The 288,358-nt window shown below is 40.7% G+C and overlaps 5 protein-coding genes and 3 long non-coding RNA genes across 22 annotated transcripts; 5 read left to right on the top strand and 3 right to left on the bottom strand.

Moving 5' to 3' along the window:
- Positions 1-18,072: 18,072 nt before the first annotated feature.
- Positions 18,073-73,027, top strand: SETD7 (SET domain containing 7, histone lysine methyltransferase). Of its 9 annotated transcripts, none has more exons than XR_010409562.1 (9): positions 18,088-18,912; positions 26,571-26,700; positions 38,254-38,455; positions 42,948-43,137; positions 47,997-48,078; positions 50,847-50,964; positions 54,637-54,794; positions 65,461-65,627; positions 70,132-73,027. XR_010409562.1 is itself a non-coding variant. In XM_064585082.1 (8 exons), exons 1-7 carry the CDS (start codon positions 18,873-18,875, stop codon positions 65,616-65,618), a joined length of 960 nt encoding a protein of 319 aa, XP_064441152.1. In that variant the 5' UTR covers positions 18,073-18,872; the 3' UTR covers positions 65,619-65,627; positions 70,132-73,027. The 9 variants fall into 9 exon arrangements, 5 of the variants coding, with proteins under 5 accessions (XP_064441152.1, XP_064441150.1, XP_064441151.1 ...); XR_010409560.1 differs by having other exon boundaries at positions 67,208-73,027; XR_010409561.1 differs by having other exon boundaries at positions 67,190-73,027.
- Positions 67,718-73,579, bottom strand: LOC135363657 (uncharacterized). Of its 2 annotated transcripts, none has more exons than XR_010409565.1 (3): positions 73,119-73,579; positions 71,853-71,968; positions 67,718-67,848 (listed from the first exon to the last, which is right to left on the bottom strand). It is a non-coding gene; the product is annotated as an uncharacterized LOC135363657 (long non-coding RNA). The 2 variants fall into 2 exon arrangements; XR_010409564.1 differs by lacking the exon at positions 67,718-67,848 and adding an exon at positions 69,934-70,053.
- Positions 73,580-94,296: 20,717 nt separating this feature from the next.
- Positions 94,297-109,173, bottom strand: RAB33B (RAB33B, member RAS oncogene family). The gene is made up of 3 exons (XM_045880425.3): positions 109,039-109,173; positions 108,533-108,794; positions 94,297-95,810 (listed from the first exon to the last, which is right to left on the bottom strand). The coding sequence occupies exons 2-3, from the start codon at positions 108,767-108,769 to the stop codon at positions 95,370-95,372; spliced, it is 678 nt and encodes a 225-aa protein (XP_045736381.1). The 5' UTR covers positions 108,770-108,794; positions 109,039-109,173; the 3' UTR covers positions 94,297-95,369.
- Positions 109,166-134,603, top strand: LOC123848231 (uncharacterized). The gene is made up of 5 exons (XR_006791719.3): positions 109,166-109,303; positions 110,415-110,605; positions 125,281-125,361; positions 134,031-134,145; positions 134,271-134,603. It is a non-coding gene; the product is annotated as an uncharacterized LOC123848231 (long non-coding RNA).
- A 388-nt stretch (positions 134,604-134,991) lies between these two features.
- Positions 134,992-216,455, bottom strand: NAA15 (N-alpha-acetyltransferase 15, NatA auxiliary subunit). 5 transcript variants are annotated; one of them, XM_045880421.3, is made up of 20 exons: positions 216,254-216,455; positions 183,910-183,994; positions 181,784-181,888; positions 178,794-178,951; positions 177,850-177,984; positions 176,474-176,627; positions 172,336-172,455; positions 170,689-170,784; positions 170,433-170,539; positions 168,306-168,378; positions 165,481-165,650; positions 164,135-164,287; positions 163,472-163,600; positions 162,409-162,622; positions 152,901-153,094; positions 148,014-148,122; positions 145,755-145,853; positions 140,397-140,543; positions 139,360-139,457; positions 134,992-137,418 (listed from the first exon to the last, which is right to left on the bottom strand). In XM_045880421.3, the coding sequence occupies exons 1-20, from the start codon at positions 216,305-216,307 to the stop codon at positions 137,218-137,220; spliced, it is 2,601 nt and encodes an 866-aa protein (XP_045736377.1). In that variant the 5' UTR covers positions 216,308-216,455; the 3' UTR covers positions 134,992-137,217. The 5 variants fall into 5 exon arrangements, 3 of the variants coding, with proteins under 3 accessions (XP_045736377.1, XP_045736378.1, XP_045736379.1); XM_045880422.3 differs by having other exon boundaries at positions 140,397-140,540; XM_045880423.3 differs by lacking the exon at positions 216,254-216,455 and adding an exon at positions 189,703-189,859.
- A 190-nt stretch (positions 216,456-216,645) lies between these two features.
- Positions 216,646-220,070, top strand: LOC123848232 (uncharacterized). Its single transcript, XR_006791721.3, has 3 exons — positions 216,646-217,130; positions 217,815-217,849; positions 219,692-220,070. It is a non-coding gene; the product is annotated as an uncharacterized LOC123848232 (long non-coding RNA).
- Positions 220,071-222,217: 2,147 nt separating this feature from the next.
- NDUFC1 (NADH:ubiquinone oxidoreductase subunit C1) lies at positions 222,218-243,164 on the top strand. Of its 2 annotated transcripts, XR_010409559.1 has the most exons (5): positions 222,218-222,367; positions 222,911-223,014; positions 225,119-225,198; positions 238,647-238,750; positions 243,126-243,164. XR_010409559.1 is itself a non-coding variant. In XM_045880427.2 (4 exons), the coding sequence occupies exons 1-3, from the start codon at positions 222,301-222,303 to the stop codon at positions 225,176-225,178; spliced, it is 231 nt and encodes a 76-aa protein (XP_045736383.1). In that variant the 5' UTR covers positions 222,218-222,300; the 3' UTR covers positions 225,179-225,198; positions 226,208-226,367. The 2 variants fall into 2 exon arrangements, 1 of the variants encoding a protein (XP_045736383.1); XM_045880427.2 differs by lacking the exons at positions 238,647-238,750; positions 243,126-243,164 and adding an exon at positions 226,208-226,367.
- Positions 234,839-245,782, top strand: MGARP (mitochondria localized glutamic acid rich protein). Its single transcript, XM_045880426.2, has 4 exons — positions 234,839-235,003; positions 238,647-238,750; positions 243,126-243,219; positions 244,952-245,782. The coding sequence occupies exons 1-4, from the start codon at positions 234,922-234,924 to the stop codon at positions 245,317-245,319; spliced, it is 648 nt and encodes a 215-aa protein (XP_045736382.1). The 5' UTR covers positions 234,839-234,921; the 3' UTR covers positions 245,320-245,782.
- Positions 245,783-288,358: the final 42,576 nt, after the last annotated feature.

The following is a 288,358-nucleotide window of genomic DNA, read 5'->3' as shown; positions in this document are numbered from 1 at the left end:
CGACTTAATATCTATGAGATATAGTCAAAGACTTGTTCAGAAGAAAAGTTACAATCTTAAAACCTTTCTGTTTTGTTTTTTTTTTAAGATTTTATTTATTTATTTGACACAGAGAGACAGCGAGAGCAGAAACACAAGCAGGGGGAGTGGCAGAGGGAGAAGCAGGCTCCCCGCTGAGCAGGGACCCTGACGTGGGACTTGATCCCAGGACCCCGGGATCATGACCTGAGCTGAATGCAGTCATTTAACCAACTGAGCTACTCAGGTGCCCCAAAACCTTTCTGGTTTAAGAAGAATGCGTGTGAAGGAAGTGATTATTCAAAAAGATAAAATAAGATAAAGAATAACTTTAAGGGATGTCTGGGTGGCTCAATCAGTTAAGCGTCTACCTTTGCCTCAGTTCATGATTCCAGGTCCTGGGATCGAGTCCCACGTCAGGGTCCCTGCTCAGTGGGGAGTCTGCTTCTCCCTCTCCCTTTACCCTCCCCTCGACTCGTACTCTCTCTCTCAAGTAAATAAATAAAATCTTAAAAGAAAAAAAAGGGAAAATACAAATAAACTTAGGAATTCGAAAGTGAATTAGCACATGTACAAAAGAAACCAAAATTCTTTTTTAAAATAACTTGTATTTATCGGGGCATCTGGGTGGCTCAGTCATTAAGCGTCTGCCTTCGGCTCAGGTCATGATCCCAGGGTCCTGGGATCGAGGCCCGCATCGGGCTCCCTGCTCCGCGGGAAGCCTGCTTCTCCCTCTGCCACTCCCCTGCTTGTGTTTCTGCTCTCGCTGTCTCTCTGTGTCAAATAAATAAATAAAATCTTTTAAAAAAACCAAAAAAATAAAACTTATATTTATCTATGTGGGGTATAATTGACATTATATTGGTCTCAGGTGTACAACATAATGATTCAATATTTGTATAAAGGAAACTATCATTCTTATTAAAGAATCATTTGTACAAATATGTGCTAATATTTTGAAGGTCTGAGTGAAATGGATAATTTTTGAGGAAAACATAAAATATCAAAAATCATTCCAAAAGAAGCAGGCCAGTCTCATGGAAGATTAACAGGCCAATCTCATGGAAGAAATCAAAGGCCAAAGCCCAGGTCTTGATCTGCTCAGCAGATGAGCCACCTTCTTCGCATGCCTGCCTGCTTGCTTTTCCCTGGCTCCTGACCAAGGTTGGATGGCCTCATCGGCCGACAGGGCCCAGGTTTGGTTCTGCTTGAACTTGACGGTGGAGGTCAAATCTGCCAGCCTTAACTCCAAACACTATGATGTGATAATATGACCAAGTAAATTGCATCTTTCACTAGAAAAAGGAGACGAAAAATAACTTTTATTAAATAGTATGCATACGTATTTCTTATGAACCCTATCCTTTACATTTAATGCAGCTTTCTTTACTTATGAAATAACACTTTTGCTCCAGAAATCGATCTGACAAGGACAGTAAGATCACCAACAAGAGTCTTTTGGTGCCTGTCAGTGCATTGCTTTGGTTCAATCCGCAGCCAAGCGGGATGGCCCTTCCCTGGACCCTCGCCCCCATTATAACAGAGAGGTGGCTCCCAAGCAGCCGCATCAGCCTCACCTGAAAACTTGTCAGCAATGCACCTGCTAAAGCAGAAACTCTGGGGGCCGGGCCCAGCTACCCACGTTCTAACAAGCCCCTCCAGCGGTTCCTGATGCACAACCGAGTTTGAAAAGTATCGCAACTAACTTCATTCATGTCATAGAATTTAGCATCTATCACAGCCCACTTCCTGTCGGTTGCATCAAAACGACTCAGAAGGAAAAAATTCCATTGCTTTGCAGCCCCCCTCTCGCTATAAATAGTGAACACTTGCTCACCAGCAGCTGGAGTTCCGGCCCATCCTTGTTGGAGCTCTCCAGGCTCCTTAAGACACAGCTGCTGCAGAATACCAACAGCCGAAAGAACAAGGGTACGCATACGTGCTGGGGGCGAAATGCGACCATAAAGTCATAAAGCGGTTTTGGTTTTGCAGTAGAAGAAGAGGAAAGCAAGAGCCGCCTTGCTTTTTCTTTTTTTTTTTTTAACGAGGAAGGTTAAGGTGGAAATAATTCACAGCTACAGCCCCGAATCCTAACTAAATGTGGGATTTAAAGCAACAGCGAGATCTAAGCCTGAGTCAACGAAACTGGGAGGACCAGAAACTGGAATCCTTTCCCTAGCCCTGTTCCTACTTCGCCATCTGACCTTGGGAACATTACTTAAGCTTTTAATTGTTTAATATTCCCATGCGTGAAGTAGGAGAGATGATAACCCCTCCTTCCTTCATCACAAAATGGTGAGTGGATTCATTATATGATCCAGAAAAGAAGTTTTAAGAGAGCCACGGGCAGAGCTGGCCCTAAGGTACCGCAGCCCTGTCTCTTCCCTACTCTCTCAAACTCAGGGAGATACTGGGGAAGGGCTAGTATCCTAAAGGCCCCTCCGGCTCAGCCACATGCATAACCTGAGCTGCCAACCCAGAACCCACCCCACGGTCAAAGCCTATTGGGCCACTTCAGGCCTTGGCTTGTCTCTCTGACTTTGAGCATGATGGGGAGAAGCGGGCAGTGCTTTTTCATGATTCTTTCTTATCCCATGGCCACCGTGATCAAATGTTTCAAGCCCAATAGAGTGGCGCATGCCCAACAAATAAAAGGTGCCTATGGAGAAAGGAGGCAGGATGTTTAAAATCAAAGGGCATAGGTCGCATTCCCTGTCCCCTCCTGGATAATCTCTCTCACCCCCCCTTCCTTCATAAGCCCTTCCAAGAGGTCTGTAGTCTGCCCACATTTCCTTAAGCTCCTTAAGAACTGTGTCCTAGCTTTGTTATTCCTTTGCACATTCTAGGTATTTGAATCATGTTTGTTGAAGGAAAGATAAAAGAAGAGTGAATGGATTTGTTCTTCCCCTTTGCGAGAGCACCTGACACACATTTTACCCTACTTTTACCTACTTCTTGCAGCTAACAATGGGTTGCCTGCATTATCCCCACTGTGGACTGCCCTGGGCCAGTGCTTCTTGAGATGTAGGATATTATCATGATGGGGGGCCCTAGTTGTGGCTCAGGCAACCTTCTTTTACATAGGCGAGGGAAGCTCAGAGAGAAGAAATGATCTGGATCTATGCTCTGTCTAGAAACATCATTGTCAATATGTCAAGCGATTGGATGCTAATCAGTGTATCAAAAGACCTAGCAAACTTCAGAAGGGAAGAATGGATTTGGGATATAAATAACACCTGGACATCGTCTTTAAGCAATGAAGGCACACTCACACAATGCAGCACTCACCCCCATGTTGATACAACCCCAACTAATTCAGCCGCAATCAGAGCGAGCAAAAGATAAAGCTTTTGAAAATAGGGATGATGTAGTTTGGCTGCCACAGGCCTGCCTGAGTCCTTTCCAGGGTTACAGACTGCCCCTCTCAAAGCTCCAGAAGAGAGGGAATGTGCCCTCAATGTCTCTTAATGTATACCAAATACAATCAAAACTTTTATAGCCATTCTTGATCTACTGCTTACTTTTTCTCATCAATTTATGAGGGAGGCCTTGGGTTTTGTCCATCTTAGAGGTGAAAAAGCTGGGGCTTGGAGAGGAGTCACAATCAGGAGGAATTCAAAGTTTACGACTGAGTCCCCAGTCACAATCAGGGGCCAGTCACAATCAGGAGGTGGGCCAGTCACAATCAGGAGGAATTCAAAGTTTACGACTGAGTCCCCCCCAGCAGGGTGGGCCTGGACAGAACTCTAATTCTAATCCCCTTCCTCTGCTCCTACTCGCCCAGCTTGCTTGCAGAGATCTCCTGAGCCTCATGCCTGCCCTAAAGCCTGGGTCTGGGGTTACCCTCTCTGGCCTGGCACCAAGGCCTCTTCACAACCAGCTACCTTTTTCTGTCCTAGGCCTCCCACTTGACCTCCCCTCCCAAACACAATTTGCTTTACCTGCATTGATCTCATTTGAGCAAAGAAAAGGGTTCCTATTCCAGACCCACGAATGGCAGACCAGAAAGGGGGACGGATGGCCAGAAGGAGCACCTCCTTCTCTGCTAGCAAAGTGAGGCCATATTCAACTCATACCACTTACTCTGCTAAAGTGGGATGCAGATCCACTGTTCTCCCGTGGAAAGATAATGTGCAGAAGGCCTCAAGCAAGTGACAGAAAAAGGTCCCCCACAAGTCCTCAAAACATAATTCTTTCATGATAATAGCCTGACTATTTGTACACGGTCTGCCAGAGATCAGGAATTCCACATCTCACCACAAGCTATGAGATGTTAGTACCCCCATGTGACAGATGAGAAAGCCAGGGCTTGGAGACATTAGCAACTGGCCCGCTGGTGATAGAGCTTGAATCTGAACCCAGCTCTGCTTGACTTCAACGCCCACGTTCTTAACTCGCCCATTCTTGCACAGTCACCCTATCTCTGAGAAGGCTGACTCGTCCCAAGCTGCACTGGTACCAGACAGTATCTTACTGTAGGGAGCTGATAATGCCCCACGGTACGGTAGCCTCTCCCTCCTCTTCCTCGTCCCAAACTCTCGCCTCTGCGGGAAGATGATTTCCTGCCACTTTTCTCTCTGGACTGCGCCTCCTTCCTTTAATCTCTCTACCTTTCATGGGTGGCTTCTGATGGAAGGGTGTTGATGGCTCTTTATAACTAACCTTTCGGTTCTTCGGGGAAAAAAACCCAAGTTTATACTTTAAAATGTGGAAGCATGATTCAGTGAAGTGGAAAATTATGTCAGAACAAAGAACAAAAAAGCCAGAACGCTTAGAGGGAGACATACCAAACCTGGACAGCCCATGGCAAAGCTATTTTACAGTTGAAAGCCTCTCGGGAACCACTGCAGGCAGTGAGAGCATCTTCGTGCTCTCCTTGCAAACACCAACAGTATTAAAGCCCTAGCGCCATCCGGGGAAAAAAGTTGGAAGGGCGGAAGCAGCCCTTAACGGGGGCATCAGTCAACTACTTGACACCTGACCAACCCTGGTACTCAGTCAGCCTCTCTGGGCCTCAGCTCCCCATCTGCCAGGGACTTCCAGATGTGGGTGCCAGCTTGACTGGGACCAAATCACCTAGAGAGCCTTTCAAAAGTTCAACTCCACCCTGCAACTCTGATTGAAGATCCCGCAGCTGAAGGCTAAGAATCAATATGTTTTAAAAGTTCCCTGGGTAATCCTTACCTGCAGCCAGTTTGGGAAACCATTGAACCAGGTGATATCCAAAATAGCTTCCAGCTAACTCTGGGGGCAGCCTGGTAGTGACAATTTGCAACATGCTCTGGACAGAATCGTGCTGGAAAGAATGCCTCCCTCTTTAAACAGCAGATGCCTTGCTTTCAAGTGTATTGACAAACAGAACCAACTTAAGAGTTTCTGTTTTTATACCTCAACATTCTTGGGAGTGCCTGAGTGGCTCAGTCGTTAAGCGTCTGCCTTCGGCTCAGGTCATGGTCCCAGGGTCCTGGGATCGAGCCCCGCATCGGGCTCCCTGCTCTGCAGGGAGCCTGCTTCTCCCTCTCCCACTCCCCCTGCTTGTGTTCCCTCTCTCCATCTCTCTGTCAAAATAAATAAATAAATATTTAAAAAAAAAAGAAAACATTCTTGCTGAGCAAAGTCTCTGTGACGATAACATCTTGCAGGGAAGAGATTTTAGAGAGCAAAATGTAAGACACCAGTTATTTTGGAGAATGTTTGAGAGAAACAACTATCGCTCTTCGGAGTTGCATTGTGTCCCCCACAGAAAAAATAAAAAGGATATGTTGAAGTCCGAATTTCAGTACCTCAGAACGTGTCCTCATTTGGAAATAGGATCTGTGCAGAGGTAATCAAGTTAAAATGAGGTCACTAGTGTGGGGCCTAATCCAGTATGCCTGGGTTTTATTAAAAAGGGGAAACGCAGACACAGAGACAGACACACTTGAAGATGCCACGTGAGGGGAGTGATGCATCTACCAGCCAAGGAACACCAAAGATGGCGGACAAACACCAGACACCCGGAGGAGGTGAGGAAGGACTCCCTTGCATGCTGCAGAGGGACCACAGGCCCTGCTCACACATTGGTTTTAGACTTCCAGCTTCTAGGATTGTGAGACAATACATTTCTGTTTTTTTATGCTACTGAGTTTGTGGTGCTCTGGGGCAACACTAGGACACAGATACAATTACCAGCCTGGAATTTAAAATAACAAAAACAATGGCCACCATTGGTCCCAGGTTTTACATGCGTGATCTCATCTAATCCTATCCATAACCCAATGAACTGGGTTTATCATCCTCGCTTTCATTTTACCGTCATCCCCATTTTAGAAAAGAGGCAGACCTGGCTAAGTCAAATTAAGAAATTTCCTAAAGATCAGACAGCTCAAAGGGGCTGGGACTTGGATTTGGCCTGGGGCTATCCGACCCCAAAGCCCTCCGTGTTATGTTGCTGTTGACACTACAGAGGAGGCTCCACCGGAAGAACCACATCTAGAAGAGAGAACTAAGTGATCCCTAGAAAACCGCTGAGGCCAGCATTTATGGCCTCGTCTCATTATTTTGCTTAAAGTAAAAATGCAGATCGGATAGAAAAGGTAAATACCAAAACACAGTAAAATGTAAAATGTAAAATGGTTTTAAATTAAGTCATCTGAGATTGTCCAGACCCTGCTTCTAGGTCTTAGTATAAATTAATCAATAATTGAGTCTGCATATTTTATAAATATGATTAAAAACAGTCATGTAAGAAGTACATCTGTTTCCATTTTACAGCCAATGAAACAGCACTTCAGAGCAAGAGGGGACTTGCCGGGAGGACGCGGCTGCACCGCATCCAGAACCAGAGCCTGGGCAGTGGAACCTCCTCACTCTTAGTCCAGAATGGTCTGCCTCTGTCAGAAGCAAACATGTGTGTGATGTGTTCCACATATATAATGTGATCTTTTTTTTTTCCAATGAGATTTTTTTTTCCCCTTGAATTTGCCCAGTTGGGTATATAAACTATTAGGGCTATAGATGAAAGAGTCAAATGCCTCTAATATTTAAGAAATTAATTTGGGGGGCGCCAGAGTGGCTCAGTCAGTTAAGCGTCTGTGCTTTTGGTTCAGCTCATGATCTTGGGGTCCTGGGATGGAGCCCCATGTGGGGTGGGGAGTCTGCTTCTCCCTCCCCCTCTGCCCCTCTCCCCTGCTCATGCTCTCTCTCTCTCAAATGAATAAATAAAATCTTTTTTAAAAAAAGATATTAATTTGGTTGCCCATATATTTAAATAACACATTACATAAGAAATATTACTATTTTCAATCTCATATTTCATGAGGCAATTTTATTCGAATCCTTCACAAACATCTTCAACATCAGTGGCTTCATCATCACGAGAGCCCTTTTTGGAATCACCTAACACAGTTTTCCAGAGCACATTCTTCTGCCTAAGCACTTAAAATTCCATGTAGGACATGTAGTTGGAAATGTTACCTTCTTTTGTATTTACCCTCTGTATTTAGATTCATCAGCGCTACAAGTTTAACTATTTACCACTATTGCTTTTTAAATGACCTTTAAGAATTCATTTACAATGATACACAGCACGGCAATCGTGAGGTCCTCTTTCAAGGAATAATAACTGACCAACCATGTGTTAAATTTCTTTGCCTCCTTCTTTCTCAATTCTACCAGGAGATCCTCTCTACAAGCCTCCAAAATGAGGGTTGATTGGAGTTGTTTCAGGTTAATGGGTCTTTCCCAACCAGCATACTTTCTTATTCAAAATAACATGAGAAATTTTAGAACACCCTTATAAGGAGAACCTCCCCCTCCCCGCCCCCCGCCGCCCCCTCTTTGGGAGGCCTAAATTTTAGGTGTTAAAAGCTTTGGCCTCAAGGTAGTGGCGGAAAGATCAGCTACAAGGGGGAAAACGCCTGAAGTTCCTGAAGTTACCTAGTGGGAATTTCAATGATTTTCAAAGATGAAACCAAAACTGAACCAATGATTTTTTAAGTTGTATTATCATGTTTATACTTAGATAACTCAAGCCAAAATTCCCTGAGAAAGCTCCTGAGTCACTGATCATTACATACTCAGATCTCGGTTTTATGGAAGAATTCTCACATGTTGAGTCTAGCCACTCAAATTCCATGGGTGGAAGCGTTGGCGTCGGCCCGCTCGTGCCCTCTGTTGCATGCGGACCTGCAGGAATGTTCCTTCGGACAGGCTCAGACCTGCCTATGCCCGAGCCGTCCTGACAGACGGCGCAGCTCTTGCTCAGTGCACAGCCTCGGCCCCTCGGCCGTGTGGGGCCGGGGCAGCTGGGCGTGTGCTCTGCTCTCCGAAACTTCCACACCCCTGGCCCTCGCCTCATCCTCCTTTGTGGGAAGCTGCTTTTCCTCAAGCACTCCTATTCAAGATAAACATTTAAATTGTACTTCACATTCATTTTCCTCATTTTGTGTCCTAGAATTTCAACATGCTTTTTTCTACTGAGCATTGTGGGTTAAATAGGCTTTTGTGGGCTAGTCTGGGAACATTGTTTCCAGTGAAAAATGCATTCGGTGTTGGAAACAAACAACATGCAGAGAGAAATGTTGGGAACACGACCTCTTTGTAGAGTGGGGACTGCCTGTCCAGCCTTATGTATCAGAGTTAAAGCATACAAGCATTCTTTTTTCAAATCTGGGCAGCCTTTTTTTTTTTTTTTTTTTAAGTCTCTATCTGGGATAGAAAGCTATGAATCTGGCCCCATGTGGGGGGACCCTGAGAAACAGACCGTTTTGATTCTATCATTCTTTTTTCTAACTGGGAGAGAGGTGTGGAAACGAAGTGATTTGATTGCCTTCTTCTTCTTTAGGAAAATGTCAGCCTTTTTTAAAGGGAAGGTGGTGGGAGGTGGTGGTTAAATTGTTCATTCAGTTGACAACGATCATCTACTTAATTAATGAAAGCATCCAACAAGCATCTATAGAGCACCTATGATATGTCAGACATTGCTGCAGCTGTTCCAGTGAAACCTCTGACAAAACGAGCAAGGGTTACGGGGACACTGACACCAGGTCACAGACTAAAACAAATAAACAAAAACATGTAAAGTAGTGACACATGCTTTGATGAAATTTAAGCGGGGCGGGGGGAAGTATTGAACAGGAGAAGTGTGCTTGGGGAGCTACTTTTGGTTGGATGGTCAGGGAAGGCCTCCCTGGGAAGGGACTTTTACACTGAGACCAAAACCCAGCTATGAACAGATACAGGGAAGAGAATTCCAGGCAAAAGGAACAGGGAGTGCAAAGGCCCTGAGGTTGGCCAGAACTTGATTTTATTCCATGAACGAAAGGGTCAGTGTGGCTGGAGTGTAGAAACTGAGAAGGAGGGAGGGTAATGTGAGAATTGGTTGCAGAGGTGGTGAGAAATCAAATCCTGTAGGGCCTTGCAGCCAGGCTGAGCTGGTTAGATCAGGTCCTGAGTACAAGGGCAGCACCAGAAGGATTTAAGCAGGGCAACAGCTTATGTGATCTGACTTGAAAGGCCACGCTCCTCCTCCATGAGAAGGTAAGAGTAGAACCAGAAGCTTTCACTAAGACGAAGACAGTTGGGATGGTGGTGGCCATCAGCTACTGGGCACTTACCCTGTGCCTGGAACTCTTTAAAGTGCTTTTACCTGCAATACATTGAGTAATCCTCACAACTGCTCTCGCCAATGGAAATTATTAGAATTTCCATATTATACACAGGAAAAATAAAACCTAGAAAAGTAAAGAAACTTGCCTCTGGTTAGTAGGATTAAAAAAAAAAAACTCCTTTTCTAATTATATAGGTTTATAATAGTTATTATAAAAAAAACTTCCTTAAATGACAAAAAGAAAAAATTAAATCACTTGAGATCACATCACTCTGACTTAACCACTGTTAACATTTTAGTTCATGTATTTAGAGATGCTGTGCTGTGAAATACATTATCTACTATTTTCAAAAGCATACGACTGCATACTTGTATGTGACATAATTCTTAGATTACAGGGCTTTTACATTTTTATTATTAATTTTAGAAATACTGTCTACAAATCCATCTTGAATGAAAGTATGAAAAAAATGTCGAATCGTAATACATAGTAAATGATGGCTTAAAATTATAGAGTAAGATTGGATTTTTTTAATATGATGAAGTTCTCCGAAAAGCCTATTTCTGTCCTTTTCTGTGCTGAGAGTTCAAAAATCATCTGTCAGACACAAATTGCTCCCAAGATGGCCATACCCAGCCACCTGCCCCGGTGGGCTTGTTTGGGTCGGTCAATGGCAGAGGACGCCTCCCGCAATAGGCTTATGCTCATCTCCCTCACGGCCACACATCCAGCACCGGGCCTGGCACTTGAGGATGCGCCCCCACACCCAGGCCGCTCAGCTAGGATTGTTCTCTGTGGAGACAGAGCAAGGCCTGCCACAGGGCCCTTCTCCATCTTCCTCTATCTTGAGCATGGGGACTTTGGAGCTGAGCTCTTTAAATTTGGCTGAAAGACATTCCAAAATGTTGGCCACAGCCTCTTTTCATAGGAATTGAGCTATGGACTCAGCAAGGAGGAGCAACAGGACCTTAAATGACCTGAAAGGCCACTCTACATTAAAAAAGACTGGTGCCCAGCAAAGTACATTCGGAAAAGGGATGGTTTAGCATGACGCAGCAGGAGCAGACCCAGTTTCTGCCCTCCCCTTCAGCCTCTATAGCCAGAAAAACTGAACTAATTGGGCCCGAGTAGTATGTCATCTTAAAAAAATGAGAATCAGGGCGCCTGGGTAGCTCAGTCGGTTAAGCGGCTGCCTTCGGATCAGGTCATGATCTCAGGGTCCTGAGACCAAGCCCTGCATTGGGCTCCCTGCTCACCAGGGAGTCTGCTTTCCCCTCTCCTTATGCCCCTTCCCCCACTCATGCACTCTCTCTCTCTCTCTCAAATAAATAAATAAAATCTTCAAAAAAATAGTGAGAGTCCTCTCAAATAAGAGAGGGTCACTTGAGACTGCTCCGTAAGAGCGTACTTCCAGAGATAAATTCCTCTGCCATCCTTGGTTAGGCATGTATATGCCCACCATACATCCAGCTTGCTGACACCGTGCAATCTGATGTGAAGCCTCTCCCTGAACTTTTCCTCTACTCCGCCTTCCTCTAGAATTGTTTCTCCCCCACTGTCCAGTTATTTTCCTTTCCCTTCTGTGCATTTTCATGGTGTGGACAGTCATGGTTCCAATCCCGCTATCACTAGTTATGTGACCTCAGACACGTTATTTAGACTCTGACCCTCAGGTTTCCTAATCTTTATTCGGAGATAATCCTTGGCAAGATCATTTTCAGGATAAAATGAAATCATCAGGATCAAGCTCCTGGGACACAGGAGACTGTCTCTACATGCTGCTCCCTTCTCAATTCTCACCTGCCCTCTCACCCACCCTTCAAAGGATCTCATACTCTGCACTGAGATGTGTGGCATGGTTGAAGGACCCATGGGCCTTGGTTTCAGCCCCAACTGGACACATTTTTGTTGTGGGATCCTGGGCAAGTCTTTGAACCATCATGGTCTTGGAGATTACTCTTAGATACAAATGAGGTCATAGAAACCGAATTACTTTTTATTCAAGATAAAGCTCTCCAAAAATTAGGAGAGAATGGTAATAAGAGAAATGGCCCTTGGATGAAAATGAACCTATAAATAAGATAAATCCACTGTATAATCCAAAAACTTGCAATAAGCATTTTCAGACCATTTTGAAATAGGGAAGTTAATTGCAAAATACCCAAATCTTATACAGGATTGGCGGAAGGGAAAAGAGAAAATTGACTTGCCCCTCTCTCTTACCTTATATACAACTGAGAATGAACCTAGCCTGCTTCAATTCACCACCTTTGGCCACGTGGAATGGGTAGAGAATCACAGGGGGAAGCCAGTCCAGAGAGGGAGAGCCCAAGCTATGTGGAGGAGGTGCCCCACCTTCCCAGCTGAACAATAACGAGGCTGCCTGTTCTGATGGAGAGCACTTGCTCAGCCCAGGCTTAAGGAACTGACCAGATGCCAGGTTGGGAAGAGATGCTCAGTGCTTACACAAGATGCGCCCCCACACCCAGGCCGCTCAGCTAGAATTGTTCTCTGTGGAGACAGAGCAAGGCCTGCCACAGGGCCCTTCTCCATCTTCCTCTATCTTGAGCATGGGGACTTTGGAGCTGAGCTCTTTAAATTTGGCTGAAAGACATTCCAAAATGTTGGCCACAGCCTCTTTTCATAGGAATTGAGCTATGGACTCAGCAAGGAGGAGCAATAGGACCTTAAATGACCTGAAAGGCCACTCTACATTAAAAAAGACTGGTGCCCAGCAAAGTACATTCGGAAAAGGGATGGTTTAGCATGAATCTCCTCTGGATATGGGCTGTTTATGGGTCAAAAGTGTCTTTTCGAGGCCAGGGATCCCAAAGATGTCATCAACTTGTCCTGGTTTATGACTTGAGTTAACAGGGCCATGTGAATATTTTCATTTCTAGATAATGAGTTCAAAGCCGGCGTCCTGTTTGGACAATGAGGAGCCCACTTTGCTCTCCATCTACGTTCTAGTGGATGGCAGCTGCACCCTCAAGGTGAAATTTCACAGTCTAAGTCATCATAGCAAAAGGCCAATCCTCTCAACCTCCCCGACAGAGGAGAGGAAATATCCTTTGGCTGGATACCCAAGAAAACATGGATGACTCTATCACAGCCCAGAATATATGATCTTAATAAGCCTGATCTCTTTATCCAAAGTGCACGGTAACCTAAGGAAGGTTAGGCTGCTGTTGGTGGCCTATGTAGCAAAAATATGCTCCTTCTCTAAGACCTCAGAAAGTTAGATGGGCAAAATCGGCATACACGAGGGATTTGACTAGAATTCAGAGGGAGTAAACCAAGACAGTGACTAAATTTGTGACTGAGGAATTTGGCGATACCCCAAATCCCCATCAAAGTGACTTGACTGTGATATCGGGAAGGTAGAAATAGAATGTGATTATGACTTTAAAAGTGTAAATCTGCCTAGTTGGCTGTATAGGATGCTGTGTGCAGAAACCGGTTTGAAGAGGCTAAAGCATGCAGAAAAGAAGCCCAAAGTCTCAGAGGCTGGCAGGGCCATCTAAGCAGGGATGAGTGGGGCGGGTGGGCAGCCTCATAATTTCAGGAGTATTTCTCTTGGGGACCACACAACTAATCTCATTTATTCTAACTTTAGGCTAACTAAGCAAACATTTGGATGGAATTTGTCTTCTCAAGTATATTTATCTACAAAGGAAGACTGTGCTTGCCATGACAACGTGAATTTTCTGGTCTGTTGGTCATCATTTGGGTATATACATCAGTCTCTGAGGTCTGATTAATGTGAATCCACTTAAGGAAGGACAAGATCAGGGCCTTGATGAATGTGGTGTTATTTGTGGTAAATAAGTCAGCTGGAAATACCCTTTTATTCACTCAGTATACAGTACTGTCAAAAGAGTACACAACATACCCACCCCTGGCCATGGTAGCATTTGCATATGAATGATGGCAGGACCTAAAAGTCTTAATTATAGCCAAGTAAAATAATTTTTAAAGCAATAAAATCAAATAATACCTAGGAAAATACATTTGGTTTTGATGGTAGTTGTGTTTTTCAAATTTCGGCATCCTACTGATTTTTCTGAAGTAATTTCTAAAGCAGGTGCCTCTTTGAAAATTGTTTCCCACTTTTCTTTCTTTTTTTTTTTTCAAATTACGTCACTCGGCAGCTTCACTAGACCCAAGCCCGACAAGGATTTTCATATCCCACCACGAAAGGACCAAAAGAACCAGGCACACTGGGGAGGAAGAATATTTGCCCAGAGTGCACCCAAATAGGGAGATCTGGGCTGCCTCTTCCCTTCCCCCATGTCTCAAAAGATCTAAATTTAGTTTACTGGATATACTGCAATGACATTAACATGTTGCAAGAACAAGAATCAAGCAAAAGAGAAAAAAAAGAAGCTTAATGTGATGCGAGGTATTTTAATACCATAGCAACTATGATGTCTTCTCTATTATTCAATTCACTTCCTCCGGTCAGGTTATTCTGCCCTCTCCTGCACTTCCTGTTGCCGTAATCAAATCAGGTCACCCGGAATTCGGGAGTCCTCTTCATGACTGCAGTCATGTCTATTTCCAGCAGGATGAATTTTTCGCCATCTCTTCCTTTGCTCCCCGGACCTTTATTTGGTGCCCTTGATGCTCCTGGTTGCTCTTTGCTGTGCACCACATGCTGTAAATGCTTCCCTTTCATGCACATCTCCTCCCCCACACCCTTCTCCTTGCTGCTCCTCTCCCTGCCCCTCCCTCCAGAGCTTCTGCAGTTGTCACTAACACAGCCACTTGATTAGTGACTCAGTAATTCAGGATCCAAGCACCTTGATTCTCCTGAAAGGCCCAGGTCTCTCTTCCTAGACTAAGATAAAGGTCTCTCTCTCACCCCCAGATCTCGGTGCTGTTAAGTTGAGATGACTTGGGTCTTGAATATTCAGTCTGTGAGAGTTGCCCTGACTGCTTCCCCTCTCCCTTTTCTATGCATGTCCCTGGGGCTCTTCATGTTCTATTTAACTTTTCCCAGGAAAAGAATTTTTAGAGCCCACTTACAGATGGAAAAACTAAGGTCCAGAGAGCGTAACTGCCCAGTTGCATGGCTGGTTCTTGAAGGATATAAAACAAATGGGGTGAAAATTCAATCAAATTGGCGAACTTGGTGGGAAAAAATCTTGTTAAGGGGTGAGCAGTGCCAAATTAAGACTTGATGGCTATTTAAGAGTTCCTTCACCCATTCTGCTCTTGTCTCCCTGTTGGCCGTATAAGCAAATAAAGCAGAGCCAGGATATCAGCCACAGTTCCTCCAGGACACCTGAGGCGTTCCTGCCTTCCAGGATCATGGAGGCTCAGAAGACCGCCAGGAGCCCCTCCAGACCTACCAGCAGGGCAGGATGAGGGATCAGTCATCCCAGAGTCCCTAGCTCGGGGTCACTAGCCAGCACCAGTGAATCCTGCATGAGCTCCCCAACCAGTAGGTTTTTCACAATTCATTTAGTGCATAGAGATGAACTGACAGAATTGTCGCCCCTAAATGTAGGAAGGTGCATAAAATACAAGATGCCTCTAAAAGTATATTGATCGCAAGAGTTCCAGGAGTCTTGTAAGTAAGTATCATCCTTCTCTGGGGGAAAGACAGGGGCAGTAAAATGAAGAAGATAACTCGGTATTGTTACTGCTCACTGCAGTGCTGCGCAGAGGGACTTACGTTTCCCAAGCTGAGTGTGAAGAGAAGTGTATATCCTGGGACGCAAGGAAGCAAGACGGAGCAGCTCAGAAAAGTCACGTCTTGGTGTGAGCATGGAGGCCATCGCCCCCCCGCCCTGGCTGTCCGAGGTCCTGTGCAACCCCCTCCTCCTGGTGGGGCTCGCTGCGACTGTGCTCTTGGATCTGCTGAGTTAGGAGCCGGGCCGCGCTGCCACCGCTGCACATGCTGATTAAGAGCTTGATTGATTTTCTAGCCCGTGACCACACTGGTGGGGACAGAGTACGACAGAGGAGAATGGCGGGGAGCCAAGTGCAAAGAGGGTTTATGACATGAGCTCTCAATGAAGGCAACTGTGGGAAAGAATGCAATGGATGCAGATTTGGGGCCAGTAGATGTGGGAAAGTAGAACAACTCAAAATCGCTCTTCAGACTTGAGCTAAAACAAAGCACTTTGCCAAAACACAGGAAGAGGATCCAGTCTGGGAGACTCAGCACTGTTTATATAAAACAAAATATTCCTGTCTGCAAAATCAGCACGGACAAGGCTTAACCTTCACTCTGTACCAGGCACCGTGTTGGGTTCTGGAGCTACAAATAAGAATCAGTCTAGAGAAGACGATCGAAAACGTACACGGAATGATTTGTAAAAATGTAAATATATCTTAAGGGAACCATAAAAATAATTTTGCCTAAACTTTGGGCCCAGAGCCAGCAAGGATGAATGGTAGAGGGACGGGGCCTGCGGCTGTGTCCCCACCACTGCTGCCTGCCTTGTGTGCAAATCTGAGGAAGGTTCTCAGGGAACTTTCACTCCCTACAGCCCGTTCTGACAGGGAGGCCCTGGTGCTCCCCACCCCCACCCTTACAGTCCAGAGAAGGCCTGCTTCAGTGACAGGGGCCATGGGCAGGGTTCCAGGTGCTTTCAAAGTAGCAGGTGGAAAGTGAGCACTTGACAGTGGGGGGGGGGGGCGGGGGGAGGTGGGACCTCACAGCACCAGGGGAGAGTTGGACATCCTCCTCTGAACCTAAAGTTAGGGGCAGGACACTTGGGACATGATTCCTCCCCATGCCCCCACATACTCGCTCACCATAAACTTATTACCCGTGGTTCCACCTGTGTGTTGTGAGAGGCGATTTCCTCCAACCCACCTGTCCCCTGCTTTAGCTCCCTTTGAGTAAAGGAACAAATTATTTTTGCTTCCTATAGCTTTCAGCATCTTTTTTTTGCCCCCTGGTAAACTGGAAACTGGAGAAGATGAGTATCTGGTGTGTTTTTGTGCATCCATATAATACGTAAGGGAGGAAATGTTACGTTTTTTTTGCAAAGGGGGAAATAAGAACAAATACCATATAACTCAAAACCAGTGAGTGACCAAGTTCAGTACCTGATAGCTTTTAAAAAAAATCAGAAATAAACTCCTCTTACTACGGTTCATGTTTGAAAATGATGTAACCCGGAGTGGCTCTTTCATCTTCCACTGCAGCAACACCTCTGTGTAGCTTTAAAGCTCAGGTATCTGCACTGGAGGACTTTCAGGAGGTTAAACTTAAGCCAGAAGACTTCAGAGAGGTGTAGTCTAAGCCAGGAGACCTCAGAGTAATCTAGCTTCAGCTGGGGTGGGACCTCAGAGTGGTCAAGCCTAGGATGGCAGACCGCTGAGTGGCCTAGACTAAGCTGGAGGGACCTTATACCAGTCAGTATAGCCTCAGCAAGAGGAACTCAAAGTGGTCTAGCCTAAGCCGGGAGATCTCTGAGTGGTCTACCCTAAGCCAAGGGACCTCTGAGTGCTTTAGCCTAAGCTGGGGATCTCAGAGTCGTCTAGCCTAAGTCTCTTATCTCCCGGAGGAGGAATTCGGGCTGGCAAGGGGAGGGGGGGCTCCCAGGGCCCCTCTGCAGGTCAGCAGCACCAGAACCCTAGTGTCCTAACTCCTGGTCCAGGGCCCTTCCCTTTGTTTCTAAAACAGTCAAAAGGAATTGAAATTCCTGGTAATGTATGGAACGAGTGTCCCTAACACTTCTTTTTTTCACAAAGGGAAAACTGAATTTAAGAAGAAACTCACAATACTCGATAAAAATATTTTGCACTTAAGCACAAAGCCAAAAACAAGGCGTGGTCGCCCGGGTGCTGGAAGTACTCTGAAATCCCCAAAGTCTCACTCGTTGTTCAGAAAACAAAATGGAACAACTTTTCTTCGCTCGCTCCTGTCCCCTCCTCCCGTGCAGTAGCTGTTCTTGGCAGATGCCCAGAGCAGCACCCTGTAATTCCACGGTACATTGTGTACATTTGCATCCATTTAACCAGCTATTTACAGCCGCCCTTTACCGCCACCTGTAAGAGGCAATGCCATAATGACTCTAAGTGGCTGGGCCGGGAACTGGGTGCCCCGTGATTTTCTCCACTTGAAGAGCCCGAATCTATGGAGCGGTTGGCACTTGGAGGCACTGGGGCATCACACGTACAGGGCGGAAGGCGCGAGAAGGAGGCGCGCCAGACGGAGGGTCCTTCCTCGTTAGCTCCGCTCGGTGGCTCCTTTTCCATTACCGCAACCACGAGGAGGAACCTGCCGGGCCTTCCGTGTGGCTTGTTTCCTGCCTGATAACGAGCCCGCTGCCATTGGGATTTGCTGAATTTCTGAATCACCCGAGCCGCCTGACAGTCCGGAGGAGGGTGGGGACTCGGCGCGCTGGGGTGGGGGCCCCAGTCCGGCGGAATCAGGGCTGGATGTTACCCCCTTGAGTCCGGGAAACCTGCTCGCGGATGTGATGCGGCGACGCAGGGACACCTGCGCTCCCCTGCGTGCTGCACTCGTGCAGCTCCGGGTGGCAAACGGGGTGAAGTGGGGGCGAGGGCGAGAGGAAGTTGAGGTGCTGGAGCGTCAGAAACGCTGCCTTGGCTTCCCCTGCTCTTGGGAGGCTGTCCCAAGACGGGGCTGGAGGGCTCTGCACGGCGGACTTCCAAGTTGCCCCGGCACAGCAGGAGGTCGGGAGTTTTGAGCCCCCTGAGGGCGGTACCCCGGAGGTCCCAAGTCCCCACGAGAAGCCGGGTGCACAGGACGGCGTGGCGCGCTCGGAGCGCACCGAGCCGAGCAGAAGCAAAAGATAAACCCTGATGGGCCCGGGGGCTGGCTGGCTGGGGCGCAGAGTCAGCGCGGACCGGGAGCGCCTTTCGTTTTAAGGAGCCTTACTTCTGGGAAGGGACAGGGAACTGTCAATCAGCGAGGGAGGGAGCGCACCGGCGCTGGGTGATGTCAGCGGATCATCTGCTCGATAACAAAGAGAGGGTATTACAGGAGAAAGTTGCAGCGGCGGCGGCGGCCACGGCGGCACCCCGGAGCATCGGAGACGAGGGGCCAGCGGGCGAAGGGAGGAGCGGGGGGACGGCTGCTGCCGCAGCAGCTTAAGACCAAGGAATTGAAAGGGCTGTAGGGGGAGGCAGTGCGAACCAGCCCCGACTGCCCCTCCTCTTCCTCCTCCTCCTCCAAACTCGCAGGGTTCAGCCCCAGCGCTCGCTCAGCCACCGGGAGCACCCGGACGGACGGGAGGCAGCCGCGCGGCCCCGAGCTGGGCACGGTCCCCAGGCGCCATGGATAGCGACGACGAGATGGTGGAGGAGGCGGTGGAAGGTACAGCGTTTCTCTGGGGCTGGGGGAGGAGGCGCCGAGGGCTTGGAACGCGGAAGGAGTGGCGGGCTGCGACCCGCGCGGCGCCGGGCCCCGCGGCCGCCACTGTCCCCTACGCGGGTGGCCCGCTGCCCGGCTCGGGCACGGGCCGGGCGGCCACGGCCACGCCGCCGGGAGCGCGCACTGCGCGGCGGGGCGCAGGCCGGGAACGGGGTTCTGCCGGGCCGGGGCCCCCGGGAGGGTCCGGCCGCTCCGGCCCGCCGGGCCACAGCCTGCATCCGCCCTCGGGGTTGCGAACCTGCCCCGCACTCTGGCCTCCCCGCCTTCGGGGATGGGAGGTGGGGGTGCGCAGGACAGCCCCCCCGAGACCGGCAGTCTCGGCGGAGCGACTCCCCCGCCCGGTTTTGGCAACCCGAGCCCCTCTCCGGCCGCCAGCCCTTTCCTTCCGCTCGCCGCAGCGACCTGCGGTGACCGCGGCCGCGTCCGGGTCCGTCCCCCGGCGCAGCGCACGGGGCCGACTCAGGCACGTGGCAGCCGCGGCCGCGGCGGCCGCTCTTCCGAGAAGATGAAATCATTGCAGGGCAACGCACCACGCTCCCGACCCGGGGCTTGAACGCACGCCGCCCCGGAGGCGGTGGCCTTCCCCTCCGCTGCCCCCGAGCGAACTCAGGCAAAGCGCCCCTCCCCCTTCCTGCTTCCGCGCTCGGGTGCCGCCGCCGCCACGCTGTGCAGGCGCGCCGCAAGCCCTGACCGAAATTGCTGGGTGACACTTAACTTTCTGAATTCCATGCCGTTGGCTGTGGGTGATATCACCGCCTCGGTGTCGTGTTTCTCCGCCCCTTCTCTTCTAGCGCCCCTCCCCCGACTTTTCTCGCCACTTTGTTTTGCTGAGTTTCTCCACCTCTTTTTTTGCTAGTTCTAAAAAGCGAGGTGGGGACGTTATACAATCTAGTTGTTTGTATCAGGGGATGTTAGGATTTTGTAACGGTGAATACGGGAAAATACTCTTTAGCGTGTTTACTTACTTGATTCCACCCCAGACAGTACATCGTGATGTTTTGCAATGTTGTGTGGTATTATTCCAGAATATTTTAAACCAAGTGTCCAAGTAAATAATGTTAAGCTTTTGGTTGAAGCTGGTTTCTATCTAATTTGTATAAAGAAGCGGTTATAAAAGGTAAAGCAAAATAAAGTAGCAACACTGTGCAAATGCATAAGGATATATAGAGAAGAAATCAATTTTTATAAAACATAATTCGTGATCTTGAGGTCTTACGGTGAGATTAAGTATAATAATAATTCTGAATTCTCTGGAAGATACCCATCCTGATGTAACTGTTAAAACTTATTTCTCTATCCAGCTTCAAAGAGTGTCGGTGGTGGTGGTGGTTGTTTTAATTTCACAGTGTTGTGAATTCACAGAACTATTTATCTAATAAGCAAATTTGGGGGCTTCTGGGGACCCCAAAGACAGTGATTGAGAGGGTCCATTGGAAGCCTTCGTTTAATTTAAATTATTGACTTGTGCTTTCGTGTTATGAAAAATAAATGAAAAATGTGCTCTTTTCAAATTGTTAGGGCTTGTTCTCATTCTTCAAAGTTTACTTTTATTTGTAAAAATTTATTTGTAAACATTTAATGCAAACCCTTGATCACAGGCAGTGCTCCTCAGGTTAAAACCACATTCCTTTTGGAAGCTGTTTAGAAACCTAAGGCCCCGTTGTCCGTGATCCCTGGGTTCCTTGCAGAATGTGAACAAGCAGCTTTAGAAATATATCTGTTGTTTTTGAGGTTGTCCACTGGATAGTTCCTTATACAAACAAGGAAGAATCTGATATATAGGGCAAACCGTATACATTATTGTCCCAAATTAGAATATGCGTGAGAGTGAGAGGGGTCACTATTAATACTCATGCTGGCACAACTAGTTTAAGCCATCAGTGTCTGGGGGCAATCCAGGACACATGGTCACTCACTTGTACCTGACAGTAAACAAGAGTAGCACAGACTCTTTTAGAGTCTTTAAAAGCATCTAAGGCTCCAACTCCCAGTGTCTAGAGCTTGCGTGTGTACACGAAGTGAACTGTACCAGTGGGCTTTTCTCTAGCCATTGTTGGCCTTTTTAGTGCTGTCTGTAACAGTCTTTGCTTATCATCTAACATGTCCTTGGGAGACTGGTAAAAGGCTAGTTTGAGTATCTTGGTGTTGAAGTATCACCTACCTCTCTCCATAAACAGAGCCTCTGGTCTCCACAGTTTAGTTGTCTTCACTATTATGATCACTGCTATAATTGTTTAGTTCTTACTGTGTTCAGGCTCTGGGCTAAATGTTCCACACACACATTATCCACTCAGTCTTATGAGGTGGGCCCTAATATTATCCTAATTTTACAGGGGAGGGAACTGAGGCATGGAAGAGTTAAGAACGAATCCAGGGACACTCAGCGAGGTAGGGAACAGGCTTAGACCTCCAGAACCTCATTCCACCATACCAGACTGTCTCCCTACATTTTTCCTATTTTTTTTTTTTAATTTTTAGTGAGTCCGTCAAATATATGAAATACTTGGTAATTGAGTTTGGAAGCAACAGTTAAGTACTGTGTCAGTATGAGTCTTTATTGCTCTAGAGTTTGATTCTGACAGTTCAGTGACTGTCAGAAAAATGTATTTGGGGAAAGAGAATTTGGCTTACAGCCTCTCCAACAGACATCCTTTTTCCTTTTTCTTCCTCCTTAGCAATTTACCCTGGGGAAGAAATTGGTCTTTGCAGGACTAGAGTTGAAATGTTGGTTCTCTGTCAGGGTGGAACCGTAGCCTGGGTGAAGTTCTAGGCTCTGAGTGGATGAATCCCGAGGGGAGGTGGACAGTGGAGGGAGTAACTGTTTCCTCCTGCTGGCTGTGCTCCTTCGGGAAGGCAGCAAGCCCTGGGCCTCAGAGGGCCCGAGAAAGCCGCCTGAGATCCTGCTGTGGCTTTTTAAAAACTCGTCCAGGCTCATTGGTTCAGGAGGAAGTGGTGTTTATTACTAGATTTATTGCTGTGTCTACCCATAGATAACAAAAATGAATACAATGGGGTCCCTACTATAATTTTAAATAGGTCTGTCATATCCAAACAGATGAATTATGGTGGTTGAGAGGAAGTAAAAATTACTTCTAGCTTGGGGAGGGAGATGGAGAAAGATCTCCCAGAAGAGGTGGTATGGAGTTGATTCTAGTTGAGATGGGGCCTCAGTGAGTGAATACAGAGGTTGGCACCTTGTCGTTACGGAGGCACATTCAGAGACTAATCACTTGGCCCTGCCGGAACAGGGGGCCTAGGAGAAAAGTGGAGGGTAAGACAGGGGAAGAGGCCGCGTCACAGGCTGAAAATGTGGATTGTGTACTGAAAGTGATGGGAGGCCACGGGGGCTTTTTAGAGCTGGGAATGACAGGATCAGAGCTCTGTTCTGGGAAGATGAGCCAGCAATGGTGAGCAGGATAAGGGATCACCGAGAAGGTTCTTTGAAATAATCCAGATATGTGGTTAAGCAGGCAAGAAAAAATGGGAAGGCTTGGAAAAATATAGGAGACGCTGAGGAAAGCTACTCAAAAAAAAAAAAAGGAAGTATCAGAATGTCTGGAAATAAGGAGCCAGAATGAAAACAAACAAATCAGTGTTCCACTACCCCAAGCTCCTCAAAATATTAAAAATATTTTTAAGTCCCCCAAATATCTTATCCTGCCTGTCTCTAACAAGGCTGGCTCATGCTCTGTACTTAGGAAAAATGCATGCTAGGTACACGGGCACCACCCCCTCCCTGTGGGCCACGCACTAAAATTATGACCCTCACAACTAATCATTGAGCTCTCACAAAGAATTACTCTCAAAAATGAAAGTATGTTTTTAACAACCAGTGTAAATGCATCATCGTGAGGGCATGTTTTTTGCACTAGACAGAATCAGTTCGCCTTTTATTAATATTACTTTTTTAAGCAGCTCTATTCCATAAAACCAACAGTGCATGTAAGGGTCTCTTGTTCTGAAGGAAACACACTACACACACACACACACACACACACAGAGGCCCTACTCTCAGATCTCCTCTGGGTAAGCCTGAGGCAGTCAGCAGCCGGGTGTCTGACCCAGAGGGAATTTCCTTCGCAGAGATGGACCAGCACTGCGCAGAATACAGGCCTGGCTCTCATCAGGTTAAGAAAAAAAGCTCAGAGGTAACTTGAGGGGGAAATTTTAACTTGCTATCTGTTCAATAGATAATGATCTTTAGAACAAAGTGAAAAAGTAAAGGTATGAGACTGTTATATTTTTTTCCTTCTCTAACCTCTGTAAATATTTAAAATCACGCTGGGGACCGATCTACAACACATGAGCTGGGGCAGCATTATCAACACCGAACAGTCATTCAAGTGAATTTTCCTGTTGTCTGAGTGGTGTTCAATCTCTGTTTAGTGGGAACTGGCCCAGAAGGCTGTTGGCTGACTTGGAGCATTTTACAAATTGACCTCAATCCAAGCAAGGAGGACTAGTGTTTCTCTTGGAGTTAGGTAACACTTGGAAGGGATAGGAATTTGCTGTTGGAGATCCTGGTGGTTTTTTGAGAACTACCTTAACTCCAAAGGCTTCTTCCACTGCTCTTCCTGGGTCCCCAGGATACCTCTCTCTTTAGTGATACCTTCTTCCATCAGCAGCAGGGAAGAAAGGGCATGCTGCTAGTTTGCCCTTATCTGGAGGGAAAAAGATTGAAAGAATTGGGGAAGGGGCTTTCAGTATTCATTAGCACGTTCGGAGTGGCTAATGGGTTTCTTGGGTGCAAGGCGTGGGCTTCCTCAGATGAGGAAATAAGCTTGGAGTGTGGGGGCTTGTTGGGAGGTTTACTTGAGAGAACAGGAAAGGATGTTACCCATTGCCAGATTCCTAATAGGTATGCAGACTTTTTTCTTCTCTGTATAGCAGCAATATTAAGTGACTAATACTGACCAGACAACTACTCCATGGTGCTATTATCCACATGGTGTTTGAACAAGAGCTATACCAGAAGATCATCTATAGAAGCACTAATGTTGAAAGGAGGTGTGAGGGCATAACAACCGAATCTCTTCTCTTCCCTACATTGCTTTCTTTGGAAAGTCTCTTTGTTGTTGTTATTGCTTTGGTGGTTGTAGATACAAGGTTCTACTGCTAGGAAAACCACTCCAGGCTATTAAATATTCAGGGTAGAATTCTCGAATGATCACAACCCTTAATTTCTTGCTCTTTTTAATTGATCCTGTTAATTGATAACATCGTCCTCCTTTTGGAAAGATGAGAGGAAAACAAAACAAACAAGCCAACAAGAGGGGGCCTGCTGTGGACTGATAGAGGGAGATGGAAACAACGCACATCCGCATCTTTCCAAACACAGTGTCACCCAAGAAATGGCTTGCATTCTCTGTGCCTCTCTCACTAGAGACTAAGTAGGTGATGGGACAACTCTTCACTGGCCTGTTGAAAGACCCATTGACACAAGCATCCTTCATGGAATGGGATTGACGTTTTTGCTTTCATCTCAGTTGGGATCAGTGCTGTCCTTCAAGGGCTTTTAGCATGTTCCATGCTAAGTGTCCACATGACACTTTAAATTTTCTCTAATTTTCCGCTGCTGGGGATGTACCTGCAATGTTTTATTCAGAAATAGGACAGGACTGCTGTGAATGAGGGACGGTGGAATTGAAATTTCTACACTGGATTTTTTCTCCCTTAGTGCTCATGTTTACCATAATAGTTCTCTTGATCTAAAAGTACAATAAGAAATTTCATCAAACTTGAACTTTTTCAAGTCTGAAATATGTGAACTGTTTTCTGTGGGGAAAACACTTTCAACTAATTAGTGAGCACTTCAATATAAGGCTAAAATGATTATTCTGATATTTACACCTAAATTCTAAGTAGAATGCTAAATTCATAGAAATGTTAATCCCAACATTTCATAAAAGCAAGCTTTTAGCTATACACGGGATGGGTCTTTTTATGAAAGGAAAAAAGGTATATTTCATTTATTTCAATGAGAGAAATGTCACCGGTACCTACTTAGAAAATAATTGTCCAAATGATTTCATATGACTCAAGTATCATTGAATATGCCATGAATAAGTAGTTTTTGAGTTAGAAGAAAGCAATTATGGCCTAGTTGCTTTCTAACCATTAATTTCCTGGCCCTTTGTAGAAAAAAATTTGTGTTAAGAGGAAAGGAACCATATTGATTGTGATTTAAGTAGTCATGTTTTATTGTCATATTCTAGGTAATTCATTCTATACAGAGTCGGATGTAGCAATAAAATAGTGTATTTGTTCATTGTTATTTTATGTTTATGTAATCAATAACACAAATAAAGAGCTTTTTTGTTCTTCATAATAACACTTACTTAACCTCTCTTCTAAGGGATTTTTTTTTTTTTTTAATCATGTTAGAAGAAACCGTTTTAGGAGACTAAAGGATTCATTGTGGTGATATGGTTTGTGTTTTCTTTTATGTCTGTGAGCCATCTGGAAGCCTCATTTAAGTGTTTAATGTTCCTGCATTGCACACCGTGTTTAATGCTTTCATACCTTTTACATCCATGACCCAGGTCGTTAACCCAGGAAAAAGCCAAGAGATTAACTACTGCCTTCATTTTCACCCACTTCCATAAAATTAGCTCACCAGAATAATTGGGGAGATACCAATGAGGTGACTTCTGGGTTTTGTGAAATATGTAGATAATAATAAAAACCTAAATATTGACTATAAACATAAATATGGGAATATACCGGTCTGTGACCCAGGAAGAACCAGCAGTTTAAAGATCACAGTATAATAAGAGCTGCTGATGTTCAAAATCACTGTTGAAATGGCCCCGTGGATACTTGCAGCTGCATTAAAGCACAAACCCTCTGAACGTAGTGGTAGAGGGTATATGACAAGGTTATTACTAAACATTCAAGGCTGAAAGACATTGTAAAGGAAAGCAGTAAGTTCAAGGTTAAGCTTAAGTTCAGGCTTAGAAGGACTGTGAGTTTATGTGTGAGTACAGTGTGAGGTGTATAAATATTAGGGCAGTTTCAGAGACGTGGCTATGTCCCTTGTTGTGTGAGCACACAGAGCAAAGGTTTTCAGAAGTCACCCGGCTAGCAGTCCTCCACATCATACTATATAATGATTTATAAAATCATATTGTATACTGAGTTCTACAACTAGGTAACTTACTGCAAAGACAAAGTACCTTACAGTAGACTATAAAATGGTGCTATCTCAATCACATTTCAATTAAGCAAGAGAGTTGGGGGCATTGATTCCAAATATGAGCAGTGCCATGTAGGGAAGTACTTGGTAAATGGAAACATGCAGATGTTATTATTGGTAATGACTTGTAGTTCCCAGTAAAATGCAAGCTCATTTTTGGTCCCTTGTCTGAAATGTGTTTAAGTCCCTCTACTGTGGCCCCTGTCCGTTCACAAAGTGTACATAACAGACAAGTTGATACTGCTGATGCAGGCACAGAACGCTTGGCAGGCGCTCTCCCCCGAGAGGGAGCGGGGTGGGGGGGCTTTGGCTGCTCAGGGAGTTTGCGGGCAGGATCTGAGCACAGACATATCAGTGGGAACGTGTTGAAGATGTTAAGGTTTGCCTTGTGATTCCCTTTCTCCAGGGCACCTGGATGATGATGGATTACCACATGGCTTCTGCACGGTCACTTACTCCTCCACGGACAGATTTGAGGGGAACTTTGTTCACGGAGAAAAGAACGGACGGGGCAAGTTCTTCTTCTTTGATGGCAGGTAGCACTCACCGTTTTGTTTTTTGTTTTGTCTTGTCGGGGAGGGTGGGTACCAAATTACTTCACTTGAAGGAATGATACAAATGAAAGAATTCAAGTGGATGTTTTGGTCCCACTTATAGAAAAGGCAAAAGTCACCCCAACATGTATACACTGCTCTGGGGACCAAGGGAGTCACTCAGGCTGCTCTGGGGAGCCAGCCTGCGGCTTAGGTCCGTCATCACTGCCTCCTAGGCTGTGCTTACCACAGCTCTCCTGTCATGCCCGAGTCAGGGAGCTCCCATTATGCTCACGACAGTTACGGGGCTCCCCCAGTTCTTTGATGGATTTCACCTGCTTGTCCCCGTGTACTCAGTCTCCTTGAAGTCACACAAACGGGGGTTGTTTTTGTCAGGGGCCAGTTTGGGCAGCTCAGATTGTGACTGATTCTCACTGCTTTTCAAGGATAACACCCAGTCACTCCAGTACACGCAGCCCTCTCTCTCCCGGTTGTCACGGTCTGGCTCCTCCATACCCTGAAGGATAGTGCGGCCACCTCGTGGGTTCTGCAGCTTCATTTTCTCAGCATTTTCCCCGTCCTCACGAGACGGGTCAAGAAAATATTTAGCAAGGCTCTTCCAAGCTGCCTCAGCACGGTTCAAGCAGGGAGACCCGGGACAGGTGAACGTAGGAGGGGTTCAGCTCCAGATTCACGGTGCATGGCAGGCTTACTCTTTGGGATGACTGTCACTATGTGTGGTACCTTCTTGCTGATATCACAACTCGTACTGTCGACGTTCTACCTCTAGCTAAAATATGTTCCCCAGCAGGGTTCTTGTTACTTTGCTTTCACCTCCTGTCCGAGAATGCCATGAGGCAGAAGCTCCTTACCCTCTTGAAATAGGCGGGAATGACCCTCTTGAAATAGGCGGAGAAATGACTTTCTCTTTCAGGAAAAGATGGCATTGTATAGGTGCAGCTTTCCAACCGTGACTTTTAAACCATGTCGGTTTCAGAAACAGAGAACGACCGGGTGAATCTCTCAAGCATTTGGAGGAATTCAGAGGCATGGGGAGGCCGGCTCTCTTTCTGCCCACTTGACTGGGGAATAGGGAACTGGACTTAGCTAAAGCAGGTTATAGGATTCTGTAGGGTAGAGGACTGCTTCTAAGCTCTGGACATGGGTAATAAGCCGAAGCTTCCTAAGCCACGGAATTCCTCTGGGAAAGGGAAATGTCTAAGCTGACAGTTCAAGGGTGACAGAGGGACTGGCTTGTGACCCAGAAGGTCTTTTCTGTGGAGGGAGTGGGTTGTTTTTAAAGTTTTTCACAGTTCTTCAGGCCCTCCATTATCTGATACAAGGAGAAGTGAGGAAAGTAATAAAAACCCATCATAGAACTTTTGTACAATTTCGTTTTCATTATTAATCCCAATTTTCTCTTTCCCATGTTCCCTAACCCCACACCACATCTCTCTTTAGCAGAGCTTTGCTTACAAACTGTATATATATTTTTAAAGATTTTAAGTTATCTCTACACCCAGTGTGGGGCTCAAACTCAGAACCCGAAATCAAGAGTCTCACGCTCCACCGACTGAGCCAGCCAGGCGCCCCACAAACTGTACCTTTTAAATGGCCAGATATTTTACTCCCTTTCCTTGGCCCTGCTGGGGATACCTGGTGGACATCTGAGTCCCACACAGGACTTGCAAGATTTGGTATCAATGCTTTCTTCTCTCATGATTCCTTTAACCTGTCCAGAGGGAAACTTTTCCTGCCTCATTCTCATAGCAGTTTATTTATACCTCTTTTCTGGAAAGTGTTACTTCTTACCTCATGCTGCAGTCATTCTTTTATTCATTCAACAAATGTATATTTGTGCAAATGTCTTATTTCCCCTATAGGACAGAGATTTCCTTGAGGACAGAAGCTGATCTGCTACGCTTCATGGCACTTTCCCTTAATTTGATACTAAAAAAAAAAGAGGTCTTGCTAAATGAGTATGGAAGCAGAAAGAGAAGGTAGAATTCACTCAGAACACCCACTCCACCCCCACCACACACACACACACACACACACACACACACACACTCATGCTTTAAAGCTGGTAGTTTGATGATCATACCCGGTGATTGACTTGAGGGAAACAGTGCAGCAGGGTTGGCTGGTTATAATGTTGCTTTCTTGCTTCCCAGACCTGACATGCAGTGCTGAAGGGCTAGACTGCTCTTCCGCACCAGTGTGCTAGGAATGAGCTGTGTTAGCTCCAAGATACTGATCCTGTTGGCCCTGGGGGAGCTGAGTAGGGCCTGACACTTCTTCCCAAGCACCTCCCTCCCTCCGTCAAGCTAGTCACTTCTAGCTGCAGGTAGCTTTACCCACTTCCTCTTGTAGTCCTGCGCATGCGTGGCACCGCGGGGGGGGGGGGGCGGGGGGCAGGGGAGAAACTGAAACACTGGTCAGGTTGAAACAGGAGGCCAGTAACTATCAATGGAATAGAAAGAAATTCATTGGCTTTTTTTTTTTTTTTCTTTTTGAGGCACTAATTCACTAGATTTTATATGTACCAGTCAAACATCTATAGAGACTTCGGTCAGATAGAATCAAAGAATGATGGTATTAGCACAGACCTCAGGAGGTCACCTTTGTACCCTTCTTCAGATAGATTGGGGCTTAGAGGGGAGAAAGTCAGTATCACTGCTTTTATCATATGTGATGTAGCGGTGTGGTGACAGGTTCTCAAAAGGTCACTGTCACCTTCTTTCTTCAGCCCAATACTGAGCATATTACGAGGCATCTGCTGAAAGGATTTGCTATAAACATTAGTGAGATAATCTTATGACTGAAAAAAAAAAGGCCGTGGAATCTACTAGGTCTTTTTAAGGAGGGTGCAGGATGTGGTCATGGAGAAGTCAGCTGTTTCTCCATGGAACAGTACCTTAATTTACATTTGTCAATTATTAATTTTTCTCCCTATTAACTGCTCCCAATTTTTAGGGTCTGATGTATTGGGTAAAACAAAGTGGGGACCCCATGCTTTCAGTGCCAGTCAGGAGGCTTTAGCCTGAAAAAAAATCCCCCCAAAAAGGCTGAAATCAAGGTTTTAAAACAACAGGTGAGGAAACAAAAAGTTTCTGTGAGAGTTTTTAAAAGCTGTCCAAACTTGTAACACAGGCTTGTGCTCCCATCAGAGGGTTTGTTTGCAATTGCCAGAACCTGTCTGGAAAATTGCAGAGTGTAGTGACAAAAGATTTAGCCTGGTGCATTCTAATCTTATATGACACCTGAACCTGGGTGTCAGATTTCTGTAACCCACTTTACTGCGGTACAGTTCACGTACAGAAAGCTGTCCATATTTAACATATACAACTTGATGAATTTGGAGGTAAGTATATATTCATGAAACCATTACCACAGTCTATGCCATAAGCTATGTATGTGATTTATGAGAGGGTTACAAACAAATATAAATTTATATCAGGGAAATTCTAGAATCACTTTTCTACTTTACGTAGACTGTGATAATCCTGAATAAGAATTTTAAATATTCAGATCACCAGGAAAAATGGCCCTGTTAAGTTTTTTAGCCAAGTTCCTAGATAGAAGCAGAATATTTTTAAATTGCACATAGAGCAGATACTTGGTAGAATAACAGACTTCAAGAAATACACCAGTGTGGAGCGCCTGGGTGGCTCAGTCAGTTACGTGTCTGACTCTTGGTTTTGGCTCAGGTCATGATCTCAGGGTCCTGAGATTGAACCCCCAAATGGAGCCCTGCACTGGGCTCTGCACTCAGCAAGGAGTCTGCTTGTCCCTCTCCCTGTTCCACCCCCCATGCACGTGCACTCTCTCATAAATAAATAAATAAATAAATAAAATCTTTAAACAAACAAAAGAAGAAAGAAATACACAAATGTAAAAAGTGAATATGCCTCCCCTTTTTCTATACCCTCACCCCCCACATCACAGAGGTGAGCACTGTTCACAGAGAATTTAAGCATCTTAATTAAACATATTCACGGTAAAATAAGGAAATAGCTATTTATTTCTAGATCAATTTAAATAGCCAAAATGTACATTGTACATTACTATTATCTTAGCTTCAGAATGTTTGCTAGTTTTGAGATCTTCATCAACAGTGGGTCTCTCTCCTTTATTCTGGGTGGCTCAGTTAAGCATCTGCCTTCGGTTCAGGTCATGATCCCAGGATCCTGGGATCGAGCCCCGCATCAGGCTCCCTGCTCAGCGGGAAGCCTGCTTCTCCCTCTCCCACTCCCCCTGCTTGTATTCCCTCTCTCCCTGTGTCTCTCTCTGTCAAATGAATAAATAGAATCCTTAAAAATAAATAAATAAATAAATAAATAAAACCAGCTTAAGTCAGAACCTTAAGTCAGATCAGTCATTCTTTACCAGATAATTTATCCCAGGAATTAGGAACGAATGGGAAAATTGACCTTATTTTTTAAATTGTCTTTTCAAGCTGTTACTGTTTTCCATTTTCTCCCCCTTTGTAAAGAATGAAGAAAATGCCCTAAGACTAAGATTAGGTCATTGGGACTTAGTATCTGCTCTGGTCCTGAGATGAAGGCATTGATGCAGTGAGGAGAAAGGGATCTAGAAGCTTCATTGCTGTGGCTCTGGAGTCTGTCTGGCACCACTGGACTGTGGTGGGTACATATTACGAAAGTATTTAGTATGCAGAGTACCTTGATGTACACATCTCTCATTTTTACATTAATCCCCAATTCTGGATGCTCATTTTAAGGCATTTTTTCCTTAATTGTTCTCATTTCAACCAAGATTTATAGATGCAAAGGTAATTTTGCAGAACTACTTGAAATTTTAGAATGGTAACAAGAAAGGTATTTCAATGCAGCTTGGCTTTGGGCTGGGTAATATTAGAGAATTGTGTGGGTTTTAGCCTGACTATGAGGTAAAGGTAAGTTAATTCATTTAGTTACATATTTTTTATATTATTGATGCTTCCCCTTGACATGCCAATAAGATTTCAAAGTATTATTTACTACTCCTAGTGTTGATTGCGACACTGATGTGTCCAGCTAAGAGGTCTTTCTGTAGTTTATCATTGGCCAAATAATCTAAGCAAGGCTGTCCATTCGGCGAGCCACTGAGAAAGGCTGACATTTTCCAGGTGACGGGCCCATGCACCATTCCTTGTGTTTGGTTTTTAGAAAATACTTGGTCACATTTCAGGGAGATTGGAGTCGGAATGGACTTCTGAAGTCATGTATTCCCAGCCTCCCACACAAGGCAAAAGTCCTTTCTGTGTTCCTGATAGTCCTCCAGCTTTTGCTGGAACCAGGCTCAACAAATACATTTGTCTGTATTCTAATGAACTGTTCTGATTAAGGCAAAAACTTTTGTGATATACAGAAGGAAAGGAAGTGGGGGGGAAAATGAATAACTTTGAATACCTATCATTTGTTCAACCCTGGACATGTTTCCTTCAGAACAACCTGTGAAGTAGGCTTTATAATCCTATTTTACATATGAAGAAACGAAGGCACAGAGTGGTTAAATAACTTGCCCAAGGTCACCTAATCAGCTGGAGTTGAGATTCAAGCCAAGGTGAGCTCAATTCCAGAGCCCTTCTCTTCTCACTACACCTAAAACTCTCCTCTAAAAAGAAGCAAGGAAATAGCTCTGACCCCGACTGCTTTCTTGCTTGCTTTAAGTTTACTTGAAGTCACTTGTTAGCTATAATTTGTGAAGAGTTCAAAAGAGTGCTGGGTTGAATTTATTTACTGTCTTGTAGGGGCTTGGCAAATTGTTGGAAAGTTTACTTGAAGAATCAGGTCTGAAGAACTCTGATCTGTGAACTTATTTCCTCATTTGTAAAGTGCAGATAATTATACCGATTCCTCCAAGTTACTGTGAAGATTGAATGAGAAAACCTGTAAAGACCTTGCAGAGTGGAGGGTTCCTAGGAGGCACATATGGGAAAAAATGGATTTGTTTCCTATTACTCTGTATCTGTATTTTTCCAGCTTTATTGAGATATTATCAACATATGATATATGTAAGTGTAAGGTATACAACATGATGATTTGATACATTTATATAGTGAAATGATTACCACAATAAGGTCAGTTAACACCTCCATCCCTTGATATAATGACCTTTTTTTTTAATGGTGATAATATTTGAGATCTACTCTCTTAAGAACTTTGAAGTACATAATACAGTATTGTTAATTATAGTTATCATGCTGTACATTAGATCCTCAGAACTTACTCATCTTATGGCTTGAAATTTGTCTCTTTGACGAACAGCTCCCCATTTCCCCCATCCCCCAGCCCCTGGCCACCACCATTCTACTCTGTTCTATGAGTTAGGCTTTTTTAGATTCCACATATAAGTGAGGACATACAATATTTGTCTTTGTCTGACGTATTTCTCTTAACATAATGCCCTCAAGATCAAGGAGGATTATTATTATTATTTCTCACTATTGCTGTCGCTATTATTTGTTGATAATGATGGTTAGGATTATTTATTTATTTATTTTTAGACAGGGAGAGAGAGGCAGAGGGAGAGGGAGAGAGAGAATTCCAAGCAGATTCCCCACTAAGCACAGAGCCGAAGAGGGGCTCGATCTCACAACCCTGAGATCATGACCTGAGCTGAAATCAAGAGTCTAATGCTTAACCAGCTGAGCCACCCATAGGATTTATTTTTAGAGAGCAAAACTAAATTTCACTAATTGCTATTCAATACTGTCATCTTGAGCCTTTATACTAATCAGATCCTACAGACTCACAGATCTTCTACTAAAGGATAAAAAAAACTTTAAAGATAGACAGCATACTCTATTACATGGAAGCATGGTAGTGCTCCATTCAGCTTGCTTATCACCCCTTGTAAGAAGTTGAAGTTTCTCTCAGATAGAGCCCGAGCAGATGGTTTGGGTTTGTGGGAGATGTTCTTCTTTTTCTTTACTTAGTGTTCATCTTTACTTAGTGTTCAGTATTTTAAAGAGATAATGTATAATATATTACTATATGTCAGTTACATTTCAATTTTTAAAAAAAGAGATAATATATATTGTCACATAAAATAACTGTTTAAACGATGTTTCAGTACCAAGAGTCACAATTTAATTCGGTTAGAGGTGGGAATTTAAAGTAGAATTATGATTCACTTAAAATTTCCCTCTTGGTTCTTGTATTACAACAGCTGATGAAAGGAAGGGAACACAATGGGGGAGGGAACAGAGTTTGTGCCTCATGAGGTGGAAAGCCTGAAACATTCTGGACCCCAGAATAACAAGGAGAAGCCCAAGCTGTCATATCTCCTACGAGCACTTTTGTGTATTCAGATATTAAAGAGAATTTTAAAAAGAAAATATAATAATATTTGAGTAAAATGCAGATATGTTTGCCTAGGTAAATAATTACAAAAATTCCCAGTTCCTTTTAAGTTAGATTTCCTAATTTAATTTATCACTGGAAATTTAAGTACAAGAGCTTTGATAAAACAGGTAACAGTGGTCTGTGTGTATATGTACAGAAAGAAATTTAATTAAAGTTGATGTTTTAATTTTCTCCACATTTTCTGGTTACTTGATTCAGATGCGGGTGCCAGAAAAATCTAAGTCGAAAGACCATTTTTGAAGTTTCTTAACATACTAAAGAATCTGCCAAGATGTTGAAAGAGACTTCAGGAAATACCAGTCAAGAACACTGTATATAGTATGATACCATTTTTATTAAAACAGAAACAACAAAGGTGGGAAAGTGCATGATATATAAATGGGGAAAAAGTCTTAAATGGTATATGCCAAATTGAGCGAGAGGACTGGGAATTTCTACGTTCTACATTTTTGTAGTACTTGGTTTGGTTTTTCTTTGTTTTACAATGAATACATGTTACTTTTTTCACTTAAAGGAACATTTATTTCATCCTTTTGCCGTGCAATGGGTTGCTCATAAATTATTCCAGACAGAGGAACCTTTCTTGCCTGTTTTTTTTTTTTTTTTTGTAAATTTAAAGCAGTTTTGGTAAATGTCTTTGACTATTCCATTATCTCATAACTATTTCCCTGATGATGTTTTAAGCCCAGTTTCTCAGTAGAAAGCTCACCATCATAACCATGAGTGTGCATGCTTAATAATAATAGCTATTACTTATTTGAGCAGTCAGTATGTCCTAGATCATCTTCTAAGCACTTGATATATATGAACCCATTTAATCCTTATTATAACCCTATTAGTAGCTACAGTTTACAAATGAAGAAATGAAGCAGGGAGAGTTTAAGAGACTTTCCTGATTAGCAGACTCTATGCACATATACTGCATAGAAAGAGTACTCCCTGCACTTGCATAACATTGTTATGTTCCCTCTTAATTATCTCTTCTCAAAGCAGAACTAGCCCAGTTTCCATTTCCATTCTTTCATTTAGGAAGTACCACTTGAAGATAGGCTGTGTTCCTGTGTTAGGGAGGGATACGTGGATGGATAACACCTAACTTGTTCCTACAAAGGGCTTCGAGTCTAGTTAGAGAAATGGGACACATAAGGTGACCATCAGTAAAGACATGGAAAGCTCTGCGATGGTTCGTGATGAGGCTCCAGTGAGAAATATGGACTGGTTGCGGAGCTCAGGGTAGACTCTTGGGGAAGTAGGGTGGGTAGGCTCCGGTTAAGCCAGTATGAGCAGACTTCCTCCAAAATGCAACTCTCCATCCAGTTTCAGCAAGAAGGATGAGAAAGCTACTCGTACGGAGCTACCTCTCCAGTATTCTCTGATACTAACAGTTTAGTGGCCACAAAACAGTGCCATTTTCTCAGCATATTTCTTTTTTGAATAGAAAAATGCCAGAGGCTTGAGGATAGTCATTATTATCCCAAGGTCATTTTTGCTTTGAATAAAAAAAAAAAAGAAAGAAAATGTGACACACAGCTTTTTTCCTGAATGTGTCCTCAGGGATTTAAACCATTTGGTTACATATGTTTTAAAGGCAGAAGCAAGGATGCCATAGTTTGGGAGCTAAGATACAGAGAGGTGCATGTGCCTGGGGCCAGTGAATAGACTAATGTGAGCAGGGGACTCTAGAACAGGGGTCAGCGAACTTTTTCTGTATAGGGTGAGATGGTAAATACTGTAGGCTTTTTGGGCCTACAATACAGGGGTCAGTCTTCCCTCTACAACTCTGCTGTGGTGACATGAAGGCAGCCACAGAGGACGCGGGGAAGGACTGTGCGTACAGAAACAAGGAGCAGGCCGTGGTTTGCCACCCTCCTCTGGAAGAAAAGTTAGAAAGAATGGCAGGACCTTTGACCCCAGACTCAGAAGCTTTTATTTTATTTCTTCGGTGCCAGAGGATGTCAAAGCCTTACCATTTTTCTTGCCCTGGAGGCCCCCAGTTCATGCAATAACGTGCCCCTTTGGTCGTCAGATTTCCTCCAAACTATCATACTGATTTGCTGAGAGCATTAACAGTCTTCCTCAAGCAGGTGCTGAAAAATAATGCAGTCAGTTTTGCTCTTCAGCGCCTTAAGAGTTTGCATTTGTGCACCTTTGTCATTTGGGCAAAGAGGGAAATAGCTATTGGTTCTTAGTGTTATGAGACTAATAGGGATGGGCTCCATTGTAAGGGACGATGGAACAAGCTACTTAGGGGGAAATATGTGCAAGTCCATATTACTGTTAAGTGATTTGCAAGACCCAGGCCTTGTAGATTTTATCATAACCTGAGAAATATTGGCAGACTAGACTAGTGTGTCAGGGGAGAATTCTGCTCAAACACACACAGGAATGTTTTGAATGTTCCTGAGAACTTAGTAAATAGGGTTGCCAGGCTGAGCAAATACGAATCCAGGGCACTCACTTAAAATGGCATTTCAGATAAGCAACAAAAAATATTTTAGGATAAGTGTGTGTTCTGCTCAATATTAGGGACCTATTTATACTAAAAAATTATCTGTTGTTTATCTGAAATTCAAACCTGTCTGAGCCTCCTATATTTTATCTGGCCAGCCTAAATGGGAAGATAGGTGAGTAAGTAGTTTTTTGCACTATTGTATCATTACGTCAGTTGATTAGCTATCCTTCCCCAAGGTTGTTCTTATTTTTATTTTTTAATTTTTTTTGGTCATGGGTGGGGGGAGTCTAATGACAGTCGAAACTCACTAATTCCAACCTCATTGATACAGAATTTTGATTATTTATGCAAGGGCTATGCTAAAGTGCACTTTATTCTCTTCATGAATTTATTCAGCCTATTTATCATTGGTAGTACAAACAAAACTGAAAGAACTGTTTCTTACCCATAGTGTAAGTACAGTGTGATCAGCGGCTACAGTTACTTAGATTGTGCTTTTCATTTAACAATCATAGATCATTCTATCATTCAGTAAGCAAGACCAGACTTTACCAGGCACAACCAGGTGCAGCCACCTCAGTTCCCACGGCCCCCTTGGCATCCCATCTATCCACATACACAGTGTGTGCCTGCCATGCTCTCCTTGTGTTCCTCGTGCTTTCTAGAACCTCCCACAATGCTCGCTACTTACGAGGCACCCTATAAATGTTTGTTAGGTGAATTAATGGGTGAGTGCTATCTGCAGATGTTAAAACAAACTGTCACCATTGCTAAACATCTTACATTTTAAATTTTAAAAAATTATTTGAGGTACTCTTTCCCTTATTCCAAGTTGTAGTACATAGAGGGAATTTTTGGTAAAGTTGGTTTCGTTGCACAATGGCCTTTGAGAAGCTAATCCTGAAAACAGATTGAAATTCCAAAAGTGTTCTATGAAGAGGGAGGGGGAGGTTCTTATAAATTCACCATGAGCAGCACCCCTGTGAGTTTCTTCTGTTGTGGAAGGAGGGGTCTCAACACTATCAGGCTGCTAATGATATTAACAAGGTTCAGCCTGCAGTCTTCCTTACTTGTCCCCATTTGCCCTGATATGTACACACACACACACACAAACACACACACACACAGGTGCGCACATGCATATACTTAAGTAAATCCCCATATATCATCCAAATAAATGGAAGGGGTTCTTTTGACTGGATATCGATTATGGTTGTCACCCATAAATAATACACTAATGACCTAAATAAATATGTAGATATTTACATTCTAAACCACTATTGTTGTCCTTAAGGACCACTATATACAAGCCATCTGAAAGAGCTTGAGAACCCAGTGAAGTCTGGACCAGTGTTGAGGGAATTAAACATGAGTGGTTTATATGTGAAAAGGGTAACACCACCATTTCTATTGCCTGGTACTGGTCAGCATCTTAGCCTTGAAGACATATTCAGATGAGGCTTGGTCTCAGTTTCCACCTGTGGCTTTATTCTTCTCTATTTCTGCTAGCAGAGAAAAAGGATGAATGGGAACCGGGAAGTTAAGAATGAAATCTCCCTCTGTCCCTAATCCTACCCAAATCACGGGAGTATTTTTCTTAGCGATGTAGGGAATTCAGGAGGTGCACTGAATACAGGTCAGCAGCAAAACAGAGCGTTGCCTGTGATCCTTTCTTCTAAGAGAGTGGGGCCATGGTCTGACTATTCCCTTCTGTTCTCCCTTCTCTCGCAGCACCCTGGAAGGGTATTATGTGGACGATGCCCTGCAGGGCCAGGGAGTGTACACTTATGAGGACGGGGGCGTTCTCCAGGGCACATATGTAGACGGAGAGCTGAATGGGCCCGCCCAGGAGTATGACACGGATGGGAGATTGATCTTCAAGGGGCAGTACAAGGATAACATTCGGCATGGAGTCTGCTGGATATACTACCCAGTAAGCCTGGTGACTGTTCATTTTGCTGGAATGTAACATGGGTTAAGCCAATGCTTTGGCTCCTGGCAATAAAGAGTAAAATGTAGCCTCTATGTTAGAAAATGTGAAGCTGTGAAACTTGAGAGAGTCACAGGAGCTGAAGCCACCAGCTTCTGAGGTGTGCCCCTCACTGTTACTCACTATCCTCTTAGATTGTTGATCCTCACAGCTACTCTTCATTCCTCCTCGGTGTTGTTTTGGAAAGGAATGGATAGTCATGATTCAAACAAATTGGGACAAAATGGCTTTATTGTACCACTAATAAAGACAAAAATGTATGCTTTTTAAAAATATTCTTTTGGGGGACACCAGGGTGGCTCAGTCGTTTAAGCATCTGCCTTCAGCTCAGGTCATGATTCCAGGGTCCTGGGATCGAGTCCTGCATCGGACTCCCTGCTCAGCGGGGGTCTGCTTCTCCTTCTCCCCGCTGCCTGCCGCTTATCCTGCTTCTGCTCTCTCTCTCTTTTTCAAGAAAATAAATAAAATCTTCTATATATATATATATATATATTCTTTTGGTATATAGAAAGAGATGGTGGAATATTCCATTGTGTTGCTATTAATTTTATTCTGGTTCTCATACAGGAGAACTGATCCAACAATCTCCCATCTTTTGGGACTTACTGCACTGTTATTACTTGATTTTACAACCCTATTCCCTACTTTATAAGTGATTTATGGCTTATGTTGCTTAAATTAAGGTAATTAAAATTAACTTGCCTTTGAGTATTTGATAACATTTTCCAATATTTCTGGAGTTTACTAGAGCAAATGATGTGCCAGAACCCATTGGCTTGGGAATTAATGCTCTAATTGTTGTTTGCATTTCAAATATCCCATCTGTTATTAGTGAATTTTCAGAAAATATGTCAGAAAATAGACCTTAGAAAATATTTTATCTACTATTTTATTTTGTCCAGGGCACCTAGCTCATTGTGTCAATAAAGCATGCAGCTCTTGATCTTGGGGTCATGAGTTTGAGCCCCGTGTTGGATATAGAGCTTACTTAAAAAAAAAAAAACAAACTAAAAATAACTATAGTAATATTTTATTTTGTCCAGAGCTTAAGTCAAAATACAAGACAATTTTTCTTACTCTGAACCCTATCTTCTTATGATTAAAAAAACGTTAATAAAAACAAATGATCTATTGCATGTGTAGTAAGAAAAGTAGCCCCAGCTAAATCTACTTACACATTATTGTTCTTTAAAAACAAGTTATACTCTAGGAACAGGGCTTAAAGAAAGAATACTGTAAAACATTTTTAAAATAGTTACCAAAGCAATTGCATATCTTCTTGGTAGGCTCTGTGATAGATCAGGAGTCCTTTGGGTTACTGCCCATAAGGCAGGCAGGAAGAGGGATGTTGTGGAGGTACTTACCAGCTTAGGAAGACTGAGACTTCTGTTGCCTCATGAGTAGGCTGGTTGAGCATCTTGCTGACTGGGACTGGGGATCTGCTGACATGACAGTGAATCCTGAAGTCAGAGAAAGTGGAACCCTCTGCGGGAGGCTGGGTATAGGAAAGAGGCCTCCTCCTACCTGTCATCTTACTTGTGACTATGATCAATTAAAGTCTCTAGAGGAGATCAAAGATGCACCAAGGTGAATGGATCCATTTCACTCTGTAGTTGCATCTTGACACCTAAATGGTGCACCTACATTTTATTTTAGTCTTTGGTGTTCATTATTATCTTATTAAATGCCAAGAGAAGACTCTGCCTTAGGAAAGAAGCACTAGGGAGTTATGAGCTTCCAAAATTAACTTGGGATAACACTTGCTTTATATATGGTATCTGTTGGCAGTTGAGGGGGCTGATCACACCCCTCTTCTCTCTGGATTCAGAATCAACTAAGACACCTATGTCTCCAGGTGTCAGAGATCAAGATGGTTATATTATAACAGTAGTGGGGGTTTGGAGAGGTGATGTGGACCCAAAGTCAAAATGGGCTTCTGTTCTTTCCCCGTCTGAACTAAACAGTTGGACCAGTGTCAGATAGAGCTCTAGAAAGTTGCAGGCTGCCCCCCGGGGGAGTAGGGCCTGCCTGGGGAGCTTCCCCAAGGAGAGAACAGGAGAGGGCAACAGGTGCAGCCCGCCGGCACCGCCAGCTCCCAGGACAGCGTGCGTGCAAATGTCGCGGGACCTCTGGGAGCAGCAGGCTTTATCCTGCTAACCCCCACCCAATAAAGAGATGGGTGTCAGTGGGTGTCAGACTCTGCCTTCTCACTAATCAAATGAATGATTCCTTCTCCCATGAAGAGGAGGCACTGAGCAGAGGAGAGAAGGTAGCAGCTTCCTCCCCGACACTCCCTGACACAGCAGACAAGGACGTTTTTGTGATACAGAGTCAAAGCAGGAACAAGAAGAGGGAAAATAATGATTCGCCTTATACTATTTATAAGCTTACTCTCAGGACAGCTTATTTCTTTCAGAATGATGTCACTTGGGTGGCTCCGTTAGTTAAGTGTCTGCCTTCCACTCAGCTCATGATCCCGGGGTCCTGGGATCAAGTCCCACATCCGGCTCCTTGCTCGGCAGGGAGCTTCTCTCTCTCCTCCCCGCTTATGCTCTCTCTCACTATCTCTGTCTCTGTCTCACAAATAAATAATCTTTAAAAAAAATGTATACCTCCTTTTGGAAATGAAAGAAGAAACTCTGCTTTATCTTACTAGACAAATAGATTCATCGCCTCCCTGACCAAAAGTTTAAAGTACTTAAGGGAAAAAAAAACCGTGAGAGCCTAGAAAGACAGAATTATGCACAAATAAGTCGAGACACTGGCTTACATTAGTTACGGCATGTTAGACGCACAAATGCTCTAACGCCCTTCAGCTCAGTAATCACCGCTGAAAGCTTGAAGGCAGATCTTGCAGAAAGTATCATCCCCATTTATGCTGGCTTATTCAGAATTAACTCTGGGAGGAGAAAGAGCAATCATATAGCTCTAAGGCACTTTCTATGTGTTAAAAATGCTGCCAAGTATTTTTCTGTCTATGAAAGTGCTGTGGTTCGTTTTTAAACTTATAACCTTTTTCCTCCAAAGAGCAATTAGACTATGGTGAGCTGTAGAAATCAGGTACCTGATGTTATTTATTCCTGCTGTCTCTCAGTAAGCAGCATTTGAGATCACTCAGAAGTCATCCTACACCATTGACTTTGAGTAGCTGTTTCTAGAACCTTTGATTTGGAGAAATAACCAAGCTTTTAGAAGATGTCATGGCATTAGTATTGTTATATTGAACCCACATAGGTCTCAGATTTTCAGTTATACCATAAAGACCTTCTGCATGGGGGGTGGGGGAGGAAACGTTGCTTGCACCCTAGATCCAATTATTTTTTGATTATTTATTAGATTATTTTTGGTATCCCATTTCAATTCAAAAGTCATTTATGGATCACCTGCCGTGTCCCTAGCACTTACCAGGATACAGAATTCTTTTTTTTTTTTTTAAAGATTTTATTTATTTATTTGAGACAGAGAGAATGAGAGAGACAGAGAGCACATGAGAGGGGGGAGGGTCAGAGGGAGAAGCAGGCTCCCCGCCGAGCAGGGAGCCCGATGTGGGACTCGATCCCGGGACTCCAGGATCATGACCTGAGCCAAAGGCAGTCGCTTAACCAACTGAGCCACCCAGGCGCCCCCAGGATACAGAATTCTATCAGAGCCTCTGCCCTAAAGTATTTAATGACCCTTAGGAATGAAAGCAAGTGACAGTTAAGCAGGAAGCACAGCTGGCTTCGCTCCTGGAAGGAGACAGAAGGAGCAGTAAATAAAAGTGGGAAGAAAGAGATGATGGGGAAGGGAATAGAATTTAGCTGATTTTTTTTTTCATTTTTTCCTTGTAATGCCATTAAAATGACGGTGTAAGATTCTCGGAAAGGCAGTGTCCACAAGTCCTTTTGTTTATCTCCTAGAACATGCAGACAACTCTCTTTAGTCATGTACACTAAGTTAATTCTTGAATACATTTGAACTAAAGATTTTCTTAGTAGACCAGAAATCCAAAATCCCACATGGAGAAGAAGTGAGATGGTATGAAAGCGGGTAAAACCATCTTGCTATAGATCCTCATCACATTGGAAATGGGCCCACAGTTTAACACATAGTTACTTTTCCTTTAAATATTTGTAACTAATATTACAAATACAATGCATTTGCTTCTTAGATAACGAACCAAAATAGAGTAACTTGTCAGGATTATAAAGTGTGGCTCAGTCTCTGACTCCCTAAATCAGGCTTCTGTGCTTCTATGAGTGTAACTTCTAGCAGTTTATTTGTATGGGGCTGCATGGGGAGGTATGCATCATGTTTTTCTCACATGAAAGCTTTGAGTCAACTGTTAATGTTAGCGCTATCAATGATGGGAGCACGCAAGAAAAAGTCCTTGAAGTCGTGTCATATAGATAAATACTACATATAATATTTTCTGGCTTTTGGTTTCTCCCATCAGGATGGAGGCAGCCTTGTGGGAGAAGTAAATGAAGATGGGGAGATGACTGGAGAGAAGATAGCCTATGTGTACCCTGATGAGAGGACAGCACTTTATGGAAAATTCATTGATGGAGAGATGATAGAGGGAAAACTGGCTACCCTTATGTCCACTGAAGAAGGAAGGCCTCACTTTGAGCTGATGCCGGGAAGTAAGTTGGATCTGCTTCAGATGGGCTGCTCCAGTTCCAAAGCAGGTTGTTAGGGCATATTTGAGAGAAATTTATTTGTCTAGTCCACTTGAATCGTGTAATAATAATCAGCCTTGCTGCATAATAGACATGTCCTCAAATACAGGTCTGCTGACGAGCTGTACTCAGCTGGGTCAGGCTGGGCTGGGCTGGACATGGCTGGACTTGAGAGGCTTCTTATCTTATTATGCCTTATAGGTCTTAATTCTGGGGCCCAGTCTGAAAGGACTGTGGTGACCTAGGTCAAGATTTTCCCAAGTGAGTCCAAGAAGCCAGAGCATGAGTAGACACCTAAGCTGCTTCTGAAAGCTTAGCTTGAAATGGACATGATGTCACTTTCAGGCACTTTTCATTGGTCAAAGCAGATTGCACAGCCAAGCTAAATATCAGTGAGATGGGGAAATAGATACCATGCATTTCAGTAGCAGATGCTAAAAAGTCACATGATAAAGGCATAGCTATATATTCTAATACAGGGAAGAAGTGAAGAAATGACAGCAGTAATTCAATGCATCTCAAAAGGTTGGATCTCAGAAAAAACTGAAATACAGTTTAATGATATTAAAGAATCAAATTAGGTAGATCTCCAGGTTGGTACAAATTGTAAAGCTGATTCAGCCTGAGCTCTGATTTGGAAAGATAAATGCATGTTGGCATCCCCTGCCTTCTTCAGAGCCCAGGATCTTCACGGGGCACATACTGGATACATGAGTGAGCCCAGTGGAATCCATATTAGGAAAAAATCCTTTTTCCTTTTAGAAGTACAGTATGGCATACTAAGCATTTTTTTTTCTGAGTATAAAATTATTTATTGGGGGCTTCTGGGTGGCTCAGTCGTTAAGCGTCTGGCTTCGGCTCAGGTCATGATCCACAGGGTCCTGGGATCGAGGCCCGCATCAGGCTCCCTGCTCCATGGGAAGACTGCTTCTCCCTCTCCCACTCCCCCTGCTTGTGTTCCCTCTCTCGCTGTCTCTCTCTCTGTCAAATAAATAAATAAAATCTTTTAAATAAATAAATAAATAAATAAATAAATAAATAAATAAATAAATAAATAATTTATTGTAGAAAGTCTGGAAAAAAAAAACCAGGAAAAAAACCAAGATTTTGTATTTTGAGTAGCATAACGAAATCTGTTTAAATTGGTCTCATTCCTTGAAAGCAATGTGTGCATATATGTCCCATCTAAGTTAGGTTATACGGAGAAAAAAAGCAGAGAAGATAATAAATCTATGCTAAATAGTCCTAAATAATATTTAGCTATTTGTGATCTGAAGGAGAATCTCCAGAGGAGAATGTCCAAAACTAGGAAATCTAGCATTTACACTTAGGTCTAACTTGGTTGTTTTAAATGTCTCAGTTTTTGTTTTCTTAAGTTAAAAATTGAGGCAGCCTAAATGCAATGTGGGATTCTGGATTGGATCCTGGAACGGAAAGAAGGCATTAGTGGAAAAACTGGTGAAATCTGAATAAAGTTTGAAGTTTAGTTAATAGTAACGTATTTATGTTGGTTTCTTAATTTTGACAAACATACCATGTAACATTAAGAAGTTACCATTACAAGAAACCGTGAGGAGTATTGGGGTGCTCTGTACTACCTTTGCAACTTTTTTTTTTTTTTAAGATTTTATTTATTTGACAGAGAGAGAGACAGCGAGAGAGGGAACACAAGCAGGGGGAGTGGGACAGGGAGAAGCACGCCTCCCGCCAAGCAGGGAGCAGGGGCGGGGGAAGGGGCAGAGGAAGAGGGGGAAGCAGACTCCCCCACAAAGCAGGGAGCCCAATGTGGGACTCGATCCCAGGACCCTGGGATCATGACCTGAGCTGAAGGCTGACGCTTAACGACTGAGCCACCCAGGCGCCCCATCTTTGCAACTTTTCTGTAAATCTAAAATCATCCCAAAATGAAAAGTTTTAAGTGAAACAGTCATCTTTGCACTTCAAATTCTACTCTCTGTGCTCTTCACATATGTTCTGAACGGAGACAGTGCTACCGTGTTTAGCAGTGAGGGGCCCCAGGCCAGGGGAGGATCCCAATGGGTGATGCCCATTTTAAAACTTAAACAGTGGCAGCATGTTTTAGTGGCAAGAGCCACGTGAACTTGAGAGTCACCTGATTTGGGTTTCAGCTTCAACATTTACCGTACTATGGTCTTGGGCAAGTTATTTATCCCTTCGGAACCTATTTCTTCATTATAAAACACAGATATTGGCACCTACTATACAACAGCATAAGGGAGGTTACTATTCTCTTTATGTTCTTCTTGGTGTGAGTAAGCAACAGATTTTGGGAAGCGAGGGTGATAATTCTCAAAGGGTTATTTTTCTTAGAACTCCTGGTTGTGGGACACCTGGGTGGCTCAGTCAGTTAAGCATCTGCCTTCAGCTCATGTCATGATCCCAGGGTCCTCGGATCGAGTCCCACATTGGCTCCCTGCTCTTTTGGGGAGTCTGCTTCCCCCTCTTCCTCTGCTCCTTCTCCCGCCCCTCCTCATGCTCTCTCTTACTATCTCTCTCTCTCTCCCTCAAATAAATAAATAAAATCTTAAAACAAACAAACAAACAAACCTCCTGGTTGTAAATAACAAACACCCTCTTCACCTTAACTTAAGACCACAAAAAAGGTGGGGAGGAGGCACATGATTCTTGGTTAGATTCTGGTAGGACTGTTAATTTGAGGACATGTTGAGCAGTTTGGGTTTCACAAGCATCAGGAAGCATGGCTGCTTCGGGTGCCTGGGAGGAACATGGGCCTTCGGTTTGGGGCACTTCTCGCCTACCCCCCACCCCCTCTCAGGTACAGTGAGTGAGCTGTGGACCAGGCCTGACGGGGCCCTGCCACCATCTGGTCCGGCATGGGGAGGAGAAGGAAAACGTAAGGCAAATATCCCAACCTGCCCCTCGCTGACCTCTCCCTACACCCTTTCTCTTTGTGCTTCTGTAACCGCAGACTGCTTCTAGTTATCCACTCCTGCATGCTGATTTCCTCGTCAGGGCTCAGGCTGGACTTTCTTCCTGCCTCATCTCTTCCCTTCTCCGCAGAGGAACTCCTTTCTCTGGTAATTCCTGTGCTGTCTTAAGGCTTAGAATTCATGTCTGTCAAGGAAATGAATGAATTCTGGTCTGGCGTAGTATAAATTACAGAGGAGAGGAGGATAAGTAAAGAGTGTGCTCCGTGTGCCCGGAGCCTTGGCCCATTGGCCAGTGGGGGAAAAACAGGAAGGGACAGCGTGTGTCGGAAAAGATGGTGTCAGCTCCTTGAAGGCAGCTGGAGATGTCCCTCCTGTTTGCATCTGTACTGTCCCTAATGCGGGGCTCTCCATGTGGCTGGCCCATGGTTACATTGTGATGACAGGTTTAGTCTAAGGAAGGGAGGGGGAAGTTCAGAGGAGATTTTCTGCACAGTAGAACAAGTATTTCACAGAAAAGTCTGGTTAAAAAGTGTGGGTTTTTTCTTTTTTCAGCTAACTTGCTTTAACGGATTGTGCGTTGGTCCGTTACCAGTTTGCTCTCAGATGCATTTCTCGTCCTTCTCTTGCCCTGCTTTTATTGCAGGGGGGCTTCTCCTCCTTCAAGGCCACATTGCCTAGGCCCTTGTGCGTTGGCTTCTGTCTGGGTTTGGCCACAGGGAGGCACTGGCCAGGGCCACGGAGAGGAAAGGCATGAGGAAGAAGCTCTCTCTCTGTGTCCAGCAGCATCTCCAGCAGGGGCCTGTCTCCTGACTCCATCTCCCACCAGGAAGGTCCCCCCACATCCCAGCTTCCCTGGGCCGGTATACCCCAGCTCTAGAGGCCCGGGCACACCACCTCCACCTGTGTCCTTCTGGCTTAGGGTTACGTGGCTTCAGCTCCTGCCAGTCTCTAGGCTCCTCACTGACCCCTTCGGTTTCTCAGTTCCTCTGTGCTCCCTATAACCAGTTCCCTAAGTGAAATTCTCTCTTTGAAATACGCAAGTGTTCTGTTTCCTAGCTAGACACTGACTGATCTGGATTGCTTTTTAACTTTTAGTTTGAGACACTGATTTGGGTTTTGTGATTGTACGAAACAAGCAAAAACCAGAAGGAGGACCTGGTAACCGCTGAGGAATTGCTTAACAGGATGATTTGTGATGCCTTAGTGCCTAAAAGAATTTACTTTACAGGAGTAAGCCCTTCGGTTCTAAAATGTGTTTCTTTGCTTATTAGGCATTAGAGCATTGGTTGTCTTCATTGCACTTTGGGAAGATTCTTGGAGGCTAATCCTTTGCAGAGAACCAATGTTAATTCTAGAACAGTTGTGTACCTTAGTTTCTGAATAAATTACTGATTGGCGTCTGAACCACCTTGATAGAAATAAGAAGACTTTGTTTTTGCTTTATCAAAAGCAGTTCTGTTCTTAATTCTGGTGAGGCAAAAGTTTATTTTTAGCGAAGGGGACAGTTGCTGGGGTTGGATGGTTGGAGTCTACAGCCCCTGTGTCTAGTAGGAAGAAAATCACAAGAAAATTTTAAAACCATCATCCAACCCGATCTGACCAGAGAGATCTCAAAATTTCATGACAAAGCAGGATCTTGATTAAAAAATTTTAATTACACAAGCATTTTGTAAACCATTTGAATAAAGAAAATTCAAAGGCAAAAATGGGATTTTAAGAGATACATCTGATGGCTGTTCATTAAGACCTAAAAATAAAACTCAAAAGCAAATCTAAAAACTGTTCATTTATATTGGAGAATTTATTCTAGTCGGTGTAATTTGAATAACATTTTTCATTATTTAACTCCTGCTTTAAAAGCTCTCCCCTAACTCGGTAATCTCTAGATTGAGATGTTCGCTTGCTTTTCAGGTTCGGTGTACCACTTTGATAAATCGACATCATCTTGCATTTCTACCAGTGTTCTTCTTCCAGATCCATATGAATCAGAGAGGTAAATTTTTTCCTTGTGGTTTGAACGACATTGTTTATGGGAAGTTAAATAACCCTCATGGTGGGAACTAATCCTCCTTTGTAGCCCTCTGAGCGGAAGAAAATATTCATATATTCTGAGGAAGAGTGTTTTTATGCTTATATCGCATCTGTCGCTGTGAGAGAGTTTCTCCACCCATAAAGCACAGAACAACCATGTGTCAGTCCCAGAAGGAAACTTCTACATATGGAGAGCCCACTATGCCCTGCCCCAACGTCCCCTTTCTTGGGGCCCTGGTGCAGTGGATGCTGCACCACGTGCTGGCCTCTAGGGGAGCATTTCGTACTCCTTAAAACTCTAGCCTGGGCAGGAACCAGAACGCCTCCTTTACTCAGCCCTGCCGAGCGGGTCTGGAACACAAGACAATTTCTTGATTCACGAAGGGAGAACAGCAGTGAAAGAAAGACTATAAGAAGCATAAGAAGCTTCCAGTGAACAAATGACAAGCTTCTGATTCTATAAGCTCGCTCCCCAAGTGTCAAGTCCCGTTCCAGTCCATCTTCTCTAAACTCCAGCTCTCCGTTGTTGGTGTGGCTTTCCCTGGTACTCTGCCCGAGACTTTTATCCCCTAGCAACTGGCCTGTTGGTGAGGAAGAGAGCCATCTGCGGTTGGTTTTCTCTTTGCCTTGTTCTTTGTAAGCGTGGCTTGCAAAGCATAACTTCCACTCACTTTCTGTTCTGTTCCCATTTGAAAATAGGCCTCTTTCCTGGTTGAACTGACAGGGCTCACACCACAATGTCACAGTGAATGAATGGCCTCTTTCTTGATGCAGAGCTCTGGTCCATTTACAAAGGGAAGGGTTCAGTGTCTTGGGAGCCCCGAAACACGGTAGCGCGATAATCGTATATATCGGTCTTTTTTGTTACTGTCGTTGTGATGAGGCTGTAGAAGGATGCCCTCAAAACTCGCAGTGGTTTATGAATGCACACATTTTATTTTACACTCGTGGTTCTGTAAGTTAGCTGAGGTTCAGCCACTTTTGACTGGGCTCCACTCGGCTCCCCTTGGCTCCGCTGGACGAGGCTGGACTCCAGATTGCAAGTTGGGCTCTTCTGGGCTCATGTCTGAATTCCAAGCCTGAGGCTAAAGGAGGAACAGCCACCTGGGGCATCTTCTTCCTATGGAGATGAATGGAAATTCAGGGAAGCTGGCAGAAACTCGCCATGCCTCTTATCACCTGAGACCTGGCACGCAGTCCTCCTGCCCATGTTCAGGTAGCAAAGTAGATCCTACGGCCAAGCCCACAGGGATTGAGGCAGGGGTACATCTCGTCTCCCCACTCTGAAGGAGGCACCGCAAGGTCACGTGGCTAAGTAGCAGGACGTTTAATTCTACCACAGGGAAGGAGGAAAGAGTTGGAAGCAATAATTCAGTCCCCTAGTCTACAAAATAAGCCTAAGATCCATGTAACAAAAACTAAAGATGACCAGTTCCGCCAGAATCATTGAATCCCAGTGCCCAGAGAACTGAAATAGTTGTTGATGGGGTGTGTCTTCTCTTATTAAATCCAGTTCAGTAGTCATGAGTGCTGTTTTCCTGTAAATCCAGGGATTGGCAAACTCTTTCTGTAAAGAGCCACGTTGTCCGTATTTTAGGCTTTGTGGGTCTCTGTTGCAATTGCTCAGCTCTGCTTTTGTCACCCAAAGCAGCAACCAACAATACTAAATAAATAGGTGTGGCTGTGTTCCACAAAATTTTATTTACAAAAGGGCGCAGCTGCCAGATGTGGGCCTGGGGCCATAGTTACTAGACCCGTTATGAACTCTTTTGTTGGGAAGTGCTTACTGGATATGTTTTGTTAATTGTCTGTCACTCTTTCATGTGAAAGATTCATCTTGGAGCTTAATTAAAACAGTCTTTCCCTCCTATTTGGCATTGACAAACTTGGGTATAGCTTTAATTACTTTGGAAATGTTTTACTTATCCAGGAAGACAGTGAAAATACTCATTAACTAAAAATATAAATTAAAAAAAAATCTTATATCAAACATTGCTTTATGAATACAGTGAAACCTTGAAAAACACAGGGGTTGGGGCATCGACCCCTATCCCTACCCCATGCAGTTGAAAATCCACATGTAACTTTTAATTCCCCAAAAACTTAACTACTAAGAGCCTACTGTTGACTGGAAACCTCACCAATAACATAAACAGTTGATTAACACATATTTTGTATGTGATATGTGTTATACACTGTATTCTTACAATAAAGTCAGCTGGACAAAAGAAAATGTTATCAAGAAAATCATAAAGGGGGGGTGCCTGTCCGGCTCAGTCAAGTAGAGGGTGCAACTCTTGATCTTGGGGCTGTGAGTTGGAGCCCCATGTTGGGTGGAAAGATTACTTAAAAATAAAACCTTTAAAAAAAAAAAGAAAGAAAAGAAAGTCATAAGGAAGAGAAAGGACATTTTCAGTACTGTAAAAAATCTGCATGGAAGTGGACCTGACAGTTCACACCCATGTTGTTCAAGGGTCGACTCTATATAATAATCCCCATATCAGAGAGCAGATTTTAAACACCACTCCTAAAGATACATGAGTACAAGTTCTTCAGTTTTCAGTGCCAAATACCGTGGTTTAACTTCTCATCCTCCCTTCCTTCCTTCCTCACTGGATTACTATGAACTGATGCTTCGGATTCATTAGCTATCCTGATATTTTGGTGGTTGATATAAACAGTGACATATCCAACTAAAAGAACCATCATTTGGCCCTTTTTTCTATTTAGGGTTTATGTTGCTGAATCTCTCATTTCCAGTGCTGGAGAAGGACTATTTTCAAAGGTAGCAGTGGGACCTAATACTGTTATGTCTTTTTATAATGGAGTCCGGATTACACACCAAGAGGTGAGCGGGGTCTAAGTGGAGGATCAACTTGATTGGTTACAGGGCTTGGTTTCAAACACTCTTAATTTTCCTGTTAGCCCCTTTACTTCAGTATTCGCTAGAAATATGAAGGAATAAACAGTCTTTTTTTTGTAAAATTGATGGGATATTGTCTTATAGCAGTCTTCAGATTTCTATAGCAAAAATACCATACACTGGGGGCACCTGGGTGGCTCAGTCAGTTGAGTGTCTGCCTTTGGCTCAGGTCATGATCCCAGGGTCCTGGGATTGAGTCCCGCATCGGACTCCCTGCTGTGTGTTGGGGGGGGGGGTCTACTTCTCCCTCTCCCTCTGCCTGCCACTCCCCCCGCTTGTGCTTTCTCTCTCTCTCTCTCTCTCTCAGTCTCCCTCTCTCTCAAATAAATAAAGTCTTAAAAAAAAAATACCGTATACTGGGTGGCCCATAAACAACAGAAATTTATTTCTCACAGTTCTGGAGGCTGGACGCCCAACTTCAGCATGTCAGCAGATTTGGTGTCTGGTCAGAAACCACTTCCTGGTTCATAAATGGCTCTTTTCTCTCACTGCAGCCTCACAGGGTGGGAGGGACAGGGGACATCTCTGGGGTCTCTTTTAAGTTTCACAGCTACTTTAGAGAAAGTGGGATGGCACCCGTCCAGGAGACAGCAATTGCTTTGTACTGTACTACACCCGGTTTCTGAAAAATTGAGACCCAGCTGGATTCGGTCAATAATTAATTTATGATCTTGCACAGGCTACTTTCTGGGAAGGCTCCCTACTTCTGTTTGTGCAAAAGTCATACAGTAGCCTACATCCAGCCAGGAAGGCTTCTATTGCCCAAAAAGCTGAAAATAAAAAGTTAAAGAATAATCACCTCTTGCCTTTAAAATACAATCTTTGATCAGGCGCCTGGGTGGCTCAGTCGTTAAGTGTCTGCCTTTGGCTCAGGTCATGTTCCCAGGGTCCTGGGATCGAGCCCCGCATCGGGCTCCCTGCTCGGCGGGAAGCCTGCTTCTCTCTCTCGCACTCCCCCTGCTTGTGTTCCTGTTCTCCCTATCTCTCTCTCTCTCTGTCAAATAAATAAATAAAATCTTTAAAAAAAAATACAATCTTTGATATATTTTCCAGAATCCAGTGTTTTTGTTTTTGCTTCTTCACGTCACAATTAACTTCCTTACATGTCCACTTAAGGGCAAAAAGTCTGCTGCTTGAGCCTGCCTTGTAGTCTCCATCTGGTCTCACTTGCATTAAGGGTGTGGGACTTGGGCTTGTTGCTCATATCCCTCATTCATGTACTTCCCTTTTTCACTTATTGCTATGGAATGCTACGGGGGAAATGCCGTGAAGTAATCAAGGGTTTGCCCATTCAAAGCCGTCGTACAGACAAAGACGGCTTGGCGCTCACACTGAGCCATGGTCTGGCACGCGGTACCCCTAGTGATGGCCAGACCTCTGTGTCCGCAATCCTGACAGTCCAGGAAATTCAGCATATGAAAGGTGGCTCAGGATATTGATACACTATCTATCTATTCTAACATTTTACAGATAACAAAACTGAAACCCAGAGTGGGTGAGCCATTTGTCCGAGGTCACAAATACAGTTATTAGCAGAGTTCAAGCAGGATTTCAAATAGAATCTGGCTCCCGGCAAAACTCACTATATGCTGTGCTGTGGAAATGAATGGGGCACCCTCCTTGCCTTCATGAAATTTAGATTCTGTTGGGGAGAGGTGCCTGGGTGGCGCAGTCAGTTGGACTCTTGATTTTGGCTCAGGTCCTGATGTCGGGGTCGTGGGATCAAGCCCTGCATCAGGCTCCGTGCTCAGGGGGGAGTGTGCTGGAGATTCTCTCTCTCCCTCTCCCTCTGCCCCTCCTCCCGCTCTCTTTCTAAAGTAATAAATAAATTTTTAGATTCTGTTGGGGAGATAAGAAAAATATACAAGTAATGGCAACGTAAGGTAGATGGTCCCAGGTACCATATATCAGTTCATATAACAGGGCTGGAATATTAAGATCCATGAAGATTTTTTTCACTTTCATCACTGCTGTATCCCCTACACCTAGAACAGTGCCTGGCGTATGATAGGCACTCAGTAAATATTTGTTGAATGAATATCAGAACCAAATAACAGCATAATTATAATTTAGGGGCAGGAGAGGCAGTATACCTCTGAGAGTCAGCAGTTCTATATAAAAATGTGGTCCTAGGGGCGCCTGGATGGCTCAGTCGGTTAAGCCTCCGACTCTTGGTTTTGGCTCAGGTCAAGATCTCAGGGTTGTGGGATGGAGCCCCACGTGGGGCTCCCTGCTCAGCAGGAAGTCTCCTTGTCCCTCTCCCTCTTCTCCTCCCCCTGCTCTCTCTCTCTCTCTCTAAAATAATAAATAAAATCTTTAAAAAAAATTTTTTTTTTTTATTGGTCAGAGAGAAAGCACAAGCAGAGAGAGCTGCAGACAGAGGCAGAGGGAGAAGCAGGCTCCCCGCTGAGCAGGGAGCCCCAAGCAGGGCTCGATCCCAGGACCCTGGGATCATGACCTGAGCCTAAGGCAGACGCTTAACCGACTGAGCCACCCAGGCACCCCTAAAAAATTGTTTTTAATGTAATCCTGTTTGCTCCAAAAAACTGCTCTGCTGACCTCAGCAGATGCTGGGGTGTGGGTTGGAGTGGGGCGGTGGGCTGGAGAAGTGAAGACTCTTGGTGCCTTGCAGAGAGTGAGTGCTTGTTGTAGGTAAGAGAGCACACTGGGAATGGGTGACACCATCTGCTGGTCACACTGATCCCCCACTTGTAACAAAGGTGAAGGACTCCGCTTAAAGCACGATTTTGCATTCCTCATAGTTCCGGTTCCATTTGACGTTCTTGTGTGTTTCTTTTGCCTCATCTTCTTCACAGCGGGGCTTCCAGGGATCTGGGGGTTGGTCAGAGCGGCAGATCCGACCACCGGAGGCAGTAAGCCACAACAGGCTTCCCTGGCACGGGGCAGTGCTTGGACAGGGGGGCAAGAGAGGGGACGTCCTGCCAGCCCGAGACGGTCCAGAGGCTTGTGGCACAGGGGCCACCATCCGGAGCAGGAGGAGGGCAGGGAACTCCCAGGAAAGAGAGGGTCAGAGAGGGGGCTGACGTGTCTAGGTGACGTGTAGTACAGAGAGGAGTCTCTGGGCCACAGAGCTCCGAAGGACAGAGGCAGTCTGGAGGCTTTGTGGTGCTGGGCTTTCTCTCACGAATCTGCTAGCAGATGTGGGGTCAGGTGTCCCAGGGGAAGCAGGCCCGAAGTGGCTAAAGCTCCGCTTTGTTTGGGCTATTTAAAGAACAACTGGATGTGTAAATTTGAGTTTGGTGCTGGAGGGCTTTGGAGGTATTAGGTCTTAGCCTGCACTGAAGAAATAAACCACCTAGGGGCATCGGGTTATATTTTTGTGTGTCTTTGTCGGGGACTTTCAGTCCTTTTTCTCATGTAAGATGAGGAAAAGTCAGTACGTAAGAAGTTGAGCTGCCTGATGCTGCCCACAAACGGCTTTCGCACCATCGATGTGCGGAGGGATGCCTCTGGTTCTTTTCACGCATCTAGCACTCACACAGCGAAACGGAAGGAGAAATGAGTTAATGTTGCTGATGTTCTCTGAGATTTGGGGAGAAAGGCCCTATCTAACGTGCACTTTCTTGTTTTCTGCAGGTTGACAGCAGGGACTGGGCTCTTAATGGGAATACCCTCTCCCTCGATGAAGAAACGGTCATTGATGTGCCTGAGCCCTACAGCCACGTGTCCAAGTACTGTGCCTCCTTGGGACACAAGGCAAATCACTCCTTCACTCCAAACTGCATCTACGATATGTGAGTATGACACCCAGCTTCCAGGGTGGATCCGGGCCCCGTCTGCTGGGGCCCCGCGACTGACGAGGGCCTGTCAGAGCTGTCATCCTGCCCCAGGTGAAGGACGCTCCCTCTGGGTTCCTGAGGCTCCTCTCCCAGACGTCTCCCGGTTAGGACTTGACACTCGGAATCTAAACAACCCCTTCCCTGGCCTTGGTAACTCAGACAGGGCAAAGTGCTTGGAAGGGTAGAAACGCTATGGAAATGAGACACTTCTTGGTTGCTGTTTCATCGATGCTTTTTTGTCCTTCAGTGGTCTCACTCGGGAAAATTAAGGATAGTGTTATTTGAAATATTAGAAAAATTAAAATTGTTCTGCATAGTGAAGACTCGTGAACTCTTTTATGTTGTGAAAGGAAGGAAGAAAAGAAAATGCCAAGCCTAGGGCACAAGGTCTTGGTGCTGGAAAAGACGGATTAAATCAGAGTCCCCATTATTTGACAATAAAGAGGAAAGAAATACTGACACATGCTACAGCGTGGATGAGCCTTGAAAATATTATGCCAAGTGCAAGAAGCCAGTCTCATAAGACCCGATAGTGTATGATTCTATTATTGATAGGACTTGGCCATTACAGCAAAATTCATAGAGACAGAGTACAGATCAGTGGTTGCCCAGGGCCCGGGGAAATGGGGTTGCTGGCTAATGAGTATGGGGTTTCTTTTGAGAGTAGCGCACTATACTAAAATTAGAGAGTGGTGATGGTTGCCTGCCTGAAACCCACTGAATTGCATGCTTCAAATGGGTGAATTTTTAGGGTATACGAATTGCATCTCAACAAAGCTGTCATTTTAAAAAGTCAAATAGTCCTGGGTGCTTGGGTGGCTCAGTCGTTAAGCGGCTGCCTTCGGCTCAGGTCATGATTCCGGGGTCCTGGGATTGAGCCCTGCATTGGGTTCCCTGCTCCGTGGGAAGCCTGCTTCTCCCTCTCCCACTCCCCCTGCTTGTGTTACCTCTTTTGCTGTGTCTCTCTCTGTCAAATAAATAAATAAAATCTTAAAAAAAGAAAAACACTCTAAAAAAAAATAAATAAATAAATAAAAAGTCAAATAGTCCTACCTCTCGGAGTTTGAGCCCTCCCCTTCCAACGGCTCACTGAACCTCTTCTTGTAAACCTCCATTGATGGGGAGCTTACTGTTAACCACGAAGGCAGCTGTCTGGACAAACTGACATAGATATTGTTGTGAAATTAACTTTCAGGCTCAGATGATTAAAATGTTCTTTGTATGAAGCCCAAATGGGTTTCCCTATAACATCCAGCCCTTTGCCCTAATTATTCCCCTATGCACTATGCCAGTCTCTCTTCGACATAGTAGCCCTACAAATATTTTAGAAGCTTTCATATGCCCCCTGAATGTTCTCCTCCCAAAGCCAAGCGTCTCTGACTATTCCTTGAAGAGTACAGTTGGCATTCCTTGGATCATCATCATTGATCTCCTTAGCTCAGCCAGAAAATGCCTGTTCGACCTGGGAGGCAGGTGGCCACATGCCACCTTTTCTGCTCAGTTATAGCTCTCAGTCCCCCCTGTCTATTGCTTGTTAACAGAAGCAGGATCCAATCATGTGCATTTAATCTATAGGAAAATTGCCAGGATATGAATGTCCCTCCTCACATCCCTGAGATGGCTTGGAAATTGCTCTGGCAGGGACTTGCTTTCCTTGGCAGCCAGTACCAAGTACTGCAGCTCCGACTTCTGTTTAAAGGGCAGGTAGAAATGGCAAAGGACATGTGTCATGTGAAATGAAACCGACACTGTTATTAACTCCAAGGCTTTCGCGGCCAATGTGAATTAGGCCAAAGCATCGTTCCAGGCTGCACACGGCTTCCCAACAATCTTTTAAAGCAGTGGTAACTAACAGTAACAAATGCTACTTCAACTTCTCTTTTAACAACTACTCTTTTAAAACAAACAAGTTCTGTGATTTCACTGCAAGGACATGGTTTCTCTCACCAAAAAGAAGAGCGCACAGGAGACAAGGGAGAGATCCATTTGTGCAAAATCAAGTCTCCAGACTCGTCAGGGTTATTTCCTTCCAGCCCAATGTGAACAATTAGTTATTTGGGGTAAAGGGAAGACTATCTGAAAAATAATAAAATATAAAATTCAGATACCGATCCATGGCATTCATTTGCTTCTAAAATTATTGGTATCATTATGCACACTTTAACATCAGCAAAGCAATATCCCTGTATAAGCTGCAGTGCGGTACAAAATCCAAACGGACAAACGGACACGAACCACTGCCCTAGTTGTCAATAGAGGTGACATGTCGCCAAGGGCCCAAACCACTGGGTGCGGAGAGCTTTGCTTTGGCCACTAATCGTGCTACTGGCATTGATTGAGCACTTTGGGCCAGTGCCATGCTAACGCCTTCTCATGAATTCTCTCACTCAGGCCTCCCAGGACCTCTGTGGGGCAACCTCCGTTACCTACCCCCCCCCCACCCCATCACAGACCGGAAACGCGGAGCTCTTAGCCGCAGTGGCTAAGTGTCCTTAAGCATCATGCCCCATGCTGCCTGGGAGAATCAGCACCTGAAATGGAGTGCCTTCTTTTCAGTCTGTTCTTTTTCTACTCTTTGAAAATAATAAGCAGGAAAATGAAAATAAAAGAAGATTATACCACAAGTCTTAGGTTTCTCATGGAATTTTGTCAGTGTGCAGTAAGATTAGCTAGAGCTCCGTTTCAGGGGTGTTATTTTTTTAATGCAGTATTTTAATTTAGAGACAAAGAGCTGTGATTTTATTATTTTTTTTAAAAATTTATTTATTTATTGAAGAGAGAGAGAGAGCACAAGCTGGGGAAGAGAGAGAGAGAGACAAGCAGACTCTCCACTGTGTGGGGAGCCCCACGTGGGGCTCGATCCCAGGACCCTGAGATTATGACCTGAGTCGAAACCGAGAGCTGGATGCCCAACCGACTGAGCCACCAAGGTGCCCCAAGAGTTGTGATTTTAATAAGGACTTCCCGAATCCCTGGTGCAGGGATGTCTGTGGTGGAGCACAGTATGAGAATTCTGTGCACACGCACACTCACTCACAGATGTGCGCACATAGTCACTAGTAGAAGCTGAGTCCTCACTTTGTGCCAGGCCCTGTGTGAGGTGCTTCCTATAGGGGACCCTATTTTGTCACAGTGACAACTCTTAAAACGATTAGGATTGCTAGTATTACCATGAGGTGAGGGTGAGGAAAGTGAGATTCAGAGATATGGAAGTGAGCTTTCTGAGAGGGGGCAGTAATAATGTGTGGAACCGGGACTCACGCTAAAGTCTCTGACCCCAAGTCAAGCGTGCTTTCCAGAAAAGATGACACCCAAGTGGGGTGGACATAGAGGCCCCTTGGAGTGTGGGTGCGCACTTTGTCCTCTGTCATTCACATAAAAGATGTCCCTAAACCACAGACACACTCCTTTCCCCACCACCAATAGAGGGAACCAGCCAGGTCCTTGCTATCATGCCCCATGTGCCAATCTAACTTAGGGCCTGGAAGCCTCTCCTGTGGTGTCTCCATGTCCTTTGCTCACAGTGTGACGATAAATGAATGAGACTGATTTGACCAGATGCATATAGAGATAAAGCGAATTTCTTTCTGGTCATGCCTTACATATTTCCGTTCTGGGTTTCAGAAGCTGTTAGGTGAGCTAAATCTATTCCTTATTTATCTCCTGTTCTCCTGCAGGGGTCATAGGGGTGAACCGGGTTGGGAGCCTTTGGCAGAGGAACACAGTCAGAGCATTAGCCCTGCCTCGGGTTCCGAAAGGCTCGAGGCTGCTCCCTTCACAAGATGCTTCACAGGGAAATATTTAAAAAGCAGGTTGGCAGAGAGGTCTAGGCTTCGCTCCTGGAAAGAAGTCTTCATCTACTTTTATGCTAGAAAATAATACTTCCTCTGTCTGTAGAGGGTGGAATACAGTTTTTCGCATTTGAAAATCCATGGGGCTCTTCCTTACACCTCCCAAAGTGTCCTGGTAAAGCCTTGACCACAAGGTACAGCCAGGTAATCTGATGCCACAGGCCAGGTGGGCTGAAATGCCGACCGGCTGCACTGGATCCAGTTTCTCATTAAGGATAGATTTTTGTTGTTGCCCATGTTGTTGGTTTAAAAATACAGAGTGCCAAATATGCTCAAAGAGGAAGCTAGAGCGGTGCTTTTTAAACTTGAACGTGCATATGCATCACCTGGAGGTGTTGTTAAAATGCAGACACCAAGTCAGCAGGTCCGGGTGGGGCTGAGATTCTCGGTGTCTAGCAGCACCCAGGTGAAGCTGATGCTGGCCAATCTGTGGGCTACACGTGAGGGCCTACCGATGGTGCCCAGGGAAGAGCTCCTGGGTGATTCCTACCCCCTCCACCCCCCTCACCCCCCTCCGCCCCAGGCTTTGCTTCTAACCTCCCGATCTGACCCAGGAATGACTGTGCGCATCTTGATGTCTAGGTTTGTCCACCCCCGTTTCGGGCCCATCAAATGCATCCGCACACTCCGAGCCGTGGAGGCTGATGAGGAGCTCACCGTGGCCTATGGCTACGACCACAGCCCCCCAGGGAAGAGCGGGCCTGAAGCCCCGGAGTGGTACCAGGTGGAGCTGAAGGCCTTCCAGGCCACCCAGCAGAAGTGAAAGGCTCAGCCCTGGGCTTCTGAGACCTGGAATAGAAACTTGGATCTATGCACTACGTTTTCCGACAACGGGACAACCAGGGACTGCTCATGCTGTGACATCACATCCTCTCACTCCACGTTAGCAACGACTTTCTCGCATACTAACTAGGTTTGACTGTATTACTCATACCAGATTTAAAATTAGCTAGCCTTGCAACAACGTCCTACTGAGAGGTATTGTCGAACACTTGACACAGACAGCGTGATGTTCTTGGGTGGCTCAAGTCTAAATCTGTACCACACTCAGAGATGCCAAATGATTAGACTGAAAAAGGGAAAGGGGGCTTCTCAGTCATTTTTAGTCTGTGGTTTTTCATGATATTTTTTCCTATGGCCAACATAAAATGTGTATTCACACTTGCATACGTGCCGTACGGAGGATAGAGGATTACTACATTTTTATTCTCTAAATGTAGTATAATTTGCCTTTTAACCTTTGATCTGTATCTTGCAATAGAATGGCTTTTTTTTTTTCCTAGCAAACAGAACCCCACTTTTTTGAGTCATGTCACCCCTCAGTCCCATTCTCTATCTTAGATATCTTTTACAAGAGAAAAAACTTCCAAATGGATTTCGTGTCAGTGCCAGTGCGTAGGTCTCTCTGGCTCTTTCTAGATCATTGTTTCATTATTATGTCCTAATATAAAGAACTGGCTCATAGGGCCGGGGTATTATTATAGAACTATTATTCTCGCATGTAAACAAAGATACCTTTGCTTTAAGATGTGAGAAGAAATGAATTTACTTTGTTTGCATTAAGTTATGGGAGAGTTGTAATATATACTTTAAGAAAGGAGAGAGGGAAATTAGTATTTCTAAGCAGTAGCTGTGGCAATTTTGCAATATCTTCAATAGTGCTAGTAATTTCTTCTCGGGTACACATTAAATGTACATAACATAGAGCAGTCTGGCTTGTGGCGCAGTGCACTGAATTCAAAAGTCAAAAAACAACGTAGAATTCTGACGCAGAATTCTAAAGTTGGGTTTTTTTTTTTTTTTTTAATTGCTACTGTTAGGAGAGACATACTGATCACTAGGTGCAAATCAAACCTTAGTGCTAAAACCCTTCATTGTCATATTTCCAAAGCACTTACCTGCTTCAAAGCATTGTGAATTAAGAATAACATCTGTATAGTTTAAAAGCAACGATACCACTAGCATTTCAGCCATTTTGCAAGCCACGTGTAATCACAACTGCAGAAATAAGGAGAAAACCCCCGTTTTTTTAGTTTAACTGCTAGGTAGGTGTGTAGTGTACCTGAGATGGCTCTGAATGATTTCTGCGAGCTCGGGGCTTTTGTAGGCACCCTCACCCCATGCCGTAGCTGTGGCTTCCTCAGATGCCTCGACAAGGCTGCCGGAAGCGGTGGAGAGCCCCAGCTGCCAGTGGGAGCACCCGTCGCCTGAGCCAGTGTGGCCTTGAAAGCTAGCGCCTTCCAGGCCACAGCCCATAGGGAGCTCTGGCCGAGCAGAGAAGAGTAAAGAAACGGGCAGGAAGGAAGTTTGCTATTTCTCGTCAAGGTACTCGTCGCTCTTAGGAAGAATTTAACAAAAGTGCTTGACCGGGGGCTGCTCACAGCTGTCTGTTCGGGTGGCCCCTGGGCACAGGATTCAGCCCTCAAGACAGTGACAGAAGGGGGCCCTTCCCTCCTTTGCAGGGCCAGGCTTCCCGGAGCCCCTCCCTGGCCCCCCCCCCCCCCCCCCCCCGCCACGGTGCCAGCGCACATGGCCAGTGCAAGGCGTGCAGCTAGCTGGCAGTGGTCTCGGGGGGCGGGGGGGGGGGGGGGAAGCTGACGGTTCCCACGTGAGAAGTTGTCAGGGCTGCCAGAAGGATCTCCCACAAAGGGAACCGAGTAGGGTTTTTAGATGATAGGATAGCTTCTGTTCTGTAGAAAGAGACGGTTCTGTAAACTGTGACAGATGGGCAGTCTCGGGACTTGTATTCTGATGGGTGCTTTAATTCAAATGCGTCCCAAAGCAAGTGCCTGTCTTCAGGAGAAAGATGGCTTTAATTAAAGTAGCCCCGGTCAGTTGGGGCGTGGAGCCAGGTCAGTGAGCGAGGTCAGGATGGAGCAGGTCACACTTCCAACACAGCTACGCTTTGAATGATTTCGTTCCTGGTGGTGGTGTCATTCTTGTTGAGGCTGCAGTAGGGGTATCATTTCTGTCCTCCTGGGTTACTCTGATTACCCCCCACTCAAATGGAATCTTTCTTTCTTCCTTTCTTTCTTTTGATATAGGGATTGAAGAGTTGTAGGTAGTAATTAACCAACTAACCCATTTTTCAAATTAGATGCTGAACGACAGCACTCGGTTTAAAACCCAGCAGTGTGTCTGCGACCTTCAGACAAATCAGAGGAAACAGGACACCCAAGCTGAGCCTCTCTGTCTTTCTCCCTCCTCTCTTCTTGCGTCTTCTGGCTCCTCTTTGCCCTGTCCCATCTCTTCCCGCTTTCTCCCTCGCCTCTGAGAATGGCTTGATGTCCCCGCCCAGCTGGTCTCTTGCTCTCTTCCGCCCTCCCTCCCCATTCTGAGCGCCTCTCCTCTCTTGCTAGGCCCTCTGTGCGCACCTCTGTGCCTTCACCCTGGGTCTCTGCCGGGCTTTGTGGCGCCTGCCCCCCGCCCCTCGCCCACTCCCAAAGGGAAGGCTTTGCCACAGAGCGGCCCCCGAGGGGGCTTGAGAGTCGCCGTGTCGCGCGGGTAGGTGAGGACGTCGCGGGCGTTGAGGTTCCATAAGGAGTTAGCCGGTGAGGAGGGAAGGGTTTCTCCGTGTTCGAGCCGAAGCCCCGGGGCGGGAAGCCTCAGGATGTACTTGTCTACTGAGTCTTTCTACGCGCTGTGCAAGGAAGCGCGGCAGGAGGCAGCCGACTGGCAGTTCTGTGCGCACGATGACCGCGGCGCAGCCGCGGAAGGGTCCGCGCGGTGGGGAACGAAGGCAGCGGCTCACGCTCGGCCAAAGAGCGCGGGCGCCTGCGCGGGTGCGTGAGGCCACGGCCCCGAGGAGGCTCGCGCCGCGCTGCCTCAGCCCACTGCTGCGTGACTGGGTCTTCCCTGAGCAGCGTTTCCTGACGAGATACTGTCTCGTGTTCGAGCTAGCAGTAGGAACTAAGCTGTGGGACCGTGTCCCCGCGTGGACGTTTGGATGGACTGACAGAGCCCGAAGCGCCGTAAGGACGGACTCTGACCCAAGGCAGAGAGGAGCCTAAGAGGCAGCGGGCGGGGGGGACTGGAGCTTTGCGGTACCTCTTCTCCTCCGAACCTGCTTCGCGCCGGTCTGCGTGAGACAGGAAGAAGGAAATTGGTTTTTCAAGACCTCTTTGAACCTGTCTGGGGCGTGTCGTTCGGTTTATTTGCCTTCTGGGGGTTCTTCACGCTTGAGAAAGGATTTCCTTATCGCCAACAACCTGGAAAGGCCAACAGGGAGGCAGGTGTCGCCATTTACAGCCCGTACTGGTAACTATGAAAATGGCAGTGACTGTGAGCAGTGAATTCAGGGGTTGCCTTCTTAGGGAGCCAGTGTGTGGCACTTTAGAAACTTTCCTTTAATATATAAAATCTTGAATCGCTCACGGCAGAGCGCATCTAAGATCTTCCAAGAAGGGATAGTTTTCTGTTTTGCCTTGTTCCAAAAAGCGTGGCCTCAAGTTTCTGTCTTAAGAGTGGTGATTTAGAACCAGACATCTTTTCTTTGAGAAAAACAAGCGAAACTATGTTGCAAGACTGATAGTTGCAATGTTTATTTGCCACAGATCAAAGGTTCACAAGGTATCTTAAATTTGCATCTACTTGAGGTACCTTGATAGACCGTTTTTTTCTTTGATCTTTCCCTTCAGGAATTTGGAGCCTTGGTGTCACTTTTTTATTTTAAAAAAGTACTAAATTTTAATAGTTTTATTTTGCCAAATGTGTGCATACATATTCAAAGCAATGAAACTATTTCAAGCCATACAACCACAGGGGTGGAAACCCTTTTCACAAATTTTAATGTGTTTGTATGTAAATAGATGTTTGTATGAAATATTTTCAGGGTAGAATGAATATATTTAAATGAAGTCGAATTATTCCAGTGCTATTTAAACAAATTACAAAATTTTTGGTGAGAATTATCTGAGTCTATTGAGCTATAATGCAGATCAGTTTTGATTTTTAAAAATCAAAAGCCTACAAATAACTCTGACTCATGGCAACTTCCCTGCGTCGTTGCATCGGACACGGAGAGAGCTCATAGGCTTCCCCAGTGCCTGCGCCGCTTCCTGGTGTAAGTTAGGTGCTCATGGAGGTGTGTCCACCTTTAAGTGACATCACTCCCGGCCTCCGAGGGCCTGCGAGTGAATTAGAGGCATTTGAGACACTGGTGCAGTTATCCAGAGCACAATTCCTTTGCAGGGCAGCAGAATCAGAAGCCACGTGGCCGCGCGACCCTCGGAGCTGGGTTTTCTGGCCACCATCAGCCGCCACCCTTACTGCCTAGTCACACACGTCAGGGAGGCTGCCCTCAGTGGAGTTGGGGTTCAGACCCCAGGGTGGAACTTCACGGTTTTGCCAGCAGTCCCGGCCTCCTGGCCTCCACCTCACAGAGAGGAAGGAGGGAGGGAGTGGCTGGCAAGGGGCCCATTTCTCAGCACAGTACATTTCCTGTCTCAGCTCTGGGAGACTATGGACCTAAGCACCAAGCTTCCAACCAGAGAGAGACGTCCTCGGATAACGCAAATCCTTGCTTCCTCTGTCTGTGACTTTACACACTGTTGTTAGAAGTCTTTGTACTAGCAAGACCAATCGCATCTCTGGGACATACCTCCCAACTCTCCTGACTCTTATGTTACTAGAACACTCCTTTATAATGGTATTCAACTTGAGTGGGTTGTTTTGGTTTGTTGTTTGGGGTTTTTTTTTTTTTTTCCCCCTCTGCTTTGGTCCTGGATATAATGAAATGATAAATATGACAAAATTTTCACTGTGTCTACTAGCAATATGTACACACATGCCAATGTATCTTAACATAGCAACTTGGTTATATTTTGGGTTACTATAATTAACCTCGATTCTTGTATTGGGAAACCACAGGGATGTGTAATGCCTGCTTATCATGGAAGAAATTAGGTTCATGGTCTGAGCTCCCTCCTTCAAAAGGTTTCCTCCTGGGTTTTCTATGTTCTCTTTTTATCCTGAAATGCATTTATTAGGTTGTGAGGTATGTTTAAGGATTGGAACCTAGGGGTAGGCTTTCAGCATTTATTGCAACAAAAAGTTAACCCCATCACAGTTAACAAAAGATTGGTCTTTTGTGGAATTTGAACTAAATCTATGAGCCTTATTCAATATCTATAATTCTATGATTTTTTTAAATTATGGGAAATTAATGAAAGATGTTTACATGAATAATGTTTGCCCTTACTGTGTTATGAATGAGTTTTTTTGTAGTGTGTCTGGGTGCATGTGCAAGAGAGTAGGAAAAATGTTTCTGAAACAAAACTTGACAAAACATTTGTAATGAAAAGTAAATTTAAAGATTGCTATAATTGCGCTATAGAAACAATGCAAGTATTAAACAAAATATACAATCATCTCTCATTGTCTTCCTTTGGTCATTTAGGGCAGAAGGGCAGTCACTTTTTTCTTTATAATTTTTAAAAGATTTATTTGTTTGTTTATTTATTTATTTATTTCAGAGAGAGAGAGAGAGCAAGGGGGGTGGGGAGGGGCAGAGGAAGAAGCAGACTCTCTGCCGAGTGGGGAGCCTGACTCAGGGCTCCATCCCAGGACCCTGAGATCATGACCTGAGCCGAAGGCAGACACTTAACCACCTAGAGGCCCTATTATGATATGTCTACCTATGTGTTTAAATTATTAGGCAAACTTTACATTTTGAGTTTTGGGTTTTTGTGTGTGTGTGGTTTTTTTTTAATTAAGAAAGTTGGTCTTGGGTTGGTTTTTACATACCTTTCTGATCTATTTTTTTTTTTAAGATTCTATTTATTTGACAGAGAGAGACACAGCGAGAGAGGGAACACAAGCAGTGGGAGAGGGAGAAGCAGGCCTCCCGAGGAACAGGGAGCCCGACGCGGGGCTTGACCCAGGACCCCGGGATCATGACCCGAGCCGAAGGCAGACGCCTAACGACTGAGCCAGCCAGGTGCCCCCATTTTGAGTTGTTTTAAAATGTTATTAGCTATTTGCCATTTTCAAAGCATGAGAGGAGGGGTATGGAATGGCTAGGAGCTTTACATTTATTTAGCATGACTCCACATACACCTGTGAATCCAGAAGAATCATCAACATCAACCCAAAGGGTCTAGTTCATTACGTAAATGTTAAGGGTATTGAATATAAATGAACTGATCAGGGGAAGTATCTGAAGGACGGGAAGCTTCAGCTCATGGTTTAAAGAAGATAATAGGAATTTTATTAGATGTGGTAGATTTGGGTACTCTTAGGACAGCTTTGAGCTGAGGAAACCAGGAACCCCTTGTTCCTCCCCAAATCACAGCTCACATTCCCAAACTCACTCCTACAACATTCCCAAAGAAAAAAGCCAATGACACACATGTAAAAATAGTACTCTGCTACCACCTGCACCTTGTGCCCAGGGACCCAAAGCAGTGGATTCTAGTAAGTGGGGCGTTATTAAGGGAGGCACAGTTAAGCATCAAACTGAAGCAGGTGTGAGACCTCCTGCTTGATCTTCCCTCCCTCAGTTGACCAGTCTTTGATTTTCTCACACTTCCTTCCATTCAAGGAAGGAAAGGGAAGCAAATAAGATGACTAATCCAGACTCTGATGCTGGATTAGCTTCATCACCCGGATGGAGACACATCCATATCTGGATCTTTAAGACAGAGTTTCACCCACTGACACACAATATTAGTATTCTTCCTCCTTGCAGGAGAGACGGGGATGAGATTAAAATTTTAATGCAAATTGGGTGACTCTGAGAAGCTAAAATCTCAAAAGGGAAGGATCAGGCATCTTTTTGGGTATTAAAATTGGTGTGGAATCAAGGGTGGTAGAATAAGGTAAGGTGAGGAAGACCGAGACCAAATTATTTTAGTCTCAGTGATCGTCCCACATATACCTCTCACTAAATGTCTGCCTTGAGGTTTTAATGCTCCAAACTGTTCTGTCTGCTGGTTCATGTTACACTTGAAAGTATTTCAGTGGCCATATCCAGAATTAGATAAGTCATTCAGAAGGATTTTATGCTATGCTCGACATTTATTTTTTTAAAAAGATTTTATTTATTTGAGAGATAGCAAGAGAGCACAAGCAGGGGGAGCAGCAGAAGGAGAAGGAGAAGCAGGCTCCCCACTGAGCAGGGAGCCCGATGATGCGATGTGGGGCTCCATCCCAGGACCCTGGGATCATGACCTGAGCCGAAGGCAGATGGTTAACCAACTGAGCCACCCAGGCACCCCTGTGCTCGACATTTAATTTCAGTTCAGCATCTGACTGATTTGGGGTGGTTCAATAAGAAAGTTCTGCTCCAAAACTATTTTAGAAAACAACTGTTGCCTTTTATATAAAAACATAATGCTAACTAACTCTACAGCAACATACTGGTATATGTTTTTCTTAAAATTTTGTTTCTTTGTGAAAACCAAAAGCCATGGTTTTGGGAAATTAGAGCCTCACTTCTTATACATAGAAAAAGATGAATGGATTTATCTAGCTTGCTACTAAATTTTTTTTTTTTTAAAGATTTTATTTATTTGACAGCGAGAGCACAAGCAGAGGGAGAGAGAGAGAGAAGCAGGCTCCCCACCGAGTAAGGAGCCCGATGTGGGACTCGATCCCTGGACCCTGGGATCCTGACCCGGGCCGAAGGCAGCCGCTTAACCAACTGAGCCACCCAGGCATCCCTGCTACTAAATTTTTACTTCAAGTATCAGAATGCTTCCAGCTTCAAGAAACATAAAAACCCAACTCAATATGGCTTAAGCAGTAAAGAAAATTTATTACCTCACATAATAAGACCCTCACATAATGAGACACTGTTGAGTGACCCTGGAGTTGTTAATTCAGCAGCTCAGCCAGGTCCTTTCCATCTTTCTGCTCCGCAATTCTCAGCTTGTCAGGTTTGCCCTCAGGGACCAGCCCACCTCACATTCACAGTATGGCTGTTGTAGTTCCAGACATCACAGCCAGCATCCAGTGGGTGAAAAGGAAAGTCTCTTCTCTGTACCACTGCGGAAACCTAAATGAATCACTTGCAAGGGCCATGGCGGTGTCGTGATTATCCGAGGGAAGCATAGGGCTTTGTGGAGAAGAGTGGGTGGCCCAAACAAAGCTAGGGTTTTCCCAGCAAGAAAGAAAGAAGAAGTGACAGTTGGGCTGACCATCCACAGTATCTGCTTCATCTGCAACACAGGTTTTGTTTTATTTTCTTCAGAGAAGAAAGGTTAGTCTCTTTAAATAAATAAATGGATTTTTAAATTAATTCACATCAATTTAGAGAATTCTCAAGTGGTGGGTATGGGAGAGGTTCTACAAATATACATTTATGTAGAGTTTATAAGGTGGTTTTAAATATTTAGATGATTTCTTAACAGCCATATGATAGAGGTACTGCTATTATCCCATTTCACAGAAGGGAGAACTGAGGCATAGAGATGTTAAGTAACTTGCAATTAAGTAATAGTCATGGAAGTGGTAGAGGCAGAGTCTGAAGCCAGACGGCTGGGCTCCAGGCTATTCTCTTAACCACAGTTGTGGGAGCTCCTATCTCCTCCTGACCTTGACATGCTAAGGCCATCGTTAATATCCTTAGTCCTCCTTTCCCTTGTTCATTTGCTTAGCGCCAATCAACTGATCTCACAGACTGTGGTCCCTCCTCGAGCCATGGGACACCCAGACCAGCTTCCCCTACTTGTATTCTCACCACTTTCTGCCCGGATCCAGAACTCCCAGACCCCTCTGCCTGGATTTCAGTCGTAGCTTCTCCATCGCATCTCATCTTCCATTCCTCACCAGCACCACATGAAGCTCCCTCAGTGACAAGGCTTCCCCGTTCCTGCCGGTCCTTGGTGGCACTGGGAGGGCCATGTGCTGGAAAGGAGCTGGGCTCAACAGGCAGACTGGTTTTTTGCTTTGTATTTTTGTTTTTTTTCCTACTTTGCCCATCCCCTGCCCTCTTCGGGCAACCACCAGTTTTTTCTCTGTGTTTATGAGTTTGTTTCCGTTTTTTTTGTCTGTTTTGTGTGTGTGATTTTTTTTTTTCTTAGATTCTATACATAAGTGAAATGAAATGGTATTTGTCTTTCTCTGTCTGACTTATTTCACTTCACATAATACCCCCTAGGTCCATCCCTGTTGTCCCAAGTGGCAGGATTCCATTTTTGTTTATGGCTGAGTAGTATTCCACTGTGTACATATACTACCTCTTATTTATCCATTCATCAATCTGTGGATGTTTATGTTGTTTCCATATCTTGGCTATGGTAAATAATGCAGGAATGAACATAGGGGCACAAATGTCTTTTCAAATTAGTGTTTTGGTTTTCTTCGGATACTCAGAAGGGGAATTGCTAGATCATTTGGTAATTCTCATGTTAATTGCTTGAGGAATCTCTATACTATATTCCATAATGGCTGCACCAGTTTACACTCCCACAGTGCACCAGGGTTTTCTTTTTCTCCCCATCCTTGCCAACAGTTGTTTTCTCTCATCTTTTTGATATTAGCCATCCTGATAGGTGTGAGGTAATAGCTCATTATAGTTTGATTTGCATTTCCCTGATGCTTAGTGAAGTTGAGCAGTTTATCATGTGTCTGTTGACCATCTGGATGTCTTCTTTGGAAAAATGTCCATTTAGGTCCTCTGCCCATTTTTTAATTGGATTGTTTGCTTTTGAGTCAGCCTGGTTTTAATCGGCTTTGCCGCTGTCTTTGTGACATTGGGCTATAGGTTGGACTCTAGCAAATGTGGATAAAACCTGCTGCACAGGGGTGCTCTGGGATTGAAGAGACTGAGTGATGCGTGCTGTGCCCCCACCCTCTTCCTTCCTCCAGTGCAGTCACCTGCACCTCCCTGTCTTTTGAAATGCTGGGCTCTCACCCCCTCGAGACCTGTGCATGTCTTCCTCCGGGGTAGCTGCCTGGCTCCCTCCCACCTTCAAGTCCTCACTGAAATAGGCCTACCTTGGCCACCCCACCTAAACTGCAACCCCCTTCTCCCCCCAGAATCCCCAAACCAGTTTGCCTTCCTTTCTTTTTCTCCATACCACCCATCACCTTCTAACTTACTATCTAATTTAGTAATCCATCACGCTTGTTTATGGTCTCCTCCCACTAGACTGTCCGCTCCAGGCGGGCATGGATTTCAGTCTGTTTCATTCACTGGTGGGTCTTCAACAGCTGACGCACAGTAAGCATTCAAGAAATTCAATGAAGGAATGGGACAGAGTGGATCGTAATGGTTAAGAGAGCTTTGGCAATCGCCTTAGGTTGAAAACCCAGCTCTGTCATGTCCTAACTGTGGACATAACTTCTTTGTGCCTCAGTTTTCTTTATTCGTAAATTTGTAAGTTTTAACAATTTTTGTAAAATTGCACGAATAATGATACCTGGGGGAAAAAAAGAAAAGAAAAAGTTTGTGTTTGAGGCGTGGTGCAGGTTCACTAACCGTGGCCCTACTACTTCAGAGTGCCAAAGCCTGCCTCCTTCCGAGAAGTCCCCAGTGAAGACGCCTTGCCCGGCAAAGCTCCCCTGACTCTCCGGGCCCGCCCTCACTGGTCCCCCCTCTCTGCACCACACGGAGGCCAACAGGCCACGCCAAAGTGTGCGCTGCGTAGACTGCTGAATGAGTGAAGCATCCAGCTCGCTTCTCACTTACATGACAGGCTTTTGGGAACCAGCAAGTGTTTCTTCCTGGATGCATATGAAGCAATCTCCAAATATTTGAGGTAAGAATGACGGGGCTAGAGTGTCTTTATTTTAAAACTCATGTTCTCTGTTTGCTCATCCGTTCAACATCGATTTCTTCAGCCTTACCATCTAACGGTCACTATTCTAGGACATGAACAACCCAGCAGTGAACAATAACAAAGTCTCTGCCTTTGTGGGGACACTGGCCAAGGAAATGCTGCGGGACAGGGGAGGGGGAAGGAGTGTGGGAAGAGATGCTCAGGGACAAGATTGGGGAGCCCTCACTGAAGAAAGGAGAGCACAAATCAGGGGGCCTGGGGAAAGTTTCCAGATGCAGGAGGGGCTGCAAGGAGCCAAGCCCTGAGATGGGAACTTGCGTGGAGTGTCCAAGGACAGCCAGGAGGCCAGGATGGATGGCGAGGACTGGACTGGGTGATGTGCTCAAAAGAGGAGCAGGAAGCCATTTTAAGGACTTTGTGGATTAACTCAGAGTGTAATGGGAAATCAATAGATGATATCAAATACTTTTGTCTGTTTTTCAAAACAAACCAGCTTTGTCTAACTTCGTTTACTATAGGTTCCAAAAACACTTGTAAAATTTTAATTGCTGTTAGCCCACCCATTGGAGTGCTCTGAACAGAAGAGGGTAAGAGCTGCTTTCCTGCTATCCCAAGATCACTCTATCACTCTCACTGTTAACAGGTGGAGAACAGACTGCAGTGAGTGTGGGGCCAGGTGACAGCAGGAAGGACAAGATGATGGTGGAGGCAAACAGAAGGGACAAGGAGAAGTGGCTGAATCTCAGACATGCCGTAAAGCCAATGACAATAGAATTTGTAGAGACGAGATATGGGGTTCTTTTCAAAGGTGTATATTATTATTATTCAGGTATGGTGAGGCCAGCACACCAGGAGACAAGTGCCATTGAAAGACAGTTGGCTACCTGGCGACTCACCGTTCCCAGAGGAGAGGGCACCATGGTGGAATTGGTGCTGGTGGGAGGGGGGCGGTGCGGGGAGGTCACATGGGGAAATATGAATGTCAGTCGCAAGGGAGCAGGGGAAAACGTGGACAAGGACCTTTATTATGATCTTGGGGGAAGGAACAGGTGAGGCAGGGTAAGCAGGTTTAGGACTGATTCCTTTGAATAATTTCAACAGGCTCTCGGGTATAGGGGGGTCTTTAGCTGCCCGGTACCTGGCCCTGGGGCGATATTGGCCTGGAGAGCAAGAGCCTGTAAGAGCCGTGTACAAAGAAGCTGGTTGTGGTGTGGGCTCCGCAGTGGTTGCTGGGCATATAAATGGCATGAGATATTTGCTCTCTCTAAGAATTGGTAGCCCAGGGTCAGTCAAAGTAACAGAATAAAAGGACAAGCTTAATAGGTTGGGAAGTTAGAAAAGTCAAGGCTAACTCTGAATTTTGGTATAAACAACTGCAAGAATGGGGTAATCACTTGAGGAATAACTTTTGTCTCAACAGCTCCTACTGACGGTCTTACCTCAAATCACATGCACTCGCCCTGTTTTTATTTCTAGTTCCAAAGCAACCCATTAATTCTTCATGGTCCAGCTCCCTCTTGTGGTAAGGATCTGGTACTGTTTCAGACCTGGAGCTCTAAAACAAAAAGAACTTAAGCAAAAGGAAGATTTAATACATTTCAAAGACAAACATAAACGCTGTGCTGAAGTTTACCCCCATCATCAGGTGGAACTTTGATGAACCAACTGAAGACACCACTTTCAGGACTTTTTAACGTTTCAAATAAGCCCAAATTTCAAAAGAGCCAATAACACGTTTGAAGCCTACGGTAAACTAAGTTGAACAGAACTTGTTTATTTTTCAAAACAAACCAAAGCATTTCACGTCATATAGCTCTTTAAAATCTCTATCTGGCTAGAGCACAGTTTTCTGCAAAACACGGGTTATAAATTCATTAGTCCTGAATTAATCTAATCTTGTACTTCCCTAACCTATCACTTCTTTTTCTTTATGAGTCAACATGAGTTGTGAGAGAGTCGTGGATCACCAGGGGACATTACCTTCTAGTTAACCTTATGCACAAACTATGCAGAACCAAATGCAAGTATTTAAGATACCTTCACCAATGAGCAGCTTCCCGAGTTTCTTCTAATCTCTAGAATCTAGCTCATAGTTGGGGCAGAGGGATATAGTTTCTCCAAAACAAGAGAATCTTAAGTAGCTTAAAATAAAAAATGGAGTCATATTCAAGCTCACCATGTGAGCGGGATATATACTGGGGGGAGCTCTGTTCCATCCATACCTACCAAAATTGTCCCTAAAAGGAAAATAACTTATCCCAGTAGAATGGAGGTATCAGAGAAATTTCTCAAAATTTCTTTACACAGTAGAGCTATCCAAAATTTAGCACTTGGCCTGTGTGTGTGCGTGTGTGCGTGTGTGTGTACTGGAACACCACTTATGTAGGGAAGATCTACAGCCCCATGACTATGTGAAACAGCCAGAAATCTGAAAGCATGTGATTGCTGAGCAGCCAATAGCTATTTCAAAGTTCATGCCCTTTGTTCTGTAGAACCTCCCTGACGCAACCACCATGGAATGTCAGCCTTCCAGCCTCAGAGCCTCCGGACCCGTGAGAGGTGGGGGCCAGCAAGAGAGAGCAGAGGGAGTAGCATTAGAAAATGTGGCTGGTTTTCTCGGCACCATGGCTCAAACACCTATGTACTTGAACAGCCTCTGGCAACATGCTCAGCTATTGCTTTTCCAACTGAGCGGGCAGAGTCACCTGAGAATTCGCTAACCGCGCAGACTCTCGGACCCCAGTGGCAGAGATCCGGCACGTGGGTTGAGTCCCTGGGCAGAACATAGGAAGCCTGGCATTTCTGCGTCACAGTGCAGTCTTGTCAGAGATCTGAGAATGATGCTCCTGTGTAATTAAGGAAAGATAAAAGTAAGTGGAATGTACTCTGCCTGATGATAATGCTAATTGTTGTCAGAACATAGGCTTCCTCCAAGAACTCAAAAATGGCTCTTTGGGAGCCATTTTACGATCAGAGCAGAGACATCTACAGTCACCAGAGAAAGAATAACATGGCTATCAAACCAGCAGGACTTGGTTCCATAAAATATCTTAAGAAACAACCAGGATTTTGGAACTTACTTCAAATTCCAATACAAGAGGTAGAGAAAGGGGATGGGGGTATAGATAAAACCAGTGTGAATAATGACCTTGTGTGACTAATGATTGAAGTTGGGTGATGGGTACCCGGCGGGGGAGGGGTGATGTCATTCTTTTATACTGTGTATTTTTATGTTTCCAAATCTCCACAATAAAAAGATAAAGGAAAAAAGAAATTTTAAAAAGTGAAAGTTAGTGAAAGTTAGTGACCATAAACATATTGAAGAACAAGTGTCCCAGAGGCCAACATTACCCATCCTAATTCTGTCCAAGTAATTGCCTTCCTTGAATTTCCTGGTCCCACTGGCCCGGTAATTGCTGTTGTGTTGTGGGTCTATCAGACAGCATTAAACATTACATGGAGACGTGAGAACTCCCCTCGTTCTGATTCCTCGTGCACCAACAGAATTTTCACAACAGAAAACACGGGGTCATGTCATTACTTGGAAAAGATCACCATCCTAACTGGTTAAAAGGGGGAGAAGGACACAAAAGAATGCATGAAAGAGATTGTTCCTTAATCTGGAAAAAATGTACCTGTGTTAAATACTCATTGCATATAATCTGTAACGCCACATTCTGGCTGCAAGGTCATGTGAAGACATATGTATGGTTATTAGCCATTGTTTTTCTGAGTAGAATTTCATTTATACTCCCCATCGCATCACAAAGAATTATAGTTTACCATTTAAGACACTATTACTGGCAAATCCCCTTAAGCAGGCACTTGTAGGCACATACTGTCACAATCCACTGAAAGGGAACGTGTCAATTCCTGTATTAAATATTAGCAGTGCTAACCCTCCATGTCTGTGTCATCTATAGCCATACAAACACAAGATGTGAGTGTCCTTCCCACACTCCAACGGACTGTCTTCCACACCCCCTAAGGGATGTCTCGACCTTATCCTTCTGTTCGGTGGAACAGTATTTCCGGGTATCATCCAAGATCGTATTTTTTCTTTTCGTTTTTAAAAGGGCTTCTCTCCATTCCAAAGTCTGATCCGATGGCCTGGCCTCCCCTCGGTGCCCACCCAGCCATGATAACTGCTCAGGGACGCTGGACGTTAAACACCAAGTTGGAAGAATCGTTCACCTGGAGACACGGCAGGAGCTGTGTGACTAGGGTCGGCCTTTTGCAGAGCCCAGAAAAATGAAAGGTAGTGAGAAGAGCACATTGAATTTGAGGTCAGAAGCCTGGCACTCAAGCCCTGTGAGCTCTGTGTGTTTTAACACTGCTTCCCCTTTATAAACGAGCCCAATAAAAATGGCCCCACCCATGTGGCTTGTTTTAAGTATAACGCAGACGACCCCACTGGCAGACACCGGATTGGCTACCCAAAAGCCATTCGCAAACCATTGCTCCCTTTGCCTTCCTGTGCCTAAAATAGTCACCTTTCAAGTATCTCTTGCAGCTAGGGCTGACCACCTGACCAATGGGATGTCAGGGGAGGGTGGAGGGTCACTGAGTGGAGCCTCCGGGAAAACTGTGTTAAAAAAAAGACACTCCCCAGGCATGCTGCCTTCATCTCTTACTCTCCCACCCACTTTTCACACAGTGACCTAAGTGATCTTTCAAAATAGTAAAGCAGATCATGCCGTTGCCCTGCTGAAACCCTGCATGGACTTTTCACTGCAGTTAGAATAAAATGCAAACTATTTGCAGTGGTCTGGCTCCCCCGCCCTTCTCCAGTGTCATTTAGTCTGTTCTCCTGTTCACTGTAGTCCAGCCAGACCTTCTGTTCCTCAAATTTGCCAAGCATTTTCCCGGCCCCAGGCCTGTGCACCTGCTGATTCTTCTGCCCAGTGCTCCCCTCCCATTCTTTATATGGCGCACTGTCTCTTTCAACTATCAGCCCTGAACTCCGGTGTGTGTTGGAGATGCCGTCCCTGACCATTCCGTCTCAGAAGTCCTGCCCATTTACCCCCTAGCTCATTACCCAATTTGTTTCATGGTTATCCCTTATTCCAATCCACAGTTATTTTGTGTATTTGTCTATTTGCTCGATGCTTGTCTTCTATCACTCGAATGTAAACATCAGTGGGGTTTGTCAGTCTTGTTCATTGCTATATCCCTAGCCCCTTGCATGGTGCCTGAGACATAGGAGGCTCTCATTCGATATTTGCTGAACAAATGAATGCAACTTCCCTGTGGATTTCCATCTCCTATTTATTACTTCTTCATCAAAGGAAATGAGAGGCTAAACAAGAGTTTGTAGCAGGAATAACAAGCGCTTAACACAGGATGTGTAGGATGGTGAGATGATTTTTAGGAAGTGGTAATCAGGGGAGCCAACTTGGTAGCAACAAAACAAAACAAAAGGAAGGGAGCACTTGTGATTGGCTTGAGCGTGGCATGCAGTGGGAACCACCGTGTGGCCCTCATCAGCCCGTAATTATCTGGATTGCCATGGCTATAGACACCCTAGGGAGTCTTGAGAGAAGACATTTGGATGTGAAGGTGACCCAGGCAGCGAAGGTGGAATGCCTGCTTCCCACAAATTCCGCATCATGTGCCGGGGGAGGGGGTGCTCACTGTCCACTTAAGTTCCCATTTCTCTTTACTTCCTCTCCTCACAGTCTCCTCTGTTCAAATCAACTGCTCTGATTCATCCTCACAGAGTTCCCTTTACTGGAATAGATTTCAACCCGAGGAGAAGGCGGCAAAGATTTCTGGGGAAAGCAGAGCTTGCAAAGTTAGACAAACCTTGCTCAATCCCTTTCCAGCAATACTATTTTAGAAAAGTTACTTAGGGGCACCTGGGTGGTTCAGTGGGTCAAGCACCTGCCTTCTGCTCAGGTCATGGTCCCGGGGTCCTGGGATGGAGCCCCGCATCAGGCTCCCTGCTCAGTGGGGAATCTGCTTCTCCCTCTCCCTCTGTGATCTCTCTCTCAAATAAATAAATAAATAAAATCTAAAAAAAAAAAAAGAAAATTCCCTTAATTTCTCTAAAAGAAGCAATAATACCTACTTCATAAGGGTTATTGTAAAGATTAAATGAGGTAATGTATAAGGCACCTGGTCCAGTACAGAAGAGAATAATAAAGTTATAACTTTAAAACAAGCAGGATGGGCTTGAGGAGGATTTAATGAGGAAAAGGGTGTATGTGTGTGATATTGTGGGTTATAAGAAATATGTATTGGTCTTTATCCACAGCTCCTGGCCCCACCTCCCCAAACCCTTGGAATTTCCTACTAAGAACAAAGGGAATATCTTTTGTTATAATATTTGATCTCCTGCCCTTAGTTCTTGAAGTAGCTTCAGAGCAATAAAGGTGAAATGGGGGGCCTTGTTATTAATAACAGCCCCTTTCAATCACCCCTCATTGGGTTAATGAGGTTACTCTTGGAAAGCGCCTCGGTAACCTGAGGGTAGAGGCTGGTTGCCCACGGAACCAACCAGGTGATTAGAAGGTTGAAACTTTCATCCTCACCCCCTGACCCCTAAGGAGGCAGAGGGGCTGGAGATTGAGTTCCATCACCAACAGTCAATGATTTAATCAATTATGTGCTCCTGTAAAAGTCCCTGACCTATGGGGTATGGGAAATTTCAAGGTTGGTGAATGAGAACATGATGTATGCACGTGCCCAGAGGGTGACCCACCCTAAACTCCAGAGGGACAGAAGCCCCTGTGTTCAGGACCCTTCTGGACCTCACTCTGGGTATCTCTTTGTCCAGCTGTTCACTTGTATCCTTTAATATCCTATGATAATAAATTAGTAATGAAGTGAGTAAACTGGTTTTCCTGAGTTCTGTGAGCTTCTCCAGCAAATTAGTTAAACCTGAGGAAGGGGTGGTGGGAACTCCAAATTATAGTCCGTGACAACCTGGACTTGTGATTGGCATCTGAAGCAGGGATAGTCTTGTGGGATGAGCCGTAAACCTGTGCGATCTGACACTCTCCCCAGGTAGATAGTGTCAGAAGTGAGTTAAGTTTGTGGGACACCATTGGGGCGCCTGGCTGGCTCAGTGGGTGGAGCGCGACTCTTGATCTCAGGGTTGTGGGTTTGAGCCCCACGTTGGGTGTAGAGATTACTTAAAAAATTAGATCTTAGGGCGCCTGGGTGGCTCAGTTGGTTGAGCGACTGCCTTCGGCTCAGGTCATGATCCTGGAGTCCCTGGATCGAGTCCCACATCGGGCTCCCTGCTCGGCGAGGAGCCTGCTTCTCCCTCTAACCCTCCCCCCTCTCATGTACTTTCTCGCTCTCTCAAATAAATAAATAAATCTTTAAAAAAAAAAAATTAGATCTTAAAAAAAAATCCGGGGGACACCCAGCCAGTATCTGCTGAGAATTGGTGGTGTTCGAAAACACATGTCAGAAAAGGTATCTATGAAAAACCTACAGCAGACCTCATATTTACCATTTCTCTTTAAGATCAGGAACAAGATATGTGTGTCAGCTTCACCGCTCCTATTTAATATTGTGTTGAACATCTTGACTGGTGCAATAAAACCAGATAAAGGCAAAAACTGTATAGGAATTAGAAATAACAAAAAAAAGTGCTCTTATTTGCAGGCAATTGATTACTTATGTAGAAAAGAATCTACAGGGCCCCTGGGTGGCTCAGTTGGTTAAGCAACTGCCTTCGGCTCAGGTCATGATCCCGGAGTCCCTGGATCGAGTCCCGCACCAGGCTCCCTGCTCGGCAGGGAGTCTGCTTCTCCCTCTGACCCTCCCGCCTCTCATGTGCTCTCTCTCTCTCAGTCTCTCTCTCTCAAATAAATAAATAAAATCTTTAAAAAAAAAAAAAGAAAAGAATCTACAAATAAATAGAATTAATAAATATTTTACTTGGTTCCTAGGTAAAACCAATATACAAAATCAACATATAGAAATCAAGTATATTTCTATACATTAGCCACAAGAAATTAGAAAATGAAGATTTGTAAAGATATCTTTAAAAGGTAACCAAAAGAAAGTTCTTAGAAATAAGTCCTTTAAGAAGAAAATTATAAAACTTTATTCAAAGACTTTGAAGAAAGAGTAAATAAATGCAAAGATTTAACATATTCTTGGGCAGGAAGACTCAACATTGTTAATATGTCCATCCCCTACACTGATTGATAACTCCAAAGCATCTCAGTTAAAATCCCCAGCAGGATTTTTCATAGAATTTGACAAGTTAAATCTAAAACTTAGGTAGAAAAACAAAGGTTCAAGAATAAACAAGACTCTGGCTGAAGAGCAAGGTGAGAGAATGTCTCTGTTAAATATCAAGATATAAATTAAAGAATGTGTAGTATCAATCTGGGAACAAATAAACCAATGGAATAAAATAAAATAAACCAATGGAAACATAAATGCATAAATAGTGCCTTCATTGATAGAGTGGTCACTACAGATCAATAGGAAAAGGGTGGGCTACTTTAATAAATGGTGCCCCAACAATAAGATATTCATATGGAAAAAAATACAAAATTGGATCCTTACCTCATATTATACATAACTCAATTCTAGGTGTATTAAAGACTTCAATATGAAAAACACAACCATAAAACATTTAGAATAATATAAATGGAACATCTCTTTTTACTTCAGGATAAGAAAAAAATTTAAATCAGATGCAAAAACACAGTATAAAATGATGGATAAATTCAGCTACATAAAAATGAAGAACAACTGTTCTTAGAAAAACACCATAAGAAGAATAAAAAGACAATCCATAGAAGTGGGAGAAGATATTTGCCTCACACATAATAGGCAAAGGAGCCATATCCAGAATATATTAATAACTCCTACAAATCAATAAGAAAAAGGCACCCCAGTAGAAAACTAGGGAAAAGGCTTGACAAGAATTTCACAGAAAATGAGGCACACATAGCAAATAAATATATGAAAAGTAAGCAGGGAGGGGCACCTGGGTGGCTCAGATGGTTAAGCGTCTGCCTTCGGCTCGGGTCATGATCCCAGGGTCCTGGGATCGAGCCCCGCATTGGGCTCCCTGCTCGACAGGAGGCCTGCTTCTCCCTCTTCTGCTCCCCCTGCTTGTGTTCCCTCTCTCGCTCTCTCTCTCTGTCAAGTAAATAAATAAAAAAATCTTAAAAAAAAAAAAAAAAAGTAAGCAGGGAAATACAAATAAGTATCATTAGAGCACATTTTACTCTCACCAGATTAACAGCAACAACAATTTAGCTGGACAGTATCAAGTTCTAATAAGTCCTGCCTCAGGGCCTTTGCATATGCCTTTCCTTGTGCCTGGAATACTTCTCTTTCAAATCTTTGTATATCTTGTTTCTTCACTTCACTCTTACCTGGTTCAGATGTTACTATTTCAAGAGGTTTTTCCTGACCATGCTATCCATCATTCTTTATCCTCTTACCTGGTTTATTACGGTCTTCAAAGCACTTGTTAACATTTCACCACATTGATTCTCTCTCTCTTTATGTGTGTGTGTGTGTGTGTGTAATATATATATTATATATGTGTGTGTAGCATGTATATATATATATTTATACACACATGTGTATTATCATTTTGCATAACATTTTGAAAGCAGATGGCTGACATGCTGAGTGATTCTCAAATGGCAAACACCTAGGGGAAGAGGATGATTTTGTAGGAAACAAATGACATTCAAATATAAGAAACTGACCACAAAGATGTGGAAACTATTATCCATAATCAAGGCTACTATGAGCAGGATAAATGAGACTATTTCCTCCTCCTTTCCACCATAGAGTTGTTATTATTTTGCAGAACATTTTGAAAGCAAGGACACCACCCCTAAATACTTCCGTATGTCTCTCCCAAGATTCTCCCACTTAACCTCAATACCATCCACACAACTAAGAAAATTAACAGTCATTGACTAATACCATCTAGCACATAGTCTGTATTCTAATTTTCAAGCACTCAGTCTTTTGAAGGTCTCACTACACATCATATCAAATATATTAAAATGTACACACAGTACTGGTTTTCTGGAAACTTTTAAAAATGATTTAGCTACAAGTAAACCATTTAATTTGCAGTCAGTTTCTCAGCAAAGGGAACTAACCTGGGACACCTGGGGGGCTCAGTTGGTTAAGCCCCCGACTCAGGTCTTGAGATCACGCTCAGTGGGGAGTCTGCTTGGGATTCTCTTCCTTCTCTCTGCCTCTCTATCTCTCAAATAAAAATAAATAAATCTTTCAAAAAAACAAATAAAGGGAAATCTAACCTACTAATTGTTTTCAAATTTAATTACCACTTACATGAATATTAACATTTATCGATTAATGTCACATTATTTTTAGTTTGTAGACATTTAATTAAATGTTTCTTAATTTTGTTTTTTATATTTCGAGGTCAGTCCTTTCTTTTTGTCAGGTCTCAAAAATGTTCATAGGTTTTCAGGAAGCTCCTTGGTCCTAGGCACGGTGCAGAAGCTGTCTAATGGATAAGAGAGCTGGCTGGGGGCTGGGGCAGGTGAGGGTGACTCAGCGAGCAGACTCCAAAATAGAAACGGACTTAAGCCCAGAACCTCCTCCTCCCCGAGGCAGCGGCTGTTGCCCAAGTTCCAAAAACTGGGCCGAAGTGAGAAGTCCTGAGTCTGAGACAGGAAGCAAAGGTGAGGAGAAAAGCAGCTTCTAAGAGACATCGGTTTCCTGCCTGTGCAGCCCAGCATTCCTGGGTCACCTCTGAGGGAGTCTTTAAGAAGTAACAAGAGGTAGTCTGAGCAAGCTTCTGCGCTGACCAGGAACTCCAGATCGGGGCCGCCATTTAGGAGAGTTCAGTGGCTTTTTGATCATTTTTGTTTCTAATTGAAATTGAGGTATCTAATTTGAGTTCAGGTCATAAGGCCAAAAAAGACTCTGGCTGTAGGAAATTTGAGAATGAAGGGAGACAGAAAACAAAATTGAAGCTTCTATTAGAAGCTGCATTGTCAATTGCAGAATGAAGTCCCACTTACGTTTCTAAAAAGATTTCATTAGTATAAATCAGTCCAATAATAACTGTTTTAAGGCATAAAAGGGGCAGGTTTTATTGACCCTGTTTTGCAGATAGGGAAACTGAGGCCGGGCAGTGTAACACGGCTTGTAGGAGTCTTGCCAAGATTCAGCTGGCCGAGCGGGACCTTGCTTGCCCTCAGGATCCAAGAGACAAAAATGAGGACTTCAGTACTTTCAGTTCATGATCATCTTTAAATTAAGAAATGCTGCTTTGTTTTGTTAAGCTTAGCAAAGGAATTAAAAGCAGAGTGACTTCATTTTTACTCTCATGAAACAAAACTCCCAGAAGGCACATGTTCTCGGCAAATGTAATTCAATGTTACTAGAGCGCGTGCTGGGAATGAATGCTCATTTTCACGAAGCATGACTCAACCATCACATCAGGAAATTTTTTCCTCTTGAAAGCCCTTGGAGCCCAATTGTGATAGAATCAAGAGGAATCACTTCAGCACATGAGTGATTTCCAAATGGCGAACACTTGGGGAAAGAGGGTGGTTGTGGAGGAAACATGACATTCATAGATACTGACTGCGACATTGTGGGGACGATCATACGCAATCAAGGCGGCTACAGGCAGAATTAATGAAACGTGTTCCTCCTCCTTCCCACCAGAATGTTCTAGGGAGGAAGGGAGCGAGAGGACGACGCTCAGCACGAACCCTCAAGCAGTGGCTGCTGACTCTGCCCCTTTTGCACACAGTCGAGGCTGAGGATGCCGTGCCATCTGCTGAGGCCGTCTTCCAGCCCGCGACAGAGTGTTCCCGTCAGTGGTCTTCCAACTCTTTAGACACGATGTCCTTATCAGGAGAAGAACGTGAGCCGGCACTTGCAATGCATGCTCACTGCTTCACCTGCAATTATCATCACAAACTGTACTGATAATACTCGGGAGATTAAGAAACATATGCAAAAGAGAAATTGAAAGGATGAGGTGACATAAAGAATATTTTTCAACAAGTATTTTATTTCTTTTCTCTTAATTCTAAAAAACCTTTTTTTCCTCTGTCACACACACACAAAGGCCTATTTTGCTAATAATAATAATAAATGCTTTATTATTCTGAAAGTCTTTATTTAACACTTCATGATAAAGCAAGGCGAAGGTCCAGTTTGTTGATACTTGCATTTAATGACTATCAAAGATGGTGAGAAAAAAAAAGACCTCACAAAGAATCTTGGGTCCAAAAAAAAGAACATCATTGACCAGGCTCATTAATCCTTGGTACCGAGTTTTCAGTTCCACCGGTCAACTATGCAAAGGTTTTTACTGGAATTCATTTGCTAAATTTCCATCTCCCCACTTTGTTCTTGCAAACTACTTGAATGTTGCATTTATATTTTTAACAAATGGGTCCACGGTGTAGTGTAAGCCCTAGTTTGGACGATTTTTTTTCAAGATTTTATTTATTTATTTGAGTGAGAGAGAGCATGAGAGGGGGGAGGGTCAGAGGGAGAAGCTGACTCCCCACTGAGAAGTGAGCCCGATGCAGGACTCGATCCTGGGACTCCAGGATCATAACTGGAGCCGAAGGCAGTCGCCTAACCAACTGAGCCACCCAGGCGCCCCAGGAAGATTCTTATACAGAAAATTCTAGCTTTTTAAAATGGAAAATTCTAGCTTTTAAAATGATTACTGGGCAGAGAACCAGTTCCAAATTCATGTTTGGTTACTGGCCACTCCAAAGCCAATACTCAAGAGCCTGGTTGGTGGGAAGGTTTGCTTTCTTAGGAAAGACGGTGGGCTAACATCCCATAGGCCATCTTCCCAGTCCAGGTGAAGCAGAGGGTGCTCTTTTTTTTTTTTTTTTTTTGAGAGAGAGATGGTGAGAGAGAGCACACGAGTGGGGAGGACAGGGAGAAACAGGCTCCCGAGTGAGCAGGGAGCCCGATACAGGGCTCGATCTCAGGACCTGAGCCAAAGGCAGACGCCCAACTGACTGAGCCCCAAGCAGAGGGCTTTTAAAGAGGAAGTCGTGGGGACTGGTGAAGGGGCCACGTGCAAGAGAAGCAAGTGCTCAGCAGTTCATCATTTGTCCTGGCAAGCCTTCCAGATGACTCCGCTCCGCCAGGAATCAAAGCTCCCAGGCCTTTCTCAGTAAAGGCTACCTCGGCAGCCCAACTAGCAGCCTCCCAGCAAGGGAGTCCAGACCTCCCCCGCTTCCCCCGCACACCGGGAAGCAGGACTCCAGGTGTCTCTTATGGAGGATGCCACGGCCAGTGGCAGCTCTTTCGGCAGGTGCGGTCAGGCCTTATCTTCCCAAGAGTCTGGCTCTTTCTTCCTCAAGGCCAGCGGTCTGCCGGCTCTCAAGGGAAATACATCAGTCCTGCTACAAACTGCGGGGTTTAGGTCAGCAAGCAAGAAGGGCATCGGCTTGAAGCCAGTTAACCCTCAAGACCCGCTGGAACAAATCCGATAGCATTTTTACAGGTGACACAGGCTTTAGAAACAAGAGCACATCAGTTGGAAACATTTCCAAACGCCAGTCGGGAAGAGAAATTGAGAGTGTTGGGTTTCCTAAAAATAGCTATCAAGTAAGAAATGTGTTCCTTAGTATGAAATACATTGCAGACGTTTGTGCTATAGAAGCGACCAACAATTTGAACGATGTCTCTCTGCGAAAGAAAAATGTGCAGCGCATTTTTCCGTTTGATTAAGTCTTTTAATTACTGTGCCGGGAAGATAACCACTGGATCATCCGCATGGCACAGAACATTTTTATGGTCGCTCGCCATGATGGTTTTTTTAAATCTTTTTTTTTTTTTTTAAGATTTTATTTATTTATTTGAGACAGAGAGAATGAGAGACAGAGAGCATGAGAGGGGGGAGGGTCAGAGGGAGAAGCAGACCCCCCGCCGAGCAGGGAGCCGGATGCGGGACTCGATCCCGGGACTCCAGGGCCATGACCCGAGCCGAAGGCAGTCACCCAACCAACTGAGCCACCCAGGTGCCCCAGGAAATATTTTTCTTAAAGACTGATAGTAATCTTTACTATTAATTATATGATTTTTTCAAAAGATTTTATTTATTTATTTGAGAAAGAGAGCACATGAGAGGGGGGAGGGTCAGAGAGAGAAGCAGACTCCCCGCCGAGCAGGGAGCCCGATGCGGGACTCGATCCCAGGACTCCAGGATCATGACCCGAGCCAAAGGCAGTCGCTTAACCAGCTGAGCCACCCAGGCGCCCTCTATTTATATATTTTAAAGATTTTATTTATTTATTTGAGACAGAGAGAATGAGAGACAGAGAGCATGAGAGGGGGGAGGGTCAGAGGGAGAAGCAGACTCCCCGCGGAGCAGGGAGCCCGATGCGGGACTCGATCCCAGGACCCCGGGATCATGACCTGAGCCGAAGGCAGTCGCTTAACCAACTGAGCCACCCAGGCGCCCCATGACGGTTTTTTTTAAAAGCCCACGAGTTTTTCAACAGGCCTCCCTGCACGGCTGGAGTTCCCGCCTCCTCCCCTGGAACCCAGGCAGGCTTTTGTGATTGCTGCTCGGGTGGCTGGAGCAGGACGCCTGAGCCAAGTGACAAACCGCCTGGGGCTTCTATATCTGTCTTGGGCCCCTTGCTCTGGGGCGTGTCCAGCTACCGGGTAAGAAGTCTGGCTACCTTGAGGCCACCGTGCAGAGACCCCAGAGAGAAACAGATGCCAGAGGAGTACCAGCTGCCAGCCCCAGAGAGGGCTGAGTGTCCCGTCCCCGTCCGTCCCCCCCCGCCCCCCGCCCAGCCCTTAGAGAGCCCCACTCCAGAACTGCCCGGCTGGGCACTCCCGCATTCCCCACCCGCCACAACAGTGAGAGGTCGTCAGTGATTGCTGTTCTGTCTACTAAGTCTTGGAGAAGACGGTATGCAGCAACAGACAGCACACATTATGAACTCATTTCATTCTCACAGTAACCTTTTTGTCATTGGCAGCCCCCTTCTAAAGAGCAGAGGACACGCGGCATCGAGAGGTTTCACCATGAGAATTTCTGGGATTTGATCCCCACGTAGCTGGACCTCACGGTCTACCTGCAGCGTCCACAGCCTCTCGGGAAGAAGAGAACCAATGCAAGGGGCAAAGGCAGGGCAAGCAACACATCTGGGTGGGAGACTCGATGCGGGAGGTGCGGCAAAGGGGAGCCTCAGATAGAACCTGGAGGTTTGGAGGAAACACAGGAAGAAAACTAAGTTTAGGGAGGAGGTTTATGAGTTTGGATTTGGCCATGTCTATTGGGTGTGCCACTAGGTACCTCAAAAGGTCTTCAGGGGCCGTCAAGGCCCTGGAAAGTAAGTTGGGGAATCAAGTGTTTCCTGAGGATGAGCTCATAAAGGGAAAGGCCGTTTGGCCGGAAAAAAAAGAGGAAGGACTAAGGCTTAGGGAGTGCCTCCTGGTCTGGATTATGATACACATGACCTTACGTGATTAAGTTCCCAATATTTTCAGAATTTAAAAATGTCCGCTATACTGTTGGTGGGAATGCAAACTTGTGCAGCCACTCTGGAAATCAGTATGGGGGTTCCTCAAAAAGTTGAACATAGAAACTACCTTACGATCCAGCAATCTCACTACTAAGTATTTACCTAAAGAAGACAAAAATGCTAACTCAAAGGGATCCATGCACCCTAATGTTTATAGCAGCACTACCTACAATAGCCAAATTATGGAAACAGCCCCAGTGTCCATCAACTAAAGAATGGATACAGAAGAGGTGGTATATATATATACAATGGAATATTATTCAGCCATAAAAAAGAATGCAGTCTTGCCATTTGCAACAACATGGGTGGAGCTAGAAAGTATAATGCAAGCGAAATAAGTCAGTCAGAGAAAGACAAATGCCATATGATTTCACTCATATGGAATTTAAGAAATAAACAAGCAGAGGAGGACAAAAGAGAGAGAGGCAAACCAAGAAACGGACTCTTAACTACAGAGAACAAACTGAATTATTAGCAGAGGGGAGGTGGGTGGGGGAGGAGTGAAATAGGTGATGGGGATTCAGGAGGGCAGCTGTCGAGATGAGCACTGGGTGTTGCATGGAAGTGTTGAATTGCTGTATCTTACACCTGAAATTAATATTACTCTGTATGTTAACTAACTGGAATTTAAATAAAAACTTTTAAAAATGTGTGCTGTATTGCATATGTAGATGTACAGTGGAGTAACAGACTCCCACGAGCAGGAAACATTTATTAATCTTACATTTGCATAAGAAGTTTATGGAATATCACAAATGACCCCATCAGTGAGGATCTCTCTCTTTTTTTTTTTTTTTAGATTTTATTTATTTATTTGACAGAGAGATAGAGACCACAAGTAGGCAGAGAGGCAGGCAGAGGGAGAGGGAGAAGCAGGCTCCCCGCCGAGCAGGGAGCCCGATGCAGGGCTCGATCCCAGGACCCTGGGATCATGACCTAAGCCGAAGGCAGACGCCCAACGACTGAGCCACTCAGGCGCCCCCCAGTGAGGATCTCTTTAGTTCACACTCCAGACAGACTTCCAAAAGGCACGGAAACACGCAGCATGCTCTTCCCAGGGCAAAGCTCTCCCAGGCATCAACCAGCACCCCTTTCTGAGGCAGAAGCTATGACTGGCTCACACCACGCTTCCCAGCCCTGCTCTAGTGCTTTCCTGTTGTAGAGCCTAGAATGCTCAGATCTGTAGTTTTCAGACTTCTGTGCAGCTTCAGCTCGGGGTGTGGTCTGGGTTCTGCCCCGCAGGCTTGGCATTGGGAAGGGAGGGAACATGCAGAAAGAGGGTGACAGGGAGAATGGCCCTTCTGGCCAGCGTGATGTTGGAAGTTTTCAGCTCTTCCAGAGCAGCTCTGGGGATGCTTTGGTGTCAGATCTTGAGTGTCACAGGTGCTGAGGGGAGGTAGTAGGCAGTGGACCTTCCGCCACACACCCGGGCATTTCTCTTGGCTCTTGGTTTTCCTGTCTTTATAGCATCCAAATCTTAGATCCAGGTCTTGGAGATTCTGTAAGCTACCTCAAACCCTCTAAAAAGTCCTTTTCACTGTAAATAAGCTAGAAGAGTTCCCTAATGTCTACCAATTCCATATCAGACTTTAATACAAATATTGTTTTACATTCAAAGGTAAAATTGTATACCATTAATTTTATCATGGACTGACAAATTTTAACAATTTGAAGCTAGATATACTTTCTTGGGGTAACTTAGATGAGAAATCAATTAACCCCAAATAACATTGGCTTAAACGAGATAGAAGTCTTCTACTTGCCTCTCATGCAGTAGTCTTGACATAAGCAGTCCAGGGTTATGCTGGCGGGATCTGGGACCCAGGGTCCTTCTGGTTTGTTGCTCTGCTCCTCCTGGGATGTTGCCTGGGAATAATAATATCTGCATGGCTCACGTGTTTTCCAAGTTCCTAAAAGGGTATTTTTCCGTGGGGCAGGCTTGGAGGGCAGCAGAATGGCAGTGACTGAGACTTTCCCGGAAAGTTCCTCCCCATGAAGGACTAGTGTACCAGGACAGCCTGTGGCCACCAAGTTGGCTCCCTGCCTACCCAGGGAGGGAGTTCCTAGAGTGGGTTAGTGTAATCTTTCTCCAGAAGCCTTAATCCCTGTGTCCCCAAGTCTCCTTCACTCTTCCACCTAAAGTGTCCTTCCAGCTGGGGTTGTGTTAAGCTACATGCAGCTGAAACCTCCCCTGAATTGGGGTTATTTTTCTCACCACAAATCATGAGGTAAGTAGCCTGAGTTGGAGTAGCTTTTGGATGCTATGCTCCAGACCATTTTTTTTTTTTTAAATGATAAGACAGCTATACAAACTCCAACCCCTTTCACCTGCCATACAGGAACAAAAAAGGAAGCAAACAGGAAAGGATAGTCCTCTTTACAGGAAACCAAGACTTACCTGGGAATCCCTGGCAGGCACCTGCTTACATCTCTTTGACCAGAACTATGGCACATGACCATATCAAGTTGTAAGGGAGGCTAGGATTAATTAGGGGCATACATGGCCATGCCAAACTTATTCCTCTTACCTTCTTTCTGGGATTGCAAGTCCTGTGCTGTCTTTTGTCCAGTGTCTAAAAACTGGTGTTTCATATATTTCGTCCAAAATTCTAATTGTTTAGGACTAGAGACTATCAGGACACCTGGGTGGCTCAGTCGGTTAAGCGGCTACTTTTGGCTCAGGTCATGATCTCAGGGTCCTGGGATCGAGCCCCACGTCAGGCTCCCCGCTCAGAGTGGAGCCTGCTTCTCCCACTACCCCTGCTTGTGTTCTCACTCTCTGTCAAATAAATTTTAAAAATCTTAAAGAGACTGGAGACTATCTGGGTCCAATTTCTCCATCTTGACTAAATGTGGGAGAATAGTTCTGAAATGCATTTTCAAAGCACCTAATAATCCCAAAAACATAAATTTAAAAAGGGCAACAAAAAAGATAAAGTATCAAAAATAAACCTCTCAAGAAATGAGGAATATCTATATAAAAAAAAAATCTCTAAATGCTCCAGAGGGATACAAAAGAACAGTGGAGCAAATGAAAAGACCCACCATGATCTTGAACAGGAAGCCTCAAAGCATAAAGATAGCAATTCTCTTTAACCCTGACATTGAACATGGATTTAATAAAAATACTAACAGGATTTTGCTGTTGTTGTTCTAGGCTTTAGACCTTAAACCAATTTTGAAGTTCCAGTGGCAAAATAAGCAAGAACCATGAAAACTTTGGAAAAAGAGAGTAAAAACAGAACTAATCCTACCAGATATTAAAGCAACAAACTATAATTATTAAAACAAATGGCATGTGAATAGATAGACTAATGGAACAGCAGAGAAAATCCAGAAATAAGTCCAAAAACATACAGAATTTAGGAAATGATCAAGTTGGCACCTCAAGTTCAAGGGGAAAGGATAGATTATTCAAAACATGGTGTTAGGTCAAGTAAGTGTCATCTAAAAAGACAAATTTGTGTTCATATCTCATATCTTTCATTGAAATAAATTTCAACTAGATCAAAGATTTTTATGTGAAAAAAAAGAACAAACCATAAAAGTACTACAAGAAACCAAGTGAGAATTCTTTTTTTAAAGATTTATCTGTTTTTATTTTAGAGAGAGAGAGTAAGTGTGTGAACGGGGGGTGGGGGTGGGGGCAGAGGGGCAGGGAGAGAGAGGATCCTCAAGCAGACTCCCTGCTGAGCGGGGAGCCCAAGTAGGGCTCAATCCCAGGACCCTGATCATGACACCTGAGCCAGAATCAAGAGTCGCACACTCAACTGACTGAGCCACCCAAGTGCCCTAAGAAACCACGTGAGAATTCTTATGTTACCTCAGAACAAGGAGTATCTTTCTAATTGTGACATAAAGCTAAAATCATAAAAAAGATCGTTAGGTCTGACAAATTAAAATTATTTTCATGCCAAAACCGTTACAAGCAGTCAATTGGCAAAGAATGCACTAGAAAAAATATTTATAACACCTATAACAAAAAAAGGTTAACTTCTCAAATGTATAACGTATTCTTACAAATCAGTAAAAAGGACAAAGGATACAGACAATTCAACAGAAAAGGAACTACAAATGACCATTAAAAAGATGCTCAACCCTAGTCACAATAAGAGAAAGGCAATTTTTCACCTATTGATCTGCAAAGATCAAAAGCTTTGATAACACTGCGTTGGTGAGAGTATAACGCAACAACACTCTTTCCATCACCAGCACAACCTCTGAGGAGGGCAATTAGAAACCCCACTCACAAATGCACGGACCTTTCATCTAGCAACGTCATTTCTAGGAATTTGCCCTTCAGACATATTCACACATTTACGAAATGATTTATGTAAAAGGTTATTCATCTCAATATTGTGTGAAATAGCAGAAGACTGTAAACAACCCAAATGTCCACCAATAGAGGGCCGTCTAAATAAATTATGGTCAACTAAAGGAATTCCATGAGGCCTAAGAGAAAAATGATGCTTACATATTTTAATATGAACTCATCTTCAGGATATCTTGTTGTTATGTACAGAAACAACAAATTCACAATCCTGGTTGGTTGTGGTGGAAGAACCAGGAAGCTGAGAGGAGTAGGGAGAAGACTTCATTGTTTATTCATCTGTACATGGTCCAAATATTGAACCATGTGAATATACTTCCTATACAAAAATGTAGTAAAAAAAAAAAAGCCCTATTATTTGTCATATTTTATAGATAAATAAACCTCTCAAAGGACTGAGGAGCCAACAGAAGTAATGAAATGCGTTTATATACTCTAATTCTAAGGAATGAAGGATCAATATGAAAATTCAACTTTTGTTTTAGTACCTAGTGTTCCAGAACTTCAAGAAAAATATACAAAATCTTCTGTAACTAAATTATTTAAAAATATTTTAATATCTAATAGCATTAGGAAATAAAAGTTAATAATTTTAAATGAGAAGCTTCAGATGACTCAAAAATTTTGAAAAACAAATATGGAAATGACAGATCACAGGAATCAAACTTTTGGTATAGGCAATTTAAAGCAATACAATAATACAAAAAATAAGACTAAAAATATTCATTTTAAAAACATTTAGCTACATCCATGAGAGCAGTGTGTAGCCCTAAGGAAGAACCATACTAACTGCTTCATGAAATTAAATTTCTGACCTTGACCTTATCAACTTGTATTTAATTTGTCTCCAGCTCCTCAGGATTTTAACCCTGACACGTCTCCAATCCATATTCTTCCGCCAATGTCCCAGTGAAAGCTTTCCGTAGGCTCTTACGCTAAGCCAACTGGCCACCACGGTTCCATTCCTACATACCCTTCTCATTGCCACTATTTCTAGCATAAATCTGATGGTCCCAACCACCACCTTGCTTTAACACTTCCATTAGTTACCCAAAGCTCAAATGTTTTCATGTGGCTATTCTTTTTTTCCTTCCCTCCTTCAAAATTCTTTTCCCCCCAAATGTGGAAATTGCCTTTTTTTTTTTTTTTTTGGTCCTGAGCTGGGCATCTGACTCTAGCCAGGCCAAAAACAGTCCATGCCAGAAATTTTGAGTCAGGACTGACAATCTGTTCATTTGTCTTTGAATGTCTGCAGCACACAGAAGTTCAGAAGCAGTCAGTGGCCACATTTTCTGCCACCTGAACTAGAAAAGGGGAGAGAAATCCAGTTATGAAAGAGAGAAAGAATGAAGATGTGCAGAGAAGCTTAAGCCCAGAGTTAGGAAACTGAGTGCCCAATCCCAGCTCTTCTTGGAGTCCAGCTGCATCCTTGTCCTTGGAGTCCCATAGGACGAGTCCGACCCTCTCAATAAATACCCCCTTAGGAGGCTGGTTCAAAGAAGTTTGATTCCTGTACCCAAGTCAGTCCTAATCCCCCCTCATATATGGCAACGTGGCAGCTCAACCACAGCCTCTCTTGATAGCCTCACTTCCCATTATTCTGACCAGCTAGCTCTTCATTCCCCTGTACTCACTCCCCTGCATCAAAGTCAAAGCATGACTCCATGCTCTGTGCTCATTGCCCTAAGTATTTATCTCCTTGATTACATTTACCATATTATGTTGTAGAATTCCCACTTGTTTATATATTATTTTGTAAGTTCTTCAAGGACATCGTCTTACTCATTTATGTAGCTCTCTGCCTAACACAACTGGAAAACACATGGTGGGCACTAGACAAATGTTTGATAAATCAGGTTATTCCAATTAATTAATTCTTGCCACACAGGCTCTAGCAAATTTGCCCTCAAAAGACTTAAACAATTTCTCCCAAATCGGAGGAGGAGATGAATCATGTATGGACTCTGAGAAACAAACTGAGGGTTCTAGAGGGGAGGGGGGTGGGGGGATGGGTTAGCCTGGTGATGGGTATTAAAGAGGGCATGTATTGAATGGAGCACTGGGTGTTATATGCAAACAATGAATCATGGAACACTACATCGAAAACTAATGATGTAATGTATGATGATTAATATAACATAATAATAAAAATAAAATAAAAAAACTAATGATGTAATGTATGGTGATTAACATAATAAAATAAAAAAGACTTAACCAACTTATTATCTTAATGTCTGATTAAGAAAGCAGTCTTTCATGAATAATGTAATTTTGTGTTTGAGCAGAAGAGTAACTAACATGTGAAATAAATGGATGGGGTAAAGCAGTATCAACTTCTGGGGCCCAAACTCCAATCCACACTCCTAAAGGGCCCGAATCAGCAACATGAAGGTAGAAATTGCGATCTTAGACCTGCAACATAATTCCTTCTCTTTATTGTCATACATTTTATAATTATTCATCTTGTTAAACTGTTTTACCTCTAAATCTGGAGATGTCAACCACTCTTACAGTATTTCTGTTTGCCCTGAAGTACTCTTAAACAAGCTGATTACTCAGCCACACAAATGAAAAATCTACCCTTATCATTTAATTTTAATATTTAGGTTTTTTTCCGAAAAGCTCTTTAACCCCAAATGTATTTTAAATAGATTTGTTTGTTTGTTTCTAACATATTATACATTACCTGGAAGGCAGAGGGGAAAAAAGATGTTTTTGTTTTACCCTGTAATCATCCTAGTAACCAAAGGGAATGAAACACAATTTCTTTATGGCAAAGCTGGTTTATTGAACTTCATAAGGGAAATGTTACAATGACACTATTCCACAATGAAATTATTTAACTTTAGATTTCATGAGGAAACATATTAGCAATATACTGTCAATGAAGCATTGTCATTAATAGCTAACTATTAGATTCTGGATTAGCTTCCTTTGGTTGTTCTCAAATTAAGACTTTCCCAAAAGATACCTGATGTTTTCAATTAAGGATCACAATTAAAATAAATTCACACAGGAGTTACAAAATGTGTGACTTGTGCTTTAAAAATTTATAATTGTTTGATAGCCATCATTCTGGAAGTGATTTCTCAACAAGGAAGTGTTTTATAAATATTCTCGAAAATATCTAAAACCTTTATCCCCATTCAACTGATAAGTATGCTTTTTTAAAAAATAAAAACATGTAGAAAAAAATTAAAACAGTAAATCATTACAAATGAGATACAAAGATTTTAAAATTAATAAATATTAAAGTGAAAAAATAAGTTCTTTCACAGAACTGTAAAGGATACCTACATTATGTTCTTATAAAAAGAAACAGTTAAATTATTTCTTTAACCATTATTAACAGCACTTAAAAACATAAATGTGCTTGGAAGGTTTGTAAACTTTCTTCCCACACTTTAGAAAATGTTTTAAAAGCAACAAACAGATTCCCTTCTTTAAAAAACTGTTACACCCACCACAATTAGCACAGTTGTCATTGTTTTACTACAAAAATAGTTACAAATCAACAATTTAAATTCAAACCATTTTTAATTCTAGCATGATAGGAAAATTGGATTAATCTCCGTAAACACAGATAAAGCCAACTTGTTTTTCCTTAAGCTCTAATATTTATAACTGAATAATTATTTCCTATAATTACTTCTTTCAGTTCATTTAATAGCATTACCTTGTTTTTATAATTAAATTGTCCAATTAGGATCACCATGATGATTAAACAAAACTCCTAAACTAGATTAGATTACATATCTGATTTCCTACATTCTGAAAATATTATAAGTATAATCATCTTTTGGCTTAATTACCTCTAAAATTAGGAATGACACCAATCTATCAGAATTAGTGAATGTGCACCCTTCAGTGAAAGTTCATGGCTTACGTTCCATTCATGTAATAGCTTTGTATACAAGCTTACTATTTTCTATGTGCAAAGTCTTAAATTCAAAATAAACATACTTAGGGTAAGAAACTTCTTGAACTATTCTTTACACCACTGAGGGAGATAGACAAGGTATTTCTCAATATCTACTTTATTTTTCATAATGAGGAGGAATAGCTTGTTGTGACCATAAAATTTAAAGATTTTAAAAACTGATACACTGTAACACAATACTATTACAGAAATATATGTAGACTCCTAGGAATTAGAGGTACACCTTCAGAGCTACAATCCAAATAGAAGTTGATTTGTTAATTCAACCTTTAGTCATTAAATTGATTGACTGTGGGGGACAGCAAGAGGTACTATGCCAGATACACAGCTTGAAATTACTAAAAGCTAAGAGAACAGGTCTCCTGTGGTAGCCAGGAACCACATTTACCTATTTTCCCCCAAGTTACAATTCCTCCAATGCTTTCAGTTGGTTTTTCACTAAAGATATCAAAATAAAATATAAAGCACCTTATTATGTCACTTCATTTACATTAAAGTCAGACTTGCTTTTGCATATTCTAATAGAATTTAGTAAGAAAACAAATTATTTTTCTAAAAATAACAATGACTTCTGTAGATCTGATATACTGATTAGAAATATCAAGCATCTGGGATCACTGGAAGTCATTCTTTATGCGCTGAGAACCAGAAAATATTCTATGCCTTCTCCCCACACTGGAACTAAATACAGTCTTGGCTCTCAAATGTACCCATAATAATGCAATTAAATACATCAATAATACAAAGACAGAACTCCAGGGAGAGGCAAATACCAGTTTTGTCCTATTGAGAACACTTCCCATTCAAAGGACATACCTAGTAAGTATGTCCTAAACCCTTAATTTTTTTTTCAATCCCAGAACACAGGATTGAACAGTCATTTACTCCTAAAATACCATCGTGCTCTCACCTGAGGCCTCCTTCACTGGGCTCTCAATGGGAAGATGTTCTAATTCATCCTACCTTTACTTCATTTTTAACCTCATGTGAAAACCAACTTTTGCCCTGTGTTGTCACAATGACAGATGTAACTAAGTAGATACAAAATACAAAAATTAGCATGACAATGATAAATAGTAAAATGTCAGGATGATCCATTATATTTGAGATTAAATCTTATGACTTATCACTGTCACACTTCAAAAGCATTTCTTTAGTCAAAATTAGATAGTATAATAAAGACTGTTATTTAGCACCAGCATGTCATTGCAGGCTTTGGTTCAGGCTTCAGAATAATTCCGTTATCAGGGGGTTGACTAAGCATTAATGGTTTGTGGCTCTTAAGTTTATGAGCCAAGGTCATAAATATAGCTTCCACGTGGTCATTATCATTGGGGTTTTTCGCAGAGGTTTCAAACAAAGGCATACTGTGGGTGTCAGCAAATTTCTGCGCCAAGTCTGTAGGTACTTGAAGGGCACTTCTCAAGTCACATTTATTTCCAACTAGAATCCGTGGTATGTCACTGGCTAGCAAATGTTGTTTGCATTCTTCTATCCAAGATGGCAGGCTATGAAAACTAGCCATGTTAGTCATATCATACACGAAGACAACGGCATGGACATTTCTGTAATAATGCTGTACCATGCTCTTTCTAAATCGTTCTTGTCCTGCTGTGTCCCATAACTGGATCTGAAAATGAAAAGAGAAAACTGAAAATTTCATTCCAATTATACATATTGAAAATTTTAATCAACCCCGCATGGTCTTTAGTACTTCTTCACTTAAATTACTTTGTTCTTGTCCATAATGCCTTTGCAGTGTAATTTATGAGATCCAGACTTCATGATACTATAGTTACCTCATAATTAATACTAGTGTCAGAACAAATATTTCAACTCAGCACTTAAATTTCAGTAAGTCAAATTTGTTTGGATGAAATTACACCTCAAAAACTGATTTTAGGGATGCCTGGGGGCTCAGTCAGTTGGGTGTCTGCCTTTGGCTTGGGTCATGATCCCAGGGTCCTGGGATCGAGCCCCACATTGGGCTCCTTGCTCAGCAGGTCGCCTGCTTCTCCCTCTGCCTGCCGCTTCCCCTGCTCTTGCTCTCTCTCTCTCTCTGAAAAATAAATAAATGAAATCTTAAAAAAAAACCAACTGATTTTAAAATATTAAATTGCGGGCGCCTGGGTGGCTCAGTTGGTTGGGTGACTGCCTTCAGCTCGGGTCGCGGTCCTGGAGTCCTGGGATCGAGTCCCGCATCGGGCTCCCTGCTCAGCAGGGAGTCTGCTTCTCCCTCTGATCCTCCTCCTCTCGTGCTGTCTCCCATTCTCTCTCTCAGATAAATAAATTGAAAAATCTTAAAAATAAAATAAAATAAAATATTAAATTGACACGCCTGGGTGGCTCAGTCAATTAAGTGTCTGCCTTCCGCTCCGGTCATGGTCCCAGGGTCCTAGGATTGAGCCCCACATCGGGCTCCCTGCTCAGCAGGGAGCCTGCTTCTCCCTCTCCCACTCCCCCTGCTTGTGTTCCCTCTCTCGCTGTCTCTCTGTCAAATAAATAAATATAATCTTTAAATAAATAAAATAAGTAAAAATGTATCAGGTTTTAACATACATGTTAAGTATCTAATTGCTTTTTTTTTCCTTTAAGATACTATTTATTTAGGGGCACCTGTGTGGCTCAGTCGTTTAAGCGCCTGCCTTCTGCCCCACCCTGCTCTCATGCTCTCTCTCTCTCTCTCAAATAACTAAGAGAGAGAGAGAGTGCACACAAGCAAGGGGAGTGGCAGGCAGAGGGAGAGGGAGAAGCAGGCTCCGCACTGAGCAAGGAGCCCAACGCGGGGCTCGATCCCAGCACCCTGGGATCATGACCTGAGCTGAACTGAGCCACCCAAGCACCCCCAATTAAGTGTCTAATTCCTGTAAACTTAATTACTATATGCCCTTCTCTACCTTCCACTAGACTAACTTAAAATAGTAGACTTAAGACAGATGTTAGGAGTCATTAGGTCTAATCCCCAAACATATACATATATATATATATATACACATTCTATGAAATCTATGAAATCCCCCTTGAAAATCTTAAAAGGCTAGAAAAATCACTTATTTAACCTAAACATCTCTACCAACAGGACTATTCCAATATCTCCTAACTGAAATATGGGGGGGGGGCGTTGAGGAAAATAATATCTAAAGGTAAATATAAGTCATGTGTTACGATTCTCTTAGAACACTGAATTCCCCTGCCTTTGTTTACTTCCTAAAAAAGTTAAGTGATAAGGGTGGAAAGATTAGAGGTAGATGCTTAGATAACTTTTGACCTAAAGACTTGTACTATTTATATAAATTCAGGCTATGGACTGGAAGCCTCAACTGGTGATTTTTCACAGAATGACACAGAAGTAGAGGGAAATGAGAGGATCCTGTAGAGGGCCCATAAAAGTAAGTAGGATAGGGCGCCTGGGTGACGCAGTTGGTTAAGCGACTGCCTTCGGCTCAGGTCATGATCCTGGAGTCCCGGGATCGAGTCCCGCATGGGGCTCCCTGCTCAGCAGGGGGTCTGCTTCTCCCTCTGCCCTCTTCCCTCTCGTGCTGTCTCTCATTCTCTCTCTCTCAAATAAATAAATAAAATCTTTAAAAAAAAAAAATTTAAAAAGTAAGTAGGATATAAGATATAAAGTGCTCAGAATATGGCAGCACATGGTAATTACTCAATTAAGATGTAATAAATGAATAAATACATTTTTAAAAATGTGATTAGAGATGAAAATATTGATCACCAATCTCTTCCGTGGTACCTGAATTAAAAAAAAAAAAAGTTTTTTAGTAATCTCTACACCCAATGCGGGCCTTGCACTCATAACCCCAAGATCAAGAGTTGCATGCTCTTCTGACTGAGCCAGCCAGGCACCCCCATGCTACCTTAAATTTTATCAGCTCTGATTTTTTTTTTTCTTGGTAGTTCTTTTTAAGACCAAATTTCTCCATTTTCTTAATATTCTGCCTTTCTTTCTAATTAACATAAACCAGATTCTGCTCCAGACAGAGAATATAAAATACTATACAAACTTGATCTCTCAGGCTCTCCTGGAAATAAGGGAGGCCAAATGACATAGTTCTAGCCAATAATTGGTAGACAGTCTTTCAGTGGGGTTTTCTGGGGAAACTATGGATATGTGATTTTAAAAAAGATAGAGCATTTGGCACATGCCTTTTACACCTCTCTCACCCTACTCTTTCTGCCTGGAATGGGATATAATGACTGGAGGTTCAGCAACCATCTCATGAGCATGAAGAAGGCCACACACAAGAATGGCAGAAGTCTACATAAACCTGGAATTCTCCTGACAGGGTACCATCACACAGACTGCTGCCTCTGGTCTCCTTATAACATGAGAAAAATAAAACCTCACACCACATATAAAAACTTATTCAAAATGGATAAAAAAAACTAAATTTAAGAGCTGAAACTATAAAATTCTTAGAAGAAAACATAGGGATAAATATTTGTGATCACTGGGTTAGACAATGGTTTCTAAGATATGATATTTAAAGCATAAGCAATCAAAGAAAAAATAGATAAACTGGACTTCATCAAAATTAAAAATGTTTGTGTTTCAAAGAATATTATCAAGAAAGTAAAAGTCAGCTCACAGAATGGGAGAAAATACCTGTGAATAATAGCTGATGGGGGTGTACCATCCAGAATATTTAAGACCTCTTATAACTCAATAATAAAAGGACAAATAAACCAATTTAAAAACTGGCAAAGAATCTGAATAGACATTTCTCCAAAGAAAATATACAAATGGTCAATAAGCACATGACAAGAGGCTAAACATCATTAGCCATCAAGGAAATGCAAATCAAAAACAAATGAAATAGGGCGCCTGGGTGGCTCAGTTGGTTAAGTGACTGCTTTCGGCTCAGGTCATGATCCTGGAGTCCCGGGATCGAGTCCTGCATCGGGCTCCCTGCTCGGCAGGGAGCCTGCTTCTGCCTCTGACCCTCCCCCCTCTCATGTGCTCTCTCTTTCTCATTCTCTCTGTCTCAAATAAATAAATAAAATCTTTAAAAAACAAAACAAAACAAAAAAAACAAATGAAATACCCACTCACACCAGGATGGCCATTAAAAAAACAATAAAGATGGACAGTAACAAGGGCTGGTGGAGATGTAGAAAAATTGGAATCTTCATACATTGCTGGTGGGGATGTAAAATAGTGCAGCCACTTTAGAAAACAGTTTGGCAGTTTCTCAAAAAGTTAATCAGACTATGACTTACCCACAAAAAGGAATAAAGTACTGATACATGCTACAACAAAGATGAACCTCCAAAATACACTAAATGAAAGAGGCCAGACATATATTCTATGGTTCTATTTATATAAAGTATCCAAAATACAGAAATCCATAGAGATAGAACACAGATTTGGTGGTTGCCAGGGCTGGGGGATGGGGAGACTGTTGAATGGGGGAGGGGCTTTACTTTGGCGTGACTGAAATATTTTAAAACTGGACAGAGGTATGGTTATACAACATTATGAATCTACTGAATGCCACTGAATTGTTTACTTTAAAATAGTTAATCTTATGTTATCTGAATTTCACTTCCATAAATTATTTAAAAAAGAAAAACAAACAGAGTTGCTACATTAACCAGTAATTCCACTCCCAGGTATGTACCTGACAGAACCGAAAAGATGTTCACACAAAAACTTGTACCCAAATGTTCATAGCAGCAGTATTCGTAATAGCTAAAAGGTAGAAACCAGGGGCACCTGGGTGGCTCAGTTGGTTAAGCGACTGCCTTCAGCTCAGGTCATGATCCTGGAGTCCCTGGATCGAGTCCCGCATTGGGTGCCCTGCTCAGCGGGGAGTCCGCTTCTCCCTCTGAACCTCCCCCTCTCATGCTCTCTGTCTCATTCTTTCTCTCTCAAATAAATAAATAAAATCATTAAAAATAAATAAATAAAAATAAATAAATAAATTTTAAAAAAAGGTAGAAAGCACCCAAATATCCATCAACTGATGAAGGAAGAAGCAAAATGTATGTCCATATAATATTGTTCAGCCATAAAAAGGAATGAAGTACTGATACATGACACAACATGGATGAATCTAGAAACATGATCTTAAGTGCAGGAAGCCAGACACCACAGGCCACATATTGTAAGATTCTGTCTGTGAAATGTCCAAGATAGGCAAATCCAGAGACAGAAAGTAGACAGTGCCTGCCAGGGTTGAGGGAAGGGAAGGAATGGGGAATGACTGTTAAAATGGGCATGGGGTTTCTTTTCGGAGCTCTGGAATCAGAGAGTGATGAGAGTGAATATACTAAACCTTGTGAATATACTAAAACCCACTAAATTGTATATTTTAAAAGGGTAAATCTTTTTTTTTTTTTTTAAAGATTTTATTTATTTATTTGAGAGAGACACAGCGAGAGAGGGAACACAAGCAGGGGGAGTGGGAGAGGGAGAAGCAGGCTTCCTGCCGAGCAGGGAGCCCGATGTGGGGCTCGATCCCAGGACCCTGGGATCATGACCCGAGCCGAAGGCAGATGCTTAAGGACTGAGCCACCCAGGCACCCCTAAAAGGGTAAATCTTATGGTATATGAATTATATCTGTTTTTTAGAGTGACCCCAAAAAAGAAAGAAAAAAAACCCAACCCCACTCCAAACTGTATCTTTAACATTTCGAAAGATATTTGGGAAATAATTTGGATGACCTATATAAAAGCTGTCCAAAACACTGGAGCTGATCTTTTCTCTTTTAATAACATTTCGTGTAGCTCAGGTATTCAAAAACCATTTCATCAATGAAAAATGATTTATAATGTTTTAAGCAAAGAATATTTGTAAGTTAAAAACAAATAAATGAAAAGCACACGAGGAAATAATACCAAATAACCACGGTTGTCGTTAAGGCAATTCCCCCTTTTATTTCTACTTTTCTGTTTTCCATAACAACCAATCACTTTTTCTATAAAAACAAACTAAAATCTAAAAAAAATAACAATTACATAGAATTTAAACCTGCCTCAAAGAACTGTGAAAGTCCCCAATAACAGTGGTGACGATGAGGCTGTTTATCCCTAAGAAAACCATTCATTCATTTGTTGTTTTAGGATGGAATGGACTCAACAATACTTGGTTTTCCATCAATCCTGTTCAGAACTATGCATTCTATCCTTATTAAGACTTGCAGGAAACAAGAGGTATGAAATAGTAAATTTTACACCATAAAGCCATAAAAGTAATTACTAAGTTAATGAGGCATTTACAAAGGATTATTTATTTAAAGATTCTAATTATTTATTTGTCAGAGAGAGAGAGAGAGCACACAGGCAGGGGGGTAGCGGCAGAGGGAGAGGGAGAAGCAGACTCCCTGCTGAGCAGGGAGCCCGATGTGGGACTCGATCCCAGAACCCTGGGATCATGACCTGAGCTGAAGGCAGACACTTAACCAACTGAGCCACCCAGGTGTCCCACAAAGGAGTATTTAAAAAGACGCTTCAAAATTTCACTGACGGAATTGCTGAAATAGTGAAGGCTCAGGCAAAGGCACACAGACATGCTGTCTGCAACCTTCAGGCCTGCATGGGACACTGAGGCTAGGGCAAGGGGACTAAGGATGAGCAGAGAGAGACTCAGCAAAGAAAGGACGGCACAGGAACATGGCTTTGGTTCAGTTAGGAAGTATTTTCAGAGCAGTTTTTCCCAATTTAACAATGTTTTATTAAAAAAAAAAAGGTTAATACATGCTCCCATAGATATTACTCCCATTTTACACATTATAAGGACAACACAAAGTATACTTCAATAATATTTCACAAATCTCAACTTTAAATTCTAATACGAAGTGCCAACAAAGACGGCAACCTAGCTATTTGCTAAATCCCAACAGGAGATTCTTATTGTTGATGAAATCTCTTTTAGTAGTTTTATGACCAAAATGAAAAATGATCTGGCTAAACGGACTTAATACTGTTTTTGCTTGACTGAAAATGATAAAGGTATTAACCCAAATGATCAGCTATCAAATTTCCATTAGTTTCCCTTATTACCTCAATTCTGGATTTCCAGAGTAGCCTACCAATTGATCTCCTTGTTTTCATACATTTGATATGTATCCCCTTAGCACTACCTAGTTTAGAAACTGAGTTACTCAGAGAAGTCCAAGGCATTACCAGACATGGATCCTGCTCTAAGTAAGACTGAAAAAGACTTAATAGAAGAGGTAGAGACACCTACATAATACAGTGAGTTAAGAGATCATTTAAAGGCTCAGGTAAGGTGCTGGAGGGAGTTTATAGAAGGAATACATAGAATGGAGAAGGAGGGATGGGATATTTTTGATAGACACACTGAGTTTAATAAGGAAAAATTACATGTGGTGAAATTTGAGCAAAGGGAATATTCCAGGCAGAGTGGGGCATGCAAGGGGAAACATAGGGATCGGCAAATAAGCAGCTAGACTATAGGGTACCCGAAGGAAATTAATGGGAAAAAAAGTTTAAAAAGCAATCTGGAGCAAGATGAAGGAAGTCCGACATTAATTTTTAAAAGTTGGAATTTTACAACATAATGGAGAAATACCCAGGGCATCTGAGGCAGGGGACATTAATCTCCCTAAAGTGGAACACTAATCTGGCATTTTGGCAATAATGTACAAAACAGGCTCACTGAGTACTGGGCATGAGATGAGTTGAGTTGCTGCAACAGTTCACAGGGAGGTAAGAAAGACCTGAACTAGGATTTTGAAGAAAGGATGGATGAGAGAATCATGCATGTAGAGAACCAGCTCGATTTAGGTACAAAAGAGAGGGACAAGGCCTTGAGGATAAGGAGGATGCCATCATGACAACCTGGGCGATGTGGGGAGAAACAGGAGAAGCAGATTTGCCAGGGAAGATGAACTCACTTCAGACATTCAAGGCGAAGGAGGGAATATCCAAATAGCCATGTCCAGAAGATAGTAGGAAATGCAGAGTAAGATGAGGAGAGAGGTGGGCTAAACAAAGATCTGGAAGTTATCTTCATGGACTGACAGCTGACATCAAGAGACTACCAAAGGAGAGAATGTAGATAGAAAACCAGGTCAAGGGGTAGACTGAGTCTCACTCTAGATTCATTCTCAACTGCTGCCACATTTATTTTCCTAAAACACTTGGACTTTTTACCAAGCATACAAAATGAAGCCTAGACTCTTTAGCTTTGTTTCTCAAACTCTTCACAAATGTTGCTACCAACGCCTTCAAATTCTTCCCACTTGCCACCTTTCCACAGGAACCTCTGATCCTGCTGGAGTATCCTGCTAATGGTCCTCTTCAGAAAAGCCCTCTCAGCTCTGCCTTCCCTCTGTGAAACCTCACCTAGCACTCCGAGCACAAATGATTCCTCCATCCACATCCAAACAATAACTTGGCACTCATTCATCACCTGATTTTAATGGTCATCTTTTTAGATATATAAATCTTCCCCCAATCTAGGACAACGATTCATCTATGCACTATAGCAGGGTCAGCAAACTTTTTCTGTAAAGGGTCAGAATAGTGAATATCTTAGGCTCTGTGGGCCTAACAGTGTCTGTCACAACTACTCAACTCTGCCACTGTAGCGCAAAAGCAAGCACAGTATGTGAACACAGGAGCAGAGCTGTGTTTCAATACTTCATTTACAAACACTAAAATGTGAATTTCACATAATTTTCACCTGTCATGAAATCATATTCTTACGATATCCCCCCCAATCATTTAAAGAAGTAAAAATTGGGCGCCTGGGTGGCTCAGTTGGTTGGGCGACTGTTTTCGGCTCAGGTCATGATCCTGGAGTCCCGGGATCGAGTCCCGCATTGGGCTCCCTGCTCGGCGGGGAGCCTGCTTCTGCCTCTGGCCCTCCCCCCTCTCATGTGCTCTCTCTCTTTCTCTCTGTCTCAAATAAATAAATAAAATCTTTAAAAAATAAAAAAATAAATAATAAAGAAGTAAAAATCATTTGTAGCTTGCAGGCCATATAAAAACAGGCAGCAAGCCATATTCGGCCCTCAAGTGTGGTTTGCCAACCCCTATGATGTATCATAATTCTTTGTGACTAACAAAAATGTCATCTTTCCTTCAATTACTCATTATTTGTTTTACCAATGGGGGAAGAGGTGTCCCAATTATGTTCCTTTAGTTAATATTAATATCTTTTATTTAACATGGCAAAATGTCATACCTCTACAATTGATAAGTAAGCAATCCCAATGTTCAAATAGAAACTGCTGACCCCTAATGAGAAGATGGATTAAATGCAACATGAGGCTTTAATTATTCTGTCGGTGTCTGCCATCGTAAAATGCTTGTATGAAAGCAATATAGCTAGTTATGATGGGGATACACATGCAAGGAAGGAGCATAAGAATTAGGGTTGAGAGTCTTAATTTAAAAATCAAATGTGTTTTTATTTAAAGAATTCATTTTATAATTTTGTTCAACTTCCAAAATTCTGCAAACAAGATTTTCCTTTTTCAACCATACATATATAGTACTTAGGAACAGATGAACAAATATAGACTTTGCCACATTTCATAAAACATTTTAACTGATTCTGAAAGGGCACTGCCCTAAGACATGCTTTCTGAAAAACTTACAGTCCACAATTAAAAACATTTAACACAGGGCACCTGGGCGGCTCAAATGGTTAAGTGTCCAACTCTTGATCTTGGGGTGGTGGGAAAGTGCCCCGAGTTGGGCTCCCCGCTCAGTAGGGAGTCTGCTTGAGATTCTCTCCCTCTGCCCCGCCCCCCACTCACGTGTGTGCACGTGAGCACGCGTTCTCTCTCTCTAATAAATAAATCTTAAAAAAAAATTTAACATATCTCACTTTTACCAAACAAATAAAAATGTCCAGAATGTCATGTTGTTACTAAAGTAACATAAAGCTTTCCAGCTTTCACTTTAAGATGAAAAATGAAAAGACATGTCATTTCAGATTAGGCTAAAAATTTTCCAAAGAGAAAATACATATGAACATTTCAGCAGCACTTAAGATATATTACAGGTTAACAACAAAAAAGCAGAAGCAGGACATGGAATAAAGCTCTTCTATATTCAGTTTTTTTTTAAGATACTAAAAAAGTTTTTTTTTTAAAGATTTTATTTATTTATGAGAGAGAGAGAGCAAGAGCGCATACTTGGTAGAAGGGGCAGAGGGAGAAGAAACAGCAGACTACCCGATGAGCAGGGAGCCTGACTGGGGGAGGCTTGATTCCAGGACCCCAAGAACACCACCTAAGCTGAAATCAAGAGTCAGATGCCTAACTGGACTGAGCCACCCAGGCACCCCTAAAAATAGTTTTTTAAAAAAAATGTCCTGGGGCACCTGGGTCCTGAGATCGAGTTTCCCATCCAGCTCCTTGCTCAGCTCCTTGCTCAGCGGGGAGTCCGCTTGAGATTGTATCCCTCTCCCTTTGCCCCTCCCCCCACTCATTCACTCTCAAATAAATAAATAAATCTTAAAAAAAAAAAAGTCCAATATATAATGTATGGCTGTTTTGGAATGTCTTTGTTTCTTAAAACTTTGTGAAAAAAACAATGTCCAATATAGTCATGTCTTTTTCTACTACAGAAATCTCAGAATATTTGTTAGTCTTTTCAACCACAATAAAAACCTTTCAAGTCTTAAAAGTTGGAGGTACCAGTCAGGTGCCTGGGTGGCTCAGTCGGTTAGGCGTCTGCCTTTGGCTCAGGTCATGATCCCGGAGTCCTGGGATCGAGGCCCACATCAGGCTCCCTGCTCAGCGGGGGGCCTGCCTCTCCCTCTCCCTCTGTGCGCTCTCTCGCTCTCTCTCAAGTAAATGAATTTTTAGGAAAAAAAAAAAAAGTTGGAGGTACAAATCAATGGCTAAGGCCTTAGAAGAAAAAGAAACTCAGTATCCAGGTCTCTACCAATCAAACAGGTTAGGCTAAAGCTCAGAAAGAATAATCCCAGAAAAAAAATATTTTCTCCTTACTGCTCTCAATCAGAACAATGAACTCTGTGCTCCCAGATTCATCACATTTATGGTTCTGGTTTACTTATCACCTCCAGCACTTACCCCAGTAGTTAAGTAGTCAGCTTAGATACTGGACATGTTTTATATTTTTTCAATATAAGTATCTCTTATATTTGCAACTGATTCATCTGAGATGTTCAAGTACAAATGGCAACCCATAAGTACGTAAAGGAGGAAAATCCCAACTCCTCCTCTGCCTCCATTCCCTCTACTTATTTCTTTTTTTAATTTTTTTTAAAAGATTTTTTAAATTTTTTATTTATTTATTTGAGAGAGAGAGAATGAGAGAGAGCACATGAGAGGGGGGAGGGTCAGAGGGAGAAGCAGACCTCCCGCCGAGCAGGGAGCCCAATGCGGGACTCGATCCCGGGACTCCAGGATCATGACCTGAGCCGAAGGCAGTTGCTTAACCAACTGAGCCACCCAGGTGTCCTACTTATTTCTTTAAAATCATGCTTTTAGGGTAATTTCTCTCACCTTCAGCTGTCTGCTTATGCCCTACTTTACCTCTACTTCACGCTTTGGGTGCACAGCCATAGAAATGATGGTGCCAAAGAGGGATAATGATGTTAAGCCACCAAGGAAGAAGAATCTTCTTAAGATTACCAATTATGAACCAGGTGCTTCATATATGTTCTCATGTAATCCTCTCATCTAATCTCATCTAATCTCATATGGTATTATCATCCCAACTTTTTCAGAAAAGAAAAAAGTCTCTGAAAGATTAAAGAACCTGCCTTAGGACTAGAGTAACCAACTACCCCAGTTCACCTGAGACTGAGGGGGTTCCTGGGATGTGGGAATTCCAGTTTTAAAACTAGGAAAGTCTTAGGCAAAATTGGTCACCCATCTAAGGACACACAGCCCATCCTTACCCTTTCATAGGTTCAAACTTGAGCCAAGTCAGTTGGGCTCCAAAGCCCATGCACTTTCTCCCAGGACTCCTGCTTTTCCCAAACTAACCTCCTTCTCAAACCTCAGAAGCCCCTTTATTTCCCTCACCCTCAGGATTCTGGGCCTAACCTAATTCTGATGAAAAAGATTCAGTCTCTTCTTATTCTGTCTTTTCCTCTGTAATATATACAGATCTTTCTTAACTCCCTAATACAGAGTACCCAAGGGACCACCACTGGCAGCCTGAATGGAATGATAAGATTAAAATAAAAACTAAAAGGTAAAAGGGCCTATAGAAGGCTGATTTCTTTTCAACCCTATTTCTCCTTTACATCATTAGCATTTAAACCCCTTTGGGGATGGGGTGGGGGAGGACGGTGGTTGGAGAACTAAAAAATAAGTTGTTCTTGCCTCAAGGATGTGAGGGTAGGAATGAAGAAATAAGTCTGCTTTTTCTCCCACAGGGGGACTGAGGCAAAGATGAACATCTTAATCTAAAGCAAAAAAGTAAACACTATAAGGAAGGCAGAGCTTTTCCTGGGGTCTGTATGTTTTAAGGGGTAGTATTAGCCAGTGGCTGCAGACTTAGTGGTGGTCTGGAATGAAGAGTGTGTCTAAGGTTTATACCAGCACAAGGTCTCACCTTGTCACCGATCCTCATTTTCCAATGTACCCATTCCAACCCCTCAGAACCCTAATCTTGGCCTTGGGCCTACTACCTTTTCCACTATAATTGAGTCCCTAGTCTCAGGAACCACCAATAAGAATTAAGAACTGGGATAGGGTGGCGCTAAGAATGTGCTTTCGGCAAACCAAGCAGGAACTATTCATGTATAGAATGTTTCTGCAGGAAAACAGATTTTTCTAAACAACTCAATGTCATACAGAAACTTCTGAAGCAAAACTGCATGCAAGAGAACACCTAACTACTTCCTCAAAGGCAATAAGGTTTTACTTCGACAGTATCAAGGGCAGTGCTCAGACAATTGTTTAATAAATGAGATTTATTAAATGTTTTCCACGCTTGATAAATTTCACAGTTTTTCCTTCGGCCTTACTTCACTGACTCCCAACACATAAGACACTGCCAATGAGTCCATGGATACCTTCTATATACTCTGTGCTACTCAATGTGTGGTTCACGGACTAGTTGCATCTGCATCACCTGCGACCTCACCAAATTAGAATCTGCATTTAAAAAAAAAAAAAAGTTGCCCGGGTAAATCGCGGGACATTAAAGTTTGTGGAGCACTGCCTTTAAGTTTGCTATATATAAATCCTTCCAATCCCCAGCTCCCATCTCTACATCAGCTTGAGAAAAGACGAAGCGCACACGTTGCACAGGGCCAGCGATTAACCTACGGTGGGGCTGGGACCTGTCATCCCAAGGCATCCTTCCTCCGTGACAGTCATTCCCACGGCATCCTTCCTCCGTGACAGTCATTCCCACCCCCACCCACCCCCGCTCACCTTGATGCGCTCCCCATCTATCTCCACAGCACGTTCTCGGAAATCCACCCCGATAGTAGCCTCGGTGCGGTCGGGGAAACGGCCGGCGCAGAAGCGGTAGGTTAGGCACGTCTTGCCCACGTTGGAGTCACCGATCACGATTATCTTGAAGATACGGGAGCGAGCCGGAGGCAGAAATACTGAAGCCCCTGACACCGCACCGCTGGACGAGAAGCTTGCCTCGAGAGACGACTCCATCTCCGTTCTCCGGACCCGCCCCAAACTGAGGCGGAGAAAAGCAGACGTGGGAAGACTTGAGAGATTACGCCACCTCGAGCGAGCGCGCCCAGCCTGCCGGCTCGGCTGCGCAGCGTCGCAGGAGCCACCGCCCTCCAGCCCGGCAGCGCGCGTGCGCACCTTCCCGCCCCCGCGTCGCGCAGGTGCGGCGCCCACCAGCCGCGTCTCGCTGCTCCTCCCACCTAGCCCGCGGCTCCACCCCGCCGTCGCTGCCGGCGGCAGCAGTCTACCTGGAAAGGCCTGACGGCCGCGGGGCCCGGCGGCGGCTTGACGGCGGGTGCGGAGGGCTAGCCCACCGAGCGGCCAAGCAGAGCGCCCCAGGCCCGGCACCCAGGCTGGCCCGGCCTCGCCACGTCCAAGGCTCCCGCCCTCCGGAGGAAGCCGCGCAATCACTCTGGGGGCGGGGAGAGAAAGACAGCTGAAAGGAAGGAGGTACCACCAGGCACTCTCTCGCGAGAGGGCCGAGGAGCCGCCTTAAACGGGGGCGTGTGCCTGGTGAGGGGCCGTAAGGTCTTCGGGAGGCTGGGCTGAAGGGTTCGGCGCCGTTGTGGACGTTGGTGGGGGTTCCCCGGACTTGCAGGTGGAAGCGGGTTCTCTTGGCTTGCGGCCGGGGGCTGCGGAGTCGGCTGTGCCCCCTGCCTCCTCCGGGCCCTCTGGACCCCAGGAGCTGGGACAGCAGCGAGGACTGTGGGAGGTGGGGCGTGAGGCGCCGCCGGAAGGCGCGGGACGCTGGTGGAGGCGAGCTCCGGGCCTTGCGGAGTTGGGCAGCCTTGGTCTTGGCAGGCTCTTGGTTGACAGTGAGCAGGTGGGAGGTCGAGGCCGCCTGCCGCCGTGGCACGGAGAATTTCCTGGGCGCCCCCTAGGCCGTGTGAGGGTATCCGCGGGACTGGTGGTGCCCCAGGCCCAAGAAGTAGAGCAGATCGCATGTGGGCCACTTAGGGGCATTGAACCGAGAGTTGTTACCAGACGGCCTCTCTTGGGAGAATAAAACCCGTTATGCCCTAGTTATGTCTTAATGCCTGGGTGACGATGGTGTAGCCGTTCAGTATTCCTGAGCGCACGCAGAAGTTGTCTTGGCACACTATTTAAGAAAAACATTAACAGACGAGACCACCCAACCTTAAAGAATCTTCTCTGGATTACCGTGAATTCTTCACGTGAAACCTACCATACATTAACTCACACAAAAGGTCCAAAATGTGCAAACTTTGTTTTTTTGTGAAAAGTTGTTTTGCAATAACAAGCCTGCATTGCTTTTTTCTGTTTGGGCAACTGGTTATGCTACTTGTAAAGTCAAGGGCTGTGGAGAGGAGGACATGGTAGGCTTTAAATAGAGTGAGGGGAACAGTAGAGCACTAAAAGTTCTAGGAAAGGAGATAAACTGCTTATTCCATTAGGTAAAATGAAAATGTAGTCAGAGGAAATTAATGGTAGAACCCGAGACTGCCCAGAATTAACACGAATTTGCGATAGCCTTAATATACAGTAACTTACGTTGCCGTAGAAAAACTATACAGCTACTAATATAGCAAGTTATGTTAGGGGAAAAAGTTTACTCACCTGGTTGAATGTGTATGCCAATTACATTTATTCCGTATCCTGTTAGAGAAACTAAAACATGGACTGGAAAATTCTAATTGTTTATCTGTGAGATTATTTCTATGAAGATTGATCATCCTGGATACTATTAGAGGGCCTTGGAATATATTCCTCTAATTTACTCTACCTATCCCATTCAAAGAAGCTGATGATTTAGGACAAAAACCAGTTGAAGAATTCAAAGCTCTGGATAATCAGGTAATTGCAAAGGATGAGTAAAAAAAAAGCATTAGCATCCTTGTACCCTAAGACCCTTTCTCTTGTGTAGTCTAGCATTTTCAGTTTAGCTCTTACTAAACTATCAGAAATTAATTTTCTTGTATGTTTATCCAAATCCTATTCATATGTCAAAAGTTTCACCTCTGTAAAGCTTTTCCTGATTACTTCAGAATGTTCTTTGCTTTTTGGGGTATTGTTTATTGGTCTTTGAATACGATCTTCACTGTTTAAAGTTCATAATTATGTGTTGTGTCTTACCAGCCAGATTGTCAGCTCTTGACTACTGACGGAAAGCTCACTGTTTTTCAGCTAATGATGAATAAATGAAGTGAGAAAATTTCTTGCATAAAGTTTGTCAATTTGAACTCTTTACCAATTATACACATTTCAGCACTACTTAAATAGAAGAAATACTATAGACACTTGACACTGTTATGAAAAGTTTTGTGTTTTCAGCTTGCAGTTTGAGATAGACTGTGTGTGACTGAAGTATGTCACTCTTCTTAACTGAATAATCCCAGAACCTCCAGGTTTGATACTTGGAGATTCTGCTACTGGGAAGAGTGGATGGATTATGCAGCCCTGTTCTGAGAATTCATTTTGTCCTTGGAATTCTTCACTAGCTGTCACTACCACTTGACCTCAAAGTATCAGCATGTTAACTTTTTCTTAATACTTTGCAACATAGCTGAGAAGAGACTAAATTTGAACTTTTAGCAATACAACTTCAACTGGAACATTATAAATGGTTTAGGGTACTTATTTAGGTTTATAGATTTATAATTTATTTAGGGTATTTATTTAGATGTATATTTAAAAATACTTTAATAGAAAAAAACAATATTAGAAACACAAAATAAGGGTAATCTTATGTACAAAGTATAATTACTTATTTTCAGCCTTTTTTTTTTTTTTTTTTTTGCTGCAGAGATGCCACTTCCCTGTGGCAGAGGCCATTTTTGAACAGATCTTACCATGGAATAGCTCTTAGGCAATTTCACTCATATGTTCAGGACTGAGCATGGAGGACAAAGGAGAGTTCTCTTGCATGCCCAAATAAAGTTTTCTCAGTTTCAGCCCTGATGACATTTTGAGCCAGATAATTCTTTGTTGTGGGAAGCTGACCTGTGCATTGTAGGATGTTTAGCAGCATCCCTGGGTACCACCAAATATATGTCAGCAGTATTCCACTCCTAGTTTTAACAAACCCTCTGTAGACATTACCAAATGCCCCTGAGGGGAAAACCTGTGCCCTGTCCCTGCTCTCATTGAAAACCAGCGGCCTATATCTGGACTCTTCTCACAATTCTGGTTACCTGTCCATCCCAGGTGATAGTAGGAGTGCTCCCTTAAAGAGAGCATTCTTAATTCCCAGAGAAGTACAGCATTGGTCTTACTGGCCTCCACCAGATTAACATACCACTGTGTTTAATAGTAACCCCAAATATCATAAAAGAGATATTACAGTATAAATAGTAGAGTTTTATTTTGGTACCTAAACAGTAAATTACTGTCATTTTATAGGTTAGCTTACTGAGTTTTACAATTAAATCCAGAAATACAAAACAGATCAAAAAAGGAAAGAGCTGGTTCTTTGAAATGATCAATAAAATAAATATGACAAAAATAGCAAAGATTTTTAAATCAGAGAAAAGATGTTAAGAATGAAAAAGGAGTTAAACTCAGATTCAAAGGGATTTTTTTTTTTTTTTAAGTAAGCTCTACACCCAGTGTGGGGCTTGAACTCACAACCCAGAAGTCAAGAGTCACACGCTCTACTGACTAAGCCAGCCAGATGCCCCCAAAGGGAATTTTATTTTTTTTTTTTTTTAAGATTTATTTATTTGAGAGAGAGAGCACCTGTGCGAGCACAAACAAGGGGAGGGGGAGGGACAGAGGGAGAAGCAGATTCCCAGCTGAGCAGGGAGCTCAATATGATCCCAGGACCCTGGGGTCAGGACCTGAGCTGAGGACAGATGCTTAACTGACTGAGGCACCCAATATAAGAGAATACTATGTATAACTCCATGTATTCATAAAAATATTTTATTGAGCACCTACCACATGAAAAACAGGCACTATGTGAGTTGCTAAAGATACTATGGTTAACAGACCCAATTTGTGGAACTTGTTTAACAAATACCAGAGAAAAGGGGGGCTGGCACCTCTAGCCCCTCCATTGTTTGAGCTTCTACTGTGTATCTTACATTATATGTGTTGTAGAATGATGTTATTTGAAGGTAAACTGTGGTAAGTTAAAGATTCATATGGTAAAACTTAGAACAACAGCTACAGTCATAAAACACAGAAGCATAGCTAAGCAGCCAACAGAGAAATTAAAATGGAATACTACAAATTAGTCCAAAAGAAGACAAGAGGAAAAAGAAACAAAATTAGATTGAACAGATAGAAAACAATATATCAAAAATTAATTATAAATGGTCTAAACACTGCAATTAAAAGGAAAGCATCATCAACATAAAAGACAGGTTCAAAGTAAAATGATGGAAAAAGATATGCAAACAATAAAGCTGGAATATCTACTAATGTTAGACAAAGTAGACTTCAGGAAAAGGAATTTGGCCTATCTTCAGGACGAGATAAAGAGGGACATTTCATAATATAAAAAGGTCAATTCATCAAGAAGAGAGAGCAACAAAGCTTAAAATTACATGAAGTAAAAACTGACAAAAGAGAAAAAAAATAGACAAATCCAAAATTATAGCCGAGATTTCAACATCACCTCGGTATTTGATGAACAAGTAGATTTTTTTAAAAGATTTTATTTGACAGAGATAGCAAGAGAGGGAACACAAGCAGGGGGAGTGGGAGAGGGAGAAGCAGGCTTCCTGTGGAGCAGGGAGCCCTATTTGGGGCTGGGACCATGACCTGAGCTGAAGGCAGATACTTAACGACCGAGCCACCCAGGTGCCCCGAACAAGTAGATTTTTAAAATGTGTAATGATAAAGAGGACTTTAACAATATTATCAACCCACCTAACCTAATATACAGAGAAAATTACATCAAACAGTGGCAGAATACACATTTCTTTCCTTTTTTTTTTTTTTTAAGATTTATTTGAGAGAGAATGAGAGAGCACATGAGAGGGGGGAGGGTCAGAGGGACTCCAGGATCATGACCTGAGCCGAAGGCAGTCGCTTAACCAACTGAGCCACCTAGGCGCCCAATGCACATGGAACATTCACCAAGATAAACCACAAACTGGGAGATTTTTTTCCTTTTAATTCTTTTTTTTTTTTAAGATTTTATTTATTTGTTTGATAGAGAGCAAGACAGCAAGAGAGGGAACACCAGCAGGGGGAGTGGGAGAGGGAGAAGCAGGCCTCCTGCCGAGCAGGGAGCCCGATGCGGGGCTCAATCCCAGAACGTGGGATCATGACCTGAGCCGAAGGCAGACGCTTAACAACTGAGCCACCCAGGCACCCCTTAATTCTCAATTTAAAAACAACTGAAAATTGTATAATTCAAGGTCCAGTCAGGAAATAGAAACCACATAGTAAGTTGGCTGTGTAATGTTTAATATAAACAATTATTAACTATGATGGGATTGCAGGAACAAGGGATTAGCTGGTACAAAGTAAAGAGAACTCTAAATATTATAGGGATATCAGATACAAGAAGTAGTTACTACTCCTAAGTGGAGATAGATTCCCCACAGCAACCCCCCTACACACACCCTGCCCCCAGCTCCAGGCTGAGATCTAGACCTTGTTACAGAGGGCAAGGCCCTGGCTTAGTGACTGGTAAAGAATTTGCTGTGGTACTGTGCCAGTGAAACATGATGGTAATCCACCCTTTGGAACTTGCTGAAAGTCCACCCTTTAGGGTGCCAGAGAAAGCTGTTCAGGGGTAGGTACCTTGCAGACGCCACTTTGCTACAAAACAGTCTGAAGGTGGATCTGGGGAAGCCGCTGTGTGCTGGAGAAATTGCCCATACCAGGAGCCTGGTGCCAGGGAAACCCCTTGCACTGCAGGAGCCGGGCACTAGGAAGCCAGCTGCAGGTACCTCAGGAGCCAGGCAAAGGAAAAGTTGTAGGCAGTGCAGGATAGGGGGTGCTAGAGAAGCTATGTGCTGGCAAGTGCCAGCCAAGAAAGCAAGAACTAGGAAGGAAAATTCTTTTCAGCATCCTCTATTGACAGAGCTTAACACTGTGCCAGCTGGCAAAGGAAAAATATTTAAAGAGCTTAGTTCCAGTTTTAGGACAAACAGTGAATCTAGGAGATAGAACAATTCTTAATAAAAGCTTAGAGGAGAAAAATGTGTCATCATCTCTACAGATGCTAAAAAGGTATTTGATATAAAATTTAACATCCATGTCTAATTTAAAAACCCTTGGTAAAGTAGAAATAGAAGGATAGTAATAAAGGATATCAAACATTTTCTTCTATAAGTATGGCTGGTAAGGTTTTTTGAGGAACCCTGCTGCCAAACAGCTATAATCTGCATGAGACATGCTCTACAGGACATTATTGGTCCCCAAGAGACTGAGAAAGTCCTAAGGAATCCCCACTACCATCCCATACACACAAACCCTTCGCCCAGGCTGATCAGCAAGCAGACAGGAGGACATGTGTCTATAGCAGCTGCAATCCAGATACAGAACCCTAGAGTAGCTGCCAAGTTGAAAAGCCATACATAGGATTTCCCCACCCTCCCATAAAGAACTGAATGAATATGAAGTCTGTGTTGCTCCCTGGCTACAAGCAGAAACAGAAGCAAAACCTCTCTGGAAGAAAACATCCCCAATTTAGGTCAAGAGGACTTTAAAAATTAAGGTCAAGCAATGAGCTCACAAAGAACTCCAAGCACCAAGAAGCCAAACTATTATGAGTATCTGTAGGAATAACATTCAGTAGATACATAACTCCAAGGGCCATAGATTATGGAATTGACAGATACAGAGTATAAATATCTATGCTCCAAATGTTGCAAAAAAAGTAGAAGATGTAGAGACGCCTGGGTGGCTCAGTTTGTTTAGCATCTGCCTTCGGCTAGGGTCATGATCCCAGGGTCCTGGGATCGAGTCGACATGGGGCTCCTTGCTCAGCAGGGAGCCTGCTTCTCCCTCTGCCTGCCGCTCCCCCTGCTTGTGCTCTCTCTCTGACAAATAAATAAAATCTTTAAAAAAAAAAAGTACAAGATGTAATCACAAAGATGAACAAGAGACGACCAAGAAAGAACAGGCAGATTGGGAGGCAGGTGAGACTTTCTAGACATGGAAAATACAATTATTGGAATTACAAAACTCAGTGGAAAGGTTAAAGAATAAATCAGATACAGATGAAGAGAGAATGAGAAGATATATGTGAAGAAATTATCTAGAATATACTAGAGAAAGACAAGGAACTAAAAATATGGAAAAGATATTAAAAGATGGAGGCTAGGGGGTACCTGAGTGGCACAGTCAGTTCAACGTCCAACTCGGTTTTGGCTCAGCTCATGATCTCGGTCACGAGGTGGACCCCCGTGTCAGGCTCCATGGTCAGTGCAGAGTCTACTTAGGACTCTCTCTCCCTCTCCCTCTGCCCCTGCCCCCCACCTTGCTCACTCTCTCAAATAAACTGTTTTTTCAAGATTTTATTTATTTATTAGAGAGAGAGAACAAGCATGAGCAGCGGGGAGGGACAGAGGGGAGAGGACAAAGCAGACTCCCCACCAAGCAAGGAGCCCAATATGGGGCTTGATCCCAGGACCCCAAGATAATGACCTGAGCCTAGGCAGTTGCTTAATCGACTGAGCCACCCAGGCATCCCTCAAATAAATAATCTTTAAAAACAAAACAAAAAAAAGATGGAGGCTAGGATGAGAGAGTCTATCACATAATTGGAATCAAAGGAGGACAGAATAAAAGAGAAGCAATATTTTTCAACATTTTGCAAAACTTTAAACATAAAGTGGAACAAATTTTACAGCAAACATTCATATCCACCACCGAGATCCTAGAATTAACATTTTATTTCATACGCCATATCATTTATCCATTCTCGTACCCATCCATCAATGCATCATATTTTTTGATGCATTTCAGAGTACATTGCAGGCATCACCCTTAAGATGTTTATCATTAACTAGTGTCCAATATTGTTTTATAGGGTTTTTTCCTCCTAGGTAAAATTTATGCACAAATCTTAAATGCATCATTCACTGAGCTTTTACAAGTGCATATACTGGTGTAACATAAACTCCTATCAAAAAATACAACATATGGGGCACCTATAGTTGGCTACTATAGTTTTCAATTCTAAAATAACCATTTGGTTTTCATTATATTTTTCATATCTTTGCTGATACTTTATATTTTTTCATTGGTTTCCAAAGTGCTTTTGACTGCTTATAAGAGAATTTTTTAAAAAGATTTTATTTATTTATTAGAGAGCACGAGTTGGGGTGGGGCAGAGGGATAAGCAGACTCCCTGCTAAGTGAGGAGTCCAGTACAGGGGCTCAATGCGGGGTTCAATCTCAGGACCCTGAGGTCATGACCTAAGCCAAAGTCAGACGAGCTTAACCAACTGAGCCACCCAGGCACCCCACTTGTAAGAGAATTTTTATAATAGTCAAGAACTTTGAAGGGCCTGAGGTTTTACCTTACTTGCAAATTAATGTTAGGCTGCCCATAGTTTCATAGACCAGTTTCCTGAGTCCCAGTTTCCACAGAGTGATGCCTTGAGGACAAGGTGGATACCTGTGCATGAAGTGAGTTGCATTACAAGAGAGGAACTCTATGGGAAACTCCCCTAATAAGGGGCTAGCAAACCTATCCAACTGTGCTCTGGAGAGAGACATGATTTTTTTTATCCTGGACAGCAGACAAACCTACTTTTATCCTCAGAGGAAGATGTCTATTTTTCAAGGATGTTTGCTATACAAGCATCCCTGAAAAGATAGTTCAAGATAAAAGCTGTTAATGCCTTTGCCCAAAAAGACATGTGGAAATACAAGAGATCAATGGAGAATTATCTCCCAACAAATAACTGCTTTAAGGCTTTTCTCACATAATTCCATCATCTCTGTTCTCTCAATGTTGGCATCTTTTTTTTTTTCCCATGTAAATTGAAAATTTCCTGGTTCTTAGTATGCTTAACAATTGTGGATTGTATCCTGGACATTTTGAATATTCTGTTTTGAGATTCTAGGTCTTGTTTAAATTCTATTGAGAATGCTGATGTTTTTGTTTTAGCAGGCAATCAACCTGGGTAGGTTTAGAGTAGCCTCCTGTGGGCAGGAAAGGGCATAGTAATATAAGTATCTAGCAAAAAAATCCCAATGTTTATTACATTCCAGGATAATAAGCCTACAGATGCCTTTCTCCTCTCCTCTAGAGGAAACTTTCTTGCATTTCAAGATAATGAGTAATCTCTCCTAAGGGGGGGAATGATCCAGTAACCAGCAGCCTTGATAAAAGCTTAGACTCCTAAATTCAGATTATTCTCCTGTGATGCAACGCACTGCACATACATCTGGCCCTCATCCTGTCCACCCGTGGGAACTGAGACGTGAGGAACTGACTGATCGAGGTCCTGCTTCTCCCTCTCCCTCTGCTGCTCCCCCCTGCTTGCATTCTTTCTCTCTCTCTAATAAATAAATAAATCTTAAAAAAAAAAAAAAGAGTACTGCGGAGGAAGCCATGTTTTCAGGAGATGGCTAGGTTTTTGGTTAGAGTAAGAAGATAAAGGGAATGTTTAGAAAAACTGTTAAAGATATAGGGCATTTGACTGATCTCAACACAACAGAAGAATCAAGTAGATTAGAAGAAATGGGAAGTTAGGCTATATTAGAGCAAGGCATTTTTGGGGTTAAGAATCTGTAAATGGACTTGACCTGTAAAAAGGCAAATAGGCATATGAGATATGATGTGGTTATTTATAATTTTTTTAAAGGAAGGTCTAATTATAGCTTATTGAGATTGTTCTTTAAGCAGTTTATAGCCTGTAATTAATCTCTTGAGATTGTTCACTTAGGCAGTTTATACTGGCAAAGTGGGAAGATACTGAGATCTGAGGGGTATGGACGAGCAGACTTACCGGGAGCACACTGAACTCTGTGCCTCTAAAATCTGGTTGGGATTTTGGCTGAAAGGATCTCTGAAGGTATTACGTAAATCCAGAAATATTGGGAACCCTGGAAGCTCCCTTTATAGACTAAATCTTTGGTGCTGCTCATGGACAATCTTCCAGGGATATGTAAATCTTGCTGTAGGTGAGAAAGGGTGTAATGACATAAATATCTACCTGAAAAGCCCAAGAAAAGCAACATCATTTTAGGTCTTTTCTCAGACTTGAACTTCTCAGAGGAGGCTTTTTTGAACACATTATCTAAAATCGTATTTTTCATGGTCACTTTTCATCCCTTACTATGCTCCAACTTCTTAGCACTTATCACCCTGTCATATATTTATTTGTTTAGTACTTCCTCTCAGTAGAGTATAAAGATCTTAAGAACAGACTTTTTTACTGCTTATTTCCAGGACCCAGAACAGTGCCTGGCACACTGTAAACACTCAATATTAACATTTATAGAATGAGTGAATGGATAAATTAAAGAATATTAGGACAATTAAATGAGTTCAGTAATGAGGCCAATTACAAAATCACGAATCCTAAAACTAACAGTATTTCTATAAACAGCAAAAGCCATTTAAAAATACAGAAAAAGATATTTATTAATAACAACAACAAAAAAAAGATATCCAGAAGTAAACTAAATGGAAACCAACATTCAAATTTTACTGACAGAAGAAGTGAATACATAAAGAAGCATACCATGTTGCTGAATAGAAAAGCATATTGTAAGGATGCAGATTCGCCCCAAGTTAATCTATAAATTTAACACAGTATCAATTGAAATCCCAACTAAAGTTTTAGGGGAAAGGGAAAGGCAAAACTTGACAGAAAGATTTTAAATTTCATCAGGAAGAATAAATGCTGTTAGAATAGTGAATTAAATTGTGAAGGAAGGTACTGATCAGGGATGGTACTCTACCAGACAGGAAAACATAGGAAAAGACAAATTGTATCAAAAGCTTAAAAAAAAAAAAAGTGTATATCCTTTAACCCAGACATTCCACTTCTAGAAATCTTTCCCAAGAAATAGATAATATGGCAAAGCTGTTTATCAAAGTAATGTCTGTAATGCCAAAACAACAGAAACAATCCGTGTTTCACAAGTAGAGGATGGTTCAGACAAATCACGGCTTAAAAAACAAATACCTGTGGGATATCACAGAGCCTTTGAGAATTACGTAGTGTAGAATTACATTAATGACTATGGAAGGTGTTTGCATATATTCCTCTGTTAAAGAAAAAGCTGATTATAAAACAGGATATCTAATAGTATCCTCATTTATGTAAAATTTAAAAATAATAATTTACATATAGAGGTGAAGAAATAATCTGGATGGAAGGTTATACAGCAAAATGTTAACAGTAGTTCCCTTGAAATAAGAATTAAGGATGATTAAACAATTTTTTGTTTGTTTTTTGAATTTGTATACTGAAAAATTAGTGAAGTTCTCCCCGGAATGGGAGAGCAGTTAAACTCTTCACTGTTGCCACCTGGTGGCTACCACACAGAGGTTTCTTTCTTTTCTATCACCCGAAGAACTAATGCACACATCATCAAGTTGTAAAGAAACCCGCAGTATCACCTCGTTCCAGCCATCATTTTATAGCTGAGGAATTAAAAGCAAAAATTTAAAGCCACTTGTCTGAAGTCACGCTGCTGATGAAACTTATTAAGAGTAACATATTTGTTGAGCCCTTCTTCTAAGTACTTTACATGGATCATCCCATTGTATTCTCATAGGAACTTACGAGGTAGGTCCTGTTTCTACTCTCATTTATCCCCATGAGGATCCCGAGGCACAGAGAAAGTGAGTGAGTCACACAGCCAGGGCAGAGCCAGGCATTCTGAGGTTCACCGGAAGCTCCTCTATCCCAGGGCCTCTTCCTTCTGTGCTTTTGGTGACAGCTCTTAGCGTATCCCCAATGTCACGTTCCTCATGGATATAAAGAAAGTACCAACATTTACTGAGAGGAATATTAGGAAACAAAGTAACTTGACCCCCAGAACCTTGCAAAGAATCTTGTCCAGATAGGAACAGACTTCCTTTGAATTCTTCCAGGATCCACATAGTAGAGAATCTTCTGTCAGAGATTTGGGACTATGGATAGGCTTACCTGGGTTCCCCTGTTCCAGTTTTATCCATGCTATACTCCCTGCTAAAGTTTTTGATGACCAGAGCTTAGAGTTAACATCACTAGGTCCACTTGTTCATGAATTCTTCTCCCCACCGTCTCCTCAACGCATGCAGACGTTATTCTTCCAAAAAATTATATCATGTCACTGTCTGAATTTATCTCCTGTATGTTCTGCCTCCTTAATGATCTTGACTTAGCCTTTAATTCAAATCTCTCTGACTACAGACATTTTTCTTAGCAGGCACAAGTCTCTCCCGTTTTAAATAAAACTCAGAAGAAAAAAAAAAATCCTCTGTATGCATCTCCGGTCAGCTGCCAATCTCTCTCTCCTGCTTTTCAAAGCCAAACTTTTTGAATTTTTTTTTTTTTTTTAAGATTTTGTCAGGGAGAGAGAGAGCAAAAGCAGGGGGAGGGGCAGGCAGGGAGAGAAGCAGGCTCCCCACGGAGCAGGGAGCCCGATGCGATGAGGGACTTGATCCCAGGACCCTGGGATGATGACCTGAGCCAAAGGCAGACGCTTAACCAACTGAGTCACCCAGGCGTCCCGAAATATTTCTTTACCCTCTTTGCATTGCCCCATCTTTCATTCATTCTAGTTTTGCCAGAAGTCCTTAGAAACAGCTCACTCCTGCTGTTAATTTTTTTTCCTGAGCTTTTCCAAGACATGCTTCTCTTACTGTTTCTCTCCTACTTTCCTGACTGCTATTCTTCTTGTCCCACCCTTAAATTCTGTGTATCTCAGGTTCTGATCTGGGTTTTTTCTTATTCTACACATTCTCCCTTGGCAATCTTTCCCATGTCCATAGCTTCAATTACCACCCAAATCGGCATGCCTAGCTCACATCTCCCTCTGTTGGGCTCACAGTTTACATGACCTAGTGCTTACTTGATCCTCACTTGGATTTCCCCAAGTGCCTTAAATAAAGATGTCATCTTCTTCTCCAAACTTATTTTTCCTCCACTGTTAACTTATTTTAGTGAATGGTACCATCACTCTCAACCAGGTGTTCATGGATTTTAATCTTGGTTTCTCCTTCTCCATCAACTTCCCCCACTCCCAGTCCAGCCAGTCATCAGGTTCCATTAATTCTATATTGGATCAAACTGTGCCTCCCCCCCCCAAAGATGTCCAAGTTCTAATGTGTCTTTACAGATAGGATCTTTACAGATGTGATTAAGTTAAGGATCTCAAGATGAGATCAAATGACTGGTATCCTATATGAGAAAGAGGAGGAAGGAGAGGGAAAACTGAGACCCAAAAGCAGGAGAGAAGGCCCTGTGCAGGCCCCTGAGAAGATCGGATTCATGCTGTCAAAGGCCAAAAAGCACCAAGGACTGCCAGCCCTACCAACACCTTGATTTCAGACTTCTGGCCTCCAAAACTGTGAAAGAACAAATTTCTGTTCTCACCACCAAGTTTGTGGTCATTTGTTATGTAGTCCTAGAAAAACTAATATATATACCTTCAAAATATCTCTTGAAACCCACCCACGATTCTCCCTCATCACTGCCCCTATCTAATTTAGGCCACAATTACAACAATCTTTTGCCTTGTCTCCCTGCTGCTAGTCTCGGCCCATCATTCTAAAATGCGTTAAATTTACCCTCCTGTTTACCATCTGTGAGTGGTTTACCAATGACTCCTGGATTAAGTCTAAATGCCTGGTATCATGGTTTACAGGACTTCCACTTTGGTTTTTGCTTATTCACATAGCCTTATTTCTCACCTCTTTTCACACTCACCCTCAGTTTTATGCTCTTGGCACAGTAATAATTTCTGATATTTATTGGACACTTTGTTCAGACACAGCTAAATCTCACGACAACCCTATAAGATAGGAACAAGTTTCTTTCAGTGTCTCAGCCTTTTTTCCTCTTGCTCTGGGGCTTTGCATATGCTGTCCTCTGCCTAAAATAACCTTACTTCCTCTTCACCTGTTTTCTGCCCCTTCTCCTCATCTGGCTACTTCACACCTACACTTTAGGACTCAGCTTATTCAGCATTCCCTCCATGAAGCATTCCTAGATCTTCCTAAATCCGGATTATGTGTCCCACCCCAATTACTCATAGTCCCATTACACCCTGCACTTCTCCTATCATAAGATACAATTGTCTTATATTTATATTTTTTCTTAGTCCATTTGGGCTACTCTAACAAAACATCACAGTCTGGGTGGGTTGTAAACAACAGACATTTATTTCTAACAGTTCTAGCTGAAGTCCGATGTCAGGGTGCCAGCGGTGGGTGAGGACCCTCTTTTGGGTTGCAGACTTCTCATTGTAAACTCACATGGTGGAAAAGGTAAGCAAGCTCTCTCCAGGGCCTGTTTTGTAAGAGCACTAATCCCATTTAAGAGGGCTCTACTCTCATGAGTAATAACCTCCCAAAGGCCTCTCTCCCAAATTCTATCACCTTGGGGATTAGGATTGCAACATATGAATGTGGGTGGAACACATTCAGACCATTGCAACTGGCCTGTATCTCACACTATTTTATGCGCCCTGTGGACTGAGGCTATACCTATTGCTTACCATTGTAACCCCACCCCTAGAATCAAGCATCATGCCTGACACATAAGAGATGCTCAATCAATATATGTTGAAGGGGCGCCTGGGTGGCTCAGTCGTTAAGCGTCTGCCTTCGGCTTGGGTCATGGTCCCAGGGTCCTGGGATCGAGCCCCACATCGGGCTCCCTTCTCAGCAGGAAGCCTGCTTCTTCCTCTCCCTCTCCCCCTGCTTGTGTTCCCTCTCTGTCAAATAAATAAAATCTTCAAAAAATATATATATGTTGAATAAATGAAAGAAACTTGAATAAAGGTTGCTAGTAGCATTATGTCTCTAACACCAGCTAGGATAGAAAGAGATGTATCCCCAGACTTGGTTGCCAACTGTTCCCGTCCTCAGAATTGATGCCCTAGGCCTTTGCCTTGGGCCAGTTCTCAAATACCATTTCATAGGAATTTCCTGAGACCTGTAAGGCCCATTAGTCCTCACCTCCCTATCATACTCCGCATTTCCCCAATGCAAGACTCTCCAGGTGGCCATCCTCTTCCATTCTGCTCTGCAATCCTCCCAAACCCTTCCTCTTCTTGCTCTTTTTTCCCTGTGTCCTCTGGAAATCCTGCGTATTCAGAACAAACTCACCCATTTTCTCATCCTTCCAACAAAATACTCCATCTCCTGGCTTTTACATGGAAAACGGCTTTCCCTTGAGAAGACCACCTTTTCTACTGCTACCTTGGTGGTCCTATTGGATCGATTATTCTTTCAGAACCCTGGGATATAAATCATCTAGTCCTTGAGGTTTGAATTCAGTTCTGACCATTTCCAAGTATTGGCTATTACACAGACGAATTAGAGGGGTCTATAAGGACTTGAAAACAGCAGTAAAGATGTTTATTTTGGAAAGATCCGGTAACTATGAATTGTTTTAAAACTTTCACTGAACCTAACCAATAGCCTCTGAATTTCCCTCACAACTACCAAATTCAAAATGAAAAACAAAACAAATGGCGCTTGTACAAACCTTGGAGACTACAGAAACACCACATACGCTGCTGATACTGCTCCTTAGCTAACACGTGGTTTCCTCTAGGTTGTAGGATCCATGGCCCATGACATACAGCTACTATAAGTAGGGATGGAGTCTTATCAATGAAACGTCTGGCCTAGAGCAGTACTCACATATTGATTTAATTTCTAATGGCCCACAATATGCTTGATTTTGTGGCAAATTCTAAAAAGCATTAGCTTTTTCTTTTATAACTTATCTAATTTCTAACCTTATGTGAACTGTTAGACTTTCCAGCTGTTAAGCTCCAGCAAGAAAGCTCCTATAGTCCAAAATGCAAATTGAAATGACTGATCTTTTTTGAGCACTTTCTGGTCTCTTATTCTGGCTCACTGAGCCATCTTCTGACCCATGACTTGTTTAAAGTGGATTAGTCAGGGGCGCCTGGGTAGCTCAGTCGTTAAGCGTCTGCCTTCGGCTCAGGTCATGATTCCAGGGCCCTAGGATCGAGCCCCGCATCGGGCTCCCTGCTCTGCGGGAAGCCTGCTTCTCCCTCTCCCACTCCCCCTGCTTGTGTTCCCGCTCTCGCTGTGTCTCTGTCAAATAAATAAAATCTTAAAAAAAAAACAAAAAACAAAGTGGATTAGTCATCCTGTATGACGACCTTTCTTGTGGTAAGTTAATACATTTAAGCTGGCAGTCTAATTTATTCAGATGTTTGTGTGAACTAGTCTCCCCAAGCTTTATTACCAGTAGATAAACTTTTTAAAAGAGTCCCTGAACCTGTGCTTTAGCCGTGTATCAGGCCCGACCCTGTTGTCTAACATAATATACTACTAATTGAAGCAATCCATTAGCTGGTCATACACAAATTGTAACGTCAAGTCATATGGAAATACGATTCTTTTTGGTATCTTACAGGCTGATTTTGATGATGGAAATTATCTACCTTGTGCTAATCAAGTTAAGGGCGTATATGAAGTGTTCATAATACATTTCCAGGTGAGATAAAACTCATTCATTTAATAAATATTCAGTAAGCATATCCTTTGTGCAAGGCCTTATGGTCGGGGTAGTAAAGTATATAAGAAAGAAAAATACATGGTGCCAGGTGCAAAACCCAGTTTGGTAGCAAAGGTCTCTATAAATAAAAATGCCAAGTAAATTGAGAACTAAATACAAATTTGAGCTGTGACAATCAGATGTTCTCATGTGAATAGTTAAGACAGTAGTTGAATTTCCAAGAAAGGAGCATCACTGTGGCTTAAAATGGCGAGGGATGCTTCACAAAGAAAGTGAAAAATATGTTGGGCTTTGGAAAGGAATGGGAATTGCAAGGCTTTCTTTCTTGCTACAGTATTATAATTAGAAACCAAGAATATGGGGTCTATCTGAACTTACCTTACACCCCAATTACAATATTATACTTTAGGTGAAAGAGTGACTCCTCTTGAGTAAAATGAGGGAAAACATTACCATTACTGAATAAACACAAATTCTAATGTTTGTTAGATTTTGCTATTAGATTAGTAAAATTAGTTTCCACAGAGTGGTGGGAATTGAAGCCAAGGAACAAGCTGAACAAATGGGAGATGAGGACATAGACTTCAAGAGAACGTCACTCTTTCAAAGTGCTTTGGAGGTAAGATGGAAAGGAGAGATAGAGGACAGAAACCAGAAGGAAATAAATGGTAAAAAGAGAGGGGTCATGATATTTGAGAGATCTGAGCATGACTGCAATTTGAATGAAAAGGAACTTGTAGAGAAGGAAAAAGAAAATTGATGGAGCCAGGTCCCAAAGGAGACAGAAAAGGTGGGCCTTGAAAAAAATACCTTTTCTCAGAAACTAAGGGAGTAAGGGAATGGTTATAAATAAATTTATAGCTGTGAGAGGTTTTTTGCTAAATGGCCTCATTATTTTTTGTGAAGTAAGAAATAATAACTGATGTTATTGTGAAGTAGGAGGGAGTGAAAAGGGGGTTTAAAGAGAATGGAGACAGTTTGAAATAGATCACGGACTAAGACAAAAGCATTAATGGTGGTGTTAACTACCAAACTGAGTTTGGAAATAATGAAAGTATAGTGGTTTTATGATTGTTTCTAGTATCTTAGCTGAATGGCTTATAGGGCCAGGCATATTATAGGACTGACCCAGAATTGTGAGTTGGATAACAGATAGAGGAGAAAGACAAGGAGGAAGGGAGTTGAGGGCATTGATGCCAGGCAGAATATAGCACCATTCTAGAAATGTGCTTTGGGAGAGAGATACCAGGAAAAATACAGAAAGGGATGGAAAGCACTGGTGAGAGAGCAGGTCATGTGACCAATTAAGAGATCAAGGCCAGATATGGAAGGAAGTGGGACCAAGAATAAACTGGAAGGCAATATTACAGGAATAGAGCTCTTGATGAGACTCTAGATCAGGCGTACTGGGGGTAATATGGATGGGAGAAGGGTATTGAAATCACTCAGAACTATTTTATAACAAAGTAGGGAGTATGGCCAAGGGAAATGGGTTGAAGTGGCCTTGGAACTGTGATACTTGGGTATTTGACAGATCATCCACATGAATGTTGAAATCTCCTAGAAAATGACGAGATAAATTGAGATTTGAAGGGTTAACATGATCCAGGTACAAAGATAAGAAAGCCTGGCAATCTCTGATAATCAATACATCTATAACATACAGCTCTTGACCACTTTACTACTGGCCTCTTATCCACTAGAGTGGTTTCTTTTGCAGGACACTGTATTTCACTTGAGGGATACAGGGATGGTAGTTCTAATTCATGGAATTGGTAAATGATCTTAAACACCTATCTTCACCATCTTAAAGATGCACTTTCTCACTGCAAAAGGAAATCCAAATGCCACCATAACAGGGGTTTATGAAAAAAAAAAAAAAGATATGTTTGAAACATAAAGTTCTGTCAGCATAAAGTATGTTGTATCTATCAAAAGGGACAAACAGATACTGTATAAAAATGCATAGTTTAGAAAATACCCGTACTTCATTTCAACAATTCTTTCTTCTCAGGGAGGTCTAAATAACACAAGACATTTAACTTCACTAATAGCTCTCTGAGCAAAACAGTAGGATCCAGGAACACACCATACATAGTTTTGTTTGCCTTGAAACAAAAAACCTGGGTTCAAGTTCCTGTTCTAACATCTACAGGTCTGTAACCTGAACACCTAATGCAGCGCTCGCACTACTACCAGCTGGGTGCCCTTAGCAAGTCATTTAACATCTCTGAGACACATATCTTCATCTGTAAAGAAGGAATTTTACCTATATATGAGTAATTACAAAGGGTAATAATGTTTTAGATATTATGGGAGCCACTTTTCCCCCTGAAAAATTATGTCACATATCCTGGTGGTCTGACCTTCATTTTCTCATTCTTAGTAAATCAGTAAAAATACCAAAGAAAAATTTGAAGCACCTGGATGGCTCAGTCAGTTAAGCATCTGACTCTTGATTTCAGCTCAGGTCATGATCTCAGGGTCGTGAGACTGAGCCCCATGTCAGGCTCTGCACTGGGCACGGAGCCTGCTTAAGATTCTCGCCCACTTTCCTTCTGCCTCTCCCCCCTAGAAAAAAAAAAAAGGAAATTCTGTTTCAATTGTAGAGGCATTTTTATCTACCTATTTTTTTAGTGGGGTATAAAAAATAAAAATGTTTTATTTAACTTTAAGAAAGTATCCTATACAGACCCAAAATTAACAAAGACATCAAAACTTAATTTTGCCACATTTAAGAATATTTTTGAAGAAATAAAAATTATAGGCTACCTATGTGCCTTTCCCTCCTATAGAGAACCTCTGTCCTGAAGTTTGTGTTTATAATTCCCAAACCTGTTTTTAAACCTTTATAATATTTTTTTAGAGATTTTATTTTTAAGTAATCTCTATACCCAACGTGAGGCTCGAACTTACAACCCCAAGATCAAGAGTCACATGCTCCACTGAATGAGCCAGCCAGGCACCCCTTTAAACTAATATATTCATAAACCACACAGTACTGTCTTACATTAATAAATGTACACTTAAGAAATATAATATGCCATTTAACTTGCCTTTTTTTTTTTTTTAAATCACCAAATTCTTGATTCACTTAACGCTGGCTTATTCATTTTAACTGTACAGCATTCCATTAAATGAATATAGCACAACTTACCCATTTTTATGTCACACTTTATTTCCAAATTTCATTATTATAAATAGTGTGATGAACATTCTTCCATGTCTCTCTGGCAAATATGTAGGAATGTTTACAGAGCATCTATATGTGTGTGTATATATATCCTAGTGGAATTGCTGGTTCATAGGGGTATGCACACGTTTAATTTTAGTAAATGAATATTGCCAAATTGCCCTCATAATGATTATATCAATTTATACTCCAGAAGATGGTACCTGAGAGTTCTATGTTATTTTTCAACATCCTCACCAACATCTGATACTCAGACCTCTAAAATGTTACCACCTTGACTGATGCAAATTATAATAACTTGATTTGACCCCATTGATCCTAATTGTTGGAGAACTTTGATTCCCCGACATTATTATCTTCTACTTCTCCTAACTTTCTGATAATAATAATTTCTTGGTCTCTTTTGCTAGCTTCTCTTCCTCTACCCACTTCTCTTGGCATTTGCAAGTCATCATCTTTGTTTATTCCCTTTTGAGCAGTCTTGTCCAGGCTATACTACTCACAACTAATTCTTCAAAATCTATAAATCACCTCTCTTCTAAATTTTAGACCCATATGCCTAGCTGCCTACTAATCTTATGGGACTTACATGTCCTATAAACACCTAAAATTCATTCTGAAAAGACCTCTCTTTCCCCCTCAATTTCTTCTTCCCAACTCTTACTGTTTAATGATACTGTCAAAGACAAAGTGTTTCATGCCTAAACCCTGGACATCATTAACAAAAAAAACTTCTCTATGCACTGCCCTCTCCCCTCCAACAAGTCAGCTGATCTAGGTCCCACCTTTTTTTTTTTTTTTTAAGATTTTATTTGAGAGACAGAGAGACTGAGAGAATGAGTGGGGAGAGGGGCAGAGGGAGAACAGATTTCCTGCAGAGCAGGGAGCCCGACATGGGACTCGATCCCAGAACCCTGGGATTATGACCTGAGCCAAAAGCAGATGCTTAACCAACTGAGCCACCCAAGCACCCGGTAGGTCCCACCTTCTTAACATCTCTTGCACCTTGCTCTCCTCCCCATACTTATTATTGTTGTCCTTACCACTTTTTGCGAGAGGTTATAGTGATCAGAAGCAAGCACTTTGGTGTTAGACACACCTGGGCTTGAATGCAGATTTTTATCACTTATAAACTGTGTCACCATGAGCAAATTATGATCAAGTTTTCTGTTAAATGGGAACAATACCTACGTCATGTGGTCTCTTCAAGGATTAAATGAGCTAACAAATGCAAAGTGCCCACTACACTGCCCAGCACATAGTAAGAGCTCAGTGACAGCTATTCTTCATTAGCTCAACTCGAGTGTTGTGATTAGTTTTGGTGCCTCCAATCTTTCTCCCCGCCCTCATGATCACATTGCTAGCAGAATTCTCACGTACCCTTCCCTATTTCTTCAATAACTGTCCTGTTTATACAAAGCCAAATCAAGTCTTTTAGGAAGTCATCTAACATACTTTAATCTGAGCCCTAGCCTCATTTCCTAGATTCTATTCTCACTAATTTACATAGTCCCTGAATATATGTTTCATGTATCTGTGCCTTTAGGTACATGCTATTATCTAAGAAACTGGTCTTTCTCTTTCCAAACTCTAGTGAATATTCTGTCAAGCTTTCCTAGTCCATCCAAAAAGAAATGAGTACTGACTCTAGGGGTTTATAAATTGCTGCTGCACTCATTTCTTGATTTGTCTGTCTCCTTTACTAGCCTGTAAAAAATGTGAGAGCAAGGTCTATGTCATCTATTCCCAATATGAAGCACAATTCCTGGGGGGTGGTAGGCATTCATTAACTACTGGATAGATAGAAGGAAGGACACTGGGACTGGCCTAATTCCACATCTTCTAAATAACTTTAAACTGTAGCATCAAGAAATCTGTCAAGTTCGATAACACTAGTGAAAGTTTCCATGAATGTCAAAATGATCATTGAAGGATGGAGGTATTACAGGTGGTTTTCTCTACTGTGAGAAAAGGCAAAACAATGTAAAGTTCTCCCGAGTGTGAAGTAAAATACTAGGGAAAAAAACAAAAAAAAACTGAGCTGTTAGTATCTAGGAAAAGATTATAAACTATTTCCTGAATATGCTGGCCCCATGTACTGCAGTCAACAAATAAGGATAACCAAGTCGAATACTGACAAACAGAAAAGAACATCCTTTTGCAAATACGAGTATAATGAATGCTTACCATGTGTCAGGCCTTGTGCTAATCACTTTCTACACAGTATCTATGTTACTTAATCCTTCCAACTATAAACTAGAAATTCTTATTATCTTGCCTAAGGGACCTGAACCAGGAGTTAAACCTAGTTCTGTCTCACCTAAAAGCTTATGTTCTCAACTACATCACACTATTGTACCAAGCCACAAAGTGGGCATTTAGTCACAAGGATCAGAGAAAAGTAACTAACACATAAGGCCAGGCTTCTATGTGAAGAGACTAACACAATTCAGATTTTCCAGTTTGTAAAGGTGAGGGAAGATCATCCATCTCTGTGAACTCAAGAATGGCGACAAACAGTATTAAAACCAGACTCATTTATCAAATCCTTTAACCAGCCAAGAACAAGCTAGACAGAATTGAGGCTTGTCTATAAAACAATTCCTTTTTTACTATAGAAAAACACTAGATTGGATAGATTTGGGATATCTACCCCAGAATATTATTTCAACAGATCTCACAAAGCAGGTTATAGTTTGATATAGGTCTGTGTATTATGTAAATCTCCTTTCCAGGTTCTACACTAACAGGCCAACATTTAGCTTTGAATTCTGTCTTTCCAAGAACCATGGTTCCTTTCACATCCGAGATCTGTAATAGTAACCCACTTGTTTATATAAAATGCAGTCCTTTAGGGACATGTACTTGATTGGGGGTTCGGTATGCATGGATTTCCAGAGAGTACTATCTAGCACCCTTCTTATTTAAAAGCCTATGCTTTGCTTTAGTACTCATCCACTCAAAAACTCAAGCATCTATCTCGCCATGGCAATTATGTTTTATGAGTTGCTTCGAAGGAGACAAGTTAGCAGGACATCCAACCAAACTATGAAGTGATTTTTTTTTTTCTTCGAATGCTAGCATCTCCAGTAGGACAGTAGCAGCATGGTTAAGTAGGAAAAACCATGGACTTTGAAAATAACCAGAAAGCTCTTGATGGAAAATTCAAACCTACGTTCTTCCCCTTTAATGTAAGATGGGGGAAAGTTAAATCTTTTCGCATTTACATAGTTGCTTTCTTCTTCAATCTAAGGAAAAAACTCAATACTATAAAATATTTTAAATTTCATCAAGGACAGTGGGCCTCAACTTTGGATACACCTTAAAATCACTGGGGGTGCGGGGAAAAGGAGATGATGACCCACGCCCGGGCCTGACTCCGCATCATTCAAATCAGAATCTCTGCAGGTAGGCCCAGCTATTGAGGGTTGTTTGTTTTTTAAATAGCCCCTGGGATTTTAATAAACAGGGTTAAGTTTATGACATAAAAGGATTCAATTGCCTATCCTAAATAAAGATCAACTATGGACAACAGCTTCTGGTTGTGATTAATACTGGCTATACGTCATGTGTCTAGAAATGACCATTGCAGACCCTACCCCAGTGTCTCCTTACTTGTAATCAAAGTAGAGATGGTAGGCTATAGATAACAGAGCTTTCTAGGTAGGTGGTTGGTATGTGTGTTACCCCTCAAACTGTTGGAAAGATGAAAAGCAACTACTGAATGACAATCTCTGTAGTGACTTAATTCCACTGGCTGTGATATTACCTGGGTGGCTGGTTGCTAAAGACATGAAGGATGAGTAGATTCACTGCCAACTTATGCGACAATGAACAGGCAACTGAAAAAGAGGATGGTCCTCCAGTCATCTGCTTCCTACAAGGCCAGTCACAACCATTCCATTGACAAACTACAGGGAAAAAAACAAGAATTAGATGTGAGAAATGTATTCAACATAAGTAAAATATAATGGATCTGTGGTATTTTGAGGAAATTCCTGAAGACCAACAGAGAGGCACAAGATGATGAATGGGAATACTCTAAATCAGATCTAAGCAAATTATGCTAACAGTAAACAAGGCTAGCTGAATACATGTTTCTGAATACTTCTATTACTGTTATTAATGCATAGTAAATTTATTAAAAGTTAATGAAGGGAAGAATTAATATTTTGTATTTCATAGTTCAGTACTTAAAGGATCTGGGAGATGTTTATTATTTACTTCTTTAAATGGCTTCCTTTTCATTTTTAAAGATATCAACCAGCAGTCTGACTACTTGAAGGCAAGTAAGTAGTTTGAAAGAAAGATAAAAAGTGGTGGTAGGTAATTTAATTATTATTAATGAAGAAACATAGAGTTTTGGAAGAACACTTTAGAAAACCCAGCACCTATCTCAATTGTGATGAAGCATCAAGCACTAGGCAATGGACCTGATAAACTTGCAGATGAAGTAAACAAGTGGCAAGTTCATAAAAGCCCATTAGGAAACTAGACTGGAAAGATAACAGAATGGTGTGGAGAAAGGCTTCTTGTTTGTTAAGACAATGCACAAGGCGGCAAACGTAATTATTAGCTGAAAGCAAGCCAGGGGACCCAAATCATATTCCAAAAATCTCTTTGCTCCTATGCTGTTTCTAAATAAGAGGATAATTTGTACTTACTGAGACCAAGTTGATTTAGCAACAGCAGAATCTTTATGTATCACAGGAAAATTTTATCACATATTCAAGATCACTATTTTTAAGAACTGTACCACTTGTGTGAAGTAATAGACTGTTAAAATAGACACAAGGCCTAATATAAAAAGTATAAGAACTACATTACAGTCTTTGTTAGATTGCCAAATGTCAACTTTACTTTTGCTTTACAGGCCACCTTGAAACAAAGTCTATGTTCTGTTTTTGGCATCTAGAACTCTATAGCACTGAACATTAATACTGCAAGCTTAACTATCATTGACAATTTAGTAAAAGTTCTAATTTAAACAGTACCGATTTTTTCTTCTGGCTACAATTCCAAGATGGTGTCATTTCAAAGGCAACTGGATAAACTGAGGCTGGAAACCTTGAAGACCTGCTTTCTACCACATACTGCTCCCTTTCCGCCTGCCCATCTTTGTGTCATCATAAAAGGAGTAGGTCTTGACGGAGGCAGCAGTGTCAGCTCAGCTGTATAACCTACAGCACAGTACACAAGATACTCTTCTGCTTTACTGAAGTCACCACTTTCTCCAGAACCTCCTGCACACTACCAATACTTTTAACATCCACCCTGTAGGTTGCATACTAAAAAAGGTTAAAGTGCAATTCAATAAAGAACAATAACCTTTTCCAAAAATGTTTTATTGCTACAAGTAGTGAGATTTCTAATCATCAAAATTGGAACAAAACTTAAGGTTTCAGCTCCCTATGGGGCAATACAGCCATTTCATGTGACTTTGTTTTTAATTTAGTTTTGGCAGTGGACTCAACAAAGTTTAGATGATAGCTGGATGGCATCAAGAAACCGTGCCTGTAACTTAAAGTGGCGCATGAGCTAGAACAGGAAGACCACCTTCCATCTGACAGGTCAGTCTTTCTTTGAACTCATTTCTTAGTAAGAGTTATTTCAAAATTTAAGGCTAGTAATTACTAAGTATATATGTATCTCGTAAGAAAATTTAACACTTCACTTTTTACCTTTTCCCAAACAGACGCTACACATGGCAACTGGAATATTCCTAGAAATCGTGCAGGAGAGAGAATTCCCTGAATTTATCACCACCTACCTGAAACTAGACCACATTTTTCTGGCCTCCTCTTACAATCACAGCTTTCATTTCACAGCTCTAACAGCAACACACCATGGAGTACAAACAGCACTGGAAAACAAGGGCCTGATAAAACCCACAGAAAAGCTATTCACTAATATTGGGACTACTTTTAGCCATGCTGTTACAGATCATACTTTATTTTGGTGCATAATAAATACAGAAGAATGTTGAAAATGTAGGACTCAACTATCTAATTAAAGCTGAGTAAACTAACCTAGTCAGAATTTGTTTTTTAAATGAGAAATGACAAGAGTAGTAAATATAAAGAAAAACAAAAATAACTTTACTTTCCTATGTTAATACAGGTCAAGGGACCCTTTCTTCTGAAAAGGGTTGATAACACCAGTTCTCAGCAATAAACATAAGGCACTTGTTTAGAATACAACATCACTGCATTTTTCCCCCCACTTGTTTTTCTAACCCTGTTTTCCCCCACAGTATCATTTGGAATTTAAATAGAGTGATGAGGCAAATGTGAGATGACCCAGTTGATACTACTCAGAGCAAGACAGTACAGTACAATGTTTTAGGGGTGCTGTCTGGACATAAAATGAACCCTGTCAAAGGTCCTCCGACACCAGACAATGTATCCACTATCAAGTAAACCTGAAAGAAAATAAAATATTTATTCAATAGTTCCAGTAAAATTGGGTTGGAGTACAATATACATTTTAGGAATTTAGCTCCTCACGGGTGGCATCTGCATCAAGAGTTCTGAGTACTTATGAATTTTCATTCTAAGACAATCTACATCATTTGAACATTATCAAGACAAATATATGAATTCCATTTCAATATACAGTAGCGTTTAAACATAATTCACACATACACCCCCTATTATATGGCTGGCGCCTCCTCCCAACACCTCAGTAGTGGCAGAGGTAGCACTAGTGTTCTTTCCCAACAATAAGAACTTCAGTTGCCACTCATAGGAGAAGTTGAAAAAAAGTTTGTTTTTTTGCCATCTGTTAAGATGTTCCTGAGACAGGGCCGGTTAAGAAAACAGAACAAAGCACTGGAGTTCAGTTTGTACTTCTCTTTACATCACTAAATCGTTAGACTGGGACGCGGAATGCAGGTCACGTACTATGAAAGGTTGAGTTTAGCACAACTGTCCAATCAGTAGAAGGATCAGGTCTCCTGAAAATTCCCTTTAGAATATACGTCCTATAAACTAAAAGTCCCACAAAAAAAGGTCAATTATATATACAACTGATTCACTTTACTTAATTTGCTTAAATCTTGCAAATGCCATGAGAATATTGAGCCTGAGGCCAGTTCTCAGTATACAGGTTTAACATTTTAAGGCTCATTTTCTCCATCAAAATTGCAGTTTTCAGCTTGCCTTTCAAACGAGGAGTTAGGAATTACATTCACCTGCCACCATCCTAGCCTCAATGAAATCTTAGTGCAGGAACGGCACTTACACCTGCATTACGGAGTTCCCCTGACATCGGCACTCAGCCCGTCCTGAACGCTCCCGTCGGCACTAGCCGTACAGCACATTACATTGCCTCTGGCTTGCACCTCTGTTTCCACCTGTGTGTTTTCACAGAAGCCCAACACAGATTAGTTGAAATATTCACACAACTGTTTTTCAAAACAATTTATTGCATCATATTTGGTACCTTATGTTTGACAACAAAAAGGAAATTACATCTGTAACTGCAGGAAAAAGAAGCTGGTCTGTTATTGAAAAAAAAAAATCTTGGGCCCTTTAAAAATTACAAAGTCTTGGGCTTGCCTGAAACAACTGAGCAAGAAATATATTCTTAGAAATGTAGGGCTTCAAGTATTACAAACCTGTGACACTGTGGAAAAATTCCAGAGGTATCTAAACTGCAGCACTTTTTTTCTGCATATCGTGAACAAGGCCTGCTGAGGTTTTTAACTATTAGTCTCTTGATCAGTCATAGAATGGTAGTCAGGAGTTCTGCTCTTTAACTTCAAGCCATGGTAGATTTTCTTTTTTCACTCTTGGGTGAAAAAATTCATGCGTGCTAATTAGTTGGTGCCACATCACAGTGCATTTGGTTCTTGCATTACAGTTTTAACAAGTTTGGCCAAAGACAATGCTGAAAGGTTTGCATTGCTATTTTAGTTCTTCAAGTTTTAGTTAAAATTGAGATTGTTCCAACTGGTTCCTTCAGTTAAAAACTGTGGTACAAGAACACCAAACTGATCATGTACAGTGAATTTTGGAAACACAACAAGCGTATTGAACACCCTCTAGGTTTCTTATAATTCTGCTTGGTATCTATATGTCCCAGCTTCTACAACATCAAGCATCTGTTGTAGGTTTCTCTGTAAATAGTGATTCACATTGCATACTTCCTATGGTCAGAATCAACCCCGTAACAGAATCAGTCAGATGCTAAAGCCCCAACAACTCTTTGTGCTCAGTGAAAGAATCCAGTGCTAAAACAGCGTTTATGCTGTCTGAGATATAGTAAAATCTCACAAGACAAATTTTAAAGTAATATTTCTGCCACACACCTGCTTTGTTAGCTGTAACAGCCTCCAGATTTTATATAAATTAGTTAAAAAACATGGGTGGGTAGGTAGGAATAGAATAAGGTATCTTTTTTTAATCCCTCAATTTTAGCAGCTTTTAATTTTTTAAGAAACTGAACCTATATCCTGTAATATGTTAGATATTTTATATATACTTTTTCAGCAGGATAAAAAACGTAAAACACTATTTGAAGGCAAGAACATTTACTCTTCTCATTCTGTGTGTAAGTTAGAGCAATGCAGCAGGTGCGTGACAAAAATATTATACACTAGATATGGTCCAAAGTCATTCCATTTGCTTGTTTAATGATGTTCAAATTTCATTGGCCAGTTCTTCAGTTTCTGCAGAACTATCTCCATTAACTGTGATCTTCATATCCTCTTCATATCCAGGAGGCATGAAAGCCAAAGCATAAGGGAAAAGCTTATGACAATTTGCTCTATAAACTTCAGCAGCTTCTTTACAGTCTCCTAGGCTACCATCACACAAGGCTTCTAATACCTCCATACATGTCTAAAGAAAGAGAAAAGGTCATGTTAAAGTTGTCAAAAAATAAGTTTTTACTGTGAATTCATTAGACATTTCATTATCCACAGATTCTCTAAACAAAAGGCAAAGGTACGTATTTAAGATACACAAAAGCATTTAACTCCCACATATACATTCCATAAGAATTAGCTTCTTTGGAATTGCAGGGTTTACACAAAAGGATGAATTTATAAACAGGGCCAGGACTAATGTTGGGCAAGCAAAGTGGTAGGGTGCTGCATTTAAAGACACACTCACTCTGAGCAAGTGCTCGACCCTAGGTGGCAACGCTGCCTCAGCTCCGGCTGGCGCTGTGTACAAACGTCAAAATTTCTATGGTAACAATCAGTTACTTAAACCTTTTACAGTTTTTTTTTTTTTTTAAGAGGCTTAGAGACAGTTAGCAATATCAAACATTGCTTTTCACCCTTGTGTTCAAATTGTAGGTTTCTCCACTAACTAAGCAGGAAAGGAAGTCTCAAACCAAAGGGCATAATGCAAGAAAAATTTGTTCATAAAAATTGGTAATTGTTTGGGGTGCCTGGGTGGCTCAGTTGGTTAAGCGACTGCCTTCGGCTCAGGTCATGATCCTGGAGTCCCGGGATCGAGTTCCGCATCGGGCTCCCTGCTCAGCAGGGAGTCTGCTTCTCCCTCTGACCCTCCCCCCTCTCATGCTCTCTCTATCTCATTCTCGCTCTCAAATAAATAAATAAAATCTTTAAAAAAAAAAAAAATTGGTAATTGTTTCAACCAAACCCCTCAGTATATCTTCTATTTGAAAATATTTCATGTTGACTTGCATTTCCCATGTTTTATTTATCTTTTCACTTGGAAAACATTATGTAGTTTGCAGACATATAATATCCAACACCTTTGCCAGTCTAGAAATGTTCTAATCTAAATGATGTATTAATTAGCAATCAACAAGTGCAATGTTTCTTGAAGATATTTCCTTCATTTGCTATTAAAGGAATATATCAAATGCTTATTTTATCTGGCCAATTATCACAGGAAGTAGCACTATGTCCTTTGTTTTTAGTCTAAACTAGAATCTGTATTTTGCAACACACCCATATATCTTTTACTCTACTTCATCTCATGTTACATTGCAAGTTATAAAATGAGTTTTAATTTGACCCCTGGCATATACATCTTCAATACGTCAGAATCTTCACTGAGGAGGAGCCTGTGGTGCAGTCAGTTAAGCGACTGACTCTTGGTTTCAGCTCAGGTGATGATCTCAGGGTGGTGATATCCAGCCGTGCATGGGGCTCAGTATGAGTCTGCTAAAGAGTCTCTTCTTCCTCTGCTCCTCCCCAGCCCTCCTGCATGCATGCATGCGCACTCTCTCAATCAGTAAATAAATAAATTAAAAAAAAAAAAAAATCTTCCTGGAGACCACTGTTTGCTCAGAAATGCACAGATATGGAGGCGCCTACGTGGCTCAGTTGGATGGGCATCCGACTCTTGATTTTGGCTCGGTTCAGGATCTCGGGTTGGTGAGACTGAGCTGCCCTGCGTGGGGAGTCTGCTTGGGATTCTCCCTCCCCCCACTCATGCACGCCCTCTCTCTCACTCTCTCTAAAATAAATATTTTTTTAAAAATGCACAGATATGAACTGAAATCTAAAATTAACTGTGGAATACATACATGATTTTACTAAAACATATTTCTAGAAAAAAATATAAGTAAGAGATGTGGAACTAGTTCTTGAATGCCAAGGAGCCTGCTGTGTATGTGTGCACACACAGACAATCCTAAATAAATTTAAGATAAGGTTAGTTTCTGATATGGATTCAGAACTGTTTGGTAAACAGTACGCATAAATAACAAAAACAATTATTTGATGAAAATTATTCTCTTCGTTTAAAGAGAAACTGAAAGTAGTCAGGTATTATTAATAGAGATTATGAGAAACTCTTTACCTGGAGGTTTCTGTTAGTGAGGGATTCATCAAGTGTTGTTGCCAACTCTATAGCTCGCTTCTGACTAGAAGGATCTAAATAATATACCATTTTGGCAGCTAAAGGAGAAGAAAAAAGGAAATTTGTTTTTATTTAAAAGTAAAACCAGCATCTTATCCTCTATCCATTCAAATCTAAATGTAACATATATGGCACTTTATTAGAAAAATGCAAACAGCCATTTGAAACACTGTTTAAAAAAATAAAAAACCCTGAGAAGATAGACCAAAAATAGCCTAACTACAATTAAAGTAAAAAAAACTGTGAAGAAATAAAATACTCTAATAATAGTTGTTTTTGTGTAGTGGGACCATGGATAGGTTTCTTCTTTCTAAAATGAACATAATTTGGGGCTGAGGGGAATACTCCACTAAATGTGGTTGGGGTGAGGATGTGGGAGGAGGGAGAGATACCCAACCTTGATGGTATGAGCCAAAAAGCTGAATTCAGAATTCCACAAAGGCATACAAAGCTGCTGGGCTTCTTAGCCAGGTATTCTAAAAGCATCCTACTAAAGCACTACCCACATGGTCCCATCAAGTCCAGACTTTGGACTGCTAGCACAGACCCCTGCCTGTGAAATGGTTTCAGGTGCTTTGCACTGTTCAGTTTAATATCTTATATAAGCATGAGAAATAGAAGATGATGGTCACATCCAAGTGAATTTTAAGAGCATGCTGAAGGGAGAAAGAAAAAAAACAGAAAGCTCCTCCCTCCTTCATTATATGTAATATACAGCTAAATGCAGTATACTTGCTTTGTTGTAAAGACTATGCTGAACCAGGAGAAACTACTGACCTTGTTTCACAGTAATAATTTTGTCTAAGAAATTTAAAAATAGGAAGCATATTTAAGCTGCCTATTTTCATAAGATCAAAATGTGAGATAATCACAATGCCTCTTCCATGTGAGAAATGTGTAACCTTGTCACTGATCCATTAAGATAAAAACTGAAATTGTTTTAGAAGGCTAAGATAAAAAGAAAATAAAGTGATTACCTGATAATCTGTGTGGCAATGAATCAGAATTCCTTTTCAGAAAAGTTTCATTAAAATTCTTTGGATTCGTTGCTCCAAAAAGACGATTCATTTCTTGTTTTAATACTGTTCTAACTGTATCAGGTAAATCTTTACTTTCACACACTGCTGAACAAATTAAAAACAAACTCAATTAGTAGATACTCTGATACAGTTTGCAGAAGTTAAAGAAATTATTTACTTGAAGAGTACAATGAAATAATTATATGTAAAAACTAGATGAACCTACTTATAATTCAATATTTAAAGAGCTTATTATATAAATGTAAAGAATGTGTGTCAGCAGAATAATCTAATGATTTTCTACTGGCATTCAAAGACATTTCATTGATAAACGATGCATTTTCTGGGAAAAAAAAAAAAGCAAAACAGATAATGAAAGACGTTAATTCTGTAGCCTTCTAAGCCCCTAGGGGCTGCCCCCCTCAACTTTAAATCAAGTCTGTAAACTAGGGGCTTTGATGACACCTACCTGATAAATACTGTCACAGTAATTATGCAGTGCTGAAGAAAACAGAATTTTCCTCACCTCCATCTTCTATACCCAAGTAAGGCATTACAAAATTTATCAATTTTAAAAGAAAACATGATTGACTTCATTGACCTTTATTTGTAGGGGCTATGTAAACTGAGTTATCACTATATAGTAAATTCCAAAGGACCACCAAAGTATTTTCCTGTAAGGAATACATGCTAGTAATCCTATTCCCAGAGCTTGGGATTTAGAGATGGAAAAGCGGACCCCCCACAAGCTCTCTGGACTGAATTTTAGTACGCTTTTTTTTTTTTTTTTCCATTATTATTTTGGTATAGAGAGACAGTCTGAAGCTTTGAGCCAGACAGACCTGGGTATGGATCTAGGCTTGGACAAGTCACAACCTCTCTGAACTTACTTCTTGATCTGTAAAATTGAGGAAATACCCAACCTAAAATGATCACAGTAAGGAAAAGTTATATATAAAAGAGCTAATTATATAATAGCTAAATATATAATTTGATAAATTGTTAATTATGGTTAGGAACCATGGTGGTCACTTTCAAATGTTGTACTGATGAATATGTATCCTATATATACATAACTCATCATGTGAAGCAAAAGTTGCACAGAACACTAACCCTAACTTTGTGCTATGCATTCTGTTATTTTCTACTCTATTCTATTTTACATTTTCAAATGGTAGTAATGACTCACTAAACTGCCTTCATTATCTCCCCAATGGATCACTACCCTAAGTTTAAAAAACACTGAACTCGGGCGCCTGGGTGGCTCAGTTGGTTAAGTGACTGCCTTCGGCTCAGGTCATGATCCTGGAGTCCCTGCATCGAGTCCCGCATCGGGCTCCCTGCTCAGCGGGGAGTCTGCTTCTCCCTCTGACCCTCCCCCCTCTTATGTGCTCTCTCTCTCAGTCTCTCTCTCTCAAATAAATAAATAAAATCTTAAAAAAACAAAACAAAAAACACTGAACTCTTGAGTAGTAAACATCTGTATGAAATATTCTACACATAATTATTATGTACCTGAATAACTGACTGATATGCCCTTTGTTGGTTAAATAACATTTCCTCTATCATTCTATAGAATTGAGTGGTTCAATTAAATGAGGTGGGTTTTTTCCCCAATTAAATAAGTTATTAAAGAATTTAGCTTAACCTCCATTACAGCTGTACTTTCAACTTGGCTTTTGCAATTTATTAGTATTTGTTTTTCAGGGGAGGCAGGAGTGCAGAGAGAACTGAAAGAAAAGTTGGTAAAATAGATTACAGCCAATTACAATGAACATTATGTCAAAACCACAGGTTTTCTATAAAATATGTTATTTCCACAAGCCTTGTTGGTTTCCATGAAGTGCTTTCCGGACACTATATGTAGATGGGAAAGTAACTGTATAGTTACATTAGAGTTGGTTATAGGTGGAAGCTAAGCTTTTCATGTTTTTTATTACCTTTATTAAATTTGTTTTCCTCAGATTAAAACAATCTCCCCAGAAAAATCAAACTGCTTTAAAAAAAAAAAAGCCCACACAACTAAAAACAAATATATATATATACGTATATATATATATATATATATACACACACAGGATATATAAAGAGGAAATATTTATGTAACTCCTAACTTCCACTAATAGCTACTTCCAAAAACATTTCCTCACTAAATCACAAAATGTTAGAGGCTGACTCTGTTTGCTCCCCTACATTATGTAGATTGGAACTGTAATTTCTAGGAAGATACTAACTAATTACAACAACAACAAAAAATCTGCTGCAGTGTAACTTAGGATGCTGTATGAAATTCTACAGAATGCAATTTTACCTGTATCTTTAAGGAACGGAGCAACCTCAAATGTCACAGGTCTATTAGATAAGCTTTTATTGCTAAAGACTAGTGGGCTGTGGGATCAATCTAAAAATCCTCTGAAAGTGATTAACAAAAAATACTGAAGTCTCAGGAAAATAAAAAATCCCAGACTATTTATCTTCCTTGATATCTTCTGACACAATGTCTTGTGAATCATGGAAAAGTAATACTTGACTGAGGGAAGGGTAATAAAACCTTCTCTAAGAGGCTTTTGATTGGAGTCTTCTGACATCTTAAAATTAATGTTTGGTTCATGCTATTAGCTTACTGCAGGTTAAATTAATTTAGTAATCATCAATGGTTTAAAAGTCGCACTGAAAAGGCTGATTCTTAGCAAAAAGACTTTCCCTTGTTCCTAGGCTAGCTGGCATTTTTGTTAATAATTTGGGTAGAAAATGCTCATATTTTGTGTGAGATAAAGACTACTCACTACTAGGTTAAAGCACAACCTACTAAGTGATTACCACTCAAAACAGTGAAGTAGGTAAATGAGAGTATTAATGAAGTTTTTAGGAGAGAAATGCATAACTACAGAAGACAAATAATCTGCAGATAAAAGAAAGGAGTTTGTACAAATGAGAGAGGAAAAGACAAAAGATTCACTGCAGAACAAGATGACCAGTTATTTTAAAAGCATTGTAAGCGAATAATAAAACTGAATACCTAAGCTCCTATCTTTTACTTAACACTGAACAGAAATGTAGTTTAAATTGCTCTAAGTCCTACAACTTAAAAAAAAAAAAAAAAGAATAATTTGAAAATCATCTTCGTAATTAAAAGGGGGAGAGGAAGATGACCTATCTGGTAAATTACTTTATGTAGCAGATACTAATTACACTGGTACTATAACAACATTCTGAAGATTTGAAGGGTACTCATAACCAGACTAAAATGAGTATATTTATTTAGAGAAGTTTCTATTATTAATAAAATAGGTATCGGCGCTCCTTTTTATACCCATACTTCCCAGAAAGGTGTTACTGTGGGAATTTCTTTGTAAAGAAGGAGTTAGTACAATATAACTTGACATGACAAATGTGTTCTTGAAAAATTACTTCAGGGGCACCTGAGTGGCTCAGTCGTTAAGCATCTGCCTTCGGCTCAGGTCATGATCCCAGGGTCCTGGGATCGAGCCCCACATCGGGCTCCCCGCTCAGCAGGAAGCCTGCTTCTCCCTCTCCCGCTCCCCCTGCTTGTGTTCCCTCTCTTGCTGTCTCTCTGTCAAATGAACAAATAAAAATATAAAAAAAAAAAGAAAAATTACTTCAAAGTTAATTTTTTTAAAGTACCAAATATATTAGTTAAAGGAACCCTGTGGGGTATATCAAAGATGCCCTAACTCTGTGCTTCTGTAGTTTCACAAATAGCTCTATACAGTACACACCTGTTCTTAACAAAGGTAAGAACCGTGCATCTTTATCACTCCAAATTATCACTTTACTGCCTAAATTTAGTCAAAATAAGGATTACTTTGTAACTCCTGACAATGCTGTCAGCTAAACATGTGGAGCAATGCGCAAAGCTGAAAGGGACACTAAATAATTCTACCTTTACATCAGGACCATCCTGCCTTTGTTCTTCTGAAGTCCATGAGCATTTTAATTCCTGAAACAACTGTTCCAAGGAAACAGTTGTATGTTCATCAATCCACACCCATACTATAAGCAAATATATTTAGATATGCCACTTTTAATTCCTATTTCAAAGGGAAATCTCCAAATCCAGAGGATTTATATGTATTATTTTACTACCTTTTAGGAAAGAGTTGATTATACAAAATAAAGTGTGTATTTTAATTTTGAAAACAGCTTAAGTGCACTCCATCCTAACCAAGAATGGATTTAAGACCATTACTCCTGGCCTTCATTTTCTGACTCATGATTTCAAAAAGAATTTAATACATAAAGATGAGAAACAAATTTTTTTATTTTCTCTAAATATAGCAATTCTTTCTTCTGTTTTCTATAAGGTGGTTATTTATTACTTCCATAATTTAAGACACTGAAAAACATCTCTATGATTCAGTATCTATAACAGGAATCTTTTTTTGACAAGCATAAATATAAATTAAGTAAGGTTTACTTTTTCTTAGAAGTCAAACAATGGTCTTAATCAGGACAATTTTAGCATTTTTCAAAAGACTGACTGCGATGCCTGTTTTAATCACATTATTTAGATATGTATGGATTCATATGTGGCTCAGTATTCAGCAACGAGATAGGTAATTTAACAGTATTTGCAGATTGTTCTATTAAAGATTCAATATCCCCTCTCCGAAGAGTCACTTAAAAATCAAAACACCACCACCACTTGACTACAGGAGTACTTTAGCTATCATTCCTGCTTCATTACTAATTATTTGTGTTACCCTGAATAAGTCATTTAATCTTTTAAGGTTCTAGATTTCTCAACTATAAAATGAAAAATAATTAGCATAAAATTCCACCTTTTACACTCTAAAATTCTGTAGTTCTACTTCACATTAAAAGTAACATATGGATCTTACTATGAAAATATTTGAAAAGTAGTGATTGCCTTAAAGTTCTTTTAAATCTGTATTTAGTAACAAAACTTTTATGACTCCAAGAATTCTGAAGACAGATAAATAAGGAGATAGCTAGTCAATTTCAGAGATTTTTCAGTTTTAGAAGAATTTATTAAAAAGCTTTACACAATGAGTATGATTCAAAATTTCAACATACATGTAACTTTTTAGAAACAGAAACAAAGGTGATTCTCAAATATTCGGACTGAACAATTCTGTATCAAGATCAAGTAACATTTCTAGCCTTAAAGACCTTCATCACAAAGAAAAGAACCCTGCTTTTCCCCTTAGCTAATTTAAAATGTAACAGCTTTAAAATGATCTGAGTTTATGACAAACTTATATAGATTACTTATACAGTCACTATCAACTACTGTAATCAAATACTTAAGTAATGTAAAACAAAAAAACATACCAGTACTAAAGAGTCGAATCATACACTCATGAAGCCAGGGATGACTAGAATCAATAGCAAATGCCCTCTTTACTGATTGTAGCATCAAAAGAAACTTTTCTATAAAAAGAAAAAGTAAGATATATTTTGATCATTTGATAAAATAAGCTGCCCTCTTGGAGGACTAATTTAAGAGAATTACAAATAGAGAAACTAATTTAGAGTCAATCACATCTGAACTGCAACATGAGTGAAGCAAATGATTTCCTCAGATTAGCAACATTAGCTAATATTTTCCACACCATATTCCTTAAGAAAAAATGTTTTTAAGAAAAAAATATTTTATGAAGTACAAAAAATTTAGATAGCATTCAACAATATTTGAACTAATGCCATATAAACAAAATTTGAAGCCATTTCATTTCTTAACCTCCTTTAATAAAAATAGAGATTTTCTGCACTACTTATAAAACTTCATTGTTTATACTTCAAACTAGTTCCTTTCTTGGATTTTGAGACATTCACGTGAAATGGTTTCCCTCCTACTTGAGTGTCCTCTCCTAATTAATCACCTGGTTCCTCTTCCTCCTCAAAAGGTACAATATTCACCAAGGTTATGTTTTCAGTGATTTCTAGTATCTTTCCATATTATCCTCACACTCACACCCCCATGTTTCCCAAGCTTCAGTAGTGTTTCCACCTGTTGAATGGAAATGTCACCTGATTAAGTCCCATCTAAAACCACCTCTTTGTTAAGACTTCCCTAATTTGGTACCATTCTCCAAATGACAAAATTCAAAACTCCAGGCTCCTCTGACATTTCTTTTTCCCTTACTCCAACACTCAGAAAGCTAAAAATACTGCCATACTCTTTGTTACTACCCATTTCACACGACTACAGTGAATTCCAAATGCTGAAGAGCCCTTCAGAGGTTAGAATACAACTAAGCCAACTGTAAGGAATTTAGATTGCCCTTCCCCACTTTAAGCAGAACAGCTTTTTTATACTTCAGGATTCCATTTAAGAAGATTTGTTGTATTGGGGCATCTGGGTGGCTCAGTCGGTTAAGTGTCTGACTCTTGATTTTGGCTCAGGTTATGATCAATGGGCTCCACTTGTGGAGCCTGCTTAAGATTCTCTCTCCCTCACTCCCCTCAGCCCCCCCAACTGCTCCCACGCTCTCTCTAAATAAACAAGAAAGAAAGAAAGAAAGAAAGAAAGAAAGAAAGAAAGAAAGGAAAAGGGGAGTTGTATTAACTTTTCTTTAAAAGAAATTACTGGACTATATTAAACTTCTTTTCCAAATTATAACACAATCATTTTGGAAAACAGAAATATAATGGAAACCATTGTAATCACTCAAATCCATCAAGAGACCATCGGTTATTTTTTGATCTATTTCTTCCTGGCCCTTTTGCTATCTTACATACCCATGTAAATATCTTAATAAAAATTAAACTATAGTTTTTGTGTCCTATTTCCAAGCAATGCTATATAGCAACCTTTACCTGACATTATTAATTACTTTGGATAAACATGATTTTTTAGTGGATACTCTACAGAGGTACCATTTTATTCAATCTCTTTTAGAACAGTTACACTGCTTGGAGCAACAACCTTCTGTCAGATCTTACTAACCAATTTCTCTTCCCTTCAATATGCATCACCTTAATGATACACTTTTTTTTTTTTTTTTTAATGAACCACCTGAATTACAGCAATTCAATACCACAAAGTCTTAGTATCTATATGTAGTCTAGGCATTCTAAACAAGACAACCAAGACCTTCCATTATCTTTTACCTGACTCTGGCAATATAGACAACCTCAACATTATTTAAGCATACTTGTGTTTTCTTAATGCATCCTCTTCCTTTCTATGCAACTTTTCTTTTAGAAATATGATCCATCTTTCAAGATACACCTTAAGCACCACACTTTCTAATAACAGCTAATAATAACCAACATTTATTCAATGCTCCCTTTGTATCAGGCACTAATCAAACCTCTGTTATCATTAACTAATTTTATTCACACCCGTACATGGTAACTACTATATTTGACCTTATGTATGAATATCTATTGTTGATTTTAATGTCCTAGGAGAGATAATAGTATCATTATACCTCCCCACAATATCTTGTACATATAGCAGGCATTTCTGTGAGAAGCTACATTGGGAAAAAATCCTACAGTGGTGAGACTATTGGATTTGGGTGACTACATCTAAGAAATAACAGTGATCAATTTTATCAGGGCCACTATACCCTAATTGCCTACCTTTCCTAAAGTAAATCTCAAAGGCAAAAAGATGCGTTTCTATCTTGTTCTTCACCAAGTTCTTCAACGGTGTTAAAAACTTAATAGCTTCTTCCAATGGAGTTTCAACCTAACAAAAATAAAAGATATTATACAAGTGGAAGCAAGATGGGGGGGGGGGGGAGGATGTGAATAACACTTCACTTTCTGGGTTTTTTTCTTTTTTCTTTTTGGTAAAAATCACTTACCCATTACCCAGAAATACTGTCATATTTTAACCTCCCATAATCTAAAGGAAGGGGATTTTGAACTCTACAACTCTTCACTGGTTTTTAACCATAGATACTACATTATCTCTGGATAGAAACTATCCAACAAGTGAAGCGAAAGATAAAACAGAACCAGGGAAAGACAGTGAGATGAACAGGTTAAGGTAGCCAAGGGGTAGGGCGGGGGGAGGACAGAGAGATGTTAAACAGGATGAAGAGGGATTAAGAAAGAGAGAGAGAGAATATTATAGAATGAGTCAACATTCTTTTTAAGTTCAAAGTGAAGTATAATCAAGTTATTAAAAAAAAGCAGTACAATATCCATTCTATCTTGCTTTTGTTCTAATACAAAATCTATAGTATCCATATTTATTCCAATGCCACGGCATTTAAGAAGATTTATATTTATCGAACTGTCTCTACCACCCTTTATTAATTATATAGATGTCATATTAATTACATACTTGTAGTAATTCCTGGGCAGGTATAATATTTACTACATAACTGTGTTACTGTTACATTCCTAGACTGAGTATCTAGACAAAATTCTTCTCTGTAGACTGGGATGGGGGTGGGGAGCAATACCATATTTATCAGAAGGCACCAAACATCCATGCCTGTATTTGCCTTGTCTCATCACAGAGGTAGTAACAATTTATCCTTGATGGAATTTGGATTTGCCATAGCTGTACAACATGCCTCTGCTAATACGCTAATTGTGGTTTTACCAACACAGATTCTGGCTAAGGAAATTACTTCACAGCAGTAAAAAACAAAACAAAAAACAAAACACCTTAAGCAAAAAAGTGATGTCTAGGAGTTTTACCTTATACTAGCATGTAAACCAGCTGGCATTATTCTGAAGAATACACGCTCTAAACAAGAAATCAATATATGGCACTGTCACTCTACTAGCTGTAGATACCAAGAGACAGAGGGGAGAGAGGGGCCCTCCTAAGGATGCCTTTCTCACACATTTGTAAATATTTTGCTTCTTATTCCCACGATTCTATGTACTACTGAGTTGGGATTTGTGGTATACAGGGGAAAAATGTCTACTAGAGAAAGGTAAAGAACTGGAAACTGAAATTGTAATGAAGCTGTATCAAGTTTTTCAAGACTTTCAAAGCAGACCAAAATGAGGATCGCTGTATTGACCAGGGTAATTTACTACCAGGGAGATAAGGCTGCTGTCACAAAATGGAAACAAGGACTAGAGGGAAGCTAAGGCAATACTAGCATTATACTTACTGAAATCAAGTATTTAAAGTTGGAAAAAGAAGAGAAATTCTGCCTGCAATTCTAATAAATGAGAACCTATGCCTCCACAAAAAATCTGGATCTGTTGTCCCCACGTTTCTGTGTGCCTCACATAGGTAAGATTTTTGTCAGGCTAAATCTAAGTGTTTAAACATATGTACATAACCACAATAAAGCTAACTACATTCTATATTCATACATACATAATGAAGTATAGAGTTATATATACAAAAGCATATAAACAGGGATGAGTTCTATAATCAGTGCTTAAGATTAAAAAAAAAAGGAAAAAGTATCAAGGGGTGCCTGGGTGGCTCAGTTGTTGAGCGTCTGCCTTCAGCTCGGGTCATGATCCCAGGGTCCTGGGATCGAGCCCCACATCAGGCTCCCTGCTCGGCGGGAAGCCTGCTTCTCCCTCTCCCACTCCACCTGCTTGTATTCCCTCTCTGGCTGTCTCTCCCTCTGTGTCAAATAAATAAAATCTTAAAAAAAAAAAAAAGTATCACCAAAACTACCCTTGAAAAATCCCTAAAGTTGTAAAGACAGACACATAGAAATGAATATATTTATCACTACTTTGCATTCTGTGCATGAAAACCATATTAAGTACCAAAATGAGAATCACTGTAGCAAAATGTTCACCCTGGGAGAGGCACACAGGAACTGACATGGAATAAACAAATGGTAGTCACACTTCCTGGGTCTCATACTCAGTTGGGGTCCTGTGTTCAATGAGGGGAGTACTGGATGAATTTGCCAGAATTATGCATACTCATTTCTGTCTCTCAAAAAAAAAATTACATCTAGTCATGAAGATTTGAATTTACTTAAGTTTAAAGAGATGTATAATGGGACTGCACTGTGGTGATGGGCAATATGAGATTTGCAAGGGCGGTTCTGATCATATGCAATTTTAAAATTTATAAACCAATGTGAAGTCTAATCCGTATTACAATATGTTGTATAAGAATACACCTCCCTATACTCGCAGAATAGCAACAGAAAGTTTAAAACTATTAAATCCTATACAGACAGAATACTAAGAACACATTGATAAGGAGGAACGTACGTGTGCACAGAAGGAAAAAAATAATCCAGCTGAGATGAATACTACCTCCTGAAGGCAAGAAGGAACATAGGATGGGTGATACATGAGGGAACTCATAAATACCAACTACTGCCTCATGAGAAGTTGGAGAAACAAAGACTTCAGGTTTATACTCAGTTAACTGAATATTAAACTCACTAAACCTCTTATTTTCCTTTTTTCTTTAACTGGAATTACTGCTAACTTAATAATGCTTTTATTTTATTATTACATATATAAAATCCTGAACTGGTGACACTGAATATATCATTTGTAACATTAAGAATGATAAAATATAAGATGATAAAAAATCAGAATCTAGAGACTGCAAATCCAGATTTGGCAGGCAGCTTTTAAAATAGCCTACAATGCCATACTTTATCATGATGGCTTGGTGTAATCTAGCACTGCCACCACACTGGGGATACAAGTAAGTGTGGATGCTATTAGAAGGGGGCATCCTGGAGGCAGTTATCCTAGGAAGAGAAGTGTGTTATGTGCCTAACAGGTAAGAACAGTATATATTAAACAGCAGCCTATGAAAGTGGGTACCTTCCACTGGGCTCTTTCCAAATAAAGCACTTTCTGTAGGCATTATTTTCTTCTGAGACTCTACAAACCTCTAGCTATAAATAATTAAACTATAAGTTGACATCTGGCCCAAAAGCAGCTATGATAAGCTGGACACAAGGAAAACCCAATAGTCTATAAGGAGGCCTGGTATAAGAATTCTGCTCTGTGGGGGTAAGTAATCTTTATTAGACAGTGACTAAATAATCCAAATAGATCCTCTCTCTAAGAAGTATAATGGAAGATATAAAGTGTTACAAAGAGAAAAGTCAGTAAGAAAAGTCATGGGCTATAGAGAAAGTATGTAGAAAGAATGGGGGTGGCAGACCGTCAGTGACAGTGGTAAAAGTGGTAGTAATAAAGAAAGCTGAAGTATAAAGATGGAAGGCCCTTAAAGCCGGTATTATCCCTGAATAACTTTGCAATTCTCCATGAGGCCTAAAAGGCAATTTTCTGTGCCTCCTCACTATTCTGTATATTCTTCCAATAAACTCCCAACAATAAAAAGATAGTATCTTTGGGGCACCTGGGTGGCTCAGTTGGTTGGGCGGCTGCCTTCGGCTCAGGTCATGATCCTGGAGTCCCGGGATCGCATCAGGCTTCCTGCTCGGCAGGGGGTCTGCTTCTCCCTCTGACCCTCCCCCCTCTCATGCTCTCTCTCTCCCATTCTCTCTCTCAAATGAATAAATAAATTTTTTTAAAAAAAAAAAAGATAGTATCTTTGTCCTAGAAGTTATACAATTATTTGTGAAAGGATGTCAATATATCCTTTGAAATCTAAGCTAGATTTCTCTATGGTTCTTAGCAATACTGCTATGAGGTATTATTGTCCATCTGCTCTGATATAATCCTAAAACTATTTTCCAACTCTACTTATTAGGTATTATAATTTTTCTCAGTTCTAAGGCAGTTGATTTTTATTTTTTTAGTTACTAGTGAGGCTAATACTGAACTCTAGTGCTTACTATATTTATTGCTTTAACATAATAAACCATGCAATTATTTTCACATGGAGTAGCTGAACACCAACGGCCAGAAGTGCATAGGTATGTTATTAATCAAAATGGTTCATCTGACAATGAATACCTTGGTTTCAGCTTAATGGTTAAAAATGGCAGATATGATTTTTGGCTTGGGGGAAAATATTTAGGGACTTTTAAAGAGATTAGGTTCAAATAGCAAAGTCCAATAAAGAAAAACTGTAAACTGACACGTGGGTGAAAGATATACATATACACTTACTTTTCAATAAGCTCAATTTGGTCTAGATATAAAAAGGTGCATGTTACCACTTATAACAGATGCTACATTCTTTGCACATATAGTTCCTTTAATCCTAACATCCCTGCCTAGTAGGGATTTCTTCCTAGTCCCTTTTTATACACGAGAAAACCATCAGAGAGGTGAGACAAAGTGTCCAAGATACACAGTGAAGTAGAAGCGCTGATATGTGGACCCAGATCAGAATGACTCAAAAGCCAAAACTTTCCACTATACCATACTAGATTACTCTGGATCAGGATCATTGTTCCAAGTTTTAAATGTGAAATATGATCAAGAAAGAAAGAAAGAGAAAGAGAGAGAGAAAGAAAGTAGACTAAAAATTAAAATGATTTTTCACTCTAAAAATCTATAATCAAATTGGTTAAATAAGACAGTATAAAATGACAATAGCTGGTCATGAAATTTCACTCAATTGTGCTCAACACTATTATTAAGTACCTTGGCCAGTTTCTCAGGGATAAGTTCTTCTTTTGGCCCTCCAATTTCCTCATCATCATCATCCTTTTTCTTTTTCTGATTTCTCTGCTGCTTTTCTTTTTCTGCATTTTTTTTCTCTTCTTCTATCTGGGCTTTCTTTTGAGCTCTTCTTTGTTTATTACGTAGCTTCTTTAGCTCTTTGTCAGACATGTTTGCTGTAGGCAATATGTGTTAATTAATTAAAAGCATTATTAGTAATGACCAATCACTAACATTCTCATTAAAACTCCCATAAAAAATATTACATGTTATACATGTTCATGTGCCTATGTGTACCTAGCCATTTAATGGTTCCACATTCGATAGAGAACACTGTGATCTCTTCAAAAAAATGTTTTGAAACCAGGTGGAGACCTGGTGCCACAACCACAGCAAAACATAAAAGCATACAAATTGCTCCAGCAATATACTTGCAGTTCTAGAAATGTAACAAGCTGTCTCATATTTCTCTCATAATATCTATGGCCTTAGACTATGCTTTTTCTTAGTTATGCCTCTCTAACCTTGTCAGTTATTCATTCTCTACTCAGTGCTGCCACTATGACATATATTTTACTTGTCACAATACTTCATTTATACATGTGGATCTCTTTTAGACTGTGAACTCCTTGGTGGAAGAGACCCTGTCTTACTTGTAATTTTTGTATTCTCAGGGCCTAGCAGAATATACAGAAAATACTCAAATATTTGTTGATGGAATAATAAATAACTATATGGTAAATTAAAAGCTTGACACTGAAAATTAACAATAGCTTTTGTGGTATAAACTATGGAATGTCTCAAGGGAAAGACTGGAAATCACAAATATGAGATAATAAAGTAAAAAATCTATTGTTTAGTCTTCAAGCAATAAATCTGAAAGTTACATGTGCAACTGGTATTTATTTGGGCATACTTATTGATTGTGAGAAATGAAAAAGGTCATTCTAAAATATACCATCACAGCGTGATTTTCAAATATGCCCATAAACTCTTTCCTTCAAAAGGTAGAGCCTATTTCCCCTTCCCTTAATTGTGGCCTATACTTAACTCACTTCCAACGAATGGAATATGCTAGAAATCAAAGTGTATGACATCCAAGATCAGAACATAAAAGCATGGTGGATTCCTCTTTGCTTTCTCTTGGGCCACTCAGAAGAAACCAACTGCCATGTTGTGAAGATACACAAACATGGAAAGACCCAAGTGGCCAATAGGCCTCCAGCCATGAGAGTAAGCCATCTTGGATTCTCCAACTCAAATCAACCCTTCAGAAGCAGATTCTCCAATTCAAATTAACCCTTCAGAAGCCTTTGGCTGCCATCTTCATTTCAATCTCCTGAGAGCACCCACATCTTTCAAAATCATACAGCTAAGTGACTTCTGAATTCCTGGCCCACAGTAACTCTGAGATAATATATGTCTGTTACTTAAAGCTATGTGTAGGCAATCTGTTACGCAGCAACAGATAACCAAGGCAGATTTTGGTATCTGGAAGTGGGGTGCTGCTGCAATAAAAACCTAAAATGTAGGACTGACTTTGGTTCGAGTATGGCAAAAGGTGGAAAAACTTGGAAAAAGCATTAGTGGAAGCTCAAAGGACCCTAGACTATTTAATAGAGATTGGATTTTGAAGAGGCTGCAAGGGACACATGTTATAGTCATGTAGAGGCAGAAAGTTTAATAACATGTATTTAATAACATCATAAAATATGTCAAATGAACTGAGTGATTAGCTAGAGGGATTTCCAAGCTAAAAAAAGAGGGCGTAGTTAAGGTAGCACCTGATTCCTCTTGCAGATTGTAATTAAAATGCAAGAGAAAGAAACAAATGTAACAAGGACTTGACAGTTTTGAAAATTCTCAGCCTCTTCAAAAATGGCTGCTGACCAAAGGTTAAATTCAGAGAACTGCCAAGAAAATATGTCAACAGAGAAAGCAGAGTTTGGCTTTAAAATCCTTTAAAACTCAGAACTCAGAAAGATGGTACTTCAGCAGTTACTGGTCACCCAAAAGGCTCTTTTCTCTTAAAAATTTTAAGGGTATGATTCACTGATCCTTTCTTTTCTTTTTTTTTTATATGACAGAGAGAGACACAGCGAGAGAGGGAACACAAGCAGGGGGAGTGGAGGAGGGAGAAGCAGGCTTCCTGCAGAGCAGGGAGCCCGATGCGGGGCTCGATCCCAGGACCCTGGGATCATGACCTAAGCCGAAGGCAGACGCTTAACCATCTGAGCCACCCAGGCGCCCCTCACTGATCCTTTCAAACAACAGAACTTCTAAGAAACTCAAGGGTGCTGTCCTCTCAGCAAAAGCTCAAGGTAGACAAAGATATTCATGCATGTGGCTTCCAGTAAGATTCACGAAAGATCCATAGGTTTTAAGAGAATTCTATGGGCAGAAACATAGCAAATTTGGACTGAAAGGAACAGAGATAGTACAAAAGAACCCCCAAATTTTGGAAGCAGACTGAAAAACTACTCAGGTGCAAACAAATGCTAACTTTTTAAAAATTAATTTTTTTAGTAATCACTACACCCAACATAAGGCTTGAACCCACACCCCAAGATCAAGAGTTGCAAGCTCTTCCAATTGAGCTGGCTAGGCACCCCACAAATGCTAACTTTTAAGAACAAGGAAAGAAGATGCAGAAGGTGGAGCCAAGAAACCATAGCATAGAACCAGGAACCATTAAGAGAATTAGTCCTACATCATGAGTCCTAATCAAAGAACTGCTACCCTATACCCAACTGGACTTAAGAACTGACATAACCAGTAACTCCTGTGTGCCTCCCATTTCCCCTTCACCACCCCCTTTTGATCAAGAATATTCCTCTGCAATCAATTTATATTGGACATGTACTTGGCACAGGATTTCTTTAAGATTTATTTATTTGAAAGAGACGAGAGAGAGAATGAGCAGGGAGAGTGGCAGAGGGAGAAGCAGATTCCCCACTGAGCAGGGAGCGACGCAGAGCTCGATCCCAGGATGCTGGGATCATGACCTGAGCCCACAGGAGATGCTTAACAGACTGAGCCACCCAGGTGCCCCTGGTACAGGATTTCATATCAAGAACTATACTTGAAGAGCTATACTAGCTATACTAAATCAGAACCATATTAAAGAAATCTCATCAGCACCAGCACCTCATACACATATATAACTAACATTCTGGACTTTGAGCTAATGCTGTAATGGAATGAGACTTTTGAAGGCCTTGGAAGGGGCAAGTGTATTTTGCATGTAAGAATAATATAAATAGGGTGCCTGGGTGGCTCAGTCAGTTAAGTGTCTGCCTTTGGCTCAGGTCATGATCCCGGAGCCCTGGGATCGAGCCCTGCATCACTCCCTGCTCAGCGGGGAGCCTGCTTCTCCCTCTCCTCCCTGTTCCTGCTCTCTATCTCTGTCTCTCTCTCTCCAATAAATAAATAAAATCTTTAAAAAAAAAGAATAATGTAAATAATTTGTGTCAGAATGCAGAATATGGCAGTTAAAAATATGACTACAAATTGTATGATTCTTCTCCCACTCAAATATAGGTTAGACTTGGTGACTCACTTTTACCAAATAGAACATGTAGGAGGTGATGGGGTGTTATGTCGAGAGAGTAGAACATTAAAAGTGTTGTGGCTTCTTCCTTGCTCTCATGGCTGGCTACTATGCCTTGAGGAACTGAAGAAACCCTCCAGAGAGACTAACATATTAAGGCCACCTGCCAAAAGCCATGTGAGTGAGTCATCTGGGAAATGGATCTTCTAGCCCTAGTTAAACTTTCAGATGATTGTAGCCCCAATCAACATTTTTTTTTAAAGATTTTATTTATTTATTTGAAAAAGAGAGAAAAAGAGCCCACAAGCAGGGGGAGTGGGAGAGGGAGAGGGAGAAGCAGACTCTCTAGTGAGCAGGGAGCCTGATGCGGGGCTCGATCCCAGGACCCTGATATCATGACCTGAGCCAGGGGCAGATGTTTATCCAACTGAGCCACCCAGGTGCCCCCCTCCCACAACCCTCAGCCAACAATTTAACTATAACTTTATAAGAGACCCTGAGCTGGAACAACCTAGATGCTTCTAAATTCCTAAACTATGGAAATAGTTGTTTTCAGCTACTAAATTTAGGGAAATTTATTATGTGTCAATACACAACAACCTTCAAAAACAAATGCACACCAGTTTCTCTTTTTCCTAGTAAAGAAGCCCTTACAACTAAAAAAGAAAATTTCAAACAAGGACCAAAAATTACATTCTCAAAGTACAAGACATTTATAAATGAACAACCACAAAAATTCTGGCCTTTTAATGACTTGTAAAATAACTGCTACCACTTGCTTCCTTACTACATACCAGATACCATGCATGCATTATTTTACTTAATATCCTCAACAATCTCATTGATTAGAGTGTAATATTATTTTATGTATAAGAAAACTGAGGTTTCAGAGGAAAAATATTAACTCAAGAGTAATAACAAAAGGCAGAACAAGGATTTAAATCCACTTCACTCTGACTCCAAAATCTGGGCTCTTTCCTTCCACTATGCTACACCAGGAGTCAATAATCTTTTTTTATAATGGGCCAGATACTAAATATTTTCATCTCTGTAAGCCATGGGTCTCTGCTGCAAAAAAACTCAGCTACTGTAGCACAAAATTTACCATAAATAATACATAAACAAATAGGCTCAGCTACGTCCCAATAAAACTTCATTTATCAAATCAAACTGCAGTACGGATCTGGTCCACTGGCTATTTTGTGATCTTATTCTATATTATCTCCCACTGCCTTGAAAGGACTCATCCAGTTTATAATAACAGAGTTGCCATACAAAAATAGAAAAAGGAATAACCACATCAGAAGTTAATATAGAAATTAAGAATTCAAATCCTGTTTCACTTAATGTAGCACTATTTATCTGGATAAGCATGGTCTCAACTTTACATGAATTTTTACTTGTGTGAACATAATAGAGATCAGAATTTTCACTTAGAAGGATCCAGAGAATTCTACTATGCTAGAATATTGCACTATCTTAAAAATAAAAAATTGGTGTGTATATGTATGTGTATGCATGCATATATGTATATACATAGCAAACAACACCTAAACCTAGACTACTCTATACAGCCAAATCAACATTCACATAAGAAGGCAAAATAAATCTGGCCACGTTAGTAAGACTCTTTTAAGTTTACTGAAAAGATAGGGGTGCCTGGGTGGCTCAGTCGTTAAGCATCTGCCTTCGGCTCAGGTCATGATCCCAATGTCCTGGGATGGAGCCCTGCATCAGGCTCCCTGCTCTGCAGGAAGTCTGCTGCTCCTTCTCCCACTCCCCCTGCTTGTGTTCCCTCTCTCACTGTGTCTCTGTCAAATAAATGAATAAAATCTTAAAAAAAAAAATTGACTGAAAAGATAAAAACCTAAGAAGCAAAAAATAACTTCTCAACCAAATAAAGGGTAACTACCAGATATTTACTACAAATAGCAAGCTTTATGGTGGACCATTAGAAACATTATGTCTAAGATAAAAAAGGCAGCAAGTATACTACATTATGTCTAAGATAAAAAAGGCAGCAAGTATACTACTGTTTCCATTAATTAGCAGTTTTAGCAACCCTCACCAATGCAATAAGGTACGAAAAAGAGAGGTATAAATACTGAAAGAAAACAAACTACCAATGTTTACAGATTAATATAACAGCTTACATAGACAATTTTTTTAAAAATCAGCTGAAAAAACTACTAAACCTAATATCAGAGTTCAATAAGGATACCAACTTGACAAAAACTGTAATATTCATTTAGAATACTGTAATGGAAAAAAAAGACATGTAGAGATAATGCTAGCAGTAAATTCACCAAAGTTATATAATTACACAAACAGAAATAGGAGATACAATGCATTCTAGTATGCAAAGATTCGATATTATTTAAGATATCCCCACCCCAAATGGTAATCTGTATCTCAAGTGCAATTTAAATTAAAAACTCCAAAAGAGGGGCGCCCTGGTGGCTCAGTTGGTTAAGCGACTGCCTTTGGCTCAGGTCATGCTCCCAGGGTCCTGGGATCAAGCGCCACATCGGGCTCCCTGCTCAGCGGAGAGCCTGCTTCTCCCTCTCCCACTCCCCCTGCTTGTATCCCTGCTCTCGCTCTCTGTCAAATAAATAAAAATCTTAAAAAAAAAAATACACCTCCAACTTTCCGACAGACAAGGTAATTCTACAGTTCAAATATAAAAGCAAGTTCATATAAAAGCAAGAAAATTCTAAAGACATAGTATTGGATTTTAAGAAGAGACAAAGAGATCATAAGAACAGAAACCTGTATACCAATGTCAATACCACAGTTTAATGTCTTTACAGGAATTTCTGATGTATGTGGGAACTGACACCATACCCACAACCCACTACACTGTATTTCACAGTTTAGTTCATGATAAAGGTGGCATTTTATTTTTTTTATTTTTAAAGATTTTAAGTAATCTCTACACCCAGAGATCGAGTCGCATGCTCCACAGACAGCCAGGCAGGTGCCCCTTTTTAAATCAGTGGGGAATATGACAACCTATCAAAAATACTGTTGAGGAGTCAGCCGTCTATCTAGGGGTAATAAGCTACGTTCTACTTCACATCATTATATAACAATTAACTCCAGATGAGGGGTGCCTGGGTGGTACAGTCAGATGAGCATCCAACTCTTGGTTTTGGCTGGGGTCATGGCCTCGGGGTCATGGGATGCAGCCCTGTGTCTGCTAGGGATTCTCACTCACCCTCTCTCTACCCTTCCCCCCACCCTCTCAAGATAAATAAATAAATCTTTAAAAAAATTAAACCCAGATGATTGTAAACATAACAGAATATTATAAGGAGGGGGGAAAATCAGAGGGGGAGACGAACCATGACAGACTATGGACTCTGAGAAACAAACTGAGTGTTCTAGAGGGGAGGAGGTGGGGGGATGGGTTAGCCTGGTGATGGGTATTAAAGAGGGCACGTACTGCATGGAGCACTGGGTGTTATATGCAAACAATGAATCATGGAACATGACATCAAAAACTAATGATGTAATGTATGGTGATTAACATAACATAAAAAAAAGAATATTGTAAGGAAACAGAAGATAAATATCTTCTAAAATAAATACATTTTAAATTCTGAAGTAAAAAAGCCTTTGTATGCAAGACTTAGAAGCCACAAAAGACTAAATAAATTTTATCTCATATAAATGAATACTTTTCCATAATAAAAGATAGCTACCATAAAGACCAAAGTAAAACAGGAAGAAAATTTCTGTAATACATAAACAAGGATTAAAGTCCTGAACATGCAGAGAACTTCTACAAACCAAGTTGAAAAATAAAATGTGAAAAAGACATGAATAGGCAATTCATACAAGAAAGCCAAAGGCCACATGAAAACATACACAGATGTTCCATTCTTAAAAATCTAGGAATTAGGGGCGCCTGGGTGGTTGAGTCAGTTAAGCGTCTGCCTTCAGCTCGGGTCATGATTCCAGGGTCCTGGGATTGAGCCCCATAATGGGCTCCCTGCTCGGCAGGGAGTCTGCTTCTCCCTCTACCCTTCTTCCTTCTTGCGCACGCTAATAAATAAAATCTTAAAAAAAATAAATAAATAAATCTAGGAATTATAGGGGCACCTGGGTGGTGCAGCCAGTTGAGTGTCTGACTCTTGATTTCAGCCTGGGTCATGATCTTGGGGTTGTGAGATCAATCCCTGAGTCAGGCTCCACACTCAGAGCAAAGTCTGCTTGGGACTTTCTCTCCCTCTGCCCCACCCCCCAGATGTACATGCACACACACTCTTTCTCTAAAAATAAATAAATCTCTAAATAATCTAGGAATTATAAATCAGATTATTTTCCCCAAAATAATGAAAATGTAAAGGATGGATAATTTTTTGTGTTAGCAATAAAGGAAACGATAAGCTCAATAAAGTAAAAGATAAGCTCAATACTGTGGCAATAAAAACTGATGAACCTTTTAATTAAGGAAGGCAATGTGACACTATTTCAAATTCTTATACTCTTTAACACAGTAATTTCCACTTCTAACAATCCAGGCTAAATAAACAAGTACAAAATGATATACAAGGACATTTACTATAGCACTGTAATGGTGAGGGAAAAAAACCCACATAGGTTCCTACATAGCCTTTAAAATGACTGATGATTGTAGTAAGTTATGTCCAGATATGGAGCAACACTATGAAAAAATAAGTTGCAGAATACTGGAGATAATATTACTCATTTATGGGGCTAGAAAAATAAAACAAATGTAAACCAAACAACCTCAAAGAACGGCCCTGATATGTGTGTGTGGAGTTTACATACACATATAACTGAAATATGTAATTGTGTACAAAGGCAATTGAACCTTTTATAGAGATAGCGATAACCTTTGAAAGAAGATTATCTATGGGTATGCAGAATAGTGAAAGGGGATTTTCACATTTGCTAGTGTATTTCTGAATTGTTTTAACTTTGTATAGAGTTAATTGTCTATTATTTGAATAATCTGAAGAAGAGGAGAAAGGCAGGAGGAGTGAACAGAAAGATAAAAGAAGCCACAGGATCACAGCTCTCAGCTTCAACTGTAATTGTTTTGTAGATTCTTACTGACATTTTCTTTCTAGTTAAAGAAGCAACAACACGTAGAGGGTCAAATGAAATCTATACAAGGGTTTCAATGTGTGATTTGAAATTTTAATAAAAATTAACAAAAGGATCCAAAGGTCTTTATCAGGAAGAAGGCTACAGAAAACCACCAACCATAACTTCAGAAGAGGAATAAGCTCAGGACTGAATAATAAAATCTGACACACTTTTTCTGCCACCTCATGTAACATTTTTGCCATGAACAACTCACAAAATATTTGGATGTATATTTATATCCTTCTACATGCCTGTATCATTTTTATTCTGAGAACCTTTCCCAAATAATTATCGAAGGAAGACTATACATTCTGGCATCATGATATAAAAATAGCACTTTAAAAACTAGCCAAATGATAAATTATTAGGCAATCTTACTAGTTTAATTCCAAACTGGCTTTTAATGTTCAAGCAATTTTCACCTTTCAGTAGGTTAATTATAAATAACTATTACAAAGAAGAATAGAATAGCGAGATATACTGACAGCCAACACTAATGTAGAGTGCCGACACGAATGATAGTTAGCAATTTACAGTACTGGGTAAACCAGATTTTAAATGTTAAACTCATGAAATTCAACTTCTTAAAAGCTAATGATCAGTTACAAATTAAATCCTTGCTTCACTTTTCAAAGTATAAACAGTATTTTTCTTTTATTGCTTAGGGAAATCCACAAAATGTCCATCATCATTTTCTAAGCATGTATAACATCTTCCCACAAGGTGCTCACTAAAAAGCTCAAAAAAAATCTACGCTACACAAAAATACAAAGACACATATACACACCATAGCAAATAATAAGAAATCTTTGAATATTATACCTGTATCAGCTTCATGTTCTTTATTCTCATCTGTAAGGGGGTTGTCATGAAGTTTCAAATAAATCTCTATAGCAATTCTTGCTGCTTTAAAGTAAAATGGATGCTGTCGAAGTACATCTTCTAGTTTTAGTAAGTCCACATACGATCTAAGGGTAATCTTCCTCATACAGTATGTATGAAAGTCAAACTGGTCGTCAGTGATTTCTATAAAATGCTAACGAAATTATTTTTTTTATTATACTGAAGTATAACAATGTCAAAGAAAACTACAGAAATCAAACTCTCAGAATTACTTGTTTTCCTATGCATGAAAAAATAAGTAAAATAAAAAGATATTAAAAATTACTATCACCCAATATAAATACTTTGCATATCAAATAAGCAAATATAATTGGTATCCCCTAGCACAGTATATGGCATACACCAAGCACTGAATTATTTGGTGAATGAAAAGGAAACACATGATTTGAAATATATGTATTTATTCCTTCCTTAAATCATACTTAAAGCTAGCATGACAAATCAAACATAACTTATTAATATACATAATGATGTAGTACATTTACACATTAAACATTCAGTTTTTATATTTAGAATGACCTGCAAAGACTAAATGTAGTATTTGGTAATTTTTCTAAGAATACAAATTTGAATCCTACACAATGTTATGCTGGCTACAGAAATACTGTATAAAGGATTCAAAGCTTGTATCTTAGGACTATCAAGGGTATACATCACCAATCAACCCCTTAACAAACAGCTTTCGAGGATAACTTAATGAGCTTTGTATTACTGAAGATGGAGCAATTCGAAACATTCAAACATCAATAAAAACACAGCCAAGCTACAAACTTTCTATCAAGTTTTTCACATGAAGAGTAGACAATCGGCAAGTCTGCTGAAAATGTAGTCTATAACATTTCCATCAAAAAATGAAAAAACATGAGCACTGATATTTAGAAATCACTTACTGTGAATTATAAAGAAGAAAAAACTATAGTTGTCCAAAACCTTCAACATATTACAATAAAATGAGAAACTCATACATATATATGGTACTTACTCTCTCAATCTCATGACATTTCTTAAGTGCTTCACCAAATTTATTCATTGCCTTATAAGCCTGGGCACATTCTGTCTGGAACCACATGCATTGCATTTCATTCAAATTCTCTACCGCTGATGTTCCTTCCTATATGAAAATATTTATGCATTCAAGACCATTTCTTACCAAATACACCATTTCACCATAGCATTTAAGAAGGAAAATATAGTCAACTGATTTGAATTTTTTCAAAATAACTTTCTTTTTAACTGTTTTCAGAGTAAGAGGGAACTGTTATTATGTGTAAGAAACTGGAATTATATTTCTAATCACTGAAAAAAATGTACCTTTGTAAATAATCAAAACATCTACATAACTGGGGTTGGAGAATAACATAAGAAAGAGAACACTAGCACACAGCAGGTAGTCAATTAACATTAGTTCCTTTCACCCCTAAAAATTCATCTGAACATACATCAATATAAATCAGAGTTAAATAACCCACTGTACAACCAACTAAAAAGAAAATTTATGTTTTATACTAATTTTGATTTCCGTTTCTTTCTCCTAAGGTAATTTAATTAAAATCCTATTTTGATACTAAAAATACTAGAAAAAAAATTGAAAAATAAGCAAGATATACAAGTATAAACTATTCATAAGAACACTAGCTGTACAAACCCTTGTAAACTTTGAGCACATTTCTTCAGCCTCTTTTATCAGATTGGCTTTTAGCATGTACTTTGCACACTTGGAATTGATAAATCTGTCTGCTGTGTCCAAGGCCTGGGCCTCATCCATCCACCTCGCAGCTTCTCTAATATTTCCAGCATGCTTATAGAAAAGCAAAATAAACCAGTCAGTATGCTAATTTTACTATGCAGGTAATTAGTTACCTATTGATAAGTAACTAAAACACAAATGAAAAAAAAAGGTATTCTTCTGACTGATCTTAAGACCCTAATCAATGTAGATGCATACATTTTGATACTTTTCTGGCCATGCAGAATACAGGCTTTCTGACAGTAAAGACTTGTTTTAATAACATTGTTTACTGTTACACCTCACTGCCTTTATCAGTGTCTGGCACATAATGAATACTCAAAAACAATGGATTTTAAGAATAAATAATTAAAATCTTTAAGTCAGAACAACAGAAAGTTCATAAAAGGCATCATGGCTGAGTATCAGGGAAATTCTGTTAACATACAACAATGCTTATTTTAAAAAATTATTCATCAACATTGAAAAAAAAAAAAGGCAAAGATATTGGCTAAATTTCTAACCTAAAGCAACCAGGGAATATTACTGCCTATTACTGGACATTCCACGATGTGTTTTAATTTACATTACTAGTCCATTTGTCAAAGCCACAAAACTAATGAGCATAACCTGGCTTTGAAAAGTGCTTTTAAAATAATACTTAATTTTATTGTTTTTGGTAAATAAATTTTAAGTTTATAACCTCTTCCTTAAGAGCTATTATTACTAATTTGTATTTGTATTAAGAAAAAGAAGAGTCAACTTTAAGATGATGCTAAAACATATGACTGGAGATTCTCAAGTAAGACCAAGAAGTTAAGAAGACAAGTAAAATAGTAAAATCTTCAGTTTCATTTCATTAAGATTACCAGATACTACTGATCATGGTCATACTCAAGTGTTAATAGAAACAAACATGTCACAGCGAATTACTTTAGAGTATCTATACTGTTACTACTTAAAACCAAGAAAATAACCAGACATGTGTGTGAATGTATAAGAATATGTAATATGAATAACCACATATCTGAATAACCATATGCATGTATGTATATCTGTGTGTATACAGACATATAAATGAGTAAATTATCATGACCATGACAAATCTAAAAGTAATCAGACTGAGAAATGTTCTATAGTTATTCCAGGTTTTAGAAGTCATCAAATATATCATTTTTATTACAGCTTTTAGAATCTACAAATTATAGAAAAAAGTTTTTATAAGACTCATTACCTTATAAAAAAGCGGGAGGGAAGATTTTTACCTTATAGATTTTAGCTTTCACAAGAAAGAGTTCTATCAATGTAGGTGTACTTTCAATAGCGGTATTTATGTATTCCAGAGCAATCGATGGCTGACCAATTTTGTCATAATGTTGTGCCAAGTAGTACTGGACCCAAAGTAATGTGGTTGGTGGTTCCTCTTTTCCATCATCTTTAAAAAGTGGGAGAGGTGGGTGGGAGAGGAAATAAACCAAGATTAATCATTACATATATTAAGAGAGTACCCACCTCCAAATGGCTTTATCTTTATTAATAAGGAAAAGTAGTTTGAACCATTTATTTATGTATCTAGCTATAAAACCATCCTTAAATTCATAAGATCTTTGGAAGGGACCATGTTGTCTGTTCTGTATCATTATAGCCCCTAACACATTACCTTGAATTTAGTAAGAACTTTATATAATAAATATGGCAGATAAATGAGATCAAAGATATAAAAAATTACCCAAAAAAAGAAACTGAAAGGAATGGGGGGGGCAGGGGTGTGGGAGACAAGTTGTGCTAGTACTATGAAAGTGTAAAGATCAGGATATTATTTATGAGGGGCGAAAAAGGTATGAGAAAAAATTTTGATTTTCCATTAATGTGAGGTTTAAAAAAAAAAAAGGCCTGACTGCTTAATTGGGTTTCTAGCTAATGTACTAAACTATACATAAATATACTTGTGATGTGGTTGAGTTTTGGGTGATTATATTAATATATTCTAACATTATGCTGATATGCAATGATGCGTAATTTAGACTGAATAAAAACTATACCCAAAAATGAGATAAGTAAAAATGCTTACTCTACATTTTAGTTCATAATTTAATTTTTATATACTCACAAGAAAATGTGTAAGTTAAATATAAAACCCACACATTATAAAATACTTTTTAAATACCAATATCTAAAACCTAAGAACTGTTATTTGCTTTCAAAGAAAGCAACAGATTGCTTATTTTTATCCTAGTAAAAGCAGGATGGCTCAGTGGACAAACAATAGGAGTGGAACTCACCAACTCCCGATCTGATAGATCTGCAACTAAAGTGCTGCATATTCTTGGGCATGTCATTGAACCTCTTCCACATTTGTAAAATATGTAGGAAAATGCTGATAATCAAAGGAACATCATGATGATTAACCAATGAAACCATGGTAACGCCTTCTAAAAGTATTATTAAAATTAATCTGAGACCTAGAAACAATAACCCAAAAGCAATGAGCACCCCAGGTCCCATACTGGGGTTTCCCACTGTAAGAACCAGGGCTCCTTTGGAAAAACAATTGATTCCAGGTCTGCTATGGGCAGTATACCAGATGAGCTGGAATATCTATCTTGTCATACCAAACTGCAAAAAAGCTATCAACTACTACACCATGGTATGTGAAGGCTAGAGCCATGTGAAACTGCAATGATTTAAAACATCAAGTATGTTTAAACCCATGAATTCATAATACCTTTAAAATATGCACTGGCATCTTTGAAGGATGCTACTAAATGAATTCATTATTTTAAAAACTGGTAAAGAACAACAACAACAACAAAAAGTAGGAGATAGAGGGAAAAGAAGCAGCATTTATCTTGCTTTTCCTATATAAAAACCAAAATACTGGATAAACAGGTAACAGAAGGGAAATTTCTCTTGTAAGATAACAGAAGATGAATGATAGACTATCACCCGTTTGTAATTCCTGACAGTTGCTAACATACAAAACAAACACTAAATGCCTCCTGATGGAATAATATACTACCACCCTCCACCCATGAAATAACCTTGTTCACTCCCTATATTTAAAAGGAAACAAACAAAAAAAAGTGAATCTCATTAATCCTCTACTCAGACCTGTCCATTAGAAGCTTCTGCAAGGATGGAAATGTTCTGTATTTGCCCTGGGAAATATGGTAGTAGCAACTGGCTTTACACAGTTACTAAGCAGCACCTGAAATGTGGCTCCTGCAACTGAGGAACTGAATTTTTAATTTTATTTAATTTAAAAAATTTTAATAGTCACACGTGGCTAATAGCTATTATACTATTCACCATAGCTCTACATCCAACTACCAATTTATAACAAATTCAGAGGACAAAGGAATAACATGTTAAGCAACACCATGAGAGTCCATTCAGCAAAATCTAGACTGTCGAAAAACTTAAGAAAAAAAACTAATTTTTTAAACAAACTGCAGGAAAAAGAGCAAATAGAAAACCTATAGATTTTTTTATAAGAGAGTTGAGACATATCAAACTCGAAGTACAGATTTCATATGGATCCTCATTCAAACAACTTCAAAGCCAAAGAAGAAAAAAATGACATTTCTAAGATAACTGGAAATGTAAGCATAGACTTTTGTCTTTGATCTTAACAAAGTATTAATGTTCAGGTGTGGTGATGATACTTTGGTTATGATCGTTAGAATACTGAAATAGTCACAGATAAAATGATGTGATGTTTGGGATTTGCTTCAGAATAACATGCGAAAAGAGGGAAGTAGGTAAGAATATAGATGAAATAGGTTTTCCCATGAGTTAAAAACTACTGAAACTGGATGACGGGTAAATGATGGAGGATCATTGTATGATTAGATCTAGTTTTGTAAATGTTTTAAATTTTACATTTTTTTCCAGCAAGATAATATGATTCTCTTAACCAAATATTTTCACACTATGTGCAAATTAATGCATCTCCATCTTAAAAAGAAAAAAGTTTAAATATACTAAGCTTACTGTCTAAATAATGAATAATACTGACCTTCTGATTAAGAATTTCATAATATATTAAAAATTCCAGGATATTTTTAAAACATAAAACTTGAGCACTTACCATTAGGGTTAAATAATCGGCAGCTTTTTAAAGAGGTTTCATAACCTACTACTAATTCTTCTATGATTGCCACCTAGAGTACAAACACACAAGCACACTTTAATAAAATATATATACATGCAGTTACCATTCTTGTACAAAACGTGTTATTTACTATTTTAAAGGGCTACATCAACATTCCAAAACATGCACACGCACACATACACTCATGTACACACCCTCTTATAAAACCTCTTAACCTATGGATAAAAACTTAAAAGCACGTAAACCATACATTTTTGAAGGTATTAAGATATAACTTTCGGGGTGCCTGGGTGGCTCAGTTGGTTAAGTGCCCGACTCCTGATTTTGGTTCAGGTCATGATCTCAGGGTCCTGGGACTGAGCCCCACATCGGGCTCTGCGCTCAGCGGCAAGTCTGCTTGTCCCTCTCCCTCTGCCCCTCCCCCTGCTCGTGCCCTCCCTCCCTCTCTTTCTCTCAAATCAATAAATTCTTTAAAAAAAAAAAAAAAAAAAAGATGTAACTTTCTAAAAACTTACTGGTCCCCTTCCCTGCTAGAAAGGAGGGAATATGCATCAAGCTGAGCTAGAAATCAGGAAAAGGTTGGATTAAAAGAGGTAATACTGTAGGTAATATTGTGGATGACTCTTATCTTGGTTCATTTTTATCTCAATTCACATAAATAACACCCACAATTAACATCTGCCCTTTAGGAATCAAGAATTAAAAACTACGTGAAAAGAGAAATTCCAAAAGTACATAATAGCATCAACTCTCAATTTTAGAATCCAAGGGAAAACATTAGTAAAACTGAAACAGAAAAGTGGGTGGGTTTCTGAAATCCAGGATAGTGAGTGGATGTCCAGGTTCTGGTTTCTCCTGAGTCATGACTATACCACTTGCTCCTGGCTTTGTAAGAGATCTGTGAATACTTTTAATTTATTAATTCCCTTCTTCACTTAATCCATCTATAATGGATTTGTTACTATAGAAGCTCTCCTAAATGACCTCAACTTCACCAACTCAACAGATTAACACCAGCTCTCTCCATTACCTCAGAAAATTGTGAGGACTGAATGGTCACAGCTAGGTTATTCTGGTGCGCCCATGTTCTTCTGCTCCCACAAGTTGAGCTACATGCTTACTAAGAGTTTTGTTTTCCCAAACCTGTTTAAATCAGTTGCATTTATTATCATTACAGAATTTAATTCAATATTATGCAAACTTAATAAATGAGAACAAAAGAAAAAACTGTTTTAAGTTGAATACCGTGGAAAGACTCAAGGATAAATTAGATACTCCTAACAAATTCAGGTTTCAATAATACAACCATAAAGGGGAAAATCATTAATATATAGGCTTCTATAATCAAGACGCTATAATCAAGCGTTCCCACGCTATTGATACTGAAAACAACAGACCACATTTTATGAATGTGATTTATGCAATTTAAAAAAAGAGTCAAAGTTATCAATAAAGCCTATACCTTGGGCCTCTCAACAAAAGACTGGAAAATAAACACACCTTCTGTGCTTTAGGTTAAAGTGTTTAGCATGTTTAATTAGTCCCATCTTTCTGATTCTTTACTGTAATTGATTTATTTTTATCCAACCAACATGCCTTGATGTCACTGTACTTGCAAGCAAAATAATCTAAATTAAGATTAAAACAACCTCTTAATAAGTAATTTGAGCATTATTATACACAGCTAAAAGAGTAAGTTAACTTACTAGGACAGCAAACAAACTGCTGATAGAATTTTTTTTCTACCAAATAAGAAAGAAGAAAGATTACTAAGCTAAGCCTTAGTTTAAAAAATCACTTCTGACTTTCACCATGAACAAAGATTAGAGAAAATACTGAAGAAATCACTACCTTACCAACTTTTCATACCTACACTGACTCAAAGTAAATAGCAGAAATAAAAGAGAAAATAAGGAAATAATAAGTTACTTGATTAAAAAGAGAAAAGGATGAAAAGTAAGAGGTACAGAAGCATTTAAACCGTGAGACAGGAAAACAGCAGATTCACAAAATGTGTACTATGTACATAGATAATCAAGAATCAACGATTCCAAATACTAAGCGGAGAAATGATAGTGGGGAAAAAGTGGTATTTGGCTTTACCTTTTCTTTATCTTTGTATAATGACCTCAAAGTATTGAAGACTGGTGGACAACCCTTGCTGAAATTCATCCTTAGAAACTTATCCAAACATTCTTTAAACTTCTCACCTTGGAAGAAAAAAATTCTGTTGATTTGCATCTACCCAGACAACTCTAAAATGCATACTTTAATATTAATATGCATACTCATATATCTAAAACCAACAAAACAAACTGTAAACCCTACATCATTTTCATTCCTTTGCAATTACTCTCACCAGATAAAAAGTTCAATGGCAGTCTTCTTGGCACCAGTCCCCTGGGATATTTAGTCCAGGCCTCCTCATAAATTTTTAGTCGTTCTAACATATTAGCTGCAAACAAAAAAAATAATTCTTTTTATATATAATTAATACTTCTATGTGTTTTCTAGCAAATTATAAATTTTTCCAAGTATATATAAATTCTTATTAAGCAGAAAAGCTGAAAGTGAAAAGAAAATTTATAATCTAACCACCTAAATATACCAACAATCATTTTAGAATATTTTTCTAATATTTTCCTATTTTAAATACCTATTATCATCTAAAATACATAATTTTCTTTATCCTTTCTGCTTTAGGTACCTTTCAGAATGTAAGGACTCCATTTAGTTCTAAGAAAGGCTTGGTTATTATGTTTCCTTTGCTTCTCTACTATTCTCTTCAGCCTATCCTTTATTTTAGAGCTTTTGGATCTATCCCCTAATCTTCCATTTCTCCGTATTTCTTTTATATTTTCTTTTAATCTCAGTTGAGAGCTCTCCTCAGTTCAATCTTCCAGTTCACTAACTTCTCCTCAGTTGTGGACCCTCTTCCATTCAATCTATTAAGATTTTTATGTCAATAAATAGGCTTTTCGGGGTGCCTGGGTGGCTAGGATGGTTAAGTGTCTGCCTTCACCTCGGGTCATGGTCCCAGGGTCCTGGGATCAAGCCCCACATGGGGCCCCTAGCTCAGCTGGGAGCCTGTTTCTCCCTCTCCCTCTGCCTCTGCCTCTCCCCCTACTGATGCTCTATCTCTTTGTCTCAAACTAATAAATAAAATCTTAAAAAAAAAAAAAATAAGTAGGCTTTTCATTTCCTAGATTCCTAATTGGTACTTTCTCATAACTTTTCATATTTCATGACTGCAATTTCTTTTTTTCATCTTAGATTCCTCCATTTACTCCCTTTTGCTGTACTAATGATTACCATTCCTGTGACAGCGTTCCACAGTAGCAAAATATTCTTTGTTACAAGGTTTCTCTTGTATATATCAACGTATCAGTAATGGCTCACTACCAGTCTTGAGGGAGACAGCCTCAAATCAGATCATCTTGGCTAAGGACCCTATCTGTAGATGACATGTTTCTGGGTCTGTCCTCACAAGTGGGTCCCATTCATGGGAGAGGGTAAAGGGGAGTTGTGGGCAGAGTCTCTGGACCCAAGTTCATTTGGCTGATGGAAATTTAGTCCCTCTTCCCACATAGGAAACAGTACTGTTCTTTCAGCTTGGCTACATTCATGTGCCCTTGGCAGGCCATGCTGCTGTGGCCACAGAAGTTAAGCTTGCTTTTTTCCTTTAGGGAGACATCTCTGTAAGTAAGGAGACATTTCTGTCAGTAGGAATTTCCCTTTCCATTTTTTATGCTGCCATGCCATTTGTGAATTTTTAAGTTGTTTCTGAAATTCTTCTCTCAACTATTTCTATAAATGTGTAGAAGAGAGGTTTCAGAAAATGCTCAATCTGCCATATTAAATGGAAGTTTGCAACTGTACTTTTGTATTCAGATTTTGAAACCAATTCTTAACCACTGTTTTTCTAGTTATGCTTTTCAATGAGTTAATAAAATATTTATCAACAAAGGGAGCAATTAAAAACTTAAAAAATTTTAAACAATACTACCTGGTTTGAGTGCCTTTTCCAGGCCTTTGTAATAGGCCCAATTTTCAGGATTTCTCTCTTGTAATCCTCTATAAACATCAGCTGCATCTTCCAAACGACCTAACTGCAACAGAAGTTCCCCTGATGAAAAACAAATTTAATTAACTAAATATCTTCTGATTATCTCTTTAAAACTTTTCCTTAAACTTCCTCTTAAAACCTCTTCAATGTTGGGAAGTGGTTTGGTATCCTCCTGAATTCCCAATACCCTTCACCAAGACTACCATGTCACTTTTTTTTTTTTTGAAGTTCTTATGTAGAAATGCCATCCTCTCCACATCCTCAATTATTCAGGTACTGTCTAACTCCAGGCTATTCCCCAAATTCACTAAACACAGTCACCAAGCCACCATCTACTGCTTAATTATGCCTGACATAACACAGATAATTTTACGTCTGAATTATTGACCCAATTCAACACTCTAACTTTATGATCTCCAAATCAATTATAAAAGGATTCAGCTATAGCACCCCACAGTCATGGCCACATTCAAACCTGCTTTTTCTAGCTCTTCCAACTACTAAATAGGGCACCTATCTTGCTTTAAGCTTAACTGTCTTGTTTAGCTTATTCTTGTCTCATTAATCCTAGCCTTCAATCTTAGAGAAAAACCATTCCCTTTTCTTCAGACCCTTCAGTAACTCATAGACTCATTGCTGGTCTTCTCTGGGCTGCACAGCCAATCTCATCCCTAAATGACATTAACAACCCCAAATATCAAAATCAGTCTCAAAACCTAAGGCTCCCTTATTTACCAATTTTAAGGCCTGGATCAACCCCAAATGTTTGCTTGTTACACACCTTCTCACAAAAGGAAGCAGGTCATTAGATGAACGGACAGAGATACCAGTTTCACTAGAAATCTATGAGCTCCAAAATCAAATGAGCCTCAAACACTGCTCAGGTACACTTTTCCTTACCCTTAACAGGCTTCCATCCACCAGAGGTATTATTTTCAAACCATGCATGACTTCATCCCTGCACCCTCTGCTCTCATCAGACAATAAAAATGAACACTTACCGAGTGTTCACTGTTTGCCAGTGGCTTTTAAATGTTTCACCTGCATTAAGTAATTCAACTCTCAAAACTCTATTATTTTCATCATTTTAAAGCAGAGAGAACTTAAGTAAACTTGCTGAGGGACTTTCAGATAGTTAATTGTTGGAATCAGGATTTGAATCCAAGTAATTTGGCTAAAAAAGCCCATATTCTCCACATCTATTTCAGTGGCTCTCAGCCAAAGGCACTTTTGCCAATATCAGGAGCCATTTTTTGGTTATCACAGTAAGTGATGGGCTAGTACTACTGGTATTCTGATAGGAAGACGCTAGGGTATGCTGTTAAGTATTCTACAACATACAGGAAACTTCCATCCACAACATCTCAGTCCCAAAACAGTGCCAAGGTTGACAAACCTGCTCTATACTAATCAAAAGCCTACTTCACTGAGAACAAAAAATCCTGCAACTTTTCTCCCCTACATTACATCCATCCAACATTTCCTTTCCTTAATTCTCTCCCACCTCGTCTTTGTAGAAGGAACTGGTGGTGTAAGAATTAACAATGAAACTTTCTGCTTAACTGTGCCCACTCACCCGCTCCAGAAGTTTGCAAATTATTCAGACCACTAACAATGCCTTTATTACTGGAATTTCCAAAGATTAATGTTCTACTCTCGGTTCCTTTCTATTCTCTTTATATATCCCGTCCCCATCACCTGACTCACTCTAAGTACCAATACTTTCTGGAATGAACTGATGGCTGTTTCCTATTTCACTGAGAAAATGGAAGCAATTAGAAGAGAACTCCCAAATATCCACCACATCTATATATCTACTTGCCTATATATTCTACCCTCCCTTGCTACCATGAACTATTCATACTGTTATCTAAAGCTAATCTTTCAACTTATCCACTAGATCACATCTTCTCTGTTGTATTAAATATTCTGTCTCTACTGGATCATTCTCCAGTGAGTATAAGCACATACTGTAAAAAACCTTTTGATTCTGTATTCCATTTCATCTAGCACCACCCCACTTATCTGTTGCCCTAGACAACAAACGTCCTTTTGAGTCATCCATGCATGCTATCTTTAATTCCTTGACTTCCAATGTCATTTAATTCTAGTTGATTTGTTTGAGCTTTTACCACCCTCCTTCCAAATTTTCAGAAAATGCTTTTGTTAAGATCACCAATGACTTCCAAATTCCTAAAATCCACTGATCAATTCTGAATCCTCACCTAACTTGATCTGTCATTCTTTCTCACTAATACAGTTATCAAAAGGATTAAATGAAATAATGTACTTAAGAGTATTTTGAAAACTATCATGTATTTTGATAAAGAAACCAAGGTCCAAGCCTTGTGACTGGTCATACAGCTAGTTATAGTAGCCAATGAAGGAACCCGAACTAGTTTTTCCCAATCTTGTGATCTTTCTATAAAGTAAGAAATCCCCTCCCTTTATAACTAATAGATTGTTAAGGGATGATCAACTCAAATGAAAGACGGCTGTTCTGGATCTATAGTTCACAAGTGAGCTCCAGCAGAGGTAGAGACTTCCATTTTTTTCTTGCCAGTAGCATTATCCTCTGCTGAAAGCTCATCTGGCAAATAATGGTTATATCCACTATGCAAGCTCAAGTATCGCACTTTTTTAGTGTTCAACTTCAACAAGAGCCAAAGGAATCTGAAACCAGCAAACGTCAGTTCCCTGGACTAAGCCAGGTAAAGAGACATTTCAGATGGTAATTCTTAGAAAAATACTTCTATTTTCAGTTACTTTGTTATTCTTCTTTCATTTTCTATGATCAGTTCCTCAACTTTTAAAACTGAGACTCCTTTTTCTCGGCCTTTTTTTTTTTAAAGATTTATTTATTTGACAGAGAGAGACACAGAGAGAGGGGGAACACAAGCAGGGGGAGTGGGAGAGGGAGAAGCAGGCTTCCCGTAGAGCGGAGAGCCCGATGCGGGGCTCGATCCCAGGACCCTGGGATCATGACCTGAGCCGAAGGCAGACGCTTAACCGACTGAGCCACCCAGGCACCCCTTTCTCGGCCTTCTAATAAATGGCAGCACTGGAGATCTTTAGGAATCTACCCCTCTTATCACAATCCACACACATAAAGCCAAATCTCTGGTTTCAATTCATATTCTTTCTATGTCCAGAAAGACATCCAGATAAACTAGAAAGACCTCATAATTGCCCCATATATACTTCAGTACAGACTATCAGTAAATATTACTGTCAATAACACATTCAGTTTTGTTAATAAGCTGTTCCTAAGAAATTTATTCCTGTCTTGTAAAATTAAGCAATTACCTCCTGTGTTTTGATCAAACCCTATTAATATCTTCAAGCCAAAAACATTTTATTTAAAGAAAAATATCTTGAGTCACTTCATTTAATGGTTTTATATTTTGCAATTATTCTTTCTTATATTAATATCCATTGTTGAAATGTGTATTTTCTGACATTACAAATTATTCACAGTGTGTATGAGCAAGAAACAGATTTTCTATCACCAAAATGCTGAATTATATGCAATTATCAGCAGCAACTAGATTTTTTAGTCTTGCTCTTTGTCATAACTAAATACTAGAATAAATGACATCCTTTTAAAAAAAACACACCTTTGGGGCACCTGGGCGGCTCAGTCAGTTATGTGTCCAACTCTTGGTTTGGCTCAGGTCATGATCCCAGGGTCCTGGCATAGAGCCCCACGTCAGGCTCCCTGCTCAGCGGGAAGTAAGCTTCTCCCTCTGCCCCTCCCCCACACTTGTGCATGCGCAGGCTCTCTCTCAAATAAATAAATAAAATCTTTAAAATATATAAATAGAGGGCGCCTGGGTGGCTCAGCTGGTTAAGCGACTGCCTTCGGCTCAGGTCATGATCCTGGAGTCCTGGGATCAAGTCCCGTATCGGGCTCCCTGCTCGGCGGGGAGTCTGCTTCTCCCTCTGACCCTCCTCCCTCTCATGCTGTCTCTCATTCTCTCTGTCTCAAATAAAAAAATAAATAAAATCTTTAAAAAAAAAAAAAAATAAAAATAAAATAAAATAAAATAAATAGATAAATAAAATTTTTTTTAAATACCTTTGGTTTCTTCTACAGCAAGTTTATCACAAATCTGCTTTTCATAGGTACAAAGATGTTCCAGGGCTTCTCTATAGAGACCTGCTTCCCGAAGAACTTGGTTCTGATATAAAAGGAGTTCACTATATTCATAATCCACTTTATCAGGGGATGTCTATATATGGATATAAAGAATACTAACAGTAAGAATTTTGTTTTCGTATTAGAAAACTGTTTATACACTCAAAATAGATAAAAGAAGTCAAAGGATAATAACTGATAAAATTCATTTTCTAAAAATTCTTAAATATCTGTCTAGAGAGCAACTAAGTAAAAAAATGACAATATTAACTTATAACTCACTGAATAAAGTAAGAATCCCTAAGTCCTTAATAAGTAAGTAGGGGAGAAAGGAAAGCTCTTACTTAACAGTAGAATGTAAAATAATAAATCTAGAAAAAATTAGAGAGTTAGAGAATCACCACTTTGCAACTATCATAGAACAGTTGATTCAGGCAAGAACCACAATCGATGAATGTTAAAATTAGTGGTAAGTTTGATGAAGAACAGGCAAGAAAATCTCAAACTGTTTACTAAATACAAAGAGGAAAAAAATAACAATTTTTAAATAAAGAAACCTGACAGACACCACCTTAACCAATTAATTAAATGGAACAAACAGACCTTACACTTCTCAAAGTGATGAACTGAGAAGGGCTAAACATAACTCCTGTAGTTTCCTGCCAAAAATTCTTAACTATATCTAATAATGAAGAAACAGCAAAGAAATAAAAATTGATGGACATTCTACAAAGCACTTGCTGTACTCTTCAAAAATTTCAATGTCATGAAATACAAAGAAAGTCTTCAAAACTTCCAGATTAAATCAGACTGGAAAGAATTGATAACTAAATATAAAGTATGCTTCTAGTAATGGGGGGAAAATCTTAGAAAGGATATAAATAGGACAATTAATACATTTTGAATATGGGCCATGGATTAGATATTAACAGTCTATCAATGTTAAATTTCCTAATTTTTGATAATCTACATGGTACTGTGTATAGAGTTAATAACTATAGAGTTATTCTTAGGAAGTATCACACTGACAGATTTAGGAGTAGAAGATCATGGTCTCTGCATTACTCTCAAATGTTTCAGGAAAAAAATTTAAAAAGATAAGTAGATAATAGAAATTGTAAAGTAAATGTGTCAAGTATTAATAATCAGTTAATGTGACTGAACTCCTACCTGGAGTTCTTTGTACTATTCTTGCAACTTTTCTTGAAGTTTGAAACTATTTCAAAATAAAAAGTTTGCAAGTCTATATACACTTCTTTTTTATCATTATACTTAGAATTAGACCCAGTTTACTAGGTCTGGCTTCTGGCTGTTACCTGTTGTGTTTTCCTAAATTCTTCTAAAATCTTTGCTGCCATTTCATAATCTTCTAATAAGTGGTAAGCAATAGCATAACCAATCCATGATGCTCTCTGTGCAGGGCGAAGCTGAAGTAATTGATACCTCGTTTCCTTTAAAGGGGAAAAAAACCACATTTTTTCCTTAGGTTTACAGTGAAAGCAAATGCTCCTAAAAAGATCATATTAATTTACCCAACAATGCTGAGCAATTTGCAACACAATCCTGGGAATAATAACAGAAAACAGCTTCAGACATCCATATTGTGTAGCTCCATAAGAGCAAAATAATATTTGGTAAGAAGTACAATGAAGCCTCCAAGATAATCTTGTAACTGTTTTAAAACTTAAGACCAGACCGCTTTATTACTTCCTGAACTACTTAAAAAAGAGAGAGACAGGATGGAAAGGAGTACAGCAGAAAAACCTTTTTAAAAATACAGGGCCCAACTACTGCGTTAAGATCTATAGAAAACAACTGAGCAGGTACTACACATGGCTATACAGATCTAAATTAATAGACTGATTTAAGGGTTAAAATACAGGCACAAAGAATAGTCTCAATGGAGGTAAAAAGAAGAAACAAATAGGCTTTCCAGAAAAATGTGAGAACTAAAGGTTGTATTTACATGTTACTAGCAGACAAAGGCATTGCCTATTTGAGGACCGTCAATGTTAATATTGACTGAATTAACTCCATTCTACACAGTAATCCAATTCTGCCTCAGAGTAAAATAATTTATTTTAAAAATCTGATTAGTCCAGTCATAATATACACAATCACTACTAGGAGGAGATGAGTAAGATTCAATTAAATTCTGTTTAAGAACGGAAAATTTTGTTTTCAGTAAGTACTCAAAAAAGTTTTAAATATTTTAATACTACTTTCCCCTTAGAATTAAAAAATTGGCTATTTTACTTACCCTGTAACCCTCAAGATCTCTCATTTGAATCTGCAGTAAAGAAAGGTCCCTTAAGATTTGAAGATTGTCTTTATCCCATTTTAACGCATTCCTATAACACTTAATGGCTTCATCATATTTCTTGTCTGACCTCTGGAGAAGGCCATAAACATGCCAACCTAAAGGATTTAGTTAAGGACACAACCTACAAGTCAAGAAATAATATTCCAATAATATTCTTCAAGAAACTCAGAAAACTACAGCTATTTATAAAAGTATAAGCTTTAAAAAAAAGAGAGAGAATATAAAGATAGAAGTTTAACACACTGGAAAACAACACAGCTTTTTGAGCCAAAGAAAATATGTCTCACCTGTCTTATTAGCTGTGACCTTGGTAAGTTAGTCTTGTTATGTTTCCTCAATTATAAAATGTAAATAGAAAGTCTATACAGCATAGTTTCATAACTAAATGGAAAAGACTCATACAAAATAAATGCTCAATAAATGTTATGAATTATCTATTGAGAGTAAGTGTGCATGCGCACATGAGTGCAGGGTGGGGAGGGCGTGCAGTACGCGGAGGGAGAGGGAAAATCCCAAGCAGGCTCTGCATCACTGGTCTGGATCTCAGGACCCTGAGATGCATAAACGACTGAGCCACCCAGGTGCCCCTGGAATTATCTTTACTTTTAAAAGAAAAAAGAGGGAATGGGTATACACATGACAATTATTTTACATCATGTACTTTTCTTTAGCTAACAAGATCCTTAGTATAGATCGCTTAGTGCAGTACAAAGTTCCTAAAAGTCAACATAGAAGATAAAAACCACATATAAGATAAAAATTCATTTAGCAAATAATTATTAAAATATCTTATTAATCAGGGTGTAGGTGACCAAAATGGACTATTTCCTGCATTCAAAAAATTTGTAGTAAGGGCACAGATAAGTAAACTGCAGTTGGTTGTAAAAAAATGCTACTATAAAGGGGGGAAATATGTAAATAATCCCACTCCCTTAATACAGGTCCTTTTCACTTTAGATCTTGATTACTGCACAGTCACCCATCCTCCCACCTTCAGTCTCTCTGCTTTTATGCTCTCCAGAGTAATCTTTCTTAAAAACAAACAAAAAACCCCACAAAATCAAAAGAAAATAATTCACTTCCCTTTCAGAAACTTGTAGTGTTTCTCAGATCAAACTTTTCAATCTACCAATTTTTATACCAGGGATCCTCAACAGAGTCAGTTAAATACATAATGTCCAGGATGGCACATGTAACTGAAAATACATATTTAATACCATAAATTTTATTTGAAAAATCCTTGCTTTCATACTATAAATGACAAAGTAAAGCTTAACACAATCTTCTCATTTGGCTGGTACATGTTTTTAAAAGCCTAAGACACACTACCCTTCATAATCTGGCCCCCATTACCTTTATTTCAGGACGTCATCACTTCTTGAGCACTGCAACTATCTTTTAACTGCCTCTAAACTTCACCTCCTAAAAATCTACACTTTAGGAGGGGTTTAACACTGCTAAAAATTTAAAGAAACGTATGTCCATCAAGAGGAACACAAATAAATTTAAGTAAATACATACAGAACACTGCCCAATCATTAAAAATGATGAAAAAGGATCTACAACAGTCTTACTAATTAGTCCTTTTTACCCTAGAGTTTCTGCTTACTCCCAACTCATTTCTGCTTTACTGGATTAGTGATAATTTTTGAACAAGCTGTAATGCTTTATGTAATACTCAAACATGTTTCTGTATATGCTTCCAGTAAGTACCTTCCTTCACCAGACTGTAAATTCCTCAACAGCAAAATCCCTAACTTTTCTTCATCTGTAGTATGCCAGAAGTCTGGTAAACACCTCAAATTCTAAGTGTCTCAGCACTAAAAACTGTATCAGCTCACAAAATAGGTAAAGAAATGTTGTTAAAAAACTGTTTAAAAAAGAGCAACCCACAATTTTTTCTCTATCTTCCTTCAGACATTTGTACTTGCTCCTAACTTCACACTTCTGTTAAAATTTATCTGGTATAGTACCTTGGCATTATCAGAAACTATGTTAAACATCTAATATATTTCATCATTAAATCCTCAAGACACCACAATGAGATGGATATGGTTCTCCTCATTTTATATACTAGGAAACTAAGTCCTAAGATCACAAAAAGAAGATAAGGTGAAATTCAAACCTAAGGGAAGCATACTCCAAAGCCTGTGTCCTTCATCAGTATACTATTTGTCTACTATTCCTACTGTATATTTTTTTCTAAATTTGTAATGATGATAAAATTTGCAGCGTGCTTCTTTATTTGTAATTGTGGAAGAGCTTTCATAAATATAGAACCCCCCTATCTGTGGGGGTTTCAAGACTCCCAAAAACTGCCTGAAACAACCAAGAGTACTGAAACCTATATATAACTATGTTTTTTCCTATACACACATACCTATGATAAGGTTTAATTTACAAATTAGGCATGGTAAGAGATTAACAACAATAACAAAATAGAATTATAATAATACACTGTAATAAAAGTTACGTGAACATGGTCTCTCTTTCTCTTAAATATTTTATTATACTGTACTCACCCTTTTCCTTGTGATGTGAGATGATAAAATGCCTACGTGATGAGATGAAGTGAGGTGAAAGACGCAGGCACTGTGACGTAGTGTAATACCACTACTGACCTGACAATGTGTCAGAAGAATCATGTGCTTCCAAACCTCAGTTGACCTCGGGTAACTGAAACTGCAGAAAGTGAAACTGCGGATAAGGTGGGACTATGGTATTTTAAAAGGCAAGTCCAATTTATCTGAACAGAAGTAATGTTAGAACAGGGTAGGTACATAAAAATGTTCATGAAGACAGCTGTTAATTCAATTTAAAACTTTGGAATTACACAGCAAGAGGAATCTAAGACTTCTGACTCCCAAATTGCTGTCTTAGCTTAAGACACCCCAGTCCAATCCTTAAACATATCTCAAAAAGGATACACACATGACTCTTCAAGTCATTTCTCAAACCTCTACGAACCAATTCATAAGCTTCTTCCTTTTTCCCCAAACAGTTCAATGTTAATCCTTTCATAGCCAGGGTTTCTGTTTTTTAAAAAAAGAGAGAGAAAGAAAAGGAAGAAAAAAGTAATTAAACATTAAAAATAATCAACAAAGAAGTAATCATAATCTCAAAAACAAATGTTACATTATTCTAAGAACTTAAACTTTCAAGAAGATTATTTGGAAAACATTCAGACTTCTACAGAATTAAAATATTTTAAAATTTGACAAACCAAGGAAACACACATTTCTATAGTCTAGGCATCCCCAGAATTTTTTTTTTTTTAAATAAAAAGATACAAAGATGCATAATTATCTGGTAATTCATGTGCTAACAAGATACAACGACTCTATTACTGTTCTTCAAGGGAATTCCATGGAGTCACCTCATATAATCAAGCACTCCTTTAAAGTACGGAAAACTTTACCTTAAAACAGACTTTATTTCTGTGAACTCAAGTTACATTAAGATTAAGTCCACTGTTCAATGGTTAAACCATCCACATAAATTTTCTAACATTTCTGATTTTCATAAATTTTTAAATGATTCTTTGGGATTACTACAAAACACACAACAGGGAAAACGTCAGGCACCTGTTATTTACAATCAATAAGATTAAGAGAGTTCAGAGAAATACTAAGTTCTCAGAGAAGGAAAAGAAAAAAGATTTCTAATTTTATAACATGCATGTTACGAAGCATAAAAAGATTTTATTTATTTATTTGACAGAAACACAGTGAGAGAGGGAACACAAGCAGGGGGAGTGGGAGAGGGAGAAGCAGGCTTCCCACGGAACAGGGAGCCCGATGCAGGGCTCGATCCCAGGACCCCGGGATCATGACCTGAGCCGAAGGCAGACGCTTAACGACTGAGCCACCCAGGCGCCCTGTCTATTTATACAAGTTTTACCAAACATCTTAAAGTACCTTAATTAACGAAACTCTGTACTACCAGTGAGTCTAAGACAAACCATCATTTTATGTACTGTTAAAATACTTTCAATTAAATTATGGCACTTCATATAACACACCATCCACCTAACAAAAAATATATATATATTTTAAAGATTTTATTTATTTATTTGAGAGAGAGAGAATGAGAGACAGCATGAGAGGGAGGAGGGTCAGAGGGAGAAGCAGACTCCCTGCCGAACAGGGAGCCCGATGCGGGACTCGATCCTGGGACTCCAGGATCATGACCTGAGCCGAAGGCAGTCGCTTAACCAGCTGAGCCACCCAGGCGCCCCCCAAAATATTTTTTAACAAGGAAAAAAAAGAGATAAATTTAGGTGGTTTCATTCCCCCTGCTTTCCACCTCCAATCTTATTATAGTAAAAATACACAGGAGTAAAGAGAGCCGATAGAGAACTATTACTCTCTCCTTTTTCTTCGATACTAAGAGATTATCAAATTAATTACTGAAGAGCCATGTTTCCTAACTGTACAAATCAGACTTGCGAAAGCTTAGTTTTCCCATGCATCTTCACAAGTTTAGCTACACACTCTCCTCTTACCCTACTAACATCTCACTGTCCAATCTTCTACCCTCCCATAGGCAAAACCTATGTAAATTTTCAGAACGTCACAATATACAAATCATGTCTTAAACATGACGGTCTTGAAAAACTAAGATACAATGCTGAATAAAAAGATGCTAGCTCATAAGCTAAGGACCAAATGGACACTTTCTAAATAAGCTTAATGTAAGAAATCAAATTTTTCCAGCTCAACAAAAGTTCTAAAGCAAATTTCTCTAATATCTTAAATGAGCTTATTTATTAAATCTAAACATATCTGTCCTTACTAATTTCCTCTGCCTTTCCTACAGCATTAATCTTCAAAGCAGGAATAAACCAGAAATCAAGTAGAACGTGTTATAGTTTTCTTAACATTAAATTCAAATGACAGTATTAAAACATCTTCACACAAGAGTCAAAGAAGGTCCATTCTCTCTGAAAAATAGTTAGGGCAGCTGAGAGTAACAGAATCCAAATAAGTGAAGTCAAACAAGTTAGCAAAGCTTTATTTACTTACACTTACAAGTATATGTTATTTATACTTACCTCCATGCTCTGCAAATTTGGGATTAGAGAGGATTTGTTTACAGAATTTCAACCCATTTCGATACTGTTTATGTTCATAACATCTCTGTCAAAACAAAAAAGAAAAAATCGAGTTTAGGAAGAAATGCAATTTTAAATTCAATACTAAAATTTTGATTACTAAATACACAGAGTGATCAAATGTTATTTCCATATTCTCCTAAATCCCACTAAAAAAAAAAACAAATACAGAAGATTCAAATACAGAAAGTAAAAGCAACACAAAGAGACAGAATATAGGTTAGGAAAAATAAGAAATCATCAGCTCACTCCAAAATGTCCAGCAAGTGTTATAGAAAATGAAAACTGAAAGAAAATAAAGGTCTGGAAATTGTATTTTAAAATAATATTTTCTTCTTACTGAAGGAAAGAAGTCTCTCAAGCCACAGGGATGAACAAGTGGCATGCAAAATAATGAAAAAGAAAAAAAAGACCTATACCATGGCACATCATAATGAAATTTCAAAGCCTTGAAAATAAAGAAAAGCCTCCAGAGGGGGAAAAAAGTCACATAAAAAGGATCTGTATTTAGAATATCACTGAAATTTTACTCTAAAGTAATAATGGAATACTGCTAAAAACTAGAAAACATCTATACATAGCCTTCAAAGTTCAGAGTGAAATCAAGTTTCGACCTAGAATGCTACACCCAGCCAAATTATCAATCAAGTTGTGAAAAGGACACTCACAGGCTTCTCAGAAAGCTAAAATTTTATCTCTATGCATTCTTCCTTATGAAACCATTAAAAAGAATCAAACAAAACAAGACAATATGGCACTTGGTAAATAAATCTAATGCAGAAAAAAGAACTAGAGAACAACCACTCCAAAATAAAAAAGGAAGCCAAAGGCCACCATGGAATAGGTTTCCAGTAAGGGCAAAATGGAACTAATATATTTCATAATATGGAAATTATTATTTATAAGCAAATGACAGAAATTCAGACACATTTGGGAAAAATGAGAAATACGTCTACAGAAAACCAACTGCATGAGCAAGTATTAACTCAGGAGAAATAAAGGCTTGTATAAGAAAGTATGGTCTTAGTGTAATATTTAGCTTAACAGTAAACAATACATGCATAATTATAAAAATGTAAATATTCAGTGCCAGTTTATCAAAATGTTGTGATACAACTATGACAGGGTAATGAGGAAAAGGAAAGTGGACGAATGTGTGAATGATGTTCTAAGTCCTTCTTTTCCATAACCAGAAGTCAACAAATGTTTTCTAAAAGTCATGTACCAAGTACAGTGGTATATTACTAAGCAACAAGAAAGCAAATACCAAAGAAAATGGCTAAGAGAGTGCTTGATTCTGAAGTGGGAAGGTGAAAGGGTGAGGGGGTAGGGGAGAAGGGGACATATTTTTTTATCATGTTTTAGTGCTATTTGACTTTCAGGTATCAATATGTGGTTTCACTAATAACAATTATGTTTTTTAATGCTTTTTTTTTTTTTTTAAGTAGGTTCCATGCCCAGCGTGGACCCCAATGCAGGGCTTGAACTCACCCCACTGAGATCAAGACCTGAGCCAAAATCAAGAGTCAGATGCCTAACCGACTGAGCCACCCAGGTGCCCCAATAATTATTTTTTAAACCATTCTATTTGTTACAGGAAAAAGCCTGCATCTAAAAGATATAATAATCTATGCCAGAATTCACGGTCATAAACTTAAGCAAATTTTACTTACAACTACCATCAAAATCTGGGAAACTTAATGCAAATGATGACAAAATCACAGCAGAAAAAAATGTAGAAACAAAACAATGAAAATGTAAAATTTTACATTTGGCATCAAAGAAATCAACTGCTTAAGCTCAACGCTAGAACAACTACAGAATTGTTCTATAACAACTATGTCCTCATCACCTCTACTTTGCTGTTTCTCATCTTAAACTTAATATATCCAAAACACAACTGAATTCTTCCCCCAGAATCTGTTCTGCACCAAGTCTTCATCATCTCAGTAGATGCTTTTCCCTCAACTCACCCAACCAGATGTAAAGAAAACAAAAACAAACAAGCCCTATTTATCTTTGGTGCTTTCTTTCACTCATACTTCCATCCTCTAGTAGGTACCATTAGTCCCAATTTCTCTACAATAGCTTCCTAATTTCCTGCCCTCCCTCCCCATAATCAACTATACACTCAACAGGCAGAGTTATCTGGGGATAAGAGGGAAGGGAAAGCAGCAGCAGTAACTCAGAGCTATCATTAATCATATGTAGTCAAAGAAACATAACAAAGTAATTAAATTTCATGTTTCTATTTACTCAGCAGAAAGCCTAACTACAGTGTGTTTTTCTTATAATAATTAGGTATAGTTATGATGTAAACACTAGTTCAAAGGGACACTCCTGATGTGTCAATGTTTTCCAGGAACTATATACATACAAAGAACAGTTTAAGGGCATTATTCTTAAAATCCTCAATTAGCTTTCTGAAAACTTTTCTTTTTCTTTTTTTTTTTTTAATTTTATCTAAGTAGGCTTCATGCCTGGTGTGGAGCCCAACATGGGGCTTGAGATCAAGAGCTGATCAAGAGTGGGACGCTTAACTGACTGAGCCACCCAGGTGTACCTCTGAAAATTTATTTCTGTAAAAATACAGTAAGGGAACTTCCACTTTTGGCCATGATGGAATAAGTGAGGTTGAACTTGCCCTTCTACTTCCTATACACAACAAAAATGGACAAAGCATATGAAATAACTATTGTCAGACATTGTACAATAGGCAGCACAGGGTTGTGAACCATGGGGGGAGGGGGCGGGGATGACAGACTTAGAAATGCCCCTGCTCTATAGATCATAGTACAGGGAGAAGGATCCCAAGCAGAGCACAACAGTCCACACAGAGTTGAAGAGACAAAGACTGAATGAAGTTCAATGAGGCCAACCAAATGGTAAAGCAAATGCTGATGGAACTTGCAGAGAAAGAAATTTAAAAATCTGCAGGGGGTCCAAATGCATCAGTTGCTGAAAACTATGAGTGCTAAGTCTTGAATATGTAGAGGGAAAACTTCATGAGGCCAAACAAAGAATGACCAGGAAGCAGTGGATTCAAGAATTTTCAGGGTTCACATGGTACTGAGAATTCCAAATAGCCAGAATGGAGTCTTCAATGAACACCTGCAGAATTCAGTAAACACTGCAAAAAGGTCTGCTCAGCAGAAGACAAAAACTATCCCTAGAGTATGTGTACTCTAGACCCACCCTAAACAAAGCCCTAGGCTGATATACAAGTACCTTCACTGTCTGCTATTAACAAAGTCCAACACTCTTTAAAGACAGATAAGTCATATAAAGCAATGTAAAATTCATAAATACACAGCATCCAATAAAATATTATTATATAAGCTAAGAAGCAAGAAAACATGATCCATAACCAGGAGAAATAAGAGAAATGATTAAATAATGAGGTCAAAATATCAAGACAACTAAATGCTCAAGAGTTTAAGGAAAATATAAACATGTGACAAGAGAAACAGAACATATAAAAAAGAACTAAATAGTGCTTCTAGAGGTGAAAAATATATACAATGAAAATGTCATCAGATTAAAGGTATCGACACCGTAGAAGAAAAAATCAGTGAAATGGAAGACATAGCAATAGAAACTACCCAAACTGAAGTATAGAGAAAAAAGATAGAAAAAATAAATTAGCAGAGTCCCCATGCATCTGTTGCTAAAAATTGCTGAGTACTAAGTCTTAAATATGTAAGGTGAAACTTCATGAGGCCAAACAATGACCCTTCTGAACAAAAGAAAAATTCTAAAAGCATCACAAATCTAAATGAAAAAGGTAAAACAATACAGCTTCCCAATAAAACATTTTAAAATATCTTCATTATACATTAGGTTGACAAGCTCCCTTATCCCTTCAACAGGAAAGTTTAAATGTTTAAAATACTTTTAATAAAAGGTAACTCAGGGGCATATGGGTGCCTCAGTTGGTTAAGCATTTGCCTTTGGCTCGGGTCATGATCCCAGGGTCCTGGAATTAAGCCCCGCATTGGGCTCCCTGCTCAGTGGGGAAGTCAGCCTCTGCCTCTCCACCTGCTCAATCTCTCTCTCAAATAAATAAAATCTTTAAAAAAAAAAAAAAAAAAGGCTAGCCAGAGAAGACATATGCAATGCCCAACAAAGATCCTATATCTCTATATATAATATAAAGAACTCCTATAAGTCAATATCAAAAAGACAGCTCATTAAAAAATTGGGCAAGGAGGAGTGCCTGGGTGGCTCAGTTGGTCAAGCATCTAACTCTTGATTTCAGCTCAGGTCATGATCTCAAGGTCCTAGGATCAAGCCCCCGAATCGGGCTCTCTGCTCAGCAGGGAGTCTGCTTCTCCCTCTCCCTCTGTGCACTTTCTCTTGCAAATAATAAAATCTTTAAAAAAGAGTAATAATAATTGGGGAAGGGTCTTGAAAAAATGAACCCGAAAGAGGTTATACTAACAGCCCATAAACACATTAGAGGTGCTTAATTACATCAAAATAAACAAAAATAAAAACGTATCTTCACCAAAAGACAAGAAAAATGTGAACATTTATTAAAAGCTGAGATTACAAAAAAATACATGAAAGCAACAAAAAATACCTAAAATTAATAACCTACCTGAACTAATAGTTCAGTAGTAGGTCAGCAAAAACTTAGTATCTTTTAATTTACTTTGGATTAAAAATTTATACCTAAGGCTTAAATTTACCAAAGCCAATACAATAAATATGGTACAAAAGGAGTGTAGGTCTTCTCTGCTCAAGTAAACAAACCACATAAAGTGTGATCACTATGTCATAATCCTAGCATTATATTTGTAGGTAATTTTTACATACCAGTAACATTATGAATGGAAAAATTTACTTCAAGGAATTAGTCAAACAGTGAACAGCTACCTATCAATCAAATAGCTCTGGTTTTAAAAACTGACTTCAGACAATAAACTTGTTATGTAGTCTTAAGTACTTTGCTGAGTATCAGAAAGAGTCCTTAAATCCTGGAGATCACTTGCCAGGAAAAAACATGTAAAACAGTACTAACAGCTAATACTTATTGAGCATTTACTGAATGCCAGGTACTGTGCTAAATACTTTACAGGGAAAACTCATTTAATCTCACAATGGTACAAAGTAAGCACTCTTTTTATCCTCATTTTGATGAGATACTTGAGGTCCAGGGAGATTATAAAATTTGGCCAACGTCACACGGCTACTAGGTGATGGAAAAAAAAGATTTAAACCAGACAATCTGGATTCAGAGCCATTACAGCTAGCCATTACAACTACCTTTCTACTACAGTTGAGTAGTGTAGCACAGGAAAAAAAAAAAAAAAATAGGAAGAAAAAAGTTTTTTAAAAAAGAAAACCTCTAACACAAGAGATATAATGCCACTGTAGAAAGCAGAAAGAAAGAGAGGGAGAGAGAGAGGGAGGGAGGGAGTAAGGATAAGAGGAAGGGAAGGGAAGGGAAGGGAAGGGAAGGGAAGGGAAGGGAAGGGAGGAAGGAAGGAAGGAAGGAAGGAAGGAAGGAAGGAAGGAAGGAAGGAAGGAAGGAAGGAAGGAAGGAAGGAAGGAAGGAAGGAAGGAAATTAAGCTATATCCCATTACAGAGGCAACTGCTATTAACATTCTGATTTTTTAATAAGGTTTTAATCCAAAAACTACAGAAGTCTACTGTCCCACAGTATAAATGTGAACCTGTATAAATATAATTAACAAGAATATAAAAATCATAGATGTTGATATTCTTACTTGACATGCACAATGTGACTTTATTTTGTATAGTTGAACTTAAAATACTCAGGATTCCAGTTGTTTTTTTCTTGGTCTTACTGGAAATACCTTACACTGTTTACAGCACCACATTTTTCAAAGGGATTGCACACTAACATCTCATTTAATCTTCATGATACTCCTGTAAACTAAGAATAAAAGGTTCAATCCTTATTGCACAAGATTAAGAAAACAAGCAATTTACCTAGTTACTGGCAAAATTTAGACTACATCCCAGGCCCTCCGAAGCTCAGATGAGAGTTCTTCCCAACATATATATAAATTTTATTAATTTTATTATCATAAATGTTATTAAAGGCTACAGTTTTTGTTGCGGGGGGAGGCACCTGGGTAGCTCAGTCGGTTAAATGTCTGACTCTTGATTTCAGCTCAGGTCATGATCTCAAGGTCCTGACAGGATCTAGCCCCACACTGGGCTCTGCGCTGGACGTGGAGCCTGCTTAAGATTCCCTCTCTCCTTCTTTCCCCCACCCCCAACCCCCACTCACACTCCCTCTCTTTAAAAAAAAAAAAAAAAAAAAAGCCTATCGTTTTGGGGTGCCTGCTGGCTCCATCAGTAGAGCATTCGACTCTCTCAATCTCAGGGTGTGAGTTCAAGTGCCACATTGGGAATGGAGCCTACTTAAAAAATAAAAATTTAAAAAGCTGGGGCGCCTGGGTGGGGCCTGGGATCGAGCCCTGCACCAGGCTCCCTGCTCAGCAGGGTGACCTGCTTCTCCCTCTGCCTCTCCTGCTCCCCCTGCTTGTGCTCACTCTTTCTGTCAAATAAATAAAATCTTTAAAAAAAAATTTAAAAGCCTATAATCTTTTAACAGATCTTCTAATCAAATTCAAACATTATCTCACCTTGTTTTTATTTTTTAAAGATATATTTATTTTAGAGAGAAGTGCATGGGGGGGTGGGGGGGAGAGGCAGAGGAAGAGGGAAAATCTCAAACAGACTCCCCTCTTGAGCACAGAGCCCAACTTGGGGCTCGGTCTCAGGACCCTGAGATCATGACCTGAACTGAAACCAACAGTCAGAGGCTTAACCGACTAAGCCACCCAGGAGCCCCTCACCTTGTTTCTTTTCTTACTTATTATTTTAGTCAAATAAATGGGCAATAAAAGTGCCAAAAGGTGAGAAAAATGAACACACACAGAATAATTAACTAATTGGGATAATTCCCCCACATAATTGAGTTTACCAAATGAAAATTAAAAAACAAACGCCACTTTCTTTAAATGTGATAATAGTATACTACCTAGCTTTTTATTTTATCACACATTTCAGACCAATAATTAAGTTTCAATTCCTAATGATTATGTTCTCAATTAATAAAATCTGGCAGTCTTCCATATTAAAATTACACTTGTTGCCATTAAACCAATTATCTCCTGTCAATGTGACCTGTAAAACTAATTCAAAATGACATACTCCTCCAAAAAACTGCTAAGAATTCATTTCTTCACACTCAAGAATCAGTATGTATTTAAGGAAATGGATCCCAATCTTTTTCTCCTAAAAGCACTACTTCTACAACAGGTCACTCATTACAAATGAGAGTAGTATTCCTAGTTTAACAGAAAAAATAACAAATATAAAATATATAAAAATTCCTTTTTTGAACCATTCAAAAAGATGTACAAAATGAAAAAAAAAATAGATTTGCTTATTTTTCAAATCCCATGTAACACTAACACTAAAGTTAATTCTACAGAACTATATAAAACGAAGGCATCATGACAAGATTCTTAATGCCTTAACCAATCCCATAGGCTGAAAGTAAGTTTTTAAGGAACTTTTACTTAGGAAAACATGCAAAAATATTATATACAGTATACTTTGAAAAAAAGTTTCATATTCAATTCATTTAAAACAGGTTTCATAAAACGTCATGATAGACATTAAGCTCTCTACAGCGGAATCATCCAATTAAATAAAACTACAAGTCTACAGGGGTGCCTGGGTGGCTCAGTCAGTTCAGCATCTGACTCTTGATCTCAGCTCAGGTCTTGATCCCAGGGTTGTGAGTTCAAGCCCAGCATGGAGACTGTTTAAAAAAAAAAAAAAAAATAGAAGTCTACAATCCTATCTCTAAAACTCTTGTACTTGGGAGTTCTTGAAATTTCAGAACTATAAGGGTTTCCCTTGGTAGGGAATGAATGCCACAGTGCTCTATATGTTCTCTTGTCTATAACATGGGTATATGTTAATTGAAAATTAAACATAACAGTTTCAAAAATACTAGAACGTTGTAGACTGTTATCTTCCAGTAGGAGTTAAATTTTAAAATACTAACACTATGCTCTAGAAAGGGTAAAGCATGGGTCACTGCGGTGGCACAGCTGATTAAGCCTCTGACTCTTGGTTTTGACTCAGATGGTGGTCTCAGGGTTGTGGGATAGAGCCCCACGTTGGGCTCCACACTGAGCGTGGAGTCTGCTTGATATTCCCGCTCCCTCTCCCTCTGCCCTTCCCGCTTGTGCTCTCTAAAAATAAATAGATCTTAAAAAAAAAAAAAAAAAGTAAAGAAAAATAGGATATAATTAGAATAGAATAAACTGTCCTAATAGATAAAAAACCCCACTGTGCTAAATACACTCTGAGACTCCTGCTTCCAAATGTATAGGAATAACTGACACAAATAATACTTCTGGGGAAAAAAAGAAAAAAAGATGAAACTTCTGCCAAGCATAAAACTAGTTAAGTAAATATGAAATAATTATTTTCAGATGTTGGGTGAGAGCCAACACAAGACTGTGATCTCAGAAGGGAATCAAGGTAAATCCCAAGAAAAATCCTTTTTTCTGCCTAGAGGCAATTTACAGACTATAGAATGGGGGGCGGGGGCGTGGACAGAAGATGGCAGTCTCACTGATCTAAGCAGATAATCTGAGTTAGAAAGTGCTCCAGTAGCTAGAGTTTATGGGGCAGGGTATCAGAGAAAACTGTACAAAGATGAAAGTTTGGAAATCTGCCCAGGAATCTTTAGTCAAACATATTTTTTTTAAGATTTTATTTATTTGAGAGCCAGGAAGAGAGAGCCGCCACATGTGTGGGCAAGCAGAGGAGAGAGAGGCAGAAAATCTCAAGTGACTCTGCACTGAGCGTGGAGTCTACATGGGGCTCAATCTCACAACCCTGAGATCATGACCTGAGTCAAAATCAGGAGTTGGATGCTTAGCTGACTGAGCCACTCAGGCACCCCTGAATCTTTTGTCAAATATTAAGCTGAGCGGGTTCACTGAAAGATTCTACAGAAGCTAGGCAAAAACAACTATCAACTAGCATGAGCAGAACAACTACTGGTGCTCATTCATACATGGATGGGAGGAGACATCTGAGTTCCTAACACCCAGTTAGAGACTTCATTGAATACTCCAAGATTCAGGAGAGACCCAGAAAGCCAACACTTTAGGAATAAGGCTAATCTAGACCCACTTTTATTAAAGCCTTAAAACAAGCCCTGGAGAGAAGCTGATGCACAAGCAAATTAACAGTCTGTCAAAACCAAACTCTATTAAGAAAGCCAATGGGATCCAGACATTCAATGGCCTAGTGTCTATATTATCCAATATTATGAAAAACCAAAAATTATTAGAAAGGTGAAAAAGCAAAAATTGTGACCCATGACGTATAGAGAAAAAAAAATCAACAGAAATTCAAAAATGATGATGATGGAAGTAGCAAAGACTTTAGAACAGTTAACTATTACATAATATTAAAGGACTGAAAGGAAAACATGGACCCAATCAGAAAACAAACAGAAAATCTCAAAAGAAAAATGGAAACTTGGTGGTGAGGGGGAGGCACCTGGCTAGCCTCAGTCAACAGAGCATGTAACTCGATCTTAGGGTCATGAGTTCAAGGCCCAAAAGGGGTGCGGAGAGAAAGAAAGGAAAAGAAAAGAAAGAAGGAAGGAAAAAAGAAAGGAAGGAAGGAAGGAAGGAAGGAAAGAAAGAAAGAAAGAAAGAAAGAAAGAAAGAAAGAAAGAAAGAAAGAAAGAAAGAAAGAAAGAAAGAAAGAAAGAGGGGCGCCTGGATGGCTCAGTCGTTGGGCGTCTGCCTTCGGCTCGGGTCGTGATCCCGGGGTTCTGGGATCGAACCCTGCATCGGGCTCCCTGCTTGGCGGGAAGCTTGCTTCTCCTTCTCCTACTCCGCCTGCTTGTGTTCCCTCTCTCGCTATGTCTCTCTCTGTCAAATAAATAAATAAAATCTTTAAAAAAAGAAAGAAAGAGAGAGAGAGAGAGAAAGAAAGAAAGGAAGGAAGGAAGGAAGGAAGGAAGGAAGGAAGGAAGGAAGGAAGGAAGGAAGGAGGGAAGGAGGGAAGGAAGGAAGAAAAAGAAAAACAGGGGTGCCTGGCTCAGCCTGTGGAACATTAACTTTTGATCTTGGGGTTGAAGGGTCAAGCCCCATGTTGGGTATAGAGATTACCTAAAAATAAATTTTTGAAAGTATGTATTTAAAACACAGGAAAAACGGAAACTTAAAAATATGGACCTTGTAGAATAAAAAATACCAAAAAGTGAAAAGTTAATCATATAGATTTAAAATATAGACACTGCAGTGAATTTGAAGCCAGTGCAGTGAATATAAAACCAATGAGACAACTTAAAGTGGCTGCAATGAACGTGAAAACGTATCAGAAATGATCCAAAATGGAAGCCACAAAAGGAAAATGAAGAGGGTAGCAGGTAAAGAAAACAGAGAAACTCAATGACCTGTGGAACAATAACAAGTAGTCTAATAGTGGAACACATAAATGTAACAGGAGCATCAAAAGGAAATAAAGACTGGGCGCCTGGGTGGCTCAGTTGGTTAAGCGACTGCCTTCGGCTCAGGTCATGATCCTGGAGTCCCGGGATCGAGTCCCACATCGGGCTCCCTGCTCGGCAGGGAGTCTGCTTCTCCTCTGACCCTATCCCCTCTCATGTGTTCTCGCTCTCTCAAATAAATAAATAAAATTAAAAAAAAAAAAAAAAAAAAACAAAACAAAACAAAAAAAAAAACAAAAAAAGGAAATAAAGACTGAAGTGGGATAAATACAAAAAACTGCAAATGTGGGGAGCCTGGGTGGCTCGGTCAGTTAAGTGTCTGCCTTCAGCTTAGGTCATGATCTCAGGGTCCCGGGATTGAGCCCCTCATCAGGCTCCCTGATCAGCGCGGAACCTGCTTCTCCCTCTCCCGCTCCCCCTGCTTGTGTGCTCGCTCACTCGCTATGTCAAATAAAAAAATCTTAAAAAAAAATGCAAATTTGATAAAAACTCTAAATCCACAGATCCAAGAATCTCAACAAATCCCAAATAGGATAAACTGAAAAAAGACAGGAGGAGAACAGAGGCACATCACAATCCAATTGCTGAAAAGTAACAACAAAAGAGAAAATTAGGGAACTAGTTAGAAAAAAGCCAGTATTATAAAAGAAGGTCTCCAATTATCTCAGCTTCTACCTTAAGAAATTAGAAAAATAAGAGCAAATTAAACTCCCAAGTAAGCAGACAGGAAACAAAAAAGGTTAAGAGCAAAATCAATGTAATAGAAAAAAGAAAAACTGAGGAAATCACTGAAACCAAAAGCTAGCTCTTTTGAGACCAATGAATTTGATAAGCTCTAGCCAGTTTCAGGCATAATCACAAAAGTGCAGAGTACGGTAAAATAACTAGAACCCCAGCTTTCTAGCCAGAGGATGAAAAAAGAAGACTCAGGGAAACAAAGTACCAAGAATATCACAGAGAAGAAGGAACTAGAGAAAGCACCCCACAGTTACTTATGGCTCACCCCTAAACTGCACACGCTTGGATCTGATCCTACTCACGACACTGAAGACTGATAAATGAAGTAACAAATACACTGTCCAGGACTCAGACTAGTTCCTGGGTGGCACATCAACAGGATTTTAAAACTGACTACAAAGATTTTAAAAACTGGGGCGCCTGGGTGGCTCAGTTGGTTAAGCAACTGCCTTCGGCTCAGGTCATGATCCTGGAGTCCCGGGATCGAGTCCCGCATCGGGCTCCCTGCTCTGCAGGGAGTCTGCTTCTCCCTCTCCCGCTCCCCCCTCTTGTGCTCTCTCTCTCTCTCAAATAAATAAATAAAATCTTAAAAAAAAAAAAAAAAAAAAAGATTTTAAAAACTGAACTGATACTAGAACCACAGCCCAAAGAAAAGAGTTGAGACGTGCAGCTTGAACCTGACCAGATTTGCTAAAACAAAATTAACATTCTCCACAGGATCTCAATAAGACCCAGATTCTGATAAGCTGATATTTAAAATGTCCAGGATAAAATCCATAATTATATGGCATGTGAAGAAACAGGAAAAATCTCAACTTGCAAGGAAAAAGACAATTTACAGATGCCAATGTGGAAATGAGAGAGATTTAAGACTTTAAATTAGCTATTATAAAAATACCAGAGGAAGCAATTACTGAACACTTTGTAACACCTTTTTTTGGGAAGATAAGAAAACTCATCATATGGGCTCAATACCAGAATGGAGATAACAGGAAGAATCAGTGTACTAATAAATCGATAAAATTTATCCAATCTGAAAAACAGAGAAGAGATTTTTTAAAAAAATGAACATAGCCTTAGGCACTTGTGCCAGAGGAATCCCAAAAGAGGGGATCCTCTGGGATCCTCCAGCATAGTTCATCAGCACCAATGTCTGAGGTGAGGCACTATGGTACCATGAGATCATAGCAAATGAAATTCATGATGTTAAGTAACAGAACTTCTGTCATAATATTGAAAATTATTCCATTGTTCTTCCTAGAAAAATGATCTCTAATTTGACTAATATGAAGGAGACTGGGGCACCTGGGTGGCTCAGTTGGTTAAGTGTCTGACTCTCTATTTCAGCTTGGGTCATGATCTCAGGGTTGTGGGATCGAGCCCTGCGTTGGGCTCCATGCTGGGCATGGAGCCTGCCTGGGTTTCTCTCTCTCTCTCGCCCTCTACATATATAATGAAATGAATATGAAGGCAGTTAAGAAATCTCCATAACAGGTGGCTGTTTATATAAATAGAACAGAATAGCTGGGGGTGCCTGGGTGGCTCAAGCAGTTGGGCAACTGACTCTTAGTTTTGGATCAGGTCGTGGTCTCATTGTGGGATTGAGCCCCCACCTGGGGCTTGGTGCTCAATGGGGAGTTGTCTTGAAGATGCTCTCCCTCTGCCCCTCCCCCCACTCACACAAGTACTCTCTAAATCTTTAAAAAGTAAATAAATAGAGTAAACAGAATAGCTGGACAAGCTGTGAAAAGCCCAGATAAACTACATAAGGTTATCTATTGCCCAGAAAGAAAGTTCATCATCCTTTTCTGAATTCTTGTTACAGAAAAAAACAGTTCCCTAAGAAGTGGGAACTATGACAGGGCAAATAAAGAAACTAGGCAAAAACTACACACAATTTAGATTTGGCATTAAAATTACATAATTTTCTTTATATATATATATATTATATATATATCCTTCCATTGCTTTCCTTCAGCTAATGCCAGGAAACATTTCATTCTTTGAAACTGATTAAAAAGAATGCGCCTGGGTGGCTCAGTCGGTTAAAACGACTGCCTTCGACTCGGGTCATGCTCCCAGGGTCCTGGGATCGAGCCCCACATCAGGCTCCCTGCTCGGTGGAGAGCCTGCTTCTCCCTCTCCCTCTGTCTGCCGCTCTGCCTACTTACACTCTCTATCTCTGTTAAATAAATAAATTAAAAAAAAAAAAAATCTTAAAAAAAAAAAAAAAGAATGCAGCTTCAAATCAAGGTAAATGATAAAAGCCGAACTTGGCTTTAAAAGTCAACCATGTTGAAATGATGCCTGAGATTTCTTCAAAACAGTCTACAGGGCAGAGGTCACAGATGAAAAAGAATGAACTAAAGTTGGTAACTGTCAAAATTAGGAGATAGGTTCATTATATTTTATTTTCACGTTTGAAAATTTTCACCATTAAAAAGTTAAAAATTTAGGTATGCCAAAATCAAATCAAGTAGCGTTTATTCACTTACCAGAAGCCTGACTGGCACTTAGTGCCAGTGTATTGGAGCTACTTTAGTGGTTCTACTTCCGTAGAGCAGAAAGGTATAGAGAAAGAGCACATAAAGCCTTAGGAGCCAGAGATTAGAGCTGTAACCATTTAACATTTCAGTTCATCAATAATTAAATAAAAATTAAAATCCTTAAGGGGCACCTGGCTGGCTCAGTCACTTTAGCATCTGACCCCTGGGGCACCTGGGTGACTCAGTCATTAAGCGTCTGCCTTCAGCTCAGGTCATGGTCCCAGGGTCCTGGGATTGAGCCCCGCATCGTGCTCCCTGCTCTGCGGGAAGCCTGCTTCTCCCTCTTCCACTCCCCCTGCTTGTGTTCCTTCTCTGTGTCTCTCTCTGTCAAAAAAAAAAAAAAAAAAAAAAAGCATCTGACCTCTGACTTCAGCTTAGGTCATGTTCTCAGGGTTATGAGATCAAGTCCACATTGGGCTCATGCTGGGCGTGAAGCCTGCTTAGATTCTTTCTCTCTCCCTCTCCACTTTTTCCCTTAAAAAAAAAAAAAATTAAGGGGCGCCTGGGTGGCTCAGTTGGTTAAGCAACTGCCTTCGGCTCAGGTCATGATCCTGGAGTCCCGGGATCGAGTCCCGCATCGGGCTCCCTGCTCAGCGGGGAGTCTGCTTCTCCCTCTGACCCTCCCCCTCTCATGCTGTCTCCCATTCTCTCTCTCAGATAAATAAATAAAAAATCTTAAAAAAAAAAAAATTAAAATTCTTCAGTAAAGCTCCTCAGTCACACTACCCATATCTCAGGTGTTCAACAGCCACATGTGAACAGTAGCTAATGTCCTGGAAACTCAGATGTAGAACGCTTCCATCATCATGAAAAATTCTATTGGACAACAATGGTCTAGAGTTCAAATCTTAGCAACCACTTAATAAACAGTTTTGTATCACTGGCCTAACTATAGCCTCAACTATATCATCAACCACCTCGGAGGGTTTAGAATGCAAACTGAATATATGAACTGAATGCAAACATATATAAAGAACCTAAATAAGCACTCAATAAAAATGTTTAAATAGGAGCACCTGGCTGGCTCAGTCGGTGGAGCATGTGACTCTTGAGCTCCCGGTTTTGAGTTCCAGCCCCACAACGGGGGTAGAGTTTACTTAAAAAAAAAAAAAAAAAAAAAAATTTTTTTTTTAAGTTTAAATAAAGCACTATGTTATCAGTTACAGCTTACAATATTTAGACCTAACCCAGCTTGACTCAATGCAGAGAAATATGAAAGCAGAAACTAAATTAAATTATACAATCGAGGGGAACAGAGGGTCTGAGATAATGGAAATGTTCTACATTTTGAAAAGGGCATAGGTTTTCATGGGTATATGCAATTGTCAAAATGAATAGAACCGTACCCTCAAGACAACTAATAAAATAGTACACTCAAGTCCTGTGCATTTTACTGTATATTATACTTTAATTTTTGAATTTTTTTTTTTTTTTAAAGAAAACATAGAGGGACACCTGGATGGCTCAGCATGGAGCCTGCTTCTCCCTCTGCCTGCCGCTCCCTGTTTGTGCTCTCTCTCTGACAAATAAATAAAATCTAAAAAGAAAACATAGAGGGACGCCAGTATGGCACAGTCGGTTAGGCATCCGACTCTTGGTTTCAGCTCAGGTTGTGATCTCAGGGACATGAGATCGAGTCCCAAGTCGGGCTCTGCGCTCAGCCAAGAGTCAGCTTCAGACTCTCCCTCCTTCCCCTTCTGCCTCTCCCTGCTGCACTCTCTCTCTCCAAAATAAATAAATAAATCTTTAAAAAACAAAGCCAACATAGGATCTCTACCTCTATCCTCCCTTTCCCAAAATTATTTTAGTTGGAACTTCCATTTGCAGACAGTATGTTGTCCTTTTCATATCATACAATATCCGGCCAACTACAACAACCATGAACACAAATCCTAAGGATGACTTTTCTCCTCCTAGTTTTATACTATTTTTTTTTTTAACATTTCTCTTACTTCTACAATAAAAAAAAAAAAAAAAAACTAAGATCCACTGAGATAAGACTTAACAAGTCAAAGCTATTTTATAGTCTCTAGTCGGAGAGACCTTAAACATCATCTGGTGAAAGCAGTCACACAGCTCATGTGTGCTGCCAGTTCACTCTGTTACAGATACACTGAGCCAAACTCTTATCTCAGTCTTAACTTCTGTTTACTGATTTTAGCTCTGTAAGAGTTCAGTTTTCTCTTTCAAGCTAACCATCTTTGTTCTTCAACTGTTCCTTGTAAGAAAGTTTTAAGTCCTTTAACAACCTGGGCCACTCTCTGAGGTTGACACAGTATTTGTTCCCATACTTGTATAATTTTTCAAAACTAGTAAAATTTCAAAAACAATGGATCGTTTAAATGAGGTTGCTAAATTTTATTTTTTCTAAAAAACCATTTTTTAAAAAAATCTGTCATTAATACTTCGCAAAACAAAAGGCTTTTCAGTATTTTAAAAGTAACAAATACACAGTCTCAGAATAAAACAAAGAAAGGTCTGTGGGAATTTTACACCAATATTCTTGTGGCATATCAGCCTCAGGGAGTCACTGGTCTCTATCTCTCTCAGTTTTGGACCCAGAAGTTAAAATTAGATACGGTCTTGCTAGCCGCAAAATTCAATGTGACAATCACCATCTGCTTTCTGGATACTACACCACTGTTAATGCACTGTAAAATGTGTTTTATTTGACTTTTTTTTTTTTAGCATTAAACTGTGTCACTGGAGAAAAAAGTTGAAGATGTCAGATTCTGCTAATATGAATAGAAGTCTGCTAAAGAAATGCTGTTAGCTATGAACTCTAATGCTAGGGATAGGACAAAATTCAGTAAAACTCATAGCTATATACACATTTGATAGTCAATTATATACTAGAACTTCATAATTATTTCAATAATAAATACTCCCAGGAGAGTTTGAAAAGAAACAATGGAGTGGCCATGAGGACACAGAAACAGAAGTATAACCAATTACTCAATTTATATATATAAAACCTGAACTGCAATTAAAAAAAAATTATTGTCAAGCATAGCACATAAAACCAAAAATAAATTCTTTATAGCATAATGGTTGCCCTCTAATTTCGAAACACTCCACAAATCCTCACAAAAACCATACAGGCCAAGAAAGAGAGCAAATAAAATCACCCAAAGCCAGCTTTATAAGAAGATAAGTAAAAAATTCCAACTTATATATATATGCATAATCACCCAAGATCAGAAGCTCCAATGGGAACTGTCCAAAAGAGCAATACAAGAGGGTCGAAGTGGTGACTGAATACATGTAATATTAACTAGAATTCACTCAGAAGAAGGCCCCATCCTGAAAGGAAGTACTTAGAGACACGATATATGAGAATAATGGCTATTACTCAAGAAGTCAAGAAGAGGCTTATAAAGTCTGTGAAGACCATCTCTTCAACAAATGGTGTTGGGAAAACTGGACAGCAACATGCACAGGAATGAAACTGGACCACTTTCTTACACCATACACAAAAAATTCAAAATGGATGAAAGACCTAAATGTGACACATGAAACCAGAAAAATACTAGAAGAGAAAACAGGCTACAGTTTCTTTGACATTAGCAGTAGCAACTTCTAGATATGTCTGTCTCCTGAGGGAAGGAAGACAAAAGCAAAAATAAACTATTAGGACTACCTCAAAATAAAAAGCTTCTGCAGAGTGACGGAAACAATCAACAAACAAAAAGGCAACCTACTGAATGGAAGAAGATATTCACAAATGACATACTAATAAAGGGTTACTATCCAAAATATATAATTTGCAAAACTCAACACCCAAAACACGAATAATCCAAATAAAAAATGGACAGAAGACACGAAAAGACACTTCTCCAAAGAAGACATACACATGGCCAACAGACACATGAAAAGATGCTCAACATCACTTACCATCAGGGAAGTGCAAATCAAAACTACAATGAGATATCACCACCTCACACCTGTCAAAATGGCTAAAATCAACAACACAACAAACAGGTGTTGGCGAGGATGCGGAGAAAGGGGAACCCTTTTGCACTTACGGTGGGAATGCAACTGGTAGCCACCATAGAAAACAATATGGAGATTTCCTCAAAAAGTTAAAAATAGGGGTGCCTGGATGGCTCACTCGGTTGGTTAAACGTCTGCCTTCAGTTCAGGTCATGATCCCAGGGTCCTAGGACTGAGACCCAAATCAGGCTCCCTGCTAAGTGGGGAGTCTGCTTCTCCCTCTCCATGCCCCCCCAACTCGTGTTCTCTCATACATGCTTTTTCTCTCAAATAAATAAAATCCTAAAAAAAAAAAAAGTTAAAAATAGGGGTGCCTGGGTGGCTCAGTTGGTTAAGCAACTGCCTTTGGCTCAGGTCATGATCCTGGAGTCCCTGGATCGAGTCCCGCATTGGGCTCCCTGCTCAGCAGGGAGTCCGCTTCTCCCTCTGACCCTCCCCCTTCTCATGTGCTCTCTCTCTCATTGTCTCTCTCAAATAAAATCTAAAAAATAAAATAAAATAAAATAAAATCTTAAAAAGTTAAAAATAGAACTACCTTACAATCCAGCAATTACACTACTAGACATTTACCCAAAGAATACAAAAATACTAATTCAAAGGGATACATGCACCCCAATGCTTACAGCATTATCAACAATAGCCAAATTATGTAAAAAGCCCAAACGTCCACTGAATGATGAATGGATAAACAAGATGTGGTATATATGCACAATGGGATACTACTCAGCCATAAAAAAGAATGAAATCTTGCCACTTGCAATGACATGGATAGAGGGAGAGCGTATTACACTAAGTGAAATAAGACAGAGAAAGACATACCATGATTTCACTCGCATGTGGAATTTAGAAACAAATGAGCAAAGGGGAAAATGGGGACGGGGTGGGGGGGCAAACCAAGAAACAGACTCCTAACTGTAGAAAACAAACTGATGGTTACCAGAGGGGAGGTGGGTGGGGGATGGGTGAAATAGGTGATGGAGATTAAGGAGTGCACTTGTGATGAGCGCAGGGTGATGTATGAAGTGTTGAATCGCTATACTGTACACCTGAAACTAATATTACACTGTATGTTAACTGGAATTTAAATAAAAACTTAAACAAAAAAGACCAAAGATAGCAGTTTTAGCAAGGCATAGCACTGAGGGAGAAGGAGGCACTTTAGAAGAAGGGATTGACACTTGAAGGCCTAATAGAGAAAGAAGCCACTGAAGATGAAGACTCTACTAAAATAATGACACAACTATTGGAAAGGGGTGGAAGAGATAATTATTTAAAAACAGGGGCACCCGGGTGGCTCAGTCAGTTAAACGGCTGCCTTCGGCTCAGGTCCTGATTCCAGGGTCCTGGGATCGAGCCCCACATCCGGCTCCAGCCTGCTTCTCCCTCTCCCTCTGCCTACCTCTCTGCCTACTTGTGCTCTCTGTCAAATAAATAAATAAAATCTTTAAAAAAAATAAAAAAATAGGGGCGCCTGGGTGGCTCAGTTGGTTGAGCGACTGCCTTCGGCTCAGGTCATGATCCTGGAGTCCCTGGATCGAGTCCCGCATCGGGCTCCCTGCTCGGCAGGGAGTCTGCTTCTCCCTCTGACCCTCACCCCTCTCATGTACTCGCTCTCTCTCATTCTCTCTCTCTCAAATAAATAAATAAAATCTTTTTAAAAATAAATAAATAAATAAATAAATAAATAAATAAAACCAGTTCACTGTAGCAACAAAAGAGGGTGCTCTCTTGAACTAGGAGGTTGAGGAAGCCACACAAACTTCAATCTAAAAATAAAACTGTCGGGCGCCTGGGTGGCTCAGTTGGTTAAGCCACTGCCTTCGGCTCAGGTCATGATCCCGGAGTCATGGGATCGAGTCCCGCATCAGGCTCCCCGCTCAGCGGGGAGTCTGCTTCTCTCTCTGACCCTACCCCCTCTCATGTGCTCTCTCTCTCCTCTCTCTCTCAAACAAATAAATAAAATCTTTAAAAAAATAAAATAAATAAAATAAAAATAAAAATAAAAATAAAACTGTCTAGGGGCGTCTGAGTGGCTCAGTTGGTTAAGCGTCTGCCTTCAGCTCAGGTCATGGTCTCAAGGTCCTGGGATCGAGCCCCCGTCAGGCTCCCTGCTCAGCGGGGAGTCTGCTTCTCCCTCTCCCTCTCCCCCTGGTCATTCTCTCTAATAAAAAAATCTTTAAAATAAATAAAAAATAAATAAATAAAACTGTCCATAGTGTTAGTCTAGTAAAATCCATCACAACCTGAACAGAAAAAAGAACCCAGCATCTATACCAAGCTACTTATATGGAATAAAAACAAGTAAAAAACCTTGTGGCAGATGAAAACACACCCAAAAAGCCTAGCGATAAAAAAGAAACATGTAATACAATTCCATCACAAATTAAAAATAATTAAATAATGCTGTATGACTTACAATGAGGTATATCAGTTATTTCTCAATATAACTGAAAAAAAATAATTATATACCAGATGAAGATATAAAAGAACACCTCAAATCAGATGTTCAAAATTTTAAATAATGGACAAACAATAGGAAAATATAAAACAGGTGGAGACTGAACTAAAGAAACAAGAGAAACCCAACTGCATCTCAGAAATGAAGACTAAACTTCAAGAGATATGATCTAAAGAAAATAGGAATACTTCTCAAGTAAGTGAAAAAGAAACAAAGGTGAAAAGAATCAAAGGAAAAGTAAAAGATAAAAAGAGGCAAAGGAGATCCAACAGGCAAAGATCATCGAAGAATAAAATAGAAGAGAACTAATAAACTATAATTCTTTTTTTAAATATTTTTTAAATATTTTATTTATTTGACAGAGACAGACACAGCAAGAGAGGAAACACAAGCAGGGGGAGTGGGAGAAGGAGAAGCAGGCTTCCCACTGAGCAGGGAGCCCGATGCGGGGCTCGATCCCAGGACCCTGAGATCATGACCCGAGCCGAAGGCAGATGCTTAACAACTGAGCCACCCAGGTGCCCCAATAAACTATAATTCTTGAATTTAAAACAAACGTCACTCTACAACCTGAAACCACGTACCAGGGAAAATTTATCCAGAACAGTCGACACAGAGACATAATCCTAGTAAAATCATTCAATTCTACAGATAAAGGAAAAGCCCCCAGAGCTCCAAAATGAGAGACCAAATCATCCACAAAGAAAATCATGGTGGCATCAGCAATATACAAGCAAGAGAACAGGAGGGCAATAGTTTCAAAAAACTTAAGATATACATCGAAGATTTTACATTCAGCCAAACTGTCCTTCAAATATCAAGGCTATAGAAAAACAGGTTAACCATGTATGAACTTAAGAGATTTCCATAAGCACTGCTGAGGAATCTCTAGTGGACAATGAGCTTCATCCAACCAAGGGATGACTGGGAAAACTTCCGCTAGCAGTCTGCTTGTGAATATAAACTATATTTAATTTTAGAACTATATCTAAAACAAAGGTATTGATGAGGGTGAAAGAATAGTACATAAAATTACATACTCTCAACCAAGTAAAAATAACTTTAAAATGTAAAAGGAAAAGAGACATAGGAAAAAATGTAAAGCAGAATAAGCTCATTCGTTGCCTCACACATAGATAAATGAGAGTGGATTTAATTTACAGCTAACAAACAGCAAAAGCCTAAATAAGAAAAAAAAAAGAGGACTAAGGGAACTTTTCAAAGGTAAAAATATAAATTTAACTGACTAGATATAAACCTTCCTAAATACCAAAACATATACAAAACAAAATAAAAATATCAAACAGAATATAAAATACATAAGGATAACATAAAATGAGACCAATGAAAAAACTAAAGTTCTTAATAGACTACACCTACAACAAAACAAGTACTAATTCACATGCTTTACCATTTGCTAGGCACTTTCATACATATCTCACTACATGACCAGTGAGTCGTGTCAAAAAAGTACGTTTTGCAAACTGAGTCTTAAAAAGAGTAAGGAATAAAACACAGCAGAGCTAAGATTCAATCCCAGAATCTTTCTATTTGTTCTTTCCACACCAGGCTCCCTCCACTCAACATTGAAATTGCTTCAAAACACAAACTGAAGAAATGTGTACTATTTTGTATCCTGTTTTTAAAATACTGTCTTCCCGGGCGCCTGGGTGGCTCAGTTGGTTAAGCGACTGCCATCGACTCAGGTCATGATCCTGGAGTCCCTGGATCGAGTCCCGAGCAGGGAGCCTGCTTCTGCCTCCGACCCTCCCCCCTCTCATGTGCTCTCTCTCTCTCATTCTGTCTCAAATAAATAAATAAAATCTTTAAAAAATAAAAAATAAAAATAAAATAAAATAAAATACTGTCTTCCCACAAAAAATCTTTAAGATGAACTGGCCTAGGGGCGCCTGTGTGGCTCAGTCAGTTAAGCGTCAGCGGGGAGCCTGCTTTCCCCCCCTCACTGCTGCTACCCCTGCTTATATTCTCTCTCTGTCAAGTAAATAAATAAAATCCTAAAAAAAAAAAAAAAAAATGAATTGGCTTGAAACTTTTGATAGTCTGGAACAAAGCTTCTCTTTAACAAGGAAAACACTGAAATAAATTTAAGACTTCATAGTGGCAGTGGCAACTAAGCTGGCAAACAAAGAATGTGACACTATCTCAGGTCCTAAATGCAAGAAGTTCTAGCCTAGTAGTAACCCAAATAATCACATGCCAGAGTGAAGAAGAGTTACCCAAACCTAGGCTATGTGATCACTACAACACAAAGTTAGGTAATATACAATCAGTTCTGCTATAATGCTTGTTTGGAAAACACGTTTGTTCCAACATCATTGACATATTAAGGAGTATTTTGAACACACTAAATTTCAAATTTCATGATTGTTTCTGTGGGATTTTGCCCACCAGAAGTACTAGGTGAACAAAGAAAACTGCACTCAGCTGAAACAAACCACACAGGCATGTACAGGACAGACATACACCTCAAACGTCTACCAGCTACATCAGTTCTGGCTGTGTTATGAGCCACGCCCATCCCAATCTGGTGTTACAACTTTCCCTCAGATTTTAGATAACTTTCCTTCCATTACTTCAAAACAATTCACAAGCTGCAATCCTTCCGACACTCACTTCCACAAACAAACTTCTGGTCTTTTCCATGTTAAAGTGCAGTATTAATTCTATAGTATTTATGTATTTGTTAACCATTTAACATATGTAAAAATTATGCTGTCATTTTAATTTGGTTCTTACCTTTGCTTTCTTCACTAATGAAAAAAATTTTTTAAAGATTTTATTTATTTGAGAGGGAGAAGAAGAGAACTCCCCGCTGAACAGGAAGCCCAATGCGGGGCTTGATCCTGGTCTCCAGGATCATGACCTGAGCCAGGTGGCCCTCACTAATGAAATTTTTGAGTGTTGTGCCTAATCCCATTTTTTCCATAAGCCCTGTGGTTTTTATTGCATGATTTTGCATAGTGCAGTGACTTTTAGGAACCCATTTGTCCTGATACAGCACAACTAACTGTATATAAAGCAATCAGAAATCTACTTTTAACAATAACATAAGTATGGACTATACTTATTACAATTTCCTTGAAGGAGAGATGCAAGTTTTACATCAACTAATGTGTAAGGAAAGCCTAGCATAAATGTGGCTCAAAATATATACTCAATAAGTGCCAGTTTACTTCATTTCCCCTCTTCTTAAAGATTCTGATTCAGTTCCAAAGCACTGATAATCAAAGATGATCTTGTAATCTCCAATGAGATCTCTGAAAAATAAAGAGTACCATATTAACTGGAAGCCATTATTATAAGGAGAAAAATAATTTTTTTAACTGGAACAACCATGTGTGGAAGTAAACAACCAACCTTAAGGGTTTTTTTTTTTTCTAGGTCTATACTTTCAAAAGCAAACTTTCATTTCTCTTTTTACATACAAGATATGGAAATAGAACAACTCTTACAGATAACACACGGGAATATTTAAGTAATCTCCTACATAATAAAATCAAATGGAATCTTTAAGAGTTAAAGTATCACTGGCTAAAGGTGTCTGGCTGGCTCAGTGGGTAAAGCATGCAACCCTTGATCTTGGGGTCATGGGTTCAAGCCCCATGTTGGGCCTAGGGCTTACTTAAAAAAGAAAAAAGAAAAAAAATATTGGCTTGAAATAAGATTATAATTTCCCCAGTAGGCTTTGACAGAAATTTCAAATTATCTCTACTGAAAATGTGTTCCTATTATATTAGCCAAAGAAAATTTCAATGGAATAGAACATATCAGGCAACAAAAACATTAACCTCTCCATTATTTATTTCCATACTGCAATTTTTATTTTACTTTTAAATAGTCAAAAAGATTGCTTTATTAAATTAAAATTTTAAAGAATTATTTTAATTCCAAATTAGCAGTGAACAATATAATTCCTATTTTACCTAAGGGGGGAAAACCATATGCAACAAGTTAAACTAGTTTTTTAAAAGTTAAAACTTCAACACAAGTTTGTACAACATGCATTATAAAACAGCATAGATGTTAGGTATACAGCTGATATTCCAGGGAAATTCCCAAAAGTCAAGAATGCAATAAGAGCATAAAATTCCCTCCTCTCCAAACCCTAATATTTATATTAAGAACCATCACTCTTTTACACCTCTTCACTTGCTCTTCTCACCATCAGCACTGGCAACTGACATTCTTTTCAAAACTATTTTTCACTAAGAATCTTAAGTTTTCCTCTCTTCAGTAGGGCTACTATCTATAAATAGACAGCAAAGTTGTATTTATATGCGAATGCTGATGGCTGGCTAGGCTCAATGATTAGTTATGTGGCTTGCTCTGCCACACCAACTTCCCAGCATACCTTTCCAATTCCAAAAATTCAACTTCATCTTTACATTTTCTGTAAAACACTCACAAAGCAACTCTAATCTAAATATTCCCTTCCTGTTTTATAATATTTGCACTGGTCCTCACCCCCAAATCTGTACTGGAGTCAGTTGTAGAGCTTTACGAAACTACAGATGACTGAGCCTTACTATCTGATTCAGCAGGCTCCTCACGACAAACATCCTCATTTAATCCAGATGCCATTTTTTCCTCCAGTGCTAAAACCACCAAAACAGAAACAATAAAATTTCCTCTTATTATGCTTCTGTGACTGGAGAAAGGCCATGTAAACAAACTAATACTATGATTCATCTGTAAATGAAACTTCTAAGGTCTTACCGGGTAATACAGGTTCTGCCTGATAGCCTACGATTACCTCATGTAACAATGTACTCTATGCTGCCAAGGCCCAGTAACTCCCTTTTTCAAAAATCTTTATACAAGAACATAATCCAAAGAGCTTTCTCTCTTGTCACTCTTTATACACTCATTTTATGCAACAAGTACTTATTCAATGTCTATTATGGTACGTTATTCTAACCAATGGAGGTATAGTAATTAACAGAAAGAAGGCCCTATCATCATAAAACCTACATTTTAATTATAGAAGATGTGATAAATTACTTGCACATATATATCATATGGTAATAAAGTGATATAGAAAGAAATAAATTAAGGAAGAAAATAAGATTGAGCTGAGGAGGACTTCTGGTTAAGGAAGGCCTCTATACAACATTTAGAGAACATCTGAAGAGAATTCTAAGAGAAGAAATGTGCCAGGCAGGTATCTGATGGGAGAGAAAATTCTGAACAGTCCTTTGCATATGATCCCTTATATAACCTGGCTTTTTATGTTCAAAACCACTTTTATGAACAAAGAAGATATATTTGAATCAATGCTCTGTGAGAACTGCATTGTCAGAAGCATAAATATTAAAGGAAATAATGCACACTAAACAAAGAGATCCCTTAAGGTAAAGCAGGTTGGCCAGTAGTTCTCCAGTCCTCCAGCCATACAGGGCACCATTCCTGCCTCTGTGGTAACTGTCTTTTAACCAGTGCTTCAAAGTAATAGTTGGGATAGCAATTCTATTATCATAAATAACTTAGTTTGTATTATCCCCAATAATGACCCAGGACTGCAAGCCTTTAAAATACCCACAGAACCGAACTTTAATTCAATTCCTGTTAAGAGTTTTGTATGCTTTTCTGAACATACATGTTGTACCCTACTATTAAAAACTAAACTGTGGGGCGCCTGGGTGGCTCAGGTGGTTAAGTGACTGCCTTCGGCTCAGGTCATGATCCCGGAGTCCTGGGATCGAGTCCCGCATCAGGCTCCCGGCTCTCGGAGAGCCTGCTTCTCCCTCTGACCCTATCCCCTCTCATGCTGTTTCTCTCTCTCTCTCTCTCAAATAAATAAATAAATAAAATCTTAAAAAAAAAAAAAAAACTAAACTGTGGCCAATTTTTTTTTTTTTTAAACCAAAGTACTCTATTCTCCAAATAATCTGCACAAACAAGTACTTTAACCTACTCTCAACCCAAAAGAATCACTTTTGAAACATTTCAGGTTTCTAACACAATAAACAATTTAAAAAATATATGCTTTGGGGGCACCTGGGTGGTGCAGTCAGTTAGGCCACTGATTTCAGCTCAAGTCACGATCTCAGGGTCTTGAGATCGAGCCCCGTGTCTGGCTCCATGCTGGGCGTGGAGCCTGCTTAAGTAAGATTCTCGCTCTCAAAAAAAAAAAAAAAAAAATATATATATATATATGTATACACACAGACACATATATGTACATACACATATGCTTTGTCAATTTAAGTAAAAACGTATCTTTGTTTGTTCATTCATACTACATAACATTCCAGAAAGGATTTAGGGCAGAAGTATAAAGGAAAACAAACAAAATAGTGAATTCACCACATTACCAAAAGGTTTTTTCTCCTAATATTTTTACTGACTTTAAAAAAAAGTATTTTGTGTATTTTATAATATAGTATATTTACATTATAGCAAATTTGCATTTCCTTTTCTAGTACACTTTCAGGAAGAAATTTATTCTAGCTTAAACATCTGATTACCTACAATGTACAAAAGAAAAGGACTTTAGGGGCACCTGGGTGGCTCAGTCAGTTGACCTTCTGCCTTCAGCTCAGGTCCTGATCCCAGGGTCTCAGCACTGAGCCCCACATCGGGCTCCCTGCTCAGCCTGCTTCTCCCTCTCCTTCTGCCCCTCTCCCCCTACTCATGTTTTCACTTGCTTCACCCTCTCCAATAAATAAAAATTAAAAAAAGAAAAATGACTTCACAGCAGGTAAAACTTTGTTTCCATTTCTTTATTTTTTCTTTGTTACATTCTGAACACATGCAGGGCAGACAAAAGCATATTAAAACCAATTTCAGGGCGCCTGGGTGGCTCAGTTGGTTGAGCGGCTGCCTTTGGCTCAGGTCATGATCCTAGAGTCCCTGGATCGAGTCCCGCATCCAGCTCCCTGCTTGGCGAGGAGCCTGCTTCTCCCTCTAACCCTCCCCCCTCTCGTATACTCTCTCTCTCTTTCTCACTCTCTCAAATAAATAAATCTTAAAAACAAAACAAAACAAAACAATTTCAAGGTTACTGTCCAAATTCAGTTGCAAACTAGATCACATAGAAATTTAAGTCAAAAGACCTTCCATGTACATATGGAAATTTACTTGACAATTCCTAATCTTAATTTCATCTGCAACTAAATCCAACCTAAGTATCATTAACTGTAAAGAGCACTTTTTTCCAAATGCAATAAATCAAATGAAATAATTTACCTACAATGTGTAGGTACCCACAATACATCTAGCCACCTACAATTATTACAACACCTTTACCTAACTCCTTCTCCCTACAACCTCCCCAACCCCACCAAAGAGATTAAACACTAGGCAGGTATGGTATAAATGCCCTGAGCTAACAAAAAAACTGATTCTTGAATCTAAAACGAAGCTGTTAACCTTAATCTCAGTCTGTTTCCTTAATAAAAATGTCCCCACCTTCGGAAGTTTTAAGAATAAAGAAGGATCCACAAGGGGCACTGTCCAAAACGGCAACTGCATACCACCACAAGTGGCTATTTGAATTTACACTTAATTTAAAAATTGAGTTCAATTGCACTAGCTATACTTCAGGTGTACAACAGTCACACGTGACTAACAACTATCATATTGGACAGAGCAGATACAGGGCATTTCCCTCATCGCAGAAAGTTCTACTGTGCAGTATAAATGGTAAGTTTTCAGTAAGTCACAAAGAGTATCACCATGCTATACTAACTTCTCTTACCACTTTTCTAGGAAAGAGAAATTCTGTCCTCTAGACTTTTAACAACATAAATCATTAGGCAAAAGTCCAAAACTAGAGTAATGGTGTAAAATATTTTAAGCACTCCCAACAGCTCACACTACCACCTGAGAAGCAGGGCGGAGCAGCGGCGGTCACCGCCCTGGCACTACTTAACTGCAGCGCAGGAGGGGCTCTCCAACTTGTCCAAGTGGGCTAAAATCTAAAAAGGTGTGAACTTCGTTCCACTCCAGCAACTCATTTTTCCTACCTTAACCTAGATCCTAAAAAAGTGGTGTAAAGATCTGGTAATGTCCTCAAACTCTTTCGATAAACAAATAGCATCAAGAGTAGGCAAAGGCACAATTTTCTAATGACCCAGTTTTCCAAACTGTTAAAATAGTGTATAATTACAACAAAAATCCCGCAAAAAAACCCACTTTTGGTAAACACACATAACTCTTCTTTAAACTAAACTCCTACATAATATATGTTACATTAAATTCATCCCCTGCCCCTTCTCTAGACAAATTATAGACAAGAAACATTCTGTAGACATTTTGACCAACTTAAAACAGTTCTTTAATCAGAAAACAGTTAAGTAATATATGAAAAAAGGGCCCAATATGCAACAAAACTGAATTTTATTACTTTTTTAAAGATTTTATTTATTTATTTGAGAGAGACACAGCGAGAGAGGGAACACAAGCAGGGGGGAGTGGGAGAGGGAGAAGCAGGCTCCCTGCCAAGCAAGGAGCCTGATGCGGGGCTCGATCCCAGGACCCTGGGATCATGACCTGAGCTGAAGGGCAGATGCTTAACTGACTGAGCCACCCAGGCAACCCCAAACCTGAATTTTAGGTATCAACTAAACTAGAACAACCCAGGCAAATCCACTACAGAAACTTTCTGGGTTTCCTCTGAAAAATAAAGGCAAAAACATATTTCATTACTTTGAAAATTGAGGTTTCAAATATTTTAAAAATACAAACTAACTTCATTTCCTAAAGGAATTTACTACAAACAAGTATGGTACAACTACCAAAGTAGCAGCTCAAAAAGTGAATACTCCTGGAATGATTTAACAGTACCAACCCAGCAACACTTGGTTACAGGCATTAAAGTATGCCCAACTTTTCGTTGGGGGGCTTAAAATCAAGACAGCTAACATACCATAAAAACTGAGGAAGCAGAAGGAATTTTTAAAAAGCAAATACTAACTATATTTTTGGTTAGCACAGTTTTCTTCATTCCTAAAGTAATAGGACAACAAGAACATTCTATCCCCTTCTCTTTAGTAATTTTCACATTTTTTCTGCATATACCCTATCACAATAAACCCTTTAGCACTTCAATTTTAGCAATGAACGTAAAGGTTCTGCCCCACTATCACAACCAGGAAAAAAAAATGTGTAAAATGATTAATCAAAAAACGTTACTCTATGAATGGTTAAACTGTGGTACATCCCTATCACAGAATTCTACTCAACAATAAAAAGGAACAAACTAGTATTGATACCCAACAACTTGGATGAATCTCAAGGAAATTATATTGCATTAAAACAAGACAATCCTAAAAGTTATATGCTGTATGATTCTTTTCAGTAAACATTCATGGAATGACAAAATTATAGAAATAGAAAACAGAACAGTAGTGGCTGCCAGAGTTTGGGGGTAGAAGAGATGGAAAGCAGGTGGGAGGGTGTGGTTGTAAAAGGCAACAGAAGGATCCTTGTGCTGATGGAACCATTCTGCCTACTGACTGTAGTGGGGGTTATGTAATTACAATTGCGATAACACTGCACAGAACTAAATACACACACAAATTAGTGCAAGTAAACTGGAGAAATATGAATAAGATTGATAAAGGGTATCAATGTTATGATACTGAACTACAGTTTTGCAAGGTGTTAGCCCTGGGAAACTGGGTAAAGGGTACAAGGGATCTCTGTATTATTCCTTAAAACTACATGGGAATCTACAGTTATCTCAAAATAAAAAGTTTGATTTTTTAAAAACTGCGACCCTAACAATTGGGATAATTTCAATATGAACTGGATATTCCACAGTATTAGGGAATGACTGTTAACAGTATTATAGCTATACAGGACAATATCCTTATTCTCAGGAAATGCTTGCTGGTGCATTTATGGATGAAATATTATGTCTGCAACTTCCTCTTCTGTGTATGGGAAAAGAGAGAAAGCAAATCTGGCAAAATGTTAATATACTAAATTAAGGTAAAGGGTTTATGAGTGCTCCTTGTACTCTTCTATCAACTTTTCTACTTGAATTTTTTTCAAAAAAAGTTAAGGAGTAAGATTTAAGACACATTTTTGTCCTAAAACTATGTTTCAGTTGAACTTACACACCAGTTAATCTTTCAAAAGATTTAAAAGTAGGAGTGCCTGGGTGGCTCAGTCAGTTGGGCGCCTGCCTTCAGCTCAGGTCATGATCCTGGGGTCCTGGGATCCAGCCCCGCCCCCAGGTCCTTGCTCAGCGGGAACCTGCTTCTCCCTCTCCCTCTGCTTCCCACTCCCCCGATTGTGCGCGCGCTCGCCCTCTCTTTTTCTGTGCCAGATAAGTAAATAAAATCTTTTAAAATAAGTAAATAAAAGATTTAAAAGCAAATAAATCGTTCTATTTTTTTAAAAAACCACGTGATAGTCCTATCTATACTCGTTATTCTTTTTTTTTTTAAGATTTTATTTATTTATTTGCGAGAGAGAATGAGAGACAGAGAGCACGAGAGGGAGGAGGGTCAGAGAGAGAAGCAGACTCCCTGCCGAGCAGGGAGCCCGATGCGGGACTCGATCCCGGGACTCCAGGATCATGACCTGTGCCGAAGGCAGTCGCTTAACCGACTGAGCCACCCAGGCGCCCTATACTCGTTATTCTTAAAACAAAACGGCAATAAGGATTTCAAAGGTAAAGAGTCACGTGGTATTGGATGTGACTTTCCGATAAGTTTTTCAACATAAATTGACTAAATCTGTAAGGTATATGGATATTTTTGTAAAATCAACGTTAGTTCAACATGGATTACTCTTTCCTATTTCTAGAAGACTGGATCCCCAAAATTGTTCTACTTTTCAAATAAGTGAAGCAAATTAAAATTGTAAGGGAAAACAGCTAACACTTTCATGCACACACTCCAAATTTTAAAAGTTTTAAGTTTGGCAAACAGTTAATTCTTTCATAAAGAAATGTTTGGATGAAGAGGCAACCCACACACTAAATACCAAAACAAAAATGTGCCATGATGTATTAATTATAGCGCCAGGGCCACAAGATATATTTTACAACGTCAACTGTCCCTCCAAACATCACTGTATTTTATAGTATTTAAAAAAAAAAAAAGCAAACTGCACACGTTTGAAATGTAGGAAATAAGTGAGTTTGAGCTAGCGTCTATGAGATCCATCTCAAAAGTTCTTAAGTTGTCTTTGCTGCTACATTTTTGCATCAGAGATAATACGCTTCAGTCTCTGAGAAAATCCGTGTCTAGAACGTCTTAACCAGAAACTCTGTAACTTTTCACTTCCAACCGGACCGCCCCCTCGCAGTGGGCCCCACCTCCCGAGTAGGGTATGGGGTGGGGCTGTTTCCCGCTCGGAAACTAAGAAATAAATGTCTTTTTCCCTACTCCATCCAGAAACGAGGGAAAAAGAGAGGCCGAGAATCTGCAGACTCGAGTATGAAACTAACTACAAGTAGGTAGTCGTTTAGTAAGCTTCCTTTCCTCTTCTGAACCCCTTCCTTCCCTCCTTCCAAGTCATTCAGTGACCCCGGGCCGGGCGGGGACAGGTGAATATCAAGAGAGGAAGAGGGAGGGACGGACGAAGGAGGGAGAGCCGCGCTTGGGCAATGAATGAGCTGTGCCGCATCCGCACCACCTGTTCCTTCCAAGGGTGCCACCCCGACCTGCCGGCAGCGTTACCGCACCACCCCGGCCGCGACTCCTGCCCGTGTTGCAAGCTTCCCTGCTAAAAGGCCGGGCCTGTCCTCTCCACTCGGGGCGGATGAAAACCCGCAGTCTAGAAGCTAGGAAAACGGGGCCTACTCCGGAACCACGGCCTCCGAAGCGTGGAGACAGGAGGAGGAAGCCCGTGGCCCGGGGCGCGCGGGGTGATGTGGGAACCATAGGGAGGGGACGAAGGGGTGCATTCGGCTTGACTAGGAGTATGAAGGCGGGGTTCCTGGCGGAGGTGGCCCGGTGCCCGCCGGGCCGAGGTTAGGGGTGACAGGCCCGTGTACCGGCTAAATCCTCCCCACTGCTTGCCCAGAGTCTCACACTTACCAAGATCCGCTTGAAGAGAGCGTTCTCCTTGGGCGGGAGGCTCACGGCCGGCATCGTTCCGGCTCCTCCCGCTGCTCCCGCCACCGCCCGGCTCGGTCAGTCTGTTTGTCCGACCGCCGCCGCCGCCGCCGCCGTCCCCTGGCTGCTTCAGCCTTGATTGCCCCGATCCACCGCCGCCACCAAGCCTCGAGTGTCACCGCGTCGCCCAACCCCGACACCCCCTTCCCCTCGTTGTCTTTTTTCCTTTCTCACTTAACGCTGCCGCCGCCTCCCCCCCCACGGGTCTCCGTCGGCGGTTCACGTGGTAACTGAACAGACCGACAGAGGCAGCCAAAATGGCGGACGCGGAGGGCTTTCCCACCCGGGTCACACCTCCTAGCACGCAGGCGCGATGACCTCCTTTCCCCACCTCCTCTGTCCTAGAGCTTGCTGGGAAACCAGGAGGCCCGCGGGTGGGCGGAGGCCGCGAGGGTCGCGGCAGGCCCCGCCCATCCCTCGGTCGCAGCGCGTCTTGGAGGCCCCCGGGGAGAGCTAGGGGAGAGTCGCTAAGTGCGGTTCCGGCTGTCGCAAACGCAGAAATAGCCTTTCAGCTGTTTGCTGCCAAAGTGGCCTTTCATTCATTGCGTAGATTCTCCCAGCCTGTATGATCATACTTAGAGCCTGAAGTGCTGAAGTGCAGGTGTTCAAGAAGTTCTGCGTTTGATCGTGAAGTGCCTAATTAAGCAGCAGAGGCGGAAGGGAAATGAAGGCTTCACCCCAGGCGGGGCTTGTAAACCAATACGGAAAGGAGAGGCTTAATGGAGTCTGAAAACCGTGGAAGAGTTTGACCAGTTAAATGGGCTGGCTGGAGTATCGGTGATTTAGTTTATTACTTAAGGTGAGCCTGGAAAGAGCCAGATCCTAAGTGCCGTATTTGCACTGCCAAAGAAGCATCTGAAAGTTAAAATGTGTTTTATTTCATTGTTGAGTCCATACAATGAAGGGTTCACGACTGTTTGAGTCATCTTGGAGTAGAGTTCAGGGACATTGACTGCCCTGGAGCTGGGTAAAAGCTAGTGCTTAATATTGTATTGTGAGTGTTGAACTCCCCATCGCCAGAAATCCTCAAATGTTAAACACCGGAGTATCAGGCAGGGATACTAGAGAACTGCTGCAGTAGGCAATATCAAACTAGATGCCGAAGAGGACCTTTTCCATTTATGTGTATATGTATAAGTAATTTCATGAACAACTGACAGTAAAGGGGCGCCTGGCTGGCTCAGTCCGTAGAGCATGTGACTCTTGATATCAGAGTGGTGAGTTTGAGACCCAATTTAGGCATGGAGCCTACTTAAAAAAAATTTTTTTTAATTGACAGTAAAACTATTTTAAAGCTGGCATTCCATTGATGAGCTCCAATTTTTCCCTTGTGTGAGCCATTTTTACGCTTGATTATTTTTGACGATCTCTCTCCAGATGCTAAATTCCATCCGTAGCATTCTTTGCATCATGAATCTTTGCATTATATGTGCATTAACTTTGCTCTTTTAAATGTATTTACCCAGATATTTTACTGTTACAGCTTGCACTTCTTTAATCCTCCCTAGAAGGTGTAAGGTGAGTGAGATATTTCCCATTGTAAAAATCTGGGACTAATGCTCGGGTTTTCTAGTTGCTATCTCAAATGTCCTCTTCTTTTGCCTGGATCATAAATTAGGTTTGGTGAATCAGATCCTGCAATTCCTTCAAATTCTGTTATCTTTGTTCAAAAGTTTCATTGAAAAAAGTATCTACAGGAAACCTGTATCTACAGATGTTTGAGTTTTGGAATACGGCCAGTTTTTTAACCTTAACTTTAAAAAAAAAAAAAAAACTAAGAACAAACATAGAATTCATAAAAACAGTTGTCATTCAATGATAACCTTTGAACTTCACTGCCCCCAAGAGGTCTTTCTTTCAACCATCTCAGCTATTAAGAAGTAGAAAAATTATCTAACTTACAGTGATAATTTTAGCTTCACTACCAACTTTGGTTTCCAAATCTCTGGCTTCATATCCAGAAGTTCCTACACTAGTATTATTTGCTAAGGTTTTCTAAATTTCTCCTTTGAATAATATACTATTTTCCTCTTGAGGGAAGAAAATTTCTGATGTTTGAAACAAACAGTAGTCCCCACCAAAGGCTGAGTACCTGAATAGATGAGACAACAATATAGTTCGGCAAATGTTACCTTCTTTTTGGCTGATAACAAATTTTTAAGACTCAGTGAATACTAGGGCGCCTGGATGGCTCAGATGGTTGGGCGTCTGCCTTCGGCTCAGGTCATGGTCCCAGGGTCCTGGGATCGAGTCCCGCATCGGGCTCCCTGCTCAGCGGGGAGCCTGCTTCTCCCTCTGCCTCTCTCTGTCTCTTATGAATAAATAAAAAATCTTAAAAAAAAAAAAAAGACTCAGTGAATACTAGTTTGAATTGACATTTATCTGAGTCATTTCCTAGTTAAAATGCACCAATAGATAACAGTTGGACCATACAGTCCATGATTTGATAGCCCGAACTCAATAATAAAATACCTGCTCTCACAGATCACCACTGTTTGACTAACAGATCCTATTTAACCTGTATGCTGTCATTGACAGCTATGCAGGAAATTAACATATCCAAGGCTGGATGATGACAGATGATGAGGATGGTGGTGATGATGATGATGATGGTTATTTCATTCATCGTACCCTAAGTATTTGCATATCACTATTGCCAAAGTGCCTCTTCACAAGAAAAATTAACCATAAATAAATATATAAATAAATGACCTCCAAACTTTAACTCTACAAAAGGGATATGTAGAGTGAAAATTCTCCATCTCCATATATGTAAGATGTTCTCTATCAACACTTTTATGCCTTAATCATCAAGTATTTAAATTTTATAGAAATACAACATAAGGGGTGCCTCAGTGGCTCAGTCGTTAAGCATCTGCCTTCGGCACGGGTCGTGATCCCAGGGTCCTGGGATCGAGCCCCACATCAGGCTCCCTGCTCCGCGGGAAGCCTGCTTCTCCCTCTCCCGCTCCCCCTGCTCGTGTTCCCTCTCTCACTGTGTCTTTCTGTGTCAAATAAATAAAATCTTAAAAAAAAAAATACAACATAAAACAAGTCTATATATTTGTCACCCAGATTTAACAAATGTTAACATTTTGTGATTGCTTCTGATTGTTTTTTAAATAAAAATTTGCATATACTTGAGGCGCCGGGGTGGCTCAGTCGGTCAAGCCTCTCCCTTTGGCTTGGGTCATGATCTCAGGGTCCTGGGATCAAGCCCAACATGAGGCCTGCATCGGCTCCCTGCTCAGCAGGGAGTCTGCTTCTCCCTCTCCCTCTACCCCTCCCCACTGCTCATTCTCTCTGTCTCTCTTTCTCTCCCTCAAATAAATAAATAAAATCTTTTTTAAAAATTTGCAGATATGGGGCGCCTGGGTGGCTCAGTCGGTGAAGCGTCTGCCTTCAGCTCAGGTCATGATCTTGAAGTCCTGGGATCAAGCCCCACATTGGGCTCCCCACTCAGCTGGGAGTCTGCTTCTCCATCTGCCTCTCCCCCTGCTCATCCTCTGCCTCTCCCTCTCAAATAAATAAAATCTTTTAAAAAATAAATAAAAAAATTTAAAAATTTTGCCAGTATATCAGGAACTGCATCCCTCTTCAGATCCTGAATTTGATGTATGATATTTTCATGCATCATAAATCAATAAACATCTATGTAGTGATCTTATATTTTATACTGTTTTCAACTTTTGCTCTTCTTTAACCCTCCCTAGGAATGAGAAGTGTGAGTTGAGTAAGATGTTGCCTAGTGGAAAAGTCTGGGACTAGAACTGTGGTTTTCTAGCTGCTAACTCAAATCCTCTCTCCTTTTGCCTGGGTCATAAAGAAAGTTTTAGCATTCAAATTCTGGAAATGGTTTAATGAATGTCATGTCACAACTTCTACCAAAATATCATAGCTACTAGCTCCTGGCTGGAATTGCTTCAACAAGATGGAGTTTCACCTACAGCTGCCTACTCTAAGTGTAGGGTTCCATCAACTCTAACATGCTGAGAGGAATGTGCTTATATTTCATCACTTTCCTAAAATATACACTAGTAAAAGGATACAGGGACCAAAAGAACAAACCAACCTTTTTCCAACAGCAGTACTGAAATTAGTAATTTGCTAACTGGCTCTGTATGCTCTGACTAAATATGGCTTCTGTTTCATCTTGTTGGATACTAGCAAAAGCTGTGTCAGGACAAGCTTCCAAAGAATGATGTAGAAAGAATATTCAACTGTCAGGTTGCTGAGTGGACAAGAAGTTGAGAACCAACAACTGACTCAGCATATTAGTTGGGTGGTTTGCTTACTTGAGCATGAGTCTAGGAGGCTCAAACTAGGTTACAAATTATAATGTGACTCACAGTTTAGCAATCCAGGTAGCCATAAGTTGCATGTAAAAATGAACCAGAAAGTATAGTACATTATTTTACTCTTTGGTCAATAATTTTTGGTTAAATTTTTTCCCCAGTAATATTGCTAAAAAATATATAAAAGTGGACACTTAGTAGAGCATGCTACTCTTGATCATGGAGTGGTGAGTTCAAGACCCACGTTGGACATAAAGCTTAAAAAAAAATTTTTTTTAAGAAAAAGAAAATATAGAGGGAGAAAAGATTTGCTAACATTCATTGTGCTTTTAAAATGATCTTAAATGGCATTAAGTTTAAAGGATTAAATTATTAAAATTCATTATTTCTTTTACTTATATAGATGTTTACATGGTCTTTAGACATCAGATTGAATTGAGAATTGAATGCACAAAATCTGGCTCAATTATGAAAGATAAAACCTATTGTCAGTACAACGTCTTTGGTAGACCGGCAAAAACGAGTTGTTTGCAACTACCAGACTCTTCGTAAGCTTCACAAGGACCATATAGGATAGGTTTTATGTTATAGCTATAAAACTGAGGTGTAGAGAGATTAAGTAATTTGCCTAAAAATCAAAAGCTAAAAAATGATCTACAGGAATGGCGTTTTAAACTTGACTCTTTGAACCCTGTTCTACAGCTCATGGCCTCAGGGGATTGTCCAAGTCTGTTAGGTGGGCTAATGAGGATCACTAGATCTGGGGTCAGAAGACCTCAGTCTGAATCTTACCTTCCCCAGCTGTGGGATCCTGAGCCTGAGCTGGTCAGGGCACTTCCAAAACACGAAGATTCTCTTTTCCTCACAGCGTTGTGAAGCTCTACTAAGATAGTGCGTGTGAACAGACTTTGGGAGTTGTGGGAAGTCTCTTCAAATATATGGTATGTCACCTTGGATGAGTAAGTTGCCTTTGAGCTTCATCTGTAAACCGAGGATAATAAGGTATATCAGGCGGTGGTCGTGAAGATGAAATGAGACGATGTATGTAAACCATATGATGGATGCATAATGTACAGTGTCTGGAACACAGAATTCAAAGTGCTAGTTGTTACTCAACACAGCACTCCATTTTCAGTTTTCTGGCTCATGTATTAAGATTTTAGTAAATCTCAGGGGCGCCGGTGTGGCTCAGTCGTTAAGCGTCTGCCTGCGGCTCAGGTCATGATCCCAGAGTCCTGGGATCCAGCCCCGCATTGGGCTCCCTGCTCTGCGGGAAAGCCTGCTTTTCCTCCCACTCCCCCTGCTTGCGTTCCCTCTCTCGCTGTGTCTCTGTCAAATAAATAAAATCTTAAAAAAAAAAAGAAAAAAGATTTTAGTAAATCTCTTGAGTATCCCTGGGGCAGGGGCCTGAAATTCTCATGGGACAGCGAAATGGATAAACTACCCCTTACGCCTTTTAATCATTTCCTCCCAAACCCCATTTTACAAACGGGTGATGAGACCAGGAGAGCTAGAGTACCAGGCAATAACCACGATTCTCGAGTTAACACCTCTACTTAGTAGCGCGGCTGCGTAGCTAGCGAATCCCGCACTTCGTTCCGCCAGGGGGCGCTCGCATGAGCGCCGACTCCAGGGGACACGGGGTTGCGGAAAGGCGGAGCCCTGCCTGGCAAGATGGCGCTGCCCGCGTTGTTCCGCCTGTTCTCCAAGCTGTTGGCTCCTGCCAGGCTCCCAAGCGGCTGTGAGTGTCCCTCTCCGCTCAGGCCCACCCGACCTTACTGTCTGCCACTCCCAGGGTGAACCCAGCCCGCGGGGGCAGGGGGCGTCTGGGCCCGGGCTCGTTCTGCAGTGACCTTCGCCGGCCTGCGTCCCAGATCCCAGCCCTGACTCTAGGCTCCCCATCACCCGCCGCCGACCCTCTTCTCAGTGCCGACAACTCTTGGTCTCTACGAAGGGACTCTGGGTTCCCCCCCACCAACCCGCCGCAGGTTGGGTCGTGCAGACCCTCTTGGTGCCGCTTCCCGCCAACTCGAGGGTCATCTGAGGCTCCGCAAAAGCTGGTTTACGAGGCTTTGAGGGCGTCTTGGAGGACAGGGGCCCCTCGGTCTGGCTGTGCCGGTGGCTCAGTGCGAGTTGACTTGACCTTTCTGAACCTCTGTTTCCGAGGCTGTTTAAGCGGGGGAGAGAGGGGTTGAAGAGAGAATTAAATGCAATAATACACACGTAAACGTTAGGTTTTTCAGTACGAGGCGATACGTTATCGATTTACACTGTCCCCTTTCAGCTTCAGCGCGATCCAAGTTCTACATTCGGGAGCCGCCACATGACAGACCTGACTGGCTGAAAGTTGGACTGACCTTGGGCACCTCCGCCTTCTTGTGGATCTATGTGAGTTTTTTACTCCCTTGATGTCGTGTGACCCCAACACAGTGGGGAGGAGAAATGTCAGTGTGAGATTGTTGCTGAGCTTATCTCCCATCCAGTTGGATGTTTATGTAATTGGAAAGTGTAACGGAAATCCCAAAGACTAAAAAGAAATATTAAAGTTTTCCGCAGCATCGAGAAAATATGATGAGGCTGAAACTTACCTCATTCATTGTTAATGAGCATGGTTTTATGATGAATGGCAATTTTACTATTAATTGTTCTTTACTTGCTAATGAGGATGGGAGCTGGTTGGGTTTTATGAAGACACTTTTTTTTTCAGATGCCATAGGTACAAATCATCAGTGGACAAGCTATACAAATTAAGTCCCACTAGACTTCCAAAACATAAGATTTTAATCAACGTTTGCATAAATACGTTGTTGGAAATTGTACTTAGTGTGTGGCAGCCTTTTTTTCTTTGTCTTTACAGTATGCCAAATGCTTTACATGTAAAAACTCATTTAATCTTTTCAACAACACTGTATAGTAGGTAATATTATTGTTGACTTTTTATAAAGAAAACGCTTGGGGAAATTAGTTTGCTAAACCCACTTCTCCCTGACTTCAGAATTACACTATAGACCATTATGAAATACTGCCTCTCTGTAGATAAATTTTCTTGAAGTTGACTAAAAGTCTGTGTGCTATATTAGTATTTAAAAAATTTTTTTTTTGTCTCTAATAGGTTAGGGGCTTTCTCCACTGCCTCCCACCTCCAATTCTTAGATCTCTTATTTTGGATTTTCTCATTAAAATGGCTTGTGGATGGGGGCGCCTGGGTGGCTTAGTCGTTAAACATCTGCCTTTGGCTCGGGTCACGATCCCAGAGTCCTGGGATCTAGCCCTGCATTGGGCTCCCTGCACAGCGGGGAGCCTGCTTCTCCCTCTCCCTCTGCCTGCTACTCCCCCTGCTTGTGCTCTTTGTCAAATAAATAAAATCTTAAAAAAAAAAAAAGTCTTGTTGATAAGGAGTAAGAGATGTTGAAAGTCATTTACAACATAACAACAGTAACTAATTCTTTTTAAAATAGTATTTGTCATAATGAAGTTTTAATTTAAAGTTTTCCCTAAAAAAGCTTGATTGCTGCTGAGAACTCTTACTGAAATTGGATCTTTGATTGCAGCAAATGTCACCCCATATCAACCATTGTTTTGGTTGCATATTCTGTCAGACAGTGGTTCTAAGAAAGTGTCTATCTCCCGTGACATCTAATTAATACACATATAGTTGGGGGATGGGATTGGTCACTCATAGTATCAAACTTCTAAGGTTAGAAGTATGCCACACCCAGCAACCAGCCTGGACCTCATTTAATACTCAGTTCTGGTTGGTTGTATTGGTTTAGCTCCTCTATGGTAAGTTATTCTATTACATTAATTACCCACTGAATGAGTGCTCGCTTCAGCAGCACATATAATAATAATTACCCACTGAATGAAATAATTTATTTGGCAGAAGTTGAATTTAAAATCATAAGGTGGCGCCTGGGTGCCTCATTCGTTAAGCGTCTGCCTTGGGCGCAGGTCATGATCTCAGGGTCCTGGATTTGAGCCCCATAGCAGGCTCCCTGCTCAGTGGGGAGTCTGCTTCTCCCTCTGCCTGCCGCTCCCCCTGCTTGTGTGCTCTCTCTCTCTGACAAATGAATAAATAAAATCTTTAAAAAAAAAAACCTTTCTTTAAAAAAAAGGAAAAGAAGGAAACCTGGGTAGCCCAGTCAGTTAAGTGTCTGCCTTCAGCTCAAGTCATGATCCCAGGGTCCTGGGATTGAGTCCCACTTCGGGCTCCTTGCTCAGCAGGGAGCTGCTTCTCCCTCTGCCTGCCGCTCCCCCTGCTTGTGCTCTCTCTCTCTGACAAATAAATAAAATCTTTAAGAAAAAAGACAAAGAAAAGCAAATCCAGGCCCCAGTGCCCCCATGCCCTCCCTCACACCCCTAAAATAGTTGTAATTCTTTTACAACGTACAATTCTTATTCCTCTTATATACCAAATATAAGTATCATTGGTTAGCCTCTTTAAGTTGCCAGGAAGATTACATTTCTAATTTTAATTGTTACCCACTTCTAGCTCATCAAACAACATAATGAAGATGTTTTAGAGTATAAAAGAAGAAATGGGTTGGAATAAACTATTGAAATACTAATATGGTAAGTATGCAATTTTATAGGATTAATTAATTATGCAAGTTAATTTGACCTCTTTCTAAATAATGTATTTTGGTTGTTTTTTTTATTGGGTTTATACTTTTTTTAAGTTTATTTTTTTTTTAGTAATCTCTACACCCAACGTCAGGCTTGAACTCACAACCCTGAGATCAAGTTGCATGCTCCTCCAGCTAAGCCAGCCAGGCCCCCCTATTGAGTTTGTACTTTTTAGCACTGATATTCCTGCCTGTGACAAATTTATGAATTTTAATACCTTAGCTGAAGCATCTCTCAGCATAATCATTTTTTAGCATCATTTGTAATCATTATGCTTTGACTGTGTTCAAAGAAAGTTGTGTTTAAGAATGAAACCAAAATCGGGATGCCTGGGTGGCTCAGTCAGTTAAGCGTCTGCCTTCGGCTCAGGTCATGATCCCAGGGTCCTGGGATCGAGCCCACGTCGGGTTCCTTGCGCAGTGGGGAGCCTGCTTCTCTGCCTGTCATTGCCCCTGCTTGTGTGTGTGCATGCGCACACACTCTCACCCTCTCTCTTTTTCTCTCTGACAAATAAATAAAATCTTAAAAAAAACAAAAAAGAATGAAACCAAAATCATATCATTTTTGTAAATCTGATGGTACTCTACACAGTGATTTCATAACACTGAAGACAGGTTTCTGTATGTGTTTCTTAATATCTGTTATATACGACACCTGAGTGTAAATTCCATGAGAACAGAACCCTATTTTATTAATCATAATGTTTTCAGCAAATTGCCCAGGCACTTAGTTAGCTAATCGAGAGATAAACATGAAATAAGATATGCTTTTGCTACTCTCTTATAGGTCACATAAAATATTTTTTGCTAAAACTTAAATAAAACGAAGGGTTGATACTCTTTATGGATTTGTTTTCTAATTTTCCCAGATGCCCAGAAATTATTCAAAATGGTCTAATTTTAATATTATTTCTGCTAGTTAATGCTGTAGTTTTATTTTTTTTTCTTCATTATAGGTATGCTCCATATAGTGATTATACTAGTTCCTTTGGATTCACCAATCTGTTGAGTTGTAAACGTGAGAGAAAAAGTTATATGTGAATGTATGTCAAATCAGCATTTGTGTTTTGCATCATTAAATGAAAAAATAAAAATATTTCTGTATTCTTCAAATTATATATGTTGTGGCTATGTAGTGAATGTCAGTTCTAAAGTGTATTATTAGAAGTATTTTGATGTAGAAAGTACCATCTGATAACAGGGTCAATGGTAATTAAGGACACATTGGTAAGAAAACTTGTTAAGGAAATGGATTAAAAATCACCGCTGAAGGATTTACTCCTTATGTCAACTTTTTTTTTCCTTGTATCAACTTTTAATTTCTATTCCAAATATTCTTGAGTGTGTCAGGGTGATAGAACTACTTTATTATTCAAAATACTAAAGAACCTGAGGCGCCTGGGTGGCTCAGTCGTTAAGCGTCTCTCTTTGGCTCAGGTCATGATCCCAGGGTCCTGGGATCGAGTCCCACATCGGGCTCCTGCTCAGCGGGAAGCCTGCTTCTCCCTCTCCCACTCTTCCCTGCTTGTGTTCCCTCTCTCGCTGTGTCTCTCTCTGTCAAATAAATAAATAAAATCTTAAAAAAAGAAACAAAAAAAAACCCTAAAGAACCTAAATACTGTTTTCTTCCAGAGAAGCCAGTCTGGTAAGTCAGAAAGGAAAGGTGAATCCTTTTATTACTAGAGTTTGTTCTCACTCCATTTCCTTGAATTTGAATGATTGCCATTTGGATGACTTTTGTACTCACCATTTACGGCACCAGTTTGTTGTTCCTTTTTGTAATATGACTTAGCAAACTCCTAAGAAGAGAGGGAAGAGGAGAGAGGGTTAATAGACACAAAATAAAATACACTTCATTTATCCCTCATCAAAATCCTTTCTTGTGGGCGGGGGAGGGGGGAGGCTTTCTTGTGTATCAGTTAAAATTTACTTATGTGCCACTTCATTCACTTGTGATTTAAACAGTGTACACACATTTGAAGATTCATTATTTAAGTCTCCATTCTGACATTAAGTGGAAAGATTTACTGCATTGTAATTGGTTTTGTGTGTGTTTGGGGCTGTGGCCAACACTTATTCTGGGAGATTCATCACCTAATATCTTTGGAAGTCACTTCTGAACATAAATTCAGAATTAACATTATTTCAGATTATTTAATGCAAATTCAGTTAAAAGCCAGATATAATACTATGAACTTCTGTTAGTTTGGAGCTCTAGCTGATAGAGCTGGAAAGGACCTTACGGGTTATACAGACCAATCTCATTAATTATACAAATGCAAAAACCGGAGGTGAAGAGTGATTTGCCCAACAACACTGTGGTAGATGTGATAGATTCCAGAGATGACTACTGCCTACTCTTTGGAATCTGTGATATGTTAGATTAAATGGCCAAGGGGGATTAAGATTACAGATGGAATTAAGTTTGCTAATCACTAAATTTGACACTTAAAGGGGGAGATTATCCTGGATTATTTGGTTGGGCCCAGGGAAATCACAAGGGTCCGTATAAGTGGAAGGGGGAGGCAGAAGAGTGTGTCAGTGATGTGATGTGAAAAAGACTCAGCTGGCCTTTGCCAGCTTTGAAGGTGGAAAGGGGCCAAGAGCCAAGGATTGGAAAAGTCAAATTCTCCCTTGGAACCTCCCGAAAGGAACACAGTCCTGCTGACACCTTAATTTTAGCCCAGTGAGAACTGTGATGGCTTTCTCACCTAAAACAAAAACAAAAAAAACCTTGTAAGGTAGTAAATTTGTGTTGTTTTAAAACACTGTTGTAGCAGCAGTAGGGAACTAATGTCCTCACACGGTAAAACAAGAAGTCAGGTATCAACTCACAAATCAAGGCACTAAAAGAAACATTTAAAAATACATCTGCCAAAAGGGAATTGAAAACTCTAAGACGCTTGAAATTCCAGAAACTGGCAACCTCAGTTGGAAATAAATTATAAACAGTATCAGCTGTATGTCAGGCCCTGCAAACATAGCTACCCTGTGTGGACTTGCATCTTGACTATGCCTGTATGACTGACTCCAGGGGGAGCCATTCCTGAAGACCCGGCTGTCCAAAAGAACTTTTCTGTATTGATGGAAATGTTTTGTCTGCTATCCACTAGCCCCTTGTGGATATTGAGCATTTGGAATGTGATTAATGTGACTGCATTTTGAATATTTCATTTTCATTTATTTGAATAGCCACATGAGGCTGGTGGCTGCTTTACTGGATAGCACAGATGTAAATTATTCTTTGAGTAACCTAGAGTTGTGCGTATAGTGGCGCTGGTGGAAATGCTTTCTAAGTTAAATACTGAAACCTAACTCAAACTGTGTGAAGCTAAAAAAAAAAAAAAGGTTATGAGGATGCAGAGTGACCCACAGACACCAAAAACAGGAATGCACCTGGGCCCAGTAATAAGGGGTCTGGAACTCAAACATTATCAAGACTCTTGCTCTTAGCCCTGCTGTCTGTTTTCTTTACCCAATTTTCTTTTCTAACCTAATTCATATTGTAATAGGCCACAGTCAGTAGTTACTAGATTTACATCTTAGTTGAAGAGTGTGGTTGAACCAAACAAGAATTATTCTAATTCTAAATTCCCAAGAGGAATTGTGGTCAAATTATGGTTTCTTTAGTAATAATGTAAGAGAGCTTCCATAAAAAAGAAGATGCAGACAAAATCCTTTGTCAAATACAGTCAAGATTTTTATCAGATCAAAATCAGGGGCACCTGGGTGGCTCAGTGGTTAAGTGTCTGCCTTCAGCTCAGGTCATGATCCCAGGGTCCTGGGATTGAGCCTCGCATCAGGCTCCCTGCTAAGTGGGAAGCCTGTTTCTCCCTCTCCCACTCCCCTTGCTTGTGTTCCCTCTCTTGCTGTCTCTCTCTCGGTCAATTAAATAAATCTTTTAAAAAAATTTTAAAATAGGTAGACCTTTTTTCAGATTTAGTAGCTGTGAGGTAGTCATTTAGTTATTCATTCATTCATTCATTCATTCATTTTTAAGTAAGCTCTACCTCCAATGTGAGGCTTGAACTCACACCCCTGAGATCAAGAGTTGCATGCTCTTCCGACGGAGCCAGCTAGGTGCCCCTAAATTATTTTAAGTTGCCATGGAAAAAACAGGCTATATAAACTCAGTTGCAAGTATAGGAAGTAATAGGTTGAATTGTGTCCCCCAAAAGATACGTTGTAGTCCTAACCCTCAGTATCTCAGAATGTGACCTTATTTGGAAATACGGTAGTTGCAGATATAATTAGTTAAGATGAGCTCATACAGGCCTAGAGTGGATCCTTAATCTAATATGACTGGTATATTTATGAGAAGAGACACAGACACACAGAGAGATGACCGCCATGTAATGATAGAGGCAGAGATTGATTGGAGTGATGCATCCGCAAGCCAAGGATTACCAACAAACTCAGAAGCTGGAAAAGGCAAGGAAGGATTCTCCCCTACTAGTTTCAGAGCGGGTGTGGCCCAGCTGACACCTTGATTTCAGACTTCGAGTGCCCCAAACTGTGAGAATCTATTTCTGTTCTCCTAAGCCATCCAAATTTGTACAGATTATACCCTAAGGATTTAGTGTTAAGAAAAACAAAGCTGTGAGGCGCCTGGATGGTTCCGTCGGTTAAGCGTCCCACTCTTAATTTCAGCTCAGGTAATGATCTCAGGGTCCTGGGATCCAGCCTTGCTTCGGGCTCCCTGCTCAGCGGGGGGTCTGCTGCTCCCTCTCCCTCTGCTCCTCCCCCCATTTGTGTCCTCTCTCTCTCTCTCTCTCAAATAAATAAAATCTTAAGAAAGAAAAAAGAAAAGCTTTTTCTAACTTCTGGTGGAGCCCAGGAAATCACTCAGTCTTTGAAAATTGCTTTTAATTTATAGCACTTAAGCCTTGAGTAAGTATGATTAATATTGCCAATAGAGGACCCTTACAATATATTTTCAAGACTAATATCTTCTTTGTCAGCAATCACAATTAGGTGGGAGTCCATCTTAGTTAGGTAAGCCAAATTGTCCCTGACCCTTGATTCTTGTTTTCCCAACCAGACAAAGAAAAATGTCAAGGACGTGCTCAAGGGCAGTATTATAAACAACGTGACCGACAGCTGGGAAATTATTGTCTGAGCTTCTCAGTCTTCTATAGCAAAGACCTATGCTAAAATTCTCTTGCATTTGGGAGAAACAGCTTGTGACAGAGTGAATTTGACAACTCAAGGACATGTCTTCTCATGTCCTCATGGGAAATGTTTCATCAAGATGTGAAGAGTTGGCCATCAAAATGGAAAGCTACGCATTCTACAGGAGCAGTAGAGTGGGTAGAAAATGCCCTCTGATCCAAGAGGCCTTGAGCTTGGGGCGCCTGGCTGGCTCAGTCAGTGGAGCATGAGGCTCTTGATTTCAGGACTGTGAGTTCGAGCCCCACGCTGGGCACAGAGCTTACATGAAAAAAAAAAAAAAGAAAAAAGAAATGAGAGGCATCAAGCTTTTAACTAAGATGAATAGGACCTGGAGAATGGCACTATTTAACTCATGATTCTTACCTCTCCCAGCTGGCAGGGCCACATCCAACCTAGAGGACATGGTAGTCTCCCCACTAGATCATACCATCTGATAAGAGTGGAAAACAATGGATCCTGGCACACGTGCGTTGAAAGGCAGCAGAATATGGTAAAAGGAGCCTTGAGCTCCAGCTGGGCTGGAAGTCAGAATCTAGCACTGCCTCCTCCAACTAGAGGAGCACATTTCATACCTAATGTGCTTTAGAGCTCACACCCAACTCTATAAATAAAGGAATGGTCCACATTTTACTCAGACCAGTAAAATAGACCAGGTATCTAGCTCCCAAACTCATACTTTTTTTTTTTTTAAGATTTTTAAATTTATTTATTTGAGAGAGAACAAGCAGGGAGAGCAGCAGAGGGAGAGGGAGAAGCAGGCTCCCCGCTGAGCAAGGAGCCAATTCAGGGCTGGATCTCAGGACCCCGGGATCATGACCTGAGGCGAAGGCAGACTCTTAACCGACTGAGCCACCCAGGCACCCCCCAAACTCATACTTTTTTTTTTTTAAAGATTTTATTTATTTAACAGAGAGAGAGAGCACAAGCAGGAGAAGCGGCAGGCAGAGGGAGAAGCAGGCTCCAGGGAGCCCAATGTGGGGCTCAATCCCAAAACTGGGATCATGACCCCAGCCGAAGACAGACTCTTAACCAGCTGAGTCACCCAGGCGTCCCAACCAAACTCATATTCTTTTTTTTTTTTTAAGATTTTATTTATTTGTCAGAGAGAGCACAAGCAGGGGGAGCGGCAGGCAGAGAGAGAAACAGTCTCCCTGCTGAGCAGGGAGCCCTATGCGGGGCTCAATCCCAGGACACTGGGATCATGACCTGAGTCGAAGGCAGACGCTTAACGACTGAGCCACCCAGGCGTCCCCCAACCAAACTCATACTCTTTTTTTTTTTTAAAGATTTTATTTATTTATTTATTTGACAGAGACAGAGACAGCGAGAGCAGGAACACAAGCAGGGAGAGTGGGAGAGGGAGAAGCAGGCTTCCTGCTGAGCCGGGAGCCCAATGTGGGACTTGATCCCAGGACCCTGGGATCATGACCTGAGCCAAAGGCAGTCGCTTAACCAACTGAGCCACCCAGGCGCCCCAAACTCATATTCTTAACTATAGTACTGTACTACCTCAGTTTTTCTCATATGTGATATAGGGATAATTAGCATTATCCAATATCCCTTGGGATTGTTAAGAAGCTAAAGTACAAAAGTAGATGAGACAATACTTTGGGAAAAGCTTTTAAAGGCCTATACATGTGTGTTATTCTTGCATCATTTAAACCAATCAGTTTGCATTGTTAAAACTAGTTTGGTTTTGGGCGCCTGGGTGGCTCAGATGGTTAAGCGTCTGCCTTCAGCTCAGGTCATGATCTCAGGGTCCTGGGATCGAGTCCCACATCGGGCTCCCTGCTCCTTGGGAGCCTGCTTCTCCCTCTACCTCTCTCTCTCTGTCTCTAATGAATAAATAAATAAAATCTTAAAAAAAAAAAAAAACTAGTTTGGTTTTCACCAAAGGCCTTAGATCACATTTATTACTAATACCTGATCAGAGATTTCTTTTCATCATTGGCCCCATTGATGGTGGGCTTGGTAGCTACCTCTGAGAAAAGATGTTGGTTCCATGTCTCATTTACCTGCAACCATAACATCTGTGTGATAGCAGAAATTTCATCTTATTCATTGGAGATTGCCTTGGAACAGTGCCTAACATAATAGATACTCGATAAATATTTGTGAAATAAATTATAACTAATCTCCAGCATCTAGCATGGTCCCTAGCATCTTGTAAGCCTTTTGACAGATACTTAACAGTTTAACTGATTGAGATTGGGTGGCTACTATGAAACCTGGAGGTGATCTGGAAGACCTCAGACTATATCCAGAACAAGAATAGAACTGGATTCTGAAAAGGAGCCTAGAACAGTGTCCTAAGAGCACCATCATTTACAAATATTTACTTGAAAAGAATCCTTTTTAGGGGCGCTTCTAACACATTGAATAACAGTATAATGCATGCATTAATTCATTTAAATGCAATTTACTGCCTTTGACTACTTCTCCCTGGCAGCCAAGTAAAAATTCATCCCCAAGTATACCAGTGAACAAATGAGATATAGTGGAAGGTAGATTTGGTTTGATTTGTCCATTGGTCCTAGCTGCTAGCAGTTCATTAAACATTTTACAGCCCAGGGAGATAGCTAATCTCTAGTTGCCAGAGGATGAATACTTGATGCTGGTCAAGGTAGTAACTGCACTAACCTGCATTTTGCTACTTTCAGGAATACCAACCTCTTGGTGGAGACCTAGCCCCTTCTTGCCTGCTTGGAAATCTAAATTTGATTGCTCATTAACTACAGATTACCTACTTGCTCTCATTCAAGGGTTTAATCACTAGGGATAGCTAGCTACTCTAAATACCAAAAAACCAGTTGTGGGGTGCCTAGGTGGTTCAGTCGGTTAAGCGTCTGCCTTCAGCCCAGGTCATGATCCCAGGGTCCTGGGATGGAGCCCCACATCAGGCCCCCTGCTCAGCAGGGAGCCCTGCTTCTCCCTCTCCCTCTGCCGCTCCCCTTACTTGTGCTCTCTCTCTGTGTCAAGTAAATAAATAAAATCTTAAAAAAAAAAAAACCAAGGGGCGCCTGGGTGGCTCAGTTGGTTGAGCGACTGCCTTCGGCTCAGGTCATGATCCTGGAGTCCCGGGATCGAGTCCCACGTCAGGCTCCCTGCTCAGCAGGGAGTCTGCCTCTCTCTCTGACCCTCCCCCCTCTCATGCTCTCTATCTCATTCTCTCTCTCAAATAAATAAATAAAATCTTAAAAAAAAAAAAAAAACAGTTGTCTTTGGGAGGGAAAAGCAGACTCCCCGCTCTAAGCAGAGGGCTCCATGTGGGGCTTGATTCCAGGACTCTGAGACCATGACCTGAGCCAAAGGCAGACGTTTAACGGACTGAGCCACCCAGGTGCCCCGCAAGAAACGAGTTCTGACCATTGACTTTGTATTCTTCAAGTGAGCATATGTTAAATATTACTAGAATTGGGCACAGAAGTAGAATCTCTGAGCAGTGTTTATTCACATAACAAATGTGTGAATGTGCCTGTAACATGCCAAGAGAACTTGAAACTAGAAGAACTATGATCATGTCCTTTATTTTTTAATTGATGACCATCAGTCCCTGGACATTCCTTCCCACCACCAAGCCATTTGCTTAAGGTAAAATTACTGTCTTCCTCAGAGGGCTGAAATGAGAATTAAAGGAGATAATATATGTGCAAGTGCTTTATAAACTATCAAGTGCCAAACACATATGAGGGATAATAGGAGGAAACGTGCCTTCCAAAATTAATCATTTAGAAAATGCTATAAGTATAAATTATTGGTTTCCATATTCAAATTATGACAAATTCTTGTAGCCACAATGAAGCAAGAAATTGAAATCTGGGGGAAGAAACTAATAATTCAGAATTTTTAGTTCATGTGGAAATACTAATTCCACAACCCATACAGGAATATACAGCATTTTAGGAGTTTACATTTAAAGTTTTTGTAACAGTGAATTACCTAGAGATTCAACTATTCCTGGGGATTTTCTTATGATTCTGAACATCTGCCAGTGCACTGCTCCTCTCCTCATTCCACCTCCAGGAAACTTCCAGCTACCCCTTCCACTCTTAGGAAAACTAACGGGGAGTGTGACTTAAAATGGGTTCAGATTGCATCGGCATGATAAACCATGTCCGTCTTTTTCACGATGCGAATCCCTAAACATTTCCAGCCTATTCGGTGGAGTTCAACACAGTGGAACAGTACGAGGCAGGCAGGTGACGGTGATTTCTCGGTTCCCGATCCCTTTTCGGAGAAGGCGCCAGCAGCTAGCTTCTCGGACTCGGGAGAAAGCAGCAAAGTCTGGAGATTGGGTTGGGGGAGGAAGAAGCGGGCGACCAACCCCTCCCCACCTCCCGGGGACACACGGGCGGGGCTGAGCGGGGGCCAGCGCTCCTCCCCGGGGCGGGGCTCGCGGCGGCTCCCCCCGCCCCGCAGCGCGCCCTAGGCTGCGGAGCGGGCTGCGGAGCGGGCTGCGCGGCGGACGGCGGGCGGCGGGCGGCGGGCAGTGGGCGCGATGTATCTCCGCAGGGCGGTCTCCAAGACGCTGGCGCTGCCTCTGAGGGCGCCCTTCGGCCCCGCGCCGCTCCGAAAGGACGGTGAGTGCCGCGCCGGCCCGGGCGTCCGAGCCTGAAGAGGACAGGCGCCTTGCGCGCGGATTTGCCGGCGCCTCCGTACCCGCCGGCACCCTGGGGGCCAAACCCGGCCCGAGCTGCAGAAGCCTGGGATTGAGGATAGGGGGAGAAATGAAGGAAAGTCGCGGGGAAGACGCCCCGAAGTTCTTGAAGACTTAGGGAACTTTTCCAGCGCGGCTTCGGAATCCGGCCTAGGCTTCCCGGGTTCGAATCTTGATCTTGGGCAAGTGATTTCACCTGCTTCCTCATCGCTAAAATGGGGACAATAATGGTGTGAGTTTTAAATGAGTTAATAGGCAGTTAAAAGCGCTTAGAAAAGTGCCTGGCTAACGCCCGCGTAGCTTAAACTCCTTCTATTAGTATAGGGACCTGTGCGCTCTCCAACTTCGCGAGGAAGCCAGAGGAACGGGTGGCACGATGGAGCCAGGCAGGGCGCGGGAGGGAGTGCGGGCCCAGTAAATACCCCTGAGTAAATAAACTCAAGGCTTGTCCCGGGCTCGGCAGCCGGAGCTCCGTGAGCCTTCGAAGCACTTTCCCTGGGTCTGCGCAGAAACCTGGAGCTATCCTAAGCTGTTCGGCTCAGCCGTCCCAGTTATCTGCCACCTTTAGATTTGGGGATGCAGGGGAAGAGGGACAGTATTCAGAAATTTCCTAAAGGGGAAGTTGCAGTGCAAGCTGGAAGCTTCTTAACTAAAACTGGAGAAACAGGAAAGCCGCTTACTCTAGCGCCTGGAACATTGTCGGGGCTTAGTAAGTGTGAGCATGCATGTTTTTCCTCCCTGCGCCCAGCGGCCCCCCGGCCGGCTTTGCGCTCGCGCGCTGTTCGGCCCCAGCAGCTCCTTCCTAGACCTCCTCCGTCTCCCCTGTCTTTTCCGTCCAGCTTAGCCCCCGGCTCTTAGACAACCTCTTGGAAAGTGCTTAGTTCCCCCTGCACTTCGCCTCACTTTGTAAGGCTTGTGAGGTAGCTTAGCCCAGAGCGTGCATTCGAGCCGAGAGAGAAACTCTCCTGCGGAAAATTCCATGGGCCGATTTTTCCCCCCCACTTTGATTAGGCCTGCGGTGGTGATGGTGGTGGTGGGAGGGAAGGCAGGTCTGTCCAGCTAGCTTTGTTTTTCTCTTAAAATGCTCGTAGGAAGTAGTTGCCTCACAAGTAACAGAATAAGGTATTTTTTTCGTTTTTCCTTATCTTTATACTGAGTAAGACAGAGCAGTTTTTTTCACTGACAAATAGAAGGCATTAATTTTAAACATCTGAAGATAGCGAGGCCGTTGTGATTGGGGGTTGGGAGGGGAGAAAGATGAGCCCCCTGACCGTGGCCTTCTGCGTTATCGCCCGCATGCCCCACGGTCTTCAGGCACAAACACACACCCCTTTTGTAGCGACGCGTTTCAGATAATTTCTTCCCCAACTTGGGCCAAGGGGAGAGTAGGTTAAAAATTCTAAATCGGCAGTTAGCAACACTGGCTGGAGCAACACTGATCTTTCTCTAATTTTCATCTAATTACTTTTTTCGTAGCACTGATTTGTTTATGTATTTTAAGAACTATTATTGACTGGGAATCTGGTTTCAGTTATGGACATTAATTGACCTTTTTTATTGGTACTTACTGTTTTGATGAAAAATAAAACTTTCAGTTTTATTGAAGGGTAAAATTTTAGCCGTGCCTCATCAAATTGCGTTCTCTGGCTTTTGCTTTTAAAAATGTAACTTTTTAATGAGTAAATAATTGGGTTTGTAATAGATCATTGGAAGGAACGCAGAAAGACAAAATAGAAGTCACTTGTAATCCTACCACTCAAGGAATACCACCATTTACGTTTTAGTATATATAATGTTCCAGACCTTTTTTCCCCTTGCATTTTATTCTTATGCATATTGCTTCCACAAACTGAGATAGTCCTGTATAGATTATTCTATAACTTTGCATTTAGTATATTGTAAATATTTTCTCACGGAAGTAATATTCTCCTGCAAAACTTCTGTTTCACATTGTATGGATATGCTCAAATTTAACTAATTAATCTTTATTAAATATTTCCCATTTCATTGCTCTTTTAAATAACTGCATAATTGTATTTGTGTTTAAGTCTTTACTTACATCTCTGATGATTTTCTTTATTCCTTCCTATTTAAAGTAATCTTTTTGATATTTATTATCTGGTTGACAACTACAGAAGCTACACATTCCCTGTTCAGTAACAGATGTATTTTCAAACCAACAAAAGCCCCACTACAAGTCAAAGCCATACCCTCTTACCATAGCCTCTTTGGGAACATTTGTGGGGAAAAAATATTTTTTTCCAAGAGATGGTCATTTATATCCAAACTAAAAACACATACGGGAAATCTTTCCAGTATTGCTACTTCAAAGATTTGTAATCAGTGCAAATGTCTGAAGATTTGCCCTCTGCAAATCAAAACTTCTTAGTCCTCGTGCCCATCCTCTGTGTCAGGCCACATCCAATTACTCGGCACTTTTTCAGCTCTCCTGCACATGCTTTGCCTTCTGCCTCCGGTTCAGTTTTCTCTGCCCTTATTTATCTTGACAATCTCCTCTACTTTCCTTCAAAACCCAGGTCATGTCTCTCCAGTTGTGGCAGGTCCCTTGAGGCAACTAGCTGAGGTTTTTCACTGAATTTTCTTGCTGTTGTTGCAACTTCTACTTGCTTCTGTTCCAGCATTTGTCACACGGCATTGCAGTTATTTGTCTACAATCATTTGTCTGTACCTTTGTTCGCTCCTTCTACACGGTGAGCTACTTGAGGCTAGGGACCTTGTATGTCTTGTTCACAGTTCTATCCTTAATGATTCTAACAAGGCCAAACACAGAGTAGGTGCTCAACATTTATTTATTCATTCAACAAATGTCTCTACTTTTTTATCTTTAAAATAAAGAATTTGAGCTATATGAACTTTAAGCTCTTTCTAGCTGTGAGTCTATTATAAAAATTTCAATTCCAGGGCATATGGTTTTATATATTTAGATGTAATAATACAGTACGCTTACCTATTTCTATTAGTTTTTACAGAATTGTACTTCCATTTCAGACATGACCATGTTGTAACGTTTTGTCTTAAACAAGCTTATATCTGCCCATCTTTAAAGGCTTTTGTTAGAAAAATTAATATTTCTGCCTACATAGACATTCGTATTATAGATTTATAGAAATGTGTTGGATTTCAACATGTTTTATTTAACATGTAAGTTTTAAGTACAAATATATTTAATTCAATTTTTGGAAAAATCTTTTCCCTTGAATCCTGTGGTGTGGAGTACATACAGCGAATGGATTCCTTTTACATCTCGTTTGTCAAAATTGTTCAGTGCTTTTGTCATTTCTCCTTACCCACGCCCGCACTCTTTCCAAGAAAAGCATGATGCTAAGCACGAAGATGACAGGTTTCATAAGTACTTATCAAATGAGATTGGGAAAATGTCAAATGGGAATCATTATCCTACCTTGTGATACTGTATTCCCTTAAGCTAAAATCACTTGATGTTAATAGGTTCTAAGTTCACCGAAGGGGAAAATTTTTTTAAGATATAATTATTTTAAATAGTTTTGCTTAATATCATGAACCTGTGTTTCAACTTGTTTTCCTAGCATCTCTTCGCTGGATGTCGTCTAACAAATTGCCTGGATCATCTGGATCAAATATGATCTATTATCTGGTTGTAGGTGTCACAGTCAGTGCTGGTGGATATTATGTAAGTGTTTAAGTAACCATAATGTTTAGGAATTTGTGTATTTTACAACCTATGGTAAAACTCAAAGCATTGTCAAGGTCAGGACATGGGATTAATTAAATATACAAGATTATGAAGATTTTTTTTAGGTGTGAAATCAACATTTCTTACACAGCATACACTGCCAAGTACGGGTGACTTCTAGTAAAAATTAGGGGTGCCTGGGTGGCTCAGTTGGTTAAGTGACTGCCTTCGGCTCAGGTCATGATCCTGCAGTCCCTGGAGTTCCCTGTTCAGCGGGGAGTCTGCTTCTCCCTCTGACCCTCCCCCTTCTTGTGCTCTCTCTCAAATAAATAAAATCTTTTTTTAAAATGATGTTACTATAAATACTAATAATAGTTGACATTCGAGTGTTTCTCATATGACAGACTCATGGCTCATTTAATAATTACAGTAATTCTGTAAGTAGGTACTATTATTAACATTTAACAAGAACTGTTTTGAAAGATTAACTTAAATTAATAGACTGTTTTTTTAAAAAGATTTTATTTATTTATTTGACAGAGAGAGACACAGTGAGAGAGGGAACACAAGCAGGGGGAGTGGGAGAGGGAGAAGCAGGCTTCCCGTGGAGCAGGGAGCCCGCTGTGGGGCTCGATCCCAGGACCCATGGGATCATGACCTGAGCCGAAGGCAGACACTTAACCGACTGAGCAACCATGTGCCCAATAGACTATGTTTTTAGAGCATTTTAAGTTTACAGAAAAATCTGCAGAAAGTACAGAGTTCTCATACCGCCTCTCAACACTCCCTCCATCAACAGTCTCACATTAGTGTGGCACATTTGTTACAACTGGTGAGTCAATATCAATACATTATAACTAACTAAAGTCTGTAGTGTACATTAGGGCTCACTCTCGGTATTGTACATTCTATAGGTTTGGACAAATACATGATGATATATCCATTATAGTCTCAAACAGTATAGTTTCAGTGCCCTAAAAATTCCCTGTGTTCCACCTAGTCATTCCTTCCTCCCTGAATCTTTTTACTGTCTCCATAGTTTTTTATTAGTTTTATATATCTTTATATACCTTCATTATTTTAAAAAGGTAATATTCATATATTTTTAAAAATTCAAAATAGACATATGCAAAATTAAAAGAATGTTTTACCCACTCCTCCCAGGTAATCACTATAAAATGAAGCTTTTGATAGTATGATTTTGGGGCTAAAATGATGAGATATTTTTGCATTAAATAAGTAATAACAAGTCTATTGAATCATTCCCCATTTTTTTTAAGATTTTATTTATTTATTTATTTATTTATTAGAGAGTGAGCGAGAGAGAAACAGCATGAGAGAGGAGAGGGTCAGAGGGAGAAGCAGGCTCCCCGCTGAGCCGGGAGCCCGATGCAGAACTCGATCCTAGGACTCTGGGATCATGACCTGAGCCGAAGGCAGTCGCCCAACCAACTGAGCCACCCAGGCACCCCGAATCATTCCCCATTTTGTCATAAACTTTCTAAATCAAAATTTAATCTTCAGTGTGAATAAAAGTAAAATACATTCTTTAGAAACCCTAAGAGTACACAAGAGTCACTACATTTTGGTTTTACCCTAAGAAATATGCATAAATGGACTTTTAGGCATAAATAGGAGCAGTTTGTATGTAGATGGCCAAACCAAAATAACTTATTCTAATCTTCAGAATTTTGAGAGCCTCAAGAAACCAGGAAACTTCAAATATGTCACTTATATTATTGTCCTCCACTGATCTATCAGCTTTTACTCATACCCAGATTCCTTTCCTTCTACCGTCTTTCTACTGCTTAATGTTAATTCACTGCCCAGGGCTACTATTGTTGGATATAGGCCATTGGAGAAATAGAGATTGGGCTGGGCCATGTGATTATGTGGGGAGCTGGAAGATGGAATTTCATCTGGAACTCACTATACCCATAATTATGTTTATTAGTGCCAGACATGAACCTCTCCAGCCCACTAAATCTTTCTTTGCAAAAGCAATCGTAAACTGGACGTTATAAACTGGCTTCTCATTCGAGCCCTTTCTGGCCTTTTTCTCTCACAATGGGAGTGGAAGTTGGACAAGGCGATGAGCTCCAAGTCCCTTTCCACCTCTGAGAATTTGTGGTTTTACTCTTGAATGTTGGAAGCCTTAATTCCCAAGAATCTTAGGCTCTTGTCAGGAGGAAATACAGAATGTGAGGCACTTGAAAACCTGTATTCTAGTCCCCCCTCCCCTTGTCCTATACTTTCAAATAAGTTCTCTGCTAGATTTATCTGAATTGAATTCACAGATGCTCACTAGCCAGTTTTCCATTTCCAAGTAAAATCTACTACGAGGGCCTCATAGAATCTGAGAGAGGCCCAGGTCACGTCAAGTTTTTGAGGGTCTGAGGTATTTGTGGGCTATTTTAAACGCTTACATGTAATAAGTGATATCATTCAGAAATAACTTCCAAAGTCTAGATTCGAGGCTTTCCAAAGGCCTCTTCTGACAGGCCTTTTTTCTACTCTGTGTTTGTCCACGTTAGATTTGGAAAAGCTAGATTCTCCCGGCCACACATGAGTATGAATTATTCTAATATCATCATCTCTTCAGTCCTACCTAAACTAGTCTTTCTTCCCATCTTGTGTTTTAGCCCCTTGAGCAACAAAAAAAGTAATGTTCCTTGGGATGTCACTGCTGGGCTGGCCATTTCAGAAATGTGAACCTCCGCGCAGGCTCAGCTTTCCTGTACTGAGAGCGGAGGGTGTCGGCTCAGCATAGTGGTTCAAGCTATCAGGAGCTCCCACCCTACTAGGAAAGTATTCCCTGCTCTTATTCAGAAATGGTGACCATCATTCCTGCTAATCCTGTTTGTCCTGCAAGTTTCAAACCCAGATGATTCAAGTCTGAATTCACCAAACTCTGTGGGATTTGTTAGGGCCACTTCAGCATCATCTCCACCCCTGAGGTTATAGATTTTCCGTGTTCACAGTCTAATTTTAACATGGTATGAAATGGTTTGTAATTTGCAAAGTATAATTTTTAATAAGATGCTTGGTTTTTGATTATTAAAAATTTAGAATATTATATATAAATATACAATTTTTAAAAATCTGTAATCCTGCTACTAAGTGATAAATCCCTAACATTTTTTTAAAGCTGAGAGAATATAAACAATATTATCTAACTAGGGAGATTTTCATTTTTAAAAGATCATTGGCTAAAATGAACACAGGCCAGAGAGGAGTACTTGAATATGAAATGAAAGGAAGCCTGCACATCAGATCTGTGATTGAGATAGCTTTATTCCCTATTCTGTTTCTGAAATAACCGATGGTCAGGTCACAGTGCTGCTTTTAAGGAATAACTTTAGCTTACTTAAGGAATCTTCATTAGGGTCTACAAATATGCCATTTTGGAAGATTTTTTTCCAAAATTTTTATTATGAGATGAATGCGTTTCACATGCAGTTATAAGAGCTAATACAGAGAGATCTCATATAGTCTTCACCTCATTTCCCCCAGTGATTAACATCTTTTATAGGGATAATCCAATATCACAACCAGGAAATGGACATTGATAAAATCCATTGTTCTTATTCAGATTTCACCACATTTACTTGCACTTTTGTGTGTGTGTGTATTTAGTTCTGGGCAGTTCTGTCACGTGTAGATTCGTGTATTCACCACCACTGTCAAGATACAGGATCCCTTGTGTAGCCCTTTGTAATTGCACTCAGTTTCTTTTGCCAGTCTCCTCACTTCTTCCCAGCCCTGGCAACCAGGAATCTGTTCTCTAGTTCTATAACTTTCCATTTCACGAATGTTACATAAATGGAATTATAAGGTATATAATATTTTGAGACTGGCTTTTTTCACCCATATTCATCCAAATTGTTATACTGTATTGACAGTTTGTTCCTTTTTAATCCTGAGTAGCATTCTATGTTATGGATGTACCACAGTTTGCTTAACCATTCACCTGTTGTAAGACCCCCAGCCTGATTCCAGCTTTTGGCTATTACAAATAAAGCAACCATGAACATTTGTGTACAGGATTTTGTGTGCACATAAGTTCCCATCTCCCTGGGATAAATGCCAGAGGATATCTGCAAATGCCTGTCAGAATATTTTGATTCTAGCATAATTTGTTTTTCTTCTTTGTCTTCATGTTTGTATCTACTGTGTGTTTTCTGTTATCTTTGACTCCTGTTAGAGCATTTGTTTCTTTTCTTTTTAAAGTGTTCTACTTAATAGCAAAAGTTTCCAAAGGGGAATAAAAGAGTAGGTGGGGTTTCTCCTCTTTGAATTGTATATACCTTTGAACTTGGCATGATGAATTTTAGAGCTCAAGAAATAAACTTAAGCACACATTTACTTTCAGACTTACAAGACGGTCACATCAGAGCAAGCCAAACACACGGAACATATAACAAATTTGAAAGAAAAAACCAAAGCAGAGTTACATCCACTTCAAGGTAAAGTGAATTTATTATTTTTTTCTCTTAAGGCATTGATTTCCATGATCTTAGTCTAGCAATGAACACTATTTGCTTTTGGCTTCTTTACTAACTTGACAGAATGGCTCTGGGCAGGAGTTCATTCAGAAAGGGAAAGCCCAACCAAAACCTAAAGAATATTGTTATATGTTTTGGATGAGTGCATTAGATAAATGAAACGTTTTACATTTGTACTGCTGACCAGTGGCTTTGAATTCTTTGTGTGGTAATATTACTTTTCCCCTACTCAGGCTTCCATTCAGGCAAGCATAATTTTAGTATGTCTCTCTCAGCAGCTTCACCTCTCATTTCCCTCATTATATTTTTTTAAATCATAAAACTAATTTTTGTTTCAGTTTTGGCTGAGATCGCCCATGTGTCTTTGCCCAAAGTACACTTGACATTAGTACAATCAGTCATGTCTATTAAGTCCCTCAGTTGATCTGATTGATAAAATGCCAACTACTAGAACAGAAACTTTACATTTTCACCCTAATACATATTTCTTGCCTTGAACTGCTTGCTTTAAATACTTTTTTCCATCTCAATTATAATGCCATTATTATCAATTACTACGATCACTATTTAGGGACAGATAATAGCTACCTATGAACCAATTTTAACCTTTTAGTCATGACAACAGTAAGAAATAGAATATCTTCAGTAAACATTACTGAATATAATCATGAGAAGGCTGATTGCAATAATAATGAAATACAGCATTTCCGTTATGTATACACACACACACACACAGGGAGAGAGAGAAAGAGAGGGGACAGCAGAGGGAGAGAGAGAATCCCAAGTGGACTCCCCACTAAGCCTGGAGCTCACTGAGGGGCTCTTTCTCACAACCCTGAGATCATGACCTGAGCCGAAATCAAGAGTCAGGTGCTTAACCTACTGAGTCACCCAGGTGCCCCACACTTTTGTTTTTAAATCCCTTATCATACACATGATTTTAATCAGTCCTCACAATAGCTCTTTGAGGCAGATATTATCGATATCCCCATTTTACAGATGATAAAACTGAGGTTGAGAGAATATTACTGATTGCTCAGTCATCAACTAGTAAGTCGGCTGCTCTTCCAGGCTATTTCACATGAAAGGTTGGCTGTTTATTTTCATGTTCTTTGTATTTAAATCAATAATATTTGTAATTTTTTAAAAGATTTTATTTATTTATTTTGACAGAGACAGCAAGAGAGGGAACACAAGCAGGGGGAGTGGGAGATGGAGAAGCAGGCTTCCCACCAAGGAGGGAGCCCGATTCGGGGCTCGATCCCTGGGATCATGACCTGAGCCGAAGGCAGACGCTTAACGACTGAGCCACCCAGGCGCCCCTGTAATTTTTTTTTTTTTAAGTTTAACAGGTTCAAAAGGGTTTATGAAAAAGCAGATCCCCAATTTTCCCTCCCCAGAGGCAATCAGTAATACCAGCTTCTTTGTATCCTCCTAGAGTCTTTACAAATAAAAACTATCTAGGTATGTCCTACCTCCTTTGGTCCTAGCACAAATAGTACCATAGGGTATACATTGCTCTTTTCCTTGCTTTTTTTCACTTGACTGGCTACCTCGAAGACCATTTCATATCAGTCCATATAGCTTTGTCTCATTTTTACAAATGACTGCGCAGACTTCCACTGTATTCCCATGCTCTTTAAATTAACCCTTTGCTTAATGGTGAATCTTAATTAAATCTTATATCTTAAAGGTGAAATAGAGAAGGTGGCGGGAGCTGAGAAAGCAAGTTCAGAAGTGTGTGAAGCATCTTTCGCGGAAGTTCCGGAGGTAGATGCGGAAGACAGTCCAGACGCTCCAGTTGCAGCCAGAGAAAAGGCTTCAGCCTATCCTGGGGATGCGGAGGCCGCTGCGGCAGAGACCGGCGCGGTCAGTGCTGAAGCTGGGCCAGGGGTGACCGCCGCAGCCCTGGGGGCCACCGCACAAAGCAGCGCTGAAATGGCCTCAGAGGCTCAGAATGCAGCTTCGCATGAAACGGTTGCCGGAAATGATGATAAAGGGACAATAGAGCAGGAAAGCTCTGGTGAAAGTGCTGAACGAGAAGAAGAATCCTCCCGTTGAATCAGAATCCCCTGCTGGGGATGATTTACAGGAGGAAGCCAGTGTGGTTTCCGATGCCGCCTTGGCTCAAGGCTAATTTCGCGCTGATGGACACTTGAGCAAAAAAAATGCCATCGAGTGTCCGATAGGTGCTTTTGTAGTTTCAGTCATCGTAGTTTTAGAATAGGCTTCTTTGCTAGAAAACCTGAATGTGCCTTGAAGAGTTTTGGTATCTACTGATAGATTTGGGGATTGAGAGACTTGAGATTTTACATGTCTGAATAGTTTCCTGCTCTCTGAGATCAGAATATGACATTGCAGTAAAGAACTTCCCGAGTTCCATCTTTGCATTTAAGTTTTGTATCATAGGAATTGAGCTATCTATACAATCTGCATTCACTTTAATTTTGCTATACCTGTATCTTTATGTTAATCTAGATTCCTGAGTTTTGATTTGAACTCATTAAAATAGAATTGGAAAATCCTTAGTGCTTCTGTCTTTATTCACTAATATGTATATGTATAAATAATCTATAATCTATAATATTAAAGATGTATAATATAAAATATATGTTATAATATCGATTGTAGATTAACATACAGCATCGCATGAACAATCAAAGAAAATATATAATCTATGGACAACTCTGCGTATAGCAATGTACATTACATCTCTGTTCTCCTGTCTATATTGCATGGGGGACTGGGCCAACATCTTTAATTTCAGTTTATTTCAGTTCAAACAATGTTTAGTGAGAATTTATACTTAGTGCCAGGAATCATTCATTCATTCATTCATTCATTCATTCATTCATTCATGTATTCAGCAAATACTAAGTGAGCACCTATAACCTACAAAGCACTGTTTTAAGTGTTGAGGTAAAAAAAAAAAAAGACAAAAATTCCTACCCTTCCCAGCTTATATTCTAGAATATGATCAAATAATAAGCTACATAAGAAAACTATATAGTGTGCTAGATACTATATAGGTGTTTAAAAAGAAAAGTAGCGAAAGGGAAGGGATTTATAAGTGTTGGTTAGGGGTGAAAGGTGTAATTTTAGATGGGATGGCCAGAGACAGCCTTACGAAGAAGATGTCTAGTGAGTAAAAACCTGAAGGATGTACAAGGGACCTAGTCATGAAGACATGGGGGGATAGGCAAAGAAGAGTCATTCCAGATGAGGGAACTGAGCAGTGCAAAGGATCTGAAACATAAACATCCTATAGAATTTGGGGAATTGTAAGGTGGTCAAGTGGCTAAAGTGGAGTGAAAAGGAGAGAGAGTAGTTGGAGATGATTTCAGAAAGAATGCAATGGTTCTGCAGAGATGGGCTGTATCAGGCAGGGTCTTGTACGATTTGGGCTATTAGAGTAAGTTGGGGTGTTGTAGTGGATGCTTCTGATGCTCTGCCTAGATCCCCTTACCTGGGCCATTTACTCCCAGCTTCTGTGAGTGGTACACACACACACACACACACACACACACACACACACACACACACTCCATCCTTACCCCAGACAGTTCACAACCAATGACTGACTGCCACAGTGGTACAAAAGGTGGGGCCAAGTCTGTGCGACAACTCATGCTCTCGAGTTCCCTGGGGGGCTCAGGTTGAAGCTGTCCAATCTAGATTACATCTTTGCTTAGATATTCTCTCCTGTCCTATCCTGCTTTTTCCCTACTATTCCCCTAACAACACCCCTTCAGTAGATCACTTGCCCCCAAGTTCCTGCTCTGTTTCTAGGGAACTCCACCTAAGATAATTAGTACCGGATGTGGTCCTTGAACGCAGACACTAAGAATAGGATTCTGGAATTGTGTCACTCTTCATTTCAATGGTAACAAGGACCTCATCACTGGTGGTAGGTGGAAGATTGCTAGTTCCTGGCATTCTGTAGCAATGTGATTGCCGAGATTTTCACCTATGGTAAACTAGGATGGAATATACAGGCATACCTCAGAGATATTGCAGATATTGCAGACCACTGCAATAAAGCGGGTATTGCAATAAAGCAAGTCAAATGGATTTTTTGGTTTTTCAGTGCATATAAAAGTTATGTGTAGGGTCGCCTGGGTGGGTCAGTTGATTAAGAGTCTGACTCTTGATTTCAGCTCAGATAGTGATCTCAGGGTTATGACATCAAGCTGCCTTAGTTGGTAGAGCATGTGACTCTTGATCTCAGAATAGTGAGTTCAGGCCCCATGTTGGGTTGAAGCCTACTTAAAAAAATTTTTGTTTGCCAAAAAAAGAATGCTAATCATCATCTGAGCTTTCAGTAAGTAGTAATCACTGATCAAAGATCACCATAACGAATCTAATAATGAAAAAGTTACGAATATGTGACACAGACACACAAAAATGAGCAAATGCTGTTGAAAAAAAATTGTGGCAGGTGCCTGGGTGGCTCGATGGGTTAGGCATCTACCTTCAGCTCAGGTCATGATCCGAGGGTCCTGGGATCGAGGTCTACACGGAGCTCCCTGCTCAGCAGGGAGTCTGCCTCTCCCTCTCCTTCTGCCCCTCCCCCTCCCCCCAGCTCGTGGGCTCGCTCTCCCTCTTTCTCCAACAAATAAATAAAATCTTAAAAAGAAAAAAATGGTGGGGCGCCTGGGTGGCTCAGATGGTTGAGCGTCTGCCTTCAGCTCGGGTCATGATTCCAGGGTCCTGGGATCGAGCCCCACGTCGGGCTTCTGGCTTAGCGGGGAGCCTGCTTCTCCCTCTCCCTCTGCCTCCCCCCTCCCCCCCCCCCCCCCCCCCCGCTCATGCTCGCTCTCTCTCTGTATCTCTGTGTCTCAAATGAATAAATAAAATCTTTAAAAAAAAAAAGAAAAAAATGGTGGTGATAGACTTGTTCCATGCAGGGTTGCCAACAAACCTTCCGTCTGTGAAAAATGTAATATCCATGAAGCACAATAAAATGAGGTATGCCTTTAGGTGGAAGGTGCTCTACTGTTGGCTTAATGCCTCTGGAATTTGAGAAGTACAAAGAAACCTGAACTATATGGACTTAATCATTGCAGAACGATGTTTAACTCTGGGATAAGGATGGTACCTTGGGTTTGTTCTGAATTTGTCTCAGCGTCAGCTCTGCATTAGACTCATAAGCCTAAGGCCCATGGCACATTAAGGGATGCTGTTTTACCAAACATTCTGTAAGATAAAGCAGAAACACTACTCAGTACCACATTTATGACTTCAACATCCACACAAAAACACATTCTTCACCACTGTTTTGCCTAGGATGGTTTCTGCTGCAAATAACAGAAACCAACTCAAAATGGGTTAAACAACAAAGACAGTTAACTCTTACCTGACTAGGTATCCAGAGGTTGAGCTGCTCCAGGGCTGGTTTATTCTGTGGTTCAGTCATCAAGAACCAGGTTGTTTCTATTATTCTACTCTACTATCAAGAATGTTTGGCTTTATCCTTGGTAGGCTTTCCTCATATTCACAGGATGAATCACCTCAATTCTAAGTATTTTATTCAGATACAATAATGTCCCCCAGAAGTCTTTCAAAAAGAAGAATGTCCTCATCTTAAAAAATAATAATTTAAATACATTTTTTTCTTTTTAACATTTTATTGTGGAAAATTTTAAACAAAAGTAATGAGAACAGTATAAGGGAATCTTCATGTGCCCTACATCCCAATTACCAATTATCAACTCTTGGCAAATCCTGTATTTTTAGTCCCACCCACTTATCTTCCACTACCACCGCTGCCTGTATGTAGAATAATAATAATGATAACAACAATTCTTTATATTACTAATTATCTAGTCAGTGATCAAATTTCTTCAACTGCCTCAAAAGCGTTTTCCCTCCTTCAGTTTGTTCTTTGTTTTTAAAAGTCCACAAATTGCAGTTGGTCAATATTTGCTCAAGTTCCTTTTTTTTAAGATTTTATTTATTTACTTATTTTAGAAAGAGAAAGAGCCTGAGTGGGGGTAGTGAGGAGCAGAAAGGGAGCGAGGGGGGAGGGGGAAAGAATCTCTAGCAAATTCCACGCTGAGCCCAGAGTTTGTCATGGGGCTCAAGCCCATGACCCTGAGATCATGACCTGAGCCAAAACCAAGTCGGACACTTAACTGACAGCCACCCAAGTGCCCCAATGTCAAATTGCTTTTTTTTTTAAATTGTATTTATTTATTTGAGAGAGAGAGAGAGAGAGCGCATGAGCAAGGAGGAGTGGCAGAGAGAGAGGGAGAAGCAGAATCCCCCCTGGGCCCGGCTCAAGCACGACTTGGGATCATGACCTGAGCTGAAGGCAGCTGCTTAACCAACTGAGCCACCCAGGCATCCCCAAATTTCTTAATAACAATGTAAACTACTTACTTGGTTCTAAAGTCAAATCTATGGAACAAGATATATGCAGAGAAGTCTACCTTTTTATTCCTTCCATTCCCCTATAAACTATAAAACTTTGTGGGTTTTTTCCCTTCCATATTTTTGGGTAAACTACACACACACACACACACATATTTGTTACCCTTCTTTCTTAAACAGCATACAATATATGTATATTTCTCCACTTTGCTTTTTTTTTCCATTTAACTATGCACCTGGAGATCACTCTATTGTAGTATGTAGAGATAATCCTCATTACTTTTTTTAAGATTTATTTATTCATTTTGGAGAGAGCATGGGGGGAAGCGCAGAGGGAGAGCACCTCAAACAGACTCCCCACTGAGCACAGAGCGTGACCTGGGGCTCAACCCCACGACCCTAAGATCATGACCTGAGCCGAAACCAAGAGTCAGATGCTTAACCAACTGAGCCACCCAGGTGCCCTTAGTTCTCATTACTTTTTACAGTTGCATGGAGCTACATGTGTGGGTACTATGATTTACTCAATAATCTCCTACTGATGAACATTTGAGTTGTTTCTCTTATTTGCTATCATAAACATTGCTGCAATGAATAACTTTCTGCAAAATGTCTTTTTGCATTTTTGCCAGTGTTTCACTAGGATAGATTTCTGAAAGAGGGATTGCTAGATCAAATACATAAGTAATTTTGCTATCTATTGCAAAAGTCCTTCCATAGGAGTCATACTATTTTGTATTCCCAAAATAACCAATGGATATGAGTGCCTGTTTCCCGTCAGAGTATATTGTCGAACATTTGGATTTTTGATAGGTATGATAGATGAAAAATTATATTTCAGTGTGGTTTTAATTTGCGTTTTCTTTTCTTTTTCTTTTTTTTTTTTAAAGATTTTATTTATTTATTTGACAGAGAAAGACACAGCGAGAGAGGGAACACAAACGGGGAGTGGGAGAGGGAGAAGCAGACTCCCTGCCGAGCAGGGAGCCCGATGCGGGACTCGATCCCAGGACTCCAGGATAATGACCTGAGCCGAAGGCAGTCGCTTAAGCAACTGAGCCACCCAGGTGCCCTAATTTGCGTTTTCTTTATTAAGAGTGAGGTTGAACATTTTATCATTTGGTTAAGGGCTATGTACATTTCTTTTTCTGCAAAGTTTCTGTTCATATCTCCAATGCATTTTAAAAAAAATTTTTGGGGGGGGGGCAGAGGGCGAGGGAGAGAGAGAATCTTAAGCAGGCTCCACACCCAGTGCAGAACCCAACTCGGGGCTCCATCTCACAACACTGAGATCATGACCTGAGCAGAAATCAGGAGTCAGAGGCTTAACCAACTGATCCACCTAGGCGCCCCTCCAATGCATTTTTTTATAGTGTTGTTAGTCTGTTACTTTTCTATTTTTAAGAAACTCTTTATGTGCTAGAGATAGCAAACTCTTGTCTGATATAAATTATAAGTGTTTTCCAAGTTTGTCATCCATCTTCTTACTTTACTTATGGTGTTTTTGTAGTACAAGAAATTTTATTTTTACATAATTAAACTGATCAATCTTTTTCCATATTGTTTGTGAAATTTGAGTCATCGTTAGTGTGGTAGACTGGGAAAAAGCAGTCACATATTCTTTCCACATATACTCCAGTGAGGTATGCCTTTATATCGCTTCCCATCAAAGGGTGCCTGGGTGGCTCAGTTGTTAAGTGTCTGCCTTTGGCTCCGGCTCAAGTCATGATCCCAGGGTCCTGGGATCAAGCCCTGCATCGAGCCCTGCATCGAGCCGAGCAGGGAGCCCTGCATCGGGCTCCCTGCTCAGCGGGAAGCCTGCTTCTCCCTCTCCCACTCCCCCTGCTTGTGTTCCCTCTCTCGCTGTCAAATAAGTAAATAAAATCTTTTAAAAAATAAAATATAAATAAAATTAAAAAAAAATAAAATCTTCCCATCAAGAGATGGAGACTATTTTTCCATCTCCTTGAATTTAAGCTTGCCTTGTACCTTGCTTTGATGGAATGCTGTGGAAGTGATTTTGTGAGAATTCTCACTTTCTTGGAACTTTGAGACTACCATGTGATCTCCATGAGAATAAGAGAACTTACGGAGAGAGAGGCTCCACCTAGAGCCAGCGCTAAGCCCAGCTATGTGAGTCAGGCCATCCTAGACCCTCCAGTTCCAGCCTCCATGCCAGATGACTGCAACTGAGTGATCCCAGGCAAGACCAGATAAGAACCACCCAGCTGAACACCCAGACCAAACTGCTGATCCATAAAATTGTGAGCAAATCAGAGGGTTGTGTGCTAAGCCATGAAGTTGGGGCAGTTGTAAGCAGCAATATGTAGTTAAGATAGTTAGGAAAGAAAGCTTAACTTGAGTTTGGTGCAGACTGGCTTTTGTGTTGTTGCCTGTCACGTTCCTCAACAGGGATGAAGGAAGAATGAGCTGTACCTCGCAGGTCCAGAACTTGTCTGGCTTTACCTTCTGGCCAATTGTTGCCTTTTCTGAAAAAATTTTTTAGAACTACTAAATGCCAATTGTGACTGCATACAGAGGATTTTTTTCCTTTTAAATTTTTTTTTTTTTTTCACAGAGAGAGATAGCTAGAGCAGGAACACAAGCAGGGGGAGTGGGAGAGGGAGAAGCAGGCTTCCCGCGGAGCAGGGAGCCCGATGTGGGGCTCGATCCCAGGACCCTGGGATCACGACCTGAGCCGAAGGCAGACGCCCAACGACTGAGCCACCCAGGCGCCCGATTTTTTTCCTTTTAAAGTCCAGTATTTATTTAGAACAAACTTTTGAAACAAGCAGCTATCAAGTCCAAAAGCAACTTATATTTTATTAGCCTTTTTTAGACTTTAACAAGCAATGTAATGAAAGTTTAATAACAGTCTTTTACAAACAATATTTTTATTATTAGACCATTGGCGGATTTTAATAAAATTAAAAATATACCTTAAAAAAGTCAAAATGGGATAGGGTGTGGGGCTGAGAATATGAAACCAGTTACAAAAGATTAAAAATGGCAGCAGAATCAGATAACCAAGTTCTTTTTGATGAAGACAAGGATATAAAAGAGGACTAAATTTATAAAAACACACACACACACACACAAAAAAACAACACAACATATGTTTTAATCAGTGCCATGCCCCTGAAATTTAAATATTACTTTCACTCTTGAAAGAAATGTATGGAGCAGTCTTAAATAATCTGAGATAACTACTCTGTCCATTTTTTTTTAAATGTGAATTTTCCAATCAGTGTATTCCATAGCCAGCCTTTGAGTCAAAGCTGAATTCAGGGAAGATTAGTTTCTGAATGTGCTAGTAATTTCTGTGCCAAGTATTTGTCCTGTCAGATAACATCTGTTGACCAGAAGCAACACTGTCCATTTTAATAAAGCACATTATATAATGTTTTTCCTCAGTTAAAAATCTCACTAAAGAAATTTCTAGAAAAAGATTTATTTATTTTGCTTAACTTTGGGGGCAAGTTTTAGTGAAAAATGGGAGGAATTTGGCCATTTAAGTATTATTATTCAAAATTTTCACATGGATATATAATTTTAAGTAATCATTGCCCAAATTAATGATTAAACTAATGTAAAAACTTTTATTTTCTGAGATTATTTCTTAGGGATAGTGATTTCTGGGGTGGAGGAAGAGAAGAGAAAATTAGCTTTTTCCTTTTTCAGGTGACATGAAGATGAGAACATTGTGGGCATTACTACTCCCGTTTGAGAATGAAAATCCGTTCTCACATATCAGAAATGCTTTCCCTCAGAACTAGGGAAAGAAAGTTCCTTTGGAGTGGAAGATTTGTAGACTATTATGTCTCAAGCAGAAACCACATAGAATGACCAATTAAACTGATTTTTTAAAAATATTTTATTTATTTATTTGAGAGAGACAAAGAGAGCACGAGCAGGGGGAGGTGCAAAAGGAGAAGGACAAGCAGACTTCACCCTGAGCATGGAGCAGAGCCCTACATGGGGTTTGATCCCAGGGCCCTGAGATCATGACCTGCCCCGAAGTCAGATGCTTAACTGACTAAGCCACCCAGGCACCCCTAAACTGATTTTTAAAATTCATATTTCTGGGGCGCCTGGGTGACTCAGTCAGTTAAGCATCTGCCTTCGACTCAGGTCATGATCCCAGGGTCCTGGGATTGAGCCCCGCATTGGGCTCCCTGCTCAGCGGGGAGCCTGCTTCTTCCTCTCCCACTCCCCCTGCTTGTGTTCCCTCTCTCACTGTCACTCTCTCTCTCTCTCTCAAAAAAATAAATAAAATCTTTTTAAAAAATTAAAAATAAAAATAAATAAATAAATAAATAAAATTCATCTTTCCAGGGGCCCCTGCGTGGATCAGTCAGTTGGGCGCCTGACTCTTAGTTTCTGCTCAGGTCATGATCTCAGGGTCATAAGATCAAGCCCCCAGAGGGGCTCCGTGTTGCTTAAGATTCTCTCCCTTTCCTTCCCTCTCTGCCCCCACCCACCCCCACTTGTGCATGAGCATTCTGTCTAAAAAAAAAAAGAAAATTAATCTTTCGATTAGATGATAATTGAATTGATCATGCAGTGATTTTATTCTATTATTAAGATAATTAGAGGGGCACCTGGGTGGCTCAGTCGGTTAAGTCTCTGCCTTCGGTTCAGGTCCTGATCCCAGGGTCCTGTGATCGAGCCCCGCATGGGGCTCCCTGCTCAGCGGGAAGCCTGTTTCTCCCTCTCCCTCTGCTGCTCCCCCTGCTGTGCTCTCTCTCTCTCTGTCAACTTTTATTTATTTATTTGACAGAGAGAGAGAGAGCACAAGTAGGGGGAGCATCAGGCAGAGGAAGAGGGAGAAACAGGCTTCCCGCCGAGCAAGGAGCCCCATGCGGGGCTTGATTCCAGGACCCTGGGATCATGACCTGAGCCGAAGGCGGAGACTTAACCAACTGAGTCACCCAGGCGCCCCGAGAGTCAAAATTCTTACTCTATAGTATGACATCCGAGACCCTCCACAAACCACACCTGTTCGACCTCTCTCCATTCTTATTTTCTGTCCTTACTCCTGTTTTCCTGCAGCCTCCAGCCACTTTCCCTCACCCTTAATCCAAACAGCCTAAATGATTTAACAGCATCGTTATTTGAACTTGTCATCCTGTTTTATGCCTCAAAGATTTGTACAAGTAGTTCCCTCCACCTGGAAAGACACTCCCAATTCCTCAACTGGCTCAACCGCTTTCCAGTTACTCAGCTCAAACAGCATCTGCTTTGCAATGCCTTTCCTCACTGGACTGAGCTGAATCTTTCACACCTTCCTTTGTGTCATTCTGTACCTTCTCTATCGTTGCATTTATCGTTCTGTTTTTCAATTAGTTGTTGACATTTTAGAATCTCCAAATATAATGGGAGTTGCCTGAGAAGAAACACCATATTAGGGCCCTCAATAAATGTTTGTTGAATGAAATTATGAGGCTCAGAGAGTTATGGCCTGGTGTATAGAATTGACCTCTATGAACTGCTGATATTCAGCCATTTTGACCTACAAAACCAGCAATTTCTTTCTTTCTTTCTTTCTTTTTTTAATTAACTTATTTGAGAGAGAGAGAGAGCAAGGGGAGAGGCAGAGGGAGACAGAGAGAAGCAGACTCCCCGCTGAGTGTGGAGCCTGAAGCAGGGCTCAATCCCATGACCCTGAGATCATGACCTGAGCTGAAATCCAGAGTCCGATGCCTAACCAACTGAGCCACCCAGGCGCCCCCTGATACAGCAATTTCATAAATATATTCCAAGAGGTAAATCTTGAGAAAAGTTCAGAGTGTTAATTTCACTAAAATAATTATAGCTTCTAGGGTGCCTGGGTGGCTCAGTTGGTTAAGCGACTGCCTTCGGCTCAGGTCATGCATGATCCTGGAGTCCCTGGATCGAGCCCCGCATCAGGCTCCCTGCTCAGCGGGGAGTCTGCTTCTCCCTCTCCCACTCCCCCCTCTCATGTGCTCTCTCTCTCTCCTTCTCTCTCTCATAGATAAATAAAAATCTTAAAAAAAAATAATTATAGCTTCTAATGTGAATACAAAATTTTCTCAGATTGTATGGAAACCCCATGAAGATATTCTCAAATATAAATGTTGTTTTTTTCCATAAAGAAATCAGCCTACATTTTTCTTCTCATAGTACAAAGCCCACTTGTTATAATGAATGGAATTTGCACTCCATTTATATTTTTTCCCCCCAAAGCATTACATTTCTAGATATCTTGCTCAGGTTTCTATGTAGACCATTTCCCGTCATATCTTTGTTAACAGTCTAGAGAGGATGAGCCCTGGGGTTTGGTTCGACAGCGCTGTGGGAAGCCTTTGCAGCTTTGGAACAAGCATCACCACATTAGTCAATTTACATGAGAACTGCAGCCGCGGGCAGATTCCAGTGCAATTACAGGCGCCACCTCACGTTATTCTAGCTTCACTGCTCCTGAAGAGATTGCTTCCCAAGTTTTTTTTTTTTTTTTTTTTTTTTTAAGATTTTATTTATTTATTTGACAGAGAGAGTCACAGCGAGAGAGGGAACACATGCAGGGGCAGTGGGAAGGGGAGAAGCAGGCTTCCTGCGGGAGCAGGGAGCCCGATGCGGGGCTCGATCCCAGGAGCCTGGGATCATGACCTGAGCCAAAGGCAGACGCTTAACGACTGAGCCACCCAGGCGCCCCTGCTTCCCAAGTTTTTAAACATGGCTCTTCGTGACAGTGACTGGCTTTCTCCTCAGCTGAAAGCTGAACAGAAATATCCAGAAGTATCTTCATATTATTCCTTAAAAATCATTCAAAAATCAAATCAACATAATGAAATTGACATGAGAGCTTATATAAATTCTTGCAAAGACATTTCTTGTCCAAAGACAACACACTTAACAAAATTGACCCATGAATATAGCAGTAATGAAGCAGGGTTCCCAGTACCACCTTAACTCTTTTTTACCTATTGGCTATTTTGGTTACAGTAGTATTTTCTGCTTCTCCCTAAAAGTCAATTTCCTGTTTCCTCCTAACTCAGTATTAATTGGAAGCAGAACTTCTCATATTCTTGTCAGTGCACACAGTTGGCCATCATCTGGACTGTGTGGAATGTCATCATGTGGATGAGTCAAGTCCCCATTGTCTGCAGTCTTATATAAATATGTGGCTAAAAATATATGGTTAAAACATGGAGAATGTTGTGTGTATGGGAACTTACTCTACTAGATATAAAAAGATGTAAAGCTATAGCAACTAAGATGGCTAGGTGAATGGATAAACAAATAGCCAATGGAAAAGAATGGGGAGCTGAAAAATAAGCTGCACATAGGATGGAAAGAATTATGACTCATTAGAAATCAGTGAAGGGGCACCTGGCTGGTTCAGTTGGTGGAGCAGGCAACTCTTGATCTCGGGGTTGTGAGTTTGAGCCCCACATAGGGTGTAGAGATTACTTAAAAAAAACTTAAAAAAATAAAAAGAAATCAGTGAGGAAATAATTAACTCTTTACTAAGTGGTGCAGGGATTGTTGGGTATCCAGATTTAAAAATAAAACAAAATTAGCCCATTACCTTACAATATACAGTCAAAAAATTCCAAATGGAATAACAATTTTAAAGTGAGAAGAAAAATTTTAATATTTTTGGGAGAAAATATTTCTTTGGCTTTAGAACAGGGAAGGATACCTCAGACACAAAATTATAAAACAGCATGAAAAGATTAATTTGGGGGCACCTGGGTGGCTCAGATGATTGAGCATCTGCTTTCGGCTCGGGTCATGATCCCAGGGTCCTGGGATGGAGCCCCACAATCGGGCTCCTGGCTCAGCGGGAAGCCTGCTTCTCCCTCTCCCTCTGCCTCTCCCCCTGCTCATGCTCTCATTCTCTATATCTCTGTGTCTCAAATGAATAAATAAAATCTTTAAAAAAAAAAAGATGAATTTGGGGGGCACCTGGGTGGCTCAGTTGGTTGAGCATCTGCCTTTGACTCAGGTCATGATCCCAGGGTCCTGGGATCAAGCCCCTCATCAGGCTCCCTGCTCAGAGGGGAGCCTGCTTCTTCCTCTGCCTGCCGCTTCCCCTGCTTGTGCTCTCACTCTCTCTCTCTCTCTCCGTGTCAAATGAATAAGTAAAATCTTAAAAAAAAAAAAAAAGATTAATTTGGGACCCCCGGCTGGCTGAATTTGTAGAGCATATGATTCTTGATCTTGGGGTCATGAGTTCAGGCCCCATGTTGGGCCTAGAGCTTAGTTAAAAAAATAAAAAATTAAAAAAAATTTTTTAAGTTTAAAAACAAGGAAATGAAAAAATAATGTGTGGTTTGTTGATACAATGTTATCCTAGAAAATTGAGATTCTGCATGGATATTAAAGTTAATATGTTTGAGTCACTTACTTATTTTTCTAGGAAAACAACTTATTTATAAAGAGGAATACCCCTACATATTATATATATATATATCATATATCAATTATATACTCAGATTAATAAGAAAAAGTTTGTTTTACATTATCAGTGAGGTTATAGTTGGTTAAATATGACAAAATTATTGAAAAAATCAACCTCCTATGCAAACATAATTTATAATTTTCTCCCCACGTAGGAGAATTTTATATTTTTATTTAATATTTTAAAAAGATGTAAAGCAAAAATGGCAAAATGTTATACTTCAAAGCTCAAGAAGTGGGTAGATGTGTATTCATTATACTATTCACTACCCTTTCTTTGTATGTTTAAAATATTTTGAAATTAAAATGTTAGCTAAAAGTAAGAAAACCTCACTGCTTTGTGTTTAACACTACACTTTATCCTTCTTTTTCAAAGCTAGAAGAATATTAGCTAACTGGCCCTTCTGCAACAGAAAAAAGAATATAGGGGCACTTGGGGGGTAAGCAACCGACTCTTGATTTTGGCTCAGGTCATGATCTCAGGGTTGTGAGATAGAGCATTGTGTTGGGCCCCATGCTCAGCAGGGAGTCTGCTTGAGATTCTCTCTTTCCCTCTGTCCCTACCCCCGCTTGTTCGGGTGCGAGCTCTCGCTCTCTCAAATAAATAAATCTTTAAAAAGAAAGAAAGAAAGAAGGAAGAATGCATGTGGCATACAGCACTATCATGACCTTGGGAGTCTGGGTTTTATGCTCCTTCAGCATCAAACTGTGTGGCCTTGAACAAATCCTACATTCTCCCTGGACCTCAGTTTCCTAACTTGTTAAATGAGAAAATTGAACTGGAATGTCCTCTAAGTTTCCTGTGACTAAAAAGTTGAGATCCCTGTACCTGTGGGAATGGAGGGAAGACAGAATCCTTGATATCATAAGGGGCCTATGCTGAGGCTAAATGGCTGCCAGGAGACTGGAAACTTCTAGGCAGATCCTGTCATACAGGCAGCTGTGGCGTCTGATCCAAGAACTCGGTAATGCTACAGTGTCCGTGAGTCCTGCCGAAAAGTAATGTGCATCGTTGCCTAAATTTCTGAGGAATTTTGACCATTTTCTGCCCCTGGCCTTACGGTTATTAAATACGTTTTCTTCCTCCGAACTTCTCACAGCTCTTCTTCCATAAACACGGTGTGACCCTTCTTTATTTATCAATGTAATTGATTCTAGGCTTATTTTCGTACTAATCTTAAAACGCTTCCCTCAGATGTGTCACATCTATTGTCTTTTAGGCATCAAAAATTCTACAGCACTCTTCTAAATGAGGTTCAAGATGTTGACTCCAGGCTCCAGCATTTTCTCTCTGTCCAAATGGCCTTCATTATCCACCATTTCTGTGCTAATTCATAGTCCATGATTCCATCGGGAACTTTTGTCTCCTTATTTAAAAAAAATCATTTCTACGGTCTCCCTTCCCTTTCTCTGTCTCTTGGCCTTTTCAGAGGACATCTGTACATTTGAAAATATCTTATGTTCTCCCTTTAATCTATTCCTGTTCTTCCTTTCAGTATTATCCACATAAGAAATAAAATAAACTTGCATTATATATTTATTATATATCATCATATATTGTGCTATGTATTTGTTGATTTGTTCTTTGTCTATTCATTAGAATTTAGTGTCACACACTGATACATATTTGTCGTAATTAAAACTGGAAAACATGTTCCTCTCTGCATCTGGCTCCCTTCTACATATTTATATAGATGTAATTAGCAGGTAGAGGATGATGGAAATCAGGCCAAGCTTATGCATTAGTACCCCTTGTACTCTAGTTATCTCTGCTCTGCTTGAAGAACAAAACCCACACTCAACTATAAGACTTCCAGAGAATGTACGCATCAAAGAAAGGGCCACTTAGGAAAAGGTTGTTGGTGTAACACAAATTCATGGATACTATTAGGAAAACATCACAAAGGTAAAGAGACTTATGATAGATAAATAAGAGGATATCACTCCTTATCTAAGTCTTTGGGTTACAATCTACATAAGGATACAAAATATGTCATTAGCCTTCCTCCACAGCTTACAGAATAGTGCCAAGATACATGTGCAATCAAAGTTAGTTAAGGATGGGGCGCCTGGGTGGCTCAGTTGGTTAAGCGACTGCCTTTGGCTCAGGTCATGATCCTGGAGTCCCTGGACTGAGTCCCGCATTGGGCTCTCTGCTTGGCAGGGAGTCTGCTTCTCCCTCTGACCCTCCCCCCTCTCATGTGCTCTCTCTCTCATTCTCTCTCTCAAATAAATAAAATCTTAAAAAAAATTTTTTTAAAAGTTAGTTAAGGATGATTAAGGAAATATAGTTTTATATTTGTTATCTGCTTATAATACTTATCTATATGGACTTCAAAAGATACAGTAACTTGCAATGAAATCACATTCATACTCTATGAAAATTAATGTAGGGAAATGTAAAATCAGGTAGAAAGAAGAGGCAATAATTATAGATTCATGAGTAATTTTATTAAATATAAACTCCACTAGTACTTTAAACCTTCCTCAAAGTTAACCACTCACTACACTGACTTGAGTTGTAATTTTAATTTTAAAGGAGCATGAATATATTTAACATAGAAAAGAAATACAGTAATGAGAATGCAATTAAATAAGAATGAGATTCACTACCTCTCAAAATCTTAGGACTTAGTAAAAGTCATAGAATTCTTTTCTGTCTCCAGAAAAGAGATACCCAGACTGCACAAATAAATGGCATCTTCTGGAAGGTGCTTCTGGTTCTCTACTGCATCCTCCACACTCAGAAAAGATGAAACCAGCTAAGCATTTCCCCAGTCACTAAAGACTTGGAAGCAGAGCTGCAGGTGACAGCCAAAGTATTCTCCATGGCCAGAAAATGCAGACAAAAAGCTGCCTTTTCACCTCCTTTGGTCTGCTGGGACATAGGAGGTCAGAGTGGGTCCCAATGTGTTCCCAGAAACAAATGATAAATCGTGTCTAACTATGATGGATAGGTAGCAGAATGATAGTCCCCCACCCCCCTCCTTTGGGACATTAAGAATTAGGCATTAGTTGCTTCCCGCCCCCTCCCCTTGGTAAGTTTTCATTTTTAAAGAATTCCTTTCCTCTGAATGGTTTGAATATATTTGATTTTCTGCCAGGGATTTTCTTGAAGTAATTTCCTGCTTACATTTTCAGAAATGTAAAATGTGGGTTAGGGATAAAGGAAGATCTACCTGACTTTAGGACAAATAATACTTATAAAGAGCCCTGTCTAAAATATTCCAAGTACATGCCATCTTTTGCAATTGATTAAAAAGATTGGACTAAAAACTAAAAATCTGTCACTTGATTGTATGGTAAAAAGCTTCCAGGTTGCTTGGCCCATAGAGCCAAATATTCTCCTATGATTCTCTTCTGGGATCTGTTACAGGTTCTGTGATTAGCCAAGTGATCAAAGACCGGGGGTTTTGCCGCTCCGCCTCTGTATTTCTCTGTCAAATGGAAAGTCAAGAACAATTTTTCTCATTAGCGATAGGTGTTACAGATTTGAGACTAGATTCTTATTTTTTGTGGTCAGGAGGGAATTGAGAATGTGCCATCCTGAACCTGGAAGAGAAGGAAAGGGTCCAGGTCCTCATTTTTAGATTTTTTCTGAGTATAAGGAGAAAGGCATACTGAATTCTTACCGTGCTTTTGGAGAAAAGAAACAAAGAAAGCTCAACAGTGCTGCTTAATTTTTTCCTCTTTTAATGACCACCGAAAAGCTTTGCAGCATTAAGGCTTGCTGTGGGGGAGTTCTTAAAGCAACTGCTTTTATTTGGTCAAATCAATTCACTGCTTTTCGAGACTGAATAACATTTATTAATGGCCATTTATTGAACGCCCTGCTATGGTACTGGCCTTGTAGGAGGCGCCTGGAGAGGTGGAAAAGCTTACATTCTGGTCAGAGAGAAAGACAGACAAAATGTGCTATAAAATTAATATGACACACGGGGTTAAAGTAGCTCCGGGAGCCTATAAAAGTGGGGAAGGGAACCATGGTCACGGAGGACTTCTGGGCAAAGACAATTGCTCACCTGAGTTTTGAAGGATGAGTAGCATTGGCCAGATGAAGAAGTGGGGACTGGGGTCAGTGGGCCTTCCAGGTGAGGGGAGAAATCGAGGTGACCATTCAGAGCCTAAGATGTTTGGGGTCTGTAGGTAACTCCTGTCGGCACCACTACTGTTCATTAGAGTGTATGCTAGAGCATCTGCTGAATGAGTTTCAGTGCTCGCTAGAGCTCTAACATCTTGGACTATAACCATAATAGCCACAGAGCAGGGACATTTTCGGACAGGACCATTGCCTTTCTGGTCCCTTCGCACCGTTACTGCTGTATTCATGCCTGAAGCATTTCCATGCTTTCACATGAACTAAGTTTTTTTTTTTTTTTAAGTGGATGTTATGTAATCAGAATAGCAGTACCTACAGGCAACTCTTCTTACCATTAGTCAAGTATGTTATTGACCGATCTGTCTCAGCTAAGCCATCTGGATTGCGTTGCTCCACTTTCCAATCGGAAGAAGTTTCCCTTTTCTCTACAGCAATAAAACATTGTGACAATTATGACATTCTTGGGTATTTTCTTGGTTCAAAAGAGACCAATATAGGATAAGGCATTTTATTAGACTTTTTGAATTTAGATCTTCATTTTTCAGGAAGAATAACACATACTTCTACAGCCTAACCATTGAATTCTAAATGTGACCCACTTCAGGGCGCCTGGGTGGCTCAGTTGGTTAGGCGACTGCCTTCAGCTCAGGTCATGATCCCAGGGTCCTGGGATCGAGTCCCACATCGGGCTCCCTGCTCTGCGGGAAGCTTGCTTATCCCTCTCCCTCTCCCCCTGCTTGTGTTCCCTCTCTCACTGTGTCTCTCTCTGTCAAATAAATAAAATCTTAAAAATAAATAAATAAATAAATAAAATAAATGTGACCCACTTCAGAGATACTATTTTTTAAAAATACCATTATTTCAAAGCATATTTCCCGACATTCTTTCTACCTTCTCTCCATTTCTCCCCAAACCGCCCCCCTAAAACCCTAAGCAAGATTACAACCATGTTTCTGGACCACACAAAGCTATCATTTCTGTTTCAGAAACTTGACATATGCTATGTCTAGAACCATCTCTGTTGTACGCTGCAAGGTCGCTCTCTTGGAGAGGAGTCATAGCTCCAAGGAGAGCACACATGAGCAGGGAGAGTCAGTTGAATCTCTGAGGGATGACACAGCACCCTCACTCTTGACTTTCTAAAAATGAGCCAGTGAAATGTTTTTCTTTTGTGTGTCAATCGTGCATGACACATGCGTCACTGAATTCCAGACCTTGCCTGCCCTTGCCCGTGGCCTCCGGAACCTTGGCCTTCCTGCCAGGACAGCTGTTGTGGGCTGAAACCACAACAGCACCACAGGCCAAAGGTCTGTCTGGGCTCCTGCTCGTATGTTCACGCTTCCGTTCACCCATCATCCATAAGTAGTTATGGCATTCCTACTACATGCCAGGCACTGTTCTAAGCAGAACCAAGAAAGACACAATCTTCATCTTCAAGAGGTTTATATTCGGGGCGCCTGGGTGGCTCAGATGGTTAAGCGTCTGCCTTCGGCTCAGGTCATGATCCCAGCGTCCTGGGATTGAGCCCTATATTGGGCTCCCTGCTCAGCGGGAAGCCTGCTTCTCCCTCTCCCTCTGCCCCTCACCCCTGTTTGTGCTTTCTCTCACTCTCTTGCTCTGCTCTTTCTCTCAAGTAAATGAAATCTTCAAACAACAACAACAACAAAAAAGCTTAAAAAAAAAAAGAATTTTCCTCTCCCATTTTAACTATCTGATAGTCAGTTTAACTATCTGATGCCTATCTGGCTCCCCACAGCCATCAGACATGTACTAATACACGTGAACCTTCAAAGAAAGGATCTACATCCCAATTTCTTTTCTTTTCTTTTTTTTTTTAAAGATTTTATTTATTTATTTGACAGAGAGAGACACAGCGAGAGAGGGAACACAAGCAGGGGGAGTGGGAGAGGGAGAAGCAGGCCTCCTGCTGAGCAGGGAGCCCAACGTGGGGCTCGATCCCAGGACCCTGGGATCATGACCTGAGCCGAAGGCAGACGCTGTGGGGCTCGATCTCACAACTCTGAGACCATGACCTGAACAGAAATCAAGAGTGGGACACTAAACTGACTGAGCCACCTAGATGCCCCTACAATAGCATTTCTGAAAGTTAATCATTGCTAATAGTGACTTTAGACATTTCTATGCATACATAAGCCTGTATTTTAATCTTTTTTAATCCGTGGGGTTTTTTGTTGTTATTTGATTCATAAAATGTTACATTTCTTTTTTTCCAACAGTTTTTCAAGGCATATTTTACATATCATAACACTCCTTTCAAGTGTACAATTCAATGATTTTTTTGTACAGTTATTTTACTATTTTACATATGTGACCATCACCATATCAGTTTAGAACATTTTTGTCACTCAGTAAGGTCCCTCACATACATTCACGGTCATCCCCCATTCCCCTGAGCCCATATCCAGGCAACTACTAATCTATGTTCTGTCTTTAGAGCTTTGCCTTCTCTGGACATTTCATATAAATGGAATCATACACTATGTGGTCTCTTGTGTCTACTTTCTTTCACTTAGCATAAATATATATATGACATATATATATTAGAAAGTGGAGAAAAACATTTATGGATGCTTTAATGAGTCTTATTTGAAAATGATCTTTCATAAGTAAAAAACACAGAACAAGTTTTATATACTGCTAATGTTAGGGAAAGAACTAACACTAATTATCAGCCATTGAGAACCTGTGAAGATAATTTTTTTTTTATATTCCACTCTTCCCCCTAGTGGCCAAGATGAAAAAAGGATATTGTGTTTGTTAGTCGAAACACATCCTAGATTCTTCAAATGCTCCTAAGTGGGAGGTGCTATGTTTGGGAATTTCATGTAAGAAATATTATTTTTTGTTTATTGGAGGCCTTTTATAAAGCAAATTTCTTGGGGGGCATAATTGTTCATTCTTTGCAATTTTTCCCACCACCCAAATCTACCAGCTTCCCCACGTGCAGGATTTACTGTTGGTGTTAAGAGCTCAAAGTGTGGAACCAATAGCTCAAGTTCAAATCTCAACTCTGCCACTTGCTAGTTATGGGCCCTGGGGGTAACTTATACCCCCAGTGGCTGAATTTCTTCTTCTGTAAGATCAGGATGATAACAATACCTGTCTCATACAGTTGTTGGGAGGATTAAATGAGTTAAAGTCATGGAACTCCTTTGAACAGTCCTGGGATATAGTAGGAGTTGAATAAATCTTGTGTATCCTCTGTCCCATGTTTTCTGCCTTCTCTCTTACTAAAATAAATGCCCAAGCCAGCCCTCCCCGTGCTCTGCTGTTATCCCCACCTTTCTTCCCAAGGATTCCGCTTTGGTAATGTTCTCCTCTTTCTCTTCCAGCAGCTTTCCCTTCTTTACTCTACCAGATCCTCCCACTTCCTTCCATCTCCACTACTGCCTCTCTAGTTCAAGACACCATCGTGCACTGATCCTAAGGGAGACTGTTGCTGCAGTTTTCCCATCACTTGCCTTGCTTCTACCTCTCTGGCATACTGTCATCACTCAGCTACCAGAATTTATTTATTTCATGTTTTGTGGGAGTGGGTAATCTGAATGCTGTACGTGATGGGTGCTGAAAGACTTTCTACTCAGAAATAACAGCGTGCAGCCAACTACTGATGCTCCATAGTCCTTGCTTTTCCAGGTCCAACACTATAAGCATGGGCTTTCCAGCTTTGGAGACAGTCCTGACCCAGGCAGGCAATATATCTAGAGTTCATATGGGGGGTGCCTGGCTGGTTCAGTGTGTAGAGCATGTGATGCTTGATCTTGGGGTCCTGAGTTCAAGCCCCACATTGGGAGTAGAGATTACTTTAAAAAAAAGATGATCAATAAAGGTTAAAAATAAAATAAAATAGAGCTCATTTTTACCCACAGGTGGTGTCTGGGCTTAATTCTGTTATCAGCCCTACACTCTGCCACTTCCACACGTCTGGGGTGAATTCTGGTGCCCTAGTATCTGTCCTTTAAGCCGCCCCTTTCCTAATCACCTGCTATGCTTCCTTAGGATGTGTGTGCCTAAACTTCTGCTACAGTATCTGCTTTAGACACCAAGATCATCTGCCAGAAGTAGAATCTTTCCTTATTATGAACTTACTGGATTGGGATACCCAAATATGCTTAGGTTTTGCCATTTTTTCTTTTCTTTTTTCTTTTTAGAGAGAACTTGAGTGAGGGGGGAAGGGCAGAGGGACAGGGAGAGAGAGAGAATCTTAAGCAATCTCCACACCCAGTGCCAAGTCTGATGTGGGACTCTATCTCACAACCCTGAGATCATGACCCGAGCCGAAATCAGGAGCCAGATGCTTAACCGACTGAGCCACCCAGGTGCCCTGCCATTTTTCTTTTCAAGAGATTGGACTGGGCCTCCAACCTGTATAGTTTATCTGGGGTCCTGCTGGAGGCTAGATGGACCACCACCAACACTGCAACTCACCTCACTGAATAAGAACTCCCCATCAAGAGACTCCTGCTGACATGCCTTGACTGCCAGATTAGAATTCCTTGGATGTTGTGGGGGGTGGAGATGCTTACGTCCCCTCAATTCTGATGTATATGATTGGCCAAGTTTCATGGAATACGTCTGTTCTCTCTCTTAGACCTGTCAGTCCAAAAGCACTCCTCATGATACACTGATTTGGACAGGTTCCATTCCTCTATACCTTACCACAAGAGGGCTGTAGGTTTCCTAGGCTAAGTCATGAAAGTCGGGCAAGAATTCAAATGGAGGCCCACACACCATATGTCTACACATGCATAGATTATAAATCAAGCAGAAAAACTGTTTAATAAGATCTACTTTATCCTTCTGCCTTAAAAAATATCCCTTCAGAGTGATAAAATTGAAATATGTGTAAAGCTGTGTTTTTTAATATGACTAAAAATAGGCAAAATATGAAAGAAGAGTGAATTTAATTATTGCACATCTGGGTGTTCTATTGTGAGTATAAAATAAAGGCAATCATAATTCATCAATTTTTTATATTTATTTCCCTGGTCTTAGTTTCAGCAAATCACTAATTATGTTGTTGTAATCAAGATTTTCACAAAACTTGTGAAAATAGTACCTATGATCTAAAAGATTAAAAAATAAACTGTAACTGCATTCAAAATATACAAAATTTGAGTGTTTTAATAAAAAATTATAAATTAAAGTAAAATTTAATTATTTTCATATATGTTCCCAAAAAGCTTTTCTTAAATTATCTATTAAGGTGGAAAAAACAAAATGCCAATTATAATTAATGAATATTACATTTTAAAATTTAAGTGATTTTTATTTTTATTTTTTATTTTTTTTAAAGATTTTATTTATTTATTTGACAGAGAGAGACAAAGCGAGAGAAGGAACACAAGCAGGGGAGTGGGAGAGGGAGAAGCAGTCTTCCCGCTGAGCAGGGAGCCCGACGTGGGACTCGATCCCAGGACCCTGGGATCATGACCTGAGCCGAAGGCAGACACTTAACGACTGAGCCACCCAGGCGCCCCATAATTTAAGTGATTTTTAAAAGCTAAAGTTTTTATTTTACTTTTAAAAAATTAAGTGGCATTAAATATATCTAGAAAAATAAAACTACAGTAGTCCCCTTCCTCCTATGGGGGATATGTTCCAAGACCCCCAAGTGGACACCTGAAACCACAGATAGTACCAAACCCTATATATATTATGCTTTTTCATATATATATATATATATACATATATATATATATATATATACCTGTGATAAAGTTTAATTTATAAATTAGGCACAGTGAGAGATTTAACAATAACTAATAATAGAACAATTATAACAATATTCTGTAATTAAAGTTATGTGAATGTGGTCTCTTTCAAAATATTTTATTGTACTGTACTCACCCTTCTTCTTATGAGATAATAAAATGCCTATGTGATGAGATGAAGTGAGGTGAATGACGTAGGCATTGTGACATAGGGTCAGGCTACTATTGGCCTTCTGAGGATGTGTTCCAGATCATGGTTAACCATAGATAACAAATCGGGGAATGTGAAACTGTGAATAATGGGGAGCTACTATATTCACATTTTTAATGTTAAATATCTATCTATTGTCCATTTAAAAAATTGGTGTCATGCTTAACACATATATCTAAACGTATGCAGTAGTCAGGCTCTAGGGTGGCCTCCAATTATCCTCATCTCCTGGTATTCATACCATTTTGCAGTCTATTTCCACACTGAATCAGGGCTGGTCTGTATGACCAACAGAATATGGCTGAAAAGATGCTGCATGACTTCCAGATACCCAGGATTCCTAGCTCTGGAGGAAGCTGGCAGACATGAAGTGGTGATGTTCAAGCAGCCCATGTCGAGATGAAGGCCTCCTGCCAACAGCCAGCATCAGCTTGGGACATATGTGGGTACACCATTTTGAAAGTAGATTCTCCAGACCCAGTCAACTTCAGACAACTGTAGCCCCAGCTAAACCTCACAAGAGATCCAGAACCAGAGCAGCCCAGCCAAACTACTCCCAAATTTCTGATAATCGGAAATCGTAAGAGAGAATAAATCATTATTATTTTTTTTAATTTTAGGTAGGTTGCACTCCCAATGAGGAGCTTGTACTCATGACCCTGAGATTAAGAGTCACGTGCTCTACTGACTGAGCCAGCCAGGTGCCCCATAATAAATCATTACTGATGCTATAAGACACTATCTTATAGGATGATTTCATTACGTGACATTAGGTAATAAATACTACCCATAGGGCGCCTGGCTGGCTCAGTCAGTTAAGCGTCTGCCTTCGGCTCAGGTCATGATCCCAGGGTCCTGGGATCGAGTCCCACATCGGGCTCCCTGCTCCGCGGGAAGCCTGCTTCTCCCTCTCCCACTCCTCCTGCTTGTGTTCCCTCTCTCGTTGTCTCTCTCTCTCTCTGTCAAATAAATAAATAAAATCTTAAAAGTAAATAATAAATAAATACTACTCATACATACACAAATGTAAAAATAAAGGGCATCTGGGTGGCTCAGTCAGTTAAGCATCTGCCTTTGGCTCAGGTCATTATCCCAGGGTCCTGGGATCGAGCCCCGCATCGGGCTCCCTGCTCAGCAGGGAGTCTGCTTCTTCTCGCTCTGCACCTCCTCCCCACTCGTGCTCTCTCTCTATCAAATAAATTTTTAAAAAAATAAATAATAAAAATTAAAAGAATAAAGCTTAAAAAAAACGTAAAAATAAAATATATTGCTTTTTATTGCAAAATGTTTTTCAGCTGCCATGTGTAGGTCCTACAAATAAAACACCAATTCATGAATAGCTCCAGAGACACAAATTGGAAAGTGAGTAAAAGCAGGAAAAATAGGGGCGCCTGGGTGGCTCAGTCGTTAAGTGTCTGCCTTCGGCTCAGGTCATGATCCCAGGGTCCTGGAATCGAGCCCCGCATCGGGCTCCCTGCTCCATGGGAAGCCTGCTTCTCCCTCTCCCTCTCCCACTCCCCCTGCTTGTGTTCTCTCTCTCGCTGTCTCCCTCTCTGTCAAATAAATAAATAAAATCTTAAAAGAAAAAAAAAGCAGGAAAAATAAATTTTGGGTCCTACTGCAAACCGATACTTTTTTCACTGCATTCATGCTGTTGAGGAAAAGGAGTTGAGAAGTTAATTAATTTGACGAGTCCTTTCTATTACTTAAGAATTTCTGTTACTCGGGCGCCTGGGTAGCTCAGATGGTTAAGCGTCTGCCTTCGGCTCAGGTCATGATCCCAGGGTCCTGGGATGGAGCCCCGCATCGGGCTCCCTGCTCCTTGGGAGCCTGCTTCTCTCTCTCTCTCTCTGTCTCTCATGAATAAATAAATAAAATCTTAAAAAAAAAAAAAAGAATTTCTGTTACTCAAACCCTCCCCACAGCACAGAGCATTTATCTCTAGTCAGCTGTGGCATTACACCAAGCTGTTGGCACTTAGAGACAGTTGCCTTTTGTTTAGAAGACATGGGGCACTCTTGCAACTAAAGCAATGTTTCCCTGGGGCCTGAATGGTGTCAGTTACAAGGATGGCTATTTAGGATATGGGTTCCACAACACTGAACACTGCAGCCCATGTGGCAGAGACTCTTAGGTGCTCTTTAACAAATATGTGTGTTTTGGGGATGTGTGTGGCCCTCTGGAGTATGGGGCCCAAGGCAGAGGCTCTTTTTCACCTGGGTCTAAAAGCGGTACTACAGGTAGGCCCACCCTGCAGATTCAGTGAAAAAAAAGGAAGAAGGAGCTCTATTTCCGTCTAGGGCTCAAGCTATAGTCTCTACTTTATTTTTAATAAAGCTGATGTTTTGAATTCCTTTTGTCTATTCTTTTTTTTTTTAAGATTTTATTTATTTGACAGAGAGAGATATAGTGAGAGAGGGAACACAAGCAGGGGGAGTGGGAGAGGGAGAAGCAGGCTTCCCGCTGAGCAGGGAGCCCGATGCGGGGCTCGATCCCAGGACCCTGGCATCATGACCTGAGCCGAAGGCAGACGCTAAACGACTGAGCCACCCAGGTGCCCCTTCCTTTTGTCTATTAATTTGTTAAGAAGTGGCAGGGAGGAACAATGACTACGTTCATGCCTTCAACCCCCACTAGACATGGATGGCCAATCAGATCAAGAATATTTTCCATGATCTATGGATTTTTTTGATTTAGGTAGTTAGGTACTATTTCTTCCTCTCTGAGATTTGGTCTCAGGTCCACTCAGTTCTACTGGCTTCCTCCAGTTTCTGCCTGATGTACAACCCCATCTGCCATTTGAATTAGAATGGGCCTGCTACTTCTATGATTCTGTCAGGTCAAGATGCTTATTCAGTACAAGTTTTAGATTAAAAAATCCCTGAGAATTGTCAAACCATAGGACTTTAGCCATTTCCCAGTTCAGTACAATTGAAAAAAATTGACACCAACTTAGGGTTGTCAACTTTTATTTTTGTCAACTAAGGCCATTTTTCTAAAACACTATCTGTTAACAATGATCAGTATTTAATAAATAAAATAATTTATTTATGTGGTCCCTCAACATAAAATTTCAGAATAGAGGAGATTCTTTTGAATTAACTTAGCCTTATGAAAAGTGTACTACATTGTCCTTGCCTCACTATGGTCTTGATAAATCTCAGTATTTGACAGGTAAAGGGGTGCCTGGCTGGCTCAGTCCGTGGAGCGTGCGACTCTTGATCTCAGGTTTCTAAATTCGAGCCCCTCATTGGATATAGAGATTACTTAAAAATAAAATCTTAAGGGGCGCCTGGGTGACTCAGTCAGTTAAGTGTCTGCTTTTGGCTCAGGTCATGATCTCGGGGTCCTGGGATCAAGCCCCAGTTCGGGCTCCCAGCTCAGCAGGGAGTCTGCTTCTCCCTCTCCCTCTGCCCCGCCCCCCCAATTGTGCGTGCTCTCTCTCAAATACATAAATACAATCTTTAAAAATAAAATAAAATAAAATCTTAAAAAAAAAAGAAAAGATTTGGGGCACCTGGGTGGCTCAGTCGGTTAAGCATCTGCCTTCTGCTCAGGTTGGGATTTATTTATTTTAATTAATTAATTAATTAATTAATTAATTTGACAGAGAGCAAGTGAGTGCACAAGCAGGGGGAGGGGGCCAGAGGGAGAGGGAGAAGCAGGCTTCCCACAGAGGGAGCCCGATGCGGGGCTCAATCCCAGGACCCTGGGATCATGACCTGAGCAGAAGGCACACGCTTAACCAGCTGAGCCACTCAGGTGCCCTGGTCGATTCTTTCTAATGGGAAAGAATAGATAGGAGCTTTTTGTGGCTAGAAACATTCAAAAGTTTTGGTGATGAAGCATTAGGATGTAAAGTTAATGGTCTGAATTTTGCCTAAGGGAAACATAGACCTACTCCTGGGGTGCTACACTGGGAATTTAAGGGTAGACAGAGAAAGTACTGAGCATCGAAGAGGTGGAATGGGAAAGAGACATAAAAGAAGGCCTAGATGGAACAGCAAGAGTACAGGATGTAGAAGACAAACAGGGCTGGCTCTGTTTGGGAAACATATACCCTGAGCAGAAATTATTAGCCTTGACGCGCACTGTTGCATACTACCTTGGGGAGTGGAGAAATCTCTTGCTCTGGTTCCATGTCTAACCCTCCTAGCCTTTCTCCGCGCTCTTTACTTCTGACCCCTAGAGGAGGACTGAGGTTTGAATGGAGAGTTGGGGAGAAGAAGCTGAACATGTTCAACTTCTTCCTCCTTTTGTCTTTGAGTTTTGCCTGCCTGCAAGGCACACACAATCCACGTAGCTGTTTTTTCCATGTAGCTGTCCAGCACTGCTGATGATGAGATAGGTAAGTTCAATTCAGGGGGGGACTAGTATGTCACCCCTTGGCTGACACACCTAATCCACATCCCTCAACTGCTTTTAATGGCAATAAAGCTGATATTTTTTTCTTTCCTGCCTTACTCTTCCGTCTTTCTCTCAGCTGGTTCCACAGGTGGGCAGGAAACAGGGATATCACTCATTGGGCCCCCTAAATTCTGATCTACATGGTGGAAGAGGTTCACATGGGCACACGGTCTGGGAATGGTGCTCCTTTCATAGCCTTTGCCCAAATGTAGGCACAACTTTTAACTAATTCTCCACAGCACAGCTTAAGCCATGGTTTTACTGGAGGCTCAGGGAGGGAGCGCAACACAGAAAATAACAACTACAGCTCAATCCCAGATCTGCCTGGAGCCTCTGGCTACATTAGCTCCTGTTTGGTTCCCATGCAGTTGTAACTAATCTGGGACAGCTTGCTCTGTCCCCACCAAACCTGCTTACACCACCCTAATCTCCACATCTCTACCTCAGAATCCAGACCCAACAATTCCCAACCCCTGCTAAGTCCCAAAGGGAAGAGAAAGACCTTTTCTCCTTTGAACTGCAGCCCACCTCTCTAAATCCTCAGCTGCTTTCTGTCCCTGAGCCAATTTTTTCCCCAGGCTTAGTGACAGTGGGAACATAGTTATCTTTCAGAGAAAAATTAATCCCAAGTATAGGCGTGAATTCTGGCCTTTGGTTTTTCCAGTGTGGCTCAAAAGGGCATTTTCCCAAGTCTGGGTTATATAGTGTTAAAGAATATTATGGGTGGGAAACCAGTCAATCACACAGCTCACAGTGAACTAGATGAAGCCTAAGTCAGTTCTTTTCATAGGCTTTCCTTCTGCCCGAAGAGATAATGCCCGACTGTCTCTTCCGTGCTCTGCTCCCTGTGAATTCTCATCTCTGAGCAGCTACTCCAAAACAACACCCAGGACTCCTCGGACGCATGGGAGAATCTGGTTGCCTAAGATTCTGAGAAAATTTAGCAGACAATTAGTGAATTGTGGCCTAGCTCTGGCCTTTGTGGTGATAAAGTCATAGTTGGTCAAATGTCCTTCATCAGCTATTCCTAACCTCATCATTTAGCCGATGGATTAGTAGGGTCCCATGGAAAGCAGATAATGAGACTGAGATCTATTGGTGAATAAAGCCTATGAAAGATAAAGGGAAGGATGCAGGTTAGGGCAGAGAGAGCCGCAGGCCCAAGCAGATCTGGTGAGGTCTCAGCCGACCCACACAGAGCTGATTGTCCGTGAGAGAAGTCCAGCTTTGGGCAGAAATGATCAGTTCCAGTAACCCTCTTGCCATGTCCAGTAACCCTGCCATGTCTGCTAATTGGCTGGGGCTGCCCAGGAAGAGTGTGGCTGAGGGGAATAATCCCTTGCAGCTGAAGAACAAGTCCTTCCTTTTTTTTTTTTTTAAAGTTTTTTTTTAAGGTTTTTTTTTTTTTTTTTTTTTTGAGAGAGAAAACACAAGCAGGGGGAGGGAGAAGCAGGCTCCCTGCTGAGCAAGGAGCCTGATGTGGGACTTGATCCCAGGACCCTGAGATCATGACCTAAGCTGAAGGCAGACACTTAACAACTGAGCCACCCAGGTACCCCTTTAAGTTCTTCCTTGAAAGGAGATCCAAGCATGGAGCCTCCACGGCTTCCACAGCGGGAAGCTTTCTCTTTATCACCTGATTTTCCATTCTGGTAGAGGACCAAGTAAACGCTTGAAAATGTTTTGCTCATCACTTTAGCAAGATCATTACTTAACTATTCTCTTTCTCTTTTGCTTTTTCCATCACTACTGCCAGCACCCCATTCCAAGCCATTATTTCTTGCTAGGGCTATTCCAATAGTCTCTATTGGTCTTCCCGTACCTACTCTAGTGCCTTCCAGATTGCTCTTCCCAATGCAGTCAGAGTCATCTTTTCAAACCCAGGTTTGATTAAACCCCTAGTAGCTTAGCGACTTCAACAGCACTATCTTCAAGGTCCTGAGGTACACCCCATCTACCTCTTCAGTCTAACCTCATTCTTTCTTTCACAAAGGCTGTTGTATATGCAAGTCCATCTGTCTGGGATGCTGCTTGCATCTTCTCCAGGTCAGAAATACAGCATGATGCAGTTTGGTGTTTATTTTTTCCCTATCCAACACACTCCAAATGTCTTTTTTTTTTAATTGAGCAAAATGAGGGCAAAGTTTATATGAAAATTAAATATATATAGGGAGTATAAGTAGACATGTAAGAGACTGAAGAAGGATGTTACCACACAAGTCACAGGTAGAAGAAGTTGAATGCAATTATTGCTTCTGAAGAAATAATATAATAATTATTTAAATTATTTTTCAGGTGACTATAAAGAATAAATTTGCAGCCAATTATTCTTGTGGAACCATGAAAGAATTGTGTAATGTTCTCTGAAAAACTTTCATTTCTGAAAGTACAGTTGACCGGATAACCTGAAAAACTTCTTGCCATAGAATATCTAGAAATTTGAGATGATATAATAAATGTTCTTTTAAATGCATGGCTGAGCTTGCATAAGAGTAATAAATATCTCCAAGAGAAAGAATGAGAGGGAGAAATGGAAGTGGGAGAGAGATGTTAACAATTGATAAAGATAGGCGAGGTGCTTACATGTGTCTTTTGAACTTTTTTTTTTTTCACTTTCCTATGTGCTTGACAATTTTCAAGTTAAGGGGCGCCTGGATGGCTCAGTCGCTAAGCGGCTGCCTTTGGCTCAGGTCAGGAGGACCATGACCTGAGCCAAAGGCAGCCGCTTAACGCAGCGGGGAGCGTGCTTTTCTCTCTCCCTCTGCTGCTCCCCCTGCTTGTACTCTCTCTCTCTGTCAAATAAATAAATAAAGTCTTAAAAAAATTAAAATAAAGCAATAACAAAAATAACAAAATAGAGCCCAAATTCTGAACACAATATCACATGAGACAAGAAAGAGGATGAGGGGGTGATCAAAATGAAAGCACTTCAAACTCCTTGTACTCTACAGGAGGGTAGAGGTAACTACTTTCTACGGGTGTAAATAGAGAATAGGCTGTGTGTATTTTCAATTTCTCCTAACCATGACTTCATATGTTGTCTATCCCAAAGACATCACACATGATCATTTAAATATCTCTAAAGGTAGTGAAAGATATGTACAAGGACATTGATCTCACCAGGGTTTCTTTTTTCTTTTTTCGAAACAAAGAATCAGGCTTTGTTTTTGTTATAGCAGCTTCACAAATGGGAAACTACCTAGCTGAGAACTGGCTAAGTGAACAATCATATATATATATATATATATATATATATATATATATATATATATATATATATATATATATATATTCAGAACAGTACTATGCAATCGTGAGTAACGCTGTTATTTCATATTTACTGACTCGAAAAGATTTCATGCTTATGGTTGAATAAAATAGGTCACAGAATACATGTATGAACTCACTTACACAAAATTATTTTATACATCTGTAATTATGACATTGGTTGTCTCCATAATAACTCTCTAGGTGAGGGGTGCCTGGCTGGCTCAGTCAGTAGAGCCTTGATCTCAGGGTTGTGGGTTCGAGCACCCGTTGGGTGTAGAGATTACTTAAAAAAAATAAATCAGAGACGCCTGGGTGGCTCAGCTGGTTAAGCGTCTGCCTTCAGCTCAGGTCATGATCCCAGGATCCTGGGATTGAGCCCCACATCAGGCTCCTTGATCAGCATGGAATCGGCTTCTCCCTCTGCCCCTCCCCCTGCTCATGCTCGCTCTCTCTCTCTCAAGTAAATAAATAAAATCTTAAAAAAAAAATAAAAGCAGTAAAGTTGTTCTTAAATGTAAACAATAAAATAAACAAGTACTTTTGCTCTTCGTTTCCACGGGGGCTCTGTCCATTAGGAAAGAAGTCCGAGATCATTGTACCTAGGGAATGAGGAGAAGTGAGCAAAGAACTAGAGCACAGGCACCCTTTCTCCACTCTTGAAAGCAGCTGAGCTTCTGCAGTCTGTAGTAGGACTTCAGAATACACAGAAAAGTCTATTGTATTCTCGTCTGGAAGGTAGGACTAGATGGCCTACTCCTGTCTGGCAAGGAGATCCACACAGAGAAAGGGTCATCATTTCCCTGATCAATCTGAATGAAAAAAGGACTCTTGAAGGCTCAGCTGCCACTGGGGATTAGAAAAGCAGAGGTGTTCAAATGCATACCCTCAGGCTGTGGAACTCAATGTCAAGGAATTCTTCTCAATCCCATTGCTCAGGATGACCTCTCCCTTCACATTCTTTCAATATTTCACCTAATTCATCTACCAGGATACTCTTTAGTTCCTTCTCAGCCAGTCATTCCCAACTTCTCTAAACCTTGCACCTAAGCACTGCTTCCGTTGGGGCTCTGGCAAAGTACGTAAGTGCACCTGTAAGCTTTCTCCACATATGAGCTAAGGTGCCTCCTAGGCCCAAGGACACATCAAGGTTTGTAGGTGATATGGAGCTCACAGCAAGAGAATGGATCTGAGAGTCTGAAGCATTTAATAATGAAACGTATATCCTGAACTAAGCCCCTTAGTCAAACCTCCTGTTTGTGCAATAATGAACATTTGTCCAACTCTGAACGTCCAAAAGATCCATTTTCAAAACAGTCTGCGTTTGTAAGTGTGAAACTCTTGGGGAAAATGCAGGGTAAGCCTTTGCAAACACAGAGAGCAGGAGTATACATTTGTGCAATCTATCTGAAAGACATATTGACAAAAGGTATTGCAATGGACTGAATTGTGTCCCCGCAAATTTATATTTTGACACCTTAACCCCAATGTGAGTGACTATACCTGGAGCTCGGACCTTTGGGAAAGTAAGGTTAAATGAGGTCATAAGGGTGGGGCCCTAATCTGTCCCATAAGGCTGGTTTCCTTATAAGAAGAGGCACCACAACTCTCTCTTTCTCTTTCCACAAGTGCACAAAGGAAAGGCCATGTGAGGACACAGGGAGAAGGTGGCTATTTACAAGCCAGGAAGAGAGCTCTTATCAGAAACCAAATTTGCTGGCACTTTGACAATGGACTTCAAATTTCCAGAATGTTCTGTTGATTAAGCCACTCCATCTGTAGTATTTTGTTATGGTGGCACAGACTAATACAGGTACCAAAACTTTAAAGAAATTTACAGTGCTAAAACATACATAACAAAACTTACCATCTTAACCATTTTTAGGTGTACAGTTCATTGGCATGAAGTATATTTACAATGTTGTACAACGGTGTCCACCAATATAAATGTATTTCTTTTAAAGATCTTTTTTTATTTGTCAGAGTGAGAACGAGAGCGAGCACAAGCGGGGGAGCAGCGGAGGGAGAAGGAGAAGCAGGCTTCCTGTTGAGCAAGGAGCTCCATGTGGGACTCGATCCCAGGACCCTGGGATCATGACCTGAGCCAAAGGCAGATGCTTAACGGACTGAGCCACCCAGGTGTCCCAAGATAAATTTATTTTTAAACAGTATGTTAGTTACATTTATAAAAAAATGCAAATATGTTGTTTTCAAACTTTAGATACCTTTTCGGGTACATTTAAAGCGATGGGTCCAAATGTCAATTTGAACTAACTAAATAGGCTCTTTTACTTATGTTTCCAAGCCTTGTGGACACTATACTGCCAAAGGCAGGCAGAGGGGTAGACAGGGGTGAACAGGAATTTTTCAGTCTTGGCTCAAATCCTACTGAATATGTGACCTTGGGCACATTATTTAACCTCTCTATTACTCTATTATTGTTTTACTGTTCTTTCTTCCTACATCCTAGTGATCTCCAGAGAGATTTACTCTTTTCTCTACCCCAGTAAATATAGTTTTATGAGTTGTTTCAACAAACTTGCCTTCATGATATAATTCGAAGGATGTCCATCTAAATCATCTTTAATGGCCTGCTATGTTACTTCAGATTCCAGCTTGACATCATTGCTTTGTAGACCTGGCTTCATGGATGTGCAATCTGTGCAGATACAGAGGTCCTCACACTTAGAAGGGCCCTGTGCTTGGTTTAATGCTCTGCTGATGTTGTGTTGGAATTCTTTTTTTTTTTTTAAGATTTTATTTATTTATTTATTTGAGAGAGAGAGAGAGAGAGAGAGAAACAGCATGAGAGGGGATAGGGTCAGAGGGAGAAGCAGGCTCCCTGCTGAGCCGGGAGCCCGATGTGGGACTCCATCCCAGGACTCCGGGATCATGACCTGAGCCGAAGGCAGTCGCTTAACCAACTGAGCCACCCAGGCGCCCTGTTGTGTTGGAATTCTTAATAATTTTTGAACAAGAAGCCCTGCATTTTCATTTTGCACGGGGCCCCACAAATTATGTAGCAAGTTATGTGGTCCTGCTCCTTTGGGTGAAAGCATTGTCTTCAGAAGGGTCTTATTTTATGAGCAAACAATTTACTCAAAAGACCGTATTAACACCAGTTAACACCATTTTTTCACATTAATTAATGTGTCGATTAACTCATTAAAAATAGCAGATATCTGAAGGATCGAAACACTAATTTTTGATGTGAAGAAGCAGCTTGAGGGTGCCTGGGTGGCTTAGTTGGTTGAACATCTGCCTTTGGCTCCAGTCATGATCCCAGGGTCCTGGGATTGAGTCCCACATCAGTGGGCTCCCTGCTCAGCGGGGAGCCTGCTTCTCCCTCTCCCTCTGCTGCTCCCCTGGCTTGTGCTCTCTCGATCTCTCTGTCAAATAAATAAATAAAATCTTAAAAAAAAAAAAAAGCAGCTTGAATAGGTCAGGAGCATGAATACTACCTGCACAGGGTACCCTGAGGGCCTTTGAGAAGGTGGGTGGGAGGGGGCAATGAAGGCACTGGACACCAGAGGACTTGATATATTTTTGTTGAGTGACAGTACAAATAAATGGGTGATTAAATGAATGAATGTGCTAAGGGAAAGAATGGAGGAGACATGTAACTCAAGTTTTTATATATATATATATATATATATATATATAGCAATATATATTCTATTAGGCATTGACTTATACGCTAGGAGCTCCGTCCTAAAGTAAGAGACCAAATGGGTGCTTCCTATCTGAGCTAGTCTGCCTTAGGGTGTGCGCTGAGGGACGCGAAGCCTGCTGACCTCGTCCTCATAGCAAACTGGCTGAGGACCAGAGCACGAGCCGAAGGCATGTAAGGCATGAGGTGGATTAGCCACCTCTAGGGTGTCTGGAGAGCATTTTGCCACAGGATAATACTCCACAATAAGTGGTGGTAAACGGACTCAAATAAAATATCTCTTTGGGGAAGTATAAATGCTAGATAACCCAAAAAAGAAGGGAAGTCATTTTAGCTAAGGCTGCTACTGTGAATAAATGTCCTGGTTCCTATAGTTTGTTTTACACAAACTCCTGAAGTATGAGCAGTTGGATGAGGCCATTTTTAGAGCTAACTTTCTTTCTTGCGACCCCAGGTTCCTACCCATCCTATCATTGAAGGTGATGTGTGTGCTCCTTTGATCTTAAACAAGCTAATTGATTCAGAACATAATATCACTATGACAAAAATATTACATAGACCAGGTGAAAGCAACCCAAATGCCCATCAACTGACGAATGGATAAACAGAATGTGGTCTATACACACAGTAGAATATTATTCAGCCTTACAAAGGGAGAAACCTCATCCACATGATACAACACGGATGAAACTTAAGGCCACTATGCTGAGTGAAATAAGCTGGTCTCAAAAAGACAAACACTATATGATTTCGCTTATTTGAAGTATCTAAAGTAGCCAAATCCATAGAAACAAAGAGTAGAATGGAGGTTGTCAGGAGCTGGGAGGAAATACGGAGTTGTTTAATGCATATAGAGTTTCAGTTTTGCAAGCTGAAAAGGTTCTGGAGATTTGTGCACAACAATGTGAATGCGCTTAACCCTACTGAACTGTACACTTAAAAATAGTTAAGCAGGTAGATTTTATATTATGTGCTTATTACTACAATTTAAAAAATTAAAAATTATATTAAGAAACATCTTAGACCATTCAGATCCGGGGACCATGTGATTCACTATAGCGTCTCAATCATGATGGTTTATAAGGTCTCTCTAAGCCCTTGAGGATGGTTATATTGCTGCTGAACTTTTATAACAAACAGAACCCTTTTCCTAAGCAAAACATCAAATTAGGTTCCCAAATGGCTTTATTTTCAAATCCAAAAGGGATTATTTAATTTTACATTTGGTTAGCAACACCTTTCGTTCTATAGGTTAAACAACATTTTTGCATGTTAGCTTATATGATCCTCACAAGAACACAGATGAGAAAACTAAGGCTTAGAGAGTATTTATTATGTGACTGCTCATGAGTCACACATCCTTTTAGCAGCAAATATGGGTATTGAAACTTAGCTCCCCTAACTCCCAGGAGAGAGCTCTACCACTGAGGAAGTGACCAATATAGTACATACAGGTCAACATTCATTTTAGCAAACTTAAAGCTTATATTTTGGTAAAAACCACAATTTCATGAGTAAGCAAATTTATCCCTTAACCATGAGAATCGTATCTGTGAGAATTATCACTTTTTTGGACCATGAGATATAACCAAGACGCCTGGTTCCTTTGGTGGCAACATAATTTGATTGTGGTCAAGGACACTTTTCAAACTCAAACCTTTGTATAGTGATGGCTAGTTTACTCTCACTTCTGGCCTTGCAGAACGTGCCGTTCTGGGAGTCAGGGTCACCGGGGACAGGAGCAAAGTCAAGGGTCATGAAGGGGAAAGAATCCTGAGTGGCCATCCATATTGTGCCCTTCATGGTACTCCTATTTTCTATTCCATGAGTGTCTCTGTCCCAAATGCTCCTAAAGTGGTATTTTTCCCCTTCCCACCAGTTATAATCTGATTAGATTGGAGAATGTTATTCTCTGTCCCACCCCCCTTCCCTAACTCTCCAGCAGGTAAAAGAGAAGGCAATGGGACTGTCGTCAAGGATGTGGTACAAATTTAAACAAACATTCTCTTTTGTCAGAACAACTTAAAAACATTTCAACACTAGTGTAATGAAATACGTAATATACTCTAACAAGAAAGCAAACAAACTTGGTTTTGTTGATTTATAAAAGTGTGTTCATATTCACTAAATCATAAATATTGTGAATCCAAAAATATTGGGCATAGTTTTGGAAAAGGAAAGTGAGACGAATCTAATTTTCAGACATATTGTTCTTAAGATAATGAAAACAAAGGGGCGCCTGGGTGGCTCAGTCGTTAAGCGTCTGCCTTCAGCTCAGGTCATGATCCCAGCGTCCTGGGATCGAGCACCGCTTCGAGCCCCGCATCGGGCTCCCTGCTCAGCGGGAGGCCTGCTTCTCCCTCTCCCGCTCCCCCTGCTTGTGTTCCCTCTCTTGCTGTCTCTCTCTCTCTGTCAAATAAATAAATAAAATCTTAAAAAAAAAAAAAAGATAATGAAAACAAAGTCCTTTTGAATCCCTTTGGTTGTTCCCACATTTCTTAGAAGCTTCCATTTACACAGTTTTCAACCTGCACTAGGCTTGCTCCCAACAGTTTCAGGCTTTTTCAGGCTGTTTGAGAACAAGGCAAATTGCCTGGATGCGCATTGAACATTTTAAACAGAAGAGGGCACTAAATCTGAGAGCTTCAAACACTGCGCTCCACAGGGAAGGTCAGTGGCGGGAGGGGGGTGCAAGAAGGGAGGGAGAGCAGAAGGATGGAGGGACAGCTGACTGATAGGGATTCATAATCAAACTCAACTACAACTGCAAGTCAGAAGGTGAATATTCGCGTGAGTTCTCTTTCATGCTAGAAAGCAACTGGGATTTGGTGCAAGGCATGGGGGTTTGAGATTTTGTGAGTGATGCTCTGAAGAAGAGGTTGACTTGAGAGGACTGACTGAGGTAGACTGCACACTGAATCTAAATGTTACATGTACACAAAGGAAACAAGTAATCAAAAAGATCCTGTCTGTGTGTTCATTTTTAAATATACGGACAAAGACTAGACTACGATGAAACGAATTGTTTTGGTCTTACTGCCACCTAGTTCTATTTCAAGGTTTTTTAGCATGGAAATCTTGCAGTAAATTCTGTAAAATTCTATTCTAGGAAAAAAAAATACCATAGTGCACTGTTTTTATCCACATTGGAAAATTCCTTTTCAAATATTGTGGGTAGCTTGTCAGAGAATTTAGCTTTTCTGTTTAAACCTACAAAGTAAAACTTCTCAGAATGATGACTCTGAACAGATTTTAGGCTCAGATAGTTCAAAACAAATATTTCAGTATCCCATTGTAAGGATAATGGCTTGATTTTTAGATTTGAGTTTTTCCTTTTCTGGGAGAACTGCCCACACTGTTCCTCACGTCTCTTTCCCCAGGATGTGCAGACAAGGGCTCAGCTTTTCCTGCTGTCAGAAAGTCTGGGCAAAGCAGCACTGTTCACCAAAAACAGAGTGCCGGCTATGTGTATAATTTTCGGTGTTTTAATACCCACATTTTAAAAAAAGTTTAAAAAGGTGAAATTAATTTTGATATAGTTTATATAACTCAATATATCCAAAATATTATCATCACCATGTTATCAATAAAAAAATTATTACTGAGCTATTTTACCTTTTTTGGAGGGGGGTTACTAACTAGGTCTTTGGAATCTGGAGTATTTTGTACTTTTACCACATGTCAGTTTGGACAAACCACAACAAAAGCGCTCAAAAGCTACATGTGGCTAGTGACTACCATATCAGACAGTGGAGGTCTGAAACATTATTTTTTGGTCGTGAAAAAATACGCAACTAATCAGGTAGCAAATATAATGATGTGTCTAAGACACACTGCCATCTATAAGTCTAATTCTACCTTAACCTTTTTTTCCAACGGTTTTTATTGTAGTAAAATACATATAATGTAAAATTTACCATCTTAACCATTTTTAAATATACAATTTACCTTAACTTTTTTTAAGATTTTTTTTTTTTTTGAGAAAGAGAGTGAGTGAGGGAGAGAGAGAGAACACAAGGCGGGGCGGGCGGAGCAGACTCCCCGCTGAGCAGGGAGCCTGGACACGGGGCTCAATCCCAGATCTCCAGGATCATGACCTGAGCCAAAGGCAGACACTTCACCGACTGAGCCACCCAGGCGCCCCTCAAATAATCATATCTTTGTAATATCCGTTCTATTTTTTATTTAAACAACAGTTTTGCATTCAAAATTGACAGAATTATATGTGAATGATTAACTCTTATTTGACAGACTTAACTTCTGTATTTTCTTAGTTGTATGAACTGAACTGTCATAAAACTTTTATACTTTCGAAACATCTACAGTAAGTTTTGTACTTGGTGATACGCTATGCAGATGACTACATTTTTATGAATCTATTGAACCTAGAACTCTGACGTAAAGTAAGGAATTATTTAGCATGCTAGTTCCCTGAGGATACTTTGATGGTTGGTTTCCGCCCACTCCCCTGTCTCCACCCCAGTCCTCAGTTGGGCACACCTAGAAGTCAGGCTCGGTATCAGACTCTTCTCCCATCGTTGTCCCACAGCGGGGCTATCTGGGTTAAATATGGTCAGCACTACCGCAGCTGGCTCCAAATGGACCCACTGAACTTAGATCTAAATACTAAAAGGGTCAGTCTAGAACCAAATAATCTACTGTACTGTTCATTTGCTTGTCTTTGATGCCATGTTCACATGTCTTTTTTTCAAGATGTTCTTTAGAAACTGGCCATTTCATGGATTTACTTTCTTTGTCAATATTCACACTTACTAATATATTTGTTACTTCATAAAAATAAGGAAATTATAATATTTTTTATGATACTCTAAATATTCTTCTCAATTAAAGAGAAGGATATCCTTAGGAGTTTCTTTACCTTCTACTCAAATCTGCCTAAAATCCTGAACACAATACAACAATAAGGTGTAAATGTCTATTGTGAAAGATACCAAGTACATGTTCCCTTGTTTAGGTCTTTCCCTCCTTCCTTTCTTTTTAAATTTATTTTTTATTACATTTTTTCCACTCTTATTGAGCTATACCTGACAGGTAACATTGTAGAAGTTTAAAGCGTACAGGTTGGGGGCACCTGGCTGGCTCAGTCAGTGATGCATACCACTCTTGATCTCGGGGTTGTGAGATCAAGCCCCACGTTGGGTGTAGAGCTTACTTTGAAAAAGAAAAAGAAAGCCATTAGTAAAGTGTACAGGCTAATCAGGGTAATGGTTTGACATCTGTATGCATGGCATCTTTCTTTCTTTTTCTAATCTCCATTTAATTAATTAATTAATTTATTTATTTTAAAGATTTTCTTTATTTATTTGACAAAGAGAGAGAGGGGAGAGCACAAGTACGCAGAGAGGCAAGCAGAGGGTGAAGGAGAAGGAGGCTCCACGCAGAGCAGGGAGCCCAATGTGGGGCTCGATCCCAGGACTCTGGGATCATGACCTGAGCCGAAGGCAGATGCTTAACGACTGAGCCACCCAAGCACCCCTCTAATCTCCATTTAATTTAAATGCCACTGGGTTCAGTTATGTCCAAGCAGCTTCTAAAAAATTTTAGGCTCCAAAAGTCGTCACATGAAAACTGCATCAGTTACACCCTATCTATAAATTCCTAATTCTACCCATTCAGCTAAGACATGTAGACATATAGAGCCCTGGTAGTGCCCTCCATAAAGCTCCCTCCAAGATTCAGTGCTCTGAGTCCACAAAAGACTTGCTATACCTCTCCAGGAAGAAGTGGCATATGCTCTGTGTATTGCTTTTTCCATTTTCCCTCTTTTGAACAATCCTTTGAAAGGAATGCTTATCTTATTTTTTCTTTAGGGGTATCAAGGATATTCAGATTTATTGTTTATTTGTAAGTTGTAAGGAAGCAAGATGCTTCAACATCCTGATCATGAAATTTTTTAAAAATATGCTCTTTCTTTCTTTCTTTCTTTCTTTCTTTCTTTCTTTCTTTCTTTCTTTCTTTCTTTCTTTCTTTCTTTCTATCAGAGACAGAGAGAGAGCACAAGCAGGGGAAGCAGCAGGCAGAGGGAGAGGGAGAAGCAGGCTCCCCGCTGAGCAGGGAGCCCGATGTGGGGCTTGATCCCAGGACCCTGGGATCATGACCTGAGCTGAAGGCAGGCGCTTAACCGACTGAGCCACCCAGGCATCCCCCTGATCATGAATTGACCTTACGTAAAGATCCTGTAGCTGGGATGAGGCTGCGTAGTGGCTAGGCAAGAACAATTTCGGAATTGTATGTATGGGAAGAAGTTATGTGTATGAGTGTGTGTGGTGGGGAAGGGGGCAGCCAAAGAACGAAGGATATTGAACATTTTTTTCTCCCAACATTTTTCTATTCTTATGGAAATAGGTCTCCTGTTTTTGGTAAGAATTAGTCCATGATGCCCAAGGACACTGAGGATGTGAGCCTGAAGGCTACAAGATCTCCAATGTAGCACCCTGGCTTAGGGAATAAACCCAAACTACTAAAAGAAGCAGAGGAGAAAGATGGAGAGTGAGCAGCCTGAAAGTGAGCGGCTTTGTTACAATTGTCCTTGTCTGTCCCATGGTTTGGATAAGTGAGCCAATAAATTTATTGCTGTATTTGGCTTAGCTGGCTCAAGTCAGTTTTTGTTGTTAACCTTAAAAATAAAAACTACCAGTTATTTTACCAGCAAAAATGGGTTTACTCAGGAATAAAAAAGAATTGCAATTCGGGACAAATAAGCTGCTGGCAAAACCATAATTGAGTCTGGAGAATAAAGGAGAGGTATGCTTTTTTAATGGGGAAAAGGAGTAAGTTGGGAAGACTGTTGTAAACTAAAAGTTCATTGGAGTAAACTGGGAGTGTGAAGTGTAATGGCTTCTTATTGGCTGAGCTGTGGTGGTGAAGGGGGAGAGCTAAATAGTATCCATGTGCAAGGTCAAGTCTGTGTAAGGTCAAGTCCATGTCTTCCTGTTGGGTCTGCAATTGACTAGGAATGGTAGGATGAGGGAACTCCCCCTCCTGAAACCTCCCAACTCCGTTTTAGTGAGATTTTCCTCCCCCCCAACCAAGGTTTATTTATTTTTTTAGTAATCTCTACACTCAACACGGGGCTTGAACTCATGAACCTGAGATCAAGAGCCACAAACTCCTCCGACTGAGTGAGTCAGGCACCTGTGAGGTTTCTCATTATTAATTTTCACATTGTCATGTGCCATCAAGAGTCCTGATAATTCAATGGGTAAAACCCAAAGTTCTTTCTCCTTTTATTTTTCATCCCAAAGATATAATGACAGTTTTATAACTTTCACCACTAATTCATTCTCTTCATATGCTATTTACTACAGGGATACTACTGAGACTGATCTTTGCATTTCAGGGAAGCTAGAGATCAATTTATTTTATAATTTAAAAAGGCATGTGGTCGATTGGCTGGCTCAGTCGGTGGAGCATGAGATCTTGGTTGTGAGTTTGAGCCCCAGATTGAGTGTACAGATTACTTTAAAAATAAAATAAATTATATTGTATTTATTTTTTTAAAGATTTTATTTATTTATTTGAGAGAGAAAGAGCACAGAGGGAAAGTGAAATGGAGAAGCAGACTCCCACTAAACAGAGAGGCTGATGCATGTGGGGCTCTATCCCAGGACCCTGAGATCATGACCTGAGCCACAGGCAGATGCTTAACCGACTGAGCCACCCAGGTGTCCCAAAATAAATATTTTTTAAAAAGGCATGGATTTACTCTCTCAAATTTTAAAACTTTTCCAAAATGGCCATATGCTGCTTTCACAATGAGAAAAAAGGCTAATTTTATTTATTTTTTATTTTTTTAAGATTTATTTATTTGAGAGAGCGAGAACGTGTGCGGGAACATGGGGCTGAGGGGCAGAGGGAGAGGGAGAGAAGGTCTCAAGCAGACTCGGTGCTCAGCCTGGACCCAACATGGAGCTCCATTTCACCACCCTGAGATCACATCCCTGAGATCACGACCTGGGTGGAAACCAAGAGCCTGATGCTCAACCAACTGTGTCACCCTGGTACCCCAAGGCTAACTTTATTCTTAAAAAATTAAATCTTCAGATAAGAAAGGATAACATTTTTATTTCTGTTTGAAGGCTCTTAATTTCTAGGCAGGATAAGGGTAGGTGCTACAATAAAGTAGAGCAATCTGTTTTAGAGTACTTTCCCACATTTCGCTCCAAATTGTTAATATAGCAAGGAAGTTTCCTTCTTATAATTTATTTCTGCTCTAATACTGAAAGTGATATGCTTGGTTTTGTAGATAAAATGCTCTATTGTTCGTGTTAAAAGTATTTAAAATGTTTATTTCTTATCCCCCCCATTTTGTTTAATTATTCATAATTTTGAAAATAAGCTACCTTCATCCTAATACTACTAATAATGTGAAACAGATAGGACTGGCGCCTCCCACTCTTCAGAGATTTAGGAAAACTTGGTCCCAGCACTCACTGATTTTATGCACTGTGAGAGCCCAGAATCTGCTTTTAGATTTCTGTCAATTCCTTAAAGCTTGCTTCCTTGGGGTTCCCTGGACCTTAGGCTGAGATGGGTGTTAGAAGCATGCTCTTCACTGTTTTGCACTGGAGTTCCATACCCGCCAAGCACTTTGTGAGGTTAATAATTCTGCCAAGGATTTGCAGTGTTGCTGAATGAATGCATCTCAAACAGGGCACAGCTAACTCTCTATCATCTCTATAGCTCCAACTCCACCCCCTACCTCTTCAGTGCAATCCTCTCCTTACTCTCCTTTTGATGAATAGCTCTTCACCCTTATATCTCAGCTTCTCTGCTGGCTAAACATGGAACTTTCCCAACAGGTAGGTCTCATTCCTAAGAGAAATGATCACACCAGTTGCTAGAAGAATAAGATCTCCCCATTTGTTAAACTAAGAAAGAGGAGCATTTGA

This window comes from Mirounga angustirostris, unplaced genomic scaffold (assembly GCF_029215605.1).
Source record: "Mirounga angustirostris isolate CCGP_5_RB_7025 unplaced genomic scaffold, mMirAng1.0.hap1 SCAF_2, whole genome shotgun sequence".
Lineage (NCBI taxonomy): Eukaryota > Metazoa > Chordata > Mammalia > Carnivora > Phocidae > Mirounga > Mirounga angustirostris.
Note: the sequence above shows the minus strand (reverse complement) of the source record. Positions and strands in the feature narration are given on the sequence as shown.

Excerpts from the sequence above, each read along its gene's own strand:
- NAA15 (XM_045880421.3), bottom strand. The coding sequence starts at position 216,307 with ATGCCGGCCGTGAGCCTCCCGCCCAAGGAGAACGCTCTCTTCAAGCGG. Across the intron at positions 170,540-170,688 it reads GCCATTGAACTTTTTATCTG|GTGAGAAGTTTAAAGAATGT; the intron begins GTGAGAGTAATT and ends TTTTCTTCCAAG. Across the intron at positions 164,288-165,480 it reads TGAAAGCTAAAATCTATAAG|CATGCTGGAAATATTAGAGA; the intron begins GTAAAAATCTTC and ends CTTTTCTATAAG.
- NDUFC1 (XM_045880427.2), top strand. The coding sequence starts at position 222,301 with ATGGCGCTGCCCGCGTTGTTCCGCCTGTTCTCCAAGCTGTTGGCTCCT. Across the intron at positions 222,368-222,910 it reads TGCCAGGCTCCCAAGCGGCT|CTTCAGCGCGATCCAAGTTC; the intron begins GTGAGTGTCCCT and ends GTCCCCTTTCAG. Across the intron at positions 223,015-225,118 it reads CCGCCTTCTTGTGGATCTAT|CTCATCAAACAACATAATGA; the intron begins GTGAGTTTTTTA and ends ACCCACTTCTAG.
- MGARP (XM_045880426.2), top strand. The coding sequence starts at position 234,922 with ATGTATCTCCGCAGGGCGGTCTCCAAGACGCTGGCGCTGCCTCTGAGG. Across the intron at positions 235,004-238,646 it reads CGCGCCGCTCCGAAAGGACG|CATCTCTTCGCTGGATGTCG; the intron begins GTGAGTGCCGCG and ends TTGTTTTCCTAG. Across the intron at positions 238,751-243,125 it reads TCAGTGCTGGTGGATATTAT|ACTTACAAGACGGTCACATC; the intron begins GTAAGTGTTTAA and ends ATTTACTTTCAG.
- SETD7 (XM_045880418.3), top strand. The coding sequence starts at position 18,873 with ATGGATAGCGACGACGAGATGGTGGAGGAGGCGGTGGAAG. Across the intron at positions 18,913-26,570 it reads GGTGGAGGAGGCGGTGGAAG|GGCACCTGGATGATGATGGA; the intron begins GTACAGCGTTTC and ends CCCTTTCTCCAG. Across the intron at positions 54,795-59,272 it reads CCAAACTGCATCTACGATAT|GTTTGTCCACCCCCGTTTCG; the intron begins GTGAGTATGACA and ends CTTGATGTCTAG.
- RAB33B (XM_045880425.3), bottom strand. The coding sequence starts at position 108,769 with ATGGAGTCGTCTCTCGAGGCAAGCTTCTCGTCCAGCGGTGCGGTGTCA. Across the intron at positions 95,811-108,532 it reads TAGATGGGGAGCGCATCAAG|ATCCAGTTATGGGACACAGC; the intron begins GTGAGCGGGGGT and ends TTTCATTTTCAG.